The sequence below is a fragment of the Hypanus sabinus genome, chromosome X1, assembly GCF_030144855.1.
Source record: "Hypanus sabinus isolate sHypSab1 chromosome X1, sHypSab1.hap1, whole genome shotgun sequence".
In the NCBI taxonomy this organism is placed as follows: Eukaryota; Metazoa; Chordata; class Chondrichthyes; order Myliobatiformes; family Dasyatidae; genus Hypanus; species Hypanus sabinus.
This window is the reverse complement of record NC_082738.1, coordinates 43573021-43787537: the sequence shown is the minus strand read 5'-3', so window position 1 is coordinate 43787537 and position 214517 is coordinate 43573021. Positions and strand designations below refer to the sequence as shown.

At 40.0% G+C, this 214517-nt stretch overlaps 3 protein-coding genes and 2 long non-coding RNA genes across 9 annotated transcripts; 3 read left to right on the top strand and 2 right to left on the bottom strand.

The window, feature by feature from the left end:
* The first annotated feature begins 16346 nt into the window (after positions 1-16346).
* LOC132384880 (cytochrome c oxidase assembly factor 3 homolog, mitochondrial) lies at positions 16347-21634 on the top strand. Its single transcript, XM_059956497.1, has 2 exons — positions 16347-16572; positions 20096-21634. The coding sequence occupies exons 1-2, from the start codon at positions 16380-16382 to the stop codon at positions 20200-20202; spliced, it is 300 nt and encodes a 99-aa protein (XP_059812480.1). The 5' UTR covers positions 16347-16379; the 3' UTR covers positions 20203-21634.
* Positions 21635-24653: 3019 nt separating this feature from the next.
* Positions 24654-118816, bottom strand: wnk4a (WNK lysine deficient protein kinase 4a). Of its 5 annotated transcripts, none has more exons than XM_059956492.1 (20): positions 115264-118814; positions 86098-86270; positions 84624-84844; positions 81988-82145; positions 73361-73449; positions 70773-70995; positions 63865-64216; positions 61436-61551; positions 58561-58631; positions 53616-53757; positions 51152-51268; positions 49460-49612; positions 48557-48614; positions 41389-41460; positions 34650-35629; positions 34016-34112; positions 31751-32264; positions 31027-31229; positions 29906-30006; positions 24654-27089 (listed from the first exon to the last, which is right to left on the bottom strand). In XM_059956492.1, the coding sequence occupies exons 1-19, from the start codon at positions 115894-115896 to the stop codon at positions 29915-29917; spliced, it is 4464 nt and encodes a 1487-aa protein (XP_059812475.1). In that variant the 5' UTR covers positions 115897-118814; the 3' UTR covers positions 24654-27089; positions 29906-29914. The 5 variants fall into 5 exon arrangements, with proteins under 5 accessions (XP_059812475.1, XP_059812473.1, XP_059812474.1 ...); XM_059956490.1 differs by having other exon boundaries at positions 29935-30006; XM_059956491.1 differs by having other exon boundaries at positions 29935-30006; positions 70773-70992.
* On the top strand, positions 113917-134357 carry LOC132384881 (uncharacterized). The gene is made up of 3 exons (XR_009509027.1): positions 113917-114042; positions 126193-126370; positions 128427-134357. It is a non-coding gene; the product is annotated as an uncharacterized LOC132384881 (long non-coding RNA).
* Positions 134358-140944: 6587 nt separating this feature from the next.
* On the bottom strand, positions 140945-162275 carry vps25 (vacuolar protein sorting 25 homolog). The gene is made up of 6 exons (XM_059956496.1): positions 162119-162275; positions 148721-148866; positions 147550-147603; positions 146916-147004; positions 145021-145096; positions 140945-143338 (listed from the first exon to the last, which is right to left on the bottom strand). The coding sequence occupies exons 1-6, from the start codon at positions 162163-162165 to the stop codon at positions 143226-143228; spliced, it is 525 nt and encodes a 174-aa protein (XP_059812479.1). The 5' UTR covers positions 162166-162275; the 3' UTR covers positions 140945-143225.
* Positions 147387-162572, top strand: LOC132384882 (uncharacterized). The gene is made up of 3 exons (XR_009509028.1): positions 147387-147418; positions 154180-154289; positions 162469-162572. It is a non-coding gene; the product is annotated as an uncharacterized LOC132384882 (long non-coding RNA).
* Positions 162573-214517: the final 51945 nt, after the last annotated feature.

Below are 214517 nucleotides of genomic sequence, written 5' to 3'. Positions count from 1 at the left end.
GGAGGTTCTACTGCAGTTGTACAAGGCCTTGGTGAGACCACACCCAGAGTATTGTGTGCAGTTTTGGTCCCCTAATCTGAGGAAAGACATTCTTGCCATAGAGGGAGTACAAAGAAGGCTCAGCAGATTGATTCCTGGGATAGCAGGACTTTCATATGAAGAAAGACTGGATCGACTAGGCTTATACTCACTGGAATTTAGAAGATCGAGGGGGGGGATCTTATTAAAACGTATAAAATTCTAAAGGGATTGGACAGGCTAGATGCAGGAAGATTGTTTCCGATGTTGTGGAAGTCCAGAACGAGGGGTCACAGTTTAAGGATAAAGGGGAAGCCTTTTAGGACCGAGATGAGGAAAAACTTCTCCACACAGAGAGTGGTGAATCTGTGGAATTCTCTGCCACAGGAAACAGTTGAGACCGGTTCATTGGCTATATATAAGAGGAAGTTAGATATGGCCCTTGTGGCTAAAGGGATCAGGGGGTATGGAGAGAAAGCAGGTACAGGGTTCTGAGTTAGATGATCAGCCATGATCATACTGAATGGCAGTGCAGGCTCGAAGGGCTGATTGGCCTACTCCTGCACCTATTTTCTATGTTTCCCCTCATATTCCCCTTAAACTTTTCACCTTTTACCCTTAACCTTGACCTCTAGTTGTAGCTCCACCCAAGTTCAGTGGAAAAAACCTGCTTGCGTGTACCTTATCTATACCCTCATAATTTTGTATGTGACTATCAAATCTCCTCTCAATCTTCTCTGTTCCAAAGAATAAAGTCCTATCTTATTCAATCTCTCCATATAACTCAGGTCCTCCCGACACTGCAACATACTTGAAATATTTTGTATTCTTTCAACCTTATTTACATCTTTCCTGTAGGTGGGTGACCAAAACTGCACATAATACTTCAAATTAGGCCTCACCAATGTCTTGTACAACTTCAACATAACATCCCATCTCCTGTACTCCATACTTTGATTTATGGAGGTCAATGTGCCAAAAGCTTCCTTTATAAACCTATCAACCTGTGATGCCACTTTCAATGAATTATGTACCTGTATTTTCAGATCCCTTTGTTCTACCACACTCCTCAGTGTCTTAATATTCAATGTGTAAGACCTACCCTGGTTTGTCCTAGGAAAATGCAACTCTTCACACCTGTCTGCATTAAATTTCATCTGCCATTTTTCAGCCCACTTTTCCAGCTGGTCCAGATCCCTTTGCAAGCCATGATAGTCTTTCTTGCTGTCTGCTACATGTCAAATCTTGGTGTCATTTGCATATTTGCTGATCCAGTTAACCACATTATCATCCAGATCGTTGATATAGTTGACAAGCAACAACAGACCCAGCACCAATCCCTGTGGCACTCCACTAGTCACAGGTCTCTAGTCAGAGAGGCAACCATCTACTACCACTCTCTGGCTTAACCAAAAAAGCCGATGTCTAAACCAATTTACAACCTCATCTTGAAACCTTCTTGACCGACCACATCCCCCACCCCACCCCCCCCCACACCCCATACAGGACCTTGTCAAATACCTTGTCGAAGTCCATGTAGACAATATTTAATACCTTTCTTTCATCAACTTTCCTGGTAACTTTCTCAAAAAACACGATCTACCACACACAAAGCCATGCTTACTATCCTTAATCAGTCCATGTCTATCCAAATACTTGTATATTCGGTCCCTTAGAATGCTTTCCAATAATTTTCCCACAACTGATGTCAGCCTATAATTTTCTGGTTTATTTTTAGAGTCTTTCTTAAACAGCAGAACAACATCGGCAATCCTTCAATCCTCTGGTATCTCACCTGTCGCTAAGGATGATTTAAATCTCTCTCTATACCCATGACTGTGTGCTAAACATAGCTCAAATGCCATCTATAAATTTGCTGATGATATAACCATTGTTGGCAGAATCTCAGATAGAGATGAGAGGGCGTACAGGAGTGAAATGTACCAGGTAGTTGAGTGGTGTCGCATCAATAACCTTGCACTCAACATCAGTAAGACCAAACAACTGATGGTGGACTTCAAGGAGGGTAAGATGAGGGAACACACACCAGACTTCATAGAGGGATCAGAAATGGAGAGAGTGAACAAACTCAGGTTCCTGGATGTTAATGTCTCTGAGGACCTAACCTGATCCTAACATATTGATGCAGCTATAAAGAAGATCAGACAGCAGCTATACTTCATTAGGAGTTTGAGGAGATTTGTTATGTCAACTAAAACACCACCAAATTTCGACAGATGTACCTTGGAGGACATCTTCAGGGCACAATGCAATGCCTCCAAAAGGCAGCATCCATCATTAAGGACTCCCATCATCCAGGACATGGCCTGTTCTCATTGCTACCATCATGGGCACTAGCCTCCGTAGTGTTCAAGACATCTTCAAAGAGCAGTCCATCATTAAGGATTTTTGAATGGACAGTGCTCACTACTTTTTTATTTTTTGTTTTTGCATTACTTATTTAACTATATAGTTACTGTAATTCACAGTTTTTTCCATATTATCATGTATTGCATGTGCTGCTACAGCAAAGACCATCATCCTCGACCTCGAGGGATAGCCATGACGACGACGACTGCAAAGTTAACAAATTTCACAACCTGTGCTGGTGATATTAAACTTGATTCTGATTCTATGAGACATGGTTGATTGGATTGCTACTTCAATTCTGCACTGTGCCTACTTACAATAATGCTCTACTCCTTAGCTCATCAAGAATCTGCCTAAAAGCAGATTCTGCTTCTGCTAGCTTTTGACGAATTGAGTTCCAAAGACTCTTAACACTTTGAGGGAGAAATTTGTCTTAAGTGGCCGAACCCCTATCTTGAGACACTATTACTTTTAGATTCACTTTCGAAAAAATGCTTTTGCTCTGTCAAGAATTCTTGTACCACTAGCTGAGAATGCCTTTGTCATTTTAATTTAAGATTCAGTTGTTATTGATACAATGTTATTTCAGTTTCGGTGTTGATTTATTTTTAAGTATATACTGTACACTTTTCCTGCCTTAAGACTCTTAAGATTCTAGTAACGAAGCTCGGATTTTATGTTGAAAGTGTTGTCAATTATAGCACTTGACAAAACACACCAGACAATGGCTTTGCCTCACAGCCAGTATTCTTTATTAATCACAATTAGTTTTAAAAACTGAAATAATTAATATGTAGTTTCAAACAAAACTCATAATGTTTTAGTTACACAATTCCTTGTTTAGTTTCACACTTTCAAAGCATATTACTTGTACTTATATATTACTCGCTCCAGTGGAACCTGGCCATGATTCAGTCTGAGCAGTTTATTTTATTTAGAGATACAGCACAGTAACAGGCCCTTCTGGCCCAATGAGCCCGCACCACCCAATTACACCCATGTGACTATTTAACTTACTTAACCATATGCCTTTAGAATATGGGAGGAAGCCAGAGCACCCAGAGGAAACCCACACAGTCATGGACAGAACATACAAATTTCTTGTAGACAGCAGCAGAACTGAACCTAGGTCACTGGCACTCTAATTTTATTATGCTGCAGTGTCACCTTGATTCTTCTTTGAGTGCCTGACTTGGGGTCTTCTACACTAGATATTAACAAGATTTGGCGATCTTGATCATCCTGTGAGGCATCTATGTATATCTTATATGCATATCTTCTTGATTTACAGCCAATTACACATCTGTGAGTCCATCACTTTCCTTATATCTCATATTCCTACTGCCTTCCATAATCACCTTAGCAATCTGGTCTTCAATAACCTTGTACAATTAACCAGTCTGTCTGTGGTACACAGTATGTACATCAGAATGTCCGTATCAGTTTTCCTCAGTGTCCATGTTTAGTGAGAATGTTCTCAGGGGCAATCTCAACTGAAAAGCTGTCTCAGCTGTACTCTTATACTGACACTAACCAGATGTCCAGATACCAGTGTGATGCCACTGCACAAAGATCCATTTTGTATTGACCAGATTCCACTTCTTCTACTTAACTATTTTTTCTTCCTCTTGACTGCTCTGCAAAAATAATAAGAAATGCTGTTTTGATTTCTGAAATTTTGCTTAATTAACCATTTTATTGGAATTGAAAAATATTTGTATTTGAAAATGTTGCCCAGGAGCTGGAAAATCAGATTCCCTTGAGTTTAGAAGAATGAGAGATTATCTCATTGAAGGATACAAAGTTTTCATGGGGCTTGACATAGAAATAATGATTCTCTTGGCTAACTTGTTCACAATCAAGGTCCTCAGTCTCAAAATAAGATGTCAGCCATTCAGGGGAGTGTTAGAAAGAATTTCTTTCCAGGGAGATGTGAATCTTTGGAGTTTACTACGCAAGAGGGCCATAGTCTTACATAGTCTTACTAAGTCTATTCAAAACAAAGATTAATAATCCATTTGTTATTAAGTGAGCCAAACGATGAGGAGTTAGTGCAGGTAAGTTAAAGTAAGCTATTTTCCTTTTTTACAGTCCTGTAGTGCCACCCAGTGCTCAAAAATGGAAACTTGCTCAACAGCTTTAAAAAAAAATTATTTTTGTAGCATCTTTGATGACTTCAGGATTTCCTTTTCTTTCTTTCTTTTTCTTTTTCAATCTTTTTATTATTATTAATAATATAAACAAAATACAAATGATATATTAATAAAGAAATTACAAACATACAAATTCCATTACAGATGAAAAAAAACATAGACAGTGGTTACAGTACAAATGAGTTTACCAAAACATGAACCATACAGTATATGTATGAACATAATAAGTCTAGATATTTCATGATATATGATATAAAAGAAATAGAAAAAAGAAAAAAAATATATAATGCTAAATTAACTAATCTACTAATCTAATGACTAATAAAGAAGAAAAAAGAAACAAAAAAAAAGGAAAAAAAAAGAAACCCTGGAAAAAAAAGGGCTGTTTATAATATCTCACAAGAATACATAATCATCAATGCCGTCACTTCCAGTCCTCTCAACATACATAAGCTAAAAGCTGGAAAGTCAACTGAACTTGGAACAGGGTCATATTACATCATATGAAAATATTGAATAAATGGTCTCCATATCTTTTCAAATTTAATAGAAGTATCAAATACACCACTTCTAATTCTTTCTAAATTTAAACATAACATAGTTTGAGAGAACCAATTAAATACAGTGGGAGGATTAATTTCCTTCCAATTCAACAATATAGATCTTCTAGAGGATTTCCTAAAGCACTTTATGTTAGTGAACTACTTTTGCCAAAGTGACTGTTGTAGCTGCTATGTTTTGTAACTCGAAAATATAAAACTAATCAAAAGAAAAACATGGAGCTAGGGATAAAAGTATCTATTTCATTCTTACTTAAGTGAGGCGTGCACTTATGATGTGGTGTGGTGGTGTAATGACGTATGCCATTCACGTACAGTACTTTGACATAAAACCTGGAATGAAATATGAAACAACAAAGAATTCTTAATAGTACTGAAATATTAAATACACAACTTTCTTTCCTGTTTAGCTATAAACTCCAACTCAATATAGAATGCACCTCAACTTATATACACACACATATTTTATATATATATATACAATTACTATATAGACATCCACAGCATAGTAAATTTTAATTTCTCCCATTCAGGCCTAAAGATTTAATCGCCGTGGAGAACCTTGTGGGATAACATCTTTCCTGACAATGGGGCTCACTCTGCTTGGCAGGTGAGACTTGTGGCTATGAAACAACCTCATGTTCTGGGGCCTCCTCTATGGTGGTTGTAGGTGTTGACTCTGGGCCTGCAGGAAATGGTTCTGACAGCTCTGACCACCTTTCCTCTCTAACAATTGACTCTGCTTTCCTCAGTTAATCAATGCATCGTCTCCAGATGATATCAGATGCAATCTCCACTGTGTAGGAGTGTGGTCCAGTTCTGTCCTTAATCTTTCCAAGTGCCCACTTTTGATCATTTCTGCAGTCCCTCTGTGGTGAACTACATATACCTGTCTGGACACGCCCCCTGCTGATTGCTCCTGTGGCTCCTCCCACAGACCCCTGTATAAAGGCGATCAAGGCCTGAGCCCGGCCTCTCAGTCTCCAGGATGTAGTATGGTGGTCAACCACTGCTTGTTCCTTCTTCCAGTCAATAAAAGCCGATATCTCGCCTTACGTCTCAAAGTGAGTTATTGATGGTGCATCACCCTCACCAGGACTGCTTGTCCAGGAGTGAAACATCGAACCTCCTTGTTTGAGGAGCCCTCAATTTGTCTCAGCTCTTTGTCCTGCATACTCTTTCTGAGATTGGGTTTGAGGAGATCCAAGTTTGAGCGCAAGGGCTGACTCAGGAACAGCTTAGCTGTTGAGTTGTTGGTTGTGAAGTGTGCTGCATTGTGATATGCAAGGAGGAAACTGGTGAGCTTCTGATTCAGTGTCAGTGTAGTGTGTTCTGCTGACAGTGCATTCTTTAAAATCTGGACAAACTTTTCCACCAAGCCATTGGCAGATATGTCTTATTCAATTCATTTTTAGGAAAGACTGAAACTATTCCACAACAAACTGTGATCCATCGTCACTGACTAAGTGTTCTGGAACACCAGTCCTTGAGGAGAGGCTTCTCAACACATCAAGTGTGTGTGAGGCTGTAGTGGTGGCTATTGGGAACACTCCTGGCCACTTTGTTGCTGTATTCACTACTGGAAGCAGCTACAAAGTTTGACAATGCAGGCCATTTCCAGGGATGGAGAGGCTCTGCTCTTGGCAACTTCTGGACGTGTTGGCATCCTGAACAGTGCAAGTGAGCTACTCAATCTGCTGATCTATCCCAGGCCACCAGACAAAACTTCGAGCCAACACTTCAATTTTGACCACACCTAGATGACCGGCATATAGCTCCTCTAACATTTTAGTTCTCAGCTTGGTGGTACAACAATTCTCAATTTCCACATGAGGCAACCACTATTTAGGGCAAGTTCATCCCAGCACTGGTAAAAATGGGGGAATTGGAATTTTTGCTGCACAAAATTTTTCCAGCCATTTCGAGTTGCTATGTAGACCTGAGACAGTGTGGGGTCTTTTCTGGTTTCCCTTTGAATCATCTCTGCTGTTATAGGGAGACTTCCAATTTGCATTAGGAAGAATATGTCAGAGTGTCCTCTTTTGTAAACTTTGCAAGTATTTCATTTTCCAAAGGTAAACAGGATAATACATCAGCATTTCCATGATTAGTTGTCCTCTTGAATTTGATCTGTAATTGTGTCCTCCAAGAAACAGAGCCCATCTCTGCACTTGTGCTGCTGTTAGTGGAACACCCTTCTGTGGATTGAAAATGGACACTAGTGGTTGATGATCAGTAATGAGGACAAACTCTCTCCCATACCGGTTGAAACATTTTACTCCCCAAACCACACTCAAGGCCGCTCTGTTAATTTGTGCCTAATTTTTCTCTGCAAAAGCTATGGGGTGTTCACTTCCATCAGTGAGAACATGTGACGTGACTGCACCTATACCACAAGGTGAGGCGTCACAGACAAGCTTCACTGGATGATGTGGTTCATAATGTGTGAGTACAGTGTCTGATGTCACCATTTCCTTTGCCTTTTGGAAAGACACCTCACACTGCTTTGTCCATTGCCATTTCTTCCTCATCTCCAGTAGTGAGTTCAAGGGATGGAGCACTGTAGCCAGGGTTGACAAGAACCTAATATAGTAATCAGCAAATCCTCAAAAGGACCGTAACTGTGGCATGTCCTTTGGCCTTGGAGCATCCACCACTGCTTGGATTTTCTCAGCACACTTATGTAATGCTTGCGAGTCAATGGTGTGATCCAAGTAAGTGACTTGGTTAAAAAATTCGCACTTGTTGTGTTGTGCTCTGAGCCCATAATCTTCTAATCACTGACTGGAAATTTTGGAGATGTTCCTTGTCACTCTTACCTGTAAAAACCAGCTCCTTGTCATCCAGGTAACACTGAGTGCCCAGAAACCTTGTAGCACCATCTTTATTTTATAAAGGCAGAAGGTGCATATGTGAGATCTAGAAAACAATGGTTGGAAGAGGGTGAACAGAGTACGGCTAATTTCTTTCATTTAGAAAAGCAGCGTGCCCAATTCAATTCCATTCTTCAGCTTAATATTGATGGTGTGATTACAGAGGACTCCAAAAATATAGCAAAATATTGTTCTGCTTTTTACAGTAAACTGTATAGCTCAAAATATTGTGAAGCATCTACACTACATTTCATGAATGACATTAGTATTCTTAGGAACCTGTCCAATGATCAGGAAGACCTGTGTGATGCTCTTATTACCTTGGGAGAGGTTAACGCTGCCATTTCAAATTTAAAAAATAATTAGTCACCGGGTGTGAACAGTCTGACTGCAGAATTTTATAAGATGTTTTTGGACACCCTAGCTCCCTTTTTACTAAAATTGTTTTTAGAATGCATTGATAAAGAATTTCTTCCCACTTCTTTAACACAGGGCCTTATTACTTTAATTCCTAATCCAAGAAAAGATAATTTATTTATCGATAATTGGTGTCCTATTTGCCTTCTCAATAGTGATTACAAAATTCTGGCCCAAATCTTTGCTAACAGAATGAAAGTAGTTTTACCATTTACTATTGATGAAACACAGTCAGGTTTCATGAAGGGTCGTCATATCTCTAATAATGTCAGATTAGTTTTAGATCTTATTGATTATTCTCATCTTGTTCAAAATGATAGTTTTATACTGTTTTTAGATTTCTACAAAGCTTCTGATACTATTGAGCATCAGTTTATCGTCTCTGCTCTTGGTAAATTTGGATTTGGTGCATTATTTTGTAAGGCTGTTAAGGCTTTGTACACAAATGCTAATAGTTCTATAAAGTTGAAGTTGGGGACTTCACCGAGGTTTGATGTGAATGGGGGGGGGGGGTGAGACAAGGTTGTCCTATCTCCCCTTATTTATTCCTTTTATGTGCTCAGCTGCTCATCTATTCAATTAAGTCTAGTCCTCTAAAAGGCATTTCCTGTGCAAATTCCAATTTTCTGATTAGTCAGGTTGCAGATGATACGACTCTTTTCTTAAATGATGCTTCGGAAATCTCACTGGCTTTAAACTGTATTTCTGTTTTTTCCAAAGCCTCAGGCCTCTGTCTAAATATTCACAAATGTGAATTGTTTCCTCTTAAAGGTTGCACTCAATCTGTAATTAATAATATTCCAGTAAAAGACAAAGTTACATATTTGGGGATAACTATTGTTAAAAACGAATACTTAAGGTGTGTGGATAATTTTCAATCTCTTATAGACAAAACCAAAAAAAAGATTAAACCAGTGGCTTCAAAGGGACTTATCTTTGAAAGGCCCGGTTTTGCTTTGTAAAGCAGAAGGTCTTTCCAGGATTATATATATAACTCTCCCCTTATACGTCGATAAAAAAATCTGTAAATTGATAGACACCATATTGTTTAACTTTTTATGGAAAAATAAAGTTCATTATATAAAAAAATCTGCTGTCATGAATATTTATGACAAGGGAGGGGGGGTCTAAATCTTCTTGATTTTGACAGTCTTAATAATAGTTTTTAAATTAATTGGATTAATCAATTTTTACATAATCCTACTTAATATGGAATTGTATTCCTTCTTTTGTCTTTTCCCAGGATGGTGGATTGAAAATTTTTCTTTTATGTAATTACAAGATAGGCGAAGTTCCTCTCCGTTTATCTCAATTTCATAAACAGATGCTTTTATCTTGGTCTTTGATCTACAAACACAATTTTTCTCCATATAGTTACTTTATCTGGAATAACCACAACATAATTTATAAGAATAAATCTTTGTTTTATAAAGATTGTTTTGATAATAATATTTTGTTATTTAATTCAAGCGGTAATTTATTGAGCTATACTGAGTTTTTATCCACCTTTGAATTTCCTGTGACTCCGAAAGAATTTGTTGTTGTTATGGATGCAATTCCCTCTGGTGTAAGTATGTTGCTTAGAAATACATCATATTTGGTAGTTGAATTACCCAACTTGGATACATCCAGTACAGCTGTAGGAAAGATTTGTTTTCCTCTGTCTTTCAAAAAAAATAATAAAGGTATTAGAAGTGTCTTTCAAAAAGTCATTACTTCTATTCCTACGGCTGTCAGTTTTTGGAATAGTCGCTGGGGAATCTGAGGTGGAGGAGTATTTGGGGCTTATTTAATAAATCCTTATTGAGAAATAAAATTAAAGAAATTTCATTTAGAATCATACATAGATATTATCCAACCAATGTTTATTTGAAAAGGTTTAATTCTGATATTGAAACTAACTGTTCTTCTTGTGGTTTATATCCAGAGGATTTATTTAATCTGTTTTGGGATTGTGAATATGTTAAAACATTTTGGGTTGATGTTTGTCAATTTATAGATCAATTTATTAATGTGGATTTTACTTTTTGTTTTGAAAATGACTTATTTGGGTTTACTAATAATATCAAATCTCATAGGGATCATTTCTTTATCATAAATCTTCCATTAATTTACAGCAAATTTTATATACATAAATACAAATACAGCAATAAGAAACTGTCGTGCAAAACGGGGTCACTGGCCCTGATCCTGACCGTATGCGCCCCCTGTTAGAACTCCCTCTTCCCACCACTCTCAAAGCCCTCAGACGGTGCCTGGTTTTTTTTTCCTATTACGCCCAAGGGGTCCCCCATTACGCAGACAAGGCCCGCCCCCTGGTCAAGTCTACCACTTTTCCCCTCTCTTCTGAGGCCTGCGCGGCCTTCAGCTGCATTAAAAGGGACATTGCCAAAGCTACGATGCATGCGGTGGACGAGACCATTCCCTTCCAAGTAGTACGCCTCCGATTTCGCTCTGGCTGGTACCCTCAATCAGGAAGGCAGGCCAGTAGCATTCTTTTCTCGTACCCTCCAAGGCTCTGAAATTCGGCACTCCGCGGTGGAGAAAGAAGCCCAGGCCATAGTGGAGGCTGTTAGGCACTGGAGGCACTATCTTGCTGGCAAAAGATTCACCTTGCTGACCGACCAGCGCTCGGTTGCTTTCATGTTCAGCAACCAACAGCGGGGCAAAATCAAAAATGATAAGATTTTGCGGTGGAGAATAGAACTCTCCACCTACAACTATGATATTCTGTACCGGCCTGGCAGACTCAATGAGCCCCCTGATGCCCTATCCCAGGGTACGTGTGCTAGCGCACAGCTCAACCAGCTGTACACCCTTCATGCACAACTTTGCCATCCAGGGGTCACCCGATTTTACCATTTCGTGAAAGCCCGGAACCTGCCGTACTCCTTGGAGGACATCAGGACAATGACCAGGGACTGCCAAATTTGCGTTGAGTGCAAACCGCACTTCTACTGTCCTGACACGGCGCAACTTGTCAAGGCCACCCGCCCTTTTGAGTGACTGAGTGTTGACTTTAAGGGCCCCCTTCCCTCCACCGACCGCAATATCTATTTTCTCAATGTTATCGACGAGTGCTCACGGTTCCCCTTTGCCATTCCCTGCCCCGACACCACTGTCACGTCCATCATAAAAGCCCTGCACCAGCTCTTCACTCTGTTCGGATATCCCTGCTATATCCACAGTGATAGAGGGTCCTCCTTTATGAGTGACGAGCTGCGCCAGTACCTGCTAGCTAGGGGCATTGCTACTAGTCGGACCACGAGTTATAATCCCCAGGGAAATGGACAGGTGGAGAGGGAGAATGCCACAGTGTGGAAGGCCACACTTTTAGCCCTTAAGTCAAAAGGGTTGCCGGTCTCTCGATGGCAGGAGGTCCTCCCTGAGGCACTCCACTCTATCCGCTCTCTGTTGTGTACGTCCACCAATGCCACCCCTCACGAGCGCCCATTCTCTTTTCCCAGGAAGTCTGTCACTGGGACCACCCTACCAGCTTGGCTGACATCCTCAGGGCCAGTGCTGCTCCGGAAACATGTGAGGAGCAATAAATACTCCCTGCTGGTCGAGAGGGTTCACCTTTGACATGCGAACCCCCAGTATGCCTACGTGGTCTTACCTGATGGGCGGGAGGACACGGTCTCCATCCACGACCTGGTGCCCGCAGGTGCAGCAGACCACTACCCTGAACACTCTCCGGTAACTATGAACCCTGTACCCGAGGTGACACCACGCACACCAGGCCCTACACAGACTCCTCACGACACTTATATACCAGGCGTTTCGTACGCATATATACCAGGCGCCTCGCACATGCGTGAGGGACCACTGGCGCCTAGTGGGCTGGAACCAGCACAACCTCCGTCTCCTGTGCATTCATCGCCACCGGCGGCATCTGTGCAATCACAGCCGGTGCTACGTAGATCGCAGCGACAGATTCGACCACCTGATAGACTTAACCTGTAAGAAACTTCGCCACATGGGGACTCTTTTAAAACAAAGGGGGGGAGAGTGTGGTGAACTATGTGTGCCTGTCTGGACACTCCCCCTGCTGACTGCTCCTGTGGCTCCTCCCACAAACCCCTGTATAAAGGCGATCGAGGCCTGAGCCCGGCCTCTCAGTCTCCAGGATGTAGGATGGTGGTCACTCACTGCTGGTTCCTTCTTCCAGTCAATAAAATTGATGCACCATCAATAACTAACCCAGGCACCTTCTGAGGGCTTTGAGAGTGGTGGGAAGAGGGAGTTCTAACAGGGGGCGCATGCGGTCGGGATCAGGGCCAATGACCCCATTTTCCACGACATACCCAAGGATAGCAAGGCGGGTGGTTCCGAACACACACTTGTCCGTTATATGTAAGGTTCAGAACTGCGGCCACTTGGAGAAATCGTTGGAGGTTGGCGTCGTGATCTGGCCAGTCGTGACCACAGATGGTGATGTTATCCAGATAGGGAAATGTGGCCTTCAGTTGGTACTGGTCCACTATCCGGTCCATTTCCCTCTGGAAGACAGAGACACCATTCGTGACACCGAAAGGGACGCGCAGGAAGTGATAGAACCTACACCCACATAAATACAAATACAGCAATAAGAAACCTTCATTTATATTTTTTACGTCAGACTTCAAACTATATGTTAATACTTTGAAAACTTCCCATAACCAGAAAGCTGTAAAGAGTGTACAAATCTGTCAATGTTTTGGGTTATCTCTGTAAATGTTTCTGCTTTGTGACTCCTCTTAGATATAGTTCCTTCTGTCCAACAGTATTTAGAGTGGATTTTCTTGTTTATTTGTATATTTAAAGTTAATAGTTACTTATTTGTTGCTGCTTATGTGTGATTCTTTGGCTTTGTTAGCATATGTTTTAGTATTTCTGTTTTTGTTTGTGTTCAATAAAAATTTTAAAAAGGTTAAAAAAAACCCTACAGCACCTGGTCCATAGCTGACTGCAGGTGCAGATGCGACTCCAGAAATAAGCCTCTTATAAGGATAAAGCCCTTTACGTGTGTGTTTATGGTGAAAAACACTTTGGACTCCTCTTCCATCTCCATCTGTAGGTAGGCCTCAGCTAAGTCCACTTTGCTAAAGTGTTTTCCTCCAGAAAGGTTTTCAAAAATATCCTCTAACCTGGGCAGAGAATATTGATTTACTTTCAGTACTGGGTTTATGGTGACTGTAAAAAAAAATTGCAGATTCTGAGAGACTCATTCTTCTTGGCTACTGGGACCACTGGCATTGCCTATGGGCTCCACTCAACCTTGGAAAGGATTCCTTCAGCCTGCATGCAATCTAGCGCACTGGCTACATTATCACAGATAACATAAGGAACCAGACAGGCTTTGTAAAACTTGATCTACAACTGCAATCAAGTTGTAGTTGTCTCAGCCAATCACATTCCCACAATGCTGCCCCCCCCCCCCCCCCCCCGTTTTTACCACATGCAACCCCAATGTGGCTTATTGGTTGTTACATTTCACTGTTCCGAATGTCATTCCTACAGGAGTTATCTTTTCTCCAGTAAAAAAATATTATCTGGATATCTGTAGGTTTCAGTTTAGTGTCTTTGAAATGCTGTTCAAACTCATTTTGTGGACTGACTGAAACAGCCGAGCTAATGTCCAATTCCATTTTCATTAATTTGCTGTTCACTTCTGGTGTAAGCCACATTGCTTGTTTCTTGACGAAGGATCTCGGCCTGAAACGTCGACAGTGCTTCTCCCTATAGATGCTGCCTGGCCTGCTGTGTTCCACCAGCATTTTGTGTGTTGTTGTTTGAATTTCCAGCATCTGCAGATTTCCTCGTGTTTGCTTGTTTCCTGATAGTTTTCACATTGTAAATCCTATGTCAATTTCATCATTATCAGATTTTTTCCATCAACAGCATGCAGATTAGTGCTGCTTTTTGAAACCGCAGCTTGATTTTTAGAAATCTTTTTCTTTCCTGTGTGCAGTTCATTTATTTTTCTCTGCCTAGCCCGTTCTTTGTATGTATCCTACTTTGCTGTATTTTCTGCATATTGCCTCTAAACCTGCAGTGGTCTGGTGTATGTATGCCCCTGCCACAATGGTGACACAATTCTTCATCCAGGCAGGTTTCTTTGTAGGCATTGCAATTTTGTTCATGTGGTGAACTACATATACCTGTCTGGACATGTCCCCCCCCCCCCCCCCCGCTGACTGCTCCTGTGCCTCCTCCCACTGACCCTGGTATAAAGGAGATTGGGGCCTGAGCCCTGCCTCTCAGTCTCCAGGATGTAGCATGGTGGTCAATTGCTGCTTGTTCTTTCTTCCAGTCAATAAAAGCCGATATCTCGCCTCATGTCTCAGAGAGTTATTGATAGTGCATCAGTTCATGCTCACTTTCATTCCTGTTGGCAACTTAATCTCATCTCTGGCTGCTGTTTCCATTACTACAGTGATTTCAACTGCTCTTTTACATCTGAGTTGCACTTCAGTTAGGAACGGTTTTTGACTGCTTTCTTGCAAGGTTCTACAAACTGAATGATCTCTCAATGTATCATTAAGCTCACCTCTGATCTGATAATCTCTTCAATTAAGCCACATAAGCTAAAATGGACTCCCCTTCTTTTTGATTCCACTTATAAACCTAAAGCACTCTGCAATGGTTTAGGCTCTAAAAGTTCCTGCATTACATTCACAATATCAACAAAGCTCATTTTGGCTGTATTGGTTGGAGCAGTTAAACTTCTTAGCAAACTGTATGCTCTTCCACCAATTGCACTCTGCAAAACTGGCACTCGTTTCTTATCGGCTATTCCATTTGCTTTAATATACTGCTCAATTCATTCAGTATACATCATCCAGTTATCCAGCAATCAAACGCATCTGTCTTTCCAATGTAGCCACCCATTTCTGTTTTTTTTAAAATTATTATTATCACCTGGTGCTCACAGGTTATAGACCCATGAATTATGCCCATTTTTTTGCCTTAAAAAAAAGCTCTGTTGTCTTGCCGCGCTTCCAAAACAAAAACATACGGCGCTTTTTATTTAACTCATATGTCTCTCTATCCCCTTGTAATGTAAAAAAAAGTGCTATGCTTCAACAGGTAGATGGTCATTTCAGGTTCATTTTAAAACCGACTTGTTACTTCCGTTATGCTTTGTAACTCCAAACCATAAAACTAATGGAAAGAAAAACACAGATAAGTGCGTCTACTTTATTCTTACCTTAGTGAGGCGCACACTTATGAAGTGGCAGCATAATGACCTATGCCATTCATTTACTTTTACATATAACCTGTAATGAATTATGTAACAACAAAGAATGCTTAAACAAACAATATATTTACGATATTACTGAAATACTAAATACACAACAGTAGTAAAGGACACAATTAATACATCGGAGTGTCCCAGCCCTTTGCAGAACTTAATGAGCAATCTAGATTTGAGCAGAAGTTTCTGTTGCAGTTTCAACCCAAAATTCCTTCCTCCCAGCTCGAACCGTTGAGCTCCTGCAGTTTGTTGCTTCAAATTGCAGGAGTTACATTCTCGTGTCTCCTCTAACCAAAAGGAGAATGTCTCAAAAGTAGCTAGAGAAGCAGAGTTTATTTTTTGCAATATATTTATGACCTTTCTATACTATTGATATTTGACATTTTTATTAAACAGCATAAGTACAAATTAAAAGAGAAAATTGTTGTAAATATTCAGCGCATCAGTTTTAAGTGGAAAGTAAGTTATTATCTCACATCAGCGACTGTTGTTGATTGACCAGAAACGCTAATCCTATTTCTCTCCACACAGTTAAAAATTTCTTTCATTATGTTCTATTCCAGTTACTGAAAGCTGGGAGTGTATTGCTTTCGTTTTTGTGTTTACTTCACACCTAAAACGGAATAAACGCTGTTCTTTCTTTAGACATTCCGAAAAATGTGGACCGGGAATAAATCGCGTTGCTGTTTTGACGTCCGCTTTCCGTACTTGACCTTCCGCATACGCATCTCGTTGGTGATTTAGAAACATGGCGGAAGGAAATTCACCGGGTGACGCGAAATTTGCTAAGCGCATCGACCCGAAGAAAGATAACTTGACTAAAGAACAGCTTGAGTTTATGCGAAAAGTAGAGCTGGCTCAGTGGCAGAAAAACGTTCAGAAGCGGCGCGGAAGGAATGCGATCACGGGCTTAGCTATTGGAGCCGTCGTCTTGGGCATCTGTATCCTTATAATTTGTTTGATTATGTGTCGCATTAGCAAGAATGTAGTTAGCCTGGGTTTCGCGCAGTTGTTGTTCCCCAACACCTTTGTATGAAAGACTAAATCAAATTGTGCAGTTTTACCATTAGTATGGGAAAGTGAAATTAAAGCACGTGTCCATGAGCTGGTTTTCTGCGTAAAGGTCATTCAGCCACCGAGCCACTTCCATTGTACACTGAGGTGAGAGTTCATCTGTAGCCTGCCCATAACTAACAAAATGATGATCTTAGGTTTAAACTCATAATTTTATACATTTTCACAATTTAACGATGAATTCGATCGTTTCAGACAATCAGTTATTTCCGCTCTTGCAACTCCCTTCTCCAGTATTCAATTTTCGGTTCTCTCGCTTCTAAAGGTATTTAAAAACCTCCCAATTACATCTGTTTCCTTTTCTTTACAGCTATTCTGGGTTTACTTTGTTAATCGCCTTTCAGCTGGCATCATCACCTCTTGTGTCATTCAAATTCACCAGAATTAGTGTTTGCCCTGTCTTTGCAATTTAAAGCTGATACCAGGTTGAAAAATGTTTTAAAGATGTTTGTAAAGGGAAAGATGTTTTATTATAAATATCAAAAGGAAGTAAGGGAGTTCAGGGAGGGAATTAGAGTTTAGAGTCTATGGCTGTTACATGAACATTAACTTTGTAAATGTTGCCTAACCTGCTGAGTATTTCCAGTATTGTTTGTTTGACAGCTGGTGTTTTTAACTTGGAATAACTATTAGCTGCGGTACTGATGATAATGCCTGTGCTAATTTCCAAAGTAGTGCTGTGAGATATTTTAGGCTCATCTGTGTAGTATAATATCCAAAAGAGACCAACACTAAGCATGCAGTTCCACTTGAGCTCATGTTATTCTCATTACAAGGTGAGAGTGTGGCCCATTGAGCCACAGCTGTGATTAATTTGTCTGCTAGGAACATAAGTGATATAGGCAGGGTGCATAGGTTAGAGAACAAGAAGAAATGACCAAAATGGTGAAGGATATAGGAAAAGGTATAACAGGAATTGATTTTTAAAAATTGCTTTGTAGATGGCCTTAAAATGAGTTTTATGCATTTTAAACTGATGAGCTGAAGGCACAAATTTCTTTGGAGCAGAATGAACATGATGGGCTTGGAAATTAAACATAATTACAAAACATTCAGGAGCCATTTTCATTATTAATGGAAGATAACTTTACCAGCCCGTAGTTAGATAGATACTAGGGCTCATTTTGTTGCTCCACTTGCTGGCAGAGATAATAACAAACAATGTTCACAATCAGAATTATAGAGTGAGAGTTGTATTGCTCAGAAATGAGCCCTTTTGCCCACCAACCATGGACATGCCAATTTTTTTGCCCTTGTACACCAATCCCATATGCCCACATTAGGTCATATCTTCTATGCTCTGCCTTTTCATTTGCCTGTTTAAATGTGGGGATTGTATCTGATTCCACCTCGTCCACTGGTAGGTAGTAAGTTCCAGATGTCAACTATTCTCTATGTAATAAAATCTTTCCCCTCAAAATCTCTGAAACCACTGGGAAAATTTCTGAATATTTACCCTTTCTATGCCGCTTAAGATTTCTTGTACAGAAATTATTCCCAAATAATGAACGGGTTTCATTTTAACTATGGTCATCAGTCAGAAAATACAGAAAAATGGTGACGAATGCCATCAATTAAGAACAATTACTAGAAGTGGAGAGAGGAGGGGTATCTGCTTTTGTTCATAAAACCAAATGTATGTATGCACATTGGACTTTTAAATTTAATATTGTTATGGAAGCTGTTTCATCTGTATGAGTGTTGATGTCAGCTGTTTGAAACTCTTGGCCTCCGCTGAGGTAACTAGACTAGCCTATTCCAATCTTTCCCCATAATCAAAACCAGAATCTCTGTATCGTTTGTACAGTGTGGTAACCAGAACTGCACACACACTCTGAATGTACTCTAACCAGCTTTTTGTAAAGTTGAAATGCAGTGTGCCAATCCTTAATATTCTATGCCCCGATCTGTAAAGACAAGTGTATGTTGTTAGAATTGTTGTGCTGTTTTCTAATCGTTTATACATTTCAGTTTTGTTTATTTAAAAAAGATGGAACACAGAAAACTTGAACATTTTGTGAGTTTCCACCATTGTCTAGGATAAGGGACAGGATCTTTGTTCCTGGTAGATATTTTTACACAAATCATTAGGATTGTGTGTTGAAGGCAGGATATTGTTGAAAACTTGCTTGATGAAGGGAATAATGTATAGTCTATTTAAATTGTACAGAAAATTGGTTGCAGTAAAGTAGGAGAGCCAGTGTAAATGAAGACAGAATTAATGGTGCAACAGAACAAAAGGTGGTGTTTGTGGATTTGTGAATTGTTGAGTGTGTGTCTTCAGGCTCCTGTACCTCCTCCCTGAGGGAAGGTGAAGTATTTAAGAGGAATCTGAGGAGGAACCTCTTGACTCAGAGGGTGGTGCAAATGTGGAACAAACTACTCGGGTTCCCAACCTGCTTTAAGTCATGGACCAACGCCATTAAGCAGGGGACCCATGGACCCCCAAGTTAAGAACCCCTGTGCTAGTGCCAGTGGAAGTGGTGGGTGCAAGTTTGATTGCAATATTTAAGAGAAGTTTGGATAAGGACATAGATGGGGTTGGCATGGAGAGCTATGGTCTAGGTGCAGATCGATTGTACAATGCAGAATAACAGTTTAGCATTGACTAGATGGGCTGAAGGGCCTGTTTCTGTGCTGTGCTATGACTGAGCATGATTAGGAAATTAATAATAAAATGGACAACAGCATGGTGCTTAATGAAACTTTTGCAAAATGGAAGTATGTATATAGTAATGTTCATCAGAAGGTTGTTCACATCTGGACGTAATTTGATAACAAGCAAAATAAGGAAAAATCTTAACTGAAATGGACTGTATGTCATCAAGGTTCATACTTAGTCTTTAAATTTTAATGAACAAAAATGTAAATTGGTTTATTTTGAGAAGGATAAGCAAAATTTAGACAGTAAATGGTAAAGCCATGTGATAATGGGGTTAGTTATACAATTCTTCAATATTGAGAGGTCATATTAATAAATAACTTAATAATAAATTAATTAATTAATAAGTTCTATCATTTAAAAGATCCATAGAAAGAGTGCAGATTTAATGAGCTCTATACCAGTAATGTGAAGTGGCTTCAATGATTTATTTCTTTTTATAAATTACAAGCCGGTTTTGTAATTACATAAAAACACCAAATGCTGTCTGGCCTGCTGAGTTCTGCCAGCATTTTGGGTTTTTATTTATTTCCAGATTCTGCAGATTCACTCGTGTGCCTTTGTAATTACATAATTTTTTATTTTTGTATCTCTTGTTAGCTAATAAAATAGATTTTTTGTATCACTAATTTTTGAATGCATCATACATAGGATTTTTTAGCCACAGATTTGGATTTTGAACATAACTGTTCAGATGTATCTACAGTATATTTCCTTAATCTCTCTAGATGGATACACTTTTTATTCAGTATCTCAGGAACGGTTTTTGGATGACTTGGAAGAAGAGGCAAAAGGCGTTCGAGCAAGAAATGCTTCCAGGACTTCAGCAAACTGAAACAATTAGTTTATGGAATGTGTGTACAGTTTTTCCTTTGGATTTGTGAAAGAAACTGAGCAAATATACATCTAGCAAGGAATTTAAAATATTAAATATGCTGATCATGATGCACATTTTTCAAAATGCATTGTTTGGCTGTTTTGGGCCTTGATCTGGGAATAATATTTTGTCAGTGCAGCTGAAAGATCCATGTCTATAATAGTGTGGTATAAAAGTGGAATGTAAACATTTGTGATATCAATAAACTGGGAACATTGATTGTAAATTACAGTTTGCCAAACTGTACCCAAGATTTTAAAACTTCTTTGAATGTTCTATGTTCTTTGTATTTTAAGGTCCCATGAATTAGAATCAGAATTAAATTTAATATCACCAACATATGTCATAAATGTTAACTTCACAGCAGCAGTACAATGAAATACATGATAAGTATAGAGAAAAAAAACTGAGTTACATGAAGTGTATACATGTCTGATAAATAGTTAAGTTAAAATAAGTAGTGCAAAATAACAAATAAAAAAAGTAGTGAGTGAGTTAGTGTCCGTGGATTCAATCTCCATTTAAGAAACAAATGGCAGAGGGGAAGTAGTTGTTTCCATCTTGCCGAGTTTGTGCCTGTAGGCTTCTGTACCTCCTCAATGGTAACAATTCCTTAATGTTTAAAATAAATCTTTACATAATAAAATCAATCTTCATTGAAATTGTCAAACCAAACTACTTAGGGATATATTGCAAGCAGTCTGTGATAAATATCTTTAAACTATTGTACAGATACTGAAATTGAGGAAGAGGAAAATTAGTAACGATTAATAATCTTCATTTTTAATGATTTAAGCAAAGTTTAATCATTGGAGTTTAAGTTTTTAGCTTTAGGTTAAAGGAAGCTATAGTCATATTCAGATCTTTCTCATGAAAGCTCATTGACCTTAAGTGATCAGTTTGTTTCAGTTGCCACAAATCGTTCCATACCCATTGCCTTTTTAAAATATAAAAAAACAAAATGTAGACCTGATATCTGTTTCCAATTTATCAGAAGTGAAGATATTAATATATTTGAGGTGGAAATAAAAGTTTGATCTCATATCAGAAAAGGATGGAAGAGCATGTTTTTCAACTTGAAACAAGTTAAAGATTTCCCTCAATGATGCTAAGCAGGCTCAGGTGAAAGGCATAATTAAAATAGCATCAGGAGGAACTGCTCTATGCAGTTTTAATTATTGCATGTTATGGCCTTTAAAACAAGGTAGCTGGAACACCTATACCCACTTAAGAAGTGGCTGCTGATTGGATATTTATGTTTGTGGGTTACTGCTCTGAAAAATACTATTCTTTCATTTGCATATTATAAAATATGTAACACTTACAATTTAATAGTTATATTTGTTGCTAACAATTGCCTGTGCCTTTTAAATACAAACTTATAATTGGATTAATAAACATTTGAGATGGCATTTTTTTTAGGTATTAATGCTTCAAATAATAAAACTGTTGGAAATACATAGCAAGTTAGGCATCACTGTAGGAGAGGGAAATAGATTTTAACAATTCAAGTCAATTACATTGCATTGGAACTAGCCAAAAATACATTTTAAAATGTAGAGAAAGGGGAAAGGGTGAAAAGAGGGGACAATTGAGAATCTAAGTTGGTTGGCAAGGTATTCCATGATGGGCAAATAAATCTTGGTGAGAATTAGGACATGGACATCAGAAATTTGTATAACTTACAACCTCTAGCCAGCTCAGAAACAGGCCCTTCAGCCTATCTAATCAGTGTCAAATAGTTATTCTGCCTAGTCCCATCAACTTGCAGCTGGACCTTAGCTCTCTATACCCCTCCTATCCATATATTAATCCAACCTTCTCTTGAATTTCACAAACAAACCCGCATTCACCATATCATCATGAGAGTGAAATTATGCTATTCCTTTTTATATTTTGATGCAAAATAGTCATAAAGAGCTTTTGGCACATTGGCCTTCATAAGTCAGCATTGAATACAGGAATTGGGATGTTATGTTGAATTTGCATAAGACATAGGTGAGGCTAAAGTTAGAGTATTGTGTGCACTTCTGCACATGTACCTACAAGAAAGATAAGCTTGAGTGTGTACAAAGAATGTTACTGGGAATTGAGGACCGGAGTTCTAGATAATGGTTGAATAAGTTAGGACTTTATCCCTAGACTACAGGCAATGAGGAGAGCTCTTATAGAGGTATACAAATAATGAGGGGTTTAGATACAAGTGAAGTTCAAAGTAAATTTATTATTAAAGTACATATATGTCACTATTCACTTTCTTGTGGGCATACTCAATAAATCCATAATAGAATAAATGAAAGACTGCACCATCCTGGGTGTTCAACCAGTGTGCAAGTGCAAAGAATAATAAATAAATAGATAGATAGACAGACAGGCAGGCAGGCAATAGATGTCAGGAATATGAGATGAAGAGTCCTTGAAAGTGAATCCAAAGGTTGTGGGAACATTTCAGTGATAGAGCGAGTGAAGTTATTCCCTTTGGTTCAGGAGCCTGATGGTTGAAGGGTAGTAACTTCCTGAACCTGGTGTAAATCCTGAGGCTCCTGTATCACCTTCTTGATGGCAGGAAGTATAGAGACTAGAATTAGAGGTTATAGATGTAGGGTGAAAGGTGAATTATTTAAGAGGAATCTGAGGGGGAACCTCTTCACTTAGAGGGTGATGTGTATGTGGAATAAGCTGCCAGTGGAAGTTCAGTTGTAATATTTAAGAGAAGTTTAAATAGCTATGTGGATGGGAAGTGTTTGGAGGGATATGGTCTAGGTGCAGATAGATGGGACTAGGCAGAAGATCCATAGATTGGCTGAAGAGGCTGTTTATGTGCTGTAGTGCTCTATGAATGATTTCCAAGAACAATCACAGAATAAACTACACTATTAAGGTCTTAAATGTGTCCAGCATATTGCTGAATGCAAATCTTAGATGTATTTTTTTAAAAATCAAGTAATTCAAAACCAGTAAGTCGAGAATAAATGTTTACCAATAGCTCAGACAATTTAATGCTTAGCTTTACACATACTTATGAGGCAATATTTTGATTCTTTTAAGGTTGTAAGTTAATTCATATTTTAATCCATACACTCATGATATTGTTAATGTAATGATACAATGATATTGTTGAATTAATGATTATCAATTTAGAAAAATATAACATTATTAGCCTTGACTGGAACCTTTTTTTAAATCTGAGAAGAACTTTTGTGGAAATTTGAAACCAAATGTAAGATAAAGCACCTTAAAGAAATGGAAGGAAAATAATTCTTTGATTTCATCATTTAATATTGGGTCTTCTGGGATTAGGGAGATTTCCTTTCAATTGATGTAGCAGTAACATACATGTATTTATAAAGAGTTTTGCAATTTTGCTACTTTCTGTGGAGGAGGGAAGTTCCCTCTGTGATGTGATCCTGATACACAAACCTACCTCCACCACACAGTTCAGTTTCATCCTCCACCATTCTGTGGTGCGACTCTGCAATATTTTTATCTCATTCAAGTATTACTTAGGAGAACTAGCTATACCAGGCTGTTGTTTTAGAAGAAGCCAAACCTCATTTTTAAATGCTTTTTGGAAATCAACAGTGTAACGAATCCTTATTATTTTACATCACCAGTCCAAGTTTGCAAGGAGTTTTGAATCATTCTTGTATACCAAATGCCATAAATGTTCTGATTAATAGATTTTGGTATAGAAACATCTTAATATTTCCAATTTGTATGACCTTCCTAATTTAGAGATGTTAAGTTTGATTTAACTAAAGCTATACACTTAGTGGCTACTTTATTAGGTACACCTATACACCTGCTTGTTAATGCAAATATTTAATCATGTGGCAGCAACTCAGTGCATAAAAGTACACAGACATGGTCAAGAGGTTCATTTTGTTGTTCAGACCAAACATCAGAATGGGGAAGAAATATGATCTAAGTGACTTTGACTGTGAAATAATTGTTGGTATCAGACAGGGTGGGTTGAGTATCTCAGAAACTGATCTCCCAGGCATTTCACGCACAACAATTAGTATCTATAGTTTACATAGAATGGTGTGAAAACTAAAAATACCCAGTACTGGCAGTTCAATGGGCAAAAATGCCTTGTTAATGAGAGAGTTCAGAGGAGAATGGCCCAGACTGGTCCAGCCGACAGGATGGTGACAGCAACTCAAATAACCATGTGTTAAAACAGTGGTGTGCAGAAGAGCATCTCTGAATGCACAACATGTCGAACCTTGAAGTGGATGGGCTACAGCAGCAGAAGACCATGGACATACACTCAGTGGCCACTTTATTAGGTACAGGAGGCACCTAAGAAAGTGGACACTTCAGTTTGACTTAAATGCTCTATGGATTCCAATTTCAATGTATGCAGGTTTGTGAAAATGACTTTATAATCCAAAATACATTACAACACAGTTTATATAAAGTTTTATTTCCATCATGTAGTGTGAAATAATTTATCTAGCATCTTATTATAAGATGAATATACATAGTTAATGATTTGAATCATAAAAAAATTATAAGATCAACTTTCTTGAGATAACAAATGTCAACAAATACAGAATCTCCATTCTGTGCAGATGCACATTTATACTAAAATCAGCTTTGCAACTCAAAACACTGCACCATATTTTACAAAATGAGAAATCTCACGTGAAATAACACCTTTGTGTTTCAAATAAGCAAATATAAAGTTTATTGTAAAGAAAAGGGATAATAAATGCATCTAAATCTTCCATCTGGGAATGTTACCTGTATAGTTTATTTTAAAACAGATCTAATTATCAATATAATATTGGTATAATTTACTGCATAAAATTTACATTTTCTATATACATATATACAGAGAAACAAAATCAATAAATTCAGTCCTTACAGTTTGTAACAATGGAAAAACACACTTTAATACAAAACTATAAAAATGATTTATAATGGCTGCTTAATATCAAGTGTTCTTATTGTCTTCTAATTGCCAGGGTTATCAAATTTCCTCTAAAATTAAGGCAAAATTTATTATCTAGTCTATGTTGGGGCATATTCTGGATTTACGGTATATAGCAAATACTAATTTTTACAGTAGCCAATCTCCAGATCTGAATGTGGATTGTAGATTGAATTTAAACCACAGCTCTGAACAATGATCTTCCAGGAGCTGCATTTTGGGGGTTGATTGCAAACAAAGAATCACTCCATTTGATCACAGAAGCCTGAAACAGCATGAATGCGGCCCAGAGTTGGTGGGAATTAGCATTGATTTTGGGTGTCTGGAGGGTGAGTGTGAAGACAGAGGTGTTTAAAAATTATATGTAATTCAAAGGAAGCAATGTAGATGCATTGGAACTGTAAAACTGTCCTGCTGTTAACTTTGATCTTTAGCATATAAACCTGAATTGGGTCAGGCAGGCCTCTTCTCCTAAGAGTGTCTCGAATACTGCATAAAGGCTTTTATATCCATTAGCTCTAGTGTCTCTCCACTGACATTGTTCACAGTCACAATATTTGGGGGCTCATCCAGAATATGTTTGTATCCTATTGTGTGACCATTGACCTCCACAGTCTAAGTGGGTGAATATTTTTTTTAAAAATTAGTACTCACACTTTGATCTGTTCAGGTCAGTGACCGTGGGATCACGAACAAGGTAGGGACTTGAACTACTAGATATAAAAGTAGTGCAGTGTGTGTGGAAATGTACATGTGGTTATGTAAGAGACTGGGCATTTTTGTGTTAATTTGGTGAGAGAGGGGTACCAATTGTGAAGGGTGGTTACTGACTGTTTGGGACGCCAGTGGGTTTGTGTATACTCGATCAGGGAGCTTTGTAGTAGCCGATGTGTTTGTGAGTGTGTTTGTGTGATTTAAGAAAAAGCCTGTAACCTTGATGTAAGAGTTTTAAATGCAAAGGGATACAACAGGCATTATGAGTTCAGATGCACAGAAGTGGCAGACTGCAGAGTACATACTCTGGTTTTAAGTATGTACTGTTTAATTTTTATCCATCATTTATATTTTGTGTAGTGTGGGAGTTATGGAGTGTGGTGATTGTTGAGGGAATGGTTATACCCAGATATATCTGTCAGAATGGATCTTTTTGGGGTTAGGTAACATCAAATCAAGAACCCTGATGACCTGAAGCAGCCCTTGACAACTCATAAGCCCTTCACCCTCGGGGAGAAGCAGAGCATTTTGTCAGAGTTGCCCTCATTTAAGGTCCCCTGCCAAAATACAGGATTCTGGGACAAGCTCGAGGAAATGGTTAAATTCACCAGATGTATCCTAAAGATATACATGTGTTGGTAAAAGTGAAGTGGCTGAGGAATGTGTGGGACAGTATGGCCCAGGGGGTGTGGGATGGTACGTGGGCAAGTTCCGGGAATGTTGGCAATGAAGAGAGATGTTGCTTTATTAAGGGGTAAGTGAGGCACAACAAGGGTGGGAGGTGAGAGTAACAGTGGAACAATAATGTCAGTGGTTCAAGAGCTGATGAGACAGCAACAGACTATGCAAAATGTAAATATTGAGCATATCAGGAGTATTCAGGATTGGACAATCCATGGAGGGATGATCTAGCCTTCCTGAAAATGCTAAAGGAAGGTCTGAGCTCAGCCTAGCAATAAGTTTTAGATTTAGGGATAGCAGTGTAACCAACCTACTCTGCAGTATCATCATGGGCTGGTGAGATAGACCAGAGGAGGCAATTCGTAAAGTAGCTGCCATAACGTCACAGAAGATCTGTTTTGTGTGCCAGAACCCAGGACACGTAGCATGAAACTGCTGGAATACTCGTGGGAGGGTAGAGGAATGATCTGTTACAGTTGTGGTCTCTTGGCCCATGGTTGGAGACAGTGTTCTGAAAAGAGAGCAAAGTGTGAGAATCAATTACCAAAGCAGGGAGAATGCACTGCAGCAGCGTCTGTTTCTGATCTGACTGCTGACCAGATTACAGAGCCGGGGAGGTCAGACAAACGGCTGACGGCAGCCTCCATTGGCAGTGGTGGCCATCCATGGATGGAGACAAGAGGTTTATTAGGGGGTCGGCAATGTGAAATGTTAGTGGACACGTGATCGTCAGTATCGATAACTGATCTACAGGAGAGGTGATTTACATCACCAGTGCAGGAGGTGAAATGAGGGTGGAGAGAGGTCAGCCGCAGGTGCTTGTGATTGAGGGAGAGCCCAAGCGAGGAAGGTACTATCCTGGGAAAACACACACTGAGTAAGGCAGGTGCTATCTTAGACTCAGTAAAAGGAGCAATATCATGGTCCAGGCAGGGACTCTGAACATGTGTGACCTACAAGGCAAGGAGGAGAGACAGGGCAATGTGTGGGAATCGTGTCAGGAGGTCCCAAGTGTAGAGCCAAGCACAGTCAGGAGCTGTTAGAAGCAGTGCAGCTGCCCAAGGGATTACAGTAATGGTTCACCAGAAAGGGGATAGGAAGGAGCAGAAAGGGACCGAGTGGGCAGACATCAATGCAAGGCAGACAGGAAAAATACAAGCAAACTTCAACTGCCTATTTAGTCAGTTTACATGGAGATGTGAAGGACCACTGTAACCAGGGTAACACAATGAGGGATCGAGCAAAGCAGCAGTGACATACTGTTGATCAGAGAGACACAGCAGGGGAGAAGATAGTCTTCCCACAGACTGATGACCCACTTTCTTGTCAGCCTCACAGACAGAGCATGAGATCAACTGCACCCGATAACGGTGTCATTGTAGAGAGCCTATGAGACGAACAGCAGCCAGCTGCATTAGTTCTGATGGCACGTGACGGACGCAGAAACACGGCAAATGCAAAGGCAGAGGACAGCAAGCTCTGAACAGCATGTTAAAGTATAAAGGTAACTATACTCTGTAATGAAGGCTCATTGCAAAAGATAGATGATTAGCTGTATAGCATGGAATAGAAAAGATATTTTTAAAAATAGATGTGGAGGGATCTAAGATACAGCAGGGACATCAGGTTCCAGAACTTCGATGGCATGGCAGACTGAGAATGAGAAGAAATTGCACACGGCATCTGAAAGCAGTCATCCACCCAGTGAATTCGAATGAGTTGGGCCTCTTAGCAGTCGGACTGGACAGTCTGTGAGGGTGTGCCACCGGGGTAAGGTCATTGCAGTCATTCAAATAGAGACCACCCCAACCCCTGGGACAAGCTCGAGGAAATGGTTAAATTCACCAGATGTATCCTAAAGATATACATGTGTTGGTAAAAGTGAAGTGGCTGAGGAATGTATGGGACAGTATGGCCCAGGGGGTGTAGGATGGTATGTGGGCAACTACTGGGGATGTCGACAATGAAGAGAGATCGTGATATTATGTCTTATTTAAATTTAGAGAAGATCCGCTGCTCAGTCTTAAATTCAAAACAATCTTTTTATATCTGGGGACCTTTCCTAAATTACTTTTCCAATTTATAATGTTTAACAGTGCACAGACTTTTACGTATATTTCTATCTTCTCTTCTTAAGCCAATATGTTTTTTTTCTAATTATCCATTATCATCCATCAGCTTTTTTCTTTGGTAGTTGGTAGGGGGTTGACTTTTTTATATAAAAATTTTCCTTTATGATGTATGACCTATCATTAAATTTTTGATTACAGAGTGGTATACCTTTATGTGATTTGCTATAACATTTTGATCAATTTTATTACAATATATGAATGTACACAAGTTATGTTGAGATGTATCTATGTGTTGCACTCTGTAAATCTTGTTTTTTCTTCTGAATAAAAATATTGTAAAAAGAAAAGAAAGACAATGAAGAGAGATGATTCCGTTTGATCACAGAAGTCTGCATATGCATGAACACGGCGCAGAATTGGTGGGAAGTAACATTCATTTGGGGTGTCTGGAGTGCGGGTGTGAAGACGAAGGTGTTTAATATGTAATTCAAAAGATGTATTCTAGATACATTAGAATTGTAAAATTGTCCTGCTGTTATCTTTGATATTTAGCATATAAAAATGTCATGTAATATTGGGTCCGGAGGCCCCTTCCTCGGAGAGTGTCTCAAATGCTGAATAAAAGCTTCTATATCCCCTAGCTTTAGTGTCTCTCCTGTGACATTGTTCACACTCACAACAGTCTATTATATGTGCTTTTAAATCTGATTTAATCAGATATCCTTTGAGATATTACCAGAAATAGTATATTTTAATGAAAAAAATCTGTAGCAAGGATTATTTTATGATTAAACATTGTTGAAATACTGTTACAATAGATAAAGTAATCTGATTTAAACAATGCTGAATCCTTAGTGTTTCTAAAATTATATTAGTGCTTAGAAGCAAAAATATCACAAGCAATCTATTTTAAGATCTGTTCTGATAATGGAAAAGGATTTCTGACTAGGGTCATCCGTGTTCTTTTCTAAACATCTGTTTCAGGTTCCTATGTTATATATAAATCAAAAGGCCTTTTATATAAGAAAGCTGACTGTTAACTACTTGCATCATATAACAGTCCATGTCCAGATTAATAGCTGAAACTGTACTCAAAACTACTGACAAATGGAGTTTTGTACAGTTTAAAACACTAAGTACTATAGTGCCAGATATTTGCTGCAGTCAGAATCAGAATCATTTTATTGACCCCTTTCCTTTAAATTTATTGTGCAAAGCCTTAGCTTCTAAAGACTCTTAACAGCCTATCACCTACTAGAAGCCATTAGGAAAAGTAACCCCCACCAATGTTGGACTGTGTTTGCCACTGATCTTGTACACTGCAGATGCCAGTTAAGGAATTCCTTCTGCCAAAGCCTGCAGGGATGCAATATGAAAATAAGGTTATAATTAGAAAAAAATTATTGTATATATAGCATGATATTTTCAACACCTGCACTTCTACCATCCTAATAACACTAAACAGTTGTGAAAAGGAAAATATTACACTTACTTCCAAAGTAATATAAAATATGGCCAAACCAAAAAACTGTTTAATTAGAATTGAGAGAGCAAATCCAAACTTCTAGGACTCTAGAATCTTGCTTTTTATATAAGGATCGCTCATAAATGCCATTTTGTATATAATGTATTAGATCATGACAGCAATCATCTCCTACTCTTATTAGCAGCCATCAAAAAAACTGTCATCTTGACATAGATTTGCCACCCCTGCTATATGATCTGTTGCCCAAGTCTATTACCTTTAGATTAATTTATAATCTACTTTTTGGACTAAGGTTTCAATCAATCTTCCTGTAAAGTTAGCCTAGTATTCAATACTTTGTAGTTTTGAAATGTACTTTTTCTGCTTTAAAAAAAGGTAGCATTTTGCAAATATTTGACTTTCCAATCTGCATCAATCATGTGATCTTACAGATATACTTCATATTATCCATTCAAGATCACTAATCATTTTTAAGCTTTCTAAATAAAGTTACATGCAATTGTGTTTCCAGTAAAATTTATGACAATATTACCTTTCAATGTAAACTAGAGTAATTGAATACTATAGCACAGAAACAGGCCTTTTGGCCCATCTAGTTTGCGCTGAACTATTAACCTGCCTACTCCTATCGACCTGCATCCAGACCATAGCCCTCCATGCCCCTCCCATCCATATATCTATCCAAATTTCTCTTAAATGTTGAAATCAAACCTCCCATCCATCACATTCGCTGGCAGCTCATTCCACACTCTCACCACCTTCTGAGTGAGGAAGTTTTCCCTTAAACATTTCACCTTTCACCCTTAACCATAACATCTATTTCTAGAGGAAACATAAAATTCTAGTGTGAAAATGTAGCTGTTCACTGTTAGGGAGCTTGTTACACATACCTGGTTGTTGTAAAGGTTCAAGTCTTTGCAGGCTGTTACGACGGGATTGGTTGAAATTGCCTTTAGACAAACGCCTCTGCCTTCCATTCAGGATTGCAGCTGGTGATACTATTCCAGCAGGGGGCACCTTACCCATCTTTTCGTAGAGCTGTTCAATTTCCTTCTTCTGCATTGCTTGCAATCTCTGAACCTCTGCCAAGTGCCTGTTGGATTAACGCAAGTACTTCAGCCACTGAAACTAAAGGAAAATATTCTACAATCGCAGGAAATCTGAAATGAGAACTATAAAATTCTAGAAATATCCAGGAGTTTAGAAAGCATTTGATATCCACAGAGACTTTAAAAACTGTTAATATTGAAGTAAATAAAATTTAAAAATAAAAAGTTAACTAAAGGACTAAAATACATAAAGAATTTAAACACTAAAATAAAAGCAAACAAACCTTGTTTTACATGCAAACCTTAAAGTATAAGTTCAGTTAATCTAGTCCAACAAAATCATACATGACACAACAAACTCTAGTTATAAATAAAAAAACAGAAAAGGCTGGAAATACTCATCAGGAAAGGCAACATCTGCAGACAGAAAACAGGAATTCTGTTCCTCTTTCCACATGTTTCCAGACTTGTTGAGTACTTCAAGTATTTTCTGCATTTATTTCTGCTTTGCAACATCTGTACTTTTTTTTTGATTTTCAAATTCACTGCCTAACTCCAAGCTTACTTTTCTCTCAGAGTTTGCAACTCTTCAAATATTTCATCGTCGTCAGTTTCAGAATCATCGCTGCTGATGTAGATTGAAGTTCGTGGATGCTGAATCCGTCCAGGCACCGGGACTGAATAGTTGTGCACATCTGATAACATGGAATCACTGTTTTGTTTCTCATCTCCTGAACTGGCCACTACTTTGTTACCTTCCGGAGTATGACTGTCTGCAGCAGCATCAGGAATGACAAAGGAAGGTTTCATCAAATTGATGGGTGAAACTGGCAGAGGCACTAGGTTGCTGTTACTGCTGTCCTGATGGGTTCCAAATGCAACATCCAACTTTGAGTCCTTGGACATCATCATTGAAAGCAAAGTGGTACCGTTGCCTGGAACCAATTCATCTTTTGCTTTAGGATCACTTTCTTTTGTTAGTTCAGAATCCTTTTTATTTAGATCCTGAGTTTTCAAAAACTCAAAGTCTTCCACTGGAAAGGGCTGATATGACTCAGATTGTTGAAAACCTTTGAACTCTGTAGATATCAAAAATACTCGTTAAAGTCATCCAGAACCAAATATTTCTTTCAAGTTAATTGCACAAACGCAACATAATTTTCTAAGCAATTTATTCCCCCAACTTTCCTTGATGGAAGGCACATCAAATTATAAAATCAGTAAATTCTAAGCACAACATTCATAGATAATTGGTATGTGTTAAAGAGACGTGCACTAAAATAATAAAATCAGTTGTTATATATTCTTAATTATTAATTTCTTCTTTATGAGTTGCAATTTATTTTTAAACAAGGCAATTTAAATACAAAGCTAACCACATTTCCGTTCATATCATGTTTTCATTTTAAAGAAATATTTTATTTAGAAAAATGATAAAACTGATCTTTTAGGAATATGGATCTGTAGAACAGAAATACAACTATCTCTCATACATTGCAGCCCATTTTCTAACTTATTCAGCTCCTGCCAGTACAAGCTGCCTCCTCCATAGTCTAGAATTAAATTGACATCCTGCCTGACTGCTGTTCTAGCTCCCTCAACAAAGCACATAACCACCAACAAATTGGGTCTTAGACTTATTTTTCAGCAAAGTGAATCACCCTTCATCTTGCTACTCAGCTCAAAGAATTATCACTTTACAGAAAGAGGCCAGTGGGCCCAGTGAGCCCTTGTCCACTCTTCATACAGTATCCCAGTCAGTACCATTCACTTGCTCTTGATCAGGATCCAAATTAATTACCTCTACTGCCTCTTGAGAGTCCTGTTTCCACCATCCCATTGTTAGAAGTAACAAGTTTCAAGTCACAGTTATTCTGTATTTATGTGTAAATATATTCTTCTATCCATGGCAAAATCTTCCTAGGAACTTAAATAAAAACAGAAAATGCTAAAAGCATCCAGCAGGTCTTTGATCTGAATTGTTAAATCTGTGGCTCTTTCCACAAATGTTGCCTGTCTTGCTGAGTGTTTCCAGCATTTTCTCTTGCTATTTCAGATTTCTAAAATCTGCTTCTTACTAATTTTCATGTAATTCAAAACTTGTCAGAGTCACTAAATTCATAAATTAATTTATTTTGAGTCACCATTGTTTAGTTCTAATCTCAGCTGTTAGATCACACGTTTGCTAAAGATTAATTGTAAGTAAAGCATTTTCATTCACCTAGACATCTGCATAGAAACTAAATTGTGAAGGATGAAGTTAATGGCTTCATCCCTGAAGTCAATTGGGACGGAGGTACACACACTCAGCAATTCAAGAACAGCTTCTTCCCCTCTGGACATTCAACCTATGAACACTCCCTCACTAATTTGTTTTTTTTTTTGGCACTACTTATTTCAACTTTAACTATTTAATAGACATGTATACCCTTAATGTAACTCAGTTTTTTTTTTCTATATTTATCATGCATTTCATTGCACTATTGCTGTAAAGTTGACAAATTTCACGACATGTACTGGTGATATTAAATCTGATTCAGGAAGCAGGGAACCATGAGCAGCTGCTACAAACAGCATATCTACCCCTGGTTCCTAAAGGTAAATTTCTACCCAGTGTATCAAATAAACACATGTAATAATATTTGCAAAGTTTGGGTATTACAGTGTCTATACTAGATTTTAGTGCTTAATATTGAAGATGCTATATAGCATTACACAGATGTTAAAATGACACCATTTATGAATGGATGGAAGAACAAAATAGTTTCCAATTGAAAAAGCCCCATACAACACACTTCTATAGTGGTTTGCAATAGTAGTGGTTACTTACCCTCACATATGGAAGGCAATGGTGACTTTCCTGACTGTGATGTTAAGGTTTCAGTCACAAATATTGTTGGTGTGTTTTTGTTACTTATATCCAACAGCTGTTAAATGTAAATCAATAATCAGAAAGATATATTTTTTTCATATTTTAACTCAATAATTAAGAGTACATCAAGTAACCCTTAAAGCATATGGCCATCTATTTATTTTAAATGTCTATGATTTACACCATTTTAATCCAAGCCCATTAGTTCATTGTAAATTAATTAAATTCCAGTGAATTAGTCTGGAGAGTGAACTTTTCAAGTTAGTGATTTTCTTAAGTTCAGATGAAAGACTAAAATGCTATGGAACAAGATGATGGAGGAACTCAGTGGGTCTGTTGGTGTTTTGGTCAAGACCCTTCATCTAGACTAATTCCATCATCTGCAATCTCTTGTGTCTGTAAAATGCTATGAAAAGGCTTGCTACTTTCCCCGAAGATCTTCCCCACACTGCTAGTTCTGCCTTTATTTCAGATTTTCAGCAATTAGAAATATTTGCTTTTGTGCTGTGGAGAGTACTTAATTTTAATTGCACATTTCAGAATTTTTAATAGAATTTTAAATTAGGTGTTCTTAACCCATAAGCCAACTTACCGAGAACTGTCTGTCCTCAAGACCTGTAGTTGAGTCTGTAACAGGTGTTTGAGACATAATGGGTGAGTTTGATGTTCTGCCTTGGAAACCAATGCTTCCATAATTTCCTGGATTACCATTCTGCTGTGGTGAGAGTGAAGCTGCAAGGTTAAATGTAGGACTGAGATTTGAATGCAATGGAGAATTTGCTGGTGAGACATGGTTCTTGTAAGAAGCTGGTATTGGAATTGGCATAGACATCTGGAAATTTGTAGGAGCAGTTATTTTCTGCTGTGGGATATCCAGGTAAATTGGACTCAGGTCACCTTTATTACTTGAGGACATGTGATTGAATTTGGAGGGTGACATTCCTGACAAATAGCTGACATTTCCCAGAACCTCATGAGACCTATTGTATTCGGATCCAAGTTGCTTGCTTAAACTTCTGATGCCATTATTTGGCAGAGGTCCAGCATTTGGTTCTGGTGACAAAAGGTGAGGTAAGCAGGAGACGTCAACTGGGGAGATCAGAGGCGAGCTCGGGGAAGAGTTGTTGCTGCAGGGGGATATCAGTGGTGATTGTGAAGAATTGCTAGGTATGATTGAATGGGCAAGATGACTCACACACATCAACGACAATACGTCAGCCAGAACAGACAGAGGCTGCGTAGTTGGTGGCCAGGCTGTAGTTGGTGGCTGCAGAAGTGGTGGCATTTCTTTGTCAGCATTCTCTGTTGCTTTTGTTGGAAGCTCTCCTTGGGCGGTATGTTGCCCACTTCCCTGCTGATTCACTGTTGAGCTTAGATGAACGTTTGCAGTACATGCAGCAGCAAGGAGAGATGTTGTAGGCAAAGTAGTGTCAGTTCCACTGGGTGGATTTTCAGAGGCTGGGACAGGGTCACGACTGGAGAGTGCCACTACATTATACGTTTCCACTGTTGTATGGCCAGTTAAAATTTCTTGAGATGTTGCTCTGGCTTGGCAGGTCAAACTTGATGAAGCTTTTGGAAGATAAATTAATAGCAATTTAATCAATGAACAGAATCATATTTAAATACTAAATTAAAGTACTTTCCTCTTCCTGCATGATCTGCAAATTCTAATTTCAGAAAAAACACATTACTGACTACTGGGAAAAAATCAACTGGATGGCTTCAAGCAAGAGTGACAACAATTAGACAAACAACAATAATAATAATTATGAGGAATTAATAATATTGTAGGGTTAGCATAATGCAATTGCAGCACCAACAGCCCTGGTTCAATTCCACACTGTCTATAAGCGTCTGGCATTGAAATAATAATCTCCCCATGACTGCTTGGGTTTTGTAGTGAAAATAGCGTAGTGAAAACAGATTTATATACTGTACTTGGCATGATATTTACTCAAATATCGCATTAGTGCCCTTCATTCAATTTGAACAATAAAAACATCAAGGTGGAAGCTACTTGTTACACAATCATCCCTGTTCTACTTGTGTTCTTTGCATTAACAACCAGCACACCTGAAACTATGCTGGGGCCCACAAGTGCAGTATCCCACAATGATCTTAAGCCCACTCAGTGCAATATGCTTCCTGGGGTTTAAATAATGCACAAAGGTGGCTGGAAATGTGAAGAATATTAAAGTGCCTGTTGCAGTGAAACAGTCACTCTCGGCCTCTGAAGGTTATACATTTGTCTGTCTCAGAGAACTGAACAAAAAAACTATGATGGAGTTTCCAGTCCAAGGGAGCAGTGAACTGCTGGAAATGCTGGATGAGACACTCAGTGTGACAGTATCTGATTCCGAAGATGAGTATGTTTTGAGGAAGAGCATAAGATTTATTCCTGGCTATCTGGTCAATCTTTGTCCCTTACTGAAAATTAATGGAACAGATTATCTGATCATTATGACATTGTGTACCTTAAGGTCCCACCAATGTGACTGCCATATTTCATACAATGCAAGAGTGACTATTCTTAAAAGTACTTCACTGGCCACAAGCATTTTAGGAGATCAGAATCAAGTTTATTATCACCGGCATGTAATGTGATATTTGTTAACTTAGCAGCAGCAGTTCAATGCAATATATAATGTAGCAGAGAAAAAAAGGTAATAAAAATAATAATAAATAAATCAATTACGTATATTGAATAGATTTTAAAAATGTGCAAAAACAGAAATACTCTATATTAATTAAAAATGAGGTAGTGTCCAAAGATTCAATGTCCATTTAGGAATTGGATGGCAGAGGGGAAGAAGCCGTTCCTGAATCGCTGAGTGTGTGCCTTGAGGCTTCTGTACCTCCTACCTGATAGCAACAGTGAGAAAAGGGCATGCCCTGGGTGCTAGAGGTCCTTAATAATGGACACCACCTTTCTGAGACACTACTCCCTGAAGATGTCCTGGGTACTTTGTAGGCCAGTGCCCAAGATGGAGCTGACTAGATTTACAAAGTTCTGTAGCTTCTTTCGGTCCTGTGCAATAGCCCCTCCATACCAGACAGTGATGCAGCCTGTCAGAATGCTCTCCACGGTACAACTATAGAAGTTTTTGAGTATATTTGTTGACATGCCAGATCTCTTCAAACTCCTAGTAAAGTATAGCCACTGTCTTGCCTTCTTTATAACTACATTAATATGTTGGGACCAGGTTAGATCCTCAGAGATCTTGACACACAGGAACTTGAAACTGCTCACTCTCTCCACTTCTGATCCCTCTGTGAGGATTGGTACGTGTTCCTTCGTCTTGCCCTTCCTGACGTCCACAATCTGCTCTTTCGTCTTACTGATGTTGAGTGCCAGGTTGTTGTTGCGATACCACTCCAATAGTTGGCATATCTCACTCCCATACGCCCTCTCGTCACCACCTGAGATTCCACCAACAATGGTAGTATCATCAGCAAATTTATAGATGGTATTTGAGCCATGCCTAGCCACACAGTCATGGGTATTTAGAGAGTAGAGCAGTGGGCTAAGCACACACCCCTGACGTGCGCCAGTACTGATTGTCAGTGAGGAGGATATGTTATAACCAATCTGCACAGATTGCGGTCTTCCGGTTAGGAAATCGACGATCCAATTACAGAGGGAGGTACAGAGGCCCAGGTTCTGCAACTTTTCAATCAGGATTGTGGGAATGATGGTACTAGTCGATGAACAGCATCCTGACATAGGCAATTGTGTTGTCCAGGTGGTCTAAAGCTGTATGGACAGCGATTGACATTGCGTCTGCCATTGACCTATTGTGGCGACAGGCAAATTGCAGTGAATCCAGGTCCTTGCTGAGGCAGGAGTTCAGTCTAGTCATGACTAACCTCTCAAAGCATTTCATCACTGTCGATGCGAGTGCTACCGGGTAATAGTCATTAAGACAGCCTACATTATTCTTCTTCGGCACTGGTCTAATTGTTGCCTTTTTGAAGCAAGTGGGATCTTCTGCTCGTAGCAGTGAGAGGTTGAAAATGTCCTTGAATACTCCCGCTAATTGGTTTTCAGAACCTTACCAACCTAACATCGGCCTCTCAGACGGAGATCACAGGGAGGCACTTGTCTTTCTTTATTTTTTTTATTAAACTTGCATTATATGACCAATATCAAAAGGATGATATTGACCACAAGGTGTTGGTAAATTGTTTATCTTGCTTTCCAAAGCCTAGATTTCAAGAATAGCAATATATACTTTGTGGCCACTTTATTAGGTAGCTCCTATACCTAATAAAGTGGTCACCGAGAGTATGTTCATGGTCTTCTGCTGCTGTAGTCCACCCCCTTCAACGTAGTATATTCAGAGATGCTCTTCTGTACACCACTGTTGTAATGCCTAGTTACTTGAGTTACTGTCACCTTCCTGTCAGCTTGAACTAGTCTCGCCATTCTCCTCGGACCTCTCTCATTAACAAGTTGTTTTTTGTTTTGTTTTTCACAGCATTCTCTGTAAACTTTAGAAACTGTTGTGCGTGAAAATCCCACGAGATCAGCAATTTCTAAGATACTCCAAGACACCTTGTCTGGCAGCAATAATTATTACACAGTCAAAGTCACTTAGATCACATTTCTTCCCCATTCTGATGTTCGGTCTGAACAACAACTGAACCTCTTGGCCACGTCTACAGGCTTTTATGGACTGAGTTGATGCCACATGATTGGCTGATTAGATATTTGTATTTACGAGTAAGTGTAAGGTGTACCTCATGAAATGGCCACTGAGTATAAAAATACTTTTTAAGGATATGTTTCTACAACATGCCTTACTCTCCATGACAGGGCAATTATCCAACAAATTCAATCAAAGGGCTTGTAGTCCTGAAGCACTATGCTTTAACTTTTAAAAGAATTCATGCAATGTATGAAATGTCCACTGTAACTCTGGTAGTGCAATGTATGAAATGTCCACTGTAACTCTGGTAGTGCAATATATTTTCAATCTTAGGGTGGGGACATTGTTTTATGACAATGATAACCCTATCGAAATGTTGGAGATAAAAACTGAGTGTGCTGTCAGGGACACTCACAATTTTGTAGAACCTAAAGGTGCAGAAGGTCTCACAATGCACAAAGCAACCATCCCACAGATAGAGTAGTGGCTTCAACCTGAAAAGATTGTGACAACTATGCTATAATTAGATGACACAAAACATGGTGTTATTGATAATGAAGGTAGTAATCTACAGCTTCAGAGTGATATTGATGAGTTGGTAAAATGGGCAGATTTATTATTGAAATTAATCCCAAAGTGGTATACTTTGGAAGGACTAATAAGGCTAGGAAGTACACAATGAAGACAGAATCCTACAAAGTACTGGTACAACGCAATATTAATTTACATGTCTAATGATGCCCGAGGATGTTAGAACAGATGGATGAGATGATTAAGGAGACTTATCTGATATTTGCTTTCATTAACTGAGGTGCATGATATGAGAGGTTATGGTGCATCTTTTCTGAGCCTACAAATGAAGCACTGTGTGCAGTTCTAGTTGCTCAGCTATAGGAAGGATGTGGGGTTGAGGAGGGGAGAAAAGGATCAGCCATGAGTGAATGACGGAGCAAACTTGATGGGTCAAACAGCCTAATTTCTGTTCCTATGTCTTATGGTCTGCACAGGAAAGGGTGCAGAGGAGATTTTCCCAGACAGAGTGTTTCAGCTATGAGAAGAGATGGGATAGACTGGGAATCCCTCAAAAGGGGATTACCGATTGAGGTACACAAAATAATGAGAGACAGAGATAACAGAGTTAACAGAGATATCTATAACTAGAGGGCACAGGTTAGACAAGGCAGAGGAGATTTAGAGGGGATTTGAGGAAGAATTTTTTTTATCCGGAGGGAAGTTGAAATTTGACAAACACTGCCCAAGTGTGCATCAGCTGTAAATATTCTCATGATATTTCAAAGAGCGAAGAGCACCTCTTACCACCCTGTCTCCTGTAAAAAATGCTATTACCTTTTCCCTTTTCCTTCATGTCCACCACATCTGTCCCCAGGATGAGGCTTTCCTTTCCAGGACATCAGAGATGTCTTCCTTCTTCAAAGAATGGAGTTCCCTTCCTCCATCATTGATGCCACCCTCACTTGCATCACCTCCATTTCCCAGACATCTGTGCTCATCCCATCTTCCTTTCACCTGAACAAGGATAGAGTTCCTCATATCCTCACCTACCACCCCATTAGTCTCTGCATCCAACACAATGCTGCACCTTTCGCCATCTTCAATGGGATCCTACCTTCAAACACATCCTTAATTCCCTCCTACCACTCTCTGCTTTCTGCAGGGATCCATGATTCTCTTGTCCATTTGTCCCTCCCCACTAATCTGCCTCACCTACACTCAGGGCCCCAAAACAATCCTTCCAGGTGAGGCAACACTTCACCTATAAATCTGTTGGGTTGCCTATTGTATCTGGTGCTCCCAATGTGGCCTGCTCTACATTGGTGAGACCCATTGTAAATTGGTGGACCACTTTGTCATGCATCTTCGCTCCATCCGCCAAAAATGGAATTTCCTAGGTGTCCAAGCATTTTAATTCTAGTTTTCATTCCCGTTCTGACATGTTGGTCCATGCCCTCCTCTTGGCCATGCCGAAACTACCCTCAGTGTGAGGAGCAACACCTGATATTCCATTTAGGTAGTGTCCAACCTGATGGCATGAACATTGATTTCTCCTTCCAGTAATTTGTTTTCCTTTATTTCTTCTTTTCTCTCACTCTTCCGTTCCCCACTCTGGCCTCTGACCTCTTCTCCTCAGCTACCTATCACCTCCCCCTGGTGCCCCTCCTTCTCCCATGGTCCACTCTTCTCTCCTATCTGATTCCTTCTTCTCCTGCCTTTTACCATTCCCACCCAACTGACTTCACCTATCACCTTCTAGCTCTCCTCCTTCCCCTCTCCCACCTTTTTATTCTGGTGTCTTCCCCCTTCCTTTCCAGTCCTGATGAAGGGTCTTAGCCCAAAACCTCAACAGTTTATTCATTTTCATAGATGCTGCCTGACCTGCTGAGTTCCTCCAGCATTTTGTGTGTGCTGCTTTGGAAATACAAGTTGTAAAAGACTTCGGCCACATGCTGGAAGATAGAATTAGTGTAGATATGAAATTGATGGCTGTAATGGAAGGGCCTCGTTTTATGGATGTAAAACTTGAATGTGACCTCTGTTCCAAAAAAAAATACATCTTACAAAAGACCTGGTACTAGTATTATGCCTGATACTAGTTATTGTAAAGATATCATACCTATAGGTGGGAATAAGATAAACGAATCAGTTCACGAGGAAGCTTACTTTCAGGAACATGGCTGACCAAAAATTTTCTTCTTGGAGACTCAACCACGTGACTGTGTGAGGTACCCTCTCCTAGCAGGGAATAAACAGGATGTACATGAATTCATTAACGTAAAAAAGGCACCAAGGTAAGCTGTCATAATTATCTGACTAATGTTATTGGTATGTTTTAAGCAAATATTGATCTGTATTTCATACTTAATTTAGGTCCGAGAAAGCAATTATACGTATACAAAAAAGAATACAGCCTCATCATGCTCTATAATAATGGAGACTAAAGAGTCAATAAGTTTCATCATCTGAACTATTATTGAATTAGGTAGGATAAATTTAAACTATACATTTATTTCCTTTCTTTCAGTCTGTGAATCTATTTCCTTCACTATTGATTCTTTCATTGTTCCAATTAACTAAATGTGCTCTTTTGCTTCTCCTGTTGAAAGACTACAGATCTAAACTGATTTTACCTGTAATTTGTCTTTAGCTAATAAATTCACAATAATGGTTACACTCAATATTCCACTTCCAAAATGTTTTACTGAATTCAACGGAATCAAACTGCATGCACCTGCTACCAAGATGTGTTATCAACCGAGATAGCATTTTTCTACTTTCTCTCCACAGTCGCTGTCTCACTTGCTGGGAGTTTTGAGCATTATCTGTTTATGTTTATCTGGTAATAGTGCTAAGGTTTTAAAAAGTAAGTTAACACTACTGAATGTAGTGACTATGAATGTACAAACTTTGCACGGCTTTGCATGGTTTTTTCTTCTGTATTTATTTCTTTGGTATAAAGATTACTTTTGAAATAAAGAAGAAAAAAATCTCTTTTACCTGGACCTCTTCAGCATTGCATGTGGTCAGTATAATTTCAATGTAGTTAGATGTTAAATGTAACCACATTTTATAGACAACTCTCAGGGAATTTCTTTCTGTATAGCCTTTATTGAATATTTGCTGAAAACATTGAATGAACTCCAAGTGACACAGCCATGTGTTATTATTCCAACAATGTTAAATCTTTATATCAGAAACATAGAAAACCTACAGCACAATACAGGCCCTTCAGCCCACAAAGTTGTGCTGAACATGCCCTTACCTGAGAAATTACCTAGAGTTACTAATAGCCCTCTACGAGGGGTGATTGATAAGATCGTGGCCTAAGGTAGAAGGAGTCAATTTTAGAAAACCTAGCACATTTATTTTTCAACATAGTCCCTTCCTACATTTACACACTTAGTCCAGCGGTCGTGGAGCATATGGATCTTGGACATCCAGAAAGTGTCCACAGATGGGTGATTGATAAGTTTGTGGCCTAAGGTAGGAGATGAGTCATACAGCTCTCATTACATGCACATGCAGTTCAACTCTTTGAGTGATTATGCAGAAAGTTTGAAGTTAATAACTCATCAGTTAATAACTCATCGGGGTGATTGATAGGTTTGTGGCCTAAGGTAGAAGGAGATGAGTTATTATGGTATTTCCCAATACCAGATCAAGTACAGCCTCTCCTCTTGTAGGCTTATCTACATATTGTGTTAAGAAACCTTCCTGAATACACCTAACAAACCCACCCCATCTAAACGCCTTGCTCTAGGGAGATGCCAATCGATATTTGGGAAATTAAAATCTCCCACCACAACAACCCTGTTATCATTACACCTTTCCAGAATCTGTCTCCCTATCTGCACCCTGATGTCCCTGTTACTATTGGGTGGACTATAAGAAACACCCGGTAGAGTTATTGACCCCTTCCTATTCCCAACTTCCACCCACAGAGACTCTGTAGACAATCCCTCTATGACTTCCTCCTTTTCTATAACAAGTCTGGAGAGACTTGAGGAGACTGAGGTCCTTTAACATCTGTCGGACAATGCTGAGGATGTTCTACGAGGCTGTGGTGGCCAGTGCTATCATGTTTGCTGTTGTGTGCTGGGGCAGCAGGCTGAGGGTAGCAGACACCAACAGAATCAACAAACTCATTCGTCAGGCCAGTGATGTTATGGGGGTGGAACTGGACTCTCTGACGGTGGTGTCTGAAAAGAAGATGCTGTCCAAGTTGCATGCCATCTAGGACAATGACTCCCATCCACTCCATAATGTACTGGTTAGGCACAGGAGTACATTCAGCCAGAGACTCATTCCACCGAGATGTAACACTGAGCGTCATAGGAAGTCATTCCTACCTGTGGCCATCAAACTTTACAACTCCTCCCTCGGAGTGTCAGACACCCTGAGCCAATAAGCTGGTCCTGGACTTATTTCCACTTGGCATGATTAACTTATGATTTAATTATTTATGGTTTTATATTGCTATATTTCTTCACTATTCTTGGTTGGTGCAGCAGTAACGAAACCCAATTTCCCTCGGGATCAATAAAGTATGTCTGTCTGTCTGTTCTGCAGCCGTGACACTATCTCTGATCAGCAGTGCCACACCCCCACCTCTTTTGCTTCCCTCCCTGTCCTTTCTGAACCATCTAAAACCCGGCACTCGAAGTAGCCATTCCTGTCCCTGAGCCACCCAAGTCTCTGTAATGGCCACATCATAGCTCCAAGTACTGATCTAAGCTCATCCATTTCATTCATAATACTCCTTGCATTAAAATAGACACATCTCAAACCATCAGTCTGAGCGCGTCCCTTCTCTATCACCTGCCTATCCTCCCTCTCGCTCTGCCTCCAAGCTTTCTCTATTTGTGAGCCAACCGCCCCTTTCTCCGTCTCTTCAGTTCGGTTCCCAACCCCCAGCAATTCTAGTTTAAACTCTCCCCAATAGCCTTAGCAAACCTCCCTGCCAGGATATTGGTCCCCCTGGGATTCAAGTGCAACTCGTCCTTTTTGTACAGGTCACACCTACCCCAGAAGAGGTCCCAATGATCCAGAAATCTGAATCTCTGCCCCCTGCTCCAATCCCTCAGCCACGCATTTATCCTCCACCTCCCTCTATTCCTGTACTCACTGTTGCGTGGCACAGGTAGTCATCCCGAGATTTCTACCCTTGTGGTTCTGCTTCTCATCTTTCTTCCTAACTCCTTGTGGTCTGCTTTCAGGACCTCCTCCCTTTTCCTACCTATGTCGTTGGTGCCAATATGTACCACGGCCTCTGGCTGCTCTCCTTCCCACTTCAGGATATCGTGGACGCAATCTGAAACATTCCGGACCCTGGCACTTGGGAGGCAAACTACCATCTGAGTTTCTTTCCTGTGTCCACAGAATCACCTGTCTGACCCCCTAAATATAGAGTCCCCTATCACTACTGCCTTCCTCTTCCTTTCCCTACCCTTCTGAGCCACAGGGCCAGACTCTGTGCCAGAGGCACGGCCACTATTGCATCCCCCAGGTACAGTGTTAAGGGGGGCAGCCACATGGATACTCCCTAGTATCTGACTCTTGCCCTTCCCTCTCCTGACTGTTACCCACTTGTCTGTCTCCCCAGGCCCTGGTGTGACTACTTGCTTATAGCTCCTCTCTATCACCTCCTCACTCTCCCTGACCAGATGAAGGTCAATGAGCTGCATCTCCAGTTCCCTAATCCGGTCCCTAAGGAGCTGCAGCTCGAAGTACCTGGCGCAGATATGGTCGTCCGGGAGGCTGGGAGTCTGCAGCACTTCCCACATCTGACACCGAGCACAGAAAACCGGCCTCACACACATACTTCCTGTCTGTATTCTATGCAGGCAACCTACCTGGCCTCGGCCCGTTATCACCAAAGCCTTCCTACTCTGTCTCCCTCTGCTCTGTCGCCCACTCTATAAAGATGTCTCCTTTTAAACTCTTCTCGCTGTTCTAGCTGGCTGTCATGTACACGCTTGAGCAGTCGTGCCCCGATCAAACCTCTGAAGAAAAATATTGGTTGTATTCAACTTAAACTTAGCTTTTAGACCACAAAATCTAAAACAGAATGGTGAATAGATAGACGGATAGATAGATAGACAGATACTTTATTGATCCCAAAAGAAATTACAGTGTCACTGTAGTATTACAAGTGCACAGATATACAAATATTAGAAGAGAAGGAAGAAAGAATACAAAATAAGTTACCTTAAACAGTCTAACAGGAGAGGGTAATCACTTCCCCGGCTATACGTTGACTCATTACAGAGCCTCATGGTCGATGGTAAGAATGACCTTATATAATGCTCTTTGGAGCAGCACAGTTGGCTTAGTCTATTACTAAAAGTGCTCCTCTGTTCTGCTAAGGTGGCATGCAGAGGGTGAGAGACATTGTCCGGGATTTTCCTAGGGTCCTTTGTTCTATCACAGCTTCCAGTGTGTCCAGTTTGACTCCTATGACAGAGCCAGCCTTTCTAATCAGTTTATTGAGCCTATTGGCATCACCAGTGCTGGAACATTTAGAAGCAAAACCATTGTTGCTTGCAAAATGCTTTGGGTTTCATAAGCACAATCCAAAGGAAGGAGAGTCCATTTCAGCTTAAGTGGCTGAAATGAAGAAATTGATCAGCATTGTCAGTTCAGTGATGGGCTTAATCATGCCCTGAGAGATAGTTTAGTTTGTGGACTCTTACAAAAAAGCATTCAAAAACAGCTCCTAACTGAAGCACAACTGACATTTAAAAGAGCAGTTGAAATCATTGTATCAATGGAAACAGCAGCTAGAGACGCAATTGATTTGCGGTCAGGAATGAAAGTGAGTGTGCACAAAATTGCAACACCTAATCAGTTTATTGAGCCTGTTGGCATCACCCATGTTGATACCATTGCCCCAGTATACCACCACATAGAAGACTGTACTGGCAACAACAGACTGGTAGAACATGTGAAGGAGAGGCCTGCATACTCCAAAGGACCTCAGTCTCAGGAAGTAGAGGCGACTCTGGCCCTTCTTGTACACAGCGTCTGTGTTGGTGTTCCACTCAAGTCTGTCATCCAGGTGCCCCCCCCCCCCCAGGTACCTGTAGGTCCTCACCACATCCACATCATCACCATCAATAGTAACAGGGAGCAGTCCAGGCTTGGTCTTCCTAAAGTCCACTACCATCTCCTTTGTCTTACTGATGTTGAGCTGCAGATGATTCAGCTTGCACCATTTGACAAAGTCCTCCACCAGGCCCCTGTATTCATCCTCCCGTCTTCCCTTTATACACCCAACTATTGCTGAGTCATCAGGGAATTTCTGCAGATTACATGACTCAATGTTGTATCTAAAGTCTGAGGTATACAGGGTAAACAGGAAGGGAGCCAATACAGTCCCCTGTGGGGCCCCAGTGCTGCTTATAGCCATGTCTGACACACAGCTCTGAAGCCACACAAACTGTGATCTGCCAGTCAGGAAGTCCATTATCCAGGATACAATGGAAGTGCCAACCTGCGTTGAACGGAGCTTTTCCCTGAGCAATGAGGTCTGTGTGGTACTGAAGGCACTTGGGAAATCAAAAAACATGATTCTCACGGTGCTACCCTGTTTATCCAAATGGGAGTAGGCTCTGCTCAGCAGGTAGATGAGTGCATCATTGACTCCAATGAAGGCATACTGCAGTGAATCAACGACTAATCTGATCAGGGGCCAGAATTGAACCAGGATAAGTCTCTCTAGGGTTTTCATGATGTGTGAGGCCAGGGTTACTGGACGGTAGTCATTCAAGACTTTTGATAGCCCCATCTTGTGTACTGAGAGACAGTACACAAGACTGTTTTCCACACAATCGGGACCCTTTCCAGACTGAGACTCAGATTGAAAATGTGCTGGAGAACTCCACACAGCTGCTCAGCACACTCATGGACCCTGGGGTTCACTCCATCCGGTCCTATTGCTTTGCCGTCTGAGTTTCCCCTTCTCATCTGCTCAGTAGTGAAGGTGCGTCCATGACGACTGGGGAGTTGGTCAAAGATGGCGGCTGGGGGAGGTGAAGATCGGGACGATAGGAGTTGGTATGTGGAGGTGTGGATGGTAGGTGCAGGGCAAGGAGGGGATGTAAACAGTGGTAGCCTGTATTGTTCATCCATGTGTTGAACTGAGGAGGGCAGGGATTGGTGCTGATGGAGCATTGGGTGCCTCAGCACATAGACTGGTGTGCTGAGGGTGGTGTGAACAGGAGGGCAATTGTCAAACCTATTGAAGTATTGGTTTAGCTCATTCATGGCTATGTCAGAGCCTCTACAGCCAGGCTGATTGAAGCCAATGATGTTCTTCATGCCTCTTCACACTTCCCATGTGCTACTTTGCCCAAACTTGCTCTCCAACTCTATCCTCTATTCCTCTTTTGCCTTGATCTCCTCCTTTAGCTCCCTCTGCACACGTTTCAATTACGCGCCCCCCCCCCCCCCCCCCGATATCCTGATCTAAAGGCTTTCTCTTTGTGTTTGTGATTACTGGTGACCCATAGCTTGTTGTTAGGGAAGCAGCAAACAGTCCTTGATGATTTTACAGTGTCCACACAGAAATTGATGTAGCCAGTGATGCAATCAGTAAGTCTGTTAATAACCTCCCCATATGGTTCACAAAGCACTTTCCAGTCAGTAGTACTGAGGACTACAAAAATTATTTTTACATGCTAGCAACCAGAGGATGCAGATTTCAGGCAAATAGCAAAACTTCTGTTGGAGAATTGGCATGAATCATTTTTAATTCCTTTGACCAGTAATGATTTCGAATATAGGGACTGAGCAAAGAAAATGGTAACTTTTAGTATAGAATTGATTATGTACATGAACAGGAGGATTCTATGAGGCTTGGGGAAAGAGCCAAAAGTTGGGGAAAATTTAAAGAGTCGACATTGTTACGTTGGGGAAACACCTGCCTTCTGTAATTCTATATCACACTTAGATTAATTATTAATGGGCAGTTCACCATAGCAGGCATCACATCTTCTGTGTCAAGAAAATTGCAACTCCCTTCGCACTTTCTCTGTATTTTTACCTCAGAGTGTAAATCATGACTAAACTAACAGAATAACGCTCTAATTCTTCTGTGGAATAGGTTTGTATATTGTTGACCTAGTTCTTGTTGGATATCAAATAAAAAATGCTAAAAATACTCAACAAACAAGGCGGCATCTAAAGAAAAACAGATTTAATGCTTTAGATAACTAATCTTTCATTAAAGCTGTTAGAAGTCCAAAACACACTAGAAAAACATACATTTCAAAGTAAACTTGATATAAAGACTAAATCTGTGACGTAGACAACAATGTACAATATATTTTACCTATTCCAGTTGAAGGCAATGACGAAGGGTGTGGTGAGTGGTTTGACTTCTCTGCTTCCTATGAAACAAAAGATACATAATATTTTCAAAACAGAAGTTTAAAAAGTAGTAACTACTATTCATTTGCTCAGTCTACAGGAAATCTGTTCAAATAGCAGAATCTAGGCATAACAATTTCAATGAAAAATCTACCTTCGAACTGTTCAGAAGCACATTAGCATTGCAATATTTGCTATTGATTAGTCCTTTGTTGCAAAGGCAAACAATCTTAATTACACAAAGTCAGAAATGGCTTTTAATGGTAACAGTTGTCACAACTAATATTCCTGTGTTATTTAATTTTAAACCAATAAGTAGATTTATATTGTAACAAATGCACCAATATTGATGCATCATCATTGGTAACAGCGATTACCAACTCAGTAATTTAAGTACTCAATATTAAACTATCAGTCAAAAAATTAGCAAAAATGAACTACATCAGTAAAATAAAGGGGAACATTCTGACTATAATCAGAATCAGGTTTATTATCACTGACAGACAGTACGCCATGAAATTTGTTGTTTTGCGGCAGCAGTTTTTGCAATAATTTGTTTAAAAATACTGTAAGTTACAACAAGAAACCTATTTAAAAAAAAAGTAGTGCCAAAACAAAGCAAAATAGTGTGGTAGTGTTCATGATCATTCAGAAATCTAATAGCGGAGGGGAAGGAGCTGTTCCTAAAACACTGATTATGGTTCTTCAGGCTCCTGTACCATGTTCCCACATTCACATGTTACATATTGTTGTCACTATAAAAGATTTGACAACTAAAAGCTGCCTGGCACTTGGAGAGGCAGTTGTTCCAATGGTTTAATATCTCATAAGAAATGTAATATGTCTTAGCCACAGTGACTCTTACTTGTGAATCATGGGAGCTTGGAGTACTTGGCTGTTTAGCTGTATTTTTATTGTGAATGTCCTTCTTCAACACGGCCACTGCCTTGTGTATGATTTCTTGCAGCTTGCTGACAAAACTGTCCTGCTCTGATTGTAGGATGAACTCTCTGCTGACCTGAACAATTAGAGCACAAACAGTCCATGGTAAGCAAATTGCTTTTACAGATTAGACAAAATGTAGAATGACTTTACTAAGCTACTACATATTTCCAATGCAATCCATTCCTTTGATAATTTAATTGACAGATACCATGGTTTAAGGGATAAAATAATGCTTCAAAAATGTAGTTTGCCTTTATCATAAGAGAATAATATTTTTGCAGTGCATTTAGAATATTAATTCACAATTCAGCAAACCAATTTAGTTGCACAAATGTGGATCTTCTACTTATGCAATATCTCAGAGAATATTAAATAAAGAACATAGAAGAGTACAGCACAAGAACAGGCCCAGTGGCCCAGAGTGTTGTGTCAAATAGCCAACTAAACTAATCCTTTATGCCTACACAATGTCCATATCACTCAATTTTCCTTATATTAATGTGCCTATCTAAACATTTCTTAAATGCCCCTAATGTTTCTCCTTCTACCACCATTCCAGACAGTGCACTGCAGGCACCCACCACTCTCTGTGTAAAAAACTTGCCTCTCACATCTCCTTTAAAATTACCCTTCTCACCTTAAATGCACACCTTCTGGTATTAGACATTTCAACCCACGGAAAATGATACTGTCTACTCTATCTATGCCTCTCATAATCTTATAAACGTCTATCAGATCTTCCCTCAGCCTCTGACGCTCCAAAGAAAACAATCCAAGGTTTGTCCAGCCTCTCATTATAACTCCCATTCTCCCAATATCTCCCAGCCTCTGGACTTCTTGATCACAACCACAATGCTGTGAAGAAAGACAATGTAGATATTCAGTACAGAAAATATTGCCTCCAGATACCTATTGTCTCAGTGTTCAAAAGAGAAAGGAGGCTCAAGAGTGGGCTGAACACGTCCTCTTAGTTACAAAAAGTTGTATCGAAGACCAGTGAATCATTTATTTCAAATGGAATCAGCATTGACTCTCGCGTGACATTTTTCACTTTTAGTGGTCCACTAAGTTCTCCAGTGATCTTGGCATAATTCTGAGTAACAGCAGTAGAAGCAGCACTGAACATTGTTTACTTGATCTTTTAGTTAAACTGCAATGAATAACACAAGGGGAAGATAAAAATCAAATAGAAATATATTATCAAACAGGATTAGATTGGACAGGTTTAATTCCGTAGCCCTTGACATAACATGGCATTATAGCATAACTGGCCGAACGACCTCCTGTGCTAAATTCTTGTATAATTCCACAATGGCTAAGAGTTATACAGGGACAATATTTGGATAAACTACAGAGATATTTTCAGTACTATATTATTTCAGGGAAGGCAGAGGAAAAGACTTAAAGCTGAAAATTAGAATCTAAGACAAAAGAAATGCCAGAAGCATTCAGAAGGTCAGGGAGCTTTATGGTGAAACAAAATAGTCAATGTTTCACGTCAGTGACCGTTGTTACTTCAAAATGGGTTGCCGATTTTCTATTGGACATTTACCCTACTGCTGAAGGCTGAATTCATCCCTACTGAAAAGGATCAAGCTCATGATTTACGCACCATAACTGCAGCAATCTCTTCTGGGAAGTCGCCTTCTAGGTCAAACTTGAAGGTCACCATTTTGTTGTTGTGGGTTTGAAGCTGGCATTCTACAACTCGATCTCCTTTGTCTGAAACCTGCAGTGGGAATGGAAGGTGTGACATTGTTTAACTCATAGTCAGTGTGATCTGTGCCAATTGTGGAAATTTCCTTATGGAAGAACGTTCCACACTCTACCACAGAAACTTAAAACAAAAAAAAACAAGATAAAGATCGAGATGGAGAAAAAAGGGCCGATTTTAAGTGTTGGAGTAAATGCAACTTCCAGCCGCCATTTGTCACTGATGGTGCCATTAGACCTGAGTTTTACAAAGGCTGGAGCATCAGCTTCAATTGACTAAGGGTGGAACAGAGCTTCAATCCTGCTTCAGTTTTGGAGATGGCAAGGAAACACAAGTTCCTGCAATGATTCAGTCAACAATCTCGACAAAATGGGAACAATTCCAGGAGGAGCTGCAAACAGGTGTATTCTGTCAGTATCAATGTGTAGCTCAAATTGCAGTTGAGTCCCAAGTCTGTCAAAGGACTTCACTTTGCATCTTATAAGTGGCCTCCAGCCTAAAACACTGGGAAACCTGGATGATCCATTTACACAAGGAGTAGAACACATGTATGAATGGGCCAGTTCCACTTTTAGATTTTAGCCACCATATCACAGGATAAAAATAAACTGCTTCCCATTCTCAATCCCTACTGGCAGTATGTTTGGAGGCTGTGCACATCCAAGAAAAAAGTTCAAAGACTCATTCCAGATGAATTCCACGAGCTTTATTTGAATTATTATGGTGAGCTCCTGCCATTGGCTGCATCTAGCCGAACTCCAGGTGCCACTGTATAATTTGAGTCATGAGGAGTGGGGAAATACTTCTGGCTCCAGATATTTCTGGAATTAAAAAAAGTACCTTTAGGTAAGCCTAGAGATCACTTTAGAATTCTGACATCTGCCCTAGTTGCCCCTACTTGGTTTATCAAATGGATTCTTGAAAAGGATTGACGCTTGATTGTGTTTTGCATCTGCTCAAATATTTAACCCCATACTTTTGACTACAAGATCAATATGTAAGCACTCTGAGTATAGGTGTTCCCATTAGTAAACTATATAGCATTATATTCCCCCAAAAGCCAAAGAACAACTACAGGATAGCAAAACTCCTCTATTTAGAAGGAAATCAGGATGAATTGAGAATTACAGACCAGTCATCAGCCCAATATTGATGTTGGTTTAACCTGTTGAAGCAATATTCCAGTACTAAATTAATTAAGAACTTGGAAAACATGAGCTAAGAGATTAGTCACCATTAAAGGCAAATCATCTGCAGCTTAACTGAGTTTTTTAAGGAAACAATGAAGAAGGTCAGATTCATTGATGTGGTATAAACATTCAAAAGGGTTTTTGAAAGATTTTTTTGATAAAGTTTATATGCAACAGACATAAAAACAAAAAAAAATGCTGAACAGTAGGTCAGGCAACATCTGTGAAAGGGGTAACAGTTAACAATTCAGGTCGAAGACTTTATCAGCAAGACAGTCAGGAAAAAAAGAAATACAATAGTTTTATGAAAAACTGTACATAAATAAAGACCAACAAACAACCAGTGTGCAAAAGAAGACAATCTGTGCAAATAAAAATAACATTGAGAACATAAGTTGTAAAAGGTCTTTGAAAGTGAGTCTGTAGGTCATAGAATCTGTTCAGAGTAGTGGTGATTGAAGTGATCCACACAGATTCAGGAACCTGATGGTTGGAGAGTAATAACTGTTCCTGGCCCTGTGGTGTAGGATCTAAGGCTTCTGTACCTCCTTCCTGATAGTAGTAGTGAGAAGAGAGCGTGGCCTGGATGGTGGGGGCTGTTGATGATGGATGCCGCTTTCTTGTGCTCCTTGTAGCGCTCCTTGTAAAAATGTTCTGTGGCGGGGAGGGCTTTGCCTGTGCTGTACTGGGCTGTGTCCACCACTTTCTGTAGCCTTTTCAGTTCCTGGATATTGACGTTTCCATACCAGGTTGTGATGCAGTCAGTCAGGATAATCTCCACAGTGTACCAAAGAAGCACCTATCCATATCTACTAATTTTTCTTTAGTTGGCATTTGCATCTGTACTGCGACAACCTGAAAAAATGCATTAGCTAAATCTAAAACACAATGAACAATTAGTGCCAAAGTGTTATATAGACACTCAGTGTTATATAATTACATTGTATCCTTCCCTTAAAGTATCCAGAGACTGTGTGGTAGGAATTAATCGATTCTGTCCCATGATCCTTAACTGTTAGTTAAAATATGTTTGTGGACATAAACATTTTACCACTTGCAAGTAACACAGAGTAACGGTGTAGGAAAATAGAAGTTGGAGGGAAAATGATCGTCAGCATTTGTGTTTCCAGTTAATAATGGCATGGAACCAGACTGAATAGGAGGCTGCTTACATTAAGAATCCGTAGCCTGGATCTGCCACGCTTTCGCAGGAATTTACTTGCTATACGTTTCGCAGGTACTTTCACTGAACCTTCACCTGCAGACAGGCCTTCATAGCCATCGCTCATTCCAGAAGCAGCATCCGACGCGTAGCTGCATAACCAAAACACAGTGGTGTTGATCTTAATGTCAATTATTGAGCTCCATCCCTGACAACTTGTTTAATCTTTTAATTGTAAGAAAATTTATCATAGTGCTTAGTTTCTGAGAATTATGGCTGACAACTTGTAAAAATAATAATGAGTCAGACATTAATGTAACATTATCATTAGTAATTTCATTATGAGCAGGTGGTAATTTCATTAAAGGGAAGGGTATTTTTATTCAATGACTAAATTTGCACAAAGTTTTTAAAATCTAGATTGGACATGGCACTCAGACATATTGTGCATTGTCCCAAGTAATTACCTGAGCAGGACTCAGAGGGCTGACTGAGTTGACCTTTGCCCTATACCCAGGAGGCTTAAGGCAAGGAGCAGCAAAGTCTTATCACCCTGAGGCTCTCTGGGCTGTCACCCTTGGATGACACCAACAGCCTCTGACTGGGGGCAGGGATGGAGAGGACTTTTGTCTCTTGTCAAAGCCTGCCCTTCAGGTTCCATGGCATTTAAAAACTGCTAAGGCTGCTGTAAATAATTAGAGATTAAGCAAATAAACACTCCCGTAACACACTGAGAAATAACACTAAAATAAATGAAACCCAGATGGTATGTTGCCTCCTAGGTGCCAGGATTAAGGATGTCTCAGATTGGGTTCTCAGTATCCTAAAGGGTTAGGGTGAGCAGCCAGAAGTTGTGGTACATATAGGTACCAATGACATAAGTAGGAAAAGGGAGGAGGTCCTGAAGAGAGAATATCGGGACTTAGGCAGAAAGCTGAAAAGCAGGACCTCCAGGGTAGTAATTTCTGGATTGCTTCCTGTGCCACATGCCAGTAAGGGTAAGAATAGGATGACTTGGCAGATAAATGTGGTGCAAGGGACAGGGTTTAAGATTTCTGGATCATTGGGATCTCTTCTGGGGAAGGTATGACCTGTACAAGAAGGACGGGTTACACCTAAATCTTGGGTAGGGTGGCAATATCCTGTGGGCCGGTTTGCTATAGCTGTTAGCGAAGGGTTTAAACTAAGTTGGCAGGAGATGAGAACTGGATTGGTAGGGCTGAGGACAGGACAGTCAGTATACAAGTAGGCGCAGTGTGTAGGAAGGACAGGGGGATGATAGGGCAAAATTTCAGTCAGTGGAATGATTTGCAGTGTAACATGGGGGTGAAATCAAAAAGGATGATGAATACAGGGTTGAAGGTGTTATATCTGAATGCATGCAGTATATGGAATAAGGTAGATGATCACATAATGCAGTTAGAGATTGGCAGGTATGACGTGGTGGGCATCACTCAGTTTGGCTGAAAGAGGATCATAGTTGGGAGCTTAAAGTCCAAGGATACACATTGTATCAATAGGACAGGCAGGTAGGCAGAGGTGGTAGGGTGACTGTTGGTAAAAAATGAAATCAAATCCTTAGAAAGAGGTGACATAGGATTGAAAGATGAAGAATCCTTGTGGGTGGAGTTAAGAAAATGCAAAAGTGAAAAAACTGATGGGAGCTATATACAGACTGCTGAACAGTAGCCATGATGTGGGATACAAATTAAAATGGGAGATTGGAAAGGCATATAAACAGGGCAATGTTATGATAGTGATTGGGGATTTTCAATATGCAGGCAGATTGGGAAAATCAGGTTGGTGCTGGATTCCAAGAGAGGGAATTTGTAGAATGCCTACGAGATGGCTTTTTAGAACAGCTTGTCATTGAACCTACTAGGGGAAAGGCTGTACTGGACTGGATGTTGTGTAATGAACTGGATTTGATTCAGGAACTTGAGGTAAAGGAACCCTTAAGAGGCAGTGATCATAATATTAAACAATTCACCCTGCAGTTTGAGAAGGAGAAGCTGAAGTCAGATGTATCAGTATTACAGTGGAGTAAAGGGAGTTAACAGAGACATGAGAGAGGAGCTGGCCTAAGTTGATTGGAAAGTGATACCAGCAGGGATAATGGAAGAACAGCAATGACTGGAGTTTCTGGGAGCAATTTGGAAGGTGTAGGAAAGATACATCCCAAAGATGAAGAAGTATACTAAAGGGAGAATGAGACAACCATGTCTGACAAGGGGAGTCAAAGACAGCATAAAAGCAAAAGAGAGAGCATATAATATAACAAAAAATAGTGGGAAGTTAGAGAATTGGGAAGCTTTTAAAAACCAACACAAGGCAACTAAAAAGCTATAAGGAGAGAAAAGATGAAATATGAAGGTAAACTAGCCAATAATTTAAATGAGGATACCAAATGTTTTTTCAGATAAATGAAAAACAGAGAGACGAGAGTGGATATCAGACTGCTGGAAAATGACGCTAGAGAGGAAGTAATGGGGGACAAAGAAATGGCAGGTCAACTTAATAAGTATTTTTGTTAGTCTTCACTATGGAAGAGACTGGCAGTATGCTAGAAATTTGAGTCAGGTGGCAGAAATGCTATTACTCATAGCATTTGGGAAGCTGAAAGGTTGGAAGATAGATAAGTCACCTGGACAAGGTGGACGACAGCCCAGGGTTTGTTAAGAGGAGCTGAAGAAATTGTGGCAGCATTAATGATGATTTTTCAAGAATCGCTATATTTTGGAATGGTTCCAGAGGACTGGAAAATTGCAAATATCACTCCATTTTTTAAGAGGGGAGGGAGGCAGAAGAAGGGAAATTATAGGCCAGTTAGCCTGACCTCAGTGGATATTGCAGTCCATTATTAAGGATGGGGCTTCAGGGTACTTGGAGGCACATGATAAAATAGAGCAAAGTGAGTATGGTTCCCTGATGGGAAATCCTGCCTGACAAATCTGTTGAAATTCTTTGAGACATTAACTGGCAGGATAGACAAAGGAGAGTCAACGGATGTTGTTTATTTGGATTTTCAGAGGGTCTTTGACAAGGTGCCGCACATGAGGCTGCTTAACAAGATAAGAGCTAATGGTGTTACAGGAAAGATACTAGCATGGATAGAAGAGTGGCTGGCTAGCAGGAGGCAAAGAGTGGGAATAAAGGGGGTTTCTTTTGGTTGGCTGCCAGAGACTAGTGGTGTTCCAAAGCGGCTGGTGCTTATTTCCATGTTATGTGTCAATGACTTGGATGACAGAAGTCTATTTAGAACAAAGATGAGGAGGAATTTCTTTAGCCAGAGGGTAGTGAGTCTGTGGAATTCATTGCCACAGACGGCTGTGGAGGCCAAGTCATTGAGTACATTTAAAGTGGAGTTTGATAGCTTCTTGATTACTCAGGGCACCAAAGATTACGAGGAGAAGGCAGGAGAATAGGATTGATGGGGAATACAGATCAGCAAAGATGGAATGGCAGAGCAGACTCGATAGGAAAAAATGGTTTAATTCTGCTCCTATGCCTTGTGGACACAACAAACAACAAAGTGTACATTTTACTCTCTTATCCCTAGGGCTGAGAATTTCCATTCAAACAAATGAAGTTGCTTTTCGTACACTGGCTGGACTGGGGAGGGGGAGGATTCCTCAGGGAAGTTCTGAGGAACTCCAGCACCATTGTCCTCTGTTGCTGGACACCACGTGGAATTCAGTAACAGATCGGCCAATAGTGACAAGGCAAGCCAACAGCTCAATTCTGCCAATGCTTATACATTGGTATCTCTCTTAAAAACAACATTGACTTGGGATGTGTGCTGCTGAGCTGGGAGCCTGGAGTTTGTGTAAACAATGAGTTTCCCATGGCTCAATGCATAGAGGCTGCCTGATAACACGTTCTATGGGCAGTAACCACTAATAAGCTTGTTGCCATTGAGAAGTCTCTAGGAATGTGGAGAACTCTGCCATGTGGGTGGGGGGGTATTCCCTGATGGAGAAGCAGCAGCAGGAGGCAGGAATGGCAAGGGTTCTTGTCAGGACCCCAGCACAGTGATGCACCTTTTAGTGCTGGTTCCATTCTTGCTCCTGGAGACATATCCTGAGCACTACGTGAGGTTTCATTGTAATTGTTTTAAGCAAGTTCTTGATTTAAAAATATTGGACAACCCAACACCTGCAGGTTACTCAATGGTCTTGGGTGGTTATTTCAGAGATCCTTGGTCCTTGAGAGCAATTATCAGAAATGGAATGAATTGCCTTGAATGCTTGTCTTTATTCCATCACAACAGCCCTGTACTCTCACTATAAACTCAAGGAATCAATTTATATTGAATGCCTAACATGTGATACATGGTAAAGCTAAAGTATAACATGAAATACTTTATGAATCAACTTAAGGGCAAATCATAAAACGCTTACACATCTACATAGCTCATACAATATACAGTTATTGAATCCCAACTAAGTATGGATTAGGCCCAAGTAGGAGCAAGTCTTTAGCTTTTTCTCTTATTTTAATTATTTAATGTAGAACAGTATCTTTTTGGCAAAAATTTAGATTATTTTCAATTTTTCATACTTTTTGTGAAAGCTAAAATGATCTTTCTTATAACTCTAGAAAGCATAAACCATTGCACAACATTACAGTAGTTGACAAATTTTGATAATGAATTCAACCATTAGTTCATATGTTCTTCTCTTTCTGATATGGATTTTTCTGTTCCTTTCAAGAAAAACATGTTATGGTTCAGACATAATTTGTTTAAGAGGAAAACTAAGAACTGTTGAATTAAATTAGACTTGGAGAGAAAAACAAGTGTAGACTTACGTGCCACCAACAAAACGGTCCATCACTTCTTAACTTATTTGTCTAAACTTGTTAAAGAGTTGGGCTTAAATGGACAAATGAAAGTGGATTGTCAAATGATTTTAGGTTTAAAAATATCAAGTCATGGATTAATCATTTTGATTTACCTATCACCTGGTGAAATTAGCCCACCGTGAATTGATGAATATTGTTTTGAGGGAATGGTCACTGCAATGCTCTGAAATAAAAAGACATAGAACAAAATAAGAATAATACCATATTCATTTACATAAACTACTAACCAAATTAAAACAGCTCTGTAATCAAAATAACTAAAAGTTCAGGTAGTAATCTTGTAGAGTGAAGCATATTGTACAATTGCCCTAACTTCCATTGCAATAAAACTGGATGAGCTGTACAACAAGGGAATGATTACCTCCCGTTCATCTCAGTGTTTTACTGCCCAGGTGGCAAGGATAGAGGGTTACTCAATAGATACTGAAGGCTTCTTCAATATTACTGTTTAGTTTGTAAAATACTTTAATTCATCCTATAAGATCAGTACTTTCCAAAATTATGGAAGGTACACTTTACTCTTCAGTATCCTATTGCTTGAGAGGTTCTAACTTAATCAATGAAATGCTGTGCATTTTCAAACAAGATCATTCCAGTATAGATGTGTAATTTCAATCTGAGGATGCTTACCGTGAGCACTGTACTGAACAATGGATATTTTTGACTTGTACGGTATGTGTTCAAAGTCTTTGATAATATCTATCACTGTACACTTCTAAGTTATCCTCAAATGACTTCCCACTGACACAATGTTCATAGCTCTTTAGACCTAAGCTGTGATAATTGTTTAAAACTTCAGGTCTTTGTTCATTAACAAAGTCTCCTTAAAGTTCTGTCCTCTCTCCCATCCTTAGGTAGCCCCTTCAAGTCATCTGGTTCTACCCATTGTATATTCATTAATTGTCTTCAAATCATAGCCTCTGTCTTTGGAACTTTCATAGTCTGGTTGTTTCATCTTTTAGATGCATGACCATAAGACATAGGAACAGAATTAGGCCATTCAGCCCATCAGGTATGCTCTGCCATTCCATCATGGCTGATTCCAGATCTCACTCAACCCCATACACCTGCCTTCTCACTATATTTTTTTATGCCGTCACCGATCAGGAAACAATCACCTCCCACTTTAAATATACACACGGACTTAGCCTCCGCCACAGGCTGTGGCAACATGTTCCACAGATTCACTACTCTTCGGCTAAAAAATTCCTCCTTATCTCTGTTCTAAAAGATTGCCCCTCTGTTTTGAAACTGTGTCCTCTAGTTCTGGATACCCCCACCAGAGGAAACATCCTCTCCACATCCACCCTATCTAGTCCTTTCAACATTCGGTAAGTTTCAATGAGATCACCCCCCCCCCCCACATTCTTCTTAATTCCAGTGAGTACAGACCCAAAGCTGCCAAATGTACCTCATACATTAACTGCTTCATTCCCAGAATCATCCTTGTGAATCTCCTCTGGACTCTCTCCAATGACAACACATCCATTCCGAGATATGGGGCCCAAAACTGTTGACAAGTGTGGCCCGACTAGTATCTTATAAAGGCTGAGCATTATCTCCTTGCTTTTATATTCTATTCCCCTTGAAATAAATACCAACATTGTATTTGCCTTCTTTATCAGACTCAACCTGTAAATTAATCTTTCGGGAGTCTTGCGCGAGAACTCCTAATTCCCTCTGCACCTCTGATGTTTGAAACTTCTCCTCATTTAGATAATAGTCTGCACTATTGATCCTTTTACCAAATTGCATTATCATACATTTCCCAAAACTGTATTCTATCTGCCACCTTTTTGCCCATTCTTCCAATTTGTCTAAGTCCTGCTGCAATCACGTTCCTTCCTCAGCACTACCTATCGCTCCACCTATCTTCATATCATCCACAAACTTTGCCACAAAGCCATCAATTCCATTATCTAAATCATTGACAAACAACATGAAAAGCAGTGGTCCCAATACTGACGTCCTGAGGAACACCACTAGTCACCAACAGCCAACCAGAAAAGACCCCATTTATTTCCACTCGCTGCCTGTCAGCCATTCCGCTATCCATGCCAGTATCTGCCCTGTAATGACATAAGATTTAATCTTGCTAAACAGTCTTGTGTGGCACCTTATCAAATGCCTTCTGATAATCCAAGTAAATATTATCCACTGCCTCTCTTTTTGTCCACCCTGCTTGTTACTTCCTTGAAGAACTCTTAACAGATTTGTCAGGCAAGATTTCCTTTTACAGAAACCACGCTGACTTTGACTTATTTTATCATTCATCTCCAAGTACCTCAAAACCTCATCCTTAATAATAGACTCTACACTTTCCCAACCACTGAAGTTAGGTTAACTGGACTATAATTTCCTTTTTTTTCTTTCAGTCTTTCTGATTTCCCTTGTACTTCAATCAACTGCTTTATATTTATCCCAAGAGCATAAATCCTGTATAGCTTCTTATTTTCATTAGCTTCCTTCATTTGACTTTAGGCTTTGGAAGTAATTGAGAACTTGAAATTATCTGAAGTATTTGTCCCATTTCAATTTATTTTCACAATATATTGTCAGGACTTCCTTGTAGACAATGCTTTTGGAATTATGTCAAACAGTAACACAAGACTGTAATAGGGATTGTCCAATATAGCAAGCTGCACAGTATATTAACTTATTTCCAACAGGAAACCAAGTGGTAAGATTGAACAATTGCGCTATGCATGAAAATTAAGAGGTGCAAAATGAAAAGCGCAACTGAAGTCTCTGTTCATTTGCTTGGAGAAGATTCTCCAATATTTCTCAAAACTATCTGACTTTTGGAATGAGACTTTCAATATTACCAAGTCGTCCAGAACACAACTGCAAATATTGATGACAAAATGCCCTTAAACAAAGTTGTTCTTAAATAAAGAGTTTACTTTCATAAAACTTGATGTTGTCTGAACAAGTTGAGGAGTTTGCATCTGCTTGAAATTTACTTACAGCAGGAAATTGGAGACCAATTCCAGACTTTGGGGCTAACTGGCCAGCCATGTGCAAGTTGTCACAGGAATCCAAGAATCCAGAAGAACTCAAATAACCATCAGTCTCACAATCAGCTGATAAAAACGTGGAGAAAATAATGAATGTAATTTGTTTGAAAATGGTCTTGTTAATATATTCTTCCTGTTACATTTTAATCAGGAACACAATTAACAATCCATTGACATTCAGGTGAATGTCACGACTTGCCTATAAAAATACTGCCAAGTTTATTGACCAATAACATAAATGATTTTTTTTGCATTTTTTCTCCCATTGTATACATACTTTTTTTATCATGAATAAAGTCTATTTTTGAAACAAAACATGTTTAGTTTTCATGACATCACAACTTAATGCAACTATGGGCTATAGATAGGGTAAATGCAAGCAGAATTTTTCCTCTGAAGTTGGGTGAGATTAGAACTAGTGGTCATGGATTAAGGGTGAAAAGTGAAATATTTAAGGGGATCATGAGGAGTAAATTCTCCACTCAGAAGGCGGTGAGAGTGTGAAACAAGCTGTCAGTGAAAGTGATGGATACGGGTTCAATTTCAACACTTAAGAGAAAATTGGATAAGTACATGGATGGGAGGAGCATGGAGGACTATGGTCCAGGACCAGGTCAATGGAACTAAGTAGAGTAGTAGTTCAGCATGGACTAGATGGGCTGAAGGGCCCATTTCTGTGCTGTTGTGTTTTATGACTTCTCGGACTCAAAAGACATGAATTTCAATGGGAGTGCAAATCACCTTTGGACATTGGCATTAACGGGGTGAAGAATCTTCATTATACTCCTCTCCCAAGATTGGAGCTAAGTCTGGAAGTAGAGTGCAACTGGTGGCTGACATTGTAGGATGCATTAAACTCTAGCAATCAAAGATGGATGTAAGTAGGCATGTAATTATTTTGAAAGTAGATGTGCAATGGACTGCAGGTACAGTGACCAAGGAATCCACAAAACTATTTATAATCATATTTCCTCCAATGCAATCAATTTGGATGCAGCCAGGTTTGCTTTGAATCCTGTGATCTATACTGATGGCCAGATGGGTACCAGAAACCTTAATGTGAGGAATTTGCCATCAGCCTATCCCTTTTAAGTTTTAGAGGTTTAAACTCTAGTTGGGAGCTTAAAAAATAGATTTAATTTTCTTAAGTTTTTTTTCTATTTTACAACTGAGTAGAAAGTGAAAAATATCCACAAATAACCTGATCTCTTTATTAATAACTTTGTTTATGACTTTCCTAGCAAATCCACTATTCCATGAAATAAATCCATATACATCTTTGTGGTTTAGAAACAGTTTCAAATGCCATTGGAGATTTTCCACACAATGCCCCTTTGTTTTCCCCAGGGTCAAATGGGAGAGGACCAAGAATTAAACTGTTTTGTATCCTTTAATAAAGGCAGGGTTAGTGTTAGAATTGAGGACTACTAAAATGCCAGGAGGTATATAAAATGAAATTAATCATAGTTTCATCATACAATATGATAGGAATGAGAGAGGTTAGAGGGATGATGTCAATGAAACAGAGCATCAGATGTGTCACATTATGGTCAGTCAGCAGATACAATACTGTATGATCAGTGTTGTGGAAATAATGAGCTACATTCCACCCCCATATCTTTTCTAGATCAGAACTATGAGGGGTGATTGATAAGTTTGTGGCCTAAGGTAGAAGGAGTCAATTTTAGAAAACCTAGCACATTTGTTTTTCAACATAGTCCCCTCCTACATTTACACACTTAGTCCAGCGATCATGGAGCATACGGATCTTGGACCTCCAGAAAGTGTCCACAGCTGGGATGATTGATAAGTTTGTGGCCTAAGGTAGAAGGAGATGAGTTATACAGCTCTCGTTACATGCACGTGCAGGTGAACTCTTTGAGTGATTATGCAGAAAGTTTGAAGTTAATAACTCATCAGTTCATAACGCATCAGGATAATTGATAAGTTTGTGGCCTAAGGTAGAAGGAGATGAGTTATTAATTTCAAACTTTCTGCATAATCACTCAAAGAGTTGAACTACATGTGCATGTAACGAGAGCTGTATAACTCATCTCCTTCTACCTTGGGCCACAAACTTATCAAAAACCCCTGCTGTGGACACTTTCTGGAGGTCCAAGATCTGCATGCTCCACAACTGCTGGACTAAGTGTGTAAATGTAGGAGGGGAATATGTTGAAAAATAAATGTGCTAGATTTTCTAAAATTGACTCCTTCTACCTTAGGCCATGATCTTATCAATCACCCTTCGTATAAACTGTTTTCAGCAGGTCCATTTCGATTCAGTATGTCTAGCTTATTATTTAAGCAACATTACTTCACTAACATATTTCAAGGAAAATTGGGATTTGAAACTAAATGATTCATCTTCAGTCTTACATGTAGCTGAAGAATAATTCGTGTTCCTATATCGAAAAGTCTGATGCTGATCAGCCTCTGGCTCCTCAGGCTCTGGTGGAAAGGGAGAATTCAGTAGTGTTTCAATGGGACGTGTGGTGGCTAGAGACTGTGGTGGCTGAGCAACTCCAGCTGCACTTTCGGTTCCGTCTTGGGGCAAGTTCAGTTCTTCCAAGAGCTCACAAATCTTTTTCTTTTTCTCTTGCTCTTTTTTTTTCAGCTCCTCCTGTATGCGTTGGTTTCGCTCGCGCTTTCTCTTGACCTCAGTCACACGGTCTTTGATGGCCTTTGCAACTAATTTGTAGTCAGCCTCACAGACAAAACCCAAGGTCACCTAATGAAGAGACACATTACATATTCAGCAGTGGGTGAACATTATTAGTGGGAGAAAGTAATATCACATTTACAATTTTTGATCCTCTCTAACCCACCATGAAGTAGAAACTCATCTGTGGTTGCAGTGCATTGTAGAAGAATATGGGTGTTGTAATCCATCTCCAAACTTTAGTTCCACTAAGTTCTATGAGTTCCATTTGAAGCTATATTTTGGGTTTAGCACATTAGTCTGAAACTGGGATGAGAACTACGATTAAAGATTAGCTTTATTTGTCACAAGTACATTGAAATATCGAAACATACAGTGAAATGCATTGCGTGCATCTACAACCAACACAACCCAAAAATGTACTGGGGGCAGCCCGCAAGTGTTGCCATGCTTCTGGTGTCAACATAGCATGCCCACAATTCACTAACCCATGCATCTTTTGGAATGTTGGAAGAAACAGAAGCACCCAGAGGAAACTCACTTGATCACTTGGAGAATATATACAAACACTATCACTTCCAAGATCTTTTCCAAATTACAAAACTTGTCTGTTCCTCATCATCATTGTCAAAATCCTGTAATCTCTGCTCAATGTAATGGGATTATCTTCACCTCACAGCCTACAAGTGCATAAAGAAACCCCACCAGCACTTTCTCAAGGGTAGCCAAGGTGAGTGGGAATGTCAACACTGTAAGTGCTGCCCATATCTAGAATGAAATAAGAAATAAATCCAACCCTGGTTGATCTCAAACTAGTTTTCCTTTATCTATTTTTTGTTGAAACCCAAATCAATTGATCTTAGCTTTGAAAATTTTAATTGATCTGACATCCACACCCTTCTGAGGGTTTGAGCCCTAAATCTCTAGTAACTTTTGCAGAGAAAGAAAATGCTTCTTAATTTTATTCCCAAGTAGTCTTGCTTAATGTTTTAAGTCATGCCTTTTTGTTGAATTCACCCATCAGAGGAAATTTGTAGCTGCTAGAGTTACAGAGATAGTAATTGGCTGAAGCAAGAAATTTTAAAACTATTTTACAGTTTAAAATATAAAAAAACAGAGGGAATGATGAGAAGAGTTTCAATGCAGCGATTGCAATGGTCTGAAATATTAATCAAGGGAATTGGACATCAAGTTGAAGGATTTCATCAGATGGACTTTTTGCCATTATCCTTACATTTGTTTCCCCTCTACGAATTTTCAACTGAAAGAAGCGACTCCTTTTGGGGAACGGATTAACAAACACAGATGGCCAGGTTCAGCTAGAATTTTGTGCGACCTTTCATAGTGAAAATTTATCTGCTATTTCTTTCTCAAATTGAAAACTTATTGAAGCCAACTTCAGCAAAGTCGCAGACCATAGCTAATTAGGCATAGATTGTAGACTGAATCTGAGACCTTTCTAATAGAGAATGTTGCTTAACTGGCAAGACTTATTATGTGAATAAAAAATAGAAGCAAAATATGATTTTAATTTTACTGACAAATACCAATCACTGAGAATTGACAAGGCAGGAAAAAAGTTTATTATGAGCTATAATAATTAAAAAAAAACAGGGTTTTAATGCCAGATTTTTATATTTGCTGCAGAACATGCTCCAGTGAACTCTTGATGGGACATCAAGTTGGATGTGTTAGTGCAGGGAAGATGTGTAAATGAGAGGCAAGAGACCTTCAGGAAAATATGATCCCAGAACAAAGTAATGGAGTATCTATTGGATTCTGGTGTTTAAATCCAAGGTTCTTTTAGAAGTCAGAACCAAGGCACAAAAGTTGTTGCTACACGATCATTTTATTAAGAGTCAATTGAACTAAAGGAAGTTGAACAGAACAATGACAGGGGTCTCACTACTTGAAGAAGAGAGAAACTGAAGATAGTGTCTACCATAAAACAAGTACTTTTATACCCAGCGATAAGAAAATTTGTTAGGTAACAGTAATGCAATGAGAAAATACTTATTTAATACCGTAGTAAAAATTGCCAATGATAAAATACTAGCAACGTAATGAAACAACAAAGAAGCTAAGAAGCTTCCAGAATTATACTTTGTATAGGCACTAGAGGCCTATTAAACTGTTAGGTTTATAAAGGCTACTTAAAATACTAGCATATAATTAATTGTTAAACAGCAGAGAAAATGACAATTAAAATTCAACAGTCGGATCCAACATACCTAAACCTATTTGCAGTGACAATAGCTTCCATAATTTTTCACAAATTAAATCTGCTGAACATTGTGGGCAGGCTAAGTTGGCACTGGAATGGGTGGCAACACTTGCGGGCTGTCCCAGCAACCCTTGGGTGTGTTGGTTGTTAACGCAAACAATGCATTTCACTCTATGTTCCGATGTACACGTGATGAATAAAATTGAATCATGAATCCTGTATCTATTTTCATGGTGGATTTGGGATAAAACAACATAAAAGAGAAACAGTGGATGGTTAAAAAGCAGAAAAGAAAAAGTCTGAACAAACAAATCATTTTCAAGTTTGGCGGTAGTAACTAGTGGTGAACCACAGGGTTCAGTGCTGAGATACAAGTTGTTCACAATCTAAACAAATGCACTGGATAAGCAGACCAAATGTAACACATCGAAGCTTGTTGATAATACAAAGGTGGGTTGCAGTATGAATTGTGTGGAGGATACTGTATATTTGTAAATTAGCAAAATAAATGAGTGAGATAGATCTGATGGAATATGTTATATCCATTTCACTGGAGAGAAAAAAAATCAAAGTATTTTTAAATGATGAAAGTTTGAAAGGTGTTAGCTCCAGAGGGATTTGGGTAACCTTGTTGGCCAATCACTAAAAATTAACATGTCGGCACAGCAGGAAGTTAAGAAAGCAAATGTTTCATTGGCTTTTACTGCAAGAGAATTTGAGTGCAGGAGTAAAGACTTAAGGCAATTATGGAAGTGATCCCACGACAGGAGTATTTTGCACAGGTCCATAAGACATAGGAACAGAATGCGATCATTTGGCACATCAAGTCTGCTCCACCATTCTATCATGGCTGATGTATTGCTTTCGTACCACATTCTCCTTCTCCCCGTAACCTTTGACTCCTTGACTAATCAAGAACATAATAACCCCTGCTTTAAATATACCAAAATGACTTGACCTCTCCAGCCATCTGTGGTAATGAATTCCACAGAATCACCATCCTCTAGCTGGAAATTGCTACTCATTGCTGTTCTAAATGGACACCTCTCTATTCTGAGACTGTCTATTCTAGACTCCCCACTCAGAGAAACATCCTCTCCATGTCCACTCTATCTAGGCCTTTCAATATTCAATAGGTTTCAATGAGATCCATTATTTCATTTCCAGAATCATTCTCATAAATGCCCTGAAGACCTTTTCCAATGCCAGCATATCTTTTCTTATATAAGGGTACCAAAACTGCTCACAATACTCCCAAGTGTGGTCTGACCAATGCCTTATAAAGCTTCAGCATTATATCCTTGCTTTTATATTCTAGTCCTCTCGAAATGAATGTTAACATTGTATTTGCCTTCCTTGCCATTGAGTCAACCTGCAAGTTAACCTTTAGGGAATCCTGCACAAGGACTGCAAAGTCCCTTTGTACCTCTGATTTTTGAATTTTTCCCCATTCAGAAAATAGTGTATGCTTTTACTCTTTCTACCAAGTGCATGACCATACACTTCCCTACATAATATTTCATCTGCCACTTCTTTGCCCATTCTCCCAATCTGTCCAAGTCCTTCTGTAAACTTCCTGCTTCCTCAACATTACCTGCCCCTCTACCCATCTTCATATGGTCTGTAAACTTGGCCGCAAAGCCAACATCCCATCATTCAAATCACTGTATACCATTAAATGAAGTGGTCCTAACACTGACACCTTCAGAACACCATTAGTCACTGGCAGCCAACTGGAATAGGCTTCCTTTATTCCCACTCTATGCCTCCTGCCAGTCAGCCAATCGATCTATGCTAGTATCTTTCCTGAAATACCATGGGGATGGGCTATTTATCTTGTTAAGCAGCTTCATGTGCAGCACCTTGTCAAAGATCTTCCAAAAATCCAAATGAACAATATCCACTGACTATCCTTTGTCTATCCTGCCTTTTATTTGCTCAAAGAACTCTAGCAGATTTTTCAAGCAAGAGTTCCCCTTAAGGAAACCATGCTGACTTTGGCCTATTTTATCATGTGCCTCCAAATATCCAGAAACCTCATTCTTAATAATAGATTCCAAAATGTTTCCAACAATCTCTTCAACAACCCCTTTCTGAACCCTGTGGTGCAGTTCACCTTGTCCAGGTGACTTATCTACCTTCAGACCTTTCAGCTTCCCAAGCACCTTCTTCTTAGCAACAACACTCACTTCTGCCCTCAAATTCTCTCAAATTTCTGGCTTACTGCTCAGTCTTCCACAGTGAAGACTGACGCAAAATATTTAAGTTTGTCTGCCATTTCTTTGTCACCATTACTACCTCTCCACTGTCATTTTCAAACTGTCCGATATCCATTCTTGCCTCTCTTTTACTGTTTATATATCTGAAAAACATTTTGTTTCCTCTTTTATATTATAGGCTAGCTTACCTTGGTTTTTAAAAACTTCCCAATTCTCTAACTTCCCAGTAGTTTTTGCTATATTATGTGTTATGCTTTGTAACTGCAAAACATTAAACTAATTCAAGAGAAGACATGAGAGTCCGAAATGCAGGTCTAACTTGTGTTTACTTTTGCTTTTATGCTGTCTTTGACTTCCCTTGTCAGCCACGGTTGGGTCATCTTGCCTTAGGAATACTTCAATAGGTCTTGTACCCAAGGAAGGAATTATTTCAATACAGGGAGTGTAACTAGGATTTGACAAACAGAATCACAGAATAGTTACAGTATTAAAGGAAGTCATTTTTGGCCACTGGATCGGTACTAGTTCTTTGTAAGAGTGAGCTAACTAGATTTAGAAATTCTTCTCTTTCAGATATTTATTCAGACTCCCTCCACTTCCAATATTACCGAACATTGCCTTCCAGGCTATAAATACTTTCACTGTATGCACAATTTTCCTCATATCACTTTTTGTTCTTGTGGCAATCACTCTCATTCTATGCTTCCCAGATCTTGAACCTTCTGACAATGGAAACAGTTCAATACTCATTGTGATTTTAATCACTTGTATCAGATGTCTTTGCAACTGCCTCTGGTTCATGGAAAACAATGTATGTGGTCTATCCACATAGTCAACGTCTATCAGTCCTGCCATCATCGAAGTAAATTTTTGATGTACTCTCTCAAGAGCCTTTGGAATTTTTCAGGTAGCATTGAGAACTGGACCACAATACCCAGAAAGTGGCCAAATCAGTGTTTTATAGAAATGAGATTGATTCCTGGGATGTTTGTGGCTAGAGATAGGCTAAGAGTTTAGAAGGATTGGAAATAATCTTACTGAAAGATATAAATTTCTTACTGGACTTCACAGAGCAGCACATACCAGACTTGGGGGCCAGAATCTGAAAATAAGAGGTTAACCATTCACTACAGAGAAAAAAATTCTTTCACGCAGGGATTTTGAAATGGAGAGCTGTGGAAGCTCAGTCACTGAGAATGACTGAATATACACTGAATATCGAAGACAGCAATTGATTTATTTTTGAATATCAATGGAAATGGTGTTGACAAAGGAAAGTGATGCTGAGATAAAAGATAAGCAATGATTGCACTGATTGATTCAGCAGCACAAAAGAGATGAAAGGCCTGCTTCTTCTCATGCTTTTAATTATTCAAGGTTATTTTCAACAATTATAATTTAAAGAATATTCGCCTGATTTACAGTACTTTTAGATCTCATCATAGCACATTCAGATTGTCACATTGCTGTATGTGGGATCCAGCTACCTGTGGCACATTGAATTATACTACAGTTATATATACTCAGTGGCTACTTTACATGTGTATACCTGCTCGTTAGTGTAAATATCTAATCAGCCAATCATGTGGCAGCAACTCAATGCATAAAAGCATGCAGACATGGTCAAGGGGTTCAGTTGTTGTTCGGACCAAATGCACGAATGGGGAAGGAATGTGAACAAAGTGACTTTGACCGTGGAATGATTGTTGGTGCCAGATGGGGTGATTTGAGCATCTCAGAAACTGCTGATCCCCTGAGATTTTCATGCACAATAGACTCTAGAGTTCACAGAGAATGGTGTGAAAAACAAAAAAAAACATGCAGTGAGTGGGAGTTCTGTGGGCAAAAACACCCTTTTAATGAGAGATGTCAGAGGAGGATGGCCAAACCGGTTCAAGCTGACAGCAAGGTGACAGTAGCTCTAATAACCATGCATTACAACTGTGGTATGCAGAAGAGCATCTCTGAATATACATCACATCCCAACCTTGAAATGGATTGGCTTCAGCAGCAGAAGACCATGAACAAACATCAGTGGCTACTTTATTAGTTACAGGACATACCTAATGAAGTGGCCACTGAGTGTACATTGGTCGTTTTAAGCAGTTTAAACCAACAGAATCTACCGTGTTATCTGTTCTAAGCAATAACACTATACAGAAGGAAGTAGCAGTAATTTTACCATTTCCTGGGCCACCTCTTCTGAAACATCCTTATATAGTTCAAAGAAGAACTCTATGGCTTTATTGTCTTTGTATTTGCCATGGAGTTTCTTTGATTCATCCATGCGGAGCCAGAGTTTTAGGGCAGATTTCGCTCCATCGTCTTCTTCAGCAAGTTCCACATGAACACCAGTGTCCTCTTGGAAGAATGAATGGTCAAGAAGGTCCTGAATGGTGTACCTGCTCGAAAATAGAATAGGACGCTAGGATTAAGCTGATTCCTGGATTTTGTAACTAATACTTCCCCAAAGATGTTGAATTTTTAAAGTCATTTGGATTCTCAAAGGTTTGCATAAAAACGGTTGCTACATCTTGAGTAAATGCACAATGGCAAATATTTCCAAGCATCTTCAGATTACATTGGCCAACTAATAAAAACAAATACTGGAGAAATATGTCTCAGCTCCTCAAAGGTAAACTGATACCTGGCACCTTTATAGAACAAGATTTCAACATGGATTCAATTTTTATATACATTTTTTTGGGAATGGTTTTGGGAATGTATAATTCAAATAAATATTGCAATTCCGACTTTTTAACTTGCCCATTTGATCATTTGATCCTATAGGAGAGGAGTCTAGGACCAGAGGGTACAGCCTCAGAATCCAAGGACATCCCTTTAGAACAGAGATGAGGAGAAATTTCTTTAGCCAGAGGTTGGTGAATCTGTAGAATTCACTGCCACAGACTGTTGTGGAAGCGATGTCATTGAGTATATGTAAAGGGGAGGTTGATAGGAGTCTTGATTAGAAAGGGTGTCAAAAGTTACCGGGAGAAAGCAAGTGAATGGGGTTGAGAGGGATAATAAACCAGCCATGGCAGAATGGTGGAGCTGACTCGATGTTCCAAATAGCATATTTCTGCTCTTATGTCTTATGATCTTATGGAGAGAGTGAGAATATGGCATTGAGACGAGGATCAGCTGTGATCATACAACTTGGTCAAGAGCTGAGTGGGTTAACCAATGCCTATTTTTTATATTAAGCACCACTAAACTACCCGTACAATGTCATGATGCTGTCTCTTTAGATTCATGATTAAATATCATTCAGAGTTTATGCCATTATGATTTTTTAACTGTAATTATACTCTGCTCAAGTGACCTTTGGACAATTAGAGGAGGCTTTTCATCTGCAAGTGATCACAATAAAATAGTGCACAAAAAGCCTGGAGATGAAAGATTCTTTATCTGTCTTTCAGTGATAACAGGGAGAGGCAGATAAAATGTATTGGACCAGGAACAGGGGTGCAGATTGATTTAAATGTGTTCACTGGTGGGGATGGATTAGATTTTATGCTGCAAAATGGTCAAGTTCCTTGTGCTTTGCTATTCTTTAGGCATTGAATTGCTACCTCAACCACCAATGTGACTGCAGGAAGGTCATGCTTGTTATCAGGCAGAGGCACTCCAGCCACCATGTTAATGCAAGCAGATATATAGCTGTCCAAGGTTCTTGAGTTGAACTGGACTTTCCACTTTACATTAAGGGGCCTAAAATTTGTTCAGACTTTCTCCTACAGTATTATGATGAATTATGCTAGGGTAGGACAGATAAAAAGATATCTAAAATACCCTTTTAGAGGGCACAAATGTTGGGACTATTCTCACTTGAATGCAGAACAAGCAGGAGCTGGAGCCAATCCCAATCCCAATTTTAAACAATTTGTTCCTCTCCATTCACTATCACCAACTGTAAGCTGCTCTCTCTTGTTTATATATTTGAACAACCCCACAACCCTCTACTAAAACTCAAGGGTAGCCTCTGTTTTCTCCCATGAACCACCAGTATCTATGTTACCTCAGCTGTTTCTCCATTCTCTGAGCACTGACTTCCCCCTTGATTGCTTTACCTTCCCCCAAACGTCATTTACCTTCCCTTTTCTCATTCCTGCTCATCCTATCCCACAGCCCCTCCTGATTTAGTCATCACATCACTCTTTGGGCCATCACATCAGCTTGGTGTTCACTGGCAAACAATGCCTATTGGGTGCTCATAGCTCAGTCAGGGTGAAGCCAGAGGCCCATTGTTGCTTTGTGCCTCAGGGGTTCCAATATGCACACAAGATCCTGGCTGCTTTTGAATGAAGACTTCCCATTAACATTTCTGGAAACTCAGCTCAAGGCCTGTAACTTCCCTTCAGGAGTACAAATCAACTGAGCGATTAAACATAAAATACTTATTCACAATCAGGAAGGCATAAAATTGTAACAAAACAAGCATGCATTTAACCGTATATGCTAATATATCATGATGCATATCAGCTTGTTTAAAGAGAAGTAGCACTATAACGGGCCATTTAGAAACATTTATTAAAGTCTGACATTCAGTTTGACTTTCAAAAGTTTTTTTTATACATAGAATATACAAAATTAGCAAGTATACATTTCTGATACAGAAACTGAAACTTCAGCATACATTTTAATCTTTTCATTTAAAAGATGAGAAATTCCCCATGCAATATTTGGCCACATGGATGATTCAAATGTCATAAATGGACACTATCAGATAACCTTCTTCCATTAAACCAATCATCACCAGATTCTTACCTCTCATCCTTGTTTTGGCGGATACATCCTTCAATAATCTCTTTAAGTTCTGGGACTTTTACCTTGTTAAAACTGGCTGGCTTAACACCCTACAGAAAAACAATATAGAAGTTCAGGGCAACCAAGTAGATGAAAGTGTTGAATTTGATAATGATGAACTGGATAGCCTGATTTAATTATTCTAAGTAGAGGAACTAAGAAACTTTACATGTATGTTATATCCTGACATTATAACTTTGTATTTGTGATTAGAAGGCTGTAGTTATTCCTGCGCTATTACTCCACTGTGATCACTTACTGTTGCAAATGGCTTGGCCTCAATCAGTGAAGCAGATCTGACCTACCTGGTCCATTGCTGGAAAATTATTGACCAAATCATTCTCTGTGTAGGTTCCTTCATTCATTTTGCAATGCTAGTTATTGCTCCTTACCCCACCAAGCTTTGATGGCAAGATGAATAATCATTTCCTAAGTCAGCCACCCTGATATTATCCCACTCTACCTCTGCCCCATCATTTATGCAAACACACCCAATAATTACCTTCACCACAAATCCCTCCATCTCGATCATTCCCCCCCCCCATGTGGATCTACTTTCTATGCAGTCTATCTCCCATAATCCTCTCCCCTCAATCTGCCACCCAACAATTCGTTTTACATCATTCTGCACTCTCCAAATTTTTTACCTCCCACATTCTTCCTTTTCTCACACTCCTCTCTCCCCCACCTCCAAATTGCAACTCTTACTCCAGTCACTGTAGAGAATGGGCCATTGTGAAATTGTAAGGCCTATTGTGATGCCTTGGCCTCATGAAATAGAATGCTAGAGCCTCTGAGGCTCACATCAAACTGCTGGGATACCCAACAGAGTGCCTCTTTCATGTACACTTTAACATGCAGAAGCAGTTTTAGGCCCAAGTACAATATTTACTCACACTTGTTTTTTTTTCTCCACACATTTATGTTATATATAATTCAGCACATTATTAGCTAAATAGACACCAACCTGATAAAGATGTCAGGGAAGAACCTACAACAGGAGTTGGTTTAAACACCTCGCAACCACCAAGAGTTACACTAAGCTACTGGCAAAAGTTGAAAAGTGTTGCACTCATATTAATGAATCGGTTTGACATTCTTCAAAGCGTCAGGTGTAAACTGGGGGTAAGTCCTTGCATAGTCTCAGTTTAAGCAATGAAATGGAAATGAGCTAATTGTATAACCTCCAAAATTTTCCAACAAAGTAATCAAATCAAGGTGGATTGTGAAAGTGAACTGCAGTCTTACTGTTTATTGCACATCAACGCAGTTTATTCCTGTATGAGCTAGTAAGGTGGCTTGTACGAAAATTAAATCAGTCTTAACTGCACTTTCTTCTGTGTAACTCAGGCCATATAATGCAAATACAACCGTTACTGAGGTCAAATACATAATCAGATTGGCATTCACACAGTTCAGCATTGTTAACTAAAGTTACTCTGATGTTGCTTGTTTCCCAGAATTTGTGAATCATCCCTAAATAACAGCACATTAAGACAATGGAGCAAAACGTCACTAATGCAATAATCTAAAAAAGTTTTCAGGTTCACCGGGCCTCTTCTTCCTTTAAAGTGCATACAGTACTGTTGAAAAAACACAGCCAGCTTGCTTCAAATAGAGTTTGAAAACAAAAGAGTTTACAGGTGCTGGGATCTGGTATGAGAAAAAGAACAAAGGAACAATTCAGCGGGTCAAGCAGCATCTATAGACGCAAAAGTTGCAAGTCAATGCTTTAGGTCGGAACCCTACATCAGGAGCTCCATAGATGCTGCAAGATACAATAAGTTCTTCCAATGTTTTGATTTTTGTGGTCTAATTCAGCTCCTATGTCTAATAGGCATATGGTCTAAATTTTGAAGCCGTTATCTGCAATACAATCTTAACTTCGTAAAATCTATCCTCAGGTGACTTCCTCAACTGGGAACAGCTTTATCAGTTTTACTTACTAAAATTATTCTATTTCCAGATCTTTTTGTGTCTCACCATTGTCCTTTTCCAACAGCATTGGCCCACCTGTTTTTGCTCACAATATTCTAAATGTGTTCTGAACAATGATTTATAAATAAATGTTCAGTATTAAATCCTTGCTTTTATATTCTAGTCCTCTCAAAATGAATGTTAACATTGCATTTGTATTCCATTCTACTGACTAAACCTGCAAATTAACCTTAAGGGAATCCTGCTCCAGGACTTATCCCTGTACTATTTTTGACAGACCATTGTACCTTGATCCTCCACTCCCTACCATAATCTTAAAATTAAGCTCAAATGGTTGAATAAATTTGGACAGTGATAAGTTATTTGGGCTACAAAATGGAAATGGAAAAGGCAAAAGAAGAGTTTCATTGTCAGTTGAATGGGTATCACTGGATCCCGAATTAGATCTAAGCATGAATGCTGCAATTTAGAGACGAGGCCTGTTCATTGACAAATGCAGGGTTTTAAATATGGCTGCTTTAGGCTGGGCACATTGTACAGTTATATTATGCATGAACACATCTGTATGTGATTAATGACAACTGGGATTGGTGGAGAGCAGTCTGTGCCCCTCTTTTCCCACAATTATACATATCCCTGAGCTAAAGAAAATGAGACGTTCAGCCTATATTATCTTTTCTGTAGGTCTGAACTCGTAAGAATACGAAGAAACTTTGGAGGAACCTGGTATGGTTGGATCTGACAAATTTCTGGCATCTATATAGTTTCTGTTATTACCTGGAGTAATTGTGATGTTCCCACTTTCTGCATCCAACCAACCCATTCTACATCTCTGGTTTTACTGGGGTGGGGCACAGGCTCAATCTTTGGGTACTGTAGAGCTTAAGGCCTGGCTGATTTTAACCCCTTAGCATCATCTGTGTGAAGCAGCTCCAATACCTGCCCAACATCACTGCTGGAGCAGATAAGTAAAAAATCGGTGCTGTGTTGGTTTCAGGATCCATGTAAACCAATCCCAGTGGGTTATGGCTGGTGAATAAGTCAGGTATGTAGCATGTTTACTGGGTGCTGCAGATTTATGTTGTGTCTGATCTGTGTGCACACATGTGTGCAAATTGCTTCATTTTCATGATAGCAGTGACCCTTACAGTTAACCCCTGCTGGTATGACAGATAGGACATCAATCAGCAACTGGTGTACAGAACTTCCCCTAACACTGTGACTTATCCTCAAGTGTCCATCAGGAGAATGAAAAACTTAATATCCTATTTAAAAGGGTTGTCAATTACCTTTATGTTAGTTGTTGACTGACTACTGGGTTTGCAACAACCGCACCGGGCTTGTTGTCCTCCAGTGTCCCTTAAAGTTATTGAGGTTTACAAGGAGTGGGTGGGTATTCATGACTGAAGGTTATTGTCTTGACTGCAAGGCTTCTGTGTAAGTGAATTACTCTCATTTATAAATGGGCCGTTATCCACTTTTATAGCAAGATCTGCAATTAACACCCATCCCTAAATTGCCCTTGAAGAGCAAATTGCTGAACAATTTTGTGGGATATTTAAGGGCAGTCACACTGCTCTGGGTCTGAAGTCACATGCAAGGCAGACAGCACATTTCCTAGAGAAAAAGATAGTTTAAGAAAACAACAGTAGCTACGAAAAGCTTAATGAACTTAAAAATTAACTATTTCTCTATCCACAGCTGCTGTCTTGTGAAGTGTTCCACATTTTCAGACTTTGTTGCACTAATTTCCTACTTTATTTCCTTTCATTTAGTTAACTGAATTTGAATTATCTAGCCTTCTAGAATGAGGTGCGACAATGTAAACACTATGCCACCATTCTCCCCTACTGTAATACCAGTGTCAGCAGTACCAACTGCCCACTCACCGACAGTCCCATTTCCCTGTCGGTGCCCATCTGTCTGTTGGACAAAGTGGGAAAACTAAAACCATCACAAAATAATCATTGCAAGCCAACGTTAAAAATCAAATGATCCAAATGCTGAACTCTGCACTTAACCAAGTTGAACATAATTTGACAACTATGGCCACAATCCACTTTTGTATTGCATGTGCTTATTGCCCTGAAGTATCATTTACAGTCCTGACTCTTGGACATTCTTTACTCTTAATGTACACTTGCAGCTAGTTTCCCATTTACATTGAGAGCAACAGCTCTAGAAACTTTCACTGTTGAATATACCAATCAGTTTTAGATTGATTCACAATGACTTTCTGCCTACAGACTCCCATTTCTTTCTCAGCTCTAACAGTAATACCTGAGGCGTCAATCTTGTAGAAAAATCTTCTGTGACAGGCATTTCCAAAGCTTATTGAAAGTATCACTGGACAATATATACTAGATCTCCTTCTTCCAGTAAATCTGGTGATTCTTTCATGCAGGACAGGGTCTTCTTAATGTGAGGCCAATTCCATGATTCTTGCTAAGTGCTTACTGTGTGAATCCTTGAAATTTGATATGAAGACAATGAACTAATGAATCCACCATATTTGCTTTTTAAAAGCCTTAGACCTTCTAAACTAAGATAGGAATTCCAGACTACAGCAAATAACTAAAAGTTTGAGCAAAGAACTAGTATACGACCTATATCACTTTTATCATAACTATGTTTTATTCTATTTTCCTTTGACATTGGAGGCCTTATGGCCCATTGAGCAATACCAGGTCTCAATGATCAATTCCCCCCACTAACTACCCTCTAGCCTATGCTGTCTCATCACCACCCTCCCCCACCCCACAGTAAATTGCTCCTGGCTAAAGCAGGAGCGATTTACAGTAGCCTATTAACCCACTAACCCATATTTTCAGGATGAAGAAAAGGAGCGTCAAGAAGAAACTCATGTAGTTAAAGAACATAAAACACCGAAAGTCAGGATCATGCTGTACGCTTACAGTTTCACCACAGTGCTGCCCTTTTCCTATTACCCTGGAAACCATTTATGACATCATTTGACTGACAGCCTCCTTAACTTTCCATAAGATGTATCATCTGTTGCACTGGCCCCAGGTTAAGTTCATCCAGCTTGTTCTTTCAATCACAGTCCCAACAATTATCCAAACTCTGTTAAACAAACGCCTTTCCTGTTCCTAAAATCTTCAAAGAGAGCAATTTGCTTTGGTTTATAGAATGTTTAAATGCACAAATAATAGAGAAATATTCGGCTTTAAGGCATTAAAGTTTTAGCCATGGGCATGTTTCCATTATGCTAACATGTTCACTCTTGCACAATGCAGTGAGGCAGTCTGAAAATGTTTTCGACTTTCAGTGGGCAATGAAATGTAACTGATTGTTCAGTCTTACTTCCACCCAGGGAAATTAACAATTTTATTTTGTAAAGGTGCCCTTGTTTCCCTTGAAAACTCATTACATGTTCTAACATTCTACTTTGAACAAACTCTTGATCATTACTGGGTTGGTGATTCTAGGGGAGTTCAGTGACAGGGCGTAGGTGAGGATGGGACAATCTATGGTGGTGAAGGATCAATTAGAAAATTGGCCCCACATTGAAAGGAAAAAAAATCCTATCGAGAACAAATTAAAACCAGAAGATGGAAACTGACTCAAAATTTGGCCTCAGGCTTCATGTTTCCAAGAGCAATGAATCTGGTTTCCTGGTCAAAGCCTTGGTTTATAATTCTGCCCATGGGTAACCCAGGTAAGGAGTGGACTGGAGAATTGGGGAGGGGTGGATCCAAACCAGTTTCTCCTAATTGGGTTCCAAAGTCTGAAGACAAGTCAAGGCTGGAATGTTGTATTGGCCTAAAGGCATACACCTAGACGTTCCCAGCGCTCCATGACACTGGACGCAGTCCAATGCTACCTTGATGCCAAAGGCAGTCTCAGCTCCAATATTTATCTCTTTATTTGGACTGATGCTGAGGCTTTATAAAGCATCAGTCAGACCACACTTCGAGAATCTTAGCAGTTTTAAGCCCCATATCTAAGAAAGGATGTGCTGGCATTGAAGATGGTCAAAAGGAGGCTTACGAGAATGATCTTAGGATTGAAAGAGTTAACGTATGAGGAGCATTTGATAGCTCTGGGCCTGTATTCACTGGAGTTTAGAAGAATGGGGGGCATCTCATTAAATATTTAATACTGAAAGGTTTAGATAGGGCGCTTCGATAGAGGGCTTCAATGTTTCTATCATTCATTTTATGGGGTTCTTGTATTGCATATGTCTGTGAAGATTAAGAATTTCAGGTTGTATACTGTATACATTCTCTGATATTAAAATGAACTTTTGAACTTTTTGAGTGTTCATGAAGAGAATGTTTTCAATAGTGGGAGAATCTAGGACTAGATGGCAGAGCCTCGAAATAGATTAGAACAGAGATGAGGAGAAATTTCATTAGCTAGAGGTTGGTGAAACTGTGAAATTCACTGCCAAAAATGGCTGTGAAGGCCGAGTCATTGGTATTTTTGAAACAGAGATTGGTAAGTTCTTGATTAGTAATTGTGACAAAGGTTACAGGAAAAAGGCAGAAGAATGGGGATGAGAGAAAAAATAAATCAACCATGACTGAATGGCAGAGCAGGCTTGATGGGCCAAATGGCCTAATTCTACTCCCATGTCTTATGGCCTCATGGCCCATACTATATGACAGTATATTTGTGATCTGACTCTGTTATTAGTCCCAGGACATTCTTGTTTAAACAGCTGTTCTGACTGGGTTGAGGCTTCCAACAGATGAGTAATATCAAAGGACAGCAGCACACTCTTTCATACCCTAAGTGCCATAACACCACTATTTCAATTCACGCTCTTGGAGGTAAGAGTTTAAAATCATAATACAGAGCCTTTTACAAATTTATGAGGACTGATTGATAAGTTCATGGCCTAAGGTAGACGGAGATGAGTTATTAACTTCAAACTTTCTGCCTTATCACTCAAAGAGTTGAACTGCATGTGCATGTAACGAGAGCTGTATAACTCATCTCCTTCTACCTTAGGCCACAAACTTATCAATCACCCCCCCCCCCCCCCACCTGCTGTGGACACTTTCTGGAGGTCCAAGATCCGTATGCTCCACGACCGCTGGACTAAGTGTGTAAATGTAGGAGGGGACTATGTTGAAAAAGAAATGTGCCAGGTTTTCTAAAATTGACTCCTTCTACCTTAGGCCACAAACTTATCAATCACCCCTTGTAGCTATATGATCTTAACCAGGATTCATGCTGGATAATATCTCAGTGGTGGAATACTGTTGTGCCTGCCAGTTCTACTGTTGAGTCAACAGGAATCACAGTTTCATGGTGCTCAATTAGCAATCTGTTCAAAATCATAAACTTGCATATTCCTTGATTGTCTTTGCTTTGCTTGAGTTGTGTTTGACTGACTCCAAATGGAGCAATGCATACCATCAACAGGTTCCTGCCAAGGCTGGACTCCAATGAGACAACAAGATGTTCTCAGTCATACAATGTATTCTTAATATTGTGTGGGCTTATACAGTAACCTATAGTCTTTGTTTCTATTGGAATTACTTCTGGAAAGCTTACACCAACTGAATTGAAGACCTTCATATCAACTAAGATGTCGACTTTCATCTGAAGACTTGGGTAATTTATCACATCTCCATGCAGTGCTCTGAGAGTGATCCTTGTTACATATATGTCTTGGGGATGTAATATTATTAATACTTCAGAATCAGATTTATTGTCACTGACAGAAGCTGTGAAATTTGGGATTTTGTCGCAGCAGTACAGTGCAGGTATAACATATTACTATATACCTCATAGCATATAACATATACCTCATCAACTCTGGAGAACTCCCATCCACTGCCATCTAACTCATAGTTCCCTTACCCCTCACTGCTTGCTTCTATACCTCCTACCCAAGATCGACAAACCGGATTGTCCAGGTATGCCTATTGTCTCTCTCTGCTTCTGCCCCACTGTCCACAAATCTCATCTCCATTTTATTCCCCTTGGTTCAGTCTCTTCCCACCTACAACCTGATGAAGGGTTTCAGCCTGAAACGTCATCTCTACCTCCTCCCATAGTTGCTGTCTGGCCTGCTGAGTTCTGCCAGCATTTTGTGTTTTTAAGATAAGATTAACTTTATTTGTCACATGTACGTTGAAACACACAGTGAAATGCATCATTTACATCATTGATCAACACAGTCTGAGATGTGCTGGGGACAGCCTGCAAGTGTTGCCATACTACCGATGCCCACAATTTACAAACTCTGACCTGTACATTTTTGGAATATGGTGGTCACAAGGAGAATGTGAAACTCCTTAGAAGCAGTGGCAGGAATTCAATCCGATCTTGAACCTGGATCTTACAGCTGATGGCTGTAAAGCGTTACGCTAACTGCTACGTTACTGTGCCGCCCTCTGTGGAGCCTGCAGTGTAGTGGGGAAAGCCAGCAGGGTCTGAGTGACCTGAGAATTGTTCTGTGTGACATGAAGTACTTCAATCAAGAATGCATCGGAGCAATCAACACGAGATAACAAAGGCCTTGATGTGGGTTTCGACAGCAGATGAGTGAAGCTAGAGGTGTAGCTGGGCGAGTTTGCAGAGCTGGAAATCCTGGAACGTGTAAATGGCAACTTTGACTCACAAATTAGTTCTTCAGTTATCAAAATAGGAAACTAAAGTAAGTTTCTACTTACACTTGTTACTTTGCGATATATCTGGGCTGCATTATGGCACTCTGAGTATGGGTATTCTGAGGTGGCCATTTCCAATAAGCACATGCCAAATGCATAAACATCAACTGCTTCATCATATTTTTCCTCGTACATCTCAGGGGCCATAAATTCTGGAGTACCTAAAACAAGGAAGGTAGTGTTAAGCTATTAAATGCTATCATGTTTCACATGAAGGATTTTAATTAAACACAATCACAATGAATTGATGATCAGCAACTCTGGTGCCAAAACTGGCTGTTAATTTTCATTAGAGAAATGCTCACTTGTATCAATAAATACACTCAGAGGCCACCTGCTTGTTAATGCTAAATCTAATCAGACAATTGGGTGGTAGCAACTCAATGCACAAGAGCATACAGACATGGTCACATGCTTCAGTCATTGTTCATACCAAATATCAGAATGGGGAAGAAATGTGTTCTGAGTGACTTTGATTGTGGAATGATTGCTGGTACCAGACGGGGCGGTTTGAGTATCTCAAAAACTGCTGATCTCCTGGGATTTTCATGCACAACAGTCTCTGGAGTTTATAGACAACGGTGTGGAAAACAAAAACAAAACATGCAGTGAGCGGCAGTTTAGTGGGTGAAAATGCCTTGCTACTGAGAGAGCGCACAGGAGAATGGCCAGACTGGTTCAAGCTGACAGGAAGGTGACAGTAACTCAAATAACCACGTGTTAAACTAGTGGTGTGTAGAAGAGCATCTCTGAATGCACAACATGTCAAAACTTGAAGTGGATGGGCTACAGCAGCAGAAGATCATGAACAGACACTCAGTGGTCACTTTATTAGTTCAGGAGACACCTAATAAAGTGGCCACTGAGTGTATATTAATGTTATAAATTCTGAATTAAGGTGAAAGAAGGGAATGTATTTGTACTAGCTTGTCTTTTACTCCTGCTCTTTGTCTGTTATTTCTCATTTCTAGTTTGATTTGTTAATTCATTCTTTCTGTTTAGTGGATGCTGTCACTGATTTATTTTAATGATAAGTCTTTTGTTTTCTCTTTTGTTTTCAGTCAAATGCTTTCACTTTTGGTGTCTTGCATTTGCTGTTCTCAGTCAATCTACTGGGCTAATGAATGTGTCTTTGCTGTACATCACTGGACATTGCTGCTGTTAGTTCTATAAATACTTTGTCAAAGAGACATGTTTGCCCTCTCCTTTAAAACAGATTAAACTAGTATGCAACTGTACACATTTGTTGGCCTCGTCTGAGTGTTGCATTAAATAACCTTGAATATTTGGCTTGAGTACAGACTACCTGCATTTGAATGCTGTTTTGTCTTCACATCAAATCCGTCCTAGCCTTTGACCAATGAAATATAAGATCATGTGTTAATTTTAAGTGGGTTAATTCACTTCTAGACTATGGAAAAGACCAGGTGCAAAGTATGAGCTCATTGTCTTCTGCCCCTGCAGCATGATATTCTGTGTAACTTTACTATTGACACAAAATATTTTGTGTAGGTAGTCCATGCTACTTAAGCATAAATTGGGTGTGATTTATTTAAAAATGGGTGCACATATCCGTTCACTCTGGATTCATGCCAATTTTGTGCAAAGAGGATTTTTTTCTAGTTCAGTGCTAGATGAGTGTAGATCACAGGCTGGCACCTAAATGAAACATTGTAGCTACTTAGACAGAAGTGAAATTTTATCGTGATTGCAATGCTAAATCCATCTTTCGACCCATTAACTATGGCACAGCGATGTCGCTGGATGCACGTGTTTGAGGAAGTGGATTTTGAGGTTGTTATCTGATTGTTGCTATGTTTATTTGTACTTTTTTTCCCACAGCTGTTCCAATTTTGGTTGTCTTGAAACAGTATGGCAATTGTTAGGAATAGTTAACCTCTACATCACTGATATAATTTGTATAATGAGCCTCCCCTTAACTGGCAGAAGAGGGATAGCCTCAAATCAGGCAGAGCTAGGTGGTGTTCATCCCAATGGCAGATGAGTGATCCTCGGTATGAACCAGAGTAATGACTTGGAAGAAGTGGAAGGGCCTGTGGGGAACTCATCATCGTGGGTATTTTTAAAAATATATACTTTATTCATATATTTTATTCATAACATGTGTAATTATGCAGTACAGGACATTCACTGTACCAAGCATATCATCACTACTAATACTATGTAAATGTGGCTTTAACTTTTCTTTTGAAACATTCCATCAGCAGTGAGTTTAAGAGGTTAAAGGTCAATATGTTACTTAAGGAGGTTCTAATTGAGACAGGTTTATAATCACCATAGGGTGTGGAAGACTGTTTGGTGACTCAGCCTTAAATAACTGTGAGGTAGACTTCCAGTGATCCAAGAGCCAGCAGCACTGTCTTGCACTGTCCACTGTGTACTGGTACAACAGATGCTTGGAGGACACCTACCAAACATTGTGGACTTTGCCCAAGTCACAAAATATGCCTGATTTGTCTTTATAAATGATTTTAAATTAAAATTTTATCATATATCCCACCGAGACATGGCATGATACAGTCTAATATGTGGATAATGTTTCACCACTTCAACTCACTTCGACCATGATGCCATGTTAATCTGATAAATAAAGATATACAAGATCTTAACGTGCTTACCTATTACGCTTTTTGCAAATGAGGCGCTTTTCAGTGTTGCAAGACCAAGGTCACCAATTTTTACCGAGCCTGTTTGTCCTGTGATGAAGATGTTATCGCATTTCAGATCCCGGTGGATAATGGGAGGTGATCGTGTATGAAGAAACTGAAGACCCTTCAGGATCTGTCTGCTCCACCTCTGCAGAACCTTATTTTTCATTGCTTTGAAACGCTTTAGGTACCTGAAATAGAAAGAAAATTATTCCAGCTAACCTTCATATTTTTAACATTATCAGCTTGCTCAGTATATACATTACACAGCAAATAAAGTCTTTCATCACATAGAACAGTCACACAAGTTTACCAGGTGTCGGAAAATAATGCTTCATAAAGATCAAAAAATAAAGACAATAAAGAGTTATTTTTCTTCCATTTGTGATGAAAATATTTGTCAGGAATTTGTCTCTGTGTTTTAGTTATAACTGAAATGGTTTTTTATGTGATAATATAAAGCAACCAGAATATATAGGACTATAATTTTTGGGTTACTGCATTTTACTGACATTTTATATGTTTACTTCTATCTTATTTGTGCTGTGTGTGACTGTTGGTACTGTGTGTTGCACCTTGGCCCCAGAGTAATGTTGTTCCGTTTGGCTGTATTCATGACAATTAAACTTATCTTTAATTATTAAACTACAGTGAAATGGGATCCTAAATTTTATTCCCTATTAATTTATTTTGAGGAGAATAGATCTGCAGGACAGAGAGAAGAGATGGGTTTGGGAGGGAGGCAGAGTTGCTGGACAGGATCTTCAGATGCTGAGTTGACTTTGGGGTAGGGTTTGACAGGATGGATGGGAGTGTGGGGAGTGTTACCCAATCCTGCTCGTATTTCTTATGCCACTAGTGTACTTCTGGATACAAAATGGTAAGGTTTGCTTTATGGTGTGGCACAATGATGGAGGAGAGAGACTCATTTCTTGTGGCAAGTTGTGAAAATCACCCAGCTGGTGCACCAAAATCAGCCTGGAAGCTCCTATAATTTGGGATAAGGTTTATCTGCAAATTTATTTGCAACTTGCACAAAACCATGTTTGCCTATAATGTCACTTTGGTTGAATCCACAATCTGTTAAAGAACCCATAAGATGAATGGGGATAACAGTAGAAAGGAGAAGTGTGACTCTAAAGAAGGAAACAAATTATGTAACTTTGGCCACATCTTTGGAGGGCATACAATTTTGCTGCATGAATCTTCCTGTCTCTAGTGCATGTATTCCTTCCTGTTGGTGATCTGAGCTATCACACTACCTTGGAAGTAAAACCTCTCAGAGAACTCTGAATTGCAATCAGAAAATGCCAGAAACATTGGCCCTATTTCCCTCTGCCTGGGCTGCTGAGTGCTTCCAGCATTTTCTGCCTTTATTTTGGACTTTCAGCATCTGCAGCTCTTCTGATTTTCATGCTCTGAAGTGTGATTGGGAGCGACTTACGTTTTGAGTGTCCCTGATGTCATGAGCTCAGTCACCAGCACAATACATTTGTGGCCTTTCACAGAAGACTTGAAGGAATCGTAGAAGCGCACAATGTTGGGATGTTGCAATCCCTTCAGCATCTCCACCTCCTCACTGAACCTCTGCCTCTCTGCCTTTGATAACTTCCGAGTCTAAAGTCAAATGAACATGTGAATGAGAAAAGGATAATAATGCAAGTCTAACCTCCACAATAAATGAAAAGATTGTCACTTTGACCACTAGTTTATTGGAATCAATGTTTCCAGTGAAATACTGCAGTGAGAATTTGGTGGGTACACATTGGATTTCTGTTATTCACCACTGTTGCAGTATCAAATTTGTTGGACCTGACTCACTTTTTCTCTTAGAGACATGGAATTTATATTTAAAAGAGTAGAACAATTATAATAGGAGTAATGAGTGGAACTGCAGAGAGCAGTTTGCAACGAGTCGTCACACCTCGGTACCATCTCACAGGAAGCATCCTACTCAGGTGCATCTTACGGCTTGGTATGAGAAATGCTTTGCACATGACTGCAAGAAACTGCAGTTGTGGACACAGCTCAGCACACCAAGGGAACCAGCCTCCACTCTGTGGACTCTGTCTATACTTCTCGCTGCCTCAGTGAAGAAAGCAGCATAATCAGAGACCCCCACTCATCCCGGACATTCTCTCTCCTCCCCTCCCATCAGGCAGAAGATACGGAAGTCTGCAAGATACACACCACTGGGCTCAAGGAGAACTTCTACCCTGCTGAATGGTTCTGGAGTATAATAAGGTGGATTGTTGACCTCACAATCTACCTCATTGTAATTTTGCACATTATTCTCTAGCCTCATGGCATTTTCTCTGTAGCTGTTACATTTTATCCTGCCTCAATGCACTGTGTAATGATTTGATCTGTATGAACAGCATGCTAGACAAGCTTTTCACTGTACCTCAGAAGATGTGACAATAATAAACCAATTCCTATTCCAAATCATCATGTGTTTCTAATGTTTTCTTCCTTTTCTCAGTGACAATAAAAACATCCTTAACAATCACTTCAACTATTCTCCCAACAATGGAAATCAGTCTGAATTACTATTGTGACTGCACTCTGTTTTTGAAACAAGGAACCATGTGAACTAGATTTCAAGTCAAAGGAACTATCCACATTCTGAATGAACACTGAAGATATTGGCTAATTTTAGGTAAGATTAGATCAGCTTTATTTTTCACATGTGCATCAAAATGTGCAGTGAAATGCGACATTTTGCATTCATGACCAACACAGTCCAACAATGTACCGGGGGCAGTCTGCGTGCTGTCATGCTTCCAGCGCCAACAGAGCGTACTCACAACTTACTACCCCCAAGTCACTAATCTTTGGAATGTGTGAGGAAACCGGATCACCCTGAGGAAACTCACATGGCCATGGGGAAAATGTACAAATTCCTTACAGTCAGTGGTGAGAGTTGAACCCCGACTTTATAATCACTGCACTGCAAAGAGTTATGCTAACTACCATACTGTGGTTCACCCCGTTTAATACAAATCCGATCTTTTTAAATCTTGAATGCACAGTATCCATACATTGAGCTGCTTAATGCATTCACTGTTACATTACCTATTTTAACATCAATTATGTTGTTCAATTCCAGACAGTCCTACAACGGCTATTCATCTGTGACGTAAAATCAGTTTGAATTGCTCTGCAGTATTATCTAGTGGTCCTGTACAATTCTTAATATGCTTGTGACAGAGCAGAAAAAGATTTGCCTACCTCTATCTTTCTATAGAGAAATCGTCACTAATTTTATGGTCTTTATATCTCTTAATGTTCTGTGTTCTCAAGTGAGGAAGGTAGTTTAAACATGCCTTGTGCTTTTTGTTTCCACTGTAGGGTCAAACTTGTGAACTCTGACACACCACACATAACAAAAATTATTTATTAAAAATAGAGACATGTGGAAATAATATAGGGGGAAAAACAGCTGGTTTGACTTTCAGCATTTCCTGTCACACAGTGGAATTGTACTGATCTTGTCGAGAGTTTTCTCTCTGGTTAGTTCTGCCTTCCTCCATTCTGCAAATACTCTTCTGAAGCCGGCTCCACAGAGAGAAATGGCATTTAATTCTCTCACTGGTTAATCCTGGAACATTAGTACTGGGGGATGGGTGGGTGAAGGGGAGTGTATCTGAATTAAACAGATTGCTGGCTCAATTCAATATGCATATCAAGTCTTTCACTCATGGGGCTAAAACTAAAGATACAGAGGCATTCTTGATATTCAAGTGCCCTGAGACGTGAATTCTAGTCAGAATATACTGTAAATTCATTCTATAAACCTTCTACAGATTGCAATAAATACAATGCAGTGAAAAGCTGACTACCTGAAAACAAGCCACTGACTGAATTCCAGCATGCCACTGGAGTCCAGCAAGGTATATGGAAAGTAAAGCGCTCCAGTATTAAATCCTTAGTTTGTTTGAACACAGAGATGCGGTGGCAAGTTCCTTGGCAGCAATTCTAATTTGTGATCCCTTGGTAGTCAGTCCACTCAGTATCTATCTTTGAAAGTATGTCGGTGCTTGGGATGTGGATGACGCTGGCATAACACTTCCCCAGTGTCCTTGATGATGGACCTCAGCCTAAAATGCCAATTATCCTCCTCCATTGCCAGGTTCCTCCAGCATTTTGCGTGTGTTGCGCAAGACTTCCCAGCAGTGAGTGTTTTTGAGGGAGGTTAAGAGTTGACCACATTGGTGGGCCTGAAGTCACATTCACACCAGGAAGGAAATCAATCTTTTTTTTTGGATAAGATACTGGTGAGGCCATTTTTTAAAACCAATCTGTAATTTCACCATTAACTTCTTAACTACAGACTGATTTAATTAAATGACCCCTCTCCTCAGATAGGTTTACTTCTGTGTTAGTGCATTGACGCACCACTTTTGGCTCTGCTCTGGTCCCGCTTCCTGGGTCAAGTCAATGTTCAGACTGGGACTAGCACCTCACAGCACCTCTGCAGTGAACATGTCTGTGACAAGGAGGAATTCAGTGTGGCACAGACATCACATTTTCTGCAATAGGTTGAAGGTCATAATGTGGGTGCTGGAGCTTGAAGTAATCTGAGGAACAGGAGGACTTGTGTGATTGCATTATACAGACGATGTTCTGGTTCACTAGTTCACGATGTTCACTAGTTCTGGGTGTATTAATCACATGCTAGAATAAACCTAAAGTAAGCAATAATTGGTCATTTCTGTGCCCCAGCTGTATAACCCCTTGGTGGGTTTTGGAGAGGGTGCTGATCAAAAATTAAAGGGAGTTTGTCAGGTTTTAGTAACTCTGAGTTAACATAGAAAGTTCAAAAAAAAAGTTTAAATAAATTATACTCAAGTCTGCTAGCTGCCCTGACTGTAGAAATGCTGCTCCCTAAAACACCCCGGACTCTTTCAAATGAGCAGCTTCTGATCAGGTGTTCATGTGTGGTGAGGGGTGCTCATTTTACTGAGTGTGAACAAGTGGGGCTCTTCGTTCTGTATGACTAGAAATCATGGTCCTGTAGAAATGTCCAGAAAGAAATATAATGAGGTGTGAAAGAGCTGGAGAGTATAAAATCAGACTCTGTTCAAACCGTACGATGGAGGGGAACACCAGAAAGTGAATGATTCAGAAATGCAGAAATGGTGTAACAGTAGGCATAGTAACTAGTTAGAAAAGGAAAGAATTCACAATGTACTAAACTGCTTTACTGCCAAGTTTATTTTTCAAGTGTAGTCACTGGTGCAATCTAGGAAAATTGGTAGCCAATTTGCAAGTCCTCAAAAACAGCAATGTATTACTGAGTACAGAATATTTTTGGCACTCTCCACAGAAGCCACATGAGATAAGAAGCCTTTTTGTTTACTAAATTGTACCATATGATCCACCCAAAGTTCCTCATTTTAATCTCTCATCAGAAGTATAAGAGCAAGGATGTAATGTTAAGCCTTTATAAGGCATTGGTCAGACTGTACTTGGAGTATTGTGAGCAGTACTGGGCCCTTTATCTAAGAAAAGATTGATTGACATTGGTGACAGTCCAGAGGTGGTTCATGAGAATAATCCCAGGAACGAAAGGGTTAGCATATGAGTTGTGCTTGATTGCTCTGGGCCTGCATTTGTTGGAGTTTAGAAGAATGGGAGCTGGGGAAGGGGAGAATCTCATTGTAACTTATTGAATATTGAAAGGCCTAGATATAAGTGGATGTGAAGAGGAAGTTTCCTATAGTGGGCAAGTCTAGGACTGGAGGGCACAGTGTCAGAATTGAGGGATGTCCACTTCAAGTCAAGTCAAGTCAAGTCAACTTTTATTGTCATTTCGACCATAACTGCTGGTACAGTGCATAGTAAAAATGAGACATTTTTCAGGACCACGGTTTACATGACACAGTACAAAAAACTAGACTAAACTACATAATAAAAAAACAACACAGAGAAAGCTACACTAGACTACAGACCTACACTAGACTGCATAAAGTACACAAAAACAGTGCAGGCATTACAATAAATAATAAACAGGACAGTAGGGCAAGGTGTCAGTCCAGGCTTCGGGTATTGAGGAGTCTGATAGCTTGGGGGAAGAAACTGTTACATAGTCTGGTCGTGAGAGCCCAAATGCTTCGGAGCCTTTTCCCAGACGGCAGGAGGGAGAAGAGATTTAACCATATAACAATCACAGCACGGAAACAGGCCATCTCGGCCCTCCTAGTCCGCGCCGAACTCTTAATCTCACCTAGTCCCACCTACCCGCACTCAGCCCATAACCCTCCACTCCTTTCCTGTCCATATACCTAACCAATTTTAACTTAAATGACACAACTGAAATGGCCTCTACCACTTCTACAGGAAGCTCATTCCACACAGCTATCACTCTCTGAGTAAAGAAATATCCCCTTGTGTTTCCCTTAAACTTCTGCCCCCTAACTCTCAAATCATGTCCTCTTGTTTGAATCTCCCCTACTCTCAATGGAAACAGCCTATTCAAGTCAACTCTATCTATCCCTCTCAAAATTTTAAATACCTCGATCAAATCCCCCCTCAGCCTTCTACGCTCCAATGAATAGAGACCTAACTTGTTCAACCTTTCTCTGTAACTTAAGTGCTGAAACCCAGGTAACATCCTAGTAAATCGTCTCTGCACTCTCTCTAATTTATTGATATCTTTCCTATAATTCGGTGACCAGAACTGCACACAATATTCCAAATTTGGCCTTACCAATGCCTTGTACAATTTTAACATTACATCCCAACTTCTGTACTCTGTTTTGATTTACAACAGAAACAAGAAAGAATTTCTTTAGCAAGAGGTTGATAGGTTCTTGATTAGTTAGGGCATTAAAAGTTATGGGAGGAAGCCAGGAGAATGGGGTTGAGAGGGATATTAAATCAGCCATGATGCAGTGGTGGAACAGACCCAATGGGCCAAATGGCCAAATTCTGCTCCTACGTTTTAAGATCTTATGGATAGCGATTGCAACAGTGCAACCCTCATTCAGTTCTGGAATCTCAGCCACAACCTCAACCTCAACCAAGATCTCTGTGCTTCATGTTTGGGAGGATCACTAAAACCAGAATCTTCTCATTCAGAGGCTAAAGTGCCACCAACCGTACTGAAGGTTCGTTGTCGACTCATGCACATATCCTAGCATCTTAACAAAGATTCCCTGATGTGACTGCTTCCTCAAGCAGGGGCTCAGTTGTCTACTGAAACTTCTGTCTTTAGCCTCCTTCCCACTTGCCGGGGCATTGGTCAGTAATACTTCTATGGAAAAATTGTGTAGGCTATAGCAAGCAACAAAACATGCCAGAGAGGCTGGCTTAACTGTACAAAATGACTCCTCAGACTTGTAAATGTGCCAGATACCTTCAGAGTCCCAGTGGCCCGCTCAATGACGAAACCTGGCAGCACTATAACCTTACTGCATGTTTGCTCTGTTTGAGTCTCTCAGATCTATTCAAAACAGGGAAGCAATACCATATGTAATTGTATTAAAACAGTTCAAAAATCACATAAAACTGTTCTTTTACATTTAACTATTGCAGTGCAAGTTAAAAACTGCACGATGGGGAAACAAGTTCTCTCAGAAAGCTCAAACACTGTTTGCAACATTATCGATAAAATATGCATGGCATGACCTTACTGAGCCAAAGGGCAAGTGTCTTTAAGCAAAACTATGAAAGTAGTTAAAACTTTAATAAAACACATTCCATTGACAAATGTAGCTATGGGACAGAGAAATACAAGCTCAAAAGTTAATCTGTGACTTGCTAGATGGTTAAAATACCAACGTTTTTCATGACTTGTTAAATTGAGTTAATTATCATTCAACTAATTCATGTCCTGGGGGGTGGGTGAGGTCTGACATCCCACTCACCCAAGGAAGGTGCATGTGCTATACATCACCTCTCCTTTCCCGGTGTAGTGATCGCTGTGTGGTCACTGTCTAGCTTTTTAGGCAGGAGGCCACTGCTCTCCTACACTACTGTGTCTGTAGCAACACCTTCTCGTTTTTTAAAAAAATGCAAACCAAATTTTTCTTAGTACCTATAATTAATATTGTGTGGTTATAATTTCTGAAAAGTGAGGTGTATAGAAAAATAGCAATATCTAAATGCATAGGCAGATGGAGTGGTGGGCACAGATGGAGTGGTGTAACTCCTACGACTCGAAGATCTCGCTGTCACCGTCCCAGCTTGCTAGGCTATGGCAGATGAACCCCAGGTGTAAAGGGTGGGGCCAGTGCCACGCACACTGCACTCCACCTAAAAAAACCATTGCGCAGGCCGAAGGACACGCCCACGTCTATGACCATCCTCCCCTTGCAGCCGCTGCCACCGGGTCTGCCTGTCCCGTATTGGCCTCGTCAGCCACCTGCAAGTCTGCGGCAGACATGGGCAGCCCCCTTCCTAATTCTTCGCTCACGAAGCCAAACCATGAATTCATGTCCTCATTAGTTTCAAGGATTTGCCTTTCACCCTGCTTGAATAGAAATGTGAAGCTTCGCACTGTTAAATAACTTACTGGACTGCATCCTAAAACTGGATGGAGTAAGTGTTGACCTAAAAACAACTGGGGGTCCAGATGCTAATCACAGCCCAAGTTCCCTACTAATGTCAGTGTGAGCTTACAATCTTTTGGTTTGGTTGCAATTATTTCACCCAAATTGTCATCAATTTGTCCAGCTAATTTCAGTGAAAAGTGTCCTACATTGATTTCACAAAATGCAACATATTATAAATTGAAATGAGATTTTCTTATCTTGATATTAGTTCAAACTACTATTAATTCAGACGAATCATTGCTTTCAAAATGTGAACTGAAGCACATGAGGAAGCCAAAGGATAGGAAATGAAAAAGTAGGTGGTCAGATTTGAAGGCTGGGGTGGATTAGCCATGATCATATTGAATTGTGGGGCCAGGTAGCCTAATCCTGTTCCCATTTCTCTGTGGAAGAGCAGTAGTCCTTTGGCCACATGTCCACAGATACCTGGAAAGTAACAGGACAGATCAGACCAATAAAGAGGACACACAGTATATTTGTCATTATTGGCCAGAGCAAAATATAGAACTGGGAAGTCATTCTGAAACAGTATAAGACAGTAGATAAGTCACAGTTTGAGGATGACAAGATATGTTAGCAGTAGAAAGGATGTGGACAATGCCAGGATTATAGAAAGCTAGTTAAGAAAACAGATAAAGTTACACCCTTTGGAACAAAGGAAGCAGAGGGGAAATCAAATCAGTTTTATAAAATCATCAGTGAACAGGAAGGACCTATTACCCTTGTCAGTTTGGTCAAGAACAAGGCACCATAGTTCTAAGTAACTGGATTAGAGGAAGAATTGTTCAAAGAGCAGTGGGAATCTAGATTTTACAGCCTGAGGCAGAAACTCTAAATGTATTTACATAGTAACTGGACGAGGAGTGGGAGTACTCAAAATAGTTCTTTATTTGTCCAAAGCAGACAAAACCGATTGCTGATCCTGGTATCTGGAGTCACAAACAATGCGTTGGAGGAAGTCAGTGGACGAGCAACATTTTTGGAAAGAAAGGAATTGTTGATGCCTCTTGATGCAGAATTTCAACCTGAAACACTACCAACTCCTTTCCTCCCACAGATGCTGCATGAACTGCTGAGTTCCTCCAGGAGATTGATGTTCTTCATTTGCCTCAGGGACATGATAGCCTCCTTCTCTGCATACATGTGAGATTCTTTGATTCCATGATCACTGTAACTTTATATGAAGCAATATTCTCATTATTCTAGATGACTTCTGGCATGTTGAAAGCCCTACATTTGACTACATCTGTAAATGATGAATTGGAGTGACAGTCTTAGTAATTAAAATTTTATGTTCTTGGATTATTACGAGAAAATAAATCACATACAGCTTGCGTCACAAATAAGTTATAGGAGCACCTCTCCTATTTCTGTTTGTTCCTTGGCTGCTGATTCTAAACTATGAACAAAACACACACACACACACACACACACACACTCTCCTCTCTCTCTCTACGGATTACAAATTCTCTGCATTTTAACAGAGATTTCATTGTCTACAAGTTGCTTAGATTACTCTGAGATTGTGAAAGGCATAAGAAAATCAAGTCTTTCTTTCAATGGTTATAAATCACACTCTTACATGAAGGGGTTATAGTGATGTATTCAATTTTTTGTACCTCATGTGTGCGATTGTTTTATACACAACTTACAACACAATAGAAAATTCACAATGAAAACATGCCCATGATACCTCACTACAAAAAGGGTGAAACATCCTTCCTTGCTCAGTACTAGTAAATGCACAATGTAGTCATTGCTTCATATTGCCCTCTGCTTCTGAAGTTGATTCTCTATACCTCAAAAGAAATTACATTTCAGAAGGGAAGCACAAGATACAGTTGCTATGATACTGTACCCAAGTGCATGTGACAGAGGATGGATTTCCACAAACAGGAGAAAACCTGCAGAAGCTGGAAATCCAAAGCAACACACACAGAACGCTGGAAGAACTCAGCAGGCCAGCAGCATAGATGGTAAAGAGTTAACAGACAATGTTTCAGGCCAAGACCCTACATCAGGACTGAAAAGGAAAAATTTCCACATATCACTGGGCTGCATCTTTCCCAGGTGGACTAAGATTGTCATGTGTTGGTTATGGATTGAATAGGAGTATTGGTAGGATCATTGTGGGAGTTTCCCTTATTCTTCTGTCTCTCACCCTCCACCTACATTTTCAAGTCTCACTTCTGAACTTTTGCTTATGTTAGTATGTTCACCAACTTTGACAACAGGGCACAGCATTGTCAAAGGTGCCCTCTTTTTGACAAGACATCATCCTCGTTGTTCGACCCACCTGCATACTTTTCTTTAAAAAGCTCAAATAATATAGGAAAGTAGTTGTATCCAGCTGGGATAGATCACCCTAGTGATATCTGTCAGGTAAAATGGTATTTAATGGGAAATTGCCCCTAACATTTTCAGGCACGATTCACCTCAAGGCAAATCATATCTTCCCAGCAATGGTCATGCATCCAATGGTGCCATCAGGCATGCAGTAATTATTTTCTCCATTGCCACATTATAAGCTATGTTGGCACCGTAATGTGCAGTGACTCTTGCAGACTGCCTCGAGCACATCCATAGGTTGTGCTGGTTATTAATGCAAATGACACATTTCACTGTATGTTTTGATGCTCATGTGATAAATAAATGAATAAATTCAATAAATGAAATGCCAGAAAGAGAACCAATGCCCTCTGAGAGATGCACATTGCACAGGGTTCAGAAACGATTTGGCAACTAGAAAGTTTATATTGTCAAATCGATCGTACACAGCAAAAGTTTTCAATAGCCAGCATTGTGAGAAATGAATCAATGCTGCTCTCTTCACCCAAGCCAGTATGTCTGCATTTCAGTTCTGAGCTGCACACTATGATCATTGGTTCCTTGATTAGCCTTCACATTGCCCCATATCTTGTGAAACCCAACTTCTAGCCAAAAAAACTTGATCCACTGATACAAATGGAGTTTGCTTGTTGCATTGGGTTGGGTAGGCTTAAAGAAAAGCATATTAAGCCATAACTTCTGCTAAGAGAATTTCAAAACTGGTCCCAAAAGACTAATTTTATGCATACCTTAAAATACTTTGATTTTAATATATCAACTATTTCTTACATTATTTCATGATAATTTCACTTCAGCTTCCTCAAATGGGGTATATATTCTAAATCTTTCTTTGGTGCTCTGTAAAATATTTTAAAACTAATTCTGTATTTCCTTTCCTAGTTTGCCATCTGTCAGAATTCTTTAATATACAAGCAGCTTTATAGTGCCCTAAGCTCTGGCTCCATTAAATCCCACTGAACTGATGCCTAACAAGAGCAGGCTCTGTGAAAGAGGATGCTCACTCCATGGAAAACTTTTTGCACAGCTCTCTGTCAGCTGTGAGCACTGATGCTACACTGCCGACCACAAAATCTGTGTCTATGATTTATGAAAATTATTATAAAAGGTAGACATCTTGGGGTATGAGCACTGACAATGTTTTCTTTATCCTTATAACCAAATGAAATTTGTTTGATTAATTAGAATCATAGGGAACCACAAAAGTGTCATTGGTACTTCAAATCACAATGACATCATTCAAAGTCAATGGGACTAGAGAGCTCTGTATCTGCTAAACTCAAGAACCATATACTAATTAATATCACAACTCTGACTGGCTTTACCACACTCCAAGTTCTTCTTTACTAGTGGGCCATAATGTTCAACAACCCCTCGGTACCAAGCTCACAATGTGTTCCTTCTCCATTTTGAATAGGATGGGTCAGGGATTTTCCCGAGTATACATTTCCAAAGGTGGTGTTGAGAACATCCGTGAATTGCTTTCTTTGTCCCCTTACAATCTCTAATCATGATGCAACTCTGAACACGGTGCCTGTTTCAGGAGAATGATGCTGGGTGCATGCAAATGACATGGCCTACCCATTGAAGCCACATTTTCACTCAAAGAGTTGAACTGCACGTGCATGTAACGGTAGCCACATTAACTCATTTCCTCCTACCTTAGGCTATGAACTTATCAATCACCCCTGCTGTGGATCACTTCTACAAAGAAGGGATCTGTATGCTCCATGACCTCTGGACTAAGTATGTATATGTAGGAGGGGACTATGTTGAAAAATAAATGTGCTCGGTTTTCTAAAATTGATTCCTTCTACCTTAGGCCACAAACTTATCAATCACCCCTCGTAGAAGTATTGTCTGCTTGCTGCAGCTTGACGCATGAATTTGAGTGTCAGTAGTTCTGGAATGGGGGTGATGTAGAATAAATCTGCTCAAGCAGGAAGCATCTTGCAGCACCATAGTGAGTAGTAGCGAGAAGAGAATTGGGGCAATGATGCAGCCTTGCATGACACCAGTTTGCACAGAGATCAGGCCGGCTGTGGATTTCTTGATTAAAACCAAGTAGCAGACAACAGGATGCAGATGAGTTCCTACACCAGCCCAAACTGAGAGGATGCTCCACAGTCTCTGCCTACATTTCTCTTCAGGTCGATTTGGAATAAAGATCACATCTACTGTGCCATATATGTACAGAATATACCATTATTTATGCGCGGAGCAAAAATGACAATGGAGTTGTAGGACTAAATATTTTTACTAAGTCACATTAGCCATTGTATATGCTGGGCTGGCTACAGTGCAGGAGTGACAAGCTGGGCCTGCCAAGATGAAAACGTGTGCACTCAAAAGCTCACGCAAAATGAGAGGGCCTTCCGCACGTACGAGGCCCAATTGATTCACTACACTATCAATTGGCCACATGCATACTTGCCACATTCTTCCAAAAAATCTGATATGGTTCATATATGCTGAACCAGGAGGGCAAATGATCAACTATTGAGGGAAAGCAGTTGGGGAGGACTTTTCCAAAATAGGTGTTGGGATGTTCCCCATGTACTTCCTGGAGCTGGATTCACAAAGATATCACAACTATCAGAACTTCAAATATTCCTGGAAGGTCCTCCTCTCCTCATTGTTCTACAAGTTATCTCTTTCAAATTATGTCTGACACAGAGGGATGATGTTAAAACTCAAATGTTCAAGTTCTGGACTGTGAAAGCTGGCCTACATTCAGGTCTGGTGTTAGGCTTCTTCCTTGCAATCCAGAACCCAAATTTTACATTGAGGATAGGAAGCTGGCTCTGCACTTCTTGTTTTGACATGAAATAGCTAACTATATTAAGAATACAGCAGAGTGGGTTTTTGGCCTTATGAGAGATCCCACTCCGCTGCATGGATATTAACAATAATTCAGTTGCAAATCAGCCCTGTAACAGGCCACATTTTGAAAATGAAAGACCCCTACCATTGTTCCATCCCATCTTTTTGCAAAAAGTACAGAAGCTTTATGTAGCAGACCATTAGATAAAGGAACAGCTACTTCCCTTCAACCTTCAGGGGTTTCCAACCTGGAGTTCACAAACCCCTTGCTTAATGGTATTGGTCTATAGCATAAAAAAGATTGGGAACCCCTGAATCATTCAGTTCCCGAACCAACAAGCAAGCCCCAATCATTACAGCTCAGCAACACTATTATCATTTTACACTAAAAGGGAATTCTTTTGGTTCTGATTGTATGCTTTCCTGCAAATGTTGTGTATAACTTGGGTTTGTCTTGTGAATGCTGCTTACATGATGCTATGTAATTGTGATACTGCTGCAAGTAAGTTTTTCATTGCACCCGTACACATATGAACTTGTGCATATGACAGTAAATTCCATTTAACTCAAAGGTTCACCAGCAACCAAATTTTACTTTACACAGGATCTTTTTTCGGTGGCAGGAAATGCATGCAGGTGCCTGTCTGCACATAAGTGCCCACAAATCTCCCCATCACTGGTGAACCTGACTATCAATATAACTACCTAGCTAGTAACCAGCATTTACAGTTTCCTAAAAAAATTTCCATTGCATATAACCTGGCTCTTTAAAAACTACACCAGAACTTGTGCTCTAAAGCATAAGTTTAATGAAAAACAGTCACATACAAGATGTAAATGATGCATTCATTTGGGTTAGCATTCAATTTTGGGACATCACTGGAAGCTTTATCCCACAGCAAATCTGCACCAAATCTAAGTGCTTCTGGCACACACACACTGCCGACGCAATTGGAAAAATAATTAATCCCTCAACACTGACATTCATCACCTTGAAGAATGTGAAAGACTCTTTCAAACTAGGAAGGAGGGAAAAGTACAGCAGTACTTTTTGTCCCCGATCCTTCTCTTTCCATTTACGTAATATTTTATAAAGTATTACTTAAAATGCAAATTCTTTTCACTTCAAGACAGTAAACATCAAGCATGAAAGAGATGGGAGGTATTTAATATGCATATGTCATACTAAGGTTAGAATTGCATTTATCTTATTAATAATATCATTCCTATGCAGATGTATTTTACTAACACTTATAAACATTGTTATTTTTGATTAATATTTCAGCTGTTCAATGGTTGGCATATTTAGTGTAATTCCAGACTTACATCTTTCAGGTGAAATCTTGTCAAACTTTTAAACTGCAGCAACTCTGTGCAAACTTTACTAAAGTGCAGAAAGACAGTAACTCCTCTCCAAACTCTTAAGGGACACCATAAGTACAGAACAATAAGTCAGTACCCAAACTGGACCCTTACAAGAAATTTTCATGGAAAATATTATAAAATCTGTGCTTATAAGAGACTCTGAGGCAACTTTAATTTGCTAGCTTGGCAGGATGCCTAGGTGGAACACAGATTTTAAAGGAGAGTAAAATTAGGCTGTTTACCAAACCAACTCTGCACCACCTCCTGTGGGTTTCCCTGAGTTTGGTTTAAACTATCTGTTATTTTCCTTAGTGCAGTTTGTATTCTAGTGTTCAACTTTTCCAGGCTATCTTAACAGATGGATATCCAGGTTGGAGATGTCAATGCTATGAATGGAAAAGTTCTCATCCCCAGATTACACACAGCATGACTAAAAACAGAATAAAAAAAGTTCTCACACAGTACTCCAGCGTGAATTTCCATTTCACATCCTTCCAGACCTTATACCTTTGTTGCAAATCATTGTTAACAAATGATTTTTGCAAATGAATGTCCATCAGCAACTATATGTTGGTCTCCAGTTTTAAGGAAGGACATTCTGGCAATTGAGGAAGTGCAGCGTAGATTCACTAGGTTGATTCCTGGTTTGGCAGGGCTGTCTTACGCAGAGAGATTGGAGAGATTGGGCTTGTACACGCTGGAATTGAGGAGATTGAGAGGGGATCTGATTGAAACGTTTAAGATAATTAAAGGATTTGATAGGATTGAGGCAGGAAATATGTTCCAGATGTTGGGAGAGTCCAGTACCAGAGGACATGGATTGAGAATAAGAGGTCAGTTATTTAAAACAGAGTTGAGGAAGAGCTTCTTCTCCCAGAGAGTTGTGCAGGTGTGGAATGCACTACCTCGGAAGACGGTGGAGGCCAATTCTCTGGATGCTTTCAAGAAGGAGCTTGATAGATATCTGATGGATAGGGGAATCAAGGGATATGGGGACAAGGCAGGGACTGGGTATTGATAGTGAATGATCAGCCATGATCTCAGAATGGCGGTGCAGACTCGAGGGGCCGAATGGTCTACTTCTGCACCTATTGTCTATTGTCTATTGTCTATATGTCATTCCATGGAAGAATTTTTCAAGTGACAAGGAAAAATGGAAATTTCCACAAAATGAGGATGCAGAAATGCAAGGCGTTTGACTGATCTGCTAGAATTCATACACCTCTGTCGTTGGAATTTAACTTTAATTGCAAAACTTGAAAACAATAAAAAGGACTTGTATTTGTCTAGCACCCTTCAGGCATCTTAAACATAATGGAAAAATCTAGAAATAAGTTCAGTAAAACAAATACAGTGGATTCTGGTTAATTGAGCCATCAGTTAAACAGGGCAGCTGCATATTTGGGACAATTAACAAAGACAAATTGAGAAAGTAGCCAGGATTCCTTTGTTTATTTGGGACACTATGCTATTTAATTGTGCAGGAGACTGTTGCTATCACTTGCATGTTTGTGTTCAAAAAGCAGTGATTTTTGTCACTGATCGTTGGTGAGTAATAAACAGTAAGACAATTCAAAACTATTTTTTTTCACTGCAATTTCAACTATTCAAGCATGGAGCTACCAGAAATGGCTGGGAGAGAAAATGAAATGATGTTACTACTTCAACAAGGTAGAAACTATGAAGAATTTGAAGGTATTAACAATCATCTTGAATGTTGCAATTAAAACAAAGATTTGGTGGATGTAAACATTGAAAACACTGTTTGAAGGCAGTACACTAGGTGTCTGCGCTGATTTTGTTCATTTACAGTCAATCAAAGGAACATGTCAGTATACGCTGAATGAATTCCTCCATCAATAACTTTTAGGAACTAATATACAGTTTTATGGTACTGTAGTAGTTTTGGTATGTTTTAATTTGTTCTGTATTTCATTTAAAAACAGAAATTGTCACTCTGTTTGTCTTTTACATACCTTTTAAACTATTTACATGACACTTTGGCTAATTGGGGCAGCCACTTAATTGGGCCAAAATGTACTTGTCCTGATGTGTCCCAATTAACAGGGGACACTGTATCCCAATTGACATATGCCATAATTAACTACATTCAACCTGATCAAGGAATTATGTCTGGCAATGCTCCAGTACACACAACTTTTGAAACAAAGCAATATACCCAGTAGCTAAATCCTACCTTAAATAGGCACTGTCCTAAGCTCAGTCTTATTATGATTAATAAGACTTATAAGGCTTGGTTTGCCACTAAGCACTAACAAACCCCTACAGATGTACTGTTGAAAATATGCTGACTGGTTGCAGTATATTCTGGTGCAGCAATTCAAATGCAAAGCAATGTAAGAAGCTGCAGAGAACAATGGACTCTGCCCAATTCATCCCAGGTGCATCCTACCCCACCACTGGTAATGTCTACAGGAAGAAACATCGATTTAAGATCCCCACCACCCATTGCGATTACTGTTGGGCAGGAGGTGCAGAAGCCTGAAGTCCCCCACTACCAGGTTCAAGAACAACTACTTAGGTTCCTTACTTTTTCTGCATCAATCAGCAAAACCTAATCACTGGTTTAGCAACACTATGATCTCTGATCACTTTGCACTAAAGTGGACAGTTTTTTGTTCCAATTATGTTCTTTTTTATGTATTGTTTATATTGAGTTTATGTTTTTTTTATGAATGCTGCTTATGCTTGTGCAATTAATGATAAATGCAACTTGAATTTGATTCAACACGTATCTCCGTCAGTAGGAATAACTACTCTAAAAATTCCAAAAGCTTGCTCAAACTGCTTACTGAGCCTGGAATACATGAAACTGATGGGAGCAACCGGCATGATTTTAATACTTGGGTGCAAGTTACAAAAGAACACCTTATGCCAAGGGGAGTGAGGATTTTTGTTTCAGCAGGAAAGCAAATGTAATTGTCTCTTAATTTGCCCTTTAAAAACTGTACACCTGCTTATTAGCATTTCACTAAAGGGAAGTTAAATCTTTGAAAGAAGCTATGGAAACCATTGAAGTAGGCATATTAGGTGAAAAGAAGCTGCTTTGAGTAAAGGTGAGATATAGGATACCAGAAGAAAAGTGGCCAAAGTGTTTAGTATCAATAGAAGAGGATGTTGGGGCTTGAAATACAACAGCACTCGTGAGAAATTCAAGTACTTTCCTGCTTTTAGTATTTTGCTGGCTCAGCAGATTTACTTTAGCGAGGACTTGTAAAATGCATTCCCAGCTTCAAGCCCCTGTTCTACAGACAGTTGCCAAATGTTGAACAGAATACCAGATGTGTGTCCAGATTGGGACTAGTAGCACTGACTGAAGAGGATGCATCAGCCAGGACTTTTGTGCAACAAAAGAGGGTAATATCGTCACCTTGTCGGGGTGGAGAGGCTTGAGAGTTTCTGCGATCCCAGGAGTAATGCCGTCTGGTGCTTGGCTCCTTGTAGGGTCACCCACAGCAGTAATGTCAAGGGAGAAGGTTCCAGACAAACAGCGATCCAACCAAGATCTTAACAGTGGAGCTGGCAGAAGATGATGACACATCACAACAGCAGTGAAGATGGAGGATGGTTACAGCAGAGAAGGGTCCCCAGTTATCTTGCATGCCACATCACTGGACCCTGACCCCAATCTATCAAGGACCATATGGTGGCTGCCATGCTTTAGCTTCCTCATATTAAAAAAAGACATCATTTCAGAGAACATCACACTCAACTTGAGTGGTCGCATTACTACTACTACTAGTATGGGCTGTGGGAGGATGTCCACCACAAGATGCAGTGCATCAAAAGACAATTAAATTGAAAATGTTGGTCAGGCAGCAACTGTGCAGTAAGGAACAAGTTATTGACTTAAAACACCATGTTCCTCTCCTGCAGATGTGCAGAGTATTTTCAGCATTTTATCTTTTTATTTCTGATTTCCAGTATCTGCAGTAGTTTGATTTTGAATTTCCAACAGGCAACGTTGAAGTCAACAACATAGAGTCCCATTCAGCTCACCATCGAAGGACACATGAAATTAAACCCAAGATTTTCAGAGATGATGTGAGTAGATAGAATGGGCCAGGGCTATTTCCAAACAGAGTCCATACTTTTCTAAGAGCATGAAGTATACCTCCGAAGAGTTACTCATTATTACTTTGCAACTGCTCATTCTTTCATCTGCCTTTTTGAATGCCATTGCCATTTATCTCAATGATATTTAGACATCATAAAAACCAACACCATTGTTAACTTCACAAACGAGATATCACAACAATTTATTAACAAAGAAAGTCAAGTGTTTATAACTTGTAAATACTTTTGTAGATGATGCATGCATTCAGCACGGACATGTTTACCTTTTTATGTTTCTGTAGCCTGCTGTTGTCACTAAGTCAAAAGTCACTAGTTCATTGATCATTGATCAAAATGAACTATTGTGGATACTTTGACATTTCCACGTTAAGGGGATTTCAAAGTTAAAGCAAAAACAAATTTTGATGATTATCGGAAGACTCTAAGTCCAACCTTACATAACCTTTGGATCCAATATCTTTAGTGGAGTAATCTAGTCCTATCAACTGACAGAGGTAGAGAAAATTACTTACGGATGAAGTACTTACTTTGTTTTGGAACTCTTCCCACCTGATTATGCTGTTTGTCGCAGGTTAACCATAAGTAATTTTATGAAGAGCATAAAGGGGGTAAGTTTTTAATGTAGTATATCTTCACAGAAAATATCATTGTTGTAATATAGTCATCTACTAATAGCAGCAGTAAAATACATTGCTAGCAGGATCAAATGGGCTGCAAATGTTCTGCTTAAACACAATGAAGAATCATTACTCAAGCATGCATTTTGCTGCAAAAAGTTGGACAGGTACATGGATTGGAAAGGTTTAGAAAGTTATGAGTCAAAAACTGGCAACTAGGTATATCTTGAATGGGCAGAAGGTCCTGTTTCCATGCTGTATAATTCTATGACCATGACTCTAAACTTGCCATCTCAAAGTTCAAAGTAAATTTATTATCAAAGTACATATATGTCACCATATACAACCCTGAGATTTGTTTTCTTGCGGGCATTCACAGTAAATTCAGGAAATGCAATAAAATCAATGAAAGACTGCACTCAACAGGACGGACAAACAACCAACATGCAAAGGACAACAGACTGTGCAAATACGAAAGTAATAAACAGATAATAATAATAAGTAAATAAACAAACAATAAATATCAAGAGCATGAGATGAAGAGTCCTTGAAAGTGAGTCTATTGATTGTGGGAACTGTTCAGTGATGGAGCAAGTGAAGTTGAGTGAAGTTATCCCCACTGGTTCAAGAGCCTGATGGTTGAGAGGTAATAACTGTTCCTGAACCTGGTGGTGTGAGTTCTGAGGCTCCTGTATCTTCTTCCTGATGGCAGCAATGAGAAGAGAGCATGACCTGGTGGTGAGGGTCCTTGATGATGGATACTGCTTTTCTACCACAGCGCTCCATGTATACGAGCTTAATGGTAACGAGGGCTTTACCCATGCAGACAGCAAAGACGAAACAATCAAAAAGAGAGTTTTGGAAGGTGATATGACTGTGTAAAAGTAATATCCCTATTTTAAACAGATGTTCACACAGGTCCTCCCCAGGTCACAAATCCCTGATAGATACAAAAGAATCTTTTTGAGAGACTGGTGGGGTGGATTTCTTGACTGCTGTGGGACTGCAGGCATCATCTGCCAATTGGGAATTGGGTAGTTCCGCATGCTTCCTCTCACCAACGACCCACGAGTCACAAAATTCAGGGGCTGGGTGAAAGCAATCAGAGCTGGATGTGCTGAGCCGACTCTTTCACTTGCTCACTAAGTCGGGGTGACTGGCTGATAGGCACTCTTCCTGTGCCTGCATATTCTCCTATCACAGCTGTTTCAGTTCACTTCTGACTTAGGAACAGTTTGAGTTATCAACAGTTCCCTGTCATAACCTGGGAACATTCTGTATTTGCAAATTTCAATAGTATCAGATGATCTCAAGAATGTCACTTTACAAGGATGGGTAGTGAAAACAATTCAGATCTCCATCTGATAGACACATTACAGCTAAGGAACTGCAAATTGCATATATTATGATGCTTCAAGGTGGAAAATTTTGTCTTAAGCGTGCAATAAGTATGCTGACCTTCACTTCACATATGCAGATCCACACATGCGTGCACTAAACAAGTGATTTATTCCATAACACCAAGGAATTTCTCCCCTTTGGAGTTAATATCAGCACTAATGTGAATCTGTATTGAAAAGCCAAAGTATGTAACTGGCTCACAGTTGAACCTTCTGGCTGCTTTCAAAACTTTGAACAGAGTATTAATTATTTGTTGCTATGGAGAGGAGTTATGCTCCTGCTTGGAAACTTGTGTACCAAAGAGGTCAGGCTATTGCTGGTCAATCTTGAACATTTTGTAATTGTACATTTTGATAAAAATTGTCTGGATGAATACAGCTCCAACAACATTCAGGAAGTCTGACATCATTTGTATAAGAAAATAAAAGAGAAACTGCAGAGAACAGAAATCTGAAATAAAGGCAGAAAATGCTAGAAATATTCATCAGGTAAGGCAGCATCTATGGAAAGAAAATTAGAGTTAACATTTTAGGTGAGTCCTGATGAAGGATCTTGGCCCAAAATGTTGACTGTTTATTCCTTTCCATAAATGCTACCTGACCTGCTGAGTTCCTCCAGCATTTTGTCAGAACAATTAACCCTGTTCTGCTTTCTGTTTTCCTGACCAGCTGAGTTTGCAGATGCTGCCTGACCTGCTGAGTTTCCAACAATTTATGTTTATATTATCACGCAATACAAAGCAGCCTAGTGAATGGGTGCCTCATCTACACAATTTCACTCCTTCCACCACCAAGGCAGTCCATGCAGCATTTGCACTGTCTGTGAAATGCACAATTCGCACACTTCCTAAACCAAACATCTTCATTGTTTTGAAGGGATAGGCAGCAGATACATGGTTTCACTGCCACCTGAGGGTTCCCCTCTTTTTCACACCTTACCCTGACTTGGAAATCTTTACCTTCATTAATTTAAGCCCTACTCCAAAGCACCATGGGAGCACCTCATCAAAATGACTGCAGGAGTTTGAGAAGCTGGAATTTAAAGTTATCCAGGGCTGGGCAATGAATGCTGATATTGTCCTTGATTACTAACAATCCATTACTGCACCAAATACATAGCTGGAACATACAAATCTCAACTTGAAAATTATTTCCATTTTCTGATCTATCATTAGCTTTTACTTACATGCAAAAGCCATTAAAAAGGATAAGTAATTACTATGACGGAAAATAAGCTGGGCAGAAAAGCAAGCATTTTGAATGCTCACTTGATAGAATAGATGCTGCATCATTCTTCACAAAAACCCCTGAATTGCTTTACACTCAATCGCATAAGAGAGCCAAAATTCAATTTGCATGCTCATAAAGAAACCTTGCCACCCTGCCCATAAAAATGAGATCATTAGGCAGTGAACTGGTGGAATCATTAGCTTGTGAAGTTGTTTTCAGGGCAGGAGGAGCAAGTCCAAATCACCAAATAAAAACCATGTGATAATTTTATTGATTTCATACAGTACATTTAATTGTCCTTTGTTTACTTCTATAGAACTCTGTACCTGACAGCATTCACTGACCTAGAAATTAACACAGGAACACAAACAGGAACAAGAAGCTACAAGAGCTCTTGAGCCTGTTGCACCACTCAGGAAGACCACGGCTGACCTGATGATTGGTCTTAATGCATTTTCATGGATGGATGGGAGGGATCATTGCCAATACTAAGGGCCCTGTGCACGCAGCGCTCCTGACAAATATCCCCAATGGTTGGAAGAGAGACTCTGATGACCCTCTCAGCAGTAATCTCAATCTTTTGTAGGGTTGCAGTCAAATCTCTTGCAATTCCCAGACCAGGCATAATGCCTCTGGTCAGGACACTCTCACTGGTGCTCCTATAAAAATTGCTTAGAATGGCAGAGGTGGGAGTGGGAGCCTCACTCACCTCAGTCTCCTCAAGAAATGGAGATGCTGCTGTGCTTTTTTGATGAAAGAGGTGGTAACCTTATAGTTCAAACATCTCTTTGCCTTGGGTTTGAAAACATTTAGCAATTCAGCATCCATAGTTTTCTCGGGTGTGGAAATTTTACAATACTCTCAACCAGGGGTTTCCAACCTGGGGTCCATGGACCCCTTGCTTAATGATATTGGTTCATGGCATAAAAATAGTTGGAAACCCCTGCTCTGGCAACAGGCAACCCTTCGATGTTATATGTTCAACTGGCAAATAGAAAATATGAACTAGATGTTTGCAAGAACATCATGTGTTACACTTGGTTATTCCAAAACTGCTACAAAAAGTGGAATAATTAGAAAACATTGCAATAACAAGTTCACTGATTAACAGAAAGGTCCAATATCTCTCGCATTGGGCAGTACAAAACGCGGCAGATTTTAAAGATGTACATACAGTAGTTTTTCTGTGAGCTGCCCACAAAACTACAGGATGAAGAAGTTCTATAAGTTAGTCCTCATTAGCAGAACAGAGGTAGAGAGGGTCAGTCTGTTAACATATCAGAGAATCTATCCTGGGACCTGCACATAAATGTTAATATCACAAAGAATGCCTGGCCTCTACTTTCTTAGAAGTTTGTATAGATTTAGCATATCATCAAAAACTTCTGACAAAATTCTCTTGTACCTCAGCAACTGTTAGGGAAATGTTTCAACATTTTACACTCTTTTGAGTGCTCTATTGCACATTAACAGAGAGAGAAAGTAATTCCGTAGATCAGATGTATTGGCCAAGTATGCTCATGTCATCAACAGTGAATTATTTACATGTGATTTCACAATCTAATTAGGCCATTACAGTGATTAAGTTGTTAGAAGGAGACCTTAGTACCAATATATAAATGTACTACTATCCTCCTTAAGGCTTTTCACTCTAGGTTGAAAGTAAATCAAATGACCTTGGGGACATGCATTCAATTTATTGGCGTATAACAGCAAATAACTAACTGGCTTCAATCTGTTCAAATTTCTTGTAGATTTAAAACAAAAATTGGCCTGTTGGAGAACAGAATGCACAATGCATGCCATTAAAAACATATTGGGGACACAATTACAATATCTAGATAAAAGTTCTTGTTGGGCAAAAAAATTGCAACTTGCTTGGTCAATTAACTAACAGACTACTTGGCTCACCAAGTAATTTAACATCATGATGTATGGAGCAATTAAATGAGCCAGTTACTTATGAGAATCTGGTTATTTTTAAAAGTTATAAAAATTGAACTCATGTTGTCTTTACCTCATCAGAAAAAAATATAAAATGCCAAATTAAATTAAGTTAAATAACACAGCAAGTTTCTGTACTGAAGTATAATTTAAATGATTGATACTAAATAATAAATAAAATGTAGACATTTTCTCACAGACGTGCCCTCTATATATCAAATGCAGTGAATGACTGTCTGCATTGTAAAGTTATTTTACCTCAAATCCAAAGTGTGGTTGTTGAAATAAACAGTGACTAATGAGATGTACTTTTAATGGAAAAATAATCCATGTAGGAGTTCTAGTCAACAGCTTTAAAACAAACATTCATGATCTGCTTTTTGTTCTTTAAATGAATGGATTGCTTAGCATTCAGAAATTGGAGTACATTGTGAAGTCCTGCTGTCCATAGTGATAAAATATATATGTATTTTTAATACTGCCACAGTCTTAAGACCATACTAAGGCCAAAATAGAGTATTACATTTGGTACAAATTAAACAGTGTAAATATATATCTACTTCATTGGTCAAACACATTTTTAGGTATGGAGATGTTTTTTTAAAAGTACGTATTTACACTCAGCGGCCACTTTATTAGGTACACCCGCACCCCTGCTCATTAGAGCAAATATCTAATCAGCCAATCACGTGGCAGCAATTCAATGCATAAAGACATGCAGACATGGTCAAGAGGTTTAGTTCTTCAGACCAACATCAGAATGGGGAAGAAATGTGATCTAAGTGACTTTGACCGTGGAATGATTGTTGGTACCAGAAGGAGAAGTTTGAGTATCTCAGAAACTGCTGAGCTCCCAGGATTTCATGCACAACATTCTCTAGTTTACAGAGAATGGTGCGATAAACAGAAAAAACCCAATGTGTGGAAGTTCTGTGGGTGAAAATGCATTGTTAATAATAGAGATTAGAGGAGAATGGTCAAACTGGCTCCAGAAGACAGGAAGGAAACTCAAATAACCACGTGTTACAACAATGGCGTGCAGAAGAGCATATCTGAATGCACAACACATTGAACCTTGAAATGGATGGGCTAAAGCAACAGAAAACCACTAGCACAGGCTCAGTGGCCACTTTATTAGGTACAAGAGGTACTTAATAAAGTGGCCACTGACTGTATAAACAAGACTGATATTACACAGATCAAGAGTGTGCTAATCGGACCACAAATTGCTTCGATTACATCGTTAGCCATGTCGTTGTTACCTTTTTAATCTTAAATCCCTGCAAACACTGGTTCAGTCATTTAACTAATTCTTTCACGGAGAAAACTACCTTCTTATTTACCAGAATCAAAATAATCTATGTTTTGTATCTATTCCTAAAATGATAGGACCAGCCTCAACTTTAAAATGACTAGATTATCTCCAACAGCAATTGTTTGCTGAGCAAGTGAGCGTGTCCATTTGTTGATTTTGCCCTAAAGGTGGTTGATGTTGTATGTAATGCACTCTCAAACTTTTGAACAGAAGAGGTTCTGCCGATGCTCAAAATCAAGAGCAACACATGCAAGATGCTGGAGGAACAGTCAGATCTATGGAGAGGAATAAAGAGATGACGTTTCAGGCTGAGACTATCCACCAGGACAGCTCAAACAGAAGTATGAAGAGAAAATAGAGAGCACTATTCACTCACTGAATGGAATAAGATAAACTGTTACCTATTGTTTATTGAATGCATACAAAATCATTTTTAATAATAAAATGATGCATGCTTAATTTGTTATTAATTATGTTTATCATTTGCCGATGACACTTAAAATTGTTGCTTTATGTAAATAAATTTCATTCCAAAACTCTGTCAAGAATACCTCCCACAGCCTATCACATAAATTATTAAGGTTATTGGTTTAGTTCAGACTTTAAAAATTATTTTTATAACTTGGCCACATAGATATATTTTTCCAGGGAACCATGTGCTCTTTGGTTGGAAGCTGGCCAAGGGAAAACAGGACGCAGCTATCTGGAGTATGGAACAAACAAGCACAGAAGTGATGATACAACTACGAGACACACTGTTCCATGCTCCATTTAAATAATAACTAAGTACAATGATGGAATGACAAAATAAGGCTTTCTCTATCCACCCTTTCACTGCTATCACATCACTCCTACCAATTAAATAACTTTGCACAGAAACGCATCCCCAGTCAGTAGAGTTAAACACACTGTTTGACAGCACTGGTGTCCATAGAAGTGAACTTCAAGTATACCGTATATAATGCTGTTGCAGTTTAATATTGAACTTAGTGTCAGCAACTGGAGATGAATGCCCTCCCAATCTTAAATCCACAACTGCCACTAGTAACCCTTAAAAGTGCAATGCTATCATTACAAATTTGCAACAGCACCAGATTCACTTGGCAAATGGCTTACAGCCATGCTCTCACCTATCATGGAAATAGGCCATTCAACCCACCATATCCATGCTAACCAGTGGGTATCCATACATATTAATCCCATCTTCCAGCACTTGGCCTGTAACCTTCTTTGCTGAGGTAATTCAAATGTGTGTCTAGATATTTCTTAACAATCTCAGCGATTCTATTCCACTACTCTTTCAGCCTGTGAGAGTAGGAGTGATGTATTCATCACTCTTTGGGTGAAATGTGCTCACTCAGTTCTTTCTTTTTTCTTTTTCAATCTTTTTATTAAATTTCATATATATATAAAAAAAAACAAAGCATGATAATGAATAGATTACAAATTCAATAAACTTGAAATTACATTAGTAATAGGATAATAATATCCTATTAAACATCAATCAACAAAAGGTACATAAATCAATCAAGTCTATATAAATATATATGAAAAAAAACAAAAATAATCATCAAAAAAGAAAAAAAAATTGAAAATATATAGAAGAAAATATATATTGAAAAAAAATACTAAACTAAACTAACATGGGCAATAATAACAGTTTATAAGTATGTGATAGTGTCAAGAAAAAACTCCGGAACTCCATACCTGAACAAGGATAAGTAGAGAAAAGGATCTGAAATAGGCCAAATTAATTCATATGAAAATGTCGAATGAACGGTCCCCAGGTTTCTTCAAATTTAATTGAAGAATCAAAAATAGTGCTTCTAATTTTTTCCAAACTCAGATAGGAAATAGTTTGAGAGAACCACTGAGATGTGGTAGGAGGATTTACTTCTTTCCAGTTTTGTAATATAGACCTTCTGGCAATTAATGTTACAAAAGCAATCATTCGTCTGATTGAAGGGGAAAACTGACTACCATCTTCATTTGGTATACCGAAAATTGCAGTAATAAAATGGGGTTGTAAATCGATATTCCATACTGAGGAAATGACATCAAAAATGTCCTTCCAATAGTTATGTAAAGTGGGACATACTCAGTTCTACTCTAAATCTCTTACCACTTACTCTAAATTGATGTCCTCATGTTTTACCTATCTCTGAGATTAGGGAATAATTTCCTACAATCTGTATCCTTCATAATGTTACATACCTCACTCATGTCCCTTCTTAACCTCCCTCACTCCAGAACAGACCTAGCTTCTCTTGTCTCTCTTCATAACTGAAATGGTCCATTCCAGGCAATATCCTGGTGAACTGCTTCTGCATCCTTTCCAGAGCTATTATACATTTCTTATTGTGGTGGCCAGCACTTCGATTTTGTCTGACTGGTGTTTGATAAGTTGGAGCACAACCTCCCTGCTCTGGTATTCAATGCCCTGATTAATGAAAGCCTGTATGCCTTCTTAACCACATTACCTACCTATGCTGCCACCTTCAAGGATCTCTCTCTGTTCCTCATATCTCTAGGAATCCACCATTCAAGGTGTATATCCTAGCCTCATTAGGATGTGTCACCCTACATTTTTCAAGATTAAATACCATCTGCCCATTTCACCAACACATTAATATCATCCACAGCCCATGACTACTCTCTGCACTATCCAGTACTTTGATCTAGCACTGTGTAATTTCATTGCTATGTTAAATCTCTATGTTTAAATCTCTTGGATAACCGAGTACCTATCTTACTGGTACTTGTATATAGCAGTCTCTGTCATTTTGTCATTGGAGTGGAAACAAGGCTAAATTATATGCAAATGTCACACTTTTGAATGTCAAGGTGGAGGGGTAGGGACGGTAAGAATTTTGGCAGGAATTTGCAGAAGAATAACTACATCCAGATATCATGATAGGGGAATAACAGTTTAAATTGCTATCACCAGTTCACAGAATTAGACAAAATAGGCCATTTGGCCCACCCACATCACACTGGCATTTTTGCCCTGCTTGAGAACCCTCCCACTTTTTCTTAAACTAAATTTTCCAGTGTAACCCTCTATTCTCCTCCTTTTAAACGTATGTTTTCCATTTGCCTCAACCACACTTGTAGGAGCAAATTCCGTATATTCTATACTGTTAGGATGAAGAGATTTCTTCTGAAATACCTACTGGATTCTTGCATCGATTGCTTTCAGTTGTGCTTTTCCTGGCAAGTGAAAAGATTATCTCTACACCCATTCAATCTAAACCTTCCTATTTTTAGACACCAAGAGAAAGAAGCCTCAGTGGAACATGAACAAGACATTGTTATGCCATCCATTGACAAAATAAGAGATTGGTATAACTTAATCATTAGGTACTAGCTTTGGTCACCAAGATTCCTCTTGTCTTGGAGTCAGTAGGCTGGTAGATTCAAGCTCCACTCCAATGCTCTGTAATTAAGTACTGAGACAATATTGCATGGTCAGAGGTGTCATTTCTAGATAAATCAATAGCTCATATCCTGCTGGATGGAAAGAAACCCATAAAATTACTTGGAAGACAACATTTATATTTCAACCAGCTATTGGTTACCTGATTATTACTGCCATTTGTGGCAGATGGCAGTGCACAAACACACTGGACTCATTTCTACATCAAAACTGTGGCTTCACTTGTAACATTAGCAGCTTTGGGATCTCTTAAAATGGTAAAAGTTCTTCCTTTCTAGTAGTGTGATAATGAAGCATTTCTGCAGTAACATCATGATTAATATTTCACTGTGACTTGAGTTAAATGTTAGCATACTAAACTGTTTATTGACTACTATCAATACTGTCAAGAGGCTGTTGTGCAGAACTGCTTCCCAATCTTTGTTAATGTATAGTTTTTAGTAAAATTCTATTGCATTTATTCATGCAAATGCCTGCAATAAAATGAATCTCAGGGTTTATATGCTAACATGTAGTACTTTGATAATAAATTTACTTTAAAACTTTGGATTATCTAGATTCCTTCCACAACTCAAAAGATCTACAGGCTGGTGGGTTAAATTGCCACCATAAATTGCCCTATGTGTAGGTTTTTCGATTTTGTGTTTTTATATTCTGTGTTTTTGCTTGCTCTTTCTTTTTGCTGTTTGCATGATTTGTTTTTTTTTTTGCGCGGGGGTTGGTGTCTTTTTGCGGTTTGCGCGATTTGTCTTTTGCACATGGAGGTGTTGATTTTTTTGTTGCCGTTTGCATGATTTGTTTTTTTTGTGTGGGGGGGTTGATGTTTTTCTTTGAATGGGTTCCATGGATTTCTTTGTTTTGTGACTGTCTGGAGAACAGCCATCTCAGGGTTGTTTACTGCATACCTACTTCAATAATAAATGTACTTTGAACTTTGAATGACAGAATCTGGAGAAACTGAGTGCAATACAGGGATAATGGAGTGGGATTAAATTAGGATTTGTGTAGATGAGTACTTGATGGTGGGTATGAAAACTTTTCCAATTTCCCTTCCATGTGCTCTTTCCATAGCTTCAAATGCATTGTAGTGCATCTATGAAAATCATCCCACTGAGATCAATGAAATGTTTTTTTAAAGGCAGAAAACAACACATATGTAAATAAGTGAGGCAAAATTATTTTTGAAATAGAGGTGCTTTGACATGACTATGCGGCAAGCTTAATGCTACCGTAGGGATGAATTTCTCATGCAAGTCTTTCGGATTAAAGAGTAGACCAGCTCTCCTCTCTCTCTTTCGAATGTCTCCTAGCAATATTGTAAGCAAAGCAAGAGATGTGCCCTGGCTGATATTTATCTCTGTAGGAGCAGATGGTGCGAATATGCGTCGTCCCTTACAACTATGACCAATCTGGACTAGTTTGTAAAGCGCTTTAGGGATGTTAAAAGTTTCATATTTATGCAGGTTTTTACTTCTCACCTGCAACTCACACCACGCCACCTCTACGGTTGTCTCTGTATCCAAGCCCTTGTAGACCGTCTTGAAGGAACCCCTTCCGAGCTCAATGTTGAACTTCAAGAACCTGCCATCGGGAGACGTGTCTACCGCCTTCATCTCCACCTCATTCTCCTCCGGTTCCATCTTACTCTCCTCAGGAGCTGCTTCCTTGTGCGGAGTGCGGGGGTTGCCATCCTCCGTGTCCGAGCTGTTGGCTGCCACGGCTTTGGCCAGCGGCGGGGCACTGGCGCTACTTTGGCTCGCATCGTCCGTTGCCGGTCCGCCGAGAATCGGGGCAAGAGGAGGAAGAGGAGGAGAAGGAGGTGGGGGAAGCGGCCGCGGCCGTGGTCGCGGCCGCGGCAGCGGTTCACCATCAGGTGGGTAGAGGTGAGCCCAAGACGGGCGGCGGAGCAGCAACCCGTCGGCGCCCAGCTCGATCTCGATGGAGCTTTTCCTCTGGGCTCGGTGCGGGATTCTCCTGCCTTCCTTGGCCGAAAATCTCCGCCGGCGGCTGTGCATCTTGTTTAGGAGTGGAGAGTGCTCCAAGTCCAGCGCCGAAGCCATGACCCCAAAGCCGGCTAGGTCTACCTCTGCCTGAGACATCGTTCTGGACATTGAGCTGTTGTTCAAAACCTCAAACTCCGATTGAAATGTGTCTCCGGCGCTGTGAGAGTGACTCGAGAAGTCAGCTCCTCCTCTCTTCTCCGACACAACACCTCCTTGTTTTCAAAGAGATGCGATGTTAAAGCAAAACATTATTTGTAGCCCCCTTTTGCCTCCCCAATTCTCTATTCACTGGGACCAACCCCCAGTTGTTGCACTGGATGCAATTAAACTCTTTCTCCCGGACTGTTAGACTTTTTCCTTCTTCAATCCTCTTGCTCGCCTATAAAGTTTCTCAGACTGAGTCTGTATTGGTCTCGATCAGCCCGCCGCTGCCCGAACGTCGCCGGCTCACTGCGAACATTGGCTCGCAGACTGGAGGTATTATAGTTTGGTCCTTCTAATGCCGCCTCCTCACACACCCGTCCCGAGATCGACGAGGTCTTTTTTTTCCCCCTAATCAACGTTAAACCGCCTTATTGCGCTGCTGCTTTCAGAAGTGTAAGTGCTGGGTTGAGCGAAAGCGTCCCTTTAATGCTGACGTTTGCACCTGTGGTATTATCGCGTCGAGCAAGTTCTGAGTGGATGGTGTTCCTTATCAGGCAGAACATTCCCTCCACTAACGTCACGTCCCCACATGCTGAGGTGACTTCTCATTAGAAGTTACTGGAACCTCGAAGATATCTGCATAGCGAGGTGGGGTTGATAATGTCTTCAAGCCCATTCCTCGTGGGTTTACGTGAAGCTTGGAGCGTTCTGCAGACGCATTCGCTGGATGGCAATCTTCACTTTGCGTGACACCATTATCAAAAAATACAAAACAAATAAAAACTCAGCCGCTCAGGCAGTATCTGTGGAAAGAGAAACTGAAATCCTTTTCTGTTTAAGATTTCCAGCACCAGCAACTATTTTGTTCATTTTCAGAACTTTCTTTGTTTCCTCCTGATATCTAGGAACTGAGGACATGAACAACAAGAAGGCAAGTTGCAACTACTGCTGGGCATGTCTAAGTTTATTGTATTTGCCAGAAGGTATTTGCCCATTTAGTTTTGATGAAAATGCAAGGTGGATCCTGTTCAATATTAATGCTTGGCTGACTCAGAGTGGATATCCTGATTGTAATTAGAGAACATCTTTTGGTGTTCCCATAACTCCTCTTAACTTTTGTGGCCAATTAGTTCGCAGTGATCTGGAGGCCTCACTATGGTGACTGTCCCAAAACGTGCAGCATACATTCCTTGAGCAGTTCCTAAATCTCTGGTCCCTGAAGCTTGCTCAGCTCCCACCAACATCACCCCCACCCCCAATGACAGACAACTCCATTCAAATAGAACTGTGGTAGTTATGCCAGTCAAAACTGAGAGAACAAGTACAACATTCCATGTGGCAAAGTGCTTGAGTGAACATGTGAGGATCACAGTGCTAGTAGTTCAGAGGTTTCCCTCTTATGGGAAATACATCACTCGGAAGGAAAGTGTGCAAAGAAAATTTAATGATAAGTTGCTAGGACTGTAGTGCTTTGGGGAGAAGTTGGATAGGTTAGGAGCAAAGGAGACTGAGGGCGACCTTATAAAGACACATGCCATCATGAGAAGCATAGATAGGGTGAATGCACATAGTCTATTTTCCAAGGAAAGGAGTTCAAAAAAGTGAGAGGGGAAAGATTTAAAAGGGACTTGAGGGGCAACTACTTCGAGCAGAGGGTGTGTATACGGAACAAACTGCTAGAGGAAGTGGTTGTAGCAGGTACAAATACAACATTTAAAACACATTTCCACAGGTACATGGACAAGAAAACATTTGAGGGGCATGAGACAAACGTGAACAAGTGGGTCTAGACCAGCTGAGCATCTTGGTCAGCAAAGATGAGTTGGGCTGAAGGACCTGTTTCCATGCTTGGCCTCCTGACCAACAAACCAAATGTGCGGCTAACCATAGAGCATTGGGCTCTGACATTTCCACTGCACTTGTATTTGTTAATTGTTGTCTTAACTAGAGTTATTAAGCCCTTGTGCTTTCTGTTTAATCTTTTCAAGTTTATTTTGATTGGCAGGAGTTTTCTGCATCTTGTGATTATTTAAAGTGGATTTCCAATTAGTGCTTATAGCGTGGTCCTTGTTTTGAGAATAATTTGTCTCGCGGTCGAACCACTGATGCTCTCTCAGTATTCCTATGTATAAACTCATGTTTCTGTTTCTACATGGGAGTCTGTTGTTCCTCTGCACCTGGGTTCAGTTGTTGCCAGCACTCACTGTGACACCACAATTAGTAAGGATAGGTAACAACACCTCTACCACAATTATCCTCAATATCGGTGCCCACAAGGCTGCAGCCTCAGCCCCTTGCTTCACTCCCTGAGCACAAATGACTGCGTGACCAGTTCTGCTCTAGCTCCACCTGCAGGTTTGAAGAGGACACTACTGAAGTGGGCCATATTTTATGAGCAAGATAAGGAGCCTAGTCATGGTGATGTGACAACAACGTTTCTGTCAATGTCAGCAAAAGATTGACTTCAGGGAGGGGGGCACACACTCTCTTTCAATAAACAGTCCCGAGGTTGAGAGTTTCAAGCTCTTAGGAGTCTTGGTCCAACCACATTGATGCCACGACCAAGGAAGTTCAGCCCTGACTATTTCCTAACTTGACTGTAAAACTTTGGCATATCCCCTTTTATCCTCACCAATTTTTATTGACATATTGACATTGACATATAGATATTGACATATCTATCTGGATGAATCATGGCTTGGTACTGCAACTGCTTTGCCCATGGCTGCAAGAAACTGTAGAATTGTGGGCACAGCTCACAACATCACAGAAACCAGCTTCCCAGAATGGTCTCTGTCTCATTTCTCACTGTCTTGGTAAAACAGTGAACATAATCAAAGACCCTTCCCACCCTGCACTTCTTCACTTCTTCCCCAATCCCCACTGGGTAGAAGATACAAAAGCTGAAAGCAATTTACCAATTCCTCAATTTTTCAAGAGAAGATCTGTTTCCTAGAACATAGAACTGTGTAATGCAGGATGGGCTCTCTGGCTCATAATTCTGTGCCGATATAAACATATTTAACAATCAATCTAACCCTTCCCTTCTACACAGCCCATAACCCTCCATTTTTAAAAATATCCATGTGCCTACCTAAAAGTCTTTTAAATGTCCCTCTTGTATCAACCTTTACCACAATTCCTGGGAGTGTGTTCCAGGCACCCACTACTCTTTGTGTAAAATATCTACCTCTGATATTTCCCCTAAACTTTCCTACACTTGGCTTAAACAGATATCTTCTGGCAGTCACCATTGCTGCCCTGGGAACATAGGAGCAGGCTGCCCACTCTGTCTATGCCACTCCTCTATGAGAAAGGCCACAATTTTGAGACAATTGAGGCCAGCATAGATTAGCCATGAATGGTGGGGTAGACTCAAAGGGTCCTATTCCTACTCCTGTGCTTTGTTTGTTTTCCTGTCTTTCATCAGCTGTGAAACACACCCAGCATTATCAATGTTATTTTCAGTCTTTCAACAATGGCAATATTCTTCTTTTGTATCAACTGAAATAAATTCAATCACTTCATACTGGCCCGGACACATATAAAACAACAATAAAAAAAATCAAGGTGGTGCATTTAAATGGCACCAGAACATATTCCACAGTAGCCTTCAACCTCCATGTGGGGAGTGGGCCGTTTGCTATTATGGGATGGTTTAATGTACAGCTCCTCTCCCGCAACACCGTCAAGCATCATTAGCACATTGCCCCTTCAACAAAACAGGTCAAACCAAAGTGCATCTAAAACAGAAAATTAATTTGGAAGCAGTGACACTGTTGTCTCGAGTAGACAGAGTGTATTTCTCCAGACAGTGTTACAGAGTGGATAATTATAGTTAATAAAATGACTCACTGGCATTTCTTTTTTTGTTTGTTTGGTCGTCAGTGTTTAGGATAGCAGCACACTCACTGACCCTTTTCAAATAACATATCTCCTGCGAAACAACAGTATCCCAAACATGGCCTGTTGCCCTAGCTTCACAAAGAAACGTCAAAAGCCATACCCTTATTTAGGTTTGAACCATATTTTCAAGTTCAAAAACTAGAGTGATGATATCCAAGCCAGTCTGTCAAAACGTTTCTATTGCTCATAGAAAAGGTACCTCACTGAGTGGGCTATTGTCCAAAATTGTTTCAATAAATTTTAAAGGAAATTTTAAAGAGGAAAATCTCTTAATTGCAGCAATAGGCTGAATGTTAATATCATAAGTAAGATGTTGGAAGTAAAAAGGGAAAATGTTGAAAGTACTCTTCAGTGTGGTTAGTAAGATGAAAAGCAATAAACACCAAGGACTCAGTGGTTGCGGAGTTTTGAATGATGTGGTTATAGAGACATGCATTACAAAAAAATTAAGGTACATGCAGGGTAGCAAATGTAACCCCACTATTTAGCAGTGAGAGAGAAAACACAGAACTATAGACCTGTTAGCCTAGCATTAGTTGGTGAGATTCAAAATTAGTACCTAGCACCTATAATGGAACAAAGGATTCAGTAGTGCTGTTCAAGTTTGACTACTTAATCAGCTTTATTTGAGGATGTGATTGATAGAAGAGATATGGGAAATCAGTGGATATGGTGCATATCAGTAGGCTTTTTAATAATGTCAGCACAGGAGGTTGGTCAATAAGATTTGATCACATGGGGACGATACAGTCTGAGAATTGTTTAACAGCTAAAAAGTGAAAAGAGTGGCTATAAACATATTCTTCTCATGTAGGGAAATACAACAAGGGAAGTATCACAGGATTGGTGCTCAATTCTCAGCCATCCACAGTCTATGTAGTTGATTTGGCCTGGGGACTAAGTGTCATACTTCGGGATGGTGCAGTAGTATAGCGGTTAGTGCAACACTTTACAGCACCAGCTGTAGTATTGGAGTTCAATGTCTGTAAGGAGTTTGCATGTTCTCCCCGTGACTGTGTGGCTTTACCCTGGCTGCTTCGATTTCTTCCCACTTTCCAAAGATGTACGGTTAGGGTTAGTGTGTTGTGGGCATGCTATGTTGGCAGCAGAAGTGTGGCGACACTTGCAGGCTGCTTTAGCACAATCCTCACTGATTTGATTTGATGCAAACAATGCATTTCACTAAGTGTTCCAATGTACGTGACAATTAAAGCTAATCGTTCAAAGTTCTCTGAAGATACAAAACTCAGTTGAATTGTGAACAGGAAAGAAAATGTTAAGTCTTCAAGGTAACACAGGAAAGTTATTTGAGTGGGTGAGTACATAGCAGATTGAATATGTGAAAAAATCTAATGTAATCAAATTTGCACAGAGCAGAAAAGTAAATAGAGTTTTTTAAACGGTGACAAGAAATATTGATGTTGAAAGGATCTTTGAACACAAGCTACGGAAATCTAACCTGGAAGTGAAAACAGGAAGGTAAAAATTATAAAGCAAACATGAGGAAATCTGCAGATGTTGGAAATTCAAGCAACACACAAAATGCTGGTGGAACACAGCAGGCCAGGAAGCATCTATAGGGAGAAGCACTGTCGATGTTTCGGGCCGAGATCCTTCGTCAGGACTAACTGAAAGGAAAGATAGTAAGAGATTTGAAAGTAGGAGGGAGAGGGGAAAATGCAAAATGATAGGAGAGGCCAGAGGGGGTGCGATGAAGCTGAGAGCCGGAAAGGTGATTGGCAAAAGGGATATAGAACTGGAGAAGGGAAAGGATCATGGGACGGGAGGCCTAGGGAGAAAGAAAGGGGGAGGGGAGCACCAGAGGGATATGGATGGCAGAGTGATGAGCAGAGAGGAAGAAAAAGGAGGGGGAAAATAACTAAATATATCAGGGATGGGGTAAGGAGGGAAGGAGGGGCATTAACGGAAGTTAGAGAAATCAATGTTAATGCCATCAGGTTGGAGGCTACCCAGACGAAATATAAGGTGTTGTTCCTCCAACCTTAGTGTGGCTTCATGTTGACAGTAGAGGAGGCCATGGATATACATATCAGAATGGGAATGGGGACGTGGAATTCAAATATGTGGCCACTGGGAGATCCTGCTTTCTCTGGCGGACAGAGAGTAGGTGTTCAGTGAAACGGTCTCCCAGTCTGCGTCGGGTCTCACCAATATATAAAAGGCCACACCGGGAGCACCGGACGCAGTATACCACACCAGCCGACTCACAGGTGAAGTGTCGCCTCACCTGGAAGGACTGTCTGGGGCCCTGAATGGTGGTGAGGGAGGAAGTGTAAGGGCAGGTGTAGCACTTATTCCGCTTGCAAGGATAAGTGCCAGGAGGGAGATCAGTGGGAAGGGATGGGGGGAGGGCAATGAATGGACAAGGGAGTCGCGTAGGGAGCGATCCCTGCAGAATGCAGAAAGGGGGGGAGGGAAAGATGTGCTTGGTAGTGGGATCCTGTTGGAGGTGGTGGAAGTTACGGAGAATTATACATTGGATCCAGAGGCTGGTGGGGTGGTAGGTGAGGACAAGGGGAACCCTATCCCGAGTGGGGTGGTGGGCGGCTGGGGTGAGGGCAGATGTGTGGAAGGGGAGAGATGCGTTTGAGAGCAGAGTTGATGGTGGAAGAAGGGAAGCTCCTTTGTTTAAAAAAGGAAGACATCTCCTTCGTCCTGGAATTAAGATTATGCTGGATTTTATAATAGGAGGATTTTGGAGTAAAAATGTACTGCGATTATATAGAGCCCTGGTGAGGTTACACCAGGAATATAAAGTATAGATATTGTCTCAACTCAAAGTATGTACTTGCCACAGAGTGCAATGAAGGTCCACATGACTGGTTACGGGAATGGAGAGTTGCCATGTAAGGAGAGATTGAATAGACGAGGTGTAGTGTATTTAATATTTCAGCAATATTGTAAATATATTGTTTGATTAGCATTCTCTGCTTACATAATTCATTATGTAAGAAGTACGTGAATGGCATATGTCATTACGCTACCACATCATATGTGAGCACCTCACTAAAAAGAAAACTAAGTAGACAAGTTATCCCAGATTGAATGTTTTTCTTTTGGTTAGTTTCTGGAGATACAAAACATAACAGTGGTTGTGAAGAAGTTTTAAAAAGGACCACAGAAAAACTACCTGTTGAAGTGCAGCTCTTTTTTGTTTCGGAAGGGGAGAGAGATGGTCGTGTTAAAAAAGGCAGAAAGTCGATTAAATTCACAGGTTCATTAACAGTGAGTACTGGGTGATAATAATAAATTTTTAAAAAACGCAGAACTGGCTGGCTACACCAGAAAGATAAACATGTTTGATTGTCCAACAGATAACTGGATGACGCATACTGAACAAATTGAGCAGTATTTAAAAGTAAATGGAATAGCCAATAAGAAATGAGTGCCAGTGTTGTTGAGTATAATAGGTGGAAAAGCATACAGTTTGCTGAGAGGTTTAACTGCTCTAACCAAACCAGCCAAAATGAGCTTTGCTGATATTGTGAATGTAATAGATAGATACTTTATTGATCCTAAAGGAAATTACAGTGTCACAGCAGCATTACAAGTACACAGGTATAAAAGTTAGAAGAGAAGTAGTAAGAATAAAAAAAATAAGTTACCACAGTTTAACAGCGGGGGAGGGGGGTCATCATTTCACCGGCTGTAAGTTGACTCATTATAGAGCCTAATAGCTGAGGATAAGAATTATCTCATAAAGCACTCTTTGGAGCAGCAGAGTTATCTTAGTCTATTACTAAAAGTGCTCCTCTTCTCAGCCAATGTGGCATGAGAGGGTGAGAAACATTGTCCATAATTGCCAGGATTTTCCGTAGGGTCGTCTTTTGTTCTATCACAGCTTCCAGTGTGTCCAGTTTGACTCCTATGACAGAGCCAGCCTTTCTAATCAGTTTATTGAGCCTATTGGCATCACCAGTGCAGGAACATTTAGAAGCAAAACCATTGTTGATTGCAAAATGCTTTGGGTTTCATAAGCTCAATCCAAAGGAAGGAGAGTCCATTTCAGCTTAAGTGGCTGAAATGAAGAAATTGACCAGCATTGTCAGTTCAGTGATGGGCTTAATCATGCCCTGAGAGATAGTTTAGTTTGTGGACTCTCACAAGAAAGCATTCAAAAACAGCTCCTAACTGAAGCACAACTGACATTTAAAAGAGCAGTTGAAATCATTGTATCAATGTAAACAGCAGTCAGAGATGCAATTGAGTTACAGTCAGGAATGAAAGTGAGTGTGCACAAAATTGCAATGTCTAAACAGAAACCTGCCTGGTCTAACGTATGTGTCACCATCGTGGCAGGGGCTCACCTACACCAGACCAATGCAGATTTAAAGGCGAAACCTGCAGAAAATACAACAAAGTAGGATTTTCACAAAGGACATGCCAGACAGACAAAACAAATGGACTGCACAGGGAAGAGAAAAACATAAAAAGGTCAGCTTCAAAAAGAGCACTAATCTGGATTTTATTGATGAAAAATCTGATAATGATGAAAGTGACACAGGATTGGGTAGCCTAGAGATTTACAATATGAAAACTAACAAGAGACAAGCAATGTGGCTTACACCAGAAGTGAATGGCAAATGAATTAAAATGGAATTGGACACTGGCTCGGCTGTTTCAGTCATTCCACAAAATGAGTTTGAACGACATTTCAAACAGACTGAACTGAAGCCTGCAGATATCCAACTAAGATACTGGAGAAAAATTAACTTCTGTGGAAATAACATTCATAACAGTGAAATACAACAACCAAGAAGGCACATTAGCTTGTATGTGGTAAAAGCAGGAGGGGCAGCACTGTGGGGCTGTAACTGGCCGAGACAACTACAACTTGATTGGAGATCCTTTCACAATTTGCATGCCACATCTGTTATGTCAATAGAGTCAACTGAAAGCTTATTAAGAAAGGTACTGGATGATGCCACAGCAGTGTTCAAGGATGGCATTGGAAAACTCAAACATATCCAGTGTAAGATAGTGTTAAATGAAAATGCCACACCTAAGTTTTATAAGGCCTGTCCAGTTCCTTTTATTATCCATGATAAAGTAGCAAGCGAGCCAAGTCATGTGGTGGCTCAAGGACTTCTTTCCAATGTTGAGTGGAGCCCATGGGCAACGGCAATGATCTCAGTAGCCAAGAAAAATGGGTCTGTCAGGAATTGTGGTGACTTCAAGGTCACCATCAACCCAGTACTAAAGTAGATCAGTACTCTCCTGCCCAGGATAGAAGATATTTTTGCAAACCTTTCTGCAGCAAAACATTTTGGCAAAGTGGACGACCTACAGATGGAGATGGAAGAGGAGTCTGAAGTGCTTCTCACCATAAACACTCACAAAGGGCTTTTTCGCTAGAATAGGCTTACTTTTGGAGTAGCATCTGCACCTGCACTGGCAGAAAGCTATGGACCAGGCACTGCAAGACTGCCCAGGCACTCAGTGTTACCTGGATGACATCATTGTTACTGGTGAGGATGACAAGGAACACCTCCAAAATCTCAAGACAGTGTTAAAAAAAATTAGAGGATTATGGGCTCAGAGCACAACACAACAAGTGTGAATTCTTCAAACCAAGTGTTACTTACTGTGTTCACACCATTGATGCACAAGATTTTAAACAAGTGTGCTGAGAAAATTCAAGCAGTGGTGGATGCCTTAAGGGCAAAGGATGTGTTACAGCGGTTCTTTTTAGAATTTGCTAATTATTATAACAAGTTACAGCCAAACATGACTACTGTGTTCCGTTCCTTGGCTCAGTACTACAGATCAGGAAGAAATGACAGTGGGCAAAGCAATGTGAGGTGGTTTTTCAAAAAGGTAAAGAAATGGTGACAACAGACACTGTACTCACATCATCTAGTGAAGCTTGCTTGTACCACCTTGCCTTAAGCTATAGGTGCAATCATGTTACATGTTATGAGTGATGGATGTGAACACTCCATAGCCTTTGCATCCTGTTCCCTTACCATTGCACAGAGTTGCAGAGAAGCCTTGAAACACACATGAAAATGCTGGAGGAACTCAGCAGGCCAAACAGCATCTAGGGAAAGGGTAACCAGTTGACGTTTTGGCCCAAGACCCTTCACCAGTCCTGATGAAGGGTCTCAGGCTGAAACATCGACTGCTTACTCTTCCATAGATGCTGCCTGGCCTGCTGAGTTCCTCCAGCAGTTTGTGTGTGTGACTTGGATTTCCAGCATCTGCAGATTTTCTCTTGTTGGAGAGGCCATGAGTCTGGTTTGGGGTGTAAAATCTTTCAACCAGTACTTATATGGGAGAGAGTTTACGTTCATTACTGATCATCAACAACTAGTGTCCGTTTTCAATCCACAGAAGGGTGTTCCACTAACAGCAGCAGCAGAGATAGGCTCTGTTTCTTGGAGGACACAACTACAAGATCAAATTCAAGAGGACAACTAATCATAGAAATGCTGATGGAATGCCCTGTTTACCCTTGGAAAAATAAATTTACAAAAGAGTTAAAAAAATTTATAATCAAAGTACATATAAGGTATGTCACCAAATGCAAACCTGAGATTCCTTGTCTTGTGGGCATGCTCAATAAATCCAAAGAATAATAGCCATAATGGGATCAATGAAAGACCACACCAACTTGGGCATTGAATCAGTGTGCAAAAGACAACAAACTGTACAAATACATAAAGAAAGAAACAATAATAATAAATAAATAATCTTCATGGGTTGTGGGAACAGTTCAATGATGGGGCAAGTGAAGTTGAATATAGTTATTCCCTTTGGTTCAAGAACCTGATGGTTGAAGGGTAGTAACTGTTCCTGAGCCTAGAGTGCGCGTCCTGAGATTCCTGTACCTTCTTCCAGATGGCAGCAGTGAGAAGAGAGCATGTCCTGGGTGATGTGGGTCCCTGATAATGGACACTGCTTTCCTGAGACAGTGTTTCATGTAGATGTGTTCAATGGTGGGGAAGGGTTTACCTGTAATGGACTGGGCTGTATCCACTACCTTTGTGGGATTTTCCTTTTAAACTCTGCTTGATGTATTCTCCCTAATGCAAATCAAAAGTCTCCCTATTACAGCAGAGATGATTGAAGGGGAAACCAAAAAAGACCCCACACTGTCTCAGGTCTACATGGCCACCCAAGATGGCTGGAATGTGCAGCAGAAATTCCAGTTCCCCCATTTTTTACCAGCACCAAGATGAACTGCCTCTTGACAGAGGTTGCCTTATGTAGGGATTGAGAGTTGTTATACCATTCAAGCTGAGAGCTGCTACTGTATGTGCCGGTCATCTAGGCATAGTCAAACTGAAAGTGTTGGCTCAAAGCTCTGTCTGATAACCTGGGATAGATCATCAGATCGAGCAGCTTGCCATGCACTGTTCATGATGCCAACATGTCCAGTAGATGCCAAGAGCAGCGCCTCTCCATCCCTGGGAATTGCCTTCATTGCCCTGGCAGAGGATTCGTGTGGATTTTGCCAGACCGTTCAAAGGCATGGATTTCTTGGTAGTAGTGCATGCAGCTACAAAGTGGCCAGAAGTGTTCCCAGTAGCCTTGCACACTGTTGATGTGTTGAGAAGCATCTTCTCAAGGACTGGTGTTCCAGAAACAATTAGTCAATGACAATGGATCACAGTTTGTTGTAGAACAGTTACAGTCATTCCTGAAAATGAATGTAATAAGACATATTACATCTGCACTGTACCAGCCAGCTACAAATGGTTTGGCAGAAAGGTTTGTCCAGAGTCTAAAGAATGCACTGTCAGCAGAACACACTGCACTGACACCAAATCAGAAGCTTGCCAATTTGCTCCTTGCATATCACAATGCAGCACACTTCACAACCAGCTATGCTGTTCCTGGGATGTCCCTTGCATTCAAGCTTGGATTTTCTCAAACCCAATCTCAGAAGGAGTATGCAGGACAAACAGCTGAGGCAAATTGGGGGCTATTTAAACAAGGAAGTTTGATATTTCATTCTGGACAAGCAGTCCTGATGAGGGACTACAGAGGTGATCAAATGTGGGTACGTGGAAAGATTAAGGATGGAACTGGACCAGTCTCTGAAACAGTGGAGATTGCATCTATCCAATGTCATCCGGAGATGACAAATTGATCAGTTGAGGAGAGCAGCGTCAACTGTTAGAGAAGAAAGGTGTCTATAGCGGTCAGAACCACTTCCTGTAGTCCCAGAGTCAACTTGTACAACCAACACAGAGGAGGCCTCAGTACCTGAGAATGTTTCACAGCCACAGTAAGCAGACTGACACTCACGCCCCATCCCCTTGTCAGGAAAGATATTGTCCTACAAGAGTAAGAAATCCTCGACAGCGATTAAATCTTTAGGCCTGAACAGGACAATTTAAAATTTACTATGCTGTGAATGTCTATGGTAGTTGTATTACATATACAGTTTATATATGACTAGAGAACAATACGTTATGTATTTGAATTGAGATGCATTCTATACTGAGTTGGAGATTATAGCTAAGCAGGGAGGAGTGTGGTGTATTTAATATTTCAGTTATATTTGAGTAATACTGTATATTGTTTGATTAAGTTTTCTTCATTTACATATTTCATTACAGGTTACATGTAAAAGTACATGAATGGTATACATCATATGTGAGTGCCTCACTAAAAAGAAAACTAAGTTGACAAGTTATCCTGGCTCCAATGTGTTTCTTTCAATTAGCTTCTGGAGTTCAACTGAGAGGTGATCTAATTGAAACACAAGAAGAAACCAGAGAAACAGAGAAAAACAAAATCAGTAAAAGGAGAGGGAGAGGGGGACGTGACATAACCATGGCTGGTACGGGCAGCATTTTACCCAATGCATTTCTAAAACATCAAACTATTTTGATCCAGTGGGGTATTGAACTGAAATACAGCAAATACATTTAAATAAAAAACTATGTAAAATATACCATAAAACAGCATTATTGTCAATTAGAAATGATGTATTAATTTCAATTAATATTCCAGCTAAAGATTAAGACTGTTTTTTGTAATGACTAAACATACTCAATGATTTCATATTCCACCCAAAATAGGTATGAACTGGTGTTGTGTGCATTGTACACATTGTTACAACTATTATTATTTCTTTGTTTATTTCTGCATGCTATTTAATTACAGAATGTTTACTGGTCCCACTATAAAAAAGCTTTGTATATTGATAGCTTGCTAACATTTTGATAACACTGTTTTCATTGTGCTCATCAGTCCCGCTGCTCAATCATTTTAAATAATTTCACTTATGTTCTTATATGGATTTGCCACAATCACAAATTTAAAAAATGAGTGTGATATAAAGGTCCTTTAATTGCAGGCATAAAGCCATTGCCCAGTGTAATTATGGGTTATACTTTCAGCATCACCATTCTATAAAAGTGTTTCATTCAATCATAGAACCAGAATTGCCTATTAAACCCCAAGCATTCAATAAGTGACAATAACACAATAAATTCCCTTTTGTCAAGTACTTATACCAAAGAAGCAACTAAATGGCTAACTCTTCTACTCTATCCCTGCTCTACTCACTTTATACTTATGACTGTAAGGCTAAGCACAGCTCCAATACCATATTTAAGTTTGCTGTTGACACCATTGTTGTTGGCCAAATCAAAGGTGGTGATGAATCAGCTTATAGGAGGAAGATGGAATATCTGGTTGAGTGGTGCCACAACAACAACCTCCGTCTCAATGTCAGCAAAACCAAAGAGCTGATTATCGACTGCAGGAAGAGGAAACCAGAAGTCCATGAGCCAATCCTCATTGGGGGTCAGTGATGAAGAGGGTCAGTAACTTTATATTCCTTGGCGTTATCATTTTGAAAGATCTGTTCCTGGATCCAGCACGTTACTTTCTGAGATATTTGTGTAGATTTGGCATGTCATCTAGGCCCCCACCATCCAGGCCATGCTCTCTTCTTGCTGCTGCTATTAAGAAGCACTCATCCCAACACCGAACTGATTCCACAACCTATGGACTCATTTTCAAGGACTCTATCATTCATGTACTGAATAGTATTTATTACTTATTTATCTATTATTATTACTATTTACATTTTGTTTTTGTATTTGCGTAACCTGTTGTCTTTTGCACGTTGGTTGTTTGTAGTTTTTCTTTGATTCTATTGTGCTTCTTTGTATTTACTGTAAATGTCCACAAAATTAAATATCACGGTTGTATATGGTGACATATATGTACTTTGATAATAAATTTACTTTGAATTTCTATTTTTGTTTGAATGTTATCTAAATTAAAAGAAAAGGAGCTGAATGAATTATGGCTTTTCATGACAAACAGGAGTGTACTGATAAGTTAGTAATTGGTGAACTTAAGAAGTAGTTCTGTTTGCAGGCAAAAGAAAATATAGAATTAATTATGCTAAATCATCAAGGCAGATATTGTTGATAGGTTGAGATAGCAGGAGAAGGAGCCTAAACATCAACATAAAACCACTGGACAGAAAGTACTGTAATTATACATACGATTACATCATGCATTGACACCATAAATCTTAAGATAACACAGCTATTTAAAAACAAAACTGACCTTATGCTATATAACCTGACTTGAAGATCAGGCATTAAAATATTTAAGTCATCACACATAAAATTTTTAGATCCACTATTTCCACAGTGATCTTAACCCATTTGTAATATTGTACAACATAGCTTCAAAATGTGTGAAACACCCGACAGCATCAAGGAAATTATCTACAGCAGGGGAATAGGGGTGGGTTAGATAATTTGGAAACATTCATTCTTATCATTTCTAGTCGTCTGTATATATGAGAGGACATTAATAGTGGCCCTTCTGGTTGTTGAATGATATGCTTTTTCTTACAGACATGGTTACACTGTGTGCTGCATCTTTTTATGACTACATATTTCTTTTTGTGTTGAGAAAATAAAGTCCACAAATTGTAATATGTTTGTCAGGTTCAGGCTCAATTAAGAAGCAAACTGCATTCTACAAATGTTCAGAATTGGACACATGCAGAGTATGAACCGGTGTTAATAAATTGTTCATCACAATCCTGTGTCTCACAATATGACAAAGAATTATATAATTTTTAAGGACAAAGATATTATACCTTTTTAAGTAAAAGATATAGTACAATTCTGAAGTGGAAATTATGAAAAACAAGTCACCATCCACCTCAAGCAAACGTAAAAGAGGCCATAGCATTGTTCAAAGAAGATGTGTGAAGTTCTCCTCTATAATTTGCTCAATATTTATGCTTCAATTTACACCACAAAATTCTGATCATCATTTCATTGCTGTTTGCTGGGTGAAAGCTAGCTAGCTGCCCCCTTTGCTGCATTACAACAGTGACGATAATTTGACTGTAAAACACTCTGGGGATTCTGGGATCACATAAGGAATTGTTAAAATAAAAGGTCTCTTTCTCTAGGCATATGTCATTATGGCCAATTAGTGCTTTTGCTCTGAAATGGGGATTGATGAGATCAGAAAATCTCATCAATAATAATAACTTGGTCAAGTAATAAAGGAATAAACTTTAAGTGTTTCATTGTTACTGAAAAGTGTTCAAAGTTCAAAGTAAATGTATTTTGAAAGTACCTACATGTCACCATATACAACCCCGAGATTTGTTTCCTTACGAGCATATACAGTAAATCCAAGAAACATATTAGAATCAGTGAAAATAAATGCAAATGCTTTGAGAGGCTGGTCAAGGATTAAATCTGCAGCATGCTGCCACTCACACTGGACTCCCTACAATTAGCCTACCGACACAACTGATCGATAGCCATAGCTCTACATCTGGAGAAGAGGGATGTTTATGTGAGAATGATGTTCTTGGACTACAGTTCAACATTCAACACCATAATTCCCTCCAGCTCAACAAGAAGCTCAGAGACCTCGGCCTTCACGCTGTCTTGTGTAGCTGGATCTTTGAATTCCTGTCAGATCGCTGGCAGGTGGTAAGAGTGGACTCCCAACACAGCTGCCCCTCAGGGCTGTGTCCGAAGCCCCCTCCTTTACTCTCTGTATACTCATGACTGTCTCCACCCACAGCTCTGTACTGCTAATTAAATATGCTGACGACACTATGTTGATTAGCCTAATCTCAAATAATAATGAGTAAGCCTACAGAGAAGAAGTCACCCTGACACAGTGCTGTCAAGAAAACAACCTCTCCCTCAATGTCGCAAAAACAAAGGAGTTGGTTATGGATTACAGGAGGAATGGAGACAGGCTAACCCCCATTGACATCAATGGATCTGGGGTTGAGAGGGTGAACAGCTTTAAGTTCCTCGGCATACACATCACCGAGGATCTCACGTGGTCTGTACATACTGGCTGTGTGGTGAAAAAGGCACAACAGCACCTCTTACAGTTGAAGAAGTTTGGTATGGCCCCCTCCCCCCCTCCAAATTCTAAGGACTTTCTACAGGGGCACAATTACGAGCATCCTCAATGGCTGCATCACTGCCTGGTATGGGAACTGTACTTCCCTCAATCACAGGACTCTGCTGAGAGTGGTGTGGACAGCCCAGTGCATCTGTAGATGTGAACTTCCCACTATTCAGGACATTTACAAAAACAGGTGTGTAAAAAGGGCCTGAAGGATCATTGGGGACCTGAATCACCCCAACCCCAAACTGTTCCAGCTGCCACCATCTGGGAAACAGTACCGCAGCATAAAAGCCGGGACCAACAGGCTCTGGGACAGCTTCTTCCACCAGGCCATCAGACTGCTTAATTCATGCTGACACAACTATACTTTTATAAATTACTATAATTGCACATTGCACATTTGAACGGAGGCGTAACGTAAAGATTTTTACTCCTCATGTATATGAAGGATGTAAGTAATAATTCAATTCAAAAGACTGCACCCAATAGGACACAAACTGTGCAAATATGAACAGAAAAAAATAATAAATAAGCATTAAATATCAAGAATATGAGGCAAAGAACCCTTGAAAGTGGGCCCATAGGCTGCAATTCAACCAGTCAATATATTCTCCACGATAACCTATAGAAGCTTGACAAAGTTTTAGATGTCATGCTGAATCTTCACAAGCTTCTAAGGAAGTATAGGTGCTGCTGTGCTTTCTTCATAACCGCACTTATGCACAGTCCCAGGCCAGATCCTTTAAAATGATAACACCAAGGAATTTAAAGTTGCTAACCCTCTCCACCTTTGACCCTCCAATGAGGACTGGCTCACAGACCTCTGGTTTCCTCCTCCTGAGTTCAATAATCAGCTCCTTGGTCTTGCTGACACTGAGCGAGAAGTTACATACACTAATTTTCATATACATTAATAAACATTTTTAAAATAAAACTGATGGTAACAGTATTAATATATTGTTAATGCACCTACATTTCCCTTAATTGAATGTTTTGACAGACTTTCCAAAGGAAATCAAGAGACATAAAGCTATTGCAGGAAAAATGTTTCAATAAAAAAATCGGCATGATTTTATTGAATGACAGAACAGGCATGAGGGGCTGAATGGCCTGCTCTATTTCTTATGGTTTAATTCAGCTGTTGTAAAGATTATTTATTATCCAATGAAGACAAAATGAAGACAAAATTATAAACTTCATCCTTCACCTTTTGATTATGTGTCCATTAGTACGTGTGAACAGCTGTTCAGTTTTTAATGGAAACTTGACTGATTCATAACTGTTGTTGATTTTTATACAATGGGTGTTGATATACTTTGCTGTGGTTTTAACATATCTTTAGCTTTACAGACTTCATTCACCAACTTGGTACTTTCTTTTGTTAGTGTAATGCTCATTCTTGCAAAACAGGGGGATTGGGCTAGTCAGTTCTTATAAATGAAAACTGATAGCTAATTTATACTTTAAATAATTAACACATAAAGAAAGACTGTCACATGGGATGGCCAGGGACACAGTTCAGAAGTAATGATGTTAGGGTTAAATTAAACATTTAAAATGTTGATAGTCAATTCTCCTTGTAGAAATTTAGGGCTAATTGAATCATGGAATATCACATCCTAATGGATATTTTTCTCCTTTAGTCATTAAACATTTGCAATTGGTTAAAAATACAAAAATAAACGCTACCATTGTCTTACTACCAAAAGTCTTCCTCTGCTATTAATAGATAGGAAAGGTAAAGAGGGTAATACGCCCAATATGGGCAAATGGAATTAGTGTAGATATGCATCATGGTTGGCATGGACACAGTGTGCCCATTTCAGTGCTGTTCATTTCTATGACTCTATAATCATTATCAGTATATGACTGAAGATTTGCTTTCTTTAATATTTCTGCTGAAATTATTGGTGTGATTTAGAACTTTGATTGTGCTTGACACAGGAAACAATAATTAATATTAGTAGTTGTTTTCTGTTGTTGATTTAAAACTGTTCAAATAGATAAAAAATTGTACAAACCCCATTTCCAGAAAAGTTGGAATATTTTCCAAAATGCAATAAAAACAAAAATCTGTGATATGTTAATTCATGTGAACCTTTATTTAACTGACAAAAGTACAAAGAAAAGATTTTCAATACTTTTACTGACCAAATTAATTGTATTTTGTAAATATAGACAAATTTAGAATTTGATGGCTGCAATACACTCAACAAAAGTTGGGACAGAAGCATGTTTACCATTCTGTTACATCACCTTTCCTTTTAATAACACTTTTTAATCATTTTGGAACTGAGGATACTAATTGTAGTAGATTTGCAATTGGAAATTTTGTCCATTCTTGCTTGATATAAGACTTCAGCTGCTCAACAGTCCGTGGTCTCCGTTGTCTGATTCTCCTCTTCAATATACGTCATACATTTTCAATAGGAGATAGATCTGGACTGGCAGCAGGCCAGTCAAGCACACGCACTCTGTGTCTACAAAGCCATGCTGTTGTAGCCCGTGCAGAATGTGGTCTGGCATTGTCCTGCTGAAATAAGCATGGATATCCCAGGAAGAGACGTCGCCTTGATGGCAACATATGTCTCTCTAAAATCCTAATATACACCTCAGTACCTTCACATACATGCAACTCACCCATGCCGTGGGCACTGATGCACCCCCATACCATCACAGATGCTGGCTTTTGCACCTTTCGCTGATAACAATCAGGATGGTCGTTTTCATCTTTGGCATGGAGAACTCGATGCCCGTTTTTTCCAAAAACTAGCTGAAATGTGGACTCATCTGACAACAGCACACAGTTCCACAGTCTTTCGGTCCATCTGAGATGAGCTCGGGCCCAGAGAACTCGCCGGCGTTTCTGCATAGAATTGATGTATGGCTTCCTCCTTGCGTAATACAGTTTCAAGTTGCATTTCTGGATGCAGCGACAGACTGTGTTAAGTGACAATGGTTTTCCGAAATACTCCCGAGCCCAGGTGGCTATAATTGTCACAGTAGCATGATGGTTTCTTTGGCAGTGCCGCCTGAGGGCTCGAAGATCACGCGCATTCAACAGTGATTTCCGACCTTGCCCTTTACGCACTGAAATGTCTCTGAATCTTTTCACAATATTATGTATTGTAGATGTTGGAAGACCTAAATTCTCTGCAAGCTTGCGTTGGGAAATGTTCCTTTTGAACTGACTAACAATTCTCTCATGAATTTTGGCACAAAGGGGTGAGCCACGACCCATCCTTGCTTGCAAAAACTGAGCCTTTGATGGATGCTAGTTTTATACCCAGTCATGATACCTCACCTGCTACCAATTAGCCTGCTTAATGTGGAGTCTTCCAAACCGGTGTAACTTGAATATTCTGTGCACTTTTCAATCTTATTTTAACTCTGTCCCAACTTTTGTTGAGTGTGTTGCAGCCATCAAATTCTAAATTTGTGTATATTTACAAAATACAATTAAGTTGGTCAGTAAAACTATTGAAAATCTTTTCCTTGTACTTTTGTCAGTTAAATAAAGGTTCACGTGAATTATCACTGATTTTTGTTTTTATTGCATTTTGGAAAATATCCCAACTTTTCTGGAAATGGGGTTTGTAAATGAAATGTAAAAAAAATATAAATTTTATTCCTTCATAGCCACTCCAATGGAATCCAGTTCTGAGGAGTGAAACACAGTTTCTTTTTACATGAGATGGGCATTGCACATTGGATATGATAAATTGAAATTTTGATCCATTGGCAAGAAGGTACTGGAAAACTGAGATCAGGCTCTGCTGTACAGTCATAGTGTACACACATAAGTGGACAGATACGTACTCACACTTACACTTCAATATGATATATACACATGGGCACATCTGAACTCTCCAGAATTCATGACAAATAGATATCGGGAAGTTAAGCTCCTTACTGGATGAATGAGGTCTTCCATGTCAAAGTCAACAAATTCAAGGAAGAAGAAAGGTGTAATGTATTTAATATTTCAGTTATATTTGAGTAATATTGTAAATATATTGTTTGATTAAGCATTCTTTGTTCACATAGCTCACATATGTAAGAAGTACATGAATGGCATAAGTCATGATGCCACCACGTCATATATGAGTGCCTTACTAAAAGAAAACACGGAAAGAAAAACTAAGCAGACTAATATCCTGCCTTTGGTGTTTTTCTTTTGATTAGTTACAAAACATAAGGCTGTAGCAATATTCCGTGTCTGGATGTTCAATTTGATTTAAAACACTTTAATTAAAACCATTCTGATAAAAGTTAAGTAAGTAAATTATTTACCTACATTTACCTTTTTACTTTCAAACAAATGGGGCAGCAATTCTTACATCAGTCATAACCGGCAAAAGCTGAGGAAACAGGTGCAATTTACATTTGGCCAATTGAACAGTACTGGTGGAATAATATTAAACAGTTACCACACTGAGGGTCAAATACATTAGGTTCAAGGAACCCATCAGCAGAGTTTGGTACTGCATGAAATCTAGACTATTATTTGTTTGGGACTGAACAAGCCTTGCACTCGCCTTCACCAATGCAGAGGTAGTGAAGGAAATCAAGCAAAACCAAGTCACAGTGGGTGAATAGTGGGATCAGTCGTCATAAGAGGTGAGGTAGGTAGGATTGGTCAGTAATCCACAAAAAACCCACCAAATTTAATATAAGCTTTGACATTACTGTTAAAGAAAACTTTTTTTATGGACACAATATTGATAAATTTAGTAGCTATTAATTTCACATGGTTTCTCAGAGCGATAGGATGAGAACTCGAGGATGGAAAACAATGCTTACATGAGGGTACAAAAGCCTGCAGCATCAGGAGCAACAAACAATCTGTTGGAAGATCTCAGCAGGTTGAACGGTATCTGTAGATGCTTCATGTAGAAGGAACTATCAATGTTTGGGATCACAACCTTGCATCAAGACTGGGGCCGAACTTGGAGGCCTTGAAACAGGCAGGTAGAAATGGCGGTGAAGACAAGTACCGAGTAAGGATTTGTGGTTATAGTAGTGAGTTTTGGTAAGAGCATTGCCGAAGAGCAGAGAGCCAGTGGAAACCACAAGGGGGAACAGTGAGAGAGGGTCTCACAGAGCTCCCATGAAGGAGAGGAGAAATCCTTCTTCAAAGTTGGCACACCACAAGCAAACTTTGCAGAGAAGTGAAATTGAGGCACAGAAAACTCCTGGAAGTTGAAACAACAATCTGCTGGAGGAAATCAGTTGGTCAAGTGGTACCTATTGCAGGACTGGGGGAGAAATTGTCAGTGCTTTAGGTTGAAATCCTGGATCAGGACACAAAATGTTAACCATTCCTCCTCTCCTTTCAACCCTCTTCCCCATGTTGCTTGATAGTTTCTCCAGCAGATTGTTTGTTGCTCTTACATGAAGGTTGGTTGTGGGGCTGTGGTAGGGTACATAACCACCTCGCGGGTGCAAGAATAGGGCACTTGCTTTCAGAATTCTCAAACAAGTAACATTTTTTCAGGCTTGTTTCAGCCCCTCATGTGCCCTGATCTGCAAGGCCTTCAACCAGGAGCTGAAATTAGATAGTGTTGTAATGGTGGTTGTGAGCCAAATGGCCTTCTCTGATCTTATGCTGGTAACCATTTGCCAATTGATATCAACGTAACAATGTAGTTAGTCAAAAATTGAAACACACATAAAGCAATCCACTTGTCATCATACACTGAGCTGCTTTTTTTTCTAAATAGGGATACTAAAGGGTATCTTGAATTATTCACAAATAACAGACGAAGGCTTTGAGGTGAAGGATTTCAGCCCAAAACATTGACTGTTTATCTATTTCCACAGATGCTGTCTGACCTGCTGAGTTCCTCCAGGATTTTCAGTGTGCTGTTCTAGACGTCCTGCATCTGCAGAATCTCGAGTTTATGAAGACTTTAGTTAATATTAAACTTGAAAGCATATTTTGCTAGTGTGTGTATTTGTCTTGATATCTTAATCGCTTTCTCAATCAATTTTGTGGCAATTTTAACCATTACCAGCAGTGAACTTTAAATGTGTCGATTAACGTTCTAATTGCAATTTTAACTTCAGCCTGCCTACAGTACTCATGCTTGTCTTTCCTACCAAATTCAGATGAAAACAGGAACTGGAAAGGCTCCTATCTGCCATCTGTAAATTTGAACGCATTCAAAAATCTGCTGTCTAGCCTCTGCAACATACTAGTCATCCATGGTCTCTTGGTTAAGTAAAGTTCTCATCTCCATTTACAACTATAAGGAGTGTAGAAGTTCCTAAGTTCAGTTGTCGCCCTTTGATCACCTCTAAGTTCTGGAACTTCCTCCATTTCCCTCTCTTTGTTCTTTCAATTCCTTCCTTAAGCTGAGTTTCTGCTGACCTGAATGACTATTTTCAAAATTTGCTTGACATGTCTTTTGGAAAACCTTGGGATGATCTGCTATTTTAAGTGGCAAGAGGTCCTTGTAGGTAAGTTTGTCACCTTCTTCATGACATCATATGGTAGAGGAGTGCCCTTCTTGAACCCTGTTTAAGAAGTTCCTTACTCGCCATACCATCCTTTTCTCCTGTAAGAGAAACTCTACAATCTCTTTCTTGCACCTTCCCACATAGGCAGACAGCCATCGGGTTCCCAAAATCAGCAGGCAAGTTGCCCACTGGCATATTAGTAACACGCAGGAACTGAAGGAGGTTAGTCCTGATTTTTTTCAACCTTGTGTCAACCCCTGCCAAAATCTTTTCCCATTAAAAATATCTGGGAATAGATGCTTCCAATATACTTCCCATTTTCAGAATGGCTTTCTTTATTGATTACTGCAAGATGTCTTCATTCCATTTTAGGAGTGGTTGTAAAAATACCTGAATTCTCTGAAAACTAATGAAACATCGACCCAAGACTTCCCCTCACAGCTGCTTCTTGACCTGCTGAGTTCCTTGAGCAGTTATTTGTTGGTACAGGTTAATAACGGGGTGATCTAAGAAGCTGGGAAGAGATAGGTGAAAGACGTAAAGGGATGAAGGAGGAGTCTAAGGAAGGACGGACAGTGGTCAAGAAGGAAGGGGTCACAGGAAGGGAACCAGAGGGAGGTAATGGGGCAGGTGAGAAGGGCTGAGAGGGCAACCAGAATGGAGACTGGAAAAATAGAGGAGGGAGGGGTAGATATTACTGGAAGTTGGTTCATGCCATCAAGTTGGAAACTACCCAGGAATATGAGGTATTGCTCCTAAAACCTGAATTTGGCCTTATCATGGCAGTAGAGAAGCCCGTGGACAGGCACATCAAAGTGGGAATGGGAAGCAGAATTGAAATGGGTAGCAACTGGGAACTGTTTCATTTTTCATAGATGCAGTCTGACTTGCTGAGAGTTTCCAGCATTTTTCAATTGTTTTTAACTGTAGATTTCTAGCATCTATGATAACTTGATGTTCACAAGGTCATACAGGCTGAGGAAAAATGAAGTTACTCGTGAGTGGAAGTATACTACAGCAACATATGAAGAAACGAATCTCGGTATGCAAATATGAAGATGTTTAAAAGGTAGAAATACAGTTTGGAAAGATATGTCAGGATATATGAGCAGTAAATATAAAAGTCAGGAAATTATTCTGAATTTAAGGAGCTGAATACTGTATGTGGCAATTAGTATTCTTTATACACTTTCCATGGCTGTAACATACTTCAAATAAGAGTCAATACAAAGAAGTCTAGTAATGAAAAACATCAACTCATCAGTTAGTAGAAAGATTAACAAATAAAAATAGAAGGAAGTAGTTCCGGAAAAAGGACTAGAACTTAAAGATCCCGAAGTATTTCAGTGGCAAACTGATAATCCTAAAGTAGGCAAAAGTAACAGACAACATACTTACAATATAAAAAGTTATTCTTCTTTTAGAAAGAGGGATAAATAGAAACCAGATTTTCCTATTCCTTTTTGTGACTACTTGGGGATTTTCTCTGATCAACTGCTATAGCAGATGGGGCCTGAGATCACATTTAAAAGATGGTTTTTCAGTGCTATACAGAAGTGTAAACTTAAATGATGGAGTTTGCCCTGAACCTACAAACTTCTGGTTTAGAACCTAGACAGACATTTGCAGTAGAGATTATAACATCATTTTAAATTGAGTGACATTAGTTGGTATTAGATTACTGAAGTTGAATAGTAACAAAGATACATTGGGATAATTGGTCTCATGATATGCAAGTACCTGTTATATTTCTTCCATGGTTGCATCTCTAATTCTTTCATAACTTACGATTCTGCAGCATCCTTTTAAATGTGAATTCATATTGATGTTGGGGGCAAATAATTTTGGACACAAGGCATGAATCATATGCATCTGGATCATCACATGCAGTACTATTTTGACATGACCTACTTTCATCTTTTGAATTGAAGTCTGTTCAAACATCTCATACTTGTAAATATCAGCAGATTAAAAAAAAACAGAATTTTAAATTTGTTTGCACATACTTAAGGTTTCTGGATATACTTTACAAAGTTCAAACCTTCCCACTTAGACGACTAGTACATTTTCTTATTGGATTTTTCTGTCCAACAAAAAGCTGATTTTAATTTACTCTTCTGTAAGTCCTTCACTTCCATCTTGTCTTTATTTTCCTTCCTCCTTAGCCTTTTCCAATCTATTTTTATTTAACTCATGATTAGCAATTATATGCTAGGCTTATTGACAAATCATTCACTCTGACTCCATATAACATATATGAAAGAAAAATGCTTTATTTTAAAATAACTAAACCACAAGTCCAATATAAACGAAGTCTGTATTGGGGAGGCAGTTTACAAGAAAAAAAAAATCTACTTGAAACTAAATTTCAATATTTTCATCGTGTTGAATTAGTAAGGGTTGCTGTTTCTTTTCTATAACCTGTAATAAACTGACATATATTTTCTATCCATCTTTAATTAGTAGATACTTCTAACACATTTTCATCATGTTCAAAAGGCTTTCAATTAAATTAAACGCAAAACTTCTTTGACAGCACTTTCAAAATCTGGAACATCTAACACCTAGAAGGACAATAGCGATACCAGCACCTGCATCCTTCCCTCCGAAGTCACACACCATCCCGACTTGGAAACTTATCTCTATTCTTCATCAATACTGGGTCAAAAATCCTGGAACTCCCCTGTCAACAGTAACACAGCAGTATCTTTACTCATAAGCGCTTTAACAGTAATTCACCACCAACTTTGCAAGTGTAATTAGGGATGGGCAATAAATACTGGCCTTATTAGCATATCTATATTCCACAAGTGAATAAAGATAGGTCTTCCCAAAAAAGAAACTGTCAAACCTACTTAGGATACAAATACAAAACATATTTATTGTAAATCTAATTAAATGGAAAAAGATCCACCACTACAGGCCAGTTAACTCCTTAAACCAGTTGCATTCTTCCAATCTGATCATGCTTGATCCTTTTAATATTTATTCTTTAGCAACTACTATTCCTTGCTATCATTAATAAGTATCTGTTGATTTCCAGAATTCTTGAAAACAGATACGAAAATGTTCCAGATTTTCATTTCCCTTTGTGTAATGCACTTTCTGATCTTTTCTGGCTGAAATCTGAAGATAACACCCCTTTGCTCCAAGTTCACCATTCCAAGGAAAGTTTTGGTCCTTCCTCTAGTGAAACCAAACACAATACCCTAAAGTTGATCGAACCATGAACTACAATCTACACTTGACCTGGAAGCCCATTTATTGGCTAGGAAGCTCTGGTGATTTGACACCTGAAGTAAGCTCCTTTAATCAAGTAGGGGAATTGAACTAGTTAACTTGTGTGTTCTGGGACAGGAAAAATGTTGTTTAAATTCAGCAAATAATATTCATTTTTCATTTGACTGACAGGATTTCAAGTAAGCAACAATAGTAACAATAAATACAAAAGGTTGAAAATTCTTTGCAGCTAATGATAAATGACTGTTCATGCTAATCAGAGCATAACTATTAGCATTAAAAAGAAAACATTTACTTTGATTACATTTTTCAGATAGATATACATTTAATGATCTCAGTACTGATTTTAAATGAAAACAAACTTTTAAGGTTTATTGATTCAAAAAGGTGTGGCAACCCAAATCAGCCATCACAGTGCACCTGATCATAAAATAACTGAGAATTCAAATTTGCTGCTGAAATACACTTTTTTATATTTTTAGTACTCTAGCTAACTGAAAAAATTCTAACTCTGTCTAACTCGAGTATGCAACTGGGCCCAGGATGGAAACTGGATATAATGGCACTATCAAATTTGCACATTTCATTTTGTATCTTCATGAGGTTTGTATTCCCTAATGGAGCTATTGATATTTCGCATTCATATAATATTTGCTTTTTACTCAGGCTGGAAGTCATAAAAACTCACGTGATACCCAATATTGACAGAGGGTTTTCCACTGTCTAATGCTTTAAGAAACTGATAGACAGTAAGAAAATGCCTTATCAAGATAGATCCAGGGACTGAAGGAAAAATTAACAAACTAATCTCTGAACATGCTAATAGGCTTTTTGGAGTTATATCACGAAGAGCTTGGGAGGATCTGCACATCATGCTATCAGTTTAATTTGTCTTTAAGCCAGCATAATCATAACTAAAGGAAGTAGGTAACATTATTGCAGGGTTTACAATATACCATAGACTTGTTTCTTATCTCTTAACTCTGAGCCTGTACTGACTTGTAATGGTGCATTTTTGAGTCTTTTTTTTCTTCTGTCAACACAGAAAACAGGACAGAGTATTCAGTACTTGACGCCATAATCGCTTTAAGCTTAGCTGAAGAATGAAAAGGAGATTGCAGTTTCAGGTAGCCAGATTGTGCATTACAATCAAGTCAATGGTGCAACAGTGATATCTGAAGATCTGAAGTTCAATATAATTTCTTTTGGGATCTTGAATTTATTTTCATTGATAATGCTTTAATTTCTGTACGAGTCTCCAGCAGTAGGTCAGACCAACACGAGTAGCATCAGAAGAACTTGACCCCTTTACTGTCGGCAAGGGTGATAATCTCTGCTTTTCGCTCAGACTGTAGAGCTTGCAGTGCCCGTACCAGAAGCCATTCTTCCAAACCGTGGAACTCTAGCAAGGACAGAACACAGTCATGGCTTTTAGCACTGACACCATTGCAATCTAAATAATACAATTCTATGGAAATTAACCAGTTGCTCTGAGCACATATTGGAGAACGTTGTGACATGAATTCCTTGGAAGGTAGAGCAGGCTCACCAATACTTGATGGAAAATGGCAGGAGACCATTCCTTGGCAGCATGATACTCTTTGGACACACACACATAGAAATTTACTGGTCTCAGTCACTAATTTGCCTGTTGTGTATTTTCCTTCTTTAGGTCAAATTTCATTTGTCATCAGGAACGGAAGACTAACATGTTTTGCTTAAACTCATTTCATTTTGCAGTACAATATTCTCAAACATTAAATTTTGGAAGATAGAAAAAGCTGGAAGCATGCAAGTGGATTGTCCTTGAGGTGTAATTGTAAGATCATAAGCTATAAGAGCAGAATTAGGTCATTTGGCCCACCAAATCTGCTCTGTCATTTCATCATGGCTGATCCAATTTTCCTTTCAACCCCAATCTCCTACCTTTTTTCCGTATCCCTTCATGCTCTGGCCAATCAAAAATCTATGAACCTTTGCCTTAAATATACATAAAGATTTGGCCTCCACAGCTGCCCGTGGCAATGAATTCCACAAATTCACCACTCTCTGGCTAAAGACATTCCTCCTCGTTTCTGTTCTAAAAGGATACTCCTCTATTCTGAGGCTCGGTCCTCTGGTCTGAGGAGTCTTCCACCATAGGAAACATCCTCTCCACATCCAGTCTATCAAGACCTTTCACCATTCGATAGGATTCAAAGAGGTCATCCTTCATTCTTCTGAATTCTGGCAAATACAGGCCCAGAGCCATCAAACACTCTTCATACGTAAGGCCATTCGATCCTGGAATCATTTTCGTGAGCCTCCTTTGAACCCTCTCCAGGTTCAGTACATCCTTTCTAAGATAAGAGGCCCAAAACTGTTCATAAGATTCTAAGTGAGGCCTCACCAGTGCTTTACAAAGTCTCAACTTTTTTAAAATTGTAAATGTGTTTACCTGGTTGATGAACAGATAAGGGAGCATTGGAGGTGGGAAAGTTATAAAACACTTCCTTGTAGACTAGATGAATAAAAGTTAACCGAGTTATGCAAACTAACATAATTTAAAAAGCACAATACATAATTGTGCAGATAAGGATTATAAAAGAATACAAGGACGGAGAGAATTGAATTCTAGTCAATGTTAGTGAAATGGGCCAAAGTCTCCTCTTGCACTGCAGGTTCTAGGTGATTCTAAATTTGGCAGGAATTGAGGAACCATAAGAAACAATATCTTTACTTCATTGTACCAAGGCAGAATGGCTTTAAAGCAAAGTGTAATAGGATACATATACGAAAAGAGAACTGCACATTTTGAAGTAACTGACTGGTGCTTTGATCAGTATAATGGCAAAGGTTATTTATACTCATATAGGTGGTTACAAGATTGTTTTATCAGACAAACCAGACTGTTAGCCAGACATAAAATACACCTCCGTGTTTATCAGTGGAAAAGGCTTCACACAGAAAAGTGATAACATTGGGACTCAATACAATAGAAGGATATAAACAGTTTAAAATAGGAATAAACAGATGAACATGATGCCAATTAGCCTCTTGGTTCCTAAGCCAATTTAACAGCAGGTAATTATAAGTCCATCTTACCTTCACCTTCAGTGTCATCACCATTGGAGAGTTCATAAAATGTAAATACAGAGTTTGTCAAGCCATTCTTTGAAACCTGCAGGATATTAATATCAGATATTGACATGCAATAGATAAAATTTTAAAATGAATGGTTCTATGCATTGGGTTTAGGCACAGATAATCAAGCTAATTAACCCTAAACTTAAAGTTGCCTAACCCCTTTACTATGTGGGATTGCCATTAAATTTGAAATAGTTGACAGACTGATAAAAATCAGTTCTACACAAAATGGATAAATATTTGAGATTTGATTAACATCCAGTTATCAACGACACCTCAAGCATTCAGACACATACTAGCTTCAGGAGACACTACTTGGTGAATGGCCAATATCCTAAGTCTATAAAGTTGTGGGAACTCCTTGGTGATTGAGGTAATGATGCTATACAAATCTATTAGCTGTTAATCTCATTGACAATTGTGAACTCCAGCAATGCATAACCTGCTTTTTTTAATCAAATCAACCGGGATCAATTAAAAATTGGGACAGGCACAAAGGGCTGAATAGCCTGTTTCTATTTCTTCATTCTTAGAGGACAGTGATTGCGCTTCAATGAAATTAATTATGTGAATTAACGCCAAAGCAAATTCTATGTTAAATATCACACATCTGATATAATATACTATACAAACATTATATTATCTACATTCCAACTTCTACCTTTGGATTAGACATGCTGCACTTTTAACTGAATTACTGTATACAGTAAACTACAACACAATTGCTTTCAACAGCATTAAGTCTTTGACACAGAAATTTTATTTTTATTTTTGCGTTTGAAATACAGCACAGTAACAGGCCCTTCCAGCCCAACGAGCCCGCCTGGCTCGTTACATGTTACATGTAACATCATGTGACCAATTAACCTACTAACCCATACTTCTTTGGAATGTGGGAGGAAACTCAAGCACCCAGAGGAAATGCATACGATCACGGGGAGAATGTACAAACTCCTTACAGACAGTGGCAGGAATTGAACCCAGGTCACAGACACTGTAATACTGTTATGTTAACCACCATGCTACTCTGTCATCCTACTTCATAAATAATTTTACATGAACAACTTGTTTGTTCGCTGAACTCAGGATAGCTTTGAAGAAATCTATTTTTGGATTTTCTTTATATAATCAGCATCAAAATACACTGGGGTCAGACATCTGTGAGATGCAGTCTTGCTTCATCAGAATGGTATTTCTATTTAACATACGTTTTTGTAGCCTCTAATGACATGTGCAGCAAGTCTATTTGGCTGGTTATGATTAGTTTATAAATGAACTGCTTTCAGTTGGACTCTTGCATTCTAAAGCATGGAGTCTTTAATTGCACCATTCATACTATTTGAAAGGGAAGAGACAACCTATTACCAAACCTTTTGAAAATAAAGTTAAAGTCTGTCCCGAGTCTTACAGGCTCAACAGGCCAGTGCTTATGCCGGTTTCCATGGTGTGAAGCAACTGAGAGTACGTGATTCCCCCCCTCCCCACCCCCGGATAGGACGCCCGTATATCGCATTTTGAATATATAGGCAGGCTACTAAATATTTAAGGCACTGATTTTTTTTTTTTAAAAAGTACAACACTTCCATTGCTATTCTTTTGTTTTTTTTTTTTGGAAATTTAGTTTCAAGAACGATAAAATGTGATGAGCTGGTCTTTGTTCCAAACAGTTGCTGTTTAGAAAGATCTGCCTTTTAACATTATCAGCCTGTCAAAATAAATGCATCAAATAAAACAAATATTAATACAGATAATTAATTTTACAACCCTCCAGATATTTGCCAGGATATTAACTGCAGTGTCTGAAATTTGTTACAAGAATATATGTGGAAAGTAGTCAGCAAGCTACTTCTTACCCACTGATACACAAGTTTTCCCCATTCTTCAGGTCTCCTCCACATAATGAGACAGCGAGTTTTATTTTTATCAATCCATTCTAAGTTTCCTGAAAGTAAAAAAAAAATGGAGATACATTCCATAAAGCTTAAGCTACATATTCTCCAATATAAAGTTCAGCACATAAGCAGGAAAGGAATATTGTTTTTTTTAGACAACTATTCAATTAACATATCAAAATTTAAACATCCAGTATTTGTCTATTTCTTCATGACAGGTCACTTAACCAAAACAATCTTAGGGGAATCTGAAAAGCAAAATAAACTGAAGATGCTGTAAATATGAAATTAAAAATGTTAGAAAATCCCCAGGTCAGATAGCATTTGCCATGGGTCACAGATATCTTGTTTCCATCTTTGCTGAGATCAGCTATCACAACATAAACCTTACTTTGCATGAGCCAGTAACATAGCATGTGATTTGTATACTTACTAAACCAGCAAGAGGGCAGTGAGCAGCTGAGGTAATTATTAAGTTTATACATAAAGATAGGAATGCAACATACAAAGAAGCATTTTATTCTAACTTTACTTAATTTATTTAAACAAATCTCATTTCAATTTCTGAGAAGACCGAATAACGCAATTTACTAACCTTTCTTCCGGAGTTCTTCTAATACAACTTGGATAGCTTCTAAGGGAAACTTCCCTTCAAACTGAAGTTAGGGAAAATGTTTTACTTTGCAACTTTTCTTGACTATATCCCATCTACAATGATTAAGGCATTCTATTAACAATGAAGTACTTTTGAAGAGTGTAGTGCTAGAACATGGGAAATGTGGAAAGCAGCACTTAAGAAATATGCAAAGGAATAATGAGCAGATAGACTGTTTAAAGGATAACTATTAGCTATTTCAGCAGGGATAATACCTAAATCTTTCTTGAAAGAGCTCCATAGGTTCTTTTACATCCTTTACAGAACAATTCAAGGACCCCAATTCAGCTTTTTGGACAGCATCTCTACAGTACAGTAGTCAGAATCAAGAACAGGTTTAATATCACTGGCATATGTTGTGAAATTGGTTGTCTTTGCAGCAGCAGTACAATGTGATACATAATAAGAGAAAAAAAGACTGAATTATTGTAAGTATAAATATTAAATAGGTCAGTTAAATAAGTAGTTCAAAATGAGAGAAAAAAAGAAAAAGTAGTGAGGTAGTGTTCATGGGTTCAATGTTCATTCAGATTGCAGAGGGAAGAAGCTGTTCCTGAATCACTGCATGTGTGCCTTCAAGCTCCTGTTAGTAACACTGAGAACAAGGCATGACCTGGGTGTTGGGGGTCATTAATGATGAATGCCACCTTTTTGAGGTACAGTATCACTCCTTGAAGATGTCCTGGATACTACGGAGGCCAGTGCTCATGATGGAAACAACTAAGCTTACAACTCTCTGCAGCTTATTTCAATCCTGTGTCTTCCTTTAGTATGACAGTGGAGTGGTAGCTTAGATTTTTGTGCTTGAAGTCCTGAGGGCAGTTTTGGACCCAAAACCTTCACTCCGAACAGAAAGTGCAACCAACTGAGTCAAGGCTGCTGCAGAAGATGAACAGTTCTTTTAGAAAGGTAGCACAAATGTGGCAGCCATGTACAATTCTGCAAAATTCCAAACATCTATGAAATCTAATGTTGATAGGTGAAATACAAAAAAACGCTAAATCTACTGTATAATGAAGATTAACAAACACTATACCTGAATCTATTGTACTGACAAACACTAAATCTAAACACTAAATTTACTGTATAATGTAGATTAGCAAAAGGATACTTTGGATCTTCTTATTGCTGAACAGTGGGCTTTCTTGGGCCTCCAAAACATCAATAGTGTAAAGCTTGTGATAGCGTAGATAGGAGAGCACCAGTGAGCACCATGCCGCCAGTTGCTTGCGCTGTGTGTTAACGTTTGGTTGTAGTCTGACAATAAAAAAAACACAGAATTATGTGGGTAAGAAAATGTCTTTAGTTAGTAGGTTATTCTTAAAAACTACTCGCTACTTGGCCTTATAGTGATAAGTGTATCAGCAAACCAATGTACTCGCAGGAAACGTTTTGACATTTTGTCAAAGTAATAGAACAGCAATTGCAAATTCTAATACAAGTTGACTCCCCAATGCATCAATATTGGTGCAATTGTAATACTGAAACATGTGAATAGGAGTGTAGCACTCAGGTTAATCCTTATTCCTCACATTTAATGTAGGTACATATTGAGATGGGTACTTACCTGATTAAATATCTTCATACATAAATACACTCAAGTCAATAACAACTCTTCTTACAAGATTAATAGTAACTATATTCCAAGACCTCATCAGGATTTTAACTGCTTCAAATTAGTTATAAGTTTATTGGGTGTGTTGCACATTCAGATGCTTAATTTTGAAATGTAAATGTTCTAGCATGCATCTAACAAGTGAATAAGTATTGGATTAATACGTAGGCTCAAAATCATAAGCAAGCTTTGGAGTATTTCTGGAATAGAGAATTTCATTTATGACAACATAATGGCCAGCATCCTAAAATCTCTTATTGGCCTTCATTACCCAGATCAAAGAATACAAGAGCAGAGAGGTTATGATACACTTTATAAAACATTAGATTTGCCATAGCTGAAGTACTGCACATGGCTTTAACTGTTACACTTATGTACTAAGCCTATGCATTATATGACAGAAGACTGGATAGGCTGGCTTTATTTATCTCGGACTGAAGAAGGACAAGAAGGGACCTGGGCTTAGACAGGGTAGATAGCAGAAACTTTCCCCATAATAGAGGTACCTAAAGTTAGAGGTTATACAAGGTTTAGAGTGGCCTGAACCTTTTCATCCATAGGATGGTTGGAGCTTGGAACACACTGCTTGAGAAGGTATTACTGACATTTAAGCATTTAAAAAAAAAGCAGTCTACAGATGAAGTACTTACTGGTAAATGGATTATAAAAGATGGATACTTGATGGTCAACATGGATACCGTTGGCCAAAGGGGCAATTCTTTGCTAAATGACTGTAATAGTTTAAGAAATTCTTTCTATTATTCCTCAAGTATTCCACACACAGGCTCAACTACCAATGTTTGCTTCTGTATTCTTCCAGCTATTGATAACATTGAGGCCTACTCTGCATTCACATATCCACACTCCATTTCATGCAAGCTGTCTGACAACTAACATTACACTCTCAAATCATTCTAAAATTAGCTTCAATGTTCTTTGTCCTGTGCTTATAGTGTGAAATTCAATCCAATTTACCTACTCAAACTTTCACATCTTAATTACATGTTTGAATCTCTGTAAATTTTCAAATTGGATGAACAATCTTTCGATTGGGAATAGATTAAATGGAAAAGGACTGATTGCCTTGTGGAACATTAACTATTAATAATACTTGGTAAGACTTAGTCAGTAAAACATAACTATACCCTATGAACTCATTTCTGTAAGCTCTTGTATTTATCTATAGTTTAGATGACAGTTTGTAAGGAAAGGAAAAAGCCATGCAGTTCTCCTGTTCTTGCCTTACAGCAAGCATGTCAGTAATCAAAAATCTGGATTTATATTAACTTCACCATTTACCTTATGACTGTGAGTTTGCCCACAAATAAATACACAAAAAATCATTAAATAGGAGATTAAAAGATGTTGTGCAGTCTCTCAGAAATATGTACAATTGAAAAAGTGCTTTGCTCCCTGTTACATTTACTTAGATGCTGCGACTGCTGTAAAGAATTAGTACTTTTGCTTAAATTTTCTGCTAATCTTTGACAGTACTGAGAAAGTGTGTCCAATATCCACAAGTTCATTCTTTTTTGTATTAATCATTCTCTAGTATCCCTTCTCCAAGCAGCAATCATTACTGGTGACAGTGAATGGCCAAATTAACATCCACTGACGTTTGTGGTTAACCTTTGGATTTTTGTTTCTTTTAGTTTCTATTAAACGATGAAGTTATATTTCCCAATAACTGAGACAAACAGCCAGTGAGGCTTCATTAGTTACATTTTCCCCCCAGAATACCACGTCATCCTGCTTGAAGAGTCCTTCCCAAATCTAAGCATGGTTAAACAAGCATGAATTGTCTAATCACAAAGATTAATTGGTAGGTGTCTGCAGAGCTCTTTATTTGTCTCTCTTTCACCTTTGCCTCATTTCTCAACCACAAAATGGTGGAAAACAATGGGGGAAGGAACAAAACAATGAAAAATATTCCACTGCTCAACTCTGTATGGTTTTGTTGTCCCGTTCCCCCCCCCCCCCCCCCGGAGAATCATTCAATTGTGAGAGGTGAGATTCTGGTGGCAGACTAATTGTCTGCAAACATGCCCAATTCTGTGCTCACTGGGCACTCAGGTATAAGCAGCACGGGCTCTAAATGAAAACCATGAACATTGCCTCATTATTCCTTTTTTTTGCACTATTTATTTTGTAATTTATAGTAACTTTACACCTTTACATTGTACTGCTGCTACAAAACAACTGACTTTATGCCATAGAATTCAGTGACAGTAAACCTGATTCTAGTTGGAAATGTTGCTGGGCTACAGCAATACCTGGATTAAGTACAAGTACAACCTGAGCAACCAAAATAAAATGAAGGATTTATGTTCATACCCTACTGCAGTACTGTGCAAAAGTCTCAGATGTATATCAATGTAGAGCGGAGAGCGAGTTTGTATATCTGGCGGGATGTTGGGAATGGTGAGGGTGGAACGCTGCAGGAGGATTTTGGGACAGATGGCAGAGAAGGAGTGCCAGGGGCGGGGGATGGCAACATACTTTGAGTCCAAATGATTGGTTTATTGACCATTGCAGAATGTCTCTCTGATGCTTCCTGTTCCCTCCCCTCTCCCTTCCTCTTTTCCCAACCATGATCCCCTTCTCTGTGCCTTCTTCCCACTCTCAATCCACAATACAGACCACTATCACAATCAGGTTTATCATCACTGACATATGTCATGAAGTTTCTTTTTCTGTGTGGCAGCACTACAGTACGATACATAAACTTACTAGAGTATTGTGGAAAAGTCTTAGGCACCCTCGCTATATTTATGAGCCCAAGACTTTTGTACAGTACTCTATATCCACCTCACTAGTGGCACTCATGCCTTCTGGTTTGTCAGCTCCAAGGTTTGGAATTTTCTTACTAAATCTCTTTGTCTCACTCTATTTCTTCTTCTAAGACATTCAATAAAATACCACATTGCTTGAATTTGTATTTATTTATCCCAATTTATTCCAGTAGTGTCAATTTTTTGTCTTCTGTGAAGCACCTTGGGATATTTTCCAATTTATAAAGGCTCCTTCCTGTTCTGGAAAAATTTGCAAGGCTGATGACAGGATTAACCAGTATTTCCTGTCCAACATGATGAAATGAGATTGATAGGGAACTGTTCTCACGTCTACCAATCAGCTTCAGGCTTGTATTTATTTTGTGCCTTTCTCAACCTCAGTATGATATAAATAATGCTTCTCCCAATGAGTGCCTTTTGTAGACACTAGTAATATAAAACACATAGCAGTCAATTTTCACATAGCATCTCTTCAAAAAGCAGTGGAGTAATAACTGGATAAATAATCACCCAGGAAACCAACTACAAGGTTACTTAAGAGATCAGTTTTAACTTTTCACATAAAAAAAACTTTTGACAATGCAACCTGCTTTTGGAACCCTAAAAAAGTGTAAGCCTAGAGTTTTGGGCTTAAGCTTTTAAATTGGCCTTGAATGTACAAACCTCAGATTCAAACTTGACAGTGCTTCTCAAGTGCATCACGACTGAGAAAAATAATACAGAAAATTTCAGTGAAAGGTGCAACATAGGACAATGTTCTAGGGAACAATCGATAAAATGAATGAAATGATGCTGTTGTTAGTTTCTTCGGCTGCTCAGGGAAAACAGGAAAGTGCATATACAGGTGTACCCCGTTTTTCGAATGTTCGCTTTATGACACCTCGCTGTTATAAAAGTCCTACATTAGTTACCTGTTTTCGCTAACAGAAGGTGTTTTCACTGTTATGAAAAAAAGCAGCGTGTGATAAACAGCAGCGCGTGCCCCGAGCAGCCAAGCTCCTCCCCCGGAACTGCATTCTAGCCGGCATTGCTTAAACACGTGCCTGCGAGCATCTGTGCTTTATGACGATTTATTTTGTGCATCCGTTAGCAAGATGAGTTCTAAAGTATCGGAAAAGCCTAAAAGAGTGGATAAGGGTGTTATACACTTAGCGTAAAACTAGACATAATAAAGCGTTTCGATCGTAGTGAACGAAGTAAGGATATAGTGAGTTTGGCTAAGGGTTTGTGGAAGTTGACGAAATGTTGAACAGGTTTTGGCATCCCATGACCAAGAACTGAGAGATGAAGAGCTGATGAAGAGGAAAGGATAACAATTGAAGCCAAACGCAGTAGCGAACGGCCTGAAAGTGAAGTCGTCCAGGAACTGAACGTGAAGCCATTGTGTGAGATATTCGCTGTGATTGACAACGCTGCAATGATTGCAGAAAAGTATGACTTTAATTTTGAAAGGGTACATAGGTTTAGGGCATATTTGCAGGATGGTTTGAGTGCTTACAAAGAACTGTATGATAGAAAAATGCGCGAGGCTAAGCAATCAAGCATACTGTCGTTTTTCAAGCCTTCCACATCAGCCACAGCAGATGACGAAACTAGACCTGCTACATCGAGGCAGACAGACATAGTAGAAGGTGACCTGCCTGCCCTGATGGAAACAGATGACAATAAGATAACACCCCAGTGTCCCACCACCCCAACCTCCATCGACTCAGCCTAACACACCATCAGTGTACTCGCTGTCTTCCCGATTCCAGTAAGTGAAACTACACTGTACATACATTATTTCTACTTTATATAGGCTGTGTATTTTTATGTGTTATTCAATATGATTTGGCAGCTTCATAGCTTAAAGGTTACTAGAAAGAGTGCTTCTGCCAAGAGCGTTTGCGCCGTGTGTTTTTGCCACGATTGCTGCCGAGAGCGCTTGTGTGAGATTTTCGCTACAGTGGACAGTTGCTTCAATGATTGCAGAAAAGTATTCCTATTTTATATAGGCTGTGTATTTATCAGATCATTCCCGTTTTTACTATATGTTACTGTTATTTTAGGTTTTATGTGTTATTTGGCATGATTTGGTAGGTTATTTTTTTGGGTCTGCGAACGCTCACAAATTTTTCCCATATAAACAAATGGTAATTGCTTCTTCACTTTATGACATTCCAGCTTACGAACCATTTCATAGGAACGCTCTACCTTCGAATAGCGGTGGAAACCTGTAATTCAAGGCTGTGAATGACAAGTTTAAGTCAGAAATACTGCTTTCAAAGTTCAAAGTAAGTTTATTATAAAAGTGTACATATGTCACCATATACAACCCTGAGATTCATTTTCTTCCAGGCACACTCAAATCCATAATAAATAAAATAGCCATACAGTAACACTTTCAATGAAAGACCACACCAATTGGTCATTCAACCAGTATGCAAAAGACTGTGCAAATGCAGAAAGAAAGAAATAATAATAATAAATAAATATTGAGAATGATGAGTCATTGAGAGTGACCCCATAGGTTGTGGGAACAGTTCAGAGATGGGGCAAGTGGAGTTGAGTGAAGTTATCCTCTTTGGTTCAACAACCTGACGATTGAGGGGTAATAACTGTTCCTGAACCTAGTGGTGTGGGTCCTGAGGCTCCTGTACCTTCTTCCTGATGGCAGCGATGGGAAGAGAGCATGTTCTGGGTGGTGGGGTTCTCTGATGATGGATGCTGCTTTCCTGCAACAATGTTCCATGTAGATGTGCTCAATAGCTGAGAGGGCTTTGCCTATGATGGACTGGGCTGTATCCAGTACTTTTTGTAGGATTTTCCATTCAAGAGCATTGGTGTTTCCACACGAGGCTGTGATAAAGCCAGTCAATATACTATGCGCTGCACATCTATACAAGTTTGTCAAAGTTTAGATATCATGCCGATCTTTGCAAGCTCCTAAGGAAGTTACACAGAATGTCATCAAATGTCACAATAGTTTATATGTGAGACTAATAACCATTCAATGCAATGCTGGGTAAGTCGTCAAGAATACAATCAAACATTCTGAGGATGATTACTTTCCTTGTCTGCACATATTTGATGCATTGCTATGTTATGGAGCCAGACTGGCAGCAGATTTTTCTTCCAGTTCATGTTACAATAGAGGGTTCTACGAAAGTCAACAGAGAACTCAAGAAGAAACTTATTTATCTAAGCTGGAAATGCAACTACTGCAACTGGAGTTGCTGTAAGGGGAAATGCTTGAAGGGAATAATACTGATGTATTGTTGATGATGACGATACCACTGTTGTCTGAATTAAAGGTGGTGAAGAATCAGCATATAGAAGATTGAAAATCTGGTTGAGTGGTGCCATAACAACCACCCCTCATTCAATGTCAGCAAAACGAAAGGGTTGATTTATCAGCTACAAGAGGAAGAAGCTGGAGGTCCAAGAGCCAATCCTCATTTGGGGAATCGAGATGGAGAGCATCAATAACTGTTAATTAATCACAATAGTACCTCGACTTTCTTAGTAGTTTGTATAGATTCAGCATTTCATCAAAAACTTTTGACAAATTTCTATAAATGCACAGCGGAGAGTATCCTAACTGGCTGCATCACAGCCCGGTATAAAAACACAAGTGCCCAGGAATGGAAAAGACTACAGAAAGTGATGGATACAGCCCAGTCCATCACAGGCAAATCCCTCCCCACCACTGAGCATATTTACATAGAGTGTTGCCACTAGAAAGCACCATCCCTCATTAAAGACCCCCACCGTCCAGACCATGTTCTCTTCTCACTCCTACCATCAGGAAGGAGGTACAGGAGCCTTAGGTCCTACACTACCAGGTTCAGGACCAATTATTACCCTACGACCATCAGGCTCCTGAATCGGCATGGATAACTTCAATCACCACTACTGTGAACAGATTCTACAACCTTCTGACTCACTTTCAAGATCCCTTTACAACTCAGATTCTCAGTATTATTTTTATTTGCACAATTTATCTTTTTTATGCACATCGGTTGTCAGCCTTTATGTACAGTTTTTGATAAATTATAATTGTATTTCTTTATATTCCTGTAAATGCCTGCTAGAAAAAAATTCTCAAAGTAATGTAAGGTTACATAACTGTACTTTGATAATAAATGATTTTTGACTTTGTATTATGGGAACAACAGACAAACATGTTAGAGAGAAAGGAAAACAAGACTTAAATAAGGAAAGATTGCAGAAAAAAATTATGAGGATGTTGCTAGGACTTGAAAGACTAAGTTATAGAAAAGGTGCCGGAGCATTATTCATTAGTGCATATTAGAATGAGGGGTGATCTTACAGAGGTGTATAAAAACACATGGAGCATAGATAGAGTGAGTCTTTTTCCTCAAGGTTAAGGAATCAAGAACTAGAGTGTATAGGTTTAAGACAGGGGTTCCCAACCATTTTTATAACATTAACCAGATTGGGAACCCCTGGTTTAAGGAGAGAGGAGAGAGATTTAATAAGAACTTATGGGGCAACTTTTTCACCCTGAGGGTGGTTCGTATATGGAATGAACTGCCAGGAGATGTGGTTGAAGCAGGTACATTAACATTTAAAATGCAATTGGACGAGGATGTGGGCAGGAAGTTAGAGGGATATGGACTAAACAGGACTAATTTAATGGGCATCTCAGTCAGCATGGACCAGTTGGGCTGAAGAGCCTTTCCTCCATGCTGTATGACTCCAGGAGGAACAATCAAAATAGGCTTGAGCAGAGTGTAAGTGTCAGTGTGGCCAGCTTTGGCCAAAAAACCGCCTTCTGTGCTGTATATCCCACGTAATGCCAAGCAACACACACAAAACGCTGGAGGAACTCAACAGGTCAGGCAGCATCTTTGGAAATGAACAAACAGTCGATGTTTCAGGCTGACACCCCTTTTCAGGGCTGAGAAGGACGGGGGAAGATGCCAGAATAAAAAGGATGGGAGAAGGGAAGAAGGACTAGCTAGAAGTTGATGGGTGGGAAAGGTAAAGGGCTGGAGAAGAAAGAATCTGATAGGAGAGGAGAGTGGACCATAAGAGAATGGGAAGAAGGAGAGGACCCGGGGGAGGTGACAGGAAGGTGAGAAGAGGCAAGAGGCCAGAGTGTGGAATACACTAGAAGATGGAAGGGGGAGGGAAAAATTTAATTACCAGAAGGAGAAATTGATGTCCATGCCATCAGGCTAGAGACTCCCCAGACAAAATATGAGGTGTTGCTCCTCCAACCTGATAGCGGCCTCATTGTGGCAGAAGAGGAGGCCATGGACCAACATGTCAGAACGGGAATTGGAATTAAAATGTTTGGCCACCGGCAAATTCCGCTTTTGGCTGATGATGCGGAGGTACTCGACAGAACAGTCCCCCAATTTACAGTGGGTCTCGCCAATGCCTTGGAGGGTTAATGATTTCAAATATAAACATTGCCTTTGGTTAAAGGGTTTGTTTGTGCTGTTTTTAGACAAAGGTTATGACATACTTTCATGCTTCTATAACCTCTTAATATATGAGATGATTAATCAACATCTCCAATGTACTGTTCACTCAGCTGGTACGATCAATGCCGTAAAGAGAAAATTGTTCAGAACACAACACACAAGTTAGGAGAGATGGTAAATCATTTGGCCCCTTGAATCTGCTTTGTACTTCATTCAATAAGCTGATGGCTGATCTGATTGTAACCTGAACAGCTCATCCACATTTTTGCTTATCAAGAATTTATCTAACTTTGCCTTTAAAACATTCAAAGGCTCTACTTCTATTGTCCTTTCAAAACAAAATGCCAAATTCTGAAAATGCAGAATTGTCTTATTTCTGACTTAGAGAGTACCTCTTCTTGAATCGTTCTAGACTCTCCCACAACACAAAACATCTCGCTGCATCCACTCAGTCAAGACTGCTCAGGATCTTGTTTCAATCAAGTCACCTCTACTGTTTTAAACTCCATGAATATAAGCCTAGCCTATTCAGCCTTTCTTCATAAGACTACCTGTTAATTCAAGGGATCAGTCTAGTATACCACCCCCGAGCTACTTACAATTATCTTTATTTAGAACGTAAGTTAGAAAACAGTACAACACAGGAGCAGGCTCTTTGGCCCACAATGTACTGCCAATCCAATTAAACTAGCAATCAAATGAGCAATCAAACTAATCTCCTCTGCCTTCACAATGTCCATATCCTTCCATTTCCATACACTTAGAATCAGAATCACTTCATTGCCAGTATGTGAAGCATACCAGAATTAATTGTGGTTCAGTGCTAAGCATAAAACACAGGACAATACCATAACTGACAGCACAATAGCAATCAACAATTTGAAAGTCAATAGTGCAAACAGTCGTAAGCAATCAACAATTAGCAGAACAGTCACATGCGCAAATGTCAATAAACATACTTAAATGAATGTGAACATACGAACAGATAAAATAATTATCCACAGAACAAGGATACAGTGCTCAATTCTGGTCGCCTCACTACAGGAAGGACGTGGAAACCATAGAAAGGGTGCAGAGGAGATTTACAAGGATGTTGCCTGGATTGGGGAGCATGCCTTATGAGAATAGGTTGAGTGAACTCGGCCTTTTCTCCTTGGAGCGACGGGGGATGAGAGTTGACCTAATAGAGGTGTACAAGATGATGAGAGGCATTGATCGTGTGGATAGTCAGAGGCTTTTCCCCAGGGCTGAAATGGCTAGCATGAGAGGACACAGTTTTAAGGAGCTGGGGAGTAGGTACAGAGGAGATATCAGGGGTAAGTTTTTTTTACGCAGAGAGTGGTGAGTGTGTGGAATGGGCTGCCGGCAGCGGCGGTGGTGGTGGTGGAAACGATAGGGTCTTTTAAGAGACTCCTGGATGGTTACATGGAGCTTAGAAAAATAGAGGGCTATGGGTAAAGCCTAGGTAGTTCTAAGGTAGGGACATGTTCAGCACAGCTTTGTGGGTTGAAGGGCCTGTAGTGTGCTGTATGTTTTCTATGTTTCTAAGGAGAACAACAAAGACCATTTAGCAGATCTGTGCAGATTCAGTTAGGCTATTACACCTGAATGAGTTTTGTTGAGAAGCTGGATAGTTACAGGAAAGAAGCTTTGGAGATGATGTGTAGTCCTGGTGGTGATGGACTTGTAGCGTCTCCCTGATGGCAATTTTATGAACAGTGACTGCGAGGGTGGGTGGAGTCAGCAGTAATTTTTTCAGTTCTTTTCTTTGCTCTGACAGTGAGCATGTCTTCTAATGTTGGGTAGCTATCAGCCAATGTTCTCCGCTGAGTGGACCACTCGCTGTAACCTGGACTTGGGAGAGGGAGCAGGAGGCAGCACGAAACCAAACGTTGATAGAGGTGGTCACAACACTCCCAATGATGGCTGAGTAAAACTTCAACAGGATACGCCCTCAGATGTTAAGGTCTATCTAAATGTCTCGTAGTATCTGCCTCTACCACCATCCAAGCAGCATATTCCAGGCACTCACTATTCTCCGTGTAAAAAATCTTACTCCTCACATCTCCCTTGAAATGACCCCATCTCATCTTAAGTGGATGCTCTCTTTCCTTTCTTAAATAGAGAGACCAATCAGCTTAAAATTATACCCCCTGGTATTGTCCATCTCACCCTAAGAAAAAGTCTCTGGATATCTGCTCGATCTATGCTTCTTGTCATCTTGTACACCTCTATCAAGATATTTCTCACCCTCCTTTGCTCCAAAGAGAAAAGCCTTAGCTTGCTCAATCTGTGCTCTTAACATGTCCTCCAGTCCAGGCAGTATCCTGGTAAATCACCCCTATACCCTCTCATCAAGTAACTCATCTCTCCACTGCCTAAAGCCTTCTTTTTATTGACAAAAGTGCAAATCAGGAACATGTCAGAATATTCTTCACACATCTGGCTGAGTCTAACTCCGACAACAATCAAAAATCCCTGCACCATCCGGTTAAAACAGCCTGACTGCTTGTTCTAACCTAAATATTTATGCTAGAAATTAAGTTACCATGACACATTTTTCTGTGCTATGTGATTCAGCTGCTGTAAGCAATAAACAAAGGAAAATCAGGTTATTACACCATGACCTGTGAAGTCTGACATTTGCTTTCCTCTAATGCCTAACACAGGAAGATGCCTGGACATGAACACTGGTATCAAATGGCATGCCATTCACATCTGGATGCTGCACTTGGTATTTTTATTCTCAATGCAATGAACCATACTGTCTGTAAGTCAAGGGTGCAAAACAGGCTCCCAACACACATGTGAGGCCTGCTTTGTAGTAACAGAAGTTGAACTCCCAATGCAGGAGCCAGGTGGTCGCTGGGATCTCCAGTCAAGTTAGATCTCTTTGAAGTTATGTGCTTAGTGGTTTTTCTTTCAGATATCCCATCGAGCTACTCCTCAGTTAAATAATCACCTGAATCACCAGCCAACTCCACTCACCACCCTATTCCAAACTTTCAATCCATCAGCTACTTGAACTGATCCTTCTCCCTGATCAACAGGCGAGATGATCACCTTTACTCTAGCCCCTAACTTTAATCACAGGCTCTTATCACCACTTGTTCTCCCCCCCCCCCCCCCCACACACTTTGATTCTCACCACCAAGTGGCTCTCTCTGGATCTGGATGCAAACCCTAACTATCTGACTTTAGGTTGGACACTTTGAACTGGCTTAATAGGTAAAGAATGTCCTTTGTTCATTTAAGGCCAATTCAGCAGCACCCAATGACTTGGACATTGGATACTATTTAATTTCCAGGTAGTTAGTCTAGCATCAAAATGGCAGCTTGTGTACTGCACAGTAGCTGTTTATTACACCTCTGCAGGTAAGTGAGGAAATTCAGACTTTCACCACTGATGGCTCATGATTACGTCAAACATAAGATGTGCTCTACCAGTTCCTAAACAGTTCTCCCCCTTCTGCAAAGGCAGCTACTGCACAGAACACACAAGATGCAATTTTCCTTTCTGTTTTTGCACTATTCCAACTTGAAAATAAATCACTACCCATCTATCTTTGCTGGGTCCAAGTCCTGGAATTCCCTAAAAAAATGGTACTTTAGGTATATTTTCACCTTGGAACCTTAGTTATCAAAAAATGCAGCTTCTCATCACTGTCTCATGAACATTTAGAAATGATTGCTCCATAATCTCTGAAACCCTGAGCACCTTACGACAGACAATTCAAGGTGTTAACTAGCACTACCCTTTTAAATGATGTCACAAGGTCCTTAGCAGCTATTGCAAAATATTTCACCCCTCCCGCTTAAAATAAAAAAAAATTGAAATATCTCTGTATTGGTGCAATAGACTTGCTTTCCACAACAGACAACTTTCATATATGGTGACTTTGTATTTTGAAGAATATTAATAAAAACTTGTCTGTATTTTCTCTAATGATCAGAATGAAATTACTTTCTCCAATACAGCATCTGGATTTGGGAAGTGGGTGGATAGGTTTGGTACCAAGGAGCCAGGAATATTCTTGCATCAAAGGAGAGGATGATTGCTCTCTATTTCTTGGGTTAGAGAAAGAATTTGGGACAGGAGTTTAACAAGCCTGGTTTCAGGAGATGAAAACAGTGTTCCTCTATCCCATACAGGCTAAGGCAGGGAAGGGTGCATCCTAAGATTGGAAGTAGGCTAATTGGTCAAGACTGGAGAGCAACCGCCTGGTTTCAGAGATGCGGTATTTAAATTATAAGGGAGCGGGGAAAGTTATACAGAGTGGTAAACTGTTTGTGTGCCTAAATTGTTGCACGAGATACGTTCGTTGCATGTAAAAAGATACCCTGGGCCCAGGGAGAGGAATACGTCTGGGCTAGGGAGCTTGCTGCAAGGTGATGGCTAAATTTTGGAAGGGTCTGAGATAAGGTGGCAATTGGGAGAATTGAAGTGTCCACAGAGGAAGACACTTCAGGGTTTGGGCCTTGGCCCACAAAGTGGTGATACACGGGTGGGAAGAGTCGGGGAGGCGACTCTTCCTCGTTCCCTATTGACAACTTCCTCTGTGACGATCTCAGCGGGAAACGTCTATCCATCCGATCTCGGTCTCTTGTTCGGTTCATTTGCTTTATTTCACATCTCCCGGGTGAAAAGCGAATCAAATGCGACTTACGTGTAGAAAGGAGGGAAATTATATTGCCAGGGCCACTCAAAACTCATGGCGGAGGCCGCAACCGGTGGCGCTGCTGTCTTCCTGTTCCCCCTACACCAGCGAACGCTGTCAAAACATCCCACATCAAACAGTTCCTACCGCGCTCAGACCTTAGCAAGTCGAACTCTGAACTCTCGCTTTCATTTCACACTGCCTTATTCTTGCACCGAGTCAGAATCAAGAAGTGTTGGAAATAAGAATTGAAAGAGAATTAAATATGTAGACAATTTTTGCTGTGTTTTTGCAATAATTTTAACTTTGGTCTTATGGCATTCACTATTTTATTTAAAATAATTGTGTTTTTTTTTTAGGAATAAATAGCTTTCCAGTCCACAGCAGACTTAAAGGAATGATGGGTCAACTTGTCATTAGATATGTGTCACGAAACCATTCTTCTTCTAATAAATTAATCCATGCAACAATTTTTGAGTCCTTGGTTAGTCATCATTTATTCAAGATTGTTTAATGTCTTTTATAATACACAGGTGTAAAGAACAAAACAATTGTTACTCCAGATCCAATACAGGAATGTTTGTACATAATGTGACAGACAGGAAACGATAAAGTGGTGGTGGTTGGGGGTTTGCTGCTTGGGGAAAGTAACTGTTTTGGAGTCTGGTGATCCTGGTGTGGATGCTACGTAGCCTCCTCCCTGATGTGAGTCGGTCAAAAGGTCGATGAGCAGGGTGAGTGGAATCCTTCATGATATTGCTGGCCTTTTTCCAGTACCTTACTGTATATATGTTCTTGACAGTGGTGATGGATTGGGCAGTTTTGACTTCCTGTTGTAGAGCCTTTCATGTCCACTGCAGTGCAGGTTCCATACCATGCAGTTGATGCAGAACTCAGAAGATTCTTAGTACTAATGTGCGTAGTCCAGCTCTCTTCAGCCTCCTCAGAAAGTACTGGGTTTGGTAAGCTCTCATGAGTGTGTAGGATGTGTTCTGGGACCATGAGAAGTTGTGCGAGAAGCACTCCCGGGAGTTTGAAACTGATCACAGTTTCCACTGTTGTCCTGCTGATGTAAAGGCGGGTATGAGTGGCACAAGTTTTCTTGAAGTCAATGAGCATCTCCTTTGTCTTGTCGACATTTAGGAAGATGTTATTTGCCCAGCACCAGGACTTGAGCTCTTCCATCTCGTCTCTATAGGCCTACAGTGAGCTTGTCCTCTGTTGTGGTTCCATCCTGTTTATTGCTACCATCCTTACATAGCATCTTACACATGGCTACTCATAAATTCACGGGGAATTCTAAAAAACTACCAATACCCAAAGAACATTTAAAATGGAATTCCCCACCATACAAACTATGTGGTGGGGAATGGTAAAGGTGCAGTTATTTCAGCTTAGTATGTGAGGAAGAAAGGAATAAAACAATGTGCTGATGTGGTTAAATGAAGTGTGGAAGTACTGTTTGCAGACTAAATATCAGTATCAATCAAATGGGAAGAATGGCCTGTTTCTGTTCTGTAATTATTTGCTGTTTAAGGAGAATTAAAGGCAATGAGTGATGAAATATGTTTTTGTGAGAACGGTAGGAGGAGAGAAGCATTAAGGCATTCATGGATTAACTGCAAGACTGGCTACAAATAGTGGAATAAAAATATAAGAAATAATCTAGACATTGATGCTTGTTGTCATGTTGAATGAAGTAAGGCTGGGCTGCCTAATTTTAATGCAATACTTTTTAAATGTGAACACAGTTCCATGATTTCTAATTTGACTCATTATTAGTGATCATGTGATACATGACACAACTTCAAGTGTTACCTATCCATTCATACATGGATTCTAAGAACTGTGAAGAAATAGCAGGAAGCATGTTTCACAGAACCCTGAAGGTAGTAATGTCATTAGATAATGTTACTTGTATGGTATGGGGGGGGGGGGGGTGCACAGCACAGGATCAAAATAATCTGCAGAAGGTTGTAAACTCAGTCAGCTCCATCATGCCCATTGAGGACATCTTCAAGGAGTGATGCCTCAAAAAGGCCACATCTTTCATTAAGGAGCCCCATCAATCCAGGACATGCCCTCTTCTCGTTGCTACCATCAGGGGGTTGGTACAGAGGCCTGAAGACTATCAATGATTCAGGAACAGTTCTTCCTCTCTGCCATTAGATTTCTGAATGAACATTGAACCCATGAACATTACCTCACTACATTTTTTTGCACTACTTATTTAATTTTAACATGTATACATTTACAGTACTTCACAGTTTTTATTATGTATTGTAATGTACTGCTGCCAAATAGCAACAAATTTCACAACATATGCTGGTGATATTGAACCTGATTCTGATTCCTTCCTTCTGTTGGCTGATACACAGAAACGCAGGGAGATCTTGATGGTGTGGAAGAGATTAATGAGGTTATTTCCAAATCTAGGAGATTACATAAAGTGAGATGGTCCAGGCTAGAGTTGTTTTTTCTGAACTTGAGGAGATATAGGGACATTCAATTGCAGTGTTTCAAATTGGGAAAGGCCTAGACAGTGTAAACAGCAACAACTAATTTCCCCCAGTGATTCTTTTGAATTCTCTGTCCTGGAGAGCTATAGAGATTAGATCATTGCAGGTACTTAAAGAGAAGGACAAAGTTTTGAAAGATCGGAAATGTTGGGTTTAGGGGAATTGGTGAAATTAGCACAGAAAGAGTTGAGATCTGAGTCATGTTCATAAGTAAACCTGTGTTCATTAAAACCTGTGTGGACAAGCATGTGGCTACAAAGACTCACTGCACATTCCCAAACCAAAAGCCGTGGATGAACCAGGAGGTACGGCGTCTGCTGAAGGCTAGATCTGTGGCAAGTCTGGCAACCCAGGCTTATACCAGAAAACCAGGTTTAATTTGTGGAGGACTATTTCAAGGGCGAACAGACAATTTTGAACGAGGTTGGAGGCAACATCGGATGTACGACAACTCTGGCAGGGTTTGCAAGACATTCCTTCCTACAAAGCAAAACCCAATAGCATGAATGGCAGCGACGCTTCACTACCAGATTATCTCAATACCTTCTACACCTGCTTTGAAAGGGAGAACACAACTACAGCTGTGAAGATCCCTGCTGCACCTGATGACCCTGTGACCTCTGTCTCAGAGGCCGATGTTAGGCTGTCTTTAAAGAGAATGAACCCTCGAAAGGCAGAAGGTCCTGATGGAGTACCTGGTAAGGCTCTGAAAACCTGTGCCAACCAACTAGCGGGAGTATTCAAGGACATTTTCAACCTCTCACTGCTACGGACAGAAGTTCCCACTTGCTTCAAAAAGGCAACAATTATACTGATGCCTAAGAAGAATAATGTGGGCTGCCTTAATGACTATCGCCTGGTAGCACTCACATTGACAGTGATGGGTTGGTTATGATTAGACTGAACTCCTGCCTGAGCAAGGACCTTGACCCATTGCAATTTGCCTATTGCCACAATAGGCCAATGGCAGACACAATCTCAATGGCTCTCCACACGGCTTTAGACCATCTGGTCAATACAAACAGCCATGTCAGGATGCTGTTCATCAACTATAGCTCAGCATTTTATACCATCATTTCCACAATCCTGATTGAGAAGTTGCAGAACCTGGGCCTCTGTACCTCCCTCTGCAATTGGATCCTTGACTCCCTAACCGGAAGACCACAATCTGTGTGGATTGGTGATAACATCTCCTCCTCGCTGATGATCAACACTGATGCACCTCAGGGGTGTGTGCTTAGCCCACTGCTCTACTCTCTGTATACACATGACTGTGTGGCTAGGCATAGCTCAAATACCATCTATAAATTCGCTGATGATACAACCATTGTTGGTAGAATCTCAGGTGGTGATGAGAGGGTGTACAGGAGTGAGATATGCCAACTGGTGGAATGGTGTCACAGCAACAACCTGGCACTCAACGTCAGTAAGACGAAAGAGCTGATTGTGGACTTCAGGAAGGGTAAGATGAAGGAACACATACCAATCCTCATAGAAGGATGAGAAGTGGAGAGAGTGAGCAGCTTCAAGTTCCTGGGTGTGAAGATCTCTGAGGTTCTAACCAAGCCCAAATATAATTGATGTAGCTATAAAGAAGGCAAGACAGCAGCTATACTTTATTGGGAGTTTGAAGAGATTTGGCATGTCAACAAATACACTCAGAAACATCTATAGTTGTACTGTGGAGAGCATTCTGACAGGCTGCATCACTGTCTGGTATGGAGGGGCTACTGCACAGGACCGAAAGAAGTTGCAGAAGGTTGTAAATCTCCTCAGCTCCATCTTGGGCATTAACCTACAAAGTACCCAGGACATCGTTAGGGAGCGGTGTCTCAGAAAGGTAGCGTCCATTATTAAGGACCTCCAGCACCCAGGGCATGCCCTTTTCTCACTGTTACCCTCAGGTAGGAGGTACAGAAGCCTGAAGACACACACTCGGTGATTCAGGAACAGCTTCTTCCCCTCTGCCATCTGATTCCTGAATGGACGTTGAACCTTTGAACACTATCTCACTTTTAAAATATATGTTATTTCTGTTTTTTGCATAATTTTTAATCTATTCAATATACGTATACTGTAATTGATTTACTTTATTATTATTTCATTTTTTCTCTCTTCTATATTATATATTGCATCGAACTGCTGCTGCTAAGTTAACAAATTTCATGTCACATGCTGGTGATAATAAACCTGATTGTGAGTAATTGATGAGAAAAACTCAAAGGGCCAGGTTACTTAGACCTGCTGTTTTCTGGTTTTATCCTCTTGTGTTTATGAAAGAAAAATTAGTAGCCCGACTTAAGTAATTGGTAAAAGGGTTAGTAATGAATTAAGAAAAAAAATCACTCAATAAGCAGTGGGATTCTTGAACTTCCTGTTTGAGGCAAAGGGATAAATACACTTTGTACTGCAAACAATCAGGTTAAACACCTGCAATGCAATGAACTCTAATTGCAAAGTGGAAGGAATGTAAAGTCCATTTTCGACTGACGTGGGCATAGTAAAACAGATGGCCTCCGAGCTGAAAATTTCTATGACTCATTACCATTCTGGGATTTCTTTTCTTCTAATTTATTTTTGCAACAAAATTCAAATTCAGGCACCTCTCAAACTATAGAATAGAATTGAAAAAGATAATCTAGAATATTTATAATAGACGCCAGTATTTGAAGAGATGTGCAGAACATGCATGTAATATGCAAACTGCTACTTTGGAAAAGAGCGAACATTGCAAACTCAAACTAATCATAAGTGTAACCAGATCCGATGCCCCTAGTAGATGAACTTCCATCACAATCCAGAAATGCAAATCTATTTATTTACTTTTACATGAAAGAGTGCTGCAGTGATTGATGGGTAGCTTGTGGCATGAGGAACAGAAACAAATGCAGTCCATTCAGCCTACCCTAGCTTTCAATAAAAATATAGCTGATCTACCATGTCACCACTTTCCGATACTAAACTTAAGTTCTTTGATTATGTGAGAAATTTTATTTGGTAATTTAAGTAGAAAAGCAAACAAGGTGACTGTAGGGGGTACTGGGGAACAATAATTTAATTTCTATCCAGATCTGAACACATTAGTTCAAATTCTATTATGGTCACTGGGGAATTTAAATTCATGTAAGTTAATCTGTAGTTTAAAAAAAAAGCTAACATCATAAGCTACCAGGTTATTGCAAGGAAACACCAGATTCAGAAGTATCTTTCAGGCAGACAAACAGGCGACACCCATCATCAAGGACCCCCATCGTCCAGGGTATGCCTGATGGTAGCTTATTGCTACCATCAGGAAAGAGGTACAGAAGCCTGAAGGCACACACTCAGCGATTGAGGAACAGCTTCTTCCCCTCTGCCATCAGATTTCTGAATGGACATTGAACCCATGAACACTACCTCACTACTTTTTCTGCACTACTTATCTAAAATTTCATGACATATGCCGGTGATATTAAACCTGATTTGATTCTGACCAACAGCAGCATGGTTCACTCTTACTTCTCCCTTGAGTAGCCCTCGGAAGACGAGTAGCTCTGCAGACGCTGGAAATCCAAGCAGCAGCTTAGTCCTGATGAAGGGTCCCAGCCCGAAATGTTGACTGTTTACTCTTTTCCACTGGTGCTGCCTGGTCTGCTGAGTTCCTCCAGCGTTTTGTGAACCTTCAGAAGAAATTGAATCCAGTAATTAGACCATTAGATACTAGTCTCTTCACCAATGGCTATGTCTTATGACTGAATATTGCCAGAGCTCCTTTCAAAGATCAAAGTACATTTATTATCAAGGTACATATAGTATATGTCACTATATACAACCCTGAGATTAATTTTCTCATGGGCATTCTCAGTAGATACAAGAAACACAACAGAATCAACGAAAGACCTTACCCAACAGTACGGACAAACAGCCAATGTGCAAAAGACAACTAACTCTGCAAATACAAAAGCAAAAAAAATTAAATAAATAAGCAATAAATATCAAGAACATAAGTTCTCACGTTAGATTCCTTTGTTCTCCCACATTGGGTAGCAGAAAACAACTAAGGGTCCTGTGGTGAATGAATCTTATGGTAGAATGCACACTGAATGGAAGCAACCCATTTGTCATTAATGTCTCTGATGCCCTTGGCTTTTTAGCCTAAGCCAGTTGTTCCTTCAGACACGTCATCATCTTTCACTGTAAATCCTCATTGTTCACTCACTAGGAATCACATCCTTCTTTGCTGTTTATCCTTGTTCCAGACTATGGTTTCCGACTAATAGGAGTCCCATATAAAATCAACAGTTGAAATGCACTTAGATCAAAAAAGTTTTATACAGTATTTGTATCCAGAGCCATGTTATTTTGTAAGTCCAACAACATGTTTTCTTAACTATGGTTATGAATTGTTGAGTTCCTAAAGTCCAATCCAGATGAATTTACCCACTTAGCAAAAAATAATTCTTTGAAAACCACCTGAAAATATGTTTTGAAATATGTTCATAAATAAATCATGCTGGCCAGAAGAGGGCGCATGGAGTCAACAGGAGAGGAAGATGTTAGTGGAAATTCTTACTGACAATGAAAGAACTTGAACACTTAATTAATAAAGATAATACTCTAAGTATGGTCTAACCAGATTTTTATAGAGCTGCAAAATTACCTTGCAGCTCTTGAATTCAATTCCCTGACTAATGACCTTTGTAAATACCCTATCAACTTGCACAGCAACTTTGAGGGAACTATGGACATGATAGTGCTTTGTTGGTGTTAGCAACAGGGGATGACAATGCTACATAATGACTAAGAGCAAGGAAGTAATTTCTGTCAGTAAACACTGAGCCCTCATCTCAATTTAACATCAATGTGAAAATCTGTGCAAAAATACACTCTTCAAAGAAAAGACATTAAAAAACTCCAATAGATCTCTGTATTTCTGGTCTTATCTGTTTATGAATCAACAGTTTGCTCCTGCTCAGTATGTTGATGAAGTAACAAGTGATCAGGCTATTTTTAGATACAACATTTCCAACAAGAAAGGCTAAGTAATAAACCTGTATTTAGGGAGCATTAAGAAAGAATGATTGTAAAATTTTGGAATGTTATAACAGATTTAAAGTGATATAGTTTAATCTAAGACCAGTGTCTTAAGTCTGAACAAAGGGGTCTGTAGGTTTTGTCATCATTATGAAACAGTTGAACACATTCTTTTACAATGTGAAGCATATAAGGTTGAACGAAAGCAAATGCAGGCTGCTCCACTAGCTTTGGGATTTGACAGTTTTCATTTAAAAACTTTACTAAGTTATGCAAGGAGTTTAATTCACAATATTGTCTTTCATTATCTACAATCTATAGGGCTTTTTGGGGTAATTTAGTTTTCATTTGGTAAAGAACTAGTAGGGGTTTTATTTCCCATTTCTGTATACCACACTCCAGTTCAGTTGGTGGCGGTAATGCACCTTTAAATTGGATTGCCAACTGCCAATAAATGTCAGAAGAAGTCTGAACAAAGCAAAATATCTAGGGATGAGGTGTGAATAACTTTAATGGGTTGGAAATGGTTGGGACATTAAAAGTGATTAGAGTGGCTAATATTTCAAGAACTAGCCAATCATTTCCAAAAAAATATACAGGTATACTCTTTTTAAGACACAAACCACAAACAGGAAAGCAATAGTGAGAAGAAAAGATAAAGAGAGCAAGAGATCAAAGAAAGATGAGTTATCATCAAAAAGAGCGGACAGCAGATGGATTAGAAGGAAATAGAGTCATAGAGCACTACAGCACAGTAACAGGCCCTTCAGCCCATCTAGTCCATGCCAAACTGTTATCCTGACTAGTCCCATCGACGATCTTCCATACACCGATCCACATATTTATCCAAACCTCATAAATGTTGCAATTGAACCTGCACGTTCCTCACTTGTCCCATCCCCTGAGTGAAGAAGATCTCCTTCAGATTTTCTATAAATGCTTTTTCAGCAAAGGTAAATCAAGAAGTTGATAAGTAACGTGAGTGTTGAATATGAGAATACCATAAAAACAGACTGATAAAGCTTCTATAACAAAAGATTATTAGGAGTTAATGTGGGTCCCTTCTAGACTGATTCAGGAGTAACTATACCGAGGAATAAGGAAATGGTAAGATTTTCTTCATGGAAGAAGACATGGTGAACCTTCCAGAACTTGTGAAGATCGTTAAACCCGAAGTAAAGGAGGAGGTGAAGGAAATAAACAGTAATGAAAAAGTAGTACTGGAGAAATTAAAGGGAATAAAAGCCATTAATTCCTTTGGATTTAATTATCTGCATCCCAAAGGTTTGAAAGAGGGGGATAGTGAGAGGATGGTTGCCACCTTCCAATCTTGCATGGATTCTGGCATGTTTCCTGCAGATTAGACGGCAGGAAATGTAACTCCACTTGATGGGAGAGGGAAAGCAGGGAAAGGCGGATCATCTTGCCTGACGTTAGTGGCTTATATCTGGAAACTCTCCTAGAGACCACAGTCCCTACTCTCTCTACCCCCATGACTGTGTGGTTAGGCACAGCTCAAACACCATCGATAAATTTGTCGATGACACAACTATTGTTGGCAGGATTTCAGATGGTGTCAAGGAGACACACAGGAGTCAGCAGGTTGAGTGCTCTCAGAACAACAACATTGCACTCAATGTCAGTAAGAGCAAAGAATTGATTGTGGACTTCAGAAGGAGTAAAATGGGGGAACACACACCAGCACTAATAGAGGGATCAGAAGTGGAGAGTGTGAGCAATTTCAAGTTCCTGGGTGTCAAGATCTCTGGAAATCTACCCTGTGTCCAACATATTGATGCAATTTTAAAGAAGGCTGTGTTTCATTAGGAGTTTGAGGAGAAATGCTATGTCACCAAAGACTCACAATTTTCTACATGGAAAGCCTTTCAACTGGTTGTATCACCACCTGGTACGGAGGGGCCACTGCACAGGATCAGAAAAAGCTACAGAAGGTTGTAAACTCAGCCAGCTCCATCATGGGCACTAGCCCCCCCAGCATTAAGGACACCTTCAAAAGGCGGCGCCTCAAAAAGACGGCATCCATCATGCAGGACATGCCCTTTTCTCATGTTACCATCAAGGAGGTGATACAGGAGCCTGAAGTCCCACACTCAGTGATTCAGGAACAGCTTCTACCCCCTTGCCATCTGATTTCTGAGTGAACAATGAACTACCTCAAAGTACAATAGCACTACCTCACTACTTTTTTGCTCTCTTTTTGCACTACACACTTAATTTAATATTTTGTATGTATTTCTTATTGCAATTTATAGTTTAAAAAAATTATGTACTGCAATATACTGTTGCCACAAAACAACACATTTTACAACATATGTCAGTGATATTAAACCTGATACTGATTCCAAGTTCTTTGACTGTTATAAATGGCAGAGCAGAAGATATCATGTATTTGGACATTCAGAGGGCCTTAAATAATGTGCGACACAAGGGGTAATTCAACAAAACGAGAGCACGTGAGATTGGATATTATGAACTGGGTGTGTAAGGAAACCGGAGCAGCTAAAAGAAACCCTCCTGGTCATAGGAAGAATCACAAACACCATACAAGGTCAGAATTGAACCTGGCATCTGGCCCTGTGAGACAGTGGCTCTACCAATGTGCTGCCCTAAGATCAACCATGAGGTTACTGAAGGGCAGAGTGGGCTTGGGAGGTCAAATGACTTTCTCCTGCTTTTATTTCTTGTGTTTTAATTTTGACACGTTATACACTCAGTGGCCACTTATTGTAGGTACCTCCTGCACCCTGCCTCAGAGGTACTCTTTTTTTTTGCATAGTAGGGGAATTAAAGGTTATGGGGAAAAGGCAGGCAGGTGGAGATGGCCAGATCAGCCATGATCTTATTGAATGGTGGAGCAGGCTCGATGGGCCAGATGGCCTACTCCTGCTCTTATTTCTCACGTTCTACACACCACTGTTGTAACACAGTTACTTGACTTACCATTGATTTCCTGTCAGCTTGAACCACTCTGGCCAGCCTTCTCTGACCCTTCTCATTAACAAGGAACTTTTGTCCACAGAACTGCCGCTCAGCTGGATGTTCTTTTGTTTTTTGCACATTCTCAGTAAAGTCTAGAGATTGTTGTGCAAGAAAATCCCAGGGTATCAGCAGGTTCTCAGATACTCAAACCACCCCATCTGGCACCAACACTCAATCCGCGGTCAAGGTCACTTAGATCATATTTCTTCCTCATTCTGATGTTTGGTCTGAGCAACTGAACCTCTTAACCATACCTGCATGCTTTTTTGCATTAAGTTGCTGCCACAATTGGCTGATTAAATATTTGAACTAACAAGCAGGTGTACAGGTGTACCTAATAAAGTGGCCACAATGTGTATAACAGTGCCTGCCATTTCATGTGACAACCTTGCTCTTTAAGATTTTAAACAAGGAACTTGAAAAATAAAGAACAGGATTTTACACTGCTCCCCTTACAGTGAAGTAAAATTTCCAGTAATTTCTATTTAACAATGGATTAGAATGCAAACACACTCCTAGTCTCTGATTAAAGTCAAGCCATGCCCTTGTATGGGGCACCCATGAACAAAGTGTACAAGAAGCTATGATCCCAGTGGTGTGTGACTCCATCAAAAGAGGCTTGTCAAATATTAACAAAAGATAGTTGACATTTTTAATACTGAGTTCAAATTATTGATAAGTGTTATTATTGCAATAGTAAATAATCTGAAATTAAATATTAAAAGATTTGCAGTTACCTTTGTGGATCCCCAGATAAAGTGTATTATACAGTTAATAATTAACAGTGGATCTGTGAAATGGTTTAACGTTCATAATGTGCCTGCTACATATTACCTATATTACCAGTTATAACACCTTTACATCTTCATTTCTATCCATCCTTACAACAATACTGATGTTCATTGGCTTGCATCTTAAAAAGGCACTGCTTTCATATCAACTATTCTTCTTTTTGCAAAGGGAAAGAAAAAAGACTTGATTTTTGAAATTTGTCACTACTTTTCTCTCCATTCACATCAAGTGGTGGATGGGGGCGGTCTTCAGTGTCACAGGTCACCCACTTCCTTAACCATTAAACATGTTAACTCTACATGTATATAGACAGATTTGTAACTCATGCATCTTCTGTGAGCACTTCACCAAATGTAATCATGCTCAACTCTGTCTTTGCTGATAGCTCGCCCTTAATAGTCCCACCCGTATGGTCACAGAAGAAATGGGCTCAGGTTCTCTGTGTTTTTAGTTCCAGCGCCCTCTCCAAGCTCATACCTTGACCCACAACTTTAAGACTCTTCAAATGAGTAATCCTGGACATGCCTAAAACAACCAAAGCCCAGTGTAACCAAGGCTGAGGATGTCCCCACACTTACACTTTTTGGTGGTCTTCAGTAAAGGCTTCTGGAAGCTCCATAAATGGCTTAAGTAGACAAATTAATTAAATGGGGATTGCCCAAATAAAAACAATTCAGCTTGTAAGAAAAACGCACACACAAAACGCTGGAGGAACTCAGCAGGTCAGGGAAGGGGACAAACAGTTGATGTTTCAGACCAAGACTCTTCACCAGGACTGGAAAGGAAGGGGGCAGAAACCAGAATAAGAAGCTGGAGGGAAGGGAACCGGAATAGGGGACGGATGTAGAGATTTTTCCCGGTGGCTACCCATTTCAATTTGAATCCCTATTTTGATATGTCTGTCCTTGACACGGAGAAATCGATGTTTATGCCATCAGGTTGGAGGCTACCCAGACGGAATATCAGGTGTTGCTTCTCCAACCTGAGTGTGGCCTCATCGTGGCAGTAGAGGAGGCCATGGGCAAACGCATCAGAATGGGAATTTGAAATGAAATGGGTAGCTACCGCAAAAAAAATGTCTTCTTCCACTCTCTCTTTTTCCATTCCCTATTCTGGTTACCTTCTCATCCCTTTTCTTCTTCTCACCTGCCCACCATCTCACTCTGGTCCCCTCCTCCTTCCCTTTATTTCATGGTCCACTGTCCTTCTCTGTGATTCCTTCCTCTTCAGCCCTTTACCTCTTCCACCTATTTTCTTACATCATCTCCTCTTCCTCAAACACCCACTTTCTGCTTCACCCAGTCTCACCTATCACCTACCAGCTTGCACTCCTACCCCCCCCCCACCTCCTTATTCTGGCTTCTGCCCCTTCCTTTCCTGATGCAGGGTCGTGGCCTGAAACATCGATTATTTATTTCCTTCCATCGATGCTGCTTGACTTGCTGAGCGCCAGCATTTCGTGAGTGTTGCTCAAGATTCCAACATCTGCGGAATCTCTTGTGTTTATTTTAGCTTGTAAGAGAAAAATAATTCTGCTACCAAAGGGTGGTTATAATGAAAGTCAATCCCAACATAATGGCCGATGGTGCTGACGTTCGTTGTCCCACTCTCACAGCCACTGAAATATTACAACACACACAGAAGGAGGTTGATTTTCATCCACCGATCCATCAACTTACTGCATGGGAGTTTTTTCTACCGTTAATGTGTCATAGATTCATTGATCATAGAGCCACACAGCACAGAAACAGGCCCTTTCTGTCCATGCTGACAGTGATGCCTATCTGTTCTGATTCCATTTGCCTGCATTTTCAATCGAAGTACCTTTTAAACATTTCAGCAGTGGAGATTAAGGACACAGCCTTGTGCAAGGAAATCACTTGAAACCAAACAGTAAGGCTCCCGTGAAGGGCATGGTCAATTCTGAACAAGATCCAAAATGGTCTTGGCCCACGTGGCCAGTTAATGCACACTCAGCAGGTCAGACCACATCTGTAGGAAGAGAAACGGGGTCAATGTTTCCGATTGAAGACACTTCTTCTTGTAATGCTTTTCAGAAAGTCAAATACTCACTTATATACATTATGATGGCAGCGATATTCTAACAAATTTTCTATCACCCTCTAGATATCCTTTTCCCCTCCCCCCACCTTTTTATTCTGGCATCATCCCCCTTCTAGAACCAGTCCTGAAGAAGTGTCTTGGCCTGAAATGTCGACTGTTTATTCATTTCCATAGATGTTGCCTGACCTGCTGAGTTCCTCCAGCATTTTGTGTGTAAGCAACAATGGAAGATGCTTCTTCAGGACTGGGAAGAGATAAAAGAAGCTAGTTAAGTTGCAGGGAGGGTAAGGGAGGCGTGTGTCTCTGATTGAGTAAAACTGGGATAAGCAGATCAGGCTGTGTATATCCTCCACTCCCAGAGAGAAAAAAAAAGGAGGGAAAAAGGGAAAAGTGACAGACAAGCTCAGCCAATCTCACCGAAGGATGATTGAAAAAGAGATTAATCAAGTAATGCTGAGGTTTTATAGAGCACTGGTGAGGTGTCTCTTGGAGTATTGTGAGCAGTTTTGGGCCCATTTATCTAAGACAGGATGTGTTAAAACCGGAGAGAGTTCAAAGGAGGCTCACGAAGATGGATCAGTCATGACTGAATGGTGGAGCAGACTCAATGGGCCAAATGGCCTAATTCTGCTCCTAAGTCTTATGGTGTTAAGTAAAATAAAATTCCAGAATTCAAGAGTAAGTTGAGGCTGTAACACGCCCAGACAGGAAGAAGAAGAAGAAGAAGAAGAAGAAAGCCCTTAGCTCTGAGTGGAGTCATCGGGAGTTGGCAGACCCAGACAGGAGATGAGGTTTTATTTCTCAAGTCTGCATTAACTCTCTTTGTATCGATACAGGAGGCCACAGGTCAACAAGTCAGAGTGGAAGTGGGATGGCTAACTATAGTAGAAGGCAATTGTAAGCTCAGCATAAACACTAGAGATTTTGCAGACGCTGGAAATCCTGAACAACACACACAAAATGCTGGAGGAACTCAGCAGGCCCAGCAGCATTGATGGAGGGGAATAAACAGTAAACACAAGAGATTCTGCAGATGCTGGAAATCCAGAGCAACACACACAGAATGGCAGGTCTGGCAGCATCTCTGGAGAGGACTAAGCAGTCGACGTTTTGGGCTGAGACTCTTCACCAGGAGTTGGAAGGTCAGGCTTGCCACTGTAGTCTGAATGCAGTTGCTCTGTAAAGTAATCATCCAATCTGCATTTATATTCTCCAGCGTAGAGGAGACCGCATTGTGAACACCAAGTGCTACGCATTAGATTAGGGGAAGTGCAAGAGAATCGCTGCTTCACTTGGGAAGACTATTTGGTCAGAGGACAGAGGTAGAAGAACAATGTTGCATTGCCTATACTTTCAATGAAAAGTGAGATAAGAAGATGGGTGGATGGTGAGAACAGAAGAGTGTGACCAGGGAGTTGTAAAAGTTGTGGTGGCCCGCACACGCGGGACTCGAACCGCCATCGGAAGCCGCGGGCAGACACGCGGTAGCATGTTTGGAACTACCCGCTCAGGGCGGACCTTCTGGGGACAGTCTGATGTCACGTCAGCCCCGCGGGAGGGGAGATTTAAACGCGCGATTTTGAATCAGTAAAGGCATTCTGAGTTCAGCTCTCTCTGCCTCCGTGCGTTTCTTTAGTAGTGCGTTGCGCGCGACTACAAGGGAACAATTCCTGCAAGTGCTGAAAGGAGAGGACAAGGGAAGATGTGACTGCTCCTGGAACCTCCTTGAAGGTGGTACTTCGTTCTGCAGATGCACATTCTACAGACACGCGGTGGAGAGCATCCTAACAGGCTGCATCATGCACAGTACAGAACCTGCACTGCAATGGACTGGAAGGCTCTACAACAGACAGACAAAACAATAAATATACCTGTAAATACTTAAGATAGCCTATATAAATAGAATGATTGTACGTTCATAAAGTGATGCTAGGCACAGGAGTGTCTACATCAGGTGACTGACAGGAAATGATAAAGTAGTGGTGGTTAGGGGTGTGGAGGGGTGGATTAGTGGGTGGAGGTGTTGATCAGCTTTACTGCTTGGGGAAGTAACTGTTTTTGAGTCTGGAGGTCCTGGCGTGGATGTTATGTAGCCTCCTCCCTGATGGGAGAGGGATGAATAGTCCATGAGCAGGGTGGGATCACTTAGATCACATTTCTTCCTCAGGGACCCTGCTCCAGTTTCCAAAGACATACCAATTAGTTGGTTAACTGGTCATTGTAAGTTGTGCTGCGATTAGGTGAGGGTTAAGTCTGTGGGTTGCTGGGCAGTGTGACTCGGTGGGCTGGAAGGGCCCGTTTCATGCTGTATTTATAGACCATAAGACATAGGAGCAGAATTAGGCCATTTGGCCCATCGAGTCTGCTCCACCATTCCATCATGGTTGATTCTTTATTCCTCTCCTCAACCCCACTCCCCGGCCCTTTTGACATGCCTTTTCTATTTCCCGTTGTAATCTGTGGTCCACATGCCAGCTACTGGCCTGTTTATAACTGCCATCAGGGTCCTTTTACCCTTGCAGTTTCTTAACTCAACCCACAAGGATTCAACACCTTCCAATCAAACATCACTTCCTTCTACTGATTTGATGCCATTCTTTACTAGCAGAGCCACACCACCCCCTCTGCCGACACTCCTATCCTTCCGATACACTGTGTAATCTTGGGTATTCAGCTCCCACCTACAACCATCCTTCAGCCATGATTCAGTGACGGCCACAACGCCATACCTGACAATCTGTAAAAGTGCAACAAGATCATTCACCTTATTTCTTCTACTCTGTGCATTGAGATATAACACTTTGACTACTGTACTTGCTACCCTTTTTCATTCTGCATCTCTTATGCACTGTTACTCACCCTGCTGGCTGCAATGTTGTCCTAACTTCTGTCTGCCCTTCCTGACAGTCTGACTGCACGCTATCTTTGCTTTTTCACCATCTCTCCTATCCTGAGTCCCTTCACTCCAATCCCCACCCCCCCCCCCCCGCCAAGTTAGTTTAAACCCTCCCCAACAGCTCTAACAAACCTGCCCACGAGAATATTGGTTCCCCTTGTAACCCATCACTGTTGTACAGGTCATACCTCCCCCAGATGAGATGCCAATGATCCTAGAACCTGAAGCCCTGCCCCTGCACCAGCCTCTCAGCCACGCATTAATCTGCCAAATCATCCTGTTTCTACCCTCATTGGCATATGGCACAGGTGGCAATCCAAAAATTCCTACCTGGGAGATCCTGCTGCTCAGATTTCTACCTAGCTCTCTAAATTCTTTTTTCAGAACTTCACCGCTTTTCATTCGTATGCCGTTGGTACCAATATGTACCAAGATGTCTGGCTGCTCCCCCCCCCCTCCAAAATGTTGTGGATACAATCCAAGATATCCCTGACCCTGGCACCTGGGAGGCAACATACCATCCGTGTGTCCCGTTCACATCTACAGAATCTCCAGTCCGTTCCCCTGATTATCGAGTCCCCTATCACTACCGCTTGCTCCCCTCTTCTCTCTCTTTCCCTTCTGCGCCACGGTCCTATGCTCAGTGCCAGTAACCCGGTTTCCGTAGCATTCCCCTGGGAGGTCATCCCCCCACAACCGTATCCAAAATGGTATACTTATTTTTGAGGGGAATGGCCACAGGGGTGCTCTGTGCTAACTGCCTATTCACATTTCCATTTCTCCTGACAGTCACCCAGCTACTCGCCTCCTGCAACTTTGGGACGACTACTTCCCTGTAACTCTGATCGATTATCTCCTCACTCTCTTGTACAAGCCAAAGGTCATCCAGCTGCTGCTCCAGATCCCCAACACGGTCTTCAAAGAGCTGCAGCTGGATGCACCAGGCAGATGTAGTTCCCCGAGAGACTCTGGGTCTCCCACAACTCCAACAATTGGCATGAAGAACACACACCGGCCATTTACTACACTAGGTACAGTAAGAGAAAAAAGAAATGGAACCTTAACAGAAAGTTACCCAGAGTCCTCTTTTGAGCCGAAGCCTGACATTCCCACTCTCACCACTGGCCTACTCTCAACAATGGCCGCCCTATTTGTCCCTTCTGTACTTTAATTTAATTTGCTCTGTTCCCATTGCTGATTGGGCCACTGGAATGAGCCTGAATGCCCGAGAAGCTCTCCATTTAGACATACGTCATCGATCTGCGAGAAACCTGGTCGTTGTGCTGTTCCCACCGCTGAAATCTCTGAATAAAAATAAATGCTGTTCATTTGCAAGAAAAAATTTCTGTCATTATTCACATGCCCACCAGAGGGAGCTCCAGCACTATTTAGAAGGGAATTATACCAAAATGCAAAATTCAATTTTAATGCCACAACATATTTAAACAAAACACAGCCAAGTGTCCACACTGTGCACCTTGTTCACTTATCCAGAATATGATGACGAAAAACCCCAGATATAATGGAATGTTTAACAAGGTCAGTTAGATTCCTTTGAACAGTTTTACAGTACCATTTCAGTTATCTTTTATTCATGCAATCTTTTTTCAGAGTCATAGAATGACAACAAACCCTTTAACCTACTGAGTCCATGCCAACTATCAAGCACCTATCTCCACTAATCCTATACTAATCCCATTTTATTTAACCCATTGTCCCATTAATCACTCACCTACACACCAAGGGTAAATTGCAGAGGCTGTTAAACTGGAGGTGTGAGTGTGCAGCCCTACTAGCTGTGACATTGCATCCTTTTAAAACTACGTTCTTCATTTTGCTCATTTTATTTCACAGCTGACTTTTGTCGAGCGCCTGCTTACCTGCACTTAACCTACAGCTCATCTGGGCTTCTTTCTGGGCACACTTAGTGGAAGAGAAGCTGAAAGGCAGAGCCGGTAGCTCCCTATGGATCAAAATGCAGCACAATTCTCTTCATTGTGTCTTTGGAGAGTGAATGCTCTCATTTGTAATTGCAAATGAAAACTGAACTGGCTGAAAAGCTCGGTGTATAAGGCAGCTCCTGCAGTGAGAGAAGCAGAACATAGAACATCACAGGCCCTTTGAGCCATCATGTTGTCCCGGCCTTTTAACCTAATCTAGGATCAATCTAACCCTTCCTTCCCACATAGCCATCCATTTTCTATCATCCATGTGGCTATCTGAAGAGTCTCTTATGTGTTCCTAATGTATCTGCCTCTACACTAAGGCTGGCAGCGCATTGCATTCACCCACCACCCTCAGCATAAAATTTACCTCTGACATCCTCCCTATACTTTCCTCCAATCACCTTAAAATGACATCCCTTCCTACTAACAGCTTAGGCTGATGTCCTTTAAAAAGCTTGACTACAGCCCGTGAAAGTGCGGGAATCCACAGCAAGCACAAGGCTGCGTGACTATTAACGCAAACAACTGATTGGCAACCAATGTATTGTCGAATAATAATACCCAGGGCAAATTGGCCCATTGTTTGTCTTCTGTCATTGCAAACGAGAACGGGAATGCTCGGTATATGAGAATGCTGCAGTGAGAGAAACAGTTTCCTTTACAAAATTTTAAATCTGCCTCCGCTGTTGCTTCATGTAGTATATTGCAATGGTTTTATTATAAAATGGAAAACTTAGTTTTGCACGTCATGCATAGGGATCATTTCAAAATGTAAGTACCTTTAGGTAGTACGAGGGGAAAACATTAACAATGCAGAATATCGTTGATGCACCATCAATAACTCTCCGAGATGTGAGGTGAGATAAAGGCTTTTATTGGCTGGAAGAAAGAACAAGCAGCAATTGACCACCACACTACATCCTGGAGACTGAGACCAGGGCTGTGTCTCCAATCGCCTTTATACCGGAGTCCGTGGGAGGAGCCACGGTCAGTGGGGGGGGGGCACAGGAGCAGTCAGCGGGGGGGGGGGCATGTCCAGACAGGTGTATGTAGTTCACCACAATCATGTCACCACAGCAGTTACAGCTCTAGAGAAAATGCAGTGCAGGAGTACAATAAGGCACAAAATCAGGAGGGGGGTCATTGCTTTGCTGCTGCTTATGCATGGGAGGGGGGCTTTGGGGTTCTAACATTTAACTGTCATTCATTCTTTGGGGAACTTCTCTGTCTTCGTAGATGAAAAAACATTTCAGGATGTATATTGTATACAGTTGTCTGACATTAAATGCACCCATTGAAACTTATTGAAAATCCATGGGAGGTGGAGTGTGAGGTCCGGTCAGGAGTCTTATAACAACTGGTTGAAGCTGTCCATGAGCCTGGTGGTGCACGTTTTCAATCTTTTGTATCTTCTGCCTGATGGAAAGGGGGAGGGGAGAGAGTGTCTAGGGTGGGAGGGGTCTCTGATAATACCGGCTGTAGACAGATTCCACTGACGAGAGGCTAGTTTCCAGGACCGATTGAACTATGTCCGCAACTCTCTGCGATCTCTTGTGTTCTTCAGCAGAGCAGTTGCCATACCGAGCTGTGAGTCATCCAGATATGATGCTTTCAGTGATGCATCTGTAAAAATTGGTGAGGGTCGGTGTGGGCATGCTGAATTTTCTTAGCCTTCTGAGGAAATAGAGGAGCTGGTGTGCTCTCTTGACGTAGTTGGGCCAAGACAGGCTATTGGTGATGTTTGCACCATCTCGGTCCATGTGACAATAATGATTCTTTTGGAGAGTTCACACAAAGAATGGGTTGAACTATTATTCACCAAGGCTTTAGCTGTTTGTATTATGCACTCACACAACCTTACAGCTTCAATGTTTGCTATGGATTCCCACAATCAGAAGCCGCAATTGCAATGCCTTTGAAAGGTCATTAGCCAAAGATGTTAACTTTTTCTCTCACTGCAGAAGTTGCTTCATCGATCTTAATAATACTCCCAAAATGCAGCATCTCAGAGCTATCAGAATAAACTCCATCTGCCATTTCTCAGCATGTTTCACCAACACATTAAGGTCACCCTATAGCAGACTATCTAAACACTATCAACCACTCCATCAATCCTTGTGTCATCTGAAAACTAACCTGCCATTTCTTGTACTATCTACATTCAAGTTATCACAAACAGCAAGGGTTCCAGCACTGATCCCTGTGGAACACCACTAATCACAAAAGCAAGTTTTCACCATCTCTCTCTACCTATATTGCCATGCCAAAGCTCGGCAGGTCGGGCACCATCTATGGAGAGGAATTAACAGTTGACATTTCGGGCCAAAACCCTTCATCAGGCCCACATTCTTGATGAAGGCTCTTATCCCAAAATACTGACCTGCTGAGTTCCTCCGGCATTTTGTGTGTGCTGCTCTGGAGTTCCGGCATCTACGGAATCTTTAGTGTTTATGACTGCCATGCCAAATTTGAATGCAATTTACCTGCTTGACCAGGATCCCATGAGACCTGACCTTTTGGACCAGCCTCCCATTTGGTAGCTCATAAGAAGCCTTACTGAAGTCGATATAAATCACCTCTGTTGCACTGCCCTCATCAACACTCTTTGTTACTTCTTCAAAAATTTTAAACAGTCAGTTCTTCCTATTCTATTTGGTGTCTTTACCTGAGGAAGATATACCATGCAGGACATGCACTCTTCTCATTAGGGTTGAGGTACAGGAGCCTGAAGACACACATTCAATGTTTTAGGAACAGCTTCTTTCCATTCACCATCAGATTTCTGAATGGTCTATGAACTCATAAACACTACTTCACTAGTTTGCTCACTTTTTGCATTCTTTATTTTTTTTTTGTAACCCATAGTATTTTTGTGTCTTGCACTGTACTGCTGCCACAAAACACCAAATTTCACAGCATACTGTATGTCAGAGACAATAACTTTGATTCTGAAGATTTACAAGATTGATTGCTGGCATTAGTGAAAGGGGTGGAAGAAACTCCAGTGAGTTTTAAAAGAGAGGTTGTCTCATTGAGGCATATGAAGGAGATTGACTAAATAGGTGCTGAGAAGCTGTTTCCTCTCAGTGGAAAGTCCAGGAACAAGGGGTAAGTATTCAGGATAAGGGTTTGGACATTTGGGACTAAGAGGAGGAGAACATCCATTATTCAAAGGGCTGTAAATCTGCAGAATTTCCAGTCATGCTGATAATTTAACTATTGCACCTCCACCGACAATCCCACTTGATCACGTGAAATGAAGGCGGCATTAAAAACAGACAAATGAACACAATCACTGTCTGTGCATCAAAACATTGGAACTTGGAACTCCCCCCCCCCCCCCCCCAACAGCATGGACTGTAGTGGATCTGAAAGCTGCTCACCAACACCTCCTGTGACCAGGCAATTAAATGCTGCTTGGCTTGGCCTGGGAAGCCCAAGTTCCTTGAGTAAATATATTAAAAAACATAGGTTGTGGATTCTCCTTGTATTCAGGGCTGAGATTGATAAATCCTTGAGCAACAAAGGCGATTGGGAGACATGGAATCGATGGAAAGCAACACTAAGCTGTAGGTCAATCATGCTCTTGTTGAATTAAGCGATCACAAGAGATTATGTTTCCTGTTCCTACATCTATTCCCTTCATACTTCTGTTTTTAGTGGGAACTTCATTTCACAAGTGATCATGTTGGTGGTGCAATGGTTAAGTTATCAGCATGAATACCCAACACCTTGGGCTAACAATTTAGGGTCATGAGTTCAAATTCCCCCATGCCACTTGTTAATTTCAAATATAGCTAGTAATCTGGAATTTTATAAAGGGCTGGTCTATCTAATTTTCAGGTTTTTGCAAAAACTGGCTTTGTTTATTCATGTCTTACAGAGAAAGACTGTCCACCAGCATTAGCTGCTTTGATTTAGACATCATTCCATTCAATAGCAATGTTTCATATGTTTCAACAATATAGAAGAAAGGAGGTAAGCCCTTCTCAGACCAGTTCCATCAATCCCCTTCCTCCGCTAATTTCCTTACCACCTGCTTTCATCAACCTCCTTTGATTTTCCCACATCCACCTACATTAGCAGTAATTTACAAGAGCCATTTAACTTACCTCTGGATGGGGGAGGAAGAATCCAGAGGAAATCCGTGTAGGCACAGTGAAAATATGCAAACTCCACACAGAGTCACCAGAGGCCATTATTGAGCCTGGGTCATTGGAACTATGAGGAAGCAGAACCACTGTGGTTGACTATTAATTATCTATTTAGTCAGTGGCAATTGGGAATGGACAATACATTCCTGACTTGTGAATGATGCCCGCTTTCACATTGATGATGCATGTTCAGGTAACCTGGGGCTTCATTTCTTGCCCCATTCTCTGTGTTTCTCAGCTCCCCCTTTGTATTGACCTCTCTAGTTTCTTGCCCTCTGTACTTGGCAAAGGTTGACAACTAAATCCAGAGCCTTTGCCGCCCTTTGGAAGACTGGAGCTCCTTTTAGTTTTGATTTATTCTAAATAGATGCCCATTTCTTTTCCACCAGCAATGTGCAATTTTGTCATTTCCTTTAGTTCATCGCCATTAACCTTCTGCCACTTGATGTTCTGTGAGTCAGCCTGGTATCTTATTGCTGCACATTTGAAAGGGATTGCCTTTCCTGGATTTGGTGCCTTTCCCACTGACTTCTTTGACGTTTGCCATTAAAAGAAGCTAAGAATAGATAGGCTTGCCTGTTTGTTACCATTCATATAGAAGGGAAGAGAGAAGTCAGTTACAGCCAGAGGTGTTAGTATATCCGACAACAAAGAACTGCCAGAGTCTCGCAGCTCTTTGGCTGACCTTAAGTAATAACAGACTGGTTTGGAACAAAGATCCAAGTAGGATGTTTCAATAGGCAGAGTGAAACCTCCTCTCATTTTTGGTATTTATCCCTGGGATGGATGAAGTTCCCAGGATAAATTACATCAGTGTGCAATAGATTTCGTTCCTCTGTTCAGGTGGTCTTCCGTTTTCCCATATTGGTGTGAACTACATCACCACCTACCAAAGTGACCCTTCCACCCACTCTCACTGCTCCTCCCCCACAGGGTCCCAATGGTCATTTCTAGTTCCCACAGAACAAGAGACACTTATAATCTTCATCCTAATGAGTAATCTAATCCTTAGATCATTCCAGTCTGCTTCTCTGGTTGGGATTCCATGCTGCCTATTAACAGTCCTCTTCAAGATGCTGCCCCAGTGTTACCTCTTGGTAGGTGGAAATTAGATTTACCTCTTGCCAACTGACAGACATTAGATCTATTTTGCACTGGTTGCAGGCTTGTTCAAATGTTCAAGCCCAAAGGAAATATATTTTTGGATTCCCTCGGCATCTCCCTGTCTGAGAAGCATCAAGCCTTAGGCTCCCTCTTGTTGGATCCAATTGTTTAATTCTCAGATTAGACTGTTTAATTGTTTAACAATTATTTGCTTGTGTTTTAAATAATTGTATCTTATATACAAGTAACTGCCTACTATGATTCTAGAGGCTATTGTATGCGCATATTCGTTTAATATGTCTCTAGTGGCTATACAAAGTACAATTCTGGAAAACTGGAAGTTTCTTTGCTCTGTGTTTCGGGCTCTAACGTCGACTGTTCACTCTTTTCCATAGATGCTAAGTTCCCTTTGGAATTCCAGCATCTGCAGATTTTCTGCATTTCAGTGTTTTCTCATTGGTTAATTTGGTATTGCACTATCAAATAAGTACTTTTTAATTGGTTAATTATTATCTATAAACTTGAAAGTAATTTTTCTTATCTCTATGGGTATAAAATAACTAAACACAAAGCAGTGCCATCTTAATCTTCTTCAGTTTCTCTCTCTTCTTCCAGTAGGTAACACTTGTCACTGTTCTGTTCCCATTCTCTATGTTATCAACTCAATAAAACAATCATGAAGCAGCAAGTTTTATGACTCATTCTGGACTTTTAAGTGAACCTTGGATTTAAACACTAGAATCCATCACTCCCACACAGATACAAGTTTAGGAGCATCAGAATTCAAGGCAAGAGAAGGGACAGAAATATTGGACCAAGGGTGGAATAGCAAAGTATAAGGGTGTCTTTTACAATCCCAGCTGTGGTTTACTGGCAAATCTGAATTTCCATAACGTACTCCTAGCAACCTATATAATGTTCTCCATGTTTTAAACTGGGGGATTGGAGATAAATCATTAAAATTCCACAACGTATCCTTTTCACCATGGGAAACACACATACAGATACTGGATATTCAGCATCTGCTGAATTTCTTGCACTGCACTTGTGATTTTCACCAAGAGAGCTGCAATAAATATCCCATGTACTGGACAATATCATGTGGTCATACATTTGTTCCTCCTGTGTTCCACAATGAGTGCAGATGCTATCTCTGACACTGAAGTCAATGTTTCTCCTTCAGAAAGTATTTCTACAAATTAACCTGGCCACTGTCTCCTTGTGAAAGCTTGCTGAGCACTAATTGGCAACTCTCTTACCCACATAGCATTTTTCATTGCCTGCCAAATGTTGACTCATTCTGAAAGGGATATGAGTGGTATTATATAAATATAAGCATTTGTAGACTTTCAAGAACTGAACCATTTACATTAGAGTCCAATCTTTGATCTGTGATCCTGTCTCCCAGGATCCCAGGTTGGGAAAGCAGCCTTATATTTAACCTTCAGGCCCCTGAGCCAGTATAAATAACTTCACTCACCTCAACACTGAGCTGGTTCCACAAGCTATGGACTCACTTTCAAGGACTCTACAACTCATGTTCTCACAAATATTTATTTATTTATTGTATTTGCAGTTTGTCTTCTTTTGCACATTGGTTGTTTGTCTGCCTTTGTAGCTTATCATTGATACTATTGTACTTCTTTGTTCTACTGTGAATACCCACGAAACAGTGAACCTCAGGGTGACATATACGTACTTTGATAATAAAGTAACTTTGAACACATTTGAATCCCATAGAGTATGGTGCACATTAACGCATTTCTTACCTTAAAACTCAGCAATATTGAGCATGTTGAGAAACATAAGGAGACATTAGACACAACAGTTTGCAGGTACATGGATAGAAAAGATTTAGAGGTATATGGGATAAATGGGACTAACGCAGATGAGAATCTTGGTTTGCATGGACTACTTGGGCTGAAGGGCCTGTTTCTGTGCTGTATGACTCTGACTCTGTGAGACACAGAAAGCTGTAGAACAGATTTATTCAATTCTTCAGTGACCCAACACCATGCTCACATCATACGATGAAAATTAACTTTACTTTTACTCATACGGCTTGCATTTATATACTTGCTTTCCCCTTTTTGGAAAGAGTGATTCATATAACATTATTTACAGATTTATCCTAGTCACAGCTTTTCTGAGAGTCACTTTGCTCTTCTCAAGGAAGCATGAGGCATTGTATTCACCCTTGGCTTGAAGAACATGAAATTCTCTGACTCAATTCAGTGCAAACTTGTGTTGGTTTTTTTCTTCTGCAGCCTACATAGGATCAACTTTTGGAATGCACTTATGAACATTCAACTCTTCAGTATTCTTTTAAATATTCCCTACTAGAATTTACATGTTTTGCTTCTACATTTTCACTTGTATCACTTATTGTGTCACATGGATGAAAGAGAAAATGGAGGTGTATGGGCGATGTAGGAGGGAAGGGTTCATTTGAGTGTGGAATAGGTTCATATAGTTCAGCACAACATCGTGGGTGGAAGGACATGTGCTGTACTGTTCAATGTTAAGTTTTCACAAGATATGTCATTATGCTGCATATTTCAATTATCATTCCAACATATCATTCTGGAATGTCGGATTTGCCAGGTGGCTGTAATGCATAAATTCAATCATATCATTTGAACTTATTCTCCCCATTTCTCAGATCATTACTTTATTTCTGTCTCCACTGCCGTCTCTTCCACTGTCCCCTCGAGGCCTGGCTGAACTAAGTTTAATCATGTTCTCTGTCTTCTATTCATTAACAACACAACTGCAGAGTAATTATAGAACATGTTATTCTGTGATTTAGTAGAAATTTGCTAATTAATGCCTTATTGTTAAACTTGAGCCTCCAATTAATTTTTTGGCAGTTGCCAATGATCTCCTTACTGTGCTATTTAACACCAGATGATGCAGTGCACCAAATGGTGTGCTTCATGTCATTTTGTTTTGTGGAACACACAGATAGAAATGAATGGAATTGAGGATCATATTCAAGACGAGTTTCTTCTGGTAGACTATCACATGAGAAAATGTATGTTAATTTGTCAAAGGGTCATGCTGAACGCAACATATTTCAATGTGATCCAATTCAAATGAATAATTGTGAGTACTAAAAAAAATATCAATTTCCATCTCACAATAATTAATGTGTATTCTTTGGAAAGTTTTCATTGTCAGTCTGCAAAACTTCACCGGCTTGGCTCCAAAATGTTGACAGTTTGTACATTATTTATGAATTCTTCAAGATCATTATCTTGAATCAAGCTCCAAGCTGTGCTCTGTCTAATCAAACAGTTAGGCTGTAGATAAGATTTTAACTAACATGATTGGGAAAGAGTTCAGGTCAGGGAACATTTGGAAAGTTAAGGAAAAAGGGCAAAAAAAAAGGACTATTTTACACAATGGTAAAATGGATAATGATAATCAGACTGTCAGGAAGGAATGGAGCAAACAATAGAATAATTCTCCAATCCAAGTCACAATAAACACGTTAACAATGATAGAAAACGAAGGTTCTTTATCTGAATTAGTTACAAGTTATTAATTAAATGAAAGTAAATGGACTTGCTGTGTTGTCTAGAAGACGTTTTGCCACTTGTCCGAAAGACTTCTTGAGTTCTCATCCATGCTGGGTAGTTTTCTGGCTTATAAGCTCTGTGAGGGTTGTTAAGAGTCATCGAAGTAATGAGAGGGTCATCAGCCTTATCTGTGGATGAGTGGAAGTGTGATCTGTTGTGGAGACACCAGGGTAAATATGTTTGGACTGCACTGTAAGTAGCTGATGGGAGGTGTCATACCCCACCCCCTCTGTTCAGAGATGGGTTTTCCATTTTGACGAAGGTGGCTTCTTTATCCGTCTTTCAAACCACCTGTCCTCCCTGTCCAAAATGTGCACATTGTTACCACCGAAGTCCTAACATCTCTACCTTGGTCCCTCCACAACAATTCACACATTCTTTCATGCAAAGATAAGACTAATGACCCTCTCATTACCTCTACTATTCTTAATAAACCCTCATGTGATTGCTATACCCTTAAACAACTCACAGAGTTTACAAACCAGAAAGCTACTGAAGAAGCCTCTCTAAGGGTGAAAGAAAGCTAATGCAGGCCGTGCAGGGTGTAGTCCTGACGAATGGTCTCAGCCCGAAATGTCGTCACTACCTCCTCCCATGGATGCTGTCTGGCCTGTTGAGTTCTGCCAGATTTTGTGTTTTTATTCTTCTTCCTATAGATGCTGCCTGGCCTGCTGTGTTCCACCAGCATTTTGTACAGGCTGTGCTACTAACTTTGGGGGTTGACAGTTTTCATTTAATAACTTTACTAAGTTATGGAAGTGACTTTTAATTTAATTTAATTTACAATATTGCCTTTCATTATTTAAAATCCATTGGGCTTTTCGGGGTAATTTAGTTTTCATTTGATAAAGAACTAGCAGGGGTTTTATTTTCCAACTCTACACCACACTGCAGAGATGGTAATGCACCTTTAAAATGGGAAGAAGATGATGATGATGACTACTCTTGAATGAGGAGACAACACAGCAAGTCCAGTTGACTTGATTTACTACTGCTTCATGGTATACTTCGGGAGGTAAGCACTCAGTGTTGTGGTGCACCCATGTAGATGGAGGTTGTGGAGGAAATGTTGTTGCTATAACCAAGTTCGTAATAATCTCTCTTCTGTGCTATTGGCACCAGATAATACTCTTACTGCAGTGTTCATTCCCTTTGTTTGAATACATTTGCAACCAACAAATTTCTGGAACGGCATCAATACTTTTGGAAGATCGTGCAAAAATCTAGTATTGCACTGTACCCTGCTTGGATTCTGCAAAATTTTCAGGTGTCCCTGAATTCACAATTGCTTCCCCTTTTCTTTGATTGGATGTAACTTGTTTGCACCTATTATTAACACAAGATAAATACACATTTTCTTTTTTTGAACTTTACATTGTGTTCAGGTAGCCTCCTGAAAATTTCCTCTAGTATTAAAAAGACTTCTGTACTTTGGCTATTTAATACATTATTTTTATTGTATAGATGATGCATATCTTATACCTGTTCCATTATAGTGTGAACAATTTTCTGTTGTAATTTGAAACCATAAGGGAGTATTATTCAGGAGTAAAGGCTCTTATGGGTATTAATTGTCAAATACCATTGACTTTTCTTGTTCATGTTCACCTGAGTGTTTGCAATGACTAATTATATTTAGCACATTAATATGTGCATATATTTTTGCCTTTCTCACACATGAGGCAGATCTAGTTTGGTGAAAACTTTCAGTCCTGTCAACTATACATATAAATCCTTTGAAGTAGACAAATAGCGTTCTTAGTATTATTTATCTACTTATTTTTTTGTATTTGCAGTTTGTCATTTGCACATTGACGGTTTTGTCAGTCTTGGCGGGTAATTTTTCATTGATTCTCTTGTATTTCTTTGTCTACCTGCAAGAAAGTGAATCTCAAGGTAGTACATGGTGACATGAACATACTTTGACAACAAATTTACTTTGAACTTTTAAGGGGCGCACAGCATGTTGTCAGCTGCTTGGTTCACTGTTACCTTGCGATCATTGCATTGTTGAACAATCTTCTCCATTTTAGGTAAATTGGCATTGGCAAATTTACAATTAGGTAAATTTACAATTGGCATTGGCCACTCACTCTGGTTTGTCTCATTAGACTTCCATTCTAATTTATCAGACTTTTTCTCTGCTGATTCTTCATTGAGGATAGGGCAGGTAGCTTTGCTTTACACCTGACGATGTAGATATAAGCAACACCAGTGTAGATATCTTGAGCTTTCCTCTATACTTTTACCCAACATCAATCTAAATGAAGCATCAATTTTAAACAGCTCTTTCCAGCTTCAGTTTTTTTGAGCGAATCTCTGCGCATCAATATTAAGTACCTCTGTACCGAATAAAATGATCACTAAGTGCATGCTCATGGTCTTCAGCTGCAGTAGCCCATCCACTTCAAAGTTTGCTGTGTTGTGCATTCAGAGATGCTCTTCTGCACAGCTCTGTTGTAGCACGTAGTTACTTGAGTTATAGCTGCCTTCCTATAAACTTGAATCAGTCTGGACATTCTCCTCTGACCTCTCTCATTAACAAGGTGTTTTCACCCACAGAAATACTGCTCACTGAATTTTTTTTTTGTTTTTGGCACCATTTTCTGTAAATCCTAGAGACTGTTGCGTGTGAAAATCCCAGGAGGTCAGTTGTTGCTGAGATACACCATCCTGTCTTGCACCAACAATCATTCCATGGTCAAAGTTACTTGGATCACATTTTTTTCCCCATTCCAATGTTTAGTCCGAGCAACAACTGAACTTCTTGACCATGTCCGCATGCTTTTATGCATTGAGCTGTGCCACATGATTGGCTGGTGCTCTGTGTGTCCAATTTGCCATTGCTCACATTGGCTTCATTACTGCTTAGCTTCCTTTCTGTGGCTGTTTGCCATCAACACCTCTTACTACTTACTGCATATGAACTGAAAAGTCATGCATCTGATGATCTGCCAAGACATCCAATATACCAAGCTCAAATCTGAGCGGTGAATTGTCCTGTTCCCTTTCTTCTAGTGACATAGTTTCTCCTTCAGGATGAAATGTAATATCAAAATGTGAGAAAAATGCAAATGTTGGAAATTTGTCTTGTGAGGGGGTTGAATAGATGGAGGGCAATGGGGTTGGCAGATTGGATGTTATGGTGTCAAATTGGTAGCTAAGGGGGCTTTAGGTGAGGCTTGATAGCAAGGGATAGTTCCCTGGCAGGGTTGTGGGGAGATGAGGGGAAGGATGATTAATTACTTGACAGGGGCCTACTTGAGATAAGCTAGTTGTCACTGGACTCCATGGCTTGAGATTTGCTTAGGCAGGACCCCTCTGAGTGAAGCTAAATCCAAACTTACAAGTGCCATGATCAGGCTCTTGCTTACATTAGTGTATCAGATCAACAGAAGACTGAAGTATGAAATGTTCTGATATTTTGCGTCTTGCATAGAAAATCCCTAGATTTACTTTGTGCTCTATTTTTGTTAAAATTGACTCACATAGAACTCAAAACATGGCACTACATGGATCAATTTCTTGGAAAGTCATTATTAAAAAAATTGTTAGCAGGTCAAACTTTGACAATCAAACCAGGAGGAGAAGCTCTGGCACTCAAACAAAGGATAGTGCCTATGTTATTCTTTGAGTTAATTCCTTGGGAACATTAATATCCTCCTAGGGGGAGACACATGGCTTGGTCTTAATACCTTATTTGAAAGATGACAATTTCAACAGAGCCAGTTTAGAGACAATATTGTCCTATAGGTCCACTATTGACTAAGAAGACCCAACCTCATTGCAATGCAGTATCGGCAGCAGAGAAAGGAGGCACCCAGCCTACAAGTCTGAACTATATTTAAACTCAGGCATTTGGGCAGAGTTTGCAGCGTGCTAACTCAAAGAGCACTTGGTTGTACTGATGTTAACAGCACTTAAAAGGCATTTGGACAGGTACACTGACAGGAAAGGTTTCAAGGGATTTGGGCCAAACATGGGTAAATGGGAGCAGCTTAGATGAGAATCTTGGTCATCATGGACTGATTGGGTTGAAGGGCCTGTTCCATGCCGTATGATTCTATGATAGGTCATAATTTGGTCATAAATTGAATAGAGTTATCAATGGCAACTTCTTGTCGGCTGATCAGTTGAAGGTGGAACAGGGTGTATGGCTGATAGCAAGAGATTTACACTCAGTAGCTGCTTTATTAGGTACACCTGCTCATTAATGCAAATATCTAATCAGTCAATCATGTGGCAGCAACTTGATGCAGACATGGGCAAGAGGTTCGGTTATTGTGCAGATCAAGCATCAGAATAACGAAAAATGTGATCTAAGTAACTTTGACAATGATTGTTGGTACCAGATGGGGTGGTTTGAGTATCTCAGAAACTGCTGATCTTCTGGGTTTACGTGCACAACAGTCACCAGATTTTACAGAGATTGGTGAAGGAAAAACACTAAAACACCCTGTGAATGGAAGTTCTGTGGGCGAAAGCGACTTGTTAGTGAGTGGGGTCAGAAGAGAATTGCCAGACTGATTCAAGTTGACAGGAAGGTGACAGTAACTCAAATAACCGTAATTTACAACAGCGGTGTGCAGAAAAGCATCTCTGAAAGCACAACATGTCAAAGCTTGAAGTAGGTGGGCTGCAACATCAGTAGACAATGGACAAACATTCAGTGGCCACTTTATTAAGTACTTACTTACTTTCTGCCTGTTATGCCTACTGGTGTTTGGGCAGCTATGAAGGTCCTCCAGCTCTGTCTGGCGATGTTCAGAGCTTCCTTCATGCCAGTAACATCCTCTTGGTTTTCATGATTGTCAGCCATGCAGAACACGGGTGGAGACTCAGGAATACCATTGCACACAGATGTAGAAGGATTCTTCATTGCTGTTTCCATAACAGTTTTGTTTGACCAGTCAGGGTTGTTAGCCCTGAGCAGAACCCCTGACTCTGTAGGACCGGTAGACCACCCTTAGTCTGACCTCTGCCCTTTGATCTGTTTGGCATGGATGACCTTACCAAGAGCTAAACCATGAAGCCCTACCTCCAGTCAACATAACTCTCTGGGTCATTGAAGCACACAAGCCTCCAAACCACGACATGTTTGTGGACCTTTTGGAGGTTATTAAGTACAGGATGTACTTAATAAAGAGGCCACCGAGTCTATTTTATGTTGAATAACAGTAATGTTCTCAGAAAATGGAGTATATTCAAAGACTGGAGGGATCAGAAACTGGAACAACTTTTCCCAATAATTCATCGAGGAAAATATAGTGAGTAAGGGACACTTGTTCATAAATTATGTACAGAAAATCAACTAGAAATATTGGCAGCAGGGCACTCATTGAGTTTGACTGACAGTAGAATTACTCAATGAACTCCGCTCCAGAGTGCTGTACAATAATAATACATCCACTGAATAATTTAAACTTTGATATATGTTGCGACCAAGCCTTGGGTGAGTTATTGACTCCTATTATTGGTTTGTTATTTCACGCTGTTAATTTAGAAAAATAAGAAGTATATGTGTTTATTTTTCAACCGATGCACTTCACTGGAAATTAAACAATTCACAATTGCACTTCAGACCTGATCGTTGCTGCATTAGGTTTAAGTGGATTGAATTCTTTGAATTATTTTCTTGAGACATTTAAAAAAGCAGAAAGAAAACTATTTTAATCTGTTGAGCAGAGGGTAACCAAGGGCGCAGCTTTCTTTTCCTGCAATCCATGAATCAGAATGCTTGTTAAAACAAATAATTATACCTTGGAAATTTTAACTATTGAGTGGCAAGGCTTGTTCAATCCATCTGTGTAGCTGTGTTCCACAGGATCATGAACTGTGTAGAATATTTAATTACACTCCTGCCCTTTGCTACACAAAGCCTGTATACTTAAATGTTATGGGAAGGTATATAATATAGTAAAAATCTTGCAACATTGCCCAGCATTGAACAAGGCAGTGAAAGGTCAGCATGCATGAAATTGTGCATGGACAAGAGGAAGAACCACTGAGAACCCCTTTGAAAAGATAATCATCGTCACATTGTTCACCCGCATGGCACTACTGAAATAGGCACTCTGTCCCGAGCTCACTGTGAAGAGGATATTATTGTGTACTGTTTGAATCTGTGCTTACTCTAGTGTTACAGAATGATAGAGTAAATATACAATCTAAATTTTCAAGATCCTTTGTTAAGGAAAAGATGTAGATAAAGAGCAAAGAACACATTATTTGTCAAATCAAATCTGAACACTGTCGATCACATCTGAATCCTGAGGTCTGCACTGTGTGTCTCAACATGTTCGAGCCCACCGGACTCAAGGTTGAATTCAACCATTTCACATAACCAGCCTTTCCCATTTGTGCAAGGACTGGACAGTTCTGAGGTAAGATCATCCACACAAATCATTAACTCAGATTTTCTTTTTCCATATATGCTGCTGTGTCTGGTGAATAACTCCGGCATTCTCTTTGATTTCAGATTTCAAGCAATTGCACACAATTCCAGCATTGTTTTTTTTTTCTACAACCCTCATTCTACCCCCGCTATTTGCACCTCCTTCAGTTCAATCTGCTGAGAGTAGCAAAGCTTTACCATCCTTAAGCAACACCAACAACACTTGTGTCACAGCTCCATCTTGAAGTCTGCCACATCACAGACATTCCTTTTGTCTTCCCACCTATCTCTCTCCCTGTAATTTGAAACACATCTTTCTAGCCTTTCCATTTCTGATGAAAGGTCATTGACCCTGTATCTCTTTCCGCTGATGCTGCCTGACCTGCAGAGTATCTCCAGCATATGTGTTTTTTTGTTTTCCAAGTACTTCGGGATGTCAGAAATAATGAAAGTTACCATCAAAATGTAAGTCTCTTCTATCTTTCTGAGAGAAAAATTTAGTATTGAATTAATGGGCAAATCCGTATCTAAGTGGATTCAACATGATCAGATCAGTCTGTTGGAATCATTCAGACTAGAAAAGAGAAACTTCCAGTGGAAGTCTCGCCACCAGTGAATGATGCGTTTGGTGGGAATGATGGGATGCATTTTACCCAGATGTGGCTGGCTATTCCCCAGTTTCATTTGTTAGAAGTGTTAGCTTTCATAAGTCGAGGGATAGAGTTTAATAGTCGCGGGGTAACGATGCAGCTCTATAAAACTCTGGTTAGGCCACACTTGGAGTACTATGTCCAGGTCTGGTCGCCTCACTATAGGAAGGATATGGAAGCATTGGAAAGGGTACAGAGGAGATTTTCCAGGATGCTGCCTGTTTAGAGAGTATGGATTATGATCAGAGATTAAGGGAGCTAGGGCTTTACTCTCTGGAGAGAAGGAGGATGAGAGGAGACATGATAGAGGTATACAAGATATTAAGAGGAATAGACAGGGTGGACAGCCAGCGCCTCTTCCCCAGGGCACCACTGCTCAGTACAAGAGGACATGGCTTTAAGGTAAGGGGAGGGAAGTTCAAGGGGGATATTAGAGGAAGGTTTTTCACTCAGAGAATGGTTGGTGCATGGAATGCACTGCCTGAATCAGTGGTGGAGGCAGGTACACTAGTGAAATTTAAGAGACTACTAGACAGGTATATGGAGGAATTTAAGGTGGAGGGTTATATGGGGGGGGGGCAGGGTTTAAGGGTTGGCACAACATCGTGGGCCGAATGGCCTGTATTGTTCTTTGTTCATTTGTAAATGTGATTTTTTAAAATAAATAATGAAACACGAACTGTAATCTTCATTTATAACTTAAAGCAAGAAAAATAAATTGTACAGGAAGTCAGCAAAAAGATGTAATTGAAAGGGTGGGTACTGGGACATCAGTGTTCTGTTGTTTGTGTCTGCCTGTCTGATTTCCCAATATACATTTTACACATCATCACTGGGTCTCCCAAAACTCACCGTAACTGTGCACATTAGAGATGCTTGCTGTGATCTCTGCGGAGTAGTAAGCCCCTGCATCCTAGTGGCTCGGGGCCTCTTGCTCTGAGCATACTGAAGTCAAGCCTCCTCGGTAACCCCAGAGTGTGGCAATGAAGGCATGTGTGTCTGCTGATTACCCTCTGCCTGTGACAGCTTTTGCTAGAGCTGCTCTGTCTGCAATAGAGACATTTCTTTAAGAGTGTGACATGCTTCTTACCAGACCTGGAGGCAATAGCGGAGCTACTGTAATCTCCATAGATAATTTCATGGCCCGGTTTATTGCAGCATTCTCTGTGAATGCCATCCTGACTAATTCTTAAAGGCGAATTTTCTCAGTTTGGTGCTCTTTTTGAGGGTGGCTGACACTATGTAGCTCCCATTTGGTGTACGTAGCTAGAATTAATGCTAAATTAAGACAAAAATTAATTAAGAGATTCAAGACTCACATCTACTGTGATAAAATACTTTGAGAGCACTATTCCCTCTAAGCTGTGCAGGTACATTAACCAAAATGCTCCTGCATACAGAGCTTTTGTTGCCGCACAGCTGGAATTTTCTTTTATATAATGTTAATATAATTTTGAAATTATGCTGATAAAATTTGAAATCTATGTTAATATAATTGTGAAATACCCTGTAATTATGTAATGAATATAATCCGTGTTTTCTAAATACTATGTACCACAGTGTTTACTTTGAAACATTTTAGAGCTTCAAATTCTTTCCATTGTCAGCATTTCAAGTTACAACACTGTTGCAAATTGTAACAATAAACACAGAATGGAAGTTGGTAGCTCATTGTTAGTAAACCACTAGTCCACTGAACTGTGAATTCTTGTTGACATCGTTGGAATATTTCAAACTTCTAGTGCCTACTGCGGGTGTGGATTCAGTCTTAAGAATTCAATCAAATGTAAATCCAGAACAGACTAGAAGTGGAACATTTGGATGATCTAATGAGGATTAAGACATATCTTTCATATGGATGCAAAATTAATCTGGACAGTGTTTATACACAATAGATTTATATTAACGACAGACAAGAAAAAGTTTGTGAAATGTGAAAGACTTTCTTTGTTGTACTGCATTTCACTATATGCTTCAATTAATGAATAAAATAAAAAGTATGTTATCTTTCAAATTTCATTCTAAATATTCATAGTTTGTGTACTACAAAAAAACTTATGAAGTGCTGTGTAGTTTTCAAGCCATGTAAAAATCTCCTGCTCAGTGCAATGGCTGGTCCACGCAGCTGTAAAAAATTAGAGGGAATGTTGCTTGAGAGGTTGTTTATTGCTCAAATTAACTTCAGCCTGAGCAAGCAGCTGAACCCACTGAAATTTGCCTGCTGCCACAACAGTGGAAGCAATCTCACTGGCTCTCCAATCTGCTTTAAAGCACCCAGTCAACTGCAGAATACATTAGCTTGGCATTCAACACCATCATCGCTTCAGTATTAATCGTCAAGCATCAAAATCTGAAAATCCCTCTGCCACTGGATCCTCGATTTATAGTAATTTTTATGTTTTTGCACTGTACTGCTTCTGCAAAACAACAAATTTCATGCCTTATAGATCTGTGATAATAAAGCTGCTTATGATTCTGATTCCCTTCACCTGCAGCACAAATAGAATTTTAGTAGAGGATTACTTGGATAAGTCAGTGTCTTATTCCAGTACTTAACTGCATCAAAATTATTACAGCTCTGGGGAGTAAAAAAAAATCCAGTGATGAAGTGAAGTCTGATGCTGTTTCAAATCTCAATTACTATGAGATGTAAACATTTTCACAATTTCAGAAATCTTCATTCCTGAGTTTCTTAGGAGGCCAGCTTAATGTAATGCAAAATACTCTGAAAGCTTCACTGGATTTTACTTACATTATAAATTCCAGATAACTTGGGTGCAAAATATGGTACTTTAACATCTGAAAACTGGCGGGCTTGGAAAGAATTCAATTGTAAAAATCCAAAGCTCAAAATGCAATCTCCCTGAAGTTCACTCACTTTTAGTTTGAATGGAGGGAGGTGGGAAGATTATTAAGCAGCATCCAAAATACAGGTAATGAGATTCCTTGTTAAAAGCTTAGCAGTGTTTCACACTCAACACTAACCACTATTTTTCCAAGCCCTCATGAAACCTGGCAATGGAAAAAGGTGCACAGGAGGTAAATTGTATTTGCATTTCTCATGGGCGTAGATGGAGGGGATTTGTTTCCCTTTTATAGATTTAGTCAGGGATATCCCCTAGTTTGATTATAATATAATATCACTGATATTTCTCAGGAACCTGAGTGATTAGAAAAGGGACTTTGTTTAGCATCACATCTGACAGATGGAGTCACCACTCAGTTTTGCGCTGAAGCTAGGCTCATGTCCACAAACGTTGACCGCAGAGGCAAGAGTGTCACCAAATACAAATATTGAATCTTTCATGCTTGAATAGTGCTTTGGGTAGAAGGCCTTGGAATTGGTGCATTTTATCCCTTTGAATAAAATAATATACTAATTTTGATTAACACTATTGAGTTAAAATATAATTAGAAATGCATTCCAATGTCCTTTTTTTTAAACCTGGGCTTGTTCTTTTAGTTTCCAATTGAAACTTGAGCTGAATTTAAGAACCAAAGCAAATTGATAGCCACAGTGGTCACAAGTCGATAAATATTGAATATATATGTGACAGCAGCAGGTTACAATGTTGGAATTTAATTGAATAGTTTCTAGGACATTGTAAATTTCATAAGAACCATAGTGGTTTCTTAAATGTCTACAGAGTGAATTACAATCCTAAAGCAATATACTCAGGGATAAAGTTCCGTAATGGCCTTACCCTACACATGTCTTGACAGTTTTATGGTCCCATATCAAGTTCTGCATTTACTTAACCTGTTGGAACATGACCAAAATTCCTTTCTTCACTAATCTTAACAAAAACTAGTCCAAATATTTTAAATACATTTGTTCATAGCTCCCGTGTTTCACTAAAATTACTCCAAAAGTCAGTAGAAAATTCTGCTCCTTAAAGAAAATAGATTTTTGAAATTAGTTTTTATATTGAAAGGGTTCCTCTGATGGTATGTATGATTAATATGAACTTACAGTTTATGTAGCACACTGAGGATCTGTCCTGATCTCCAGTGCTGTCTGCTTGGAGTTTGCATGACCTCCCGTGATTGCTTGAGTTTACTGAAGGTGTTCCAGTTTGCTCCCACATCCCAAAAGCTTTGTGGGTTGGCAGGTTAATTGGTCACTGTATAATTCCTCTAGTGCAGGGGTGAGTGCTGGAATCTAGGGAGAGTTGATGAAAATGTGAGGTGAATGAATGAGGTAGGAGGGTAGGTATTAGTTAGCGTAAGAACGTGAGTGTTTGATGGCCAATGTGGACTCTGGGGTAAAAAAGCTCCTACTTCTGCTCTCTGCTTCTCTATGACTCTATGCCGTGGACATGCTATGTCATGGTAAACTTTTACAATGTGGGCAACACAAAATGGAATTTCATCCAAACTCACCCCAAGATTTTCTAATTGTTACAGTGAGATGTTTTCAAATGGATTCTGCGTGTGTCATCAATATGTCGTCCAATGAAGTGGGCTTTCACCAGCAGTGTGCCTTCAAGTTCAAGTTTATTGTTAACTGACAATACGTATATACAACATATTAATTTGAGTTGGACAATCCACACCAGGCATGGATGAAAAAAGCTACTTTTTAATCAGGGAGGCGACGGAAATTTTCAAGGCTTGAAGAGTTTCGTGGCAGTTTTTCTGAGTTGAGGAGCAACCAATCCGCAGGAGGGATTCATTAGAGAGGGCCAATGAGAACAATATAAGCGCCAGCCCATTCATTTGGAGCGAGCCTGTCTTTAGAGTGGCTTTGACTCATCAGGCTTGGGTGAGGTATATTGTCTTGTAAGTTTCTCTCTCTCTCCATTCTTACTTGTTCATTCCTCATCTGTTAGGGCATAGTAGATTAGTGAGAATGACTCCAGGGGCAGTGTTTTATACTCTCTGTGGGATGTGGGAAGTCTGGGAGACCTTCAGTCTCCTGGATAACCACATCTGTACCAGGTGCACTGAGTTGCAGCTCCTGAGAGAATATATTAACATATTAAGGAACAGGGGCTGTAGCTTGATGATCTTTGACTCTTACAGGAGAACGAAGAGGTGATAGACAGGAGCTACAGTGAGGTAGTCACCCCTAGGTTTCAGGAGACAGGTGACTGTCAGGAGAAGGAAGGAAAATGCACAACCAGTGCAGAGTATACCTGTGGCCGTTCGCTCAATAAGTACACAACTTTAGATACCATTGCGGGGGGAGGGGAATGACCTTCCGGGAGAAGTCACAGTGACCAGGTCTCTGGCACTGAGTCTGGTGCTGTGGCTCAGAAGAGCTGAGAGGTGAAGGGGACTGCAGTATTGATAGGAGATCCCTTAGTCAGAGGAACAGAGAAGAGATTCTGTGGGCGCGATAGAGAAACAGGACATCCAGGGCAGTACTGTCTGGATTGCTGCCTGTGCCGTGTGCCTATGAGGATAAGAACAGGATAATTTGGCAAATGAATGCGTGGCTGAGAAACTGGTGCAAGGGGCAGGAGTTCAGATTTATGGATCATTGGGATCTCTTCTGGGGAAGGTGTGACCTGTACAAAAGGGACAGATTACACCTGAAGTCGAGGGGGTCCGATATCCTTGTGGGTAGGTTGGTTAGAGTTATCTGGGTGGGTTTAAACTAATTTGGCAGGAGGATGGGAACCGGAGTGATAGTGCTGAAGTTAGTTGGTTGACAAGCAGAGGCAATGTGTTGTGAGACTTCTAGCAAGGAGAGGCTGATGACAGAGCAAAATTGCAGTCAACAGGGTGAGTTGCAACATAAAAGGTGGACAAAATTGAAAAGGGTGAATATAGGACTGAAGGCGTTATATTTGAATATGTGCAGTAGCTTGTAGCATAATTACAGATTGGCATGTATGATGTTGTAGACGTCACTGAATCATGGCTGAAAGAAGATTATAGCTGGAAGCTTAATGTCCATGGATACACATTGTATCAAAAGGATAGGCAGGAAGGCAGAAGGGGTGGCGTGGCTCAATCGGTAAAAAATTAAATCAAATCATTAGGGAGAAATGACAAAGGTTTGGAAGGTGTTGAATCAGTCTGGAAAGAGCTAAGGAATTGCAAGAGTAAAGAGACCCTTTTGGGAGTTATATACAGACCCCAAAACAGTAGTAAAGATGTGGTCTACAAGTTACAATGGGAGATAGAAAGTTCATGCTAAAAGGACAATGTTACAATAGTCATGGGGGAGTTCAATATGCAGGTAGATTGGGAAAATCAGTTTGGCACAGGATTCCAAGAGGCAAAATTTCTAGAGTGCCTATGAGATGGCTTTTTAGAGCAGCTCATGGTTGAGCCCACTAGGGGATCAGCTATTCTGCATTGGGCGTTGTGCAATGAACCAGAATCGATTAGCGAGCTTAAGGTAAAAGAACCCTTAGAGGAGTGTTTCTTCAGATACATAAAGTGTAAAAGACAGGCAAGAGTGGATTTGGATTGTTGGAAAACGATGCTGGAGGGGTCATAATGGGGGACAAGGAAATGGCAGACAAACTGAATAAGTATTTTGCATAAGTCTTCACTGTGGAAGACACTATCAGTATGGTGGAATTTCCATCTGTCAGGGGTCTGAAGTTACCATAACTAGAGAGAGTGTTCTTGGGAAGCTGAAAGGTCAGAAGGTAGATAAGTCACCTGGACCAGATGGTATATTCCCTAGGGTTCTGAAAGAGGTGGCTGAAGAGGTCATGGAGGCATTAGTAATGATCTTACATGAATCACTAGATCCTGGAATGGTTCCAGAAGACTGGAAAATTGCAAATGTCACTCCACTCTTCAAGCAGGGAGAGAGGCAGAAGACAGGGCACTATAGGCCAGTTAGTCTGAGCTCAATGGTTGGGAACGTGTTGGAGTTGATTATTAAGGATGAGGTCTTAGGGTTCTTGGTGACACATGATAAAATAGGCCGTAGTCAGCATGGTTTCCTGAAGGGAAAATCTTGCCTGACAAATCTGTTGGAATTCTTTGAAGAAATAACAAGCAGGGTGGACAAAGGAGAATGGGCTGATGTTATGTACTTGGATTTTCAGAAGATCTTTGACAAGGTGCCACACATGAGGTTTCTTAGCAAGGTATAGGCCCATGGTATTACAGGAAAGATTCTTGCATGCTTCAAGCAGTGGCTGATTGGCAGGAGGCAAAGGGTGTGAATAAAACCTTTCGTTGGCTGTCGGTAACTAGTGGTGTTTCACAGGAGTCTGTGTTGGGACTGATTCTTTTTCGTTATATGTCAATGATTTGGATTATGGAATTGATGGCTTTGTTGAAAGTTTGCAGACAATATGAAGATAGATGAGGGGCAGGTAGTTTTGAGGAAATAGGGAGGCTACAGAAGGACGTAGACCGATTAGGAGAATGGACAAAGAAATGGCAGATGGAATACTGTGTTGGGAAGTATATGGTCATGCACTTTGGTCGAAGAAATGAAAGGGTTGACTATTTTCTAAATGGAAAGAAAATACAAAAATCTGAGGTGTAAAGGGATTTGGGAGTCAGGTTGCAGGTTGAGTCGGTGGTGAGGAAGGCAAATGTGATGTTAGCCTTCATTTCAAGAGGACTAGAATATAAAAGCGAGGATGTAATGTTGAGACTTTATAAAACACTGGTGAGGCCTCACTTGGAGTATTAAGAGAGGTTTTGAGCCCCTTGTCTTAGAAAGGATGTGCTGCCACTGGAGAGGGTTCAGAGGAGGTTCACAAGAATTATTCCAGGATTAAATGGCTTCTCACATGAAAAGTGTTTGATGGCTCTGGGCCTGTATTCACCAGAATTTAGAAGAATGAAGGGAGACCTTATTGAAACCTATCAAATGGTGAAAAGCCTTGATAGAGTGCATGTTTCCTGTGGTGGGAGAGTCTAAGACCAGAGGACACAGCTTCAAAATAGAGGGATATCCTTTTAGAATGGAGATGAGGAGGAATTTCTTTAGCCGGAGAGCGGTGAACCTATGGCCACAGGCAGCTGTGGAGGTCAAGTCTTTATGTATATTTAAGGCAGAGGTTGATAGATTCTTGATTGATCAGGGGATGACGGGATATGGGGGGTGGGGGCAAGAGATTGGAGCTGAGAGGAAAAATTGGATTAGACATGATGAAATGGAGGTGCAGACTCGATGGGCCAAATGGCCTAATTCTGCTCCTATATTTTATGGTCCTGTGGTCTTAACCCATCAGATTAAACCTTCCTTTCACTTCTGCCATCTCAACTCTAAAACAGCCTCAACCAATGTGACGAACCTTCTCTTAATTGGCCAACTATGAATGTCTAAAGTGAATTCAGATCCCATTCCCATTGTGCTGGTTGATAGGATGAGCAATGGAGGAATTCTTGCACTGATATCTGCCTGGTTCTGCTGGCATATAAATCCTTAACCAAAAAGCTCTATATGCAACCTTCCATTATGCAGAGCACCATAGCATAACCTTGTGTGTGTGTGTGTGTGTGTGTGTGTGTGTGTGTGTGTGTGTGTGTGTGTGTGTGTGTGTGTGTGTGTGTGTGTGTGTGTGTGTGTGTGTGTGTGTGTGTGTGTGTGTGTTAGTTTTTTACATTTTCATTGTTTTTAAATTATAATCTTTCCAGCATTATCAATGTTACTTTAATTGCATGGTAACGTAGCAGTTAGCACAGCGCAATGCTTTATAGCTCTGGCTGTAATATCGGGGTTCAATTCTTGCCACTGTCTGTAAGGAGTTTGTATATTTTCCCAGTAATTGCGTGGTATTTCTCTGGGTGCTCTGCTTTCCCCCCACATTCCCAAGATGTATGGTTAGGGTTAGTGAGTTGTGGGCACGTTGCGTTGGTGCAGGGAGGACAGTGACATTTGCAGGCTGCCCTCAGCACAATCCTCTGTCTATGCAGGCCATTGACACAGACCTGATCATCAGAGCTCGGCCTGAAATGTCGACTGTTTACTCATTTCCGCAGATGCAGCCTGACCTGCTGAGTTCCTCGAACATTTTGTGTGTGTGTTGCCAGTCTTTCAGTGTATGTTTCAATGTACATATGGCAAATAAAGCTAATCTCTAAAAATCGTGAGATATCCTGTCTGATTTCAAATGTGCATGTCCAATGAGAAAATTGTTCAAAAACATTCACTTACGGCAACAACTTTGTCATCGGTGGTTCACAACCTATCAGTGTGGAAGGCCACTTGCCCTGGACTCTACAGATTAATTAGTGGAAGATAACCTTGGGCCACGCAGAAGGAAACAGTATTTTCCAAGGGTAGCTGGCCAACGATGTCAGAGCTGCTGGTGATCTGCTCCACTGCTGCCAATTAGTAGCAGATATTTGTGATGGACGTGGCAAGGTTTACAATGGTCATTTCTTAGACTGTGATTAGACAATAGACAATAGGTGCAGGAGTAGGCCATTCGGCCCTTTGAGCGAGCTCCACCATTCAATTTGATCATGGCTGATCATCCACAATCAGTACCCCGTTCCTGCCTTCTCCCCATATACCATGACTCCGCTATCTTTCAGAGCTCTATCTAACTCTTTCTTGAAAGCATCTAGAGAATTGGCTTCCACTGCCTTCTGAGGCAGAACATTCCATAGATCCACAACTCTCTGGGTGAAAAAGTTTTTCCTGAACTCCATTCTAAATGGCCTACCCCTTATTCTTAAACTGTGGCCTCTGGTTCTGGACTCCCCCCAACATCAGGAACATGTTTCCTGCCTCCAGCGTGTCCAATTCCTTAATAATCTTATATGTTTCAATCAGATCCCCTCTCATCCTAAATTCCAGTGTATACAAGCCCAGTCGCTCCAATCTTTCAACATATGACAGTCCCGCCATTCCGGGAATTAACCTCGTGAACCTACACTGCACTCCCTCAATAGCAAGAATGTCCTTAGAAACCAAAACTGAACACAATACTCCAGGTATAGTCTCACCAGGGCCCTGTGCTCCTATACTCAACTCCCCTTATTATGAAGGCCAACATGCCATTAGCTTTCTTCGCTGCCTGCTGTACCTGCATGCTTACTTTCATGTACATTTGCATGAAAGCATAAAGCACATTATTGAAATAGCAATAAATGTGATTCACCTTTTATGTAGTCAGTATACACCTAAAATTTGCATATTGCTGAAATTGAATACAAAGTCCAAAGCTGTTCCATGTCCCATAGAAAGTAATCCATAAATCTAACGTACATAATGTCCAAGCTCAGCTAGTGTTCCTCCTGCAGTTCTGGTCTCCACACCATAGGAAGCAGGAGAGAGTGCAGAGGAGGATGACCAGAATGGAGTATTTCAGTTATGAAGAGACTGTGGAGGTTAAGAGGAGACATGATTGAGATATATAAAATTATGAGGGGTATAGATACACTGGATTGCAGGGAACTTTTCCCCATAGCAGAGATAGACATAGTTAGAGGACAAAGATTTAGGGTAAGGAGTAAGAGATTCAGAAGAGTTCCCAAGGCAACTTTTTCACCCAGAGAGTGGTGAATATCTGGAAAACGATGGAAGCACAGAATTGAAAAAACAATCCCCTTCCTTTCTTCTTCTATTCCCCACTCTGGCTTTTGAACTCTTCTCACCTGCCTATCACCTCCCCCTGGGTCCCCCCTCCTTCCCTTTCTCCCATAGTCCACTCTCCTCTCCTGTCTGATTCCTTTCTCTCCAGCCCTTTACCTTCCCTACTCACCTGGCTTCACCTATCACCTTCCAGCCATCCTCCTTCCCCTCCTCATGCCTTTTTTTTTCTGGTGTATTTCCCCCTTCCCTTCCAGTCTCAGCTGAAAATGGAGACTGCTTGCTCATTTCCTCAGATGCTGCCTGACCTGCTGAGTTCCTCCAGCATTTTGTGTATGCTACACAGCATTTCAGAAGTGTCTGGACAATCACTTGTATTGTCTAGGCATGGAAGGCTACCGCCCAAGAGCTGAAAGGTGATATTAACAGCCATGGGTGTTCATTGGTCAACGTGGATGTGGCAGACTGAATGGCTGTATGGCTTGTGGACTATATGGTATTCTAAAAGTGATCAGCAAGTATGAAATTAAAGCAAGTTTTACTGAACACAAGAGATTCTGCAGATGCTAGAAATCTTGAGCAACACACACAAAATTCTTGAAGAACTCAGAAAGTCATGCAGCATCTATGGAAGGGAATAAGCAGTCAACATTTCCAGCTGAGACACTTCAGCAGGATCTGACTCGCTGAGTTTTACCAAGGTTTGTATTGCCAGACAGAATTGTCTGAAAAAATGATGTCATGTGTAATGTGGAGCATTGAAGCTCATTGGAACTCTTATTTGGTATCTATCTGACTTCAAAAACCATTGGCAATAACTATGAAGTACCTTTACTATAATAAGATGTGTGGGAGAGTTCACAGAAGTATAATAAGAGAATACTGAGAAAGAGACACAAGTGACTGCACATGCTGGGATCTGAGCAGAAACGAACATGTAGAGGAATTCAGCAGTTCGACAGCATTTGCAGGGGGCAGGGATTCAGATTTCTGGATCATTTGGACCTCTTCTGGAACAGGTGTGACCTGTACAAAAGGAACGGGTCGCACTTGAATGCGAATAAGCCCTATATTCTTGTGGGCAGGTTGGCTAGAGCTGTTGGGAGTGGTTTAAACTAATATGGCAGGGAGATGGGAACCAGGTTGATAGAGCTGAGGATGAGGCAGCAGGATTACAAGTAGATGATGGATGTAACAAGAATGTAAGGAAGGACAAGACAATGATTGGGTACAAATGCAGACAGAGCGAAGGGTTAAATTGTACCACAGGAGCAAAATTCAAAAGGGCGAAGAATGTAGGACTGAAGGTGCTGTATTTAAATGCACATAGCATTCAGAATAGTGGATGAACTTGTGGCACAATTAGAAATTGGTGGATATGACGTTGTGGGCATCACTGAGTTGTGGCTGAAAGAAGACCATAGCTGGGACCTTAACATCAAAGGATATACTTTGTATCAAAAGGACAGGCAGGAAGGCGTAGGCAGTGGTGTGGTTCTGTTGGTAGGGGATGGAATTACATCTTTAGAAAGAGGTGACATAGGGTCAGAGAATGTTCAGCTTCAGAAATTATAGGCCAGTTAGCCTAACCTCCATGGTTGGGAAATTGTTGGAGTCTATTATTAAGGTTGAGGTTTCAGGGTGCTCGGAGACTAATGATAAAATAAGTCAAAGTCAGCATGGTTTCTGTCAACGGAAATCTTGCTTGACAAATCTGTTAGAGTTCTTTGAGGAAGTAACAAGCAGGGTGGACAAAGGAGAGTCAGTGGATGTCATTTACTTGGATTTTCAGAAGCATTTGATAAGGTGCCACACATGAGGCTACTTAACAATATAAAATGCTATGGCATTACAGGAAAGATACTGGCGTGGATAGAGGAATGGCTGACAGGCAGGAGGTGATGAGTGGAGGGGTAGGTAGTGCTGAGGAAGAAATGTGATTGCAGAAGGACTTAGACAAATTGGAAGAATGAGCAAAAGAGTGGCAGAAGAGAAGGTTCAAACATCAGAGATGCAGGGGGACTTGGAAGTCCTTGTGCAAAACACCCAGAAGGTGAATTTACAGGTTGAGTCTGTGGTAAAGAATGCAAATACAATGCAACATTTATTTCAAGGGGAATAGAATATAAAAGCAAAGAGATAATGCTGAGGCTTTATGAGACACTTATATTGTCAACAGGTTTGGGCCCCTTATCTCAGAAAGGATGTGTTGTCATTGGAGAGAGTCCAGAGGAGATTCACAAGGATGATTCTGGGAATGAAGGGGTTAACATATGAGTTGCATTTGGCAGCTTTGGGCCTGTACTCACTGGAATTTAGAAGAATGCAAGGGGATCTCCCTGAAACCTATTGAATATTGAAAGGACTAGATAGGGTTTAATGTGGAGAGGATGTTTCTTATGGTTGGGGGTATCCAGAACTAGAGGGCACAGTCTCAAAATTGAGGGGGTGACCTTTTAGAACAGAGGTAAGGAGGATTTTTTTTTAATATAGCCAAAGAGTGGTGATTCTGTGGAATGATCTGCCATAGACTGCAGTGGAGGCCAAGTCTGTGGGTATATTTAAGGCAGAAGTTGATAGTTTCCTGATTGGTCAGGGTAGTAAAGGATATGGCAAGAAGGTGGGTATATGGGGTTGAGAGGGATCCAGGATCAGCCAGGATGGAATGGCTTAATTCTGCTCCTATGTCTTATGGGTAGAGGAATTTTCAGTATTTCAGATTGAAACCCTGTATCAGTGCCGATGGAGATTCTTAACCAGAAATGTTGACAATTCTTTTCTCCCCGCAGTTGTGCAAATGTGTGAGAGCTGTATACTTGAATCAATTTCAAAGGAAGAATAAGAAGTGGAAAGTTGCAGTAAGGGTGTTGCAGAATTTATTCTCTAAACACCTTGTTTGCATTGGTGTCGAGGTAGCCATGTGAAAATAATAATTGAATGGGTGTGTCAGGCAATTTCAAGCCAGCTGCTGGACAGATGCAACAATAACAACCTTGGCTGAGTTTTCAATGTCTTGCATTTGTTCTGATACTTTTGGACAACCAGATGCACTGTGGTCAGTTGAAAGGTTTGGATATTTAACCAAACAGGAAATGTTGTGTTGTTCCAACTGATATAATCAGTAACTGCTGGTCCTTAAATACTTTCATGGGTAAAAATGGTAAATTAAACAAATTGTTAGGAAGCCCCTAATTTGACCCCTTCAGGATATTTAATGGATTTTATCAACAATTGTTTCAATAATATTTAAAACTACTCTAAGCTAATAAACATTTGGGTTTGTGAGTATGTTTTGAAACTTAGATTATATCCATGCAGCAGATTGATTTAAAGATCGAGGCAAGATGTGTTCTGTTCTTGTTTCCTCCATTGTTATCAACCAGTTAACAAAAATGTGATGAAACAAATCTGAATTTAACAGCCTAAGCTTTGCAGAGGCAATACTTGGAGCGTGCATTTACAGTATCTATTTTTAACTATTATTGTGGAAAGAGGGAAAATGTTTCATGCAGTGATTATTTACCAAGACGTTTGCCAATTTACTCTCATGGTAACGTAGCGGTTAGCATGATGTTATTACAGCTCAGGGCATTGGAGTTCAGAGTTCAATTCCAGCACTATCTTGAAGGAATTTGTACATTCACCCTGTGACCATGTGGGTTTCATCTGGGTGCTCCGGTCCTCCACGGTTTAAAGATATACCGGTTAGTAGGTTAATTGGTTATTGTAATTTGTCCTGCTGCCACAACAGGACTACATTGGAAGGACCCCACAGAAAAACCTGGCAATTCTGAACAATGTTTCTCATCCTCTGCATGCTGCCTTGGCTGAACAAAGGAACACTTTTAGTGATAGACTAAGACAACTGCGTTGCTCCAAAGAGCGCTATATGAGGTCATTCTTACCCATGGCCATTGGGCTCTAAAATAAGTCAGCCTATAGCCAGGGAAATGATGACCTCCTCCTGTTAGACTGTTTGAGGTAACTTACATTTTATTTATTCTCCTTACTTCTCTTCTAATATTGTATACTGTATCTGTGCACTGTAATTTTCTTTGGGATCAATAAAGTATCTATCTATCTTCAGTTATGCAATACACTAAGACAACTGTGCTGCCAGAATTGCCAGGACTTTCCGTAGGGTCTTTTGTTCTGTCACAGCCTCCAATGTGTCCAATTTGACTCCTATAACAGAGCCAGCCTTTCTAATCAGTTTATTGAGCCTGTTGGCATCACCCACATTGATGCCATTGCCCCAGCACACCACTAGTTATTTTCTGTGCTTCTCATTCAAAGACGTGAAGGTCATTATCAATCCCCACCTGAAACATACATTACTCTGACATTGGGAGAGGACTGAAATGTTAGTGGATTAGAAGTCAAATGTAGGTCCTTTTCTTTCTACAAATGCTGCTTGACTTCTTAGTATTTTCAACACTTTCCAATTTTTATCTTAGATTTCAAGATTCCACATTTTTACTTTGATGTACATGTAAGTCAGATGCAGCAAACCTTGCTTCAAGAAATGACTTTAGTGGCCAAGGTAGGTCTCATTGACAACACAGTGATTTCCTTGTCACCACTGCAATACTTATCTTTAATTCCTAGTTAATTTTATTTAGCTGAATTTAAATGATTAGAACTCAAAAAAAGTTACAGTGAAATTTGTTGCAACATATATTGATATTGTATTGGAGTTACAAAATGTTAATGAGCTTCTGATGAGAAAGAGATGTGATATTGGTTTCCTTAATGGCAAACACTTGAATACTGTAGTGACTTTGTTTTGGGTCAAATCACACTACTCAAGAAGATTAACCTGCAAACCTTCTATGAAAAACTCATCCTTATGCAACAAACACAAATTCTGTAGCATGCACAAACAGGATAATGTTATAATCCTTTTGTATCATTCCTTATAGGGAGATTAAAGCAAGTTATCCTGGGAACATCCATTCTGAGGATAACCACTCCTTCACAGAACAAAGGAGATTACCAGTGGCTGCAGATACTGGAATCCAGAGGAAAAGACAAGCTGCTAGAATGTTGATTTCTCCAACTTCCAGTAAGTTCTCCCCCTCCCTCCTTTTCTCTTTTCCATTTCCCATTCTGGTTACCCTCTCACCTGCCCATCACCACATTCTGTGTCCCTGTCTCCTTCCTTTTCTTCCATAATCCATTGTCCTCTCCTATCAGATTACTTCTTCTTCAGCTCTGTATCTCTTCCACCTATCCACTCCCAGCTTCTTACTTCACACCACCCACCCACCTTCCCCCTATCACCTACCAGCTTGCACTCTTTCCCCTCCCACCACCACCTTATCCTGGCTTCTGTCCCATTTCCTTCCAAGCCTGATGAAGGGTCTCAGGGCAGAACATTTATTCCCTTCATAGCTGCTGCCTGTTTTGCTGAGTTTTTCCAGCATTTTGTATATGTTGCTAGAACATCATCTGTCCTTTTTCCAACACAGATGCTGCCTGACCCATTGAGTTCTTCCACCAGTTCATTTTTTTTTCGCAATACAATCCTGGGAGTGGAGGTGGAAAAGTCAGCCTCATATTTACTCAGCAACACATACACAAGATGAAGGGTCTCAGCCTGAAACATTGACTGTTTACCCTTTTCCATAGATACTGCATGACTTGCTGAGTTCCTCCAGCATTTTGTGTGTGTTGCTTGGATTTTTAGCATCTGCAGATTTTCTCTTGTTGGTGATTGGACCTCATATTTACTGTTGATTCTCTGGGCAACCTCCACCCACTGTAACTAAACCTGCTAATCTTGCTCCTGACTAATTGGCTTTGGCACTGATCTCAAGCGATCTCCCTCCCAGCTCCTTGTATTCAGATCAGGCAAGACACTAACTCCAACAACTGCCTCCTTCAATGGTTGAGCAAGACCAAGATGAAGGGCCATTCTTGTAGTTGATTGCCTCTCACTCACATCATTGTCTTGATAACCCCACACCCTGATGCCCAACCATTTACCTGTTCAGATTCAGTTTATTGTCATTTAGAAACCACAAATGCAATGCAGTTAAAAAATGAGACAACGTTTCCCCCAGAATGATATCACAAAAGCATATGACAAAACAGACTACACCAGAAAATCCACATAACGTTTGGCAATCCCCAATCCAGAGTCCGGAGAAGCTGCTGCGTATTAATATCGCGCTACCGTCTAGCGCTTTCCCCGGAAAGGAGCTCCAAATCCACCAGACAAACAAGACCAAAAACTAAAGCTACAAGACCTGCACAAAACCACATAATTACAACATATAGTTACAACAGTGCAAACAATAGCATAATTGATTAAAAAAACAGACTATGGGCACAGTAAAAATAGTCCAAGATCTTAAAGGACTGTAAGTTCAAAAGACATCACTACAGTTTCCACAAGTCCCCAGGGTCCCGACAGACTCACCATCCCACGCTGGCGGCAGAAGGGAATACCCTCGCTATGGACTTCCAAGGTGCCGCCCGACAGCCTCGCAGACGCAGCACACAATGGAAGCTCCATCGAAACCAGCCTCACAGACGCAGCACACACCGAAAGCGACCTGAGTCCATCGAAACTCCGAGCCGATGACCATCCCCTGCGGCACAGCTTCTCCGAGCACCATCCTCTGCCGAGCGTATTAAGACGGCCCTGCCAACGGCCATTGGCAACGCGACCCCGAGGACTGGGGGCCTGTTCTTCCCAGCAGAGTCCTGGACCTCACAGTAGCAGCAGCAACGAAGAAGGTCTTCCTGGAATTTCCCGATGTTCCTCCATGCTCCCACGTCTGTTTTCAATCGATTAGGATTGCACACCGCACACTACTGCACAAATAACAGATAATCAGTTCCGGAGTGGCCGTTGCAAGCTGCGTTGCGCCACCATCTTGGATCTTGGTTCATCGGCCTGAACACAGATTAGGCCCATGCGCTTGGCTTTCTCTTCTCCCATAATGTTGCCTAATACTCTTTCAGTGGCTCACAAGGCCTTGAGCCTCAGGTGGTAGCGGTGTTTGCAGTAGATTCATGACTAAATCATGGGCTGTTTTGACCATCTTGTGCACCCATTTTGTTGCACTGGGCCTTGGTATACAGTGGCTTTCCCAATCAAAATCCCATCAAGACTATAGAATCTTTTCAAAGTGATTCTTCTGTAAAATTACATAGCTACAACATTTTTCTGCTGTATTGACTTGATGTTTCACAGTAGAAAAGACTAGTTTTATTAATGATTGGCTTTATTTGTCCCATGTACGTCAAAACATACAGTGAAATGCATTGTTTGTGTCAATGATCGATGCCGTCCAAGGAGTGGCCTGCAAGTGTCACCATGCCTCCAGCGCTAATATAGCATGCCCACAACTTACTACCCCTACATCTTTGGAATATATGCGGGAGGAAACCAGAATACCCAGCCAGAGGTGGAACGTACAAACTCCTTACAGGCAGCGGCAGGAATTGAACTGAGATTACTACACCACTACACCACTGTGCCGCCCATTTGTTGAGTCTGGTTGCACGACATGTCGGGGCGGAAATGATGATATTTGTCGAGTTCAGGTCAGGTCGAGTATCAGAGGAAGGATCAGTCCTTGGGCATGGCCGGCTTATGGGTGGTCAGGTCAGCTTGTTATTTTGCTACCTGAGCTGATCTCCATACGTCTGCCTCCAGGAAATCCCTCATAGCGGGTTCAATACTTTAATGAATCACTGGGGAAGGAAATGAAATGGAGGTGTGTAATTAGTATGTTGCAAAATCTCTGTAAAATTTGAATTTTCTCCACAAGACCATGTAGGTTTCATAGAGCATAGAATATAAAACAACACAGA

What these genes read in the sequence shown, in the direction of transcription:
- wnk4a (XM_059956490.1), bottom strand. Translation starts at nt 115,896, where the DNA reads ATGTCCAGAACGATGTCTCAGGCAGAGGTAGACCTAGCCGGCTTTGGG. An exon ending in CCAGGCTACGGATTCTTAAT is followed by an intron (nt 51,269 to 53,615) that starts GTAAGCAGCCTC and finishes TTCCCACTGCAG; the next exon opens with GTTTCAGACAAAGGAGATCG. An exon ending in AAGAGATTGCTGCAGTTATG is followed by an intron (nt 49,613 to 51,151) that starts GTGCGTAAATCA and finishes CTAATTGTTCAG; the next exon opens with GTCAGCAGAGAGTTCATCCT.
- vps25 (XM_059956496.1), bottom strand. Translation starts at nt 162,165, where the DNA reads ATGAGTTTTGAGTGGCCCTGGCAATATAATTTCCCTCCTTTCTACAC. An exon ending in AATTTCCCTCCTTTCTACAC is followed by an intron (nt 148,867 to 162,118) that starts GTAAGTCGCATT and finishes TTTTATTGTCAG; the next exon opens with ACTACAACCAAACGTTAACA. An exon ending in AGAAGAACTCCGGAAGAAAG is followed by an intron (nt 147,005 to 147,549) that starts GTTAGTAAATTG and finishes TTTTACTTTCAG; the next exon opens with GAAACTTAGAATGGATTGAT.
- LOC132384880 (XM_059956497.1), top strand. Translation starts at nt 16,380, where the DNA reads ATGGCGGAAGGAAATTCACCGGGTGACGCGAAATTTGCTAAGCGCATC. An exon ending in AGCCGTCGTCTTGGGCATCT is followed by an intron (nt 16,573 to 20,095) that starts GTATCCTTATAA and finishes TAATCTCTCTAG; the next exon opens with ATGGATACACTTTTTATTCA.